The following is a 264451-nucleotide window of genomic DNA, read 5'->3' on the forward strand; positions in this document are numbered from 1 at the left end:
ATATATTTTAATTAGAATTAGACAGTCAAAGAAGCAGGAGAAGCTCGTTAGCTATTACAAAATAAGCACGTAGAAACAATTACCAAGGAGTCAGAGCCCATATTACATAAAAACATTTTAGACAGAAAGATAGATAGCTAAGTTAGACATCACAAAGGCCTTATAACAAATTTTCTATAACCTCTGCTCAGTCTAGCATATTCTTTTGCCCCATGCCAAATTCTAAGAAATTTAATAAACAATAAGACATTTAAACTCTTACATACGGCTATTTTAAGTTGTCTGATTAATGGCTCTCCTGGTCAAAACCTTTGTTTAACATAACCGAGTCTATGGAAATTCTTGTACTTTTCCTGGTTACCTCTGTATTGTTTTTTTCTGCTTAACTGATCACACCATGCACCTGTTCCTTTAATGTTATACAACAATCTCCATAAAAATAAAGCCTAAATCAAACTCTATGAATTCGGTCAGACCCACAGAGGCTGGCTGTTCTCCGGCATCCATTCGGGTGTCTGACTCTTCATTCATCTGCACTGTCCATCCTTTGGGGACCCTGAATCCTGCCGAGGCTGGACCCCGGCACCAGTCCACCCTGGAGTTCAAAGGTAGCTGCTATGAGTCATGACAACTTTCTGGGTAACCCTGGATGCGAGCCTGTTGACCTACATGCACACCAGTTTTCCCACCGTAAACCAGATAGCGCAGCCCCTGACCCCGCAGAGGGGCCGTGGGAAAGGCTGGGTGAGCTCCGGGGACGCCGGGCTGCATCCCATCCCCTCACCCCCTGGGGGTTCTCACCACCCCACCCAGGGCACGCCCCAGACGTGCCCTCTGCAGGATGGATCTGCCCCAAGACCTTGGCCCTCCAAGGACCCTCCCCAGTCCTCTGCCCCTGAGAGGCAGGGGAAAGAAGGAGGGCACAAAGCGAGCCCTGGCCCAAGCAGACCTAGACACTACAGGAGGGGTCCTCCCGGGAGACCCCCCCTACAGAGGCTGCTGTGCTACCGCAGGAAGGAAGCAAGCAGCAGTACCATACCCCACAGGCTAGGTGGCTGAGTCACAGAATGGTGTGACGGTGTCTGAGCACTCGGGGAGGTCACTCAGGTAGCATCCAGGCACAGGGCTGACACCTGTGCAGCCACGGCCAGCCCCTTGACCGCACCAGAGCACAGGACTGGAGTGCATTTCGCCCCATTGGCCAGCAGCCCCTCCCAGCCTTTTTCCTTCTTTCCCTCTTGTGCCGGGGATCCTCCTGCCACCATCCCTTGACCACCTGACCACTTGGGAGGCATTTTTGCACTCCTGTTTTCCCTGTGGCCACCACCGTCTTAGGGATACCTCAGTCTGGGCCAGACCTGCCCAGGCCCCAGCCCAGCCCCCAGCCTGGCTTCCAGCCTGGCTTCCAGCCAGCCGGACCAACATGACTGCAACTCCCCAGCCCTGATCTCTGGCTCTGAACACCCCTCCCCAGCTCCTCGGCCAGCTTTGCCCGCCACATCCTGAGCCTCCAATGCCAGCCTCTGCGCCCCAGTAGCCCCCCAGGTCAGAGGAAACAGGGGGCAAGCAGTTTGCTCGCCTCCCCCTCCCCCGCCTTGCATCTCTGCTCTCCTTCCCACCCCACCCCCAGAGCCCCTCCCCCCAACCTCCGTCCATCCCTCCCTCCCTCCCTCAGAACTAGCTCCTTCCTCCTAATCTAGACTCTGGTGCTTCCAGGCGCTTCCCCCTCAGAATCACGAAACCACTCAGATGCCTTCTGCCCCTTGTTCCACAAACCCTCGGACCTCCCGGGCACCTGCTCTCCCTGTCTTCTCCCGCCCACCAGCTAGCTGTCCCTTAGTCCCCAGTGGACACTGCTCCAGCCCTCCCCGTGTCTGCCCCTGTCCCAGCCTGAGGACTCCAGAGCCTGGATGATCTCTGGGAGTGGGTTCCAGTGCCAGCTCCGCAGTTTACCAGCCATGTGACCCCAGTGAGAGTCCCTAAGCCCAGGCCCCGTGGGGGTCCGTTCATGCGTTTCCCAGGCACTGGGTGAGGCGGGCGGGCAGGGGGGAGAGGATGCTGTGAGTGTCCAGTCTTGCAGAGTGTGTGGGGTCTCTGTCTATGCAAATGATTGGAGGCACTCAGCATCCGTGTGGCCAGTGCTGGTGCCCAATACTGCATGGGACAGCGGGAGTCACCCGGATGGCAGCCCCAGGGTGACTGACCTCATCAACAGGAGCCTGGAGGCCCGGGATGTGGTGCAGGTGTAAAAGGGCCCGAGGGCTGTCCCCAGAGGAGACACGGCGTCCAGGCTTGGGTGGTCCTGGCCCTCTATTTTGTTTCTTTTGGCTCCCTCCTGCCTTTGCCTTCCAGCCACCTTCCCCGGTGACCTTGCTCTGGTCTCCACGTGTATGATGGGGTTCTCGATGACCTCAACCCACCTCGACCTGGGCCACCAAGGTGGGCTCCTGATGCCCAACCTAGCTTCACCTGGACGCCCCCAGGTCCTGCCAGCTCATGGGATCCAACACGAACTCCTGGCACTGATTGTGCTTGGGCACCATCTACTCACAAGCTGTGGGACCCTGGGCAGACGCTGTTTGTAAGGGGCTGTCACCGTCCTGCAGACAGACACCGGGAAGCACGTGGCCAGGATGGCTGCCAGCTGTAGTGTCCTGGAGTCCTTCCCTCCAGCCATTCTCTCACTCCAGCCCAGGGCTTCTCCACTGGGAGCTGGCTGTGGCCCACATGGGGACAGCGGGCAGTGTCTGGAGACATTTTTGTCAAAATGGAGGGGGTGCAACTGGTCTCTAGCGGGTGGAGGCCAGGCAGGCCACTCCTCACTGTAGAATGAGCCGCTCACCGTGGTAGCCCCTCACCACAGTGGGAGGTCCTAGGCTGGTTTCTAGCCTGTGGTTTTGGGGTTCCAGCCACTTTTGAGGCTCTACACCCTCTCCTCCCAGAATGTACATGGGAACCTGCAGTGACTCCCTGTAAAATAGGATTTCAGCGGCTCGTGAAACCCTTGGACCCTTCCAGGCCAAGGCTGCTTGCTATGCTGTCACCTATGTCTAGAAGCCACAGTGATGCCTTGAACTTGAGCTTTTTGAGAGGGACAAGTTCTTCAGTGACTGTCCCGTCAGCCGCCTGTCCTCATTCTCCTCCCTTGCTTGCTGACTGGGAGGCCCCTCTCCTTTTCTTTTAAAGATTTTATTTATTTACTTTTAGACAGAGGGGGAAGGAGGGAGGAAGAGAGGGAGAGAAACATCAATGTGGGGTTGCCTCTTGCACGACCCCTCCCGGGGATCTGGCCTGCAACTCAGGCATGTGCCCTGACTGGGAATTGAAGTGGCGACCCCCTGATTCACAGGTCGGTGGTTAATCCACTGAGCCACAGCAGCCAGGGCTCATTTTTGAAAATTTTATTTATTTTGAGAGAGAGAAGGAGAAAGACAGGGAGAGAAACATGGATGTATGAGAGAAATATTGATTAATTGCCTCTCACACCCCCAACTGGGGACCTGGCCCGCAATCCAGGCAAGTGCCCTGACTGGGGATCAAACCAGTGACCCTTTGATTCTTAAGCCAGCACTCAATCCACTGAGCCACACCAGCCAGGGCAAGCTCTCCTTATTTTTTTTTAATATTTTATTTATTTATCTTTTTAGAGGGGAAGAGAAGGAGAGAGGAAAGAAACATCAATGTATGGTTGCTTCTCGTGCATCCCCTGCAGGGAACTGGCCCCTGTCGGAAACTGGCCTGCAACCCAAACATGTGCCCTGACTAGGATTCGAACCGCGATCATCTGGTTCAAAGGCCCGCACTCAATCCACTGAGCTACACCAGCCAGGGCAATCTCTCCTTATTTTTAACATCACCGAGAAAACTAACACGGTTCAATAGCATTTTCATGGAAGAAAGCCATTTTCTCACTCTGAAAAGCACAAAACAGGTTGCATGTAAATAAAACGCACTATGAAGTTAAAAAAAAAGTTACCTGCTCTGAACCACCAGGGTCTTCCTGCGGCCTTACCACCCCTCAGGCACCTGGCCTGGCCTCCACGGCCCCTTTGGAGGAAACGGACAGGGGCCTGCAGCCCACCCCTACCCTCAGCAATCTGCGGCCTGCCCTCTGCGAGGCCAGGAACGCTCGCTGTGGTCGGCTGTTTGTATTTCCCTCTGTAATTCAGAGACACTGGGGGAAATTCAAGATACTGAACTGCATCTGAAGACACCTGAGATCCATGTGGCCCCACAGGGAGCCAGGCCAACCAGGAGGGCACAGGTGAGGTGGGGGAAGAGCACCTAACCCTGCTTGTCGGACCTGTGGGCTCCTCTGGAGAACTGGGGAGAACCCCCTCCTGCTGGGAGGGTGGTCTGGCAGCATTCTTTCTCAGCCCCATTTAGAGGCGGACATGACTCTGGACTTGGCGCTCTGCCCTCCAGAGGCATGACCCCTTCATACTCCCAGAGCCCCCAGGGCCCAAGGCCTGGCTGCCTCCTTTGGGCCCAGCGTCCCCGGCCAGGCCGAGGAGGGTCTTGCCCTCCTGATGGATATCCCCTCCAAACGTAAATCAAAACAAATGGCTCCCAAGAGTTATGCTTATAACAAGGTTTTAATAAAATAAAAAGTTCAAGTGCTTCCAATCCCCCAACATACCCCATTCCAGTGTGGGGGGAGGGAGCCCCCACACCCCAGTAGCACCAGGGATAGCACCATGAGAAAGATGAGGTCACACCCGGCCTCCCTGAGACCCGCAGGGTGGTGAGGACGTGTGGACGCCCCCCCGCCACCTCACCCCCAGCCTCAGACAGTCGCAGAGCTGAGAGCACACTCCCCTCCACGGGGCGGTCTCCAGAAACCGCCACCCCCAACCCCCGAGTCAGTTCCCCTCCTCCCAAGGCCTGGGCTTCTGGGGAGATGCCAGGGGTGGCCTCCGCTCCCTATGGCTTTGCTCCCTGGGCAGGAGGAGGTGGCGGGACAGGAACCGGCGTCTCCAGTCCTGAGGCTGGGGCTGGGAGTGTGGAGGGCAGCAACGGCCAGGGCTCCCTGCTGGGGCTGGGGTGGCTCAGGGGTCAGCAGTCACAAAGGGTCAGGGGTCCAATCCCTGGGGATGTCCAAAGCAACCCCAACCCCAGGTCAGAGCTGTGCTGGGGTAAAGGGTCATCTCCCTCTTAGAGGTCCAAGAGCTCCTCCTGGAGGTCAGCGAGTCCCCAAGCACTCGGGGCTGGGAGTATGAGACAGGTGCCCTGTCCAGGCCAACACGGTCCCTAACTGTTGACATCCAAGTCGATGGAGCCATGGCTGACCACCAGCCTCAGGCGCTTGGGTGGGGAGAAGGGCGCGAAGGCGAGGGCCTGCTTGGGGATGGAGACGGGGCCTGGGGTCCTGGCAGGGGCAAGGGTGGGGGTGGGAGTGGCAGGTGGGGCTGGGACCACTCGGCNCACTCGGGGCTGGGAGTATGAGACAGGTGCCCTGTCCAGGCCAACACGGTCCCTAACTGTTGACATCCAAGTCGATGGAGCCATGGCTGACCACCAGCCTCAGGCGCTTGGGTGGGGAGAAGGGCGCAAAGGCGAGGGCCTGCTTGGGGATGGAGACGGGGCCTGGGGTCCTGGCAGGGGCGAGGGCCGGGGTGGGAGTGGCAGGTGGGGCTGGGACCACTCGGCTCAGGTCCACACGCAACACGTAAGGCAGCCCATAACGCCGGGCCCAGAGCCAGTCCTGCTGGGGCGTCCAGCGGGCACGGGGGGCCTGGTCCAGGGCCACTGCAGCCTCCCCCTGCAGGCAGCAGTGGGGGCTGCAGCCTCCCCACCGGTGCAAGGAGACTCGAGCAGTACGGAGAATGGGGAGCATGGGGGCCCGCCGAGGCGGCGGGCGACGGCGTCTCCGAGGACGCGCCCAGAGCTGGGGCTGAGGCAGCCACTGGAGCCAAAGGGGCGAGGCGTCGGGGCTGGTGCTGCAGGGAGGGGGTCGAAGGGGCTGGCAGGCCGCTGTGCAGGTGGGGGAGGGGGAGAGAAAGAGTAACCCTGTGAGCAGGCCCTCCGGAAAGTGGGACAGCTTCTGCTCAGACTACCCCCACCCCACTGGGAGGCCCAGGAGCAGGACAGAGGGCAGACAGACAAGGGTTGAGGACCAGAGAGCAGCTGACAGAGGCTGACAAGATGGGGCCCCTGGCTTTTGCTCACCGCAGAATGGGTCCTGGCGCAGAGGAAACCGGTGGGCACAGGCCCTTGGGGTCAGTCGGCCACCTCCCAACCTCTGCAGCAGCCTCCGCTTGGTCTCCCGGAGCTGGTACTTGTCCAGGGGCCGCGGTGGCAGGGGCTCCCGGGGCCGCAGGCGGAAAGCCCCCTCCCCTTTCCTAAAGAATGTCAGCTCTGAGGTTGCATTTTCGGGTTCACAGGATATCAGCTTCTCTCCTGCCCACCTACCCACACCCCTATGCCCACCTCTCGCAGGTGTAGCATTCACAGTGCTCATTCTTTTCACCAAAGAAGCCTTCGCCATAGAAGCAGGTCACCTCGTCCCCCGGCTCAATGTCCCGGAGCACCTTCACGCAGGCTGAGTTCCCATCTGCGGGCACAAACTGGGAGCCGGGCTGCTCAGCACCCTGGCCCACCTGCACACCCTGGTCCCGAGGGTCCTCCCCTGTGGCGGGCAGTGGCCAGGAGCCCCTGGGGGGTGGCAACCCTGCCCAGGGCCTGCCCACCTCACCCAATCTCTAACGATCTGCTGTCTGCAGGCTTCCCTCCCGAAGGATGGTGATCCAACCCCACACTGGCAGGGCAGTGTGACCACGCCCTCCTACAGCCAAGCCCCGCCCACCCCGACCCCGGAAGCCACCTCTCTTCCTGGACTGCTGTCCTATGGCCTTTAATGCCTGCTCCTTTCTCCGAGATGCCCGCTGGGGAGAGGTGTGACTCCCATCCATCTATCTATCCATCTGTCCGTCCACTCTAGACTGACACAAGCCTGGGAGTGGCCCTTGCCATCCACCTGACCCCAGGCCCACTGGCCAGTGCCTCCAGAGTGCACGGTGTCTTGCGTCCTAGTTTTCTCCATCCTTAAGACCCTGTCTGCAGCCAGCCCTTGTCACCTCTTCCTCAGTTACAAACTAGGTTACACAGCGGCCTCGCTGTGGCCACCCTGCCTCCAGCCCCTCCCCCACTTCCTGCTGACCCTCCAGCTCACCAGCAGCCAGGACACCTAAAAACCAAGCTCCCTAATGCACTAAGCAGGGGCCCCCATGGGGCAGACCCCGGCCCACGCAGCACAACAGCCTTGAGTCATCATGCCTGTCACACCTCCTGACCCTCACGACACGACCCCGTTTTTCTGAAACACCAGGAAAATCCTACTCTCCTGCACTGCCTGCTCCCGTGCCCCTGGTGGCTGTCGCTTGCCATGGCACGGAGCCTTGCCTTGTTTCCCATCCAGCTCAGTGTCTATGCACAGGCCACACGTCATCTACCCTGAAAGCCACGGAAGGAGGTCTCCCTAATCACGGGGACAATTTCCACAAACGTCAGTGTGCACCGAGTACCTGACCCTTGCGACCCGCCGGGAGGCAGATTCTCACCCTCTCCCACCTGGAGAAACCAGCGCCCAGGACGGATTGAGCCAGGACTGAAGTCTAGGTCAAACTGTGGAGCCCCAGACCCCCTGCCACGCCTCGGGGCTCCCGCAGCATCGGACCAGGCCCACACTTGGCAGACAGCACCCATGGGACTATCTCCACTCCATTCCCCTTCCCCCGGGCTCCCCCATGGACAGGGCAGTCATCAACCACGCCTCCCAGAGATCCCTGTCCTCCTCCTCCAGGACTCCCTGCCTCACCCCAGAGCGCACGAACCTGCAGGCTCCTGCCACCACAACTGCACCAGTGCGGCCCAGAAGCATCTCCCCACGAAGTCCAGAGCCCAGGCTCAGGGTCACTTTCTGACTCCCCATCCCCACATGCCCCGCCCCCCCACAACTGGCCCAACCCGCAGCATCACAGTGCAGAGAGCAAGGAATACCTCCAGCAGGAGGCAGCCGTGTTCCATTGTGACTGTGGCCAAAACCCTTTCCTCCCTCCCTCCTCTATCAGCCACTGGCACTCCACCCCCTGGGGGGTGGGAATGGGCTCTGTCAGGTAGGGAGACCGTGGACAGTTTCCGGCTATTGACTGACCAGGAAGCCCTCCCCTCCTCATTTCCCACGTGGCCACTCCTCCCGGGGTCCCCAGTCTCACCTTGCAGTTGGGTTTGCAGTCTGGAGACAGCGGAAGGCACGGGCAGGGGAAGAGACTGAATGAGCCACAGGGAGGGACGTTACCCCTCCCGGGCACCTCCCCAGACCACGCCCCTCCAAGGCCACGCCCTACGCGCACCGTGGTTGATGAAGGCAGCGGGGCCCAGCCACAGCTGCGCGCTGCGCTTGCGGGTGGAGTACATGATGCTGAAGTCGTTCTCACCGGCCCGCAGCAGCCCCTCGTCGGCCTCCCGCAGCTCGGCGATGCAACCCACCAGCAGCTCTAGTTTCTCGTTCTTCTTCCTACCAGGAGGCCAGGCCGCAATCTGTGAGCAGCGCCGCAGGGCCCACCATGGCCAAGGCTGTGCAGACTGCCTCCAGAATCGCTACACCTGCCCGGCTGCGGCAAGTCATCCAGACTCTGCCCAAGAGGGCACCCTCTCCCTGCCTCTCCGCTTCTCCAGGAGGTAAAGAAAGGATGGCACAGTCTGGGCAAGGTCTGGCCTTTGGGGCAGTCAGCCCCACGAACCCTGGGGCTGCATGGCGGCGGGGGTGGGGTGGGTGGGTGTGTCTCATCCTCCATCAGGGCTGTGTGTTCGAGACCATCTAGACCCCGCCTCCTTCCCAGCAGGAACACCGGCAAGCTCTCCTCCACTTGTTCCCCTGAGAGGGACACAGGTCTGTCCCAGCAGCGCCACAAAGCCCCCCATCAGTTCTGCCCTCTTACCAAGCTCGGGTAGACACAATCTTGGCTCCATTCCTCTCCATGGAATAGCGGGTGCAGGGCAGGATGGTAAAGCCACTTTCAGGCAGGAAGGCTCGGAGGTAGCGATAGATCTGGGGGAGGGAGGGGGTGGGCAGGGTGAGGTGGTGGGGCAGGGTCCTCCTCGGCCCTCTTTCTCTCCTGGGCTCTATTAGTCCTGTTCTGCCACTGACTCTCTGTGTGGTCCCCGGGGAACTCACTTCCCCTCTTGGGGCCTCAGTTTCTTCATTTGTCAAATGAAGAGTTTGGACTCCATCTCAGAGGGCCTGCCAACTCTGGTCTGCTAGGATTCTCTGAGCCCCGTCTCAGACTGTCCCAATCAATAGCTAGGAAGTCAGAGAGCCCCGGAGGGTTGCTTCTGAGGGGCACAGTGCCTGGGGCTCCGAGGTGAGGGGAGAGGACACGCGGGTGAGTGGGGAAGGGAAGGGCGCCCTCACGTGGGTCTTGAGGGCAGCCTCCTGCCGCGGGCCCCGGCTCTGGAAGTAGTGGGTCATCCAGCCTCCCAGCGTCAGGGCCCGGTACGCAGCCTCCAGGTCTCGCTGCCTCAGGAAAGCCTCCAGCGCTGAGCGCAGGTGGTGCTGTCGCCGCAGGGGGGGCACAGGGCTGGGGGAGAGGGCATGCCTGGGTCCCAGGGCCTTGGCCTATTCCCTCCGGGCCGTCCCGGGCCCCGCCCCCACCCGCACTGGGGCTGTGGGGCAAAGGGAAGGAATCCCAGCCCTCAGTCCGCCCTCCCCCAGGCAGCCTCACCTGACGTTCATCTTATGAGTGCGGAAGCCCAGGTAGGGGTCCAGGACCAGGCTGGTGGCGAGGTCGTCGTTCTCACACAGTTCTCTGGCTGTCACTCTGTCAGGCCCCATGGTGCCTCATAGACCATGCTGCCTCCGGCGGGGAGGGCCTGCGCTCGCTCTGAGCCACCTAAGAGCTGCGTGGGGCTCTGCCAGGCCCTTCAGTCTCCTCATCTACATATCGGGGAGAGAGGCAACACTGACTCCGCCGCTCTCAGGGCGGGTAAAATTCAACAAGTTCTTCTGACAGTGAGGAAGCCCCCCCAAACAAGTGCCAGCCCCCTCCACTGGTATCTCTTTCTCTTCATGCTCTGGAGTGCAGACACAAAGCCCCCAACACACACACAAGGGGAAGGCTGATTATGACCGACTGAGAGTCTGGGATGACCCTCAAGACTTAGCCCTGCAGGAGCCAAGAGTCCCCCTCCCCCAACACACAGGTTGTTCTTCCATCCCCCCACAGTCCCAACCTGCCCTCCCCAGCAGCCCTGGGAGTCGTCGGGAGGCCCTGGGTGAAGCCCCAGGCAGCCTGGAGGGGGGTTGGGGAGGGAAGTGGAGGAGGGATCCCAGCACCTGCTCCCTCTCCAAGGATTCCGGGGGAGGGAGGGCTCAAAGGACAAAGCGGGGGCGGGGGGGGGCGGTGAGAAGGAACGGTATGGGGAGGCAGGACAGATCCATAAAAAGAGGAGAAAGAAGGGGATTAGCAAAACGAAACAAAACAAGACCCCTAACCCTTGTCCTGGATTCGTGGTGTGGGTGCCCTGCCGGGGCTTCAGGGAGAGTGGGCGGGGAGTGGCAAGGAAGGGGGAGCTGAAGAGAGATTGGGAGCTGAGCGGCTGGGAAAGGGGGTCTGGCAAAGGCTGGAAGGCTAGGGGTAAATGAGGAGGGCGCGCCGCGGGAGGGCGCTGGGAGGAGCGGAAGCAGAGGGGCAAGTGGGTAAAGACCAAATATAGGCCGCGCGGAGGGGAGCTGAGGCAGGGGCCAGGGGGCTGAGAGAGGGCTGCGGGGACCCAAGGAGGAGCCAGGAAAGCTAGACGAGAGAACTGGGGTGCGGGGAGAGGAAGCAGAGTAGGGCGTGGGGGTCTAGGGAAGGTCTTGAGAAGGTAGAGAGAAGCCTAGGGGCTTGGAGAAACACTGGGGCAGACAAAGTGCTGGGGATCCCGGGAGGAGCGTGGGAAGGCCGGGAGGACGGAGCCCGGAGCCCGGGCATGGCCCTGGGTAGGCAGAGAAGGTCCAGGAAGGAACTGGGGGAAGCAGACAGGGGTCTGGGGCAGGTTCGCGGCTCCAGGGACCTGGGTTGGCGGTGAGCGTGCAGGGGAAGGGCCTGGGGTCCAGGGAAGGGCCTGGAGCGTGAGGGGGCTCGGGGAAGGCACGGGGTGCGGGAAGGGCCTGCTGAGGAGGCACAGGGACGGCTGCGCGCCGACAGCCACAGGACGCTCGCGGAGGGGCCGGGAGACTTGGGCGCCAGGACACGAGGGGACGGACTGGGCGGGGGACAGTCAGGGCTGGGGGCGACCGGGAGCCAAGGCAGCGCGGGGCGGGGGCCGAGAGGGGGCTCAGACGTTGGGCCCCGCGCCGCCCCTCACCCGCTTCTCCTCCTCCGGCGCCCGCGCCGCTGCCTCCGGTACTACCTCCCACTGCCTCTTCCAGCAATCCTCAGTCTCGGTCGCCGCGCCTCCCGTCTGCCTCGCCGGTCCCGCCCCGCCACGGCCACCACGGCCTTCCATTGGCCGATGCTGCCGCCACTCTTCGGTTGCTGCGGGTTTTTCGCCTCTCCCATTGGCCGAGCTACACTGTGCCTCCCCCCCACCCCACCCCCGTCAATTGCCCCCACAAAACCCCGCCACGCCCGCGCGCTGCCCCTCAGCGCCGCCAACCTCTGCGGTTGGTTCCCGCCGTTGTCCTTCCAAGGCTGCCATGGAGACGTGTCCCCACCCACGGGCCGAAGTCGGCGCGGTCATTGGCGGAAAGCGCCGCAACTCGGGTTTGGGTCAGGTTATTCGGGTCCAAGTGGAAAGAAGGCGGGCCAAGACTTCTATGTGGTTGGTTTGCCCTGGACAGGCTCAGGCTCCCACTGGCTGAAGTCTCCGCCCGTCACCACAAGTCCTGACCTCCCTATTCTTTCACTCCGGTGAAACCTGCAGCCACCAGAGGCAGAAAGGAAGGGAGGACAGGAGGGGGTGAATGCGCGCGCACCTCCGTGCCCCGCCCAGAGAGGCCTGTGGTTGCCAAGGCGACGAAACTTTATTGACAACCCAGCCTGGGTACAACGGGATCTCATTCTCCCTCTTGGACGGCCTCTCCCCGAAATACCCTATTTAATTTCGGGAGTACCCCATTTAATTGTATATAAACGGATTGGGAAGAGGGAGAAAGAAGCTTTGGGAAAAGGCCTGACTCATGAGATCTTCCCATGGGGCAACCCCTCCCTAATTAGTATCACCTCTGCTCCCGGCTACGAGAGGCAAATATAATTAGCAATGCATCATTATTATGCCCAGAATAATAAGCTCCGCACTTGGAGCAGGCGGTCTTTGTTTGGCTGGCCGCTGTATATCCTGCACGGAGCAGGGGGTTTCTCTGTGCCCCTGCTCTGTGACATTGGGGAAGTGGCTTGCCCTCTCTGCTCTTCAGTCGTGCAGCTATAAAACAAAGACAACATTGCTCCCTCTCTGAGGGGTCCTCCTAACACCTCCCCAGGTGTCCCTCATCCCAACTTCCAGCCTCCCACTCTTTGTTTGTTCCGTTCCTTTCTCAACGAGGACTCCCCCCCCATCCCCCGCCGCTCTCGGACACACACAAACACAGGTATCCCAGGCGCAGCCACAGGGGAAAAAAATGGCTGCAGCTCCAGAGGAGAGAAGCAGCCTGAAGCAAGGAAAAGGAGCCTACCAAGAGAAAGGGTTCTCCACAAAGCTGAGGGGTCTGGAAAAGCCCTATCAGCAAGTGTGAATCTTAAAAGATTTACCCCCTTCGACTCCCGGGTGTGCACCGCAGAGTAACTCTCACAAACGTAAAAAAGATTAAGCCCAAGACAGCTCGGACAACAGCGTTTATGAACGCTGGAAACGACTTAAAAGTCCATCTCGTGAAGAACAGATCGGTAGATTGTGGCGCATACAGCAGGGGACACCATAGAGCAGTGAAAGGATGCACAGTCACTGCATAGAGCGACTTGGACCACCCACAGCACGCGCTGCTAGGGGGAGAAGGCTGTCGAGTCCAATGCAGAAGTTTTTGTTGTTGTTGTATGTTTGTTTGTTTATTTTGAGAGAGAGGGAAGGGAGGGAGAGAGGGAGAGAAACATCAGTATGTGGTTGCCTCTCACACGTCCCCAACTGGGGACCTGGCCGGCAACCCCCGCATGTGCCCTGACTGGGAGTCAACCAGCAGCCCTTTGGTTGGCAGGTAGGCACTCGATCCACTGAGCCACACCAGTCAGGGCCAATGCAGAAGTTTTAAAACACAGACAACAGACATTGTGTGTGGATACATGTAACTGTGCACAAATGTACAAGGGTGTGACAAAGGTGAGAGGGCCCCAGTGGTGACCCCCAGGAGTGGGGCAGAAGGCATGCAATGGAGACAATGTTATTGGTCATTTTTTGTTTGTCTGTTGAGCCAGGAGGTGGAAACATGATGTCAATATATTCACAACCAGTTCTTTTTCTACACATCAGAAATACTTCATCATATAACACAAATAAAAGTTTGACCCACCAATTCCACTTCCAGGCTTTTATTCTAAGGAAATAACTGGACAAGTGTTAAAATATTTGTGAAGATGTGGGTCTTGGCATTGTTTAAAAAAAAACAGAAAAATAGGAAAAGCCTTAATGTCCAACAGTAGACGTTAGTTGAATCAACCACAGCACATCCACCAGGTGGAAAGACAATGACTAAGTCACTGAGCTCTTTGCACATGCCAGTCACTTTGTAAATGGCCCTGTGAGGGAGGGTCTTTCACCCCATTTTACAGATGAGCAAAGAGAGGCTGATAGAAGGGCTGTAACTAGCCATCAGACTGTCAACCTCTGGGCTACACTGTGCACTCTGGTTCTCAGCCTTCAGACGGCCGGGTAAGAGGCACCTCAGAAGAAGAGCCACAGCAGTGAGGATCCTGGAAGAGGTCACTCGAGGTAAAAGGAGCTAGATACTGAAAGTCACACATGGACGATTCCATTTCTAGGAAATATCCAGAACAGGCTAATGCATGGAGAGGGAGGGCAGATTCGTGATGGCCAGAGGCTGGGGGGAGGTCAGAATGGGCATGCATGGGACAACTGTAGTAGCATAATCAGTTTATATATATATATATATATATATATATATATATATATATATATATATACACCATTGATTTTTAAAGCATTTTTTTAGATTTCATTTATTTTTTTATTTTATATATTTATCTTTAGAGGGGAAGGGAAGGAGAGAAGGAGAGAAACATCAATGTATGGTTGCCTCTCATGAGTCCCCTGCTGGGAACTGGCCTGCAACCCAGGCATGTGCCCTGACTGGGAAGATTTCATTTATTTTTTTAGAGAGAGGGAGAAAGAGAGGGAGAGAAACATCCATATGTGCTTGCTTTTCACACACACCCCCTTCTGGGGACCTGGCCTACAACCCAGGCATGTGCCCCGACTGGGAATCAAACCTGTGACTCCTTGGATTACCATTGGCGCTGAATCCACTGAGCCACATCAGCCAGGGCATAAACTCTTTTTAAAAATTAAAAACGGAGCTACTATATGATCCAGTGGTTCCACTTTTGTGTATAGGTGCAAAGGAAATGAAATCACTATCATAAAGAGATACCTGCCCCCCCCCATGCTGACTGCAACATTATTCATCACACCCAAGACATGGAAACAGCCTAAGTTGATGAATGGATAAAGACAATATGGTTTATCACACAATGAAATCTTACTCAGCTATAAGGAGGAAGAAAATACTGCCGTCTGCAACAACATGGGTGAAACCTAGAGGGCATTGTGTTGAGTAAAATAAGTCAGACAGAGAAAGACAAATATCGAATAACATCCCTTATAGGTGGAATAAAAAAAATTGAATTTGTAGAAACAGAGAGTGGAAGGGCGGTTACCAGAGGCTGGGGGCGGGGACAAGGGCACAGACTTCCAGCTATCAAATGAGTAAGTTGTGGGGAGGTAATGCACAGCATGGTGATCAGAGCTCAATAATAGCATATAGTGTATTTCAAATTTATTGAGAGAATAAATCTCCAGTTTTCTCACTACACACACTAAAAAAGGGTAACCATGGGACATGATGGATGTGTTCATTAGCTTGATTGTGGTGATCACTTTATAGTGTATGCATATACCAAATCGTCCCATTGTACAGCATAAATATATATGCTTTTTAAAAGGCTTTATTTATTTATTTTTTAGAGAGAGGGGACGGGAAGGAGAATAAGAGGGAAAGGAATATCAATGTCTGGTTTCCTCTCATGAGCCCCCCACTGGGGACCTGGCCCACAGCCTAGGCATGTGCCTGGACTGGGAATCAAACCTGCAACCTTTTGGTGTGCAGGCCCACACTCAATCCACTGAGCTACACCAGTAATATGTATGATTTTTAAAAAAATTTTATTTGCTAAAAAAATTTATTTACTTATCTTTAGAAAAGAAGGGAAGGAGAGAGGGAGAGAAATATCAATGTATGGTTGTCTCTTATGCATCCCCTGCTGGGAACTGGCCTGCAACCCAGGCATGTGCCCTGACTGGGAATCGAACCAATATATATGATTTTTAATTGCCAATCATACCTCAATAAAGTGGGGGAAAATATAAAGGGCTGGGGGGAGTTGTCTCTCTGTTTTCATGTGTAACTTGTGTAATAATAAAATGTATATGATAATAGAGTAAGACAGGTGTTACGTACTACGTGTTGATATAATACATCTCCATCTGCATATACCCATACATATGCATATACACACTTACACACATCTATCTGTATCCTCACCATCACCATTGCCATCATTATCATCATCTTCAAACCCCTGCAATGGAATCACACCTCAGCAGCCAGCCATCAGGGGGACCTCCAGCCACTGCCTCCAGTTCGGTTCTAGAATTCCAACCCTCCTGTAGCTCCTGCCACCTTCAGTAGGGCTGTGCTGTGCAACCAGCTGCAAACACGAGGGCCCGTGCAAGGCTCGTTCATCAAAGACGCATGGCTTCTTCCTTGCTCCTTCTGGGAAACCATCGAAACCATCCTATAGAGAAGTCCACAAGTCAAGGAACCGAGGCCACGTGCAAACAGCCAAAGAGGAACTGACACTTCCTGCAACCAATTTGAGTGTCATGTGAGTGAGCCAGCCTGGGACAACCTTCCTGTCTCTGCCAAGCCCTTGGATGGCTATGCCCCCGTTGACCTTTTTCTTCCCACCCAGCTGAAGCTGCTTGGGAATTGCTGACCCACAGAAACCCAGGGAGACAGTAGAGACGGTAGATGTTTCTTGTTGTTTTCGGTGGCTCTGGTGAATTGATACACATTTACATTAAAATCCAACATCCTTACCATGTCCCCCATGATTTCTCTGACCTTTTTTTAAAAAGATGTTATTTATTTATTTTTCAGAGAGAGGGTAAGGGAGAGAAGGGAGAGAAACATCAATGTGTGGCTGCCTCTCATGAGCCCCCTACTGGGGACCTGGCCTTCAGCCCAGACATGTGCCCTGACGGAGAATTGAACCAGTGACCCTTTGGTTTGCAGGCCTGCACTCAATCCACACCAGCCAGGGCTGATTTCTCTCTCATCCTGAACTATTCTCCCCATGACTGCTGGCTCTAATACAGCCTCATTGGTCTTGTTGCCGGAGGCTGATCTTTCCTCTCCTCAAGGTGTTTCCCTGCTGTTTTCTTTGCCTGAAAGCCCCTTCAGATCTCTGCCCCCAGGTCACCTCCTCAGGGAGAACCTTCCCTGATGGCCCTGATTGGAGGAGCCCACCTGCCCCAACCATTTCCTTATTCTGCTATTGCTTCATGGCCCCAGGACCTGCTGCCTAGGAATTTGTGGGTCCCCAAGCAAAAGGAAAATGCATAGTGACTTGTTCAGAATGCATGAAGAATTTTGTCCTGGCTGATGGGGCGCAGTTGGTTAGAGCGTAGCCCCGGGACCGAAGTGTTGTGGGTTCGATTCCTGGTTGGGGCACACACCTTGGTAGCAGCTTGATCCTAGATGCCTGGTTAGGGTGTGTTCCATCCTGAAGGCAACCAAGCAGTACTTTTTGTATCCTTGTTTCTCTTTCTCCCTTCCTCTCTCTCTCTCTCTAAAAGCAATGAAAAGAAAAATAAAAAGAAGAAAAATGTAATAATAAAAAAAAAATTTAAAGTCTCATCCCGAAGGAGAGAACATGGCCTAAAAAGAAGGCTGTCACTTGGCAGAGTGGGAGAAAATCTTTGCAAAGCATAGGGAATTGGTAATTCAAAAATACAAAGGAGACTTACATTTTCTTTATCTTCACTAGAGGCATTCATTGTTCAGTGATTTTACAGAGAGGGGAAGGGAAAAAGAGAGAAAGAGGGAGAGAAACACCAAAGTGATACAGAAACACGGATCAGTTGCTTCTTGCACAAGCGCCCTGACCCAGGACTGAACTGAACCCAAGACCTTCTGGTTTGCAGGATAATTCCTGTTAGGTTACCCACTTACCTGGGCTGTGAAAGAATTTACAAAGAGAAGAAAGTGTAGAGAGTAAAGTTTTTACTCACTCTCCAAGAAATGAGAGGGGTATGGTGTGGAGAGATACATGAGCATGGAGGGGTGGGGACTTTGGGTTTTTATTGGATTATTAGATTAGAAAAGGGTAGGGGTTTGCCCTGGCTGGTGTAGCTCAGTGGGTTGAGTGCTGGCCTGCAAACCAAAGGGTCACTGGTTCAATTCCCAGTCAGGGCACATGCCTGGGTTGCAGGCCAGGTCCCCAGTGGAGGGCATGCGAGAGGCAACCACACACTGATGTTTCTCTCCCTCTCTTTCTCCCTCCTCCTCTGCCTTAAAGTGAATAAATAAATAATCTTAAAAACAAGGGTAGGGGTTTGCTGTTGTATGATCCCTGGTTGTTGGGGCATGGTAACAGGGAGACTGCAGTTTGTTCTAATCTTATCTTCCGCCCGTGGCTATAGGGAGTGGTTAGTTCTGTTTTCTGTTTCCAGTCATTTTCAGTCCTGGGGACATAAGCTCAGAGAGTCAAATGGCAGTCACGTTTGACAAGGTCACAGGACTGCTCAGCAAATGGCACCACGGCAGCAAATGGCTCAGACTTTATCTTTTCATCCCTGCCTCTGATTTTAAAATGGATTTATTCTTTATGACCTGGCCCAGTTTTAGTTTTGAAGAGTAGGAACAAAGTTCTCTTTTTCTGTAACTACTTCTGGCGGGCTAGGAGCGTAGAGCTGTCTGCCTGTGGGTCTGACTATGGGTCATTAAGGGAAGAAGGTGGGATTAGCCCTGGCTGGTGTGGCTCAGTGGATTGAGCAGGGGGATGTGAGGCAAGGGGTCGCTCGTTCGGTTCCCGGTCAGGGCGCATGCCTGGGTTGCGGGCCAGGTCCCCGGTGGGGGATACGTGAGAGGCAAGTACACATTGATGTTTCTCTCTCTCCCACTTTCTCCCTCCCCTCCCCTCTCTCTAAAAATAAATAAAATATTTTTAAAAAAAAGGAGGGATTGGACAGCCCAGAAAGCAAGAGCTGTGTTTGTGATACAGGGTGCAGCCAAGGGGGTGGGGCGCACAAAAAAGATTTGGAATGGCGTCCAGAACTCAAGGTGTATAGGAATATTGGTGAGACATATAAGTTGTCCTCACCCCTTCCCCCACAGGTGTGAGTTGGGGGAAGGGACACATGGAGCAGGAACATGCAGGGCTGTCTTGTACAGCCACAGCCCTGCAGCTAATCCATGGCCTGGTCATTTAACATATCTATAGCCTTTGGCAGGTCACTTGGATATGTTCAATGGCTGTGGTCAGGCGTGGAGCCAGGGGGATGAAGTCACTTCCCCCCCCCCTGAAGATGTAACTGGGAGGCAGGTCCCCCGAGTTACAGTGCCTGCGTGGGAGCTAGAAGATTGGCTCCATGACATGGGGCCACACCTGCCCAGACTCAGGATGGCAGCCCAGTAAACTTGTAATCATACAGAAATACTGGCAGGTGTAACTGATTGTGGGAGGAGTCGGAAATAGGGGTACAGAGGAAGATGGGCCCGGGGATTTAAACGCAGACGCAGCAGCCATTGAGGAGCGAGCCATGCGGTTTTGGAAAGTGCAGACCCCCTCTTGCCTAGGTGAAGGAGAGCACCACGCACTTTCAGCCAGAATCGGGACTCCTGCAGCCATGTGAGAGAGAACCACCATAGGGCTTTAGCAGAGAACCGCCGTTTGGCTTTGCCAGAGTGGTGACCCTACCCTCTTTGCAGCCACGTGAAGGAGAGAACCATGTGGTTTGGGCCAGACTGCAGACCCCTGCAGCTTTGGTAGAAGAGGCCCACGCGGCTTTGGGGTGCTCCCTTTGGCTGCGTGGCCCAGGAAGCAGGAGAGACTTTGCCCGGAAAAATGGGTACAAAGAACTCTTGCCAGTGGACCATGAGAAGGTGCCGCGTGACTTCGAATTAATTGGAGATGCTGCCTGGATGGTGACACAGCTGATGGTACCAGTGGCCTAGAAAAACAGACGTGTGCTCTTTTCCTGATTTACAGTACCCAGAGTTAGGACAGAGGGAGAAAGGAGCACTGTGTGCATAGGTAGATATCCTAAAGGACTTTGATATTTTAATGAAGACATTAGGTCTGGAAAGCATTAAACAAACATTTTGTTTCCTTTTCACAAATCTCTGGCATTGAGAGATGTCTTTCCAATTGGCGGGGGACTGATCGGGCCCAGTAGGGGGGTCTGGATGGTATTAGTATACCATCCTCTGGAGTCCGGACCCTGGCATATCTGTTCTGTAACAGTCTTTTTGGCATCCCTGGGTGGGCCAAATATTGCCCCCCTTGGACCCTGGTTCTGTAACAGTTGGAGGCTATTTGTAGAGAGAATCTTCCAGAGCCTGGATGCTCCATTAAATAAAGATATCAGATATTCGAAGAGACATGGCCTAAGAACAAGAATAAAGAAAAAGGCTGCCATAGGTCCTAGGAAGAGAGTTAGCCAGGAAAACCAGGACCAGACATTGGCCTTAAAATCCCAAAGAAGGGAGAGATGGAGTAGTAGGTAAATTCTGTATGCCTGACACTGCATCAGTATTTCTCAATAATTCCAAGTCAAAGGATGAAAATAAAAAGTGAAACATTAGCTTGAAAGAAAACTAGAAAAACTAGGATTCAATCACTTTTGGGATCACAATTGGACATTTTGATTTTCACTAGAACACAGTTTCTCTCCCTAAAATCACACTCATTTTATAAAAGACATTGCATGTAAGTCCTGTTTCAATTTAACCTGATTATTTGCATGAAAACAACAAGAACAGTAGTTGATCGTGTAGGCTCTTTCAAATCTGCTTTACTGGAATTTTACAAGGAACCTTCAGACTTGAGCTTTAGTCAGCCTCTCAGGGCAAAGAAGCCAAGCCACACAGTTGCCAACTGGCTTTGCCTGCAATACCTATAGGTTTTGGTGGATTTTTCAGGTACTTGAGGTCCCCAAAATGTCTTGAGGTTCCTTCCTTGCCATCTTTCAGGAAAGAAACTTCCATTCCTTACCTGGAAAGACTGCAAGGAACCATGTGACCAAGCAAGGTACCAGGTTTGGAGGCTATTTCTCCAAGGGGCTCTTATTGGCTTTGAAAGTCAATCTTAATTCATTAAGACTTTCTGGTGATATCCAGCGTCCAGGCATGACTTTTGATCTTGACACTCTAGACAAAGACTTGGTTAATAATTCCACATTTGGAAACTGATGCTATTATAAACAGAGTAGATTCTTATTGGATTTATGCAAACAGACTTATTGCCATGAAAATAATACTCATTAAGAGTTGCTGAATTCTGGAGGGCTTGGATAGGAGGAAAAATATAACTGTTTTGTTATTGTTTACAAGGGTATAATTTACAGATTGTTCTAGGGAAAAAGTCTCCTTATATCTGGAATACAAAAAGATTTAAAATTAACAACATCTTGAACAAAGTCATAAGAATAACAGTTATCTTTAGGCCATTCAGTTCCTTATGACCAATTTTGCTTGTCTTGATTATTTGCCAGTATTTCCACAAATACAATTATTCTTTAGGGTTCTATAAATCTTCATTTACTTTGAGGGTGTGATTTGCTTAGATACCTGTAATTGAGAGTAAGCCAGAGTCATTTTCGTGAACCAATCCAAAGATACATTTGCAAATACATTAAACAGTGACTATTTATAAATGACCAAATTTATTTATTATTTTTTTAAGATTTTATTTATTTATCTTTAGAGAGGAAAGGAAGGAGAGAAGGAGAGAAACATCAATGTATGGTTGCCTCCCGTGAGTCCCCTGCTGGGAACTGGCCCACAACCCAGGCATGTGTCCTAACTGGGAATCGAACCGCAATCGTGTGGTGCGCAGGCCCATGCTCAATCCACTGAGCTACACCAGTCAGGGCATAAATGACCAAATTTAAAATGACACAGTTCTACATTTGATTATAATGCAATTAATAAAGATTTTTTTTTTCCTGTCAGCTATGACATTCCAAGGCAACAGTTTCTTGGTATATAATAAGTACTATGAAAGTACATAAAAGAACAATATAAAGCCCATATTCTTTGATGAACCACACAATCTTAGTATAGATAAAGACTAAACAGTATGCAAGGTTTTAAAACACCGGACAGGACATACTGGAAGTGTGCATTAAGCATTGGGAACAATCCATCAGTTCCCAATATGTGGATTACAAATGCCCAGAGCACCACAGCTTGATGTCCCCACAGGGAACCACCACCCCTGTCTTGTCCAGTGTCGCCGACAGGACACCTGGGACCCCAGAGAGCTTTCTGTTTGAACTGGATTTTGAATCTTTGCAAGTCTCCCCCCTGGGGCACGTTGAAATTTCTAGAAAATCAATTTTGATAAACATACATGTAAATGAATAAAACACCTATCGTTATTCTGTTTGGCGAAGCTTCCCAGGTAATTTTGAGCATATTAAGGAGGCTTAATTCGTACAAAAGGTTTTCTCTCATAAGGGGAGAGAATAAATCCTTGATATATTCCAGGGGCCCATTGGAATAACTGAAAGCCATTTCTCAGTTTTTCAAATGTAAACTTTAAAAAAAATTATTTTATTGTTGTTCAATTACAGTTGTCTGCATTTATACCACTCCCTGATACCTCAGCCAAACCCACCTCCCTCCCTTGCTCCCACCCCCCCACCTTGGTTTTGTCCCTGTGTCCTTGGTAGTTGTTCCCGAAAACCCTTCCCCCCCATTATCCCCTCCCACCTCCCCTCAGGTTACTGTCAGATTGTTCTTATTTCCATGTCTCTGGTTATATTTTGCTTGCTTTTTTTCTTTTGTAGATTAAAATGTAAACTTTTGGAAGGTTGTCAAATATACTTCACCAAAAGATCATAATATAAACTTTTTGTAAAACACACACTTTTTTGGTAACAACCCTTAAAGACATGAATCCAACTTAAACCGGTTTTAATATCAAACATTTCATCCAGAACATAGGATCCTGCCTAATTTATATGAGTACTTAATATCTTCAGGCCAATAAAATATTGCACCCTAATTATGTTATCTGGAGGCAGAAAACACATCACATGTAACACACTGACAAACACATACCACGTAAAGATCACACACATGAAGACTGAACTCGTCAAGACCATATGCATCATGTGAACTGCTCATTTTTGTAGAGAAAACATAAGATTTCTCTGATTTGCTCTGGTCAGCTTTTAAGAAGACTGGAAGGGGGGTGGAAGGTCCTAAATACCAAGCAAGAAGACCTGTTGAGACTCTCAATAAAAGCTTTAAGGACTGTTAATGAGTGGTGGGAATGAAGTCTCGGCTCCAAGGAGTCTAGAAGCAGGCAAGAGCCTGGGCGGGGCTGCCTTGGCCCCCTGAAAGGCCTGACACAGAAGGTAGGTGCTGGTGATAGAGGACATGGAGTTACAGTCCATACCGACTGAGAAGTACAGGAGGTGGATGTGCCTACCCTGAGGGTGGCCTTACTAATGATGAGAGCACCAGCCAGGTGCCCTGGGAGTGGATTTAACCCATGCCAATGGGGGACTCAATAGGAAGTCCAGTTGAGAAAGCCACACAGGCAGAAAGAGAGAGAGAGAGAGAAAGAGAGAGCGTGTGAGACTGTTTGAAGGAGAAAGCCATTTGACTGGTGGATGTGTTTATGCCATGCCCTGAGGGTGGCCCTCCTTACTGATGACCAGAGCACCGAACAAAGGGGAAGGAATCCATCCCTTGGAACATCAGGAATGATTGGTTCCTGACTCACTGGACCCCATGTTTGAAGTGTCCCTGGGGATATTTCTATATGGTGACTGTGTCCAGGGGGCAGCCGTACCTTCTATCTCGGCATTGACAAAATGCATTTTTAAGAGATTTTATTTTTATTTATTTTTAGAGACAGGAGAAGGGAGGGAGAAAGAGAGAGAGAGAGAGAGAAAAATCAGTGCTTCTCGTGCGCCCCCCCAACTGGGGACCTGGCCCACAACCCAGGCATGTGTCCTGACTGGGCACTGAACCAGCAACCCTTTGGTTTGCAGGCTGGCACTCAGTCCACTGAGCCACACCAGCCAGGGGGATAAAACACACGTTGCTGAAGGATTTATTCCACAGCTGACAGGCAGATTTCCCCACTCCAATGAGGGCAAGAGAAAGTGTAATGAAAACAACTCCAGGTACCACCAGACTCATGGCAGAATGTCACAGGAGGGAACTAGGTGGAGGAAGGGATACTGGAGTCTGAGGTTTCTTTCTTCCCAAACGTAAAACTTGCACAATCGTCACAAAACTCTCTGCAACTTTTTTTAAAGATTTTATTTATTTATCTCTTTTTAGAGGAGAAGGGAAGTAGAGAAGGAGAGAAATATCAATGTATGGTTGCCTCTCGTGAGTCCCCTGCTGGGAACTGGCCTGCAACCCAGGCATGTGCCCTGACTGGGAATCGAACCACGATCATGTGGTTCACAGGCCCGCGCTCAATCCACTGAGCTACACCAGCCAGGGCCTGCAACTTTCTTATCCCTTTAGAAATAACCATCTTTAGAGTAACTCACTTTCAATTCCTATCTCTCCAAGCCTTATGTCTTCTATTATTAAAACCATACAACTTCTTTTCAACTTTGTTTGAACTTAAAAAAAATATGTATTTATTTTAGAGAGAGAGGGGAAGGTAGGGAGAAAGAGAAGAAGAGAAATATTGATCAGTTGCCCCTTGCAAGTGCCCCAACACCAGACCAGGCCCACAACCCAGGCATGTGCCCTGACTGGGAATCGAACCAGCAACCTTTCGACTGTGAGATGATGCCCAACCAACTGAGCCACACTGGTCAGGGCTGAACTTAAAGATTTTTTTTTAAGATTTTACTTATTTATCTTTAGAGAGGAAGGGAAGGAGAGGAGAGAAATATCAGTGGGTGGTTGCCTCTCATGTGCCCCCTACTGGGAACTGGCCTGTAACCCAAGCATGTGCCCTGACTGGGAATCGAACCGCAATCTTGTGGTTCACAGGCCCGCACTCAATCCACTGAGCTACACCAGCCAGGACTGAACTTAACTTTTAGAAACCTCCATTTCCAGTGATGCAAAGCAAGTGACCAGCATCCTCTAGAATGACTTTTATAAACACATTTCATAACCTTTAGAAACACAGGTTCCTCTTTTGGCAAACACGCTCTCACTTTCAAGAAATACACCTGCAGCAAAGCACGAGGCATTTACCTACAGCCCCAAGTCCACTGTACCGCCTCTTTGTAATAAAGAGCCAAAAGCAGGTCTAGCAATCTATGTGTTGGTGTTTCATGTTATTTCAAAATACCTAGAGAGTCAATAACCTCTATCAGAATTTACTAATTTAGAAAGGAGTAGCTGAAATAAATTAAACTGATTTGCTCAGATATAGCTAAGGTTTCCCCCCTTTCCACAAGAATTATCTACCCCAAATTTGTATTTTGAGAGATGGTCTGCCCTGCTTGGTGTGGCTCAGTGGATCGAGTGCTGGCCTTCGAATCCAAAGGTTGCTGGTTCAATTCCTGGTCAGGACACATGCCAGGGTTGCGGGCCAGGTCCTGATTGGGAGCGTGTGGGAGGTAACCTATTGATGTCTGGTACATGGATGTTCCTCTCCCTCCCTTTCTCCCTCCCCCTCTCTGAAAAAAGATGACCTGGACAAGCGTTCTTTTTCTTTTATTGTTTTTTGCTTTGGTTACTTTTTTCTTAAAGGTTTAATTTTTTATTTTTTAGAGAGAGGGGAAGGGAGAGAGAAAGAGAGGGAGAGAATCGTCAATATGTGGTTGCTTTTCACGTGGTCCCCATTGGGGACCTGACTCACAACCCAGGCATGTGCCCTGACTGGGAATCAAACCAGTGACTCTTTGGTTCGCAGCCCGCATTCAATCCACTGAGCCACACCTGCCAGGGATTAGATAAGACTTCTGAACAAGACCAGATGTTTGCACTTCAAAATATAGAGAAAGAAAAGGCAAGCTTCTTCTAGAAGGACTTTTGTTTCATCAAGAGAAAGGACAGAAAAGCGGCTTGAGTTTAAAATGCCACTTTTTTTTTCTCTGCATGGAGAAGCCGGCCCAATTTTCTCCAGGATCCAGCCATTCCCGGGTCTCCAGGAGGAGAACTAAGCGTGTTTTACCACCTGGGAGCGGGTGAGATTTTTCTCCTCTTTCTACCCTTGTTTTTACTCAACATGGGCACAGTGGAGCCAAGCCTAATTCCAGACAGGAGTCGAATGCAGGACGCGGGTTAGGCAGGTAAAGGAATAGCGTAACCCCCTGCGGGGTAACAGCGATGGAAAAACAAATAGCGCAATTCCAGTGTACCGCGATAAGCAGGAGTTGTGGGGGAGGGGTGTTCAAGTCAGGCAAATTTGAACAAAGAGGTGTAGTTAGGACAAAGAGGCCTGGAATCCCCGCTGAAAGTTCAATTAAAATCTCGTCTCCAGGACTAAACCTTAAGGAAGGGATGCAGACGGAGGCCGTCCAGGTCGAGTCGGAAGACAGTATTATTACAGTTAAAGAGATCTATCCATGGACCAGACTTCCCACTCACCCAGTTTGGATTGAGGTCAGGCCGTGTGGTAATAGAAAATCAAGCGCTTGGGCTTGAGGTCTCTAAGTCCCACAGCCTTCAAGTTACAGTCCAATGCGGACCCCCTGGGCGGAGTCGACTGAGTATAGCCCATTTTTAAAGGGGAGGAACCCTGGCTGATGTGGCTCAGTGAATTGAGCACTGGCCTGCGAGCCAAAAGGCACATGCCTGGGTTGTTAAACAGGCCCCCAGTAGGGGGCGCGCTAGTGGGAACCACACATAGATGTTTCTCTTTTTCCCTCTCCCTCTCTCTAGAAATAAATAAATAAAACCTTTAAAAAAATGATATGAAAATATATGTCCATACAAGCACTTTTACCTGAATGTTCATTGCAGCATTATTCATACTGGCCAAAAGGTGGAATTAACCCAAATATCCATCAACTCCCAAGTGAATAAACAAAATGTGGAAAGGAAATCCCGACACCTGCCACAGCATAGATAAACCTTGGAAGCATTTTCCTAAGTGAAATAATCCAGACACACACACACACACACAAACACAAGTATGATATGGTAGCACATACATGTGATACCTAGAATCGTCCAATTCACAGAGACAGAAAGTAGAACAGTGAGTGCCCGAGGCCGAGAGGACGGGTTATTATTAATGAGTATAGACTTTCAGTTTGAGGAAGATGCAAAAGTTCTGGAGATGGATGGTGGTGATGATTACACAACAGTGTGAATTCTGTACTTAAAACTGGCTGAAAGAGTAAAACCTATATTACATATATTTTACCGCAATAAAAAAAAAATCTAGAGGATGTTCACATTCAATTGTGAAACACTGAAAGCTTTTCCTTTAAATCAAGAACCAGAGAGGGGCCCTGGCTGGTGTAGCTCAGTGGATTGAGCGCGGGCCTGTGAACCACATGATCGTGGTTCGATTCCCAGTCAGGGCACATGCCTGGGTTGCAGGCCAGTTCCCAGCAGGGGGCGCACGAGAGACAACCATACATTGATATTTCTCTCCCTCTCTCCTTCCCTTCCCCTCTAAAGATAAATAAATTAAAATCTTAAAAGAACCAGACAGGATGCTCCTTAACCATTCAAGGCTTTCAGCCTTGAACTGAGTGTATAGCCGGTGTCATAAGGCAAAAAAATAAATAAAAGGTATAATAAAAAAGAGCCCTGACTGGTATAGCTCAGTGGATTGAGTACGGGCTGCAAACCAAAGGATCATCGCTTCGATTCCCAGTCAGGGCACATGCCTGGGTTGTGAGGGTCAGTGGCAAATCAAGGTGCAAACGAGAGGTAACATCAGTATTTCTCTCTTGCATTAATGATTCTCTCTCTGTCTTTTTCCCTCCCTTCTCCTCTCTCTAAAAATAAATTAATAAGGCCTGGCTGGTGTGGCTCAGTGGATTGAGTGCGGGCCTGCGAATCACACGATCACGGTTAGATTCCTGGTCAGGCCACATGCCTGGGTTGCAGGCCAGTTCCCAGTGGGGGACTCACGGGAGGCAACCATACATTGATGTTTCTCTCCTTCTCTCCTTCCCTTCCTCTCTAAAGACAAATAAATAAAATCTTTTAAAAAATAAAAAATAATAAATTAATAAAATATTTTTAAGAAAAGAGAACAAAACACTTATGAGTCATAGACATGATATGATTCATAGATCTGATTGTGTAATCCCAAATAAGCACTTTTTACAAGATTTCTTATGTAAATAAATCTGGATTTATTTATATATTTAAAAAAAAATTTTACTTATTCATTTTTAGAGAGAGGGTAAAGGAGGGAGAAAGAGAGGGAGAGAAACATTAATTTGTTGTCCCACTTGTTTATACATTCATTGGTGGAGTTTTGTATGTGCCCCAACTGGTGACTGAACCCACAACCCTGGCGTACCAGGACAATGCTCTAACCAACTGAGCCGCTGGGCCAGGGCCCAAAGGGGCTCTTGGTAAAATATCAGAACTGACAGAATTTAGAAAGGTTGCTGGGTACCAAAGCAACATGTGAACATCAATAGTGTGTCATTTTATCTGTGTGTCGGGGTTCTCCAAGACCATCTCATTATTGGACATTCTCTAGGAAGACTAATCAGACTCAACATAGAGTTGTACTCATAGCTAAGCTTTATCACAACGTTTCAGGATCATAAGGGGACAAGTCCTAGGCAGAGACTGGAGGGCTCCCTGGGCTGGTTCCCCGATGCTTTCTCCCTTCCACGAGGGTTACACAGAACTCACTCCTCCCCAGAAACAGAAGTGCAGTGATATATGTGTGATGCTTCTGCCCAAGGGTGTGCATCTGAGCCTCGGAACCTCAGGTTTTTACTGGTCGGTTGGCATGCAGGCCCCCTACGCCTCGCATGTACCAAAATTCCAGTCGCCCGGAGGAAAAGCAGGCGTTCAGCATAAACCATAACGGTTCACACAGATTATCCAGGCACAGTGAGCCCCTCGGAACGCTTTGACAGCCAAATTCCCCGACGTCAACGGAAGGCCAACCTTGCGAGCAGTTTCGCTGATTCGGGTCTGTTATGTTAACCCTTTCTGCACACCCATTATCAAAGTTCTAAAATAACCACTTAAGCAAATATGGCTGATAGGAGCATTGATAAATATCCAGCACTAAGGAATGCATCTAAGAAAATATGGGCAAGATGTCTTCAAGAAAAAAAACCCTTAAGCCCCGACTGGTGTAGCTCAGTGGATTGAGCACGGGCCTGTGAAGCAAAGGGTCGCCGGTTCGATTCCCAGTCAGGGCACATGCCTGGGTTACAGGCCAGGTCCCCAGTCGGGGACACATGAGAGGCAACCACACATTGATGTTTCTCCCCCACTCTTTCTTCTTCCCTTCCCCTTTCTCTAAAAATAAATATATTTTTTAAAAAACTTTAAAACATTCAGAGAACTTGAAGCAGATCTAAATAAATGACTATATCTACCATGTTCATGGATTGGGAGTGAGAAGGAAGATGGTGGGATGGAAGATTTAAGGACAATGAAAGCTGTTTGGGCCATGCTCTTCCCATCCTCCTTTCCCTTCTCAATCTGGCGGTGGTAAAGGGTGAGAACACAGGGGTGGTGGGTAGCAGACACAGCCAGCTCAATATGTCTACTTATTTGCTGAATGTACTTAATCTCAACTATGTCAGCCATTGTAACTGTCTCCTTACAGGTTTGCTTTTTTCCAGAGATCTAAACCTTTTGAGGGCCCAGTTGTGTGTTGTTCGCTTCTAGAATTTGGGTGGATGGGTGCACACACACACAGGGAGGGAGGGAAGGAGGGAGAGAGGTGTGTGTGTGTGTGTGTGTGTCAAGTTGGATGATGTGGTAGGCAGAATAACATCACCCCTAAAGATATACCTCACACCCCACCTCCCAACCCCTGGGACTTGTGAATATTACTTCATACAGCCAAAGATATGGTGAACATAAGGACTTTGAGAGGAGGGCCTTATCCTGGGTTACCCCAGTCAGCCCTAAACTCCATCATGTGCCTTAGGGGCGGGAGGTCGAAGGTGATTAGGTACAGAGACCCACAGAGAGGAGAATGAAGAGAAACTGTGGGATGCGGCCCCAAGCCAGGGCATCCTGGGGGGCCACCAGCGGCTGGAACAGGCAGGAAGGATCCCCCCTTTACAGCCTCCCAAGGGAGCGCAGCTCCGCCCACCTCTTGATTTCAGCATAGCAAAACCAGTATGGAAATCCTGGTTGCCAGCACTGTGAGGAGACAGATGTATGTTGTTTTTCAGCCACTAGATTTGTGAGAGTTTGTTAGAGCAGCAAAAGGAAGCTCATACAGATGGCCGATTGAGTGGATTGGATCAATGGAGAGTGGATGATGGAGTTGACCAATGGATGGTAGGGTATGTGGGAAGAGGAAACTGATTAGAATGAAGTAATGTGGATGGAGGAGAGAATGGCTAACATGGATGGAAAGAGCCTTGGGTAACTGGAGGATGAGCTCAATGAATGATGACTGGATAGAGAAGCAGGTGGGTGGACAGACGGATGAGATATATACAGGCAAGAGCACATGCCAGATGAATGGATGGTTGGGTGGAAAGATGAATGGGAGGATATATGGATGGGTATTGGAGGAGGAAGCGTGGCAGGTTGAAAAACACCAGATTTTAAAATCACACAGCCCTGGCTGGCGTAGCTCAGTGGATTGAGCTCTGGACTGTGAACCAAAGGGTCGCTGGTTTGATTCCTAGTCAGGCTGAATGCTTGGGTTGTGGGCTAGGTCCCCAGCATGGGGTGTGCAAGAGGCAACCACACACTAATGTTTCTCTCCCTCTCTTTCTCCTTCTCTTCCCCTCTCTGTAAAAATAAATAAACAAAATCTTTAAAAAAATAAAATCATGCAGACCTGGGTTCTACCCTCAGCTTCTCTACTCAGTACCTAAGCGATAAGCATGGTGGCGATCGGCGTGCTCCCTTCAAGAAAGAACTGATCACTGGGCAGAGTGTATTTGGCTGCCAGTCTCCAAGTGTACTAGCTGCGGCTGCTGTTTATTTGGCTTGAGGTCACGTTCTTTTGGGGGTAGCCCCCAATCAATGACTAAGCATGGTGATGGCAGTGGGGCAAAGGCATGGCCATTTCCACCCAGTCTGGGACGGCTCCAAAGGCCATCTTTAAAAAAAAATATCTGAGACCAGTCCTGGCCAGCTCGGTTGGTTAGAGCATCGTCCCACACACCAGAAGATTGTGGGTTCGATCCCTGGTCAGGGCACATACCTAGGTTGCCAGTTCAATCCCTGGTCAGGGTGCATACAGGAGGCAACTAATCAATCTTTCTCTCTCTCTCTCCCCCTCCCTTCCTCTCTCTCTAAAATCAATAAATATAACCTCCAGTGAAGATTTAAAACAAATTTAGCGCGGCTGGTGTGGCTCAGTGGATTGAGTGCTGGCCTGCAAACCAAATGGTCGCTGGTTCGATTCCAGGTCAGGGCACATGTCTAGGTTGCGGGCCAAGAGGCAACCCATCAGTGTTTCTCTCACACATTGATGTTTCTCTCTCTCTCTTTCTTTCTCCCTTCCACTCTCTCTAAAAATAAATAAATAAAAATCTTTGTAAAAAATTGAGACCAGCCCTGAACGGACAGCTCAGTTGGTGGGAGCACCATCCCCCAAATGCCAACATTGCAGGTTTGATTCCCAGTCAGGGCCCATTCAAGAAGCAACCAATGAGTGTATAAAAGAGTGGAACTACTTCCCTGACTGGTGTAGCTCAGTGGATTGAGCACGGGCCTGTGAAGCAAAGGGTCACCAGTTCGATTCCCAGTCAGGGCACATGCCTGGGTTGCAGGCTAGTTCCCAGCAGGGGGCCCACAAGAGGCAACGGTAAACCATACATTGATATTTCTCTCCTTCTCTCCTCTTCCCCTGTAAAGATAAATAAATAAAATCTTTAAAAAAAAAGTGGAACCACAAATCGATGTTTCTAGTTCTATCTCTCACTCTTTCTCTCTTTCTCAAATCAATACGTAAGAACTTAAAGAATAAAATTGGGACCACGCTCACACAACACGAAGTGCAACCCTTTGAAGGTGTGGAACTCAGCGGCCTTCCGTACCGCCAGTCTCACTGTTGGGCAACCGCCAGTCACATCTATCTCCTTCTAAAACTTTTCCGTCTCCGCAGAGGAAGTGATTGAGCAATCACAGCCCACATCCCCCAGCCCCTAGCAGCCGCCAACCTACTTTCTGTTTCCACGGACTTGTTTATGTGGGAAATCTTCGCTCCCTCTGCCAGTTGGGCTGGGTGGGCATTCTCGGGGCTGAAGCTCTTCCCACGCTGGTGTTCCTTCCTCATCAACTCTCACAGGTGGCGGTCTGACAACCTAACCCTGAGGCTTTCGCTGCCCGTTCCTCTCCCCTTCGTCTCTCACTGGCATCATTCCCGATACATTCTTTGCGTTTCTGACACTGTGGTCGTAAGTGCTTCCTGGAGGACTCAATGACACAGCAAGACTGGGAGGTCCAGGCATCGAGTCTCAAGAGCAGCCCAACCTCTAGGCCCTCGGGTGGCTCTTTAGCCATAACCAACGTCACCCGGAGGACCCAAGGATGGCCATTCCCGCTTTGCACGGCATTTCCTACCGGCCAGCCATAGGCGTAAACCATCACATGGACTCCCTGTTGAACCAGCAGATAGCAAAACCTTGATCCCTGGAGGAGCGGACATCCCCTGCCACACACGGCCCCACTCTGGGAAAAACCAGTCCCCACCCCCGACAGGAAGCGCTTTCCTAAACTCGGAACCGCCACTTCATCTCGCAGGAGGAAGACCACAACTTTTTCCCTGAGGCTGAGCCAGGCCAGTGGTATGTGAAAGGATCCCAAAGAGGCCAGGCCCGCTCAGGCCAGTGGGAGCAAGTGCATAGTGGGTAGATCCCGGTTTGCAAATTGAACCAAACCAGGCCCATCAGGCCTGAGCCCCTTCAGAGGAGGGGTTGGGGAGGAGAAGAGTTGGCGCTGGGCTGGGGCTGGGGGTGGTGGTGGGAGGAGGCTATGGGAGGGGGGAGGGGGAGGGGGAGGGGGAGGGGCGAGAACTTGCTAGAAGCTCACTCCTCCAGGGCACTTTTTGCCTGGTTGTTACCTGCTGTGTCTTGGGGGGTCTAGAACAAGGCTGGCACACAGTGGGTCTTCAGTCCACACACAGGCACACAGAGAGACAAAACCCAGAAGATTTGTTTTTTTTTTTAAATGTGTTTATTTATCTTTAGAGGGGAAGGGAAGGAGAGAAGGAGAGAAATATCAGTGCATGGTTGCCTCTCGTGAGTCCCCTGATGGGAACTGGCCTGCAACCCAGGCATGTGCCCTGACTGGGAATCGAACCTCGATCGTGTGGTTCGCAGGCCCGTGCTCAATCCATTGAGCTACACCAGCCAGGGCCTAAAACCCCGAAGATTTGATCCTGTCCAGTCACCAGCTGCTAAGAAACACCCCTTGGAAGGAAAAAGTCCTGTATTGAGCAATTACTATGTGCCAGGCAGCATCCAAGGCAGACCATGTCCCTTTTTTTTTTAACTTGACCCCGAGATAAACACACTCTAACAATAGCTACTTCTTCAACACACACGTGTGTCAGACAGTGTCCTGAGCATGTTATATGGATCAGCGCCTCCATTCTACCCCACGGCCATCTCAGGTGGTGACTCTTAGCATCCCCATTTCACAGGTGAGGAAACTGAGGCACAGACAGAGCAGCCTGCTTGCCCCAGATCACACGGCCAGCCAGCATGAGGCAGATGCTGAGCGGCAAACCCAGGCAGTCTGGCCCCATCCCATGTGGCGTTATCCACTGTCTTCTAAAAATGTATTTCAGAGAGGGGGAAGGGAGGAACAGAGGGACAGGAGAGTCGATGTCTTGAGAGAGAGACATCAAGCGCCCCGAACAGGGCGGAGCCCAGCCCACGACCCAGGCTTCTGCCTTGACCAGGAATCAAACCAGTGACCTTTTGATTTGCGGGAAGATGCCCAAACAACTGAGCTGCTCCGGCCAGGGCTATGCCCTGTCTTTAAAGATGCAAGGAGCTGAAGGCTCCTCCCAAAGGGGACTGTGGGGAGCAGAACACCAGTTCCCCAAAGATGTCCACATCCTGATGTCCGGGACCCGAGGCAATGGCATCTCACATGGCAAAAGAGACTTTGAAGATGTGATTTAGTTAAGACCCTATTATCTGGGTGAGCCCAATTTCATTGTAGGGTCCTCAGTAGTGAAAGAGGGGGTCACTATCAGAGAAGGGGTTGTGACGACAGAGGCAGATGCCTGGAGGGAGGCACTCAGCGTGCAGAGGGAGGGGCCACGCACCGAGGGACAGGGGCCTCGAGAAGCTGGAAAAGGCCAGGGGGACGCGCGCTTCTTCCCTGGAGCCTCCAGGAGGGGACCAGCCTAGCTGACAGCTGACAGCTTCATTTCAGCCCCTAAGGCTCACTTCAGACTGTGACCTCCAGCCCCGTGAGCTGACAAATAAGTGTTTTTAAAGATTTCCTTTTCTTTTCAAGATTTCGTTTATTTCTGGAGGGTGGGGAGGGGAGAGAGAAAGAGAGGGAGATACATCAATGTGTGGTTTCCTCTCACACGCCCCTCACTGGGGACCTGGCCTGCAACCCAGGCATGTGCCCTGACAGGAAATTGAACCAGCGACCCTTTAGTTCCCAGGCCGGTGCTCAATCCACTGAGCCACACCAGCCGGGGCTCCATGTATGTTGTTTTAAACCACTCAGTTTGTGGTGCATTGTTACAGTAGCTCTTCATGGTGATTGAGAGCTTTGGGTCCCGGTTCAGCTCTGCTAGTGGGTCCCACACTCTGTAACCCACTGGCCCCGTATGGGCCAGGTTTCAGAAACCACCTGGACTTTACTGGAAAGCCTTCCTGAGGTGTGCAAACCTACGCACATCTTTTCCTGACCTTCCCCTACAACCACATGCACACTGGCCGCCATTGTCTGTTACCAATTCTTTTAGGTGCCACCATGCCCTGAGCCATGTTGGTTGGAGCTCCCTGTTGGATCTGCCCTGGAGCCTGGGAACCCATTGAGGGCAGAGGCAAGATCTCACTCTTGGCTGATCCCAGAAACGTGTGTAGTGCCTGTCTATCTCTGTTTCCTCATCTTTACTCTCAAGGAAGCTGAGAGTCTTGGATGCAGGGAGCCCTGGAAATCCTGTTGCACAGAGGAAGAGAAGCTGGGCCTCAGATGCCTCTGTCCCCAAAAGAGGTGGGTTCGATGGAATATTACTCAGTCCTGAAAAGGGATGGGGTGCTGACTAGTGCTACAACCCGAGGAACCTCTGAAACATGATGCTGAGTAAGAGAAACCAGATGCAAAAGGCCAGAGTGTATGAGTCCATTCCTATGAACTTTCCAGCATAGACAAAGCAATAGACACAGAGAGTAGCTGGGGTGTGGTCAGGGGCCGGGAGCAGGAGCAATGCGGAGGGACAGAGTTTAATGGGTGCCAGGTTTCCTTCTGGGGAGACGAAAAACTCTGGGATTAGATAGGAGTGGCAGAGACACAACATTGTGAATGTGCTAAATGCCACTGACGTGTATATTTTTAAGTAGTTAATTTTACATTTTGTGAATTTTGCTTTAATTAAAAAAACAGGTGGGGGGCCCTGGCTGGCGTAGCTTAGTGGATTGAGCACAGGCCTGCGAACCAGACGATCGCGGTTCACTTCCNACATTTTGTGAATTTTGCTTTAATTAAAAAAACAGGTGGGGTACTGAGGGAGGAGACACCCCTTGGGGGCCTGGACCCTCAGGTCTGAGGGAGGAGGGGCTGGGGGTCTGGACCCCTGGGTCTGAGGGAGGAGAGGCAGGGGACGTTGGCTCCTGGGTCCTGGGGAAGCAGGGGGAGAGTGAGGCTGAAACCCACCCCCCCCCCCCGCCCCCGTGTCCAGGGCGGAGAGCCGGAAAGTGGAGGGCTGCCACGGGAGAGAACACAAATGGTTCTGCTGGAGGAAACAGTTGGTTTCTGGGAAGACTGTCAGATGGAGATGTCATCGCCAAGGTCTCCCTCCCTCCCACCCACGCCTGCCCTGCCGGCTGGGGAATTCAGACCTAGACTCAGACCCACTAGGTCTGAGAAAGAGAGGAAGGGAGAGCAGGGGAGAGGACCGCAAGTTGTAGGAGGAGGCGGAGTCGAGGGGGGGCGCCCACACCCAGCAGCCTGAACAGAAAGTGCAGTCAGAAAGGAGGTGGACCTGCAGGCGTGTATTCTGAACCCGAGGAGGTAGGAGCTGGGAATTTCGACATCTGGGGGCTAGCAAGGAATGTGTGTATTCTAAAAGGGCCTGGGGGACGTGGATTTTGGGGTCCCCCCAAGGAGGACGCTGGAGAAAGCTGGAGGCTCTGATTTGTGGGTCCTGGGGAGGATAAGTGCTGGGGGTTAGCACTTTGAACCTATCAAGTGAGAGGAAGGAAGTTGGGGACCCACGAACTAAGGTGCTGCCTGGTTGGGAGCAGACCAGGAAGTGGCAGTTCGGGGGTGAGGTTCCTATAAAGTGGTAGTCAGACTGTTGCTGCTGACTGTTCTGCAGGCGTTCGTTCGTGGACTTTGGCTCTTCGAAAAGCCTTTGCCTGCCCAAACCCCACCCCGTCTCCCAGCAGTTCATCTCTGAACCTCTCACACAGCTCCCGTCACCCCAGTCCTAGGACTAAGAGAGTTCAAGACCGGCTGGTGAGCGTCCTGGGAGAACCCAGAAGCTGGCAGTGGAGAGACCCCGAGGATGGGTGAGGGGAGGGCAGCTGGGGGAAATTTCAAGATGAGGGTTCCAGGACATTTGAAAGATAGGGAAGTGCCCCGGAATGAGAGCTGCTGGCCTCGTCAGACCAGATCCCCCTGACTCCCCATGGGCCCATACTTCTGCCCCGGAGCCAACGGGGGCCTCGGAGGCAGGCAGCCCGGATGTGATGCACCTGGACCCTTAGGGCTGGTTCCTCACCTGACAGAGAGATTAACTGATTGATTAATTGATCGATTGATTAGTGGCCCTATGCTTCCTGTACAGAGCCTGGCATGTGGGGCTACCTCTCTCTGCTACCTGTCTTCCTGGCCATCTGGGCTGCTGTTAGCATCTGGACCGTGTGAGTGTTATAGGCAGGGCGATACCCAGGACCCAGGGAGGAGGGGCTGGGGGCCTGGACCCCAGGGTCTGAGTGGGGCAGAGGTGGGAGGCCTGAACTCCTGGGTCCGAGGGAGCTAGCAGTCTGGTTTCTATGAGTACCAAAAAGAAAAGTTCTCTTGAAAGCCGCTGCTTATTTGATGTCTTCCCCTCCCTCAGTTTTGCGATTGCCGTGGCCAACAGGTCTGTGAATCTTACGGAAGGCATCCCCTATATCAGGTAGCGAGGGCGTTTGGAGGGGGCCTCCAGAGACAGGAAAGGGGGTGCTGGCGCAATGGAGCCACAGGAGGACCCCTTATCTTCCCCAGTCTCTGTGGATCGTACCCGCCTCAGAGCTGCATCTTCAGCCAGCTGCTAAACATGGGAGCCGCTATGGGTAACTTTGCCCCAGACTCGCCCCTTCAGGGCTGGGCGTGTCCCCCACCCCCACCCCCACTCAGACCCAGGAGCCCAGGCTCCTGCCCCTTCTCCCCTGAGTCCTGTATTTGTCCTCCAGCCCTGGATCCCCAGTCTTTCCCCACCCCACCACTTCTCCCCTACCAGGGTCCCGCCCGGATCTCCCACTCACTTTCCCCTCCTCCCAGCTGCCTGGATCTGCATTCTCCGTTACCACCAGCTCCGGGACTGGGGCGTCAAAAAGTGGCTTAACCAGGTGATCCTGTGGTCGGGGCTCCTCTGTGCCCTGGGCACCTCCGTGGTGGGCAATTTCCAGGTGAGACTGAGTGGGCTCCAGGAACCCAGCCGGGGTTCCCCCCGGCAGAGTCAGGGACTACATTTCCCAGGATCCTTCAGGGCCGCTGGCTACTTGTTTCGAAGGCTGGACCCCGCATAGCCTCCTGGGACTTCTATTTCGTTGTGGCTCTCACCTGTAGGTGTGTGGGGTGAGGTCTCAGGATGCGAAGGGAGCGCCGCGGGGGAGACTCTTTCCCGACCCCGCAGGAGGAATGTATTTTCATTTTCTCCCCTGTTGGTAGAAAGGGGAGTTGGACACTATGAACCTGGACAATTCCTCGTCATCCTCCACGCCTTTAATGATGAGTCAGATTTCATACATTCTTACGTATGCCACACGGATTGAGTTTGCACTGGGTTTTACGTTCTATTTTTACGCCCTATTTTTACTCACCTGGACAAGAACTCTTGGCCCTTCCTGGCCAGATCCCACAAAGAGGTATTTTCATCAGCTGGTCCTTGGTGGTGATACAAGCTCAGATTCACAGACTCCAGAACTCACGTTCTTTTTTTTTTTAAGAGTCTTTTTATTTATTTTTATTTTTTTTAAAGATTTTATTTATTTATTTATCTTTAGAGGGGAAGGAGAGAGGGAGTGAAACATCAGTGTATGGTTGCCTTTTGGGCGTCCCCTGCTGGTAGTTGGCCTGCAAGGAACCAGCCTGCAACCCAGGCATGTGCCCTGACTGGGGATCAAACCGGGATTGTCTGGTTCGCAGGCCCGCGCTCAATCCACTGAGCTACGCCAGCCAGGGCTTATGAGTCTTTTTAAAAGATTTTATTTATTTCTCTTTAAAGGGGAAGGGAAGTAAAGAGGGAGAGAAATATCAAATGTATGGTTGCCTCTTGTGTGTTCCCTGCCCCCTGTTGGGAACTGGCCTGCAACCCAGGCATGTGCCCTGACTGGGAATTGAACCGGCGACCCTTTGCTTCCCAGGCCTGCGCTCAATCCACTGAGCTACAGCAGGCAGGGCTAGAACCCACATTCTTAAACATGAAGCTCAGTAGATCTTTGCAGAATAAATAAATGCCCGTGTGATAGGAGAAATTTCCCTGATTTATTTTATGTCATTTCATTTCACAAGGATGTCTCTGATTCCAAACCTCTCCTGGTGAAAGAATGGAGGTGGGCAGAACCACAGGGCGTTCAGACCGGAAGCTGCCTCCAACTTGCCAGCAAACATCCCCTATCATGTCTGCATGTCCATTTATTCACTCGTTCCCCTATCCCTGTACTCAACTTCTCTTTTTCTTCATGACATCCCTCTCAAGGAGAAATGTTTAATTAAGTCATTATTTAACATACTGATTTTTAGGAAGAGAAAAAAGAAGGAGAGAGAGAAAAAGACATTGATTTATTTTTTCACTTCATGCATTCATTGATTGATTCTTGTACGTGCTCTGACTGGGCATTGAACCTGCAAACTTGGCAAATTAAGATGCTGCTGTAACCGCGGAGCTGCCTGGCCAGGACTGAAAAAAAATTAAGTTTTTTTTATTCATTTATCTTTAGAGGGGAAGGGAAGGAGAGAGGGAGAGAAATATCAATGTATGGTGGCCTCTCATGGGTCCCCCGCTGGGAACTGGCCTGCAACCCAGGCATGTGCCCTGACTCGGAATCGAACTTTGACCATCTGGTTTGCAGGCCCGCGCTCAATCCAGTGAGCTACATCAGCCAGGGCTGAAAAAAATTTTTTTAAGATTTTATTTATTTTATTTTTAGACAGAGGGGAAGGAAGGGAGAAAGAGAAGGAGAGAAACATCAGTGTGTGGTTGCCTCTCGAGTGCTCCCTACTGGGGACCTGGCCCACAACCCAAACATGTGCCCCGACTGGGAATCAAACCAGCGACACTTTGGTTCACAGGCCAGCACTCAATCCACTGAGCCACACCAGCCAGGGCAGGACTGACATCTTTAATATTTTAAAATATTACAAAAGATGAAATAAAGCATTACCCTAGATATATACTATACCAGTAAGCCACAGACCACTGTGTTATTTAAGAATCTGTTGTTACCCGAAAACCAGTTTTTATCCCCTTGGCAACAAAATCTGCTCTCCCACACCTGGGATGAGAATAGAAGATTTATTGCACCAGTGTTTGTGAGTGTCTGCCCTGCGTCAGGCACTGTGTTAGGGACTGAGGCCCCAGCAGTGGACAACGGATTTAAATGTCTGCCCTCACGGAGCTGACGATGGCCAACGCATGTGATCGATGAACCAACGCCTGGGCATGGTAGTTGTCAGTTACTGTCCATGGGGTTGGCCAGCGGCCCGTCCTCCCCTCCTGGCCCCGGCCTCCCCACAGGTCTTCCCCTCAACTCTCCCCACTCCTCCTTCCAGCAAAAGAACCAGCAGGCCACACACCTGACAGGGGCCTTCTTTGCCTTCTTCGTGGGCCACGTCTACTTCTGGCTGCAGCTGCTTCTCTCCTGGAAGATGAAGAAGAGCCTGCCCCAGCCGGGGACCCCTTGGATCAGGCCGCTCCGCCTGGCCCTCTGCAGCCTCTGCACCGTCCTCATGGTGACCAGTATCCTTACATGGGCAGGGGTGGGAGTGGGTCTTCACTGGAGTGGGTAGCTCCGTGCTAGTGTGAATGTCCCTCCCCCCTTCCTTGGTCTCATTCTGAGTCATCAGAGAGCGCCAACCCCGGACCATGCTGCCTGGGTTGGAATCCCACCTTATCCACACAATAGCTGCGGGAAGCTCCCCCTTTTAAAATCTTTATTTACTTATGTATTTTTACAGAGGGAAAGAGAAGGAGAGAAACATCAATGTGTGGTTGCCTCTTGCATGCCCCGCACTGGGGACCTGGCCTGCAACCCAGGCATGTGCCCTGACTGGGAATTGAACCGGTGACCCCTTGGTTCTTAGGCTAGTGCTCAATCCACTGAGGCACACCAGCCAGGGCTCCGCTGTTTTGTTTTGTTTTTTTAAACTTCTTGTTGCCTCAGATCCCTCATCTGTCAAATGCAGGTAATAACAGAGTTAACCTGGGGTTGTGAGGAATGCAGATAATACGTGTGAGGTGTTCACCTGGGTGCCTGGCAGACAGTGAGGGGTCAGTATGTATCAGGAGGATGCTGAACCAATCGTTGGGGGTACCTGCTCTGTGCTGGGCATCATGCTGGCTGAGACTGGAAACTGAGGTTCAGGCAGGGCTGGTCTCTTGGCCTAGACCCACCCACCATGGAGTTCAATGGTGGGGATAGGGGTGGGCTTCAGACCGGTCTCATGGGCTCTCAGGGCTGTCTGTGTGTATCTCTTCTCACCTCCACGCCAAGCGATTTGTAGCTTGAAATGGGCGTGGCAGGGATCATTACATCACAAGAAGTGACAAAGCTGGTTGTGAAACATTTGCCAGCGCACCACTGGGTGGCACTTGGTTCTGAGTCACCCCACCTCCCAGCCAGGCACACCTCTGGGTGAGTCACCTCACCGTCCAGCCTCAGTTTCCACGTCTGGAAAATGGAGTGGCTTTTCTTCATACTGACGGCTGTCGCTGCTAGGTCCAGGGCCCTAAGAGATAGGAGGGGCTGCAGACCTGGCCTCGGGGACTGCCAGCCTCCGTGGGGAGGCTGAGGGAAGGGAGGCTGAGAGGACACTGGCATTCATGGGGCTGGAGGAAACCAAGCGGACGTCCTGTGCTGGCTGCGTCAGGTGGGCCTGGTTTGTTTGCCAGAGCAGCAACCCCATTGACAGGGAGTGGGTGGGAAAGGGCTCTCTCCTCAGCTGGGCCCTGTTGGTGATGAGATCCAGCCCACCCCCTTCTAAAGTCCCCTCGGGGCACATACTTTGCAGAGTCCTCGTTATGTGGGACTCAAATGTCCCTTCGCCACAGGGAAGGCGGGTGGACCATCAAGATGGCCACAAAGCCTGGCTGGTGTAGCTCAGTGGATTGAGCGTGGGCCTGCGAACCAGAGGATCGCGGTTCGATTCCCAGTCAGGACACATGCCTGGGTTGCAGGCCGGTTCCCTGCAGGCCAACTCCCAGCAGGGGACGCACGAAAGGCAACCATACATTGATGTTTCTCTCCCTCTCTCCTTCCCCTCTAAAGATAAATAAATAAATAAAATCTTAAAAAAAAAAAAAAGATGGCCACAAAGATTGGTCTCTGAGTTGGTCCTGCAGAATCAGCTGTTTCGGGCCTAGATTGGAAGGTTGCAGGACACCGCAGGTGTGTGCTGTACGTGCAGAGGTTGCAATAATCAGCTTGAGGGAGGAGGTTCCTGGCAGGCCCCCTGATGATCTCTGGCACGAAGGGGAGAGGTTAGAGGTTTGAGCTTCTGCCTTGAGGCAATAGGAGACTATGGAAAGCTCCTGAGCCGGGGAGCAACAAGGCCAGTCCTGCGGGTAAGTGGCTTGTTTGGGTGCCCACACATCTCTTTTGCTCAAAGATCTATGGGGCCAGGGATGGTGTTGGACATAGGGACTGCCTCCAAATCCCTTTTCTCGGAAAAAAAAAATTTATTTATTCCGTTTTAGACAGAGGCTGAGGGAGAAAGAGAGGGAGAGAAACATCAAGGTGTGGTTGCCTCTCACCCCAAGCCTTGGGGTGCCCAGCTGGCCATGGACATGACGGAGGTGACAAGGGTGGTTTGAGGCACGTGAGTGGATAGGAGGGCTGTCATGGAGGTCGGGATACCCAGAAAGAATATATGTGAGGGGAAGATTCAATTTCGTGTGGGAATGAGCAGGAGGAAGCTGTGGGCCCGAGGCTGGTGTGGGGCTGGGGGTGGGCTATATTTTATTTACTTTTCTTTTTTTAAAGACTTTATTTATCTATTTTTAGAGAGGGGAAAGGAGGCAGAAAGAGAGGGCAAGAAACATCAATGTGTGGTTGCCTCTCATGTGCCCCCTACTGGGGACCTGGTCTGTTACCCAGGCAGGTGCCCTGACTGGGAATTGAACCGGTGACCCCTTGGTTCACAGGCCAACACTCAATCCACTGGGTCACATCAGCCAGGGGGAGGGGGCAGAGTGTTGCGTTCGGCGGTAGAAGCAAGGTGCCTGGTTGCCAGGCCTGGGCCAGTGGGGACATGGCAGGGCCTTCCCAAGGTCAGGGGAGGCTGATGAGAGAGAGGGTAAGAACCATGTCCCAGGTTGTCGGGAATGCCACACGAACAGAAGGGACACGCAGGGGAAATTGTTGGGGAAACTGAGATGCAGACAGGATTACAGGGCATCCCTTTGACAGTGTTGGGGAGCCATCAAGGAGGGATGACCAGATTTAGAAGTCACGCCAGTCAGGGCAGGAGGGTGCATATCCCAGGAGGGGCCCCAGACAAGCCCATCCATAGGGCACATGGTGGGCTCCCAGATCCTTCCCGTGGTGGTGCACCCTTGACCTTGGCGTCCAGTGGTCATCCTCCACACCAGCTCCCGGCGCTCCGCCGCGGCCGTCTGCGAGTGGACCATCGCCATGCTGCTCTTCGCGCTCTTCGGCCTGTTGGCTGTGGACTTCTCCAAGCTGCACAGCTGCACGCTGTGCCTCCACCCGGGCCCCAGCCTCAGCCTCGCGCCGGCCTCCCCGGGGGCCCAGTCGTCCCCCCAGCTCTCCTGACTCAGGCCATGCCCTCGGGAGCAGAGGGAAAAGCCAACCCCCCGGATCCCCCCACGCCTCCCCAAGATGGGGTTGAACCGTGGAGGATGAACTGTCGCCGATAAACATGAAAGGAGGTGCCGTCTCTGCCCCGCCTGGAACTTAGTGCAGTGTCGCGGGGCTGCAAACTGGTCCACTGGCATCTTTGTGCCCTTGGGCCCCTGCCGTCCGGCCCCGCCCCCGCACTCAGGGCCACCCAGGAAGCGAGAGGCCAAGGCCAGCCAGCCATCCCTGATCAAGGCTATTTATTATTGTTATTATTAATGTTTGTTTTTTGTTATTGTTTGGTGGTTTGTTTTTGTTTTGTTTTTTTGCCGCTGGCGGAATCAGAGACAAGGACGCAGGCAGGATCACGCGAAACCAGAATTCCTTCCGGAGAGCAAATCCGTACAGAAGGTCGTGGGGGGAGGGGGAGGACCAGGGGAGGGGGGGCCCAGGAAGGGGGGGCTGGGGATGATACAAGGACAGATGGCCCTGTCCGTCCGGATCTGCTAAGCCACCCCAACCAGACCCCGTCCCTCCCCCACCCCATCCCGCAGAGAGATTGATCAATAAATAAAATAATAAATTAATCAATAAATAAAATAGAAAGAGCTCCCACCCCCAGTCCCCCTTAGAACCACCCCCCCAACCCCACTGGGCACGGCCCCTGGAGCCCCATCCCTGCAGGGTGAGGCTAGGTTTATTGTGTCTCCCCCTCCCTAGGTCATCCTTGGGCCCTATTTACAGATTCACAATTGGGGGGCAGGAAAGGGGGGTGGAGGGGGCTCCCCTCCTTCCCTGGCCCCCTGGGGTCAGGGCAGAGGGGTCCCATTGGTAGCCAGGAGCTTCTTCTCCTTGGGGGGGCCTCGGCGGGGAGAGCCGGTCAGCTCTGGGTCTGGGCGGCCGGGCGGGGGCTGCAGGCTTCGGGGTGGGGTGCCGGCCGTCCGGGTCTGGGCCCCGTTCTTCTCGTCTGTCAGGAGGAAGCGTCTGGCATGGGCTCTGGGGCAACAGAGATGGTGTGGAGGTTCCCACCATCCAGTGACCCTAGTGACCCCAAGGCCACCAAGCCCCAGGGAACGCACTCCTGCAGCACGCTGACCCCCAACACGATGGCCAGGGGGACACATGCTGGCCACCAGGCCCTGCAACCTTAGCACAGGTCACACAGCCCAGCCCAGAGACTCTCGTTATGACACTGTTTGCTAAGGAACAGCTTGTGTCACAGCCAGAGAGGGTCACCTCCTTCCCTTCCACTATCCTGGTGGCTCAGGGGCTACCCCTTGGCCATGGGGCCAGGAGCGCCTACTATAGGTTGTTTGGGGGAGGGGTGTCTCGGGCCGTCCCAGTCGGGCCTGCCTGCCTGGGGTCATCTCTGTGTGGGGCCACACTTCCCCAGACTAGGGGACTGCAGTTGCAATGTTCATCTAGCGATCTCCATAGGGCCCGGAACAGTCCCTTGGCAGGGACTGGCCCCCTTAAGAGTCACTGAGTGCTAGAGTCCTTGTTTCTTAGCAACCAATACTGCATAGCTCTTAGGCAGAACTGGAGGCTGCCTCTTGCCCCCTGCCCCCTTTGTAAGACCTGTGGCTACGGCCCCGGCCCCGGGTGCCTCTGGGTCCTTCATCTTCCAGGGTGTGCCCTTTTGGGAGCCCTGGCTGCTAAGGCCAGCTTTCTTTGGCAACTGGGTCTAGAAAAGTTCAGGGGACTGAACTTGAATTCTGGTTGCCCCAGGGGGAGATGCATGGAGCAGGGTTATCTGGGTGGGTCACTCAAAGAAACCTTCCCAGGTAGATCAAGAGTCAGAAGGAGAAATGACCTTCAAGGAGGTGCCGGGTGGCCGCTGTGAAGATGGCAGATAAGCAAAATGTGGGCCTGTGGCCTCTGGAAAGGCAGAGCCAGACACGCCCATGCCCCAGCCTCCAGGAGGGAGCATGGTCCGGCCCTCTGGACACCTGGATACTAGCCCTGTCATTTCTGACCTTGGTGGAATGGGCCCCCAAGTCTGGAGCAGGGCCCTACTGCTCCCAAGGAGATTTGACCCTGGGAGCGGGCCTTCTCCCAGAACAAGGCCACCCAGGCTCCTGCCCTCCTGGCTTGGTCCTATTTGCCTGCTCTGGGCAAATGAAACAGATTCATTCTATTTCCCACCATATCTCAGCAGTGGGGCTGAGCAGGACTCCTTTTGCTTACGAGTTCGGGTTATCCCTGGTTGCTAGGGAAGCCTGCTCCCTGACAATGAGGCTAACACCCAGGAAGCCCCATCCCTTGAAGCACAGAGGACTTGCTCCCAGGCCAGGCTGCATCCTTGACAGGCAGCCCAGCAGGGCAAGAAAGGGCCCAAGCTTCCCCAGGAACCCGCTCTCAGGTCTGCAGGTGAAACCTCAATGCAGCAACAGGGGGGCCTTGCTTCCTGACATCTACAGCCTCACCCGGAAACCAAACGCTGCAGCACTTGGTCACAGGGAAGTCTCCCCTCCACCCCACAGGATAGAAGGGCAGGCAGCCCCGCCCCCAACACGCCCTGCCTCCCACCTGCCAGGGCCTGCACGGAGGGCTGGTCGTGAGTGCTCAGGAGCTGTGCCTGGATGGTCTCCACGACGCGCTTGAATCGGCGGCTGGGACCTGGAAAGGGCAGGGAAACAGAAGGACGTGGGGACTGACAAGGACGGGGAAGGACCTCCCGCCCTGTGGAACCCGGTCCCTCCACACAGCAAAGGACTCTCCAATGGTCTCAATGTCCCCACCTCTGTTGGGACCATGCTTCAATCCATGATTTGCAAATGGAGCTAAGAAATGTTGGACTTAAAATTACGATGGGTGTTGTTTTCTATTTAAATAGGTTCTGTTACTTGTTAGTTTCTAGTGGAGGCCGTGAAGAGCCAGAAATGTAAGAAAAAATAATGGGAGGGGGGAAAAGATCTTATAATTAAGAGTCTTCTGCCTATTAGTCTCTCAGGAAAAAAAGCAAGAGCCATAATTCCTTTCAGTGATGTAATACCCCCATGTCCCACTACAGCCTGGCTTAGAAACTGCAGGAGCAACTCCCAGTTGTGACATAATGAGACTGGTGACAAGGACAGCAAACAGAAAGTATCCCTCCTCCTACAAACTCTTGTTATCAGGACCCAAAAGTTAAGTAAAATGGGAAACAACGCATTTCTGTGGTTCTCATCTCTGGTGCCAACTCTTGATTGGTCGAGGCTGCTTCGAGTTTGAGACGGTGGCTGAGCTGGCAGGAAGTACTGTGATTGATTGGTGATGTCTGCTGTGGGTGTAGGGAGGGGAGGGGGGAGTGGCCTGACAGCAGCCCCCAGTCTTTGCTCTTTTTATGTACAATCTTGAAGTTGAAGAGCTCTGCACTGCGAGGTCAGGAGGCCTACGCTGAGCCCACCTCTGTCACCGTGTGCAGTGTGACAAAGAGTCCATTTACCTCTTTAGAGCCCAGTTTTCCTCCCTAGAGGGGGACTGCTAACACCCCAAAGGAAATAGTGGAAGGAAAGCACTAGGCACGTTGTAAACACTATGTTATGAGGTTAAATGTGGATGAGAAAAGGGGGAAAGGAGAAGACGTGGGGGGGTCTGAGTGAGGAGGGAGCTCACACGGTCAAGTGCAGCTGAACACTCTCTCTCTCTTCATGCAGCGCTGCTGGGCTGTGACATGATTTCAGCCGTTGTGAGCGTCCTAAACACCGGACTGGGGGCTAGTCTAGTCCAGGAAACTTACCAGAGATGAGAGTAAAGGTGACTGAGTAGATGCCTCCGCCGCCGCCGCCGCCATCCCGTCGCGGGGAGGGCTCTGGCCCCTCAGAGGAGCTAATGTCCACCTGGAAACGGACAGGCTTCTGGAAGACGGAGGGGCCGCCACTGGCCTTGTACTCGGCCCTGAAGCTGGTCTGTGACAGCACACTGTGACTCAGGCTGGGGATCTGAGTGAGGCAGGGAACACAAAGAGGAGGTGACTCCAGTGACCTGGCAGTAGGTCACTGGTGGAATGGATAGTCAACCCTACAGCTGCCTTTGCCCAATGAACTACAAGTCCCATCAGCCACTGGGGCCAAAGTATAAGGCAAGGCCACAGAATGCCCCATTGGCCTCTGGGATTTGTAGTTTCCCATGGTCCTATGAACATTGTATGGGATGAAAGACTGAGCAACTGATTCCCAAAGTAATAGTAGGGAGGTGTCACATCACCAGTCCTCAGAGGACCCTAGTATGTGGGGAACTGCAACTCAGGATCCTATTTTACCACTTCCAGGCCCCAAGGCACAAAAAACCTCTCCTGCCTCCCTGCTGTGGCAATGACCAAACCCAAGCTCCGGCTGGAAAACTACTAATCTCGTGAACCCGAGAGGAAGTCAGGTCGGGGCCAAGGTGGTGAATCCCAGGGGCTTCTGCGAACTGTCTTTCTGTGGTGGCCAGGGGGCGTGCGGACCCAGGCCCCTTACCGACAGGAAGGCATGGACGATGTCCGCTTTGATACTACTGAGCGGTTTGTCCTTTAGCACGAGGAATATTTGTTCTTCTTTGTCCAGGGAGATGAAGTTCCCGAACCAGGAGCGTTTTGCCAGCCTGAGTGGGAGGGAATGGTTGGGGAGGAGGGTCAGGAGGGGGATAAGAGAACGCAAACCTCTCTCCGTCCCTCCTCTTCCTTTTCCTGTGGCACTCACTCTGGCGAAGACTCTGGTGTCAAGCTGGACATCTCCTCGGCGGTGGGGACTGGGGAAGGGAGAGCATGGTCAGCACTAGTCCATCATTCTTATCAGCAGCACACAGGTCAGCAGTCGCATCTGACCAGGAGGTCCAGACCCAGTGTCCATTCACCCAGCCCAGGAGCTAAACCCCAAAGGGCAAGCGGCCCTAGGGATGCAACCAGCCCATATCGCCACGCCCTCTGGGGGGTGGTGCTTGCTTGTTATGAGCCAATAAGCAGGTGAGCCAAACTCTGAATGGGCGTGTCTTTTAGAGGCCACTTGGTCTCTATCCAACACCTGCGTCTCTGCTCACGACCCCATCTTATCCTAGGATGTGGGAATCGGGGACCCTGCCCCTTGCTCCGGGATCCCAGATTTTAGCTCCTAGACGCCTTCCTCCATTAGGATCCAGGAGTCTATCTCCCAGCCCCTTGCTTCCCCATGGACCCCGTACCCTGCATCTTGCGCCGGTGAAAGCGAGGGGAGCCCAGGAAGCTGTTGCGGATGGAATTGAGACGACTCCTCCAGGCGGCTCCCCCGACGCCACCGCCAGGGCTTGGGGGCGGCGTTGTTCCCGGGGTCCCAGTGGGGCTGGCCCGGGGTGTGTGCAGAGGCGAGTGCAAGGGGGTCCCCCCTGAGGAGCGCGGGGAGCCTGGAGGGCCAGGTAGGGGCGTGGAGCGGGCACTGGGAGGCGGGGGCTGCTCCCCGGCGCCCCCACCTCTGGGGCCCCGAGAAGGCAGCGTCTGCGTTTTGGAAGTCGGAGAGCCCCCTCCCCGAGCCTCATCTCCAGCACCCGGCTCCGGTGAGAAGGAAAAGACCGGACTCTGCAGAGGAGTGGAAGAAGGTGAAGGTGGACTACAACTCCCAGAAGGCTCTAGGTGCCCCATTCGCACACTTAGGCAGGTGAACCCCGAAGCATGCTGGACCTTGTAGTCCTACCCCCCTCCCCCGTATCGTTAAGGGAGCAAGGACTTTTCCTATCCTGCTTATCGCTGTAACCAGCAGTGACTGGTGCATGGTAGGCGCTCATTTAGCATCTGTTAAATGAGCAAACCCTCCAGACACACCAAAAACCCAACCCTGTGGAGGTGGAAGTGGCCAATGTACTAAAATACTAATATGGCCTTGGGTCTTGAGGGAGATTGGAGTTTCTGCTGCTCGATCTTTGCTGTACAGCGTCTTCACCCCCTTTACCCCTTCTCCATTCATTGGGGGTCTGGCCTTACCCTCGGGCTGCTCAGAGGGCTGGAGGACAGGCCGGTGGAGGCTCCACTGACGCTCCGGGATCTGTTTCCAGGATAAATGTTTAAAAATTAGGAGGGATCGTTTCGAAAGGCTCACAGGTCCTCTCCCTTCCACACTCCTTCAAGAGGAGGAAATGAGGCCCAGAGAGGGCAGGTGGCTTGGCCCAATCACACAGCACAGTGGAGGTGGCCTTGGGGTTAAAACCTTGAACTCCCTCCCCACCCAGGCCTGGGGATCGCACCGCAGGGGCAGGGTGCCCACCTCTGACTGTGCTGGGCCATCTCAAGGGCCCGTCGGGTGGGTACAGGGGAGCCACCACCACCGGCATCGGTGATGCTCAGGACTTCCATGGACTTCCGCTCTGGCCTCCGCTTCCCATGACGGCTCAGCATGGGGGAGTCCACACGCTTCCGAGGGGGATCTGGGGGCAGATCAAAAGACTGATTTGTAAGGCTCTACACGGCACTCAGACAGATGAGGAAACTGAGGCCCAAGTAAAGAGGGGTCTTGACAAAGGTCACGGAACAAGTCAGGTCCTGCAGCGCGCCCCTCCTACCCTGCACCTTGGGGATCCAGGGCCTGGACTCCCAGCCCTGCCTTCTCACCAACATCATTCCGGGGAGGCAGGTCCTGGTCCTCACAGCTGGGGTATCGCTCCTTCCGATCCAAAAGCAGGTAATATATCATCTTTTCTTGGTTCTCCCTACAGAGGGTAGGAGATGGTGGAGGTCAAAGGTCAGGTCCCAGGGGTGGGATCATCCCCACCTTGCAGCTGTGGCTCTCCTGGGGCTTGCTTAGTCCATCCGGTAGTTCTATATACAGTTCCCTATTCCTAGGTATCAAGATGGTTGGTTCCTTTGTCTTGGTGTGCATGTCAGTCTCACTTTACCAAAAAAATAATAATATCTAACATTTGAACACTTACTCTATGTAAGTACTAGGGGAGGCACTGTCTAAATCTGTCTCAGCATCCCTGACTGGTGTGGCTCAGTGGGTTGAGCATCCTCCAGAAACCAAAAGGTTGCAGGTTCGATTCCCAGTCAGGACGCATGCCTGTGCTAGCTACCCTGTTGGAGGTTTGTGAGAGGCAACTGATCCACTTCTCTCAGATCAACGTTTCTTTCCCTCCCTTCCTTCCCCTCTCTCTAAAAAATAAATAAATAAAACCTTAAAAAAAAGAATAAGTCTGTCTGAACATCTATTAATACTTTTCCGCATGGTTTCTGCCTTTTCTCTGATGGTCCTACTGCCCCCTTGTGGTTCCTCCGGAAACAGGTCCACTGGGGAGTGTTAAGCCTAGGCGTCCGTCCACAGGGTCTGGGCCTGCACGAGGCTAGGCACCACCCCTGGTGGCTGTGCCCTATAACAACTGCCGTTCTCTCCTCATGGGCGGGGAGTGTGTTAGCGGCAGGGGTGTCTTACTCTTCACTCCGCAGCTCGCGGTGCAGCCGCTCCCGGTCCCTGAAACATCCCAGGGAAGCCATGCTCTCTAGGACGTCGGGGTCCAGCTCTCCGTTTGATGGCAGGCTTCGCATGGCCACCCGGCGGCCTGGGGCTGGCTCCAGGCATGGGTCAGGCTCATGTTTCCCGCCCCTGAGGAGGGGAAGAAATATCATAGGGAACCCAGACTAGACCCCTCGCCTTCATCTGAGCCTCAGGGGTCCTGGGTCTCAGCCTGCACCTTACTGGGGAACCCAAGAGTCTAGGCTGCCACCTTCCCTCAGATCCCGGCGTCAAAGTACCTAACCCAGCCTCATGCGGCCTCCCACCCCCTAGCGAACTCTGGCTCTCCTGCTCTGGGGGCCTTTGGTATTTGGGCCCCACTCTCTCCCTTCCCCAGGCACCCAGGTGTCCAGTTCCCCTATACTCACAGATACCAGGGATGTTTCTGAATTTGCTCCAGCTGTGAGGGGGTGAGTCGTAGAGAAGCAAAAGTGAGGTCGCAGGGTAACAGTTGGCCACAATGAAAGTCAATGGGGTGATGTTGAGGGCGGGTGTGTGTGTGTGTGTGTATGGGGGGGGGGGGTGCACCAAGTAGGTTAGATGAGGGTTCATGTCTCCCCCAAGTGGCCATTGAGCGTATTGCCTTGCAATCGCGCAATCCGAATACTGAAGACCCACCAGCGCAGTGGCAACCAGGCGGGGCGGGCCAGTCTGCACATGCGCTCCTCCCATTTTGGCGTGGTACATTTCCAAGACAGTGGGCTCACCCAGGGGCTCCCCTCGTAACTGTCACCCCAGGGACTGACAGGCCCTTCCTGGAAACCCCTCCTCAAGCCTCCGCAAGGGCTTCTGCCCTCGTCACCCAGGGTCCCTTCCCCTGTCCCCATCCCGGTCCTCCCAACTCACACTGAGCCTTTTCTCAGGCTCCACTTCGATCATGCCCCTCAGCAGGCTCTGGCAGTCTGGAGGAATGAAGTGGGGCATGTGGAAGACGCCCCGTTTCACTTTCTCCAGCAGCTGGCGGAGGTTGTCATCATCGAAGGGCAGAGCCCCCTGGGGGACAGATGACCAGCCACTGTCCCAAGCCCTCCCAGGGCTCCTGGCTGCCCATCCCACTCGGGCACCCCCTGGACCATCCCACTATCCTGTGGCCAAATAGTCAGCTCCGGGATCTCGACCCGCTAGTGAATGCTCCACCCACCTTCCTGATACCAGTTAAATATTGGGGAGACAAGCCCTGGGGTGATGATGGAACATCCTGTGCTCTGTTCCCAGTAGGCAGGATTGTTCTCGAAACGGGGCAGAAGTGCGGGGCGCCTTACCACCAGCAGAGCGAAGAGGATGACGCCGCAGCTCCACATGTCAGCCCGGCGCCCGTCATACTTCTCCCCCTGGAAGGGAGCAGCACCAGCCATTACCTTCACCTCTCCACCAGGTGGACTCCAGCCGCTCTCCTCTCCCTGTTCCACACTCACCTTGATCACCTCTGGACATGCATAGTGGGGGGACCTGAGGGAGAGACATGGCGTGAGCCTCTGACAGGCTTCTCACCCTTCCCCGGGACTCAGGAGGCGGGGCCTGGACTCACCCACAGCTGGTCTCCAGGAGGCTGTCTCCCACCTGCAGGGACGCCATGCCGAAGTCTGCGATGCGGATGTTGTTCTTCTCGTCCAAAAGCAGGTTCTCCGGCTTCAGGTCTCTGTGGCTGAGACAGGCAGGAGGGGCTCAGGCCTCCAGGAGACCTAGGCCCCCATTTGCCATCTGTCAGAGGGAGACAGGTCTGGAAACAATGATTATAGACAATTTCACATGTGCCCCAGAGTAGAGAGAAGAATACAGGGAAACTGCCCTGGCTGGTGTGGCTCAGTAGATTGATCACGGCCCAAAGGGTTGCAGGTTCAATACCCAGTCAGGACACATGCCTGGATTTCAGGCCAGGTCCCCAGTAGGGGGCGCACAAGAAGCAACCACACCTTGATGTTTCTCTCCCTCTTCCTCCCCCGCCAAAAGTTAATAAATAAAATCTTAAAGAAAGAAGAAAAAAAGAATACAGGGAAGCCCCCTGTAGTTACATATGTTCTGGCTTCCTGAATTATCAGCTCAGGGCACATCTCTCATCCACACTCCTATGTATGCTCTCCTTCTCCTACTCTATTATTTTGTGGGAGATCCCATATGTCATATTATTTTACCCACAAGTATTTGAATATGTATGAAGTGAGAGTTTTTGAGGTAAGCAGGGTTGATACTAAGCTGGCTCTTTAAATATTAAAATATTTCCTTACTGAATAATAAAAAAAAAAGTATTGCCATCCCAAGCTCATCACTGATTCCCCCCCTTGGGACTCACTCCTCATATTCCCGGGGCCAAGCTCCTCAAGATTTAAGGGTTAATGTCTGAGGGGAGGTGATGATTCCACAGCCTTCTGTTGGAAGTGGTCAGTAACTGGGTCATCCTGGCTGTTAAATACACGGATTATCGCCCCCTGGAGGTCAGTGTTTTTAATGCCCGGGTTTTGACACAGTCATGCCAATGGGGAGGTGTGTTGTCAATTTAAATGGGCTCACTTTGTGTCACTCAGCTTTGCCCCCAAATCTGAACCCCTCCACCCTGATCCCCACCCCACCTCCAATCCCCACCCCAGAGAAGGAGAGGTGCAAACGGATGATGAGGAAAGACGAGGTGAAACCACCATTTGCACGGGAATTAATCGTAAAAACACTGCATGCCTAAGATTCTGTTTTGAGAGCTGAAGGCAACTCAGTGAAGAAAGGAGAACCTTTTTCTATGTGAGTTCACAGGCCCCAAAAAATCACCTCAACCCTTACCTCACACCATGTACACACACTAATTGTGGAAATGGATCCCAGGCCTAGCTGCAAGAGTCAAAACAATACAATTTCTAGAAGAAAACATAGGCGAAAACCTTAGCAACACTGAGCTGGACAAAGATGTCTCAAACGGGACAGAAAAAGCATCAACCGTAATAGAAAAAAAAAAATCAACAAGTTGGAGTTCGTCAAAATTTAAAATATTGCTTTTCACAAGACATTGTTATAAAAATGCAAAAGTATGTCATAGCTAGGAAGAAAATACTTGAAAAATATATGTCTGATAACAGATTTGTCCCTAGAATAAATAACTCTTACAACTCAATCATAAAAAGAGAGATGATTCCACTAATAAGGGGCAAAGAATCTGCGTAGACATTTTTCTGAAATGGCCAATAAGCACGTGGAAAAATGTTCTACGTCATCAGCTCTCCAGGGAATGTAAGTCAAAAACACAGTGAGCCCTGGCTAAGTAGCTCAGTTGGAGAGCAATACACCAAGGTTGTGAGTTCAATCCCTGGTCAGGGTACATGGAAAAATCAACCAATGAATGAATGAATAAGTGGAACAACAAATCAATACTTCTCTCTCTCCCTTCCTCTCTGTCTAAAAAAATCAATAAATAAAAAATTAAAAACACAATGAAATCCCACTTCATACCCACTAGGATGCTATTGTCAAAAAGTCAGATAATAACACATGTTGGCAAGGATGTAGAGAGATCGGAACCCTCATCAGCTGCTGGTGGGGAGGTGGAATCGTTCAGCCACTTTGAAAAATGGTCTTGTACCTCCTTAAAAGGCTAAATACAGAGTCGGCGTGTTACCCATAATTCTACTCCTAGGTACGTACCCACAAGAACGGAAAACAGAGGTACACACCACAGCCTGTGTACCACTGCCCACATTTTTCATAATAATCCCAAAGGAGAANGAATGAATGAATAAGTGGAACAACAAATCAATACTTCTCTCTCTCCCTTCCTCTCTGTCTAAAAAAATCAATAAATAAAAAATTAAAAACACAATGAAATCCCACTTCATACCCACTAGGATGCTATTGTCAAAAAGTCAGATAATAACACATGTTGGCAAGGATGTAGAGAGACCAGAACCCTCATCAGCTGCTGGTGGGGAGGTGGAATCGTTCAGCCACTTTGAAAAATGGTCTTGTACCTCCTTAAAAGGCTAAATACAGAGTCAGCGTGTTACCCATAATTCCACTCCTAGGTACGTACCCACAAGAACGGAAAACATAGGTACACACCACAGCCTGTGCACCACTGCCCACATTTTTCATAATAATCCCAAAGGAGAAATGACCAAAATGTCCACCAAGGGGTGAATGGATAAACAAATAGGGCCAATCCGCACTGTGGAATATTACTCAGCCACGAAAAGGAGCCAAGCGCCGCCACCTGCTACAACATGGATGGACCTTGAAAACCTTTTGCTAAGTGAGAGAGGCCAGTCTCAAAAGGCTGCACACAGGAGGATTCTACTTCTAGGAAATGCCCAGAAAGATGAGCCCGTACAAACTGGAAGCAGATTAGCGGTTGTGGCCCTCACCAGATGGAGTAGCTGTGGCAGAAGTCCAGCGCAGACACGATCTGGCGGAAGAACTTCCGGGCCTCCTTGGGGGTTAGTCTTCCCTTCTTTACCAGGTAGTCGAACAACTCACCTCCAGAGACATGCTCCAGAACCAGGTACCTGAGGGACATGGAGGAGGCAGAGAGCTGGAAGGGGCATGTGGGGGACCAAAGAGCCTGCCTGGTCTCCATCTTCCATCAGCCCCTGGACCCCAACGCAAGACTTAAATCCCACCGGCCCCTGGAGGCAGAGAACCCCAACTCCCATGAGTCCCTGGGAGGAGGAGACGTCAAATCCCATGGGTCCCTTGGAGGAAGGGATTTCAATTCCCATCAACCCTGGGCAGAGACACCAATTCCCATCAGCCACTGGGAAGTGGAAACCCAATTCCCACCAGCCCCAGGCAGCAGAGAGACACCCATGTCAACTTGAGGGATCAACACTTTGACTTAGAGTTGTCCTGAGAAAATAAGGCAATCAGAGATTCCAATTCTCCTAGACCCCTAGGAAATAAAGACCCCTATTTCCATGAGCCTCTGGAAAGCCGAAGTTCTGATTCTCATTAGCTCTCGAGCTACGGATAGGGGAATTCTTCTCTATTCTCAGGCATCACCTCAACTGTCAATATCTATGAGGCAAAGGCTGCAATTGGCCCCTGGGAGGTAAAGACTCCAATTCCCATCAGCCCCTGAGACGAAGAAACCCTAATTCCCATTAGCCTTTGGGAAGCCAACATTCAGTGGCCATTAGCCCTGGGCAGCAGATACGCCTATGCTACCCTGAGGAGTATTAACACTGACTCCTAGTTGTTTCGGGAGTTAAGGCAACTGCTTTCACACCAGGAGGGCAAAGCCCCCCCCCCCATTATCATAGGATTTGGAGAAATAAAGACCCCTCCATCCCTCCACGCCCATTAGCCCCTGGAAAGCCAAGTCTGTTACTCCTGGAAGCCTCTGGGATGTAGAAACTCAAATTATCACTAATTCTTGGCAATACGATGGCAGTGTGCAACAATCTAAGTCAGCGTCTGTGAAGGAAAAGACTACAACTCCCATTGGTCCCAACTGGAAAAAAACTCCCCACTCCCATAAGGCTCTGGGACCTAGACTCTACCTCCCATCAGCCACCTGGATTCTAAAAACTCCAAATCCCATGAGGCTCTGGGAGTGTTAAACTGTCACTCCCATCAGTCCCTGTGAAACAAAAGCACAATTTCTATGCGCCCTCAGAAGGATGAGCGTCCTGTGGGAAGCAGAACTCCCACTGAGTGAGAGTGATTGCACCTGAAGCCACTGGCAACACCTGGGAAAGCCCCAGGACTACAGTTCCCATGAGCACCTGGGGCCACAGCAGCTTCCAGCCTGGGAAACCCACCCTGGGCATCTGATGGGTGCTGGAGCCAGTTCATCCCGGGACTGTGTGGTGGGGTGGGGAGAGGGGTGGGCAGTGGGGCTGTCCCTCTCCTGCAGCCCAGCTGTCCCTTGGGTCACCAGAGTCCAGACAAAGGCCTATTGTCTGAAGCCTGGACAGCTGGACCCTACTCGCCCTTCCTGGGGGGTAATTGACTTTGAGATGGGGACTCCAAACTCTGAAGGAGTCCCATTGTCGGGGTGTTCAGTCACAGCACTCAAAGTCATGTGGAAGGTGGAGGGGACCACCAATGCTGCCAAGCAGGGGTTTGGGAGGAGGCCCCTGCCTCCCTGGACCCCATTGCCTTAGCCAACGGGGAAATCTACTCTTAGCAAGTTGGGTCTGGCTGAGTGCTTCTGCGTTATCCGGGAGGGAGTGCCCCCTGCAGCTGGGTAGGATCAGCCTCTGTCCCCGACTCAGGGCAGCTCAGGCTCAGCAGTCCTGTTGCTGGGGCATGTTTGACCCTCCCCGTCCAGCCAGGTCAGTGTGGGAACAGTGAGGGTTCAATGTGCAGGGCGGGGGGGTGCGGGAGGGGTGTCCCTGTGTAACAGGGAAGGGACTGGGCCTCCAGTGGCCCAGCCCAGAGACCTCAAATTTCCCAAGGCCCCTCCAGGCCTCGTTTCCAGAAGGGTCCCACCCGAGGAACTTGGGGAGGGCGCATGGGAGGGCTGGGTGTCTATAAATACCTACAAATATTTCTTGTTCTCGTAGACGTCGTGGAGCTTGAGGACATGTGGATGCTCAATGAGCTTCAGGATGGCGATCTCGCGCTCCACCTGGGGGACGGGGGGGGGCATAGGGCATGGTGATGGCGACAGAGAAGTGGAGGTTGGCAAGGCCTCGCTCCTTCCCACCCCATTCCCAAAGGGCCTCCCTCCCCTGAAACACGCACACACCTTCATCAGCACCGATTCTGACAGCTTCTCCCGGTTCACGATCTTGATGGCCACCTTCTGGCCCGTGATGCAGTGGACCCCAAGTTTAACCAGCCCTGGGGAGCAGAATTTAAAATGTGGGATGTTCCCTGATGGTGTGGCTCCCTGGGTTGAGTGCCAGCCTGCGAACCCAAGGGTCACCGGTTGGATTCCCAGTCAGGGCACATGTCTGGGATGCAGGTTCAGTTCCCGGATGGGCAATCACACTCTGATGTTTCTTTCCCCCTTTCTCCCTCCCTTTTCCTCTCTCTAAAAATAGAAATAAAACCTTTCTTTAAGGGGAAAAAAAAGATTTTATTTATGTATTTTTAGAGGGAGGGGAAGGGAGGGAGAAAGAGAGGGAGAGAAACATTAATGCATTTGACTCTCGTGTGCCGCCCACAGGTGACCTGGCCCGAAACCCAGGCCTATTCCCTGACTGGGAATCGAACTAGTGACCCTTTGGTTCGCAGACCGGCATTCAGTCCACTGAGCCACACTGGCCAGGGCATAAGTAAAAATTTTTAAGAACTGTGGGGTGTGCTCCCAGAGCACCCTCCCGGTTCTGGCTCCTAAGCCCCCCTTGCCACCTCCTCTCCCTCGTCCCTGATGGCTGGTCCACAGGGGCCTGGATCACCCTGATCTCAGTGCCTGTGGGCCAACAACCGCCATGCTCACAGCACTGCTCTTTCCCCACTCCCTGGTGCCCCATTCTGTCCCTCTGGACTGTCCTTCTTCCACCCACAGCCGCCCTTGATTCTCACCCCAATTCTCTATGTAAGTTCACCTCTCCATGGTGCCTCCAGAGTTTGGTCTCCCTCACTGGCCTCCTCAACCCTCTCTGTCCTTCAACCCCTCCACTTCTTGAATTCTCTGTGCTTCCGTCTTCTGAGGACTCCGTGTCTCCTCCCCAGGAGTGGAATTTCACGTTCGCTCCCTTTCCATACCATCCTCTCCACTTTCTCCCAAACCCTCACCTTGCAATCTCCTTCTCTGATCTACTGTCCATTGCAGCTGTCGCTGGGGGCATGCGAAAAGGTATGCCCACTCCTCAAGGAAACCCCAAAGCCACAAACCAGGGGTCCTGTCCCCCAGCCCCTCCTCCCTCAGACCTAGGGGTCCAGGCCCCTAGACCCTCCTCTGTCGGACCCCAGGCCCAGGGCCTCTTCCTTCCCATAACTCCGGAATTCAGGTCAGCAACACCTTCACACTCTGATAACCGGGATCTGGAGGCCTGACTCACACACCCTGGCCCTGGGTCTCGCAGACCCTCTGGACCCACCCCCCAGACGCAGGTGTCCAGCTCCCACCCCCACCCGGAAGGAAAGAGGCCTTGGCTGGCGGCCAGGGTTTAGCAACAGCCAAGGATGACCCCATCACAGCACTGCTGGGCGCTTTGCCTCTCACCTCCACCTTCCACCCCTGTCCCTGGTCCCCACACGGAGCCAGAGCGCTGGAGAAGGGGGAGGATTCTGTGCACACCATCACCCCAGCCTCACGCCCGGTCACCCCGAGGCCTTCTGAGGCCAGAGGGCAGTGCGGAGGGAAGCGGCTTCGGCGGGAGCACCCCCGTCCCGGCAGGTCACCGCAGCCTGCGGCTGTACTGCACCAAGTCCCTCCGCTCCCAGTACCGCGGTCCCTGCTGCAGGCTGGCCTCCCTTCCCCACAGCGGCCACAGCCCCTCCAACCTCTGCCCCGCTGGGAGGGAGCCCTAGGGCCGCGGCACCCTCCAGGAGTCCAGGCCCCTAGCCCCCTTCTCCCCAGGACCCCTGAGTCTGAGACCGCTCTCCACCCTCCATCCTGGGGAGCAGGCAGGATGAACCCCAAGTCCCTTCGGCGTAGAGGGACCCAGGGGTCTGGGCCGGCAGCCCCTGCCCTTTGAACACCTGAGTCCCGCCCTCTGCCCCCAGCTCCCCCTGCCCCCGCCCCAAGCGTCCCCTCCGCGGCTCACCTGTCTGTCCTTTGCCCAGCGTCTTCTCCAGCCGATAGGGGCCCACATACTGGGCGTGCTGGGGTGGGTGTGGGTGTGGGTGCGGGAGGTGGTAGGCGGGGGAGCCCCCGCCTCCCTCCTTGGCCCCGGACGACATGGTGCCCTTGGTCCCGGCCCGACCGGCCCCCCGGCCGCCCCCCCTACGGCCGGTCGCCCCGTCTCTCCGGTGGGGGCCGGCGACCGCTCCGTCCCGGCCCCCCCGGCTGCCCCCCACTTCTCCGGGGGTCCCCAGGGGGCTGGGCTGGGCCCCCCCCAGTCGGCGGGCCGCGGAGCTGGGGGAGGGGGGGCGGGCCCGGGGGGGTCAGGCCCCGGGAGTCAGCATGGCCCGGGGGGGCTGCGTGGCCCCCCCTCCCCAGCCCTTCCCTGGCCGGCCCCCCCTTCCTGCGCCTCCCCCCGCCGGGGGGGTTTGAGGTGCGGGCCGGCGGATGCTGCGGGCCGAGGTCCCCCCCGCCCCCCCACGCGCCCTCTCTCCTCCGCCTCCTCCTCCTCTCCGCCTCCCCCCGCCACCTCGTCCTTTCTCTCCGGCAAGCTGACATCACCATCCGGGGACTCCGGGCCCTTCCCCAAAGTTAACCCTTTCGGAGGGGGGGGGAGCGGGGCAGGGGGCGGGCCTGGGAGCCGGAGGGAGGGCGAGGAGGTGGGAGGATGCAGGGAGGGAGGGAGGGATGCAGGAGCTGAAAGGATGGAGAGGTGCCGAGCAGAGACGGGCGGGCATGTAATTGCACAAAGGGAGGCGAAGTCGCACGCAGAGGCAGGGATGGCCGCGACGGGGCCGGGCACGACCAGGGCCGGCCCGGGGCAGCACGGAGACTGGTCGGGAGGGGCAGAGACGGAAGACCAGGAAGGAATGGAGAACAGAGAAGCGGGAGGATGGGGAGCTGTGGGAGGGCAGAGGAAGGACCAGGTGGAGAGTCAGAGATGAGGAGAGAGAGACAGGTGAGAGAAAGCCAGCCGGCCTGAGAGGGGACCCAGAAATAGACAGGAGGAGGGAGAGGTTCGCAAAACCGCCGGAGGGAACGAGGGGCATGAAGAAAGGGCTGCAGAGAGAGGGCAACAAAGACAGGGGTGGACAGGGAACCAGATGGAGGGCCAGATGCTGGGGACCATGGGGGTAGACGGAGGGGCAGAGGCAGGGAGAAGGGAGGTGTTTGGGGAGTTGCCGACCAGACTCGTCTCTGTTTCTCCAGGACCCCCAGGGCCACCCCCTGGGGTCTCCTTTCTGACCCATATCTGCCCACAGGCCAGGGCAGGTGTTTTCAAATCAGCTTGGTTCCATACCTCCATTGAGGATCCTCTGTGTTCTTACAGAGAATCTTCCAGAACCCCCCCCCCCCAGGGGCTTGTGTATTTTTTTTGACCTGTGTGTATTATCTGGACGCTCTCGTGAGGGTCCCCTAGATCCTCACGTGGACCCCGATATAAGTGTATGCCCTCACTCTGGCACACCCGTGGGTCTGCTCAGCGGGATTTCCATGCCATTCGGGACTCGCCTGTGTCAGGCACCCATTTAGCCCCCAAGTCCCCCGCAGAGTGTACCCAGGTGCCTGCAGTCTCTTAGTCAGGCACCTTCGTTCCATGAACCACCACTGAGTGCCAGGTCTGAGCCAGGCAAGGTTACATGCGCTGAGGGCCGACAAAGACCCCTTGCCCTAGGGCGCTCCTGTTCTAGTGGATGAGGCAAATGTTAAAGCAAGATAAACAAGCAACGTAGCCCTGGCTGAGGGCTCCATCAGTGAATGGAGCGCCAGCCTGCCAACTGGAGGATCACCGATTTGATTCCCAGGGAGGGCACATGCCTGGGTTGAGAGGGCCAGGTCCCCCATTTAGGGGCGAACAATAGGCAACCAATTGATGTTTCTTTCTTTCTTTCTTTTTGATGTTTCTTTTCCTCTCTTCCTCCCTTGTCCTCTCTCTGAGAACAAACCAACAAAATCCTTCACTAAAAATTAAAAAAAAAAGATGAACGAGCAAAATATGTGGTCTGTTAGATGGTCATGATCAGTGCTGGGGAGTCTGAAGCAGGGAAGGGGGACAGGAAGTGTTTGCTGAGTGTGGGATTTTTGATAGAGTGCTGACAGGAAACAGGAAGTGCGGAGGCTCTGGTTGGAATTGTACTTGCTGGTTTGGAGGAAAATCGAGGGGGTCTGTGTGGCTGCAGGGAAGTGGGGGTGGGGAGTGAGACCCAGAGAAGTGAGGAAACAGATCTTACAGGCTTTCGGCAGTCCTGGTTTACGCCTGGTATTCTGTAACTATTCATAGGGTCCATTCTCATGTCAGAATGATCTGATTGCCCTACTCAGAGGTCACTGTAAAGGTGAAGGCTTTTATTTTATTTATTGTTAAATATTTTATTTCTTTTCAGAGAGAGAGGAAGGGAGGGAGAAAGAGTGAGAGAAACATCAATCCGTTGCCTCTCCCATGCCCCTAACCAGGGACCTGGCCCAAAGCCCCGGCATGTGCCCTGACTGGGAATTGAACCGGTGACCTCAGTTTGCAGCATGATGCCCAACATATCGAGACACCCCAGTCAAGGCATCAAGGCTGTGGCTTTTATACAGTACCTGGGACCACCACTGAGACCACCATCATATTATACCTATATTCATATAAATATAATGTTATCTACAACTACATGTTACATGTACATATATGCTATACAATATTATGTGTAATTTTATATGTAAATATATATTATAGGTGGACTTGTGCATAGGGATACGTAGCTATGGTAGGCTGAATAAGGTTTCCCAAAGATGTCACATCCACATTCCCAGATCCTGTGAATACATTACTTTACATGGCAAAAGAGACTTTGCAGGTGCGATTTGAGTTGAGATGATACTGGTTACCTCAGTGGGCCCTACATGTAATCACAAGAGCCCTTAGGAGTGGAAGGTAGGGGGTTCAGAGTATGAGGAGATGGGACTCCGGGAGCAGAAGCCAAAGTGATGTGGCCCCAGTATGAGGAATGCAGGGGGTCTCTGCGAGCTGGACAAAGCAAGAAAACAGATTCTCTCCCTGGCTGGTGTGGCTCAGTGGATTGAGTGCTGTTCTGTGAACCAAAGGGTTGCCAGTTCAATTCCCACTCAGGGCCCATGCCTGGGTTTTGGGCCAGGTCCCCCGTAGGGGGCATTTAAGAGGCAACCACACATTGATGTTTCTCTCCCTCTTTCTCCTTCCTTTCCCCTCTCTCTAAAAATAAATAAATACAATCTCAAAAAAGAGAGAGAGAGATTTTCTCCTGGAGCCACTGAAGGAACAAAATCCTGCTGACACCCCGATTTTAGCCCAGTACAAATCCACAAGTCCAAATCCCATTAGGACTTCTGACCTCCAGATCTGTAAAATAATAAATCTGCATTTTTAAAAAGATTTTATTTATTTATCTTTAGAGGGGAAGGGAAGGAGAAAAGGAGAGAAATATCAATGTATGGTTGCCTCTCATGAGTCCCCTGCTGGGAACTGGCCTGCAACCCAGGCATGTGCCCTAACTGGGAATCGAACCGCGATCATGTGGTTCGCAGGCCCGTGCTCAGTCCACTGAGCTACACCAGCCAGGGCATAAATCTGTATTGTTTTAAGCCACCAAGTTTTTTTGGTAATCTGTTCATAGCAGACGTAGAAAATGAACACAATAGGGTACCCATGGGCCCAGATCCCTGTCTCATGGTTATCCTCCACAGGGCTTACATGTTTGTTTTCCCATCTTTGCCCAGAATATCACTCTGCACACCCCAGGTCCAGCAGCTGAATACATCTGGGACTGTGGCCCCAACTAAAGCTGACTACAACCTTTTCCTGGAGGAGAGCGCTCATAGAAGACTGGAACTAGGGTTCCTTAAGCCCAAAAACCTCTGCAGACCAGGCCTGCAGGAACACGTTCTGAGCCCTGAGCTTCGAATCCGGTGCGCGGAGGCTGCGAGCTTCCCAAACAACGTTGCCTGGACATTTTGCTTTAAGAATGCCCCTCCTCTGCACCTTGTAGGACCAAAGGAAGATTCTAGGAAACAAAGTGGGGTGATGAGAGAGGTCTGCACAGGAGCGTGGAGAACGGATAAATGGGGAAACCGAGGCTAAGGGGAGGGGTGCTGTGGGCTAAAGTCTGTGTAGGTCGGAGATTAGCAATGAGAACCCAGGGTTCCAATAAATGATGGGATAGAGGCTCAGATGAAGGGAAAAAGGCCGGCCGGTGAGGGACCAGCTTCTACAACCTGCAACCTCGCGGGGCGGGGCCAGAGGGGGCGGGGACCACACCAGGGGCGGGGCCTAATCGGGAGCGGCCGGCGCCAGGGCCTAGGGGAGGGGCTTAGCTGGGAGAGGCCGAAAGACCTAGAACAGGGGCGGAGCCTAAGGTGACGGAAAGGCGCAGAGTGTAGAAGAGGGCGGGGAACGTGGGTGTGGGCGGTGGTCCTTTGGAGGCGGGGCCAGACCTAGGAGGGGCGGGGCGCACGTAAGGGGAGGTGCCGATCGTGGTATCCCGCAGGGTGGGAGGGGCTTAAGTGGCGGGCTTAAGAGGCAAACCCCTCAGCCCCAACCACGAAATTGGATGGGTGCGCCGGAAATTTCCGGGAGAGACCTACGTACTTCCGGTCAAGATGGCGGCGCCCAGTAGAGTCAGGTGCGGCCGACTCTGTCCTCATTAGCTCCGGCGACTGGAGGCCGGGGGAGGTGAGGTCTGCCCGGCTCTGGCTCCCTTTTTCGGACAGGAGGGAGGGGATTCGCTGGTGTGACCCCAGAAGGGCTTGTTGCCTTTGAGGCGGGACAATGGTGTTGCTAAGAGATGGGGATGCTAGTACTAGAGATGGGGGGGGGTTCCTGGGTTGCTAGGGGTGGGGCCTGTTGCCAGGGAGGAAGGCGGGGCTTGTAACTTTGGGGAAGGGTCCCGTTGGTTTGAAGGAAGGAAAGGGGTTTCTGGTTAAGGTGGGTGTGGGCAGAGTGGTTCGGTGTCATGGTGGGGTGCCGAACTCCCCTAAAACGCCACCTTCTCAGCAGAACCACGGAATCGATCCACCAGGACGCCAGAGCTACTTCCGCGGTGACCACCTTGTACCCCCAATACATTCTCCCCTTCTTCACAAACGGCCCATGGCGGACCAAGGCTCGGGGGGCAGCCGCCTCCCCCTGGCGCTGCCCTCGGCCTCCCAGAGTTGCTCGTCAGGGGGCAGCGGCTCCTCCGCCGGGGGCTCGGGCAATCCCCCGCCTCCGCGCAACCTCCAAGGCCTGCTGCAGATGGCCATCACGGCAGGCTCTGAGGATCCAGACCCCCCTCCAGAACCCATGAGTGAGGAGGTAAAGGGTGGGGCGCAAGAACCTGGGTGAAGGGTGCGGGGACAGCTACATCTTGGGAAGCATGGTTTGGGGGACTAGAAGCTGGAGTTGTCCTAGGTGGGTGGTGGGAGTTCGGGTGTTGCGGGCTCCAGAGGCTATAATTTGTGCCAGGTGGGGTTATTGTAGAGCCAGTGAAGGTGAAATCTCAGAACCATCTGAGGAGGCAGGATAGCCCCGAGGTAGAAAGAAAAGCAAGAGATTTCTGAAGACACGCAAGACTGAATTCTGCATTGTCCACCTGTGTGATCCTGTAGTCTCTCTGAACCTGAAGTTCCTTATTTGCAAGTTGATGATAAGAATAATAACTGCACCCTGGCTGGTGTAGCTCAGAGGATTGAGCACAGGCCTGCAAACCAAAGGGTTGCAGGTTCGCTTCCCAGCCAGAGCACATGCCTGAGTTGCAGGCCAGGCCCCCAATGGGGGCACCCAAGAGGCAACCATACATTGATGTTTCTCTCCCACTCTTTCTCCTTCCCCTCTCTCTAAAAATAAATAAATAATTATTTTTTTTAAAAAAGGAGAGTAACGGCACTCCCTAGGGCAGTTCTGAAATTCTAATTTAGGTAGGTCTCCACACAGCATCCGGCACATAGCCAGCGCTCCGAAAGGCAGCTGGGTGTTCATTCTCATTAAGAGCATAGACTGTGGACAGACCACTTAGGTCTGACCACAGGCTTTGCAGTGGCTGACCTTGTGATCTTGGGCAAGTCACCATCTTTCTGTGCCTCAGTTTTTGCATCTGTGAAGTGGGTGACAATAATACTACATAGGATGGTTTTGCAGACTAATAGCAATATTTGTTATAAATGACATTTTGTTAATTATAGTGATCACAGTACAGGCTTACCTTGTACTGCACTTCATGGATGTTGCCTTTTTTTACAAGCTGAAGGCAAAACCCTCACCCCCTGCCCAGCAAAAAGATTAGGACTCACTTTATTGTGATACTTACTCTATCACTATGGAGCCGAACCCAGTCTCTGAGGTCTGACTGTATATAAAACGTGTGCTCCTTCAGTTACATCTGTAGGACAGTGAGATAGAAAACAGACATAGAGCTCTGGCTGGTGTAGCTCAGTGGATTGAGCATCAGCCTATGGACCGAAAGGTCACTGGTTCAATTCCCATTCAGGGCATATCCCTGGATTGTCGGCCAGGTCCCCAGCTGGGGGCATTTGAGAGGCAACCAGGTAGTGTTTCTCTCACACATTGACGTTTCTCTCCCTCTCTTTCTCCCTCCTTATCCCTCTAAAAATAAATAAATAAAATCTTACATAAACAAAGAAAACAGGCATAGAAAGATTAGCTTCTTGCCCAAGTTTATCCCAGACTGAGACTACAGAGCTCTCATGTGAGTAGTTAACACAAAGACTGGCTCCCCCAAAAGAAAGAAAGAAAGAGGAAAAAATTCCAGCGGCCATTCTCAGCTCTCCCCACACTTGAGGGAATAACAGCATTTGATTACTTTTCCCTCCTCGATCTCTTTCTTCATTCAGCTCCTAGAGCAACCTAGTGCCCTGGTCCTCATCTCCTCCCTGGCCCTTCCTCCTTCCCCAGCCTCTGAATGATGGCGGCCCCAGGACTGCTCTCTCTTCTGTGCTCATGTGCCGTGGGACCTCGTGTCCTGTTGAGCCTTCACTCTGACAGCTCGCAAACGTGTGTCTCTAGACCAGCATTTCTCCGCTGGGGGTGGTTTTATTCACCAGGAGACGCTCGGCAGGGTGTGGAGACATTCTTGGTGGTTGCACATGGCGGGGCCGGTGCTACTGGCATTTAGCCGGTGGCAATCAGGGATCCACCCCCAGCAGAGCACAGGACAGCCCCCACCACAGAACTGCCCCACTCAAAGTGTCAGCAGAGCCGAGACTAGGAAACCCAGGTGTAGGCCGGACCGCTTCTCTGAGCTTCGGGCAGCCTGATGTCCGTATTTTCCCTTGGTTGTATAATAGATCCCTTAAAAACAATGCAGTAAAACACAAGCTCCAATCTCCTCCCACTGCCCCACACCTGCTTCTCTGCCATCATCATCCCCATCTCCTTCTAGTGACAAAAACCAGGGAGTCCTCCTCTGTCTCCGTCCCCCACCCCATAGCCTCTCTTCCCATAGATCTAGGGGATCAGACGAGAGCCTGCCAGTAGAAAGGGAAGCTGAACAGACGTGGGTTGATGGAAGGACCAGTCAGCTCTCAGATACTGACAGTTATTATTAGTGACTGTTAAAAAAAAAGAAAAAAATGACTTACTCATAAATTAATTTTTTGACTAAAATTCGTGAGTGACTGATTAACCCACCCTACCTCGTCCCCCAGAGGCGCCAGTGGCTGCAGGAGGCCATGTCGGCCGCCTGCCGGGGCCAGCGGGAGGAGGTGGAGCAGATGAAGAACTGCCTCCGCGTGCTGTCCCAGCCCGCGCCCTCCCCGGCTGGGGAGGCCGACCTGGCCATCGACCAGCAGGAGCGTGAGGCGGCCCTGGAGCTGCTGGCCGACTTGTGTGAGAACATGGACAACGCTGCAGGTACAGTCTGGCTGCCCCCAGCCTCAGGGGCCTGCCCCTGCTGCCTCCTGGTCTCCCTCTCTCCCGCCTTCTTCTCAGCTCCCACCCTGTACGGCTCCACCCTCATCCTTTGGCTTCCTCTCTCCAGCATCCTAGCCTCCAGCCGCTCCCCATCCAGTCTGGCTCTGACTCTGGTCCCAGGAGGGACTGTCCCGTCCCCCTGTTTGGTCCCCTTGCCATCAGGAGCAGTGACGGCACCTTCTCTCGCCCCACACGGCAAGCTTGGTGACAAGTTGAGTCCACTGCTTCCTTGATACACCTGTAGCTGGCCATTTCACCCTGGTCTGCTGGGATTCCACCGTCTCTCCCTAGAGTGAGAGAGGAGGCCTCCCCAAGGGGTGGCCTTCAATCGGAGACCCAAAGTGAGGACCTGAGTTGTGGGATTAGCTCTGGCGGGAACGGCCAGTGCAAAGGCCTTGAGGTGGGCACGCATCTGGGAGGTTCAGGAGCAGCCGTGAGGCGAGTCCAGCAGCACAGCGGGTGAGGGCGAGGGGTGGGAAGCGACCCCGGACATGCAGGGCCTCACAGGCTGGGATAGGTACTAGGGGGTCTCATGTTCAATGCTGCAGGGCCCATGGAGCCCATAGAACAAGGAGATGACACTTCCATTTGGAGGGGCATCATGTGGTCGTTGAGGGCGTGGGTGTGTCTCTTTTTCATGTACATGGAATTGCAGAACATGTGACCTGCTTCACTGAATGTGGTGTTTTCAAGGTCCTTCTGTGTTGTAGCCCATGTTGAATTCTTTTTTGTTGTTGTTGAAGATTTTATTTATTTAGTTATTTGTAGAGAGAGGGGAAGGGAAGGAGAAAGAGAGGGAGAGAAACATCAATGTGTGGTTGTCTCTCACACGCCCCCTACTGGGGACCTGGCCTGCAACTCAAGCATGTGCCCTGACTGGGAATCGAACTGGCTGGCCATGCTTTGGTTCTCAGGCCAGCGCTCAATCCACTGAGCCACACCAGCCAGGGCTGCACCAGCCAGGGCCTTTCGAACTTCATTCCTTTTGTGGCTAAGTCTCCAGTGTACGCATAGAGCACACACTGTGCATTCTCCAGCTGACAGGCATCTGGGTCGCGTCCCCCTTTGGCCACTCTGAGTGACGCTGCTCTGAACGTGGGGGTCCGAATGTGTCTGAGTCCCTGCTTTTGGTGCTGCTGGGTGTACGTGCAGGAGCGGTCATTTGGTGACTCTGCCTTTAACTTTTTCACCAACACCACTACTTTATTTGCACAAACAGGCGGTGGGCCGGGATTTGCTGACCACAGTGCCGTGTGTGGTTCTCCCACAGGAGAAGTGCTGATTGTCACAAAGACTGTGGGGTCCATGCTGGCATGTCATGGGCTGGAGCCTGGCACCCTAATCCCCAAACGCTGACACTGTTGAGACACGCTGACCTTGGAGGGGCCCCAGAGCTTGTTGGCAGGTCCTCCTGGGAGTTGGCCTGCCCTCCGGCTTCACCTGGTGTATTTATTAGTCTGCTCTCGCTGCCGTAACAAAGGACCACAGACCGGGCAGCTTAAACAACAGGCGCTGATTTTCTCCCAGTCCTGGAGGCTGGAAGTTCAAGATGAAGGTGTCAGCCGGGCTGGCTGCTTCTGAAGGCTCTCTGCATGGCTTTCACGCAGCTGTCCCCTCCCTGTGTCCCCGCATGGTCGTCCCTCTGTGTTACTCTGTGTCCCGATCACCATTCATTGGATTGGGGCCAATCCTATGATGCCACGTCACCTGAGTCGTCTTTAATTTTAAGGCCCCATCTCCATATACAGTGCATTCGGCAGCACTGAGGGGTCAGGGCTTCAACATACGAGTTTGAGGGCACACAGCTCAGCCCATAACACTGGCTCTCCCCTCCCCTCTCGGCGGCAAAGACTTCTGCCAGCTGTCAGGCATGCACCTGCTGGTGGGCCGGTACCTGGAGGCGGGGCCCGCGGAGCTGCGGTGGCGGGCGGCTCAGCTCATCGGCACATGCAGCCAGAACGTGGCGGCCATCCAGGAGCAGGTGCTGGGCCTGGGTGCCCTGCGGAAGCTGCTGCGGCTACTGGACCGGGACCCCTGCGACACGGTGCGCGTCAAGGCCCTCTTCGCCATCTCCTGTGAGTGTCCTGGGGGCTGCCGGGGAGGGGCCTGGGTTCCCAGGGGCTGGAGCTGGCCACGGAACTGGGCACGGTGGGGATTTGCTTGGGGGCAGAGGGAGAGGGGCCTCGTTTGTTCATTTACCTCCAGTTCCTGTGGGGGATCCATGCCGGGTGCTGGGAACAGGGTGCTGAGCTTGCCAACACCCCACTCGTCAGAGAACCAGATCCCAATGACGCAGGAACGTCACTCAGCTCAAGTGCTCGGTGCCCGTCAGGCTCTCAGCCTCAGCCCTGCTGGCATTGCTGCTCGTGGGGAGGCCAGGCCGTTGTTGAGTGGTGCCCCCGCCTCCACCCGTTAGAGATGCCAGCAGCTCTCACCCATGCTGCCTCCTGGGACACAGGTGCCAGGCGAGCGCGGGCACGATGCCAGCATCCATGAGCGTCCACTCTGGGCCAGGCCCTGTGCAGGGCTTAATGTGTTCAGTCCTCACACACACCCTCTGCGTCTTCCACGTACGGGAGAGGCCGGGCCGGGAGCCCAAAGTCAGCCCAGGGCTCCCCGCTGGGCCCCGGGGAGCTGGGGTGCAAGCCACGCCACGTTCACCAAGTGCTGGGCCCTCCTCCCTCTATCTGCGTGTGTCATGCTGGGAGCCCCTGTTTGACTGTTCTCTTTTTCTTTATTAACAGCTTTATTGAGATGTAATTCACACACCATACAATTTATCCTTTAAAAAAAAGATTTTATTTATTTATTTTTAGAGAGAGAGGAAAAGAAGAAAGAGGGAGAGAAACATCAATGTGTGGTTGCCTCTCATGCGCCCCCTAGTGGGGACCCAGCCCACAACTCAGGCTTGTGCCCTGACTGGGAATTGAACCTGCAACCCTTTGGTGCGCACGCCTGTGCTTGACTCCACTGAGCCACAGCAGCCAGGGCCAATTTATCCTTTTTAAGTGTACAATTTAGTACTTTCAGTATATTTACAAGGTGATGAAGCCATCACCACTGCTTGATTCCAGAACATTTTCTCACCCCCCAAAAGAAACCCTGTACCTATTACCAGTCCCTCCACACGCCCCTCTCACTAGCCTCTAGGAACCACTGATTGCTTGTCGTCTCTGTGGACTCGATCGTTCTGGACGTTTCCTGTAAATGGAAGCACACGACATGTGCCTTGTGCGACTGGCTCCTCTCACTCGGCCTCAGTTTTCAAGGATCAGCCGTGTTTATAGCAGGTGCCAGGGCTTCACGCCTTCTCGTGGGCGAGTCATATTCCACTCATGGATGGAGCACATTTAGTGCATTCATTCACCAGCTGAACACCGGGGTGGTTTCTGCCCCTTGGCCCGTAATAAGTCAGGCTGCTGTGAACAGGTGCGGACGCGTTTTTGGACGGACACCTGTTTTGATTTTTTCTGGGGTGTGTACACCTAGGGACAGGATTCCTGGGCCATGTGGCTGCTCCGTATTTGTTCGAAGCTTGAGGAGAACCCGTCCCCTCTGCTCCTTGCAGTGGGACACCAGTCGTGGGGCGTGTCCTGCGCTAACTCTCTAGAGCCTGCGCAGACCTCTCACACTGAGGTCTGCCCCACGAGACTGCGTCTGCTTCAGACACGGGTCGCAAGGCCCGGCCTCCGGTACTTCTGAGGGCCCTCCCCCTCCTCGGCTTCCATCATTTGCTAGAGCGCCCCCCAGAGGCCTGGGAAATAGTGATTTACATCGGCTGGATTGTTAAGAAAGGATGTGATGAAGGGCGCAGATCAGTGGTCAGATGAAGGGGTATTTAGGGTGAGGTCTGGAAGGGTCCTGAGCACGGGAGCTCCTGTCCCCACGGAATTCGGGTGTCACCCTCCTGGTACGAGGATGTGTGCGCCAACCCGGAAGGTCTTTTGAACCCCATCGTGGTGGGATTCTGTGGAGGCTTCCTCACGCCGGCGGGAGGGATCATCGATTCCGTTTGCAACCCATCCCCCTTCTCCGGAGGGTGGGGGCGGGGCTGAGAAGTTTTAGTTGCTAATCGTGGATTGGTCTTTCTGGCGACTAGTCCCCACCCAGGAGCCTACCCAGAGTTGCATCGTTAGAAGAAAGCCTGATCCTATCGCCGGGAAGCCCAAGGATTTCCAAGTGTCAGGAGTCGGGGACAGAGACCAAATATTTCCCGTGTCACCTGGGAGAAGAATGGGGAGGGGTTGCTAGGAGGAGATTCTGGGAGGGAGGAAGGGATTTCTGGCATGGGTGAGGAGGGCGTCTTGGAGGAGGTGGCACTTGGAAAGCCACATCCAAAACTGGGCCGACAGATGGACAGACAGACTGGGGGCAACTTGGGCAGACAGAGGGATTTGTGGCCCCAGAGGTGCCAAGAGCCGGAGCTGGGTGGGGGAGGGACGGGGCAGAGTTTTCTTCAAATAGCTTGCATTAGTTGTATCTCAATAAAAATGCATTTAGAAAATGATGATGAGCCCTGGCTGGTGTGGCTCAGTGGACTGAGTGCCGGCATGTGGGCCAAAAGCTTGCTGGTTCGATCCCCAGTCAGGGCACATGCCTGGGTTGTGGGCCAGAGCCCTGGTTGGGGGTGTGCGAGAGGCAGCCGATTGGTGTCTCTCTCACACACGGATGTTTCTCTCCCTCTCCTCCCTCCTCTCCCCTCTCTCTAAAAATTAATTATTTTATTAATTAATGCCTGTGAAGCATAGGCCCATAAAAACTGATGATGGGGATGATGTGCAGATGATGACCATGGTGACCATGACCTTTAGGCCTATCCTCTCTCCCCTCCTTCAGGCCTGGTCCGGGAGCAGGAGGCTGGGCTGCTACAGTTCCTCCGGCTGGATGGCTTCTCTGTGTTGATGCGGGCTATGCAGCAGCAGGTGCAAAAGCTCAAGGTGAAGTCGGCATTCCTGCTGCAGAACCTGCTTGTGGGCCACCCGGAACACAAAGGTGGGGCTGCTGGATGGGGCCTGGCCTGGACCTGGAGGATGGGGGGCGCGGGGAGTGCATGGAGGAGGGCTGGGGAATGCCCCTCTGACCCCCGAGGCTCTTCCCTCAGAGACCCTGTGCTCCATGGGGATGGTCCAGCAGCTAGTAGCCCTCGTCCGGACAGAACACAGCCCCTTCCACGAGCACGTGCTGGGAGCCCTGTGCAGGTGCGCTGGGGCCCCAAGGGAATGAGTTCTGGGGGTGGGAATGGCACCAGTAGGCTCCGCCTCCTCTTTCCTGGGACCCAGGAGTCTGGGGCTTCCCCCTGGGGAATACTGGCCCTTTGTGAGCCTCAGTTTCCTCCCCTGTAAGGGGGGTGACACAGCAGCCCACAGAGGAGGGGGAGAGGTTCTCTTTGACACCCCGCCCCACATAGGACAAGCAGATTAGCATCTGAAAAAGTGATAGGATGGGGCAGCCCAGTGCACGGGAAGCAGCCCCCTAGTGTGGCCTGGCCTCAGGCCTGGCACTGTGCTAAGTGCCCTGTTTTGTACAAGTCCCTAGAATGGGCTGAGGGCGGCGTGAGATCCGTGTTGCAGATGGGGAAACTGAGGCCCGGTGTAGGGGACTGCCTTTCCTCACCTCCCTGGTAGCACTGTGGGGTGGAGCTGTGGAGAGGGAGGTCCCTAGGATTGCTGTCCTGTCCCTGCAGCCTGGTGACAGACTTCCCCCAGGGCATGCGGGCCTGCCGGGAGCCGGAGCTGGGCCTGGAGGAGCTCCTGCGACACCGCTGCCGGCTGCTGCAGCAGCACCAGGAGTACCAGGTGGGGCTGTCGGCCTGCCGGCCCCGCCCACCCCTGCCCTCCGCGTCTCCGTCTGTTCCCCGCGCGCGCTGTGTTTCACTCGCGCGTGCTGTGTTTCACTCGGGGGTTTCTCTCAGCACCCGTTCAGCAAACATGTCCGCCACCTCCCAGGGGCCTCCTGCTGTCGGCAGGGAGGAGGAGGAACCCTGAGTTTCTTGAAGGGTTAACGAACTCATTTAACTATTATCCAGGTCATTTACATCAGATTCAAATATTTAGAATTTAAATGTTAGGTTAATAAGTAACAAGTGCATGATAAATAGCAACCAACTAAATATTTCATTAGATAAGTAATAAATATGCGATAAATAACAAGTCACTCAATATTTAATTAAATAAGTGATTCACTGGCTAGTGGGAAAGATAAATAACAAATCCATCATTACTCCTTAGATATTTAACTATATAGATATTAAGTAACAAATAAGTGGTAGAGAGCTCAGAGATTCACTACGATAACAAATGACAAATAAGTGATAAACGACAACCTGTCCCTGGCCACGCAGTACCTCTCCCAGTTCCTGTGGCTTTCCTAAGCTGATCTGCACAAACAAGCCCATGTGCCCCTGAATCTTGTTCCTCTCCCTCCCTCCGTGTTCTGCCGCATCAGCCCGTCCTGACCACCGTCGTGGTTCTTGCCACATCCCCTTTCCTAGCATCTCCGGAGCCCATGGCTGCGTGCTCTTTCCTCTCTCCTTGTGTCAGTGCCCGGAAGGGGAGCTACTGAGAGAAGGTGGGAGAACGTGCACAGAGCACAAGAGGCAGACAGTGCTGCCCGGATGGTTGTGGCCAGTCTGTGTATCGGTGGAGTCTCTCGTGCCCTTGTCCTTCTTGATGGACACACAGGCTCCCTCCACTCTTGGGCACTAACAACACTGTTAAAGAATAGCCTTTCGCATATGTTACTTTCTGTGTGCAAGTATGTCTACAGAACAAATTTCTAGCCCTGGCTGGTGTGGCTAGGTGGATTGAGCGCCAGCCTTCAAACCAAAGGGTCTCCAGTTCAGTTCCCAGCCAGGGCACATGCCTGGGTTGTGGGCCAGGTCCCCAATAAGGGGCACATGAGAGGCAACCACACATTGATATTTTCCTCTCTCCTTTCCTTCCTCTCTCTCTAAAAAGAAGTAAATGGAATCTTTTAAAAAAAAAGAACAAATTTTTAGAAAGGGAAAGGCCCAGTTAAGGTACGATAAAGGTGAAATTACAGGATTAAGAGCCATTTCGTTAACTACTGCCAAGTTGCTCTCCCTAGGGGTTGAACCGGCCCGCCTTGCAGTCACCAGGGTGCCCAACATCCTGGCCGGGACAGGGTGGCTTCGAACCATATGACCTGTTTTTCAAGTTGATTGGCGAATCTACTTTATATTTGCATTTCTCCCACCAGTGAGGTTGGGCATTTTTTCACTTGTTAACTGCTCGTTTATATCTTTGCCTGTTAGCTATTGGGTGGTGGTTTCTGCAGTTGATTTAAGTATTCACCATGTTATCCTCTTGTGATGAGTCACAATTTATTTTTTTCCACCAACTCGGTTTTCTTTCATTTTTGCTGCATCTTGTTGCTGTGCAGATACCTTTTACGTTTATGCGGTTCAACCCGTCAGCGCTTGCTTCCGTGGTTTCTGGAGTGTGTATCCGTGGAAGGGGTTCTAGGTAGGGATACGTAGGCCAAGTTCTGTTTGGGAGTTAGAAAGAGCCCAAGGGTACTGAGGTGAGGACAGACCAATGGACATGGTCAGAGGCTGGGAGACTCCGGGGTCTAGTTCAGTAGTCCAGATGCAAGTGAGACGACAGACGGTGAGTCATGGATCTGAGAAGAGATCGGAGGACCCTGGGGGGCTCCTGGGGCTGGCGGGGGACACAGAGGGAAGAGGAACCGTCTCTGGGTGTGGGGCACGTTGGAGGCAGGGGCAGGCTTGCGCACTCAGGGCCCCCGCTCTTGCCCCCAATCCAGGAGGAGCTGGAGTTCTGCGAAAAGCTGTTACAGACCTGCTTCTCCAGCCCAACGGACGACAGCATGGATCGGTGAAACGCGGTGACTTCTGGCCCCCTCTCTGTTGGAACCCTAGGCCTCTTGCCTCCCTCCTGTGAGAGCCGGGAGGCCCTCGCTGAAGGGAGAGCAGGGCCTTGTGGATGCCAAGCCGGGGCGTGCCAGCCCATCTCTGTTCACCTCCCCAGAGGGGTGCTGGGAAAGGCACCAGCCCCTTGGACCCCACCTAATGTCTCACTCCACTCCCCCTTATGTGTCCACACTGTCTTCCAATAAAGGTGTTTCTCCTCTTCCGCCTTTGTCGCCTCTGGAGGGTGCCTGGGGAGGACAGAGGGGCTTGGTCTTAGGGTACCTTGGGAGCCGCTGGAGGGGGTGGCAGTGGGCAGCACCGGGGGATAATAAAAGTGTTGCTAAATCCCAGAGCCCTCGCCTCCTTCCATTCTCCTGGCCTCTCAAGAGGGAGCATGGGGCACACCCACTCGCTTCCTGGCCACCCACCATCTCTGATTTCTCCTCCATTCCGCGAATCCCTCATCTTAGATTTTCACACCCAGAGCCCTAAGGTGGGAGCCATCTTCTTTCCCGGCATCCGGCAGGGGCAAATCATGTGACTTCAGCCCCACCAATCAGAGCCCACCAGCAGCCTGCTGGGGAGCTACTGACAGAAGGTGGGAGAACGTGCACAGAGCACTAGAGGCAGACAGTGCTGCCCGGATGGTTGTGGCCAGTCTGTGCTTGGGTGTGGGTTCATTCCCAACTGCACCACGTGAGCCTTCTCTCCAGCCTTCTGAGAGATTTGCCAGGCCGGGGGAGGGGGGGGGGCGGCGATGAGGGGCAGAGGAACTGCCTTACCGGCTTTAATAGATTGCTTTTCAGATTAGGTCAAGGAGGTCTTGCGATTTGCAACCAAGAGCACTGGCTGTTGTTTTTCAGAAGAGGAAGCTGCGCCCAGGGTGGTTAATCCATGGCCAAGTTCACAGGCCAGGATTCAGACCTGGGCTAATCCTGAAGCCGTGCTCCTCCGCCCTGTATCTGCTTTCCCAGCTTTGTTACATGCCAGACTAATTTCTATCCTGTGGGATGTAACTTGTACTCCTGGGCTTTTGGAGGGACCAATTATTTTCACCCCTCTTCCCAAATTCAGGATAAATGGAAAGGTAGTTACAGGATCCAAGAACTGGAGGTCAGATGCTAACTTTATTACTCTTAAAGCCAGTCAGAGAAAGTGGCTATGTAGTCTTGCTGCTACTTCCCCCCAGCATTAGACATCCTTGTCCATCTGGTCACAGACAGCACTGGGCAAGCACGGACCCCGGCTTGCCAACCTTCACACCTGCAGCTCCAAGCTGTGAACATAAAACATGCCACTGAGGTTGTGGTTGACTGTCACTCAGCGGTCGCCACCTGCTACGAGGACCAGAAAAACATCACATGCAATAAATAACGCTGTAAATAGCAAGGGCCAGACCAGACATGGCTGAAAAATCAAATCAGCAAATGCAAGAGATGACAAAGATTAAGGCAATTAGAAGCTAACAGATGTGAAAGACAAATGCCTAACTGGCATCGTAGGAAACAAGAGAACCGCTAAAACAGGAAAATATTCAAACATGATTCAATAAAATGTCCCTGTAATGAAAAAGGTAACTGCAGGTTAAAAATAAATAAAAGTTGGGTCCTTGCCCAAGTTTACTCGTCTTGCCTTTACAGTGGACCTGTAACATGGCAAGGGGTGGCTGTGAAAGTTGGGGAAACTGAGGCCAGATAGGACCTACTGAGTATTGGTATAAGTTCTGGGAGAACCTTTCCAGTCGAGGGTTCTCTGTGCGGCGACTGACAACGGTCAAGACATGGCCCGGACAAATGCCTGGAGGGCGACTGAAGGCAGCCAGAAGCCAGAGAAGGCGTCGAGAACACCCGGCTGGATAAAGGCTCCTGGCCCTGGTTGGACAGAAATCCGGCAAGACTTCCCCAGGAGCTGGACCCCGGAGACAAAAAAAAGGAATATGAATGGAGGAAAATCCTGGGGCAGGGTTTTCTCTGGGTTTCGGAATGGAGTCATAATGAACACCGGGCATACAGTGGCGCCTGCGCATTGGGTTGCCTGGGTTTATTCGGGGAGAGACGGTTGGCACCAACCGGCGCAAGCGCACCTGAGGCGGCGGCGGTCTAGGTGGGCGGGGTCGGGGGGGGGGAAAGGCAGGGCCCCACGCGCACGCGCACTGCCGCCCCGAGCTCGCCGCCGCCGCCGCCGCCACCACCACCACCCCGCCCCGCCCCGCACACAGAGACGACCGCGGGAGGGCGGGCTCTCCTGCGTGCCCCTACGCTGAGGGAATTGTGGGATACTGGCGGACGGATTCGGGCGTCGGAGCCTGTGAAGCCGACTGCAAAGCCGGGAGACCCAGCCGCTGTGAGCAAGGGGCGGTGGAGAAAGCGGGCCTCGAGTTCCGTCGACCGCTGCTCAGCACCGCGGCCTACTCCGACTGCGGAGGAGGACGTCTTCCCCCAGCGGCCTTGACTTTGCCGCGGGGCGCTGGACCAGGGAGACCGGGGCGGCTCCTCCACTGAGAGCCTGCGCGGGCCTCGCGACCCTGCTGACCTCCCATAGCCCCGGGTCGGACTCGCGCCCACCTCGCCAGCGGCCCCGCACCCAGTCGGCGCGGCCCCCCGAACTCTGGAACTGGGTGCTCGAGGGCCCCCCCCGTAGGCTCGAGGACGCGTGCGCGAGCCCCGGCCGCAGCGCCTGCGCCCTCGTGAGACCTCGCCGCCCCCCGCCCCCACGAACCGGGCTCCCGAACAGAGCCAGAGCCGCTGGCGGCGGGGCGGGGGGGCGCCCCGATGAGCCCCGAGTGCGAGGAGCCGCCGCCGCCCCCCCGCGCAGGTAAGCGGCCACTCGGGGCTCTTCCCCAGGCCCGGCACCCCGAGTTCTGCGCCCCGTCCCTGGCAGCCCTGCCTGGTACTTTAGAGTTTCCTCAGCCTTTCTCCTTGGACCCTTCCCTCCTCTTGGGGCTCCCTTCAGTCGGGTGCCCCCAGTCCCTTAGACTCTTTTTCTTAGCCACCCAGTCTCTTCCCCGGTAGGTCGTCCCCACCCCACCTCCTTCCTTGTGGGCGCACCTCTAGCCTCTTATTTAGTGCGTTCCCCTTGGCCTTGCCTTACTCCAGCCCACCTTCGCCAGCCTCTTCTCCCTTTGTCCCCCTACCTCCCCCTGTGCCCTGAGACTCAACCCCACTCTTCTGCCGACCCCCACCCTCATCTTTCCTTCCTCAGACCTTTCTCATGGACGCCCCATACCCCCTCGGTCCTGGTCCCCTGCCATCGATTCCATGGCGTCTAACTCTCACCCTTGTGCTCAGGATGACTGCCGCGGGGAGTGGGGCTTCCCTTCACCCTGTCTGGGCTCGCCCGCCCTGTGGCTTGGGCTTCTTGTGAGCTGGGCTGTGGGAGGTACTTCTGTGGAGCAGACACCACTGGGTCCCATTCTGGGAGACCGGGCCTGCCGAGGGCATGGCTGGGAGCCTGGTGCTGGGCGCTGAGGGAGGGGGACCAGCCCTGGGAGACTCAGGCAGAATGGGACAGTCAGTGACTAGCCCTGGGATAGAGGTCACTCGAGGTGCTACCGGAGGCCCAGAGGTGAGGCACTGGTGAGACGGGCTCAGCGGGTGGGGTTTTATGTCTAGGAAGGGTGTGTAGGAGTTGACAGACGTCGGTGGGAAGAAGGGCCTTCCCTGTGGAAGAACCAGGACGTGCAAATAGGTGCAGGGGAGACCCCAGGAGCCATCAGGGTGCAGATGTGTTGGGAGGGAGTGGCCTATCTCAGGGGGCTGCTTGTCCAGGCGCCTGGAGGGTGACCTGGTTGGGTCTTTCCAGCTGCTCTGTGACATGCCCGCATCTCTATACTGGTGACCCAGACGTCACTGTTACCACCAGCCTCAAAAGCAGGCTGTCTCTGCAAAGGAAGGAGGTTGTCAGGGGCGGAACTGGGCTGAGAGTCGCACAGCAACGTCAGTGGAGTGTGAAGAAGTGTCGCTGCCATCAGCGTGCCCAGCAGCCACCCAGCGTCAGCTGCGCCGGGGGTCCCCGTGCACTAGCTGTGGAGCAGGGTGCAGGGCGCCAGGGCTGGGCAGCGTTTAGGGTTTATGGATTGGCTGGGGATCAGTTACTGTAGTGGTTTTCACCTGGAGGTGATCATGTCCCCCTGGGGACACTTTGACAGTGGCCAGAGATATTTTTCCTTGTTTCAGCTGGGGTAGGGGGTGCTGCTGGGGTCTGACAGGCTGAGTGCAGCGGGGCTGGGGAACACCCTGCAGTGCCTCAGACGGGGCCCACAGCAGCGTGTGGGTAGGGCCACTGGGGCTACACCCTGCTCTCTTGCCCCACCCTGTTCTCTTGCTGGGGTGTGATGTCCTCTTGGCCTGTCTTCTCCATTGCTTCTTGGTGGCTGTGTGCTGTGTATTTTGATATACTTTCACGTTGGTCATTTGTTGTCCAGCCATTCACTGTTTGTTTGCATTAGAGGAGAAGGCTGGTCCTGCCCCTCAGGCCCAACAACTGTTTTCCAGGCTCTGTGGCCAGGTGGCCTTCGGTTTTCATTCATTCAACAAGTACCTTTAGCTGTGGGCCTACTCCTAGGCTGGGTCCTGGGAAACAGGCATCTGGTGAGGGGAGGCAGGTGACCCAACAGGCAGACGCTGTCACAGAGCCCTCAGACGCTGTCACAAGGTGACCACGGAAGCTGTGGAAAGTGTGGAACAGGCCCCTCATGCAGTCAGGGGAGGCTTCTTGGAGGAAGTGGTGTCTGCGCTGAAGCCTGAAGGACCCAGGAGGAGCTGGGCAGGCCCGAGGAACTGGAGGAGAGCAGAGGGAGCAGCTGGGCCAGGGCAGAGGCGAGGGCGCAGAAGAGCAGTCAGGTGTGGCGGGAGAGTTGAGCGCCATGCGGGTGGCAGCCAGAGAGGAGGTGAGAGAGGCCCAGGAGTGGTGGTGAGAGTGAGAAGCCTCCGTCGCGGCCTGGGCTCCCCGGCTCCTCGTGGGCAGGCTCTGGGGCAGGCTCATGGGGGGGGGGGCACGAGGACACACGACACGCCCTCCTTGATTTCAAGGCCAAGCTTGGGTTTTCCCATGGACCTTCCTCGGGGAAGTGCGGTCTTACCCCAGCCCTGACGTGTCTCGCAGGCAGGCGAGGTGCTGAGGCTCCGTGGGGTTAAGTCCCTGGTCTCAGGCCACTGAGGCTTCAGTCCAGAAAGGCAGGGCTGAAACCCAGGCCTTCTGACTGCATCACCTTGTGACACGCACTCTGCCACTCTATGTTCCAAATCTGTTTGTTGTTATGTATGCTTTTTTTCTTTGAACCCATGACCCGTCCTGGAGACTGTCATAAATGTGAGCTCTTTGGCCACATCTCAGAGCTTGGCCTGGTGACCCTCCCTGGTCTCTTGTTTCCTGATTTCTCCATCCCCTGGGGTTGGACCAGTGCAACCACCTGCCTAGGAGAGTCTGCGCCAGGGTCAGTGGGCGAGGCACCCCCCCAGGCTTTCCTGAGCCACTGTAAGGCCCCAGCCTGTCTCCCTAGAGCGGCTGGTGGCCTGTGATGGCTGAGGGTAGCAGCGGTCAGCAGGTCCCAGGTGGCTTCTCCCGACACTGAAGCCTCTGCTGAGCCCCTGGGCAGCTCCAGCGGCCACCCCAAGGCCCTCCCTGAGGCACCTGTCCCCTTGACCTCCAGTTCCATGTACTCTGAGGCCAGGGCAGGTGAGGAAGGGGTGCCCATGGGCTCCCAGCGGGTGGAGCTGGGTCTGGACATGGGTGGCTGCAGCGGCAACAGGGGCGGCTCTGTGGGCGCAGCAGTGGGGCCCTGGCTGAGCTGCTCAGGAGGCCGGAGGGGCACCCGAAGAGCGGGAGCCGCTGGCGAGGGAGAGGTGCTGTGTGTCTGATGGCTTCCTTTCTCAGGCAGTTTCCCCTCTTCTGTTTGCAGTCGGCCTTGGTTTTCAAACGGTCGCTAAGAGCCCGTGGTAGTCACTTCCGTTTTCTTGAAGATTGCTAAAAGTTGAAGAGGGTGGGGGTGGCGGGGAGCGTGGATCCCGCTGGCATGTCTGAGCGACCTGAGTCACCCGGGGCCACCCGGCTGAGCCTCTCTGGCCTTGCTCTTGTTTATAGTGCTGTCACTCTGCAGCATGGCGGTCCCCTCCCCTCCTACCACAAGTGTCCTGGCCTCAGTGTGGCCACAGGGACAGACAGGACAGGATGAAGCCAGCACCTGCCACGCTCTGGCCTGTCACCTGCCTGACCTGGCTGTCCTCACGCATGGCCCTTCCTGGCTGACAGTGCCCCCATTTCAGAGACAGGAAACGAGGCTCCCGGATGCCAGGTGCTGGCCCCCAGTTCAGCTCACTGTCAGAGTGAGGAGGAGGCCCGCCTCTCCTGCCCGGTTCCCACGACCTCCAGAGCTCTGTTCAGTGAGAACAGGAGCTTGGCCTGCAGGGCTCGGGCCTGGAGCGAATTGGGAGTTTGTGGCGGGGAATTTTTTTTGTCCCTTTTTCAATTAAAAAAAAAAAACCTCCCCACTCTGTGTCTGCATGTGCGTTCTGCGAAGAGTGGAGAAGGGTACCGACCACCACTCGGCCGCATCTGGTGCTGGCAGCCTCCTGATTTTCAGAGGCGCCTCCTGAGGTGGTGAAGCCCCTGAGGCGGTTGGAGTGGGGCTGTAGCCTGCACCCTCTAACCCTGTGCCCTGGAAGTGGGCGGGCCTAGGGTCCAGGATGGGGGTCTGCCCCTCGGCAGCGGCAGCCAGGGCTCCTTCCTGCTGGCCTGCGTCTCTGCTTCTGTCCGGTGCGAGTGAACACAGTGCTGCGTTCACAGTGCGAGTGAACACAGCGTCACCTCGGTGACGTGGCACAAGGCACCCCTGTGGGTGTGTGGGTTCTCGGCAGGGTTGGTTCGGCCCTGCCCAGTCCCCCGTGGGGGGGGGGCTACTTAGCTCGGGAGCTGGGTGGTGAAGTGGGAAGGGGGAACCTGGCCGGCTCCCCAGGGCGGCGCCCTGTGGGCCTCGGCTCTGTGGGCAGCTGGCGCCCTGTCAGTGTGGGCGCCGGGGACGGGAAGCAGGGCCTGGCCTGGCCCCGGCACGGCAGGCGTACTCGGCAGCTCTGGGTTTGTTTGTTTTGGTAACGGTTTTCGTGCAGATGTAATTCATCCACCTTACGATTCACCCATTTATAGTGCAGGGTTCGGCGGCTTCTGGTTCAGTCAGCACCGTGCAGGCGTCACCAAGCAGGGTTTCAATGGAGGTGGGACTGACGAGTGCACGTGTGTGTCATTGATTTCAGAATGTTCTGGGAGGCTTTTTCTGAACACCCTCCCGCAAAGGGAAACCCCGCTATGCCTATTAGCAGTCACCTTCCGCCCCCCTGCTCCTGAAAACTGCTTGCCTGCTGTTTCTGCTTGGAATCTTCCAGCGCCAGGTCCTTGGTGACGGCTTCACTCTCTCTGCTTGGGCGGCCTTTTGGCCTCTCTGGTCCCCCATCGCTGCTCAAAAGTTTTCCACATAGAAACAGGAGGTAAAACCACGTCACGGTCCTTGCTTCTTGTGGCCCGGGTGGCAGCTGCCCCCTGAGCCGATTCTGGTCCCAGGCTCCCCAGCTCAGGTTTGTGTGCCAGGTTCTGGGCTTGCCGCTGTGCCCAGATGCTGACTGCCGCAGCCTGGTGAGGAAGGTTCCTCACGGTTCTGACCAGCCAGGGCGCGCGTGGTGCACACGCCTTGTCACTGGGATGGTGGTGGTGCAGGGCAGGTTGGGACATGTGACCAGGACACGGTGGACAGAGGTGGGCAGGGGTGGGGGCGCCCACTGGGGCTTTGGGCCCGGAATTCCTGTCTCAGAAAAGTGGCCTGTGTGGGCTGGGGTGTGGAAGGCTGCCACGAGGCTGGTCTGCCCCTCGCCTCCAGGTGTGGTTGGCCAGGGCTGAGGAGCAGATGCAAGTGCCATCGGGTTTGTGGCGGATGTAGAGCCACTTGTTCCTGGTCTTAGCCAGGAAGGAGGTCCCCTGGATGGCTGAGGCCACCGAGGCTGCTGTGGAGGCTGGAAAGGAGAGCTGGGTGTCGCCGTGCCTGGAATGGACAGAGGCTTAGCAGGCGGCCCCTTGTGCCTACTGGCTCCGCCCCTTCCTGAGTTAGCCTTACTCTCCTTGGGTTGTTGCTCTGTCCATGGCCAGGGCATCATGGGGCCAAGCAGACTTGGAGGGCACCGTGGGAGAGGCACTTGGGGGTGCCCAGGAGGGGCATCCTGGCCGCTTGGTCTCTCCACTTCAGGTGGACCTCACAAGGCAGGTGAAAGGTGTGATGTTTAGTCAGTGCCTGGGCTGGGCTGCAGGGCCCCCAGTTTAGTTGTACGCAGGTTGCCCACTGTGCGATGGAGTGACAATGGCCTCTCAGATGGGGCTGTGGGGACAGCACCTGAGGCGCGGTGGACTCCCAGAGGGAGGACAGTGGCACGGGAGCCTGGCTGCGAGCTCAGGACGGTCTGCAGCCACTGGTCTGGATGGAGGCGCCTGCCGGCTCCCCGAGCGGCTGAGTCCCTATGCAGGAGGGTTTGGGCCAGCCCAGCACCTGGACAGCGTGCCCGGGAGGTGCTCCTGATGCCTGATGTCATCGGCTACCTGTGTCAGGTGGGCCGGTCCGCGGCCAGGCATGCAGCGTCAGAGCCAGGGCACCACCCTCCAGGGGCTGGGAGCAGGCCTGGCCTCCTTGCTGAGCCAGTTACCCATTTGTCCTGCTGCTTCTGGGTCTGTGAGTGGCTGTTTGGGGAGCACTCCCCCCATTTTCCTCTTCCCTGTCCTGGACCGTGGGTGGGAGGAGGTTGGGTGTGTGTGTGTGTGTGTGTGTGTGTGGCGTCCAGGCAACGGCACAGACTTCCCTCTGCCCGCCACTGCCCCACACCCTCTGCCACATGCTGTTCACTGGGCTGGATGGTGGCCGAGTGCCAGCCGTCACGGGGCCTTTGCATTGGCTCAGCAAGTGCAGCTTGAGGCGAGCCTGACATCAGGGGTCCCAGGATGAGCACAGCTCTGGCCCTGCCCCAGGGGTTCCTGCCAGATGGGGGACAGTGGAGACAGGCGCTTGTGGGCAGGACTGTGGTCATGCCATGCACAGCTTCAGGGCTCTGCTTTGAGGGCCCTGGGGGTGAGGGTTGGGCAGGACAGTTGGCCTCAGGTGTGAAGTGGCCCCTGGGGCCTCAGGGCTCTGGATGAGGGGGGTTGAGCGCATGCCGGGTCTGGTGAGCTGGCTGGGCTGGCCAGCGGGGCTCAGTGTCCCACGGCCCCTGCCCGCAGGGCGCCATGTTTTGGAAGTTTGACCTGCACACGAGCTCACACCTGGACACGCTGCTGGAGCGGGAGGACCTGAGCCTGCCCGAGCTGTTGGACGAGGAGGACGTCCTGCAGGAGTGCAAGGTCGTCAACCGCAAGCTGCTGGACTTCCTGCTGCGGCCGCCACACCTGCAAGCCATGGTGGCCTGGGTGACCCAGGAGCCGCCGGCCAGCGGCGAGGAGCGGCTGCGCTACAAGTGAGCCCCGTGCCCACCCCCCACCCCCCGCCCTGTCCCAGGGACGCCCCGTGGGGGGCAGGTGGGGGCAGGGAGCCCAGGCAGGGAGGCCCGTGCCGAGGAGCCCGCACAGCAGGACTGCAGGCGGCCCCCAGTGCAGGGTGAGGAGGCCCCTGGGGAGCGGCGTCTGGCCAGTCTCGTTCGGCGGCCCCCACCCCCACCCCGTCTTCCTCCTCCTGGTGTTTCTTCCATCGGGTTTCGGTCGCGGTGGCTCTGGAGTCCCATGCGGCTGTGAGAGGGAACACAGAGTTCCCCGCACACTGGCCATCCCCTCCCCTTTCCCCCTGGGGGCGTTTCTGCAGGAGGCAGCCCGGTGTCGCAGCCTGGGGGACGCCCGGGGAGGCCCGCAGGCCCTGTTGGTTTAAAGCAAGCCCTCTAACTCCACACAGCACTGTTCCGCCTGTGTTCCCTTGCACACTGCCCTTGCTGGCGCACAGTTCTCCCAGTGCCCAGCATGGTGCCGCGAGCCCGCGTGAGCCGAGCTGGCATGGGCCCTGGTGGCCGCCGTCCCCTTCTGCATGCTCCCCCACCCTTCTCTCCACCTGCCCCCAGTCACTTCGTGGGTACTTGGAGCCCTGGGGTGGGGACACAGTTGGGACTGTTGCTGTAACTGCAGACTCGAGTCTGGCCTGGGCTCCGCTGCCCTTCTTGGGCCCTGCACAGACCCTACCAGTCTGGGCTCCCTTCTGGCCCCTCCTCCCAGTTCCCTGGCGCCACCCTCTGCCCAGCCCCCCTCGCCCTGCCCTGGCTGTGTGTCTTTTGAGCCAGGTGGTGCGTGGGTGAAGGCTGCCCGTCAGTTTGCCCTTTGTGAGGTGGGGCTTCAGGGAGGCGGTTGCAGGGGCCTCAGGCGGCATCCGCAGAGTCTGCCTTGCCTCCTGATGTCCACCTGTCCATCAGACGCCTGCTCCCACGTGTGTCTTTCCCCCCCTCTGCTTGGGCATCTGTCCACCGTCCCTCTCCTGCCATCCCCCCTCCCTTGAGCATGTCCAGTGGCCGCGAGGACTGGGCTGTGGCTCACAGGAGCGGGGAGATGCTGAGGGAGCCTCCGTGTTGACCCGTGCTGTCCCAGCTCCTGGGGGTCCTGCCCTGCTCCGAGGAACCCAGGGGCAGAGGCACAAGGGCCCTGCATTCACAGGGCACCTTAAGCAGGTCGTGCTCACCCAGGCCTGGGTGGCCTGCTGGGCAGGGTGGCCCTGGGGCTGGTGTGGGGAAGGGAGGGAGGGGCGAGGGTGGGGTTCGGAGTGGTCACCTGGTCAGACTGTGTAGGGGAAGTTCTGACGATGGCCCCGGGCAGGGGCAAGGCTGTGGGCATTGGCAGGCGGATGTCCAGGAGGTGGCAGGCTCGGGAGTGGGTGGTCAGGAGGGAGGACGTTGCCGTTGCCTTCACCAAGGCGGTTCTGACAGGGAGGCGAGAATGCCCACGCCTCCCCCTATCTGCCTCCCTGCCTGGGTGTGACAGCTGCCCGCCTGCTGCCCTCCCCAGGTACCCCAGTGTGGCCTGTGAGATCCTGACGGCGGACGTGCCCCAGATCAACGACGCGCTGGGCGCGGACGAGTCCCTGCTGAACCGACTCTATGGCTTCCTGCAGAGCAGCGACTGCCTCAACCCGCTGCTGGCCAGCTTCTTCAGCAAGGTCATGGGCATCCTCATCAACCGCAAGACGGACCAGGTGCCCGCCGTCCCGGGTGCGTGGCTGCTGGGTGGGCGGGCCCCAGGGCCCTGCCATCTGACGTGCCCCTGCCCCCAGCTCGTGTCCTTCCTGCGGAAGAAGGACGACTTCGTGGACCTGCTGCTGCAGCACATCGGCACCTCGGCCATCATGGACCTGCTGCTGCGCCTGCTCACCTGCGTGGAGCGGCCCCAGCTGAGGCAGGAAGTGGTCAACGTGAGCCAATGAGCCGGGAGCAGGGGCGGGGCCTGGAGGGGCGGGGTCTGCCGGCTGGGTCAGTGAGTAAGGCCCCACCTTCTCTCCCACCCCAAGTGGCTCAACGAGGAGAAGATTGTCCAGCGGCTCATTGAGCAGATCCACCCATCAAAAGACGACAACGTGAGTGTCCCAGATGCTAGGTCTCCTCCTCTCAGATGGAGTCGGTGAGGAGAGGAAGATCGGGAATTGAGTGGCTTATGCCCCTTGCCCTCGCTGAGGTAGTGACAGAGCAGAGAAGGGGCTTCACACACGGGGGACCTCCTGCCAGAGCCTAGGAGCTGGCCACTCTCCCTGCAGGGTTCAGGTCTGGGGGTGTCCTCTGGCTCCAGGCTCCGTGCCTGGATGAGCCTGGCTTGTCCTTCAGAGGGTCCACCTGCAGGCCCCCATTCTCACCAGTAGCTCATGGGGCCTCAGCTCTTCCCTGCCCATACGTGCAGGTAGTGGGTACCTGGGCCCAGCCGGTGCCCATCCCAGGAGGGTGACAGCCATTCGGGTCTTTGTGGCAGAGGGACGAGGGTGCCCACTGTGAGCCTGCGTGGGTCCCGGGCCTGCCTGTGGGCCCTGTCAGGTTGGACCCAATGCTCTGCTCGGGCTTGGCTCCTGCCTTCTCTTTGGGAGCGGCTTGAGAGTCGTGTGCCGCGCGGCCCGTGCATTGGTGACGTGGGATTCAGTAGTTTCTAGTATGTTCCCAGAGTCCTGCAGCCATCCCCGCGTCAGTTGGGGATGTGTCCCATCGCCTTGGAAGGGACCCTGAGCCCAGGAGCTGTCGCTCGTGGTGCCCCAGCCCCGCAGCTGCCATCGCAGGGTCTGGGTCCGCCTCTCCTGGGCGTCTCGTAGACGTGGAGCCCCACAGCCCGTGGTCCCTGCTGGCCTCTGCCCCAGCACCGTGCTCTGCATGCACCTGCGGCGCGGCTCCTCGGCGCCTCGCCGTGTCCGGGCTGACGGACGTTCTGCCGGGCAGACCACGCTGCTCACCGCTCACCGGGGGCGGACGTCCTTTCTTTGGCAGCTGTGAATGGCGCGGGTGTCTGCGCGACGTCTTCTTTCCTTTTCCAGAAGCCTTCCTTGGTTTCCCTTTCTGCTGTCTCTCCCCTCCCAGTGTTCAGTACCTCGGGCGTCCTCCCTTGGGACTTGTGTCCTTCTGTCTGTGCCATTCTCCCCCCGTCCCCAAGGGCTGGGGCCAGGTGGTTAATTCATGGGGTCCCAGCCCGAGGCCGCAGCGGGTCCAGTGACTGGGCTGGGTCCTCAGCGTGCTCTCCGGCTCCGCAGCAACATTCCAACGCCTCCCAGTCCCTGTGCGACATCATCCGCCTGAGCCGGGAGCAGATGATCCAGGTGCAGGACAGCCCGGAGCCCGACCAGCTGCTGGCCACCCTGGAGAAGTGGGTTTGCCGGCTGTGCCCTGGCCCAGGGGGGGAAGCCGTCCTAGGGCCCCGGGGCCCAGGCCCTTCACCTCTATGTCCCCTCGCCCCAGGCAGGAGACGATCGAGCAGCTCCTGAGCAACATGCTGGAGGGGGAGCTGAGTCCATCTGTCCTTGTCAGCGGAATCCAGGTGCTGCTGACCCTGCTGGAGCCCAGAAGGCCACGGTGAGGGGCAGCCTCCTGGGCAGCTCTGCTACTCCCTGGGGACGTGGCCTCCTGGTTGGGGTGGAGGTCACAGGGCATCTCTCCACAAGCGGTGTCCGCCTCACAGTGGTCACTGTGGTCCTGATGGGGAGTTCTGTTCCCACCTGACAGTGGAGGAAACAGGCCAAGTCAACCGCCCCTAGCTTCCAGCTGGCCACTGGCATCCAGGGTCCCTGGGGCAACTGGGCTAAGACATACTGGGGCCTCCAGCCTGCCCTGCCCGGGCCCTTCCCCTCGCGACCCGACTGGCAGAAGCTTCACACTCCTCTGCAGACGTGCTTGTGCACACGTACAGGCCAGGCTGCCTGGATGGCTCACTCTGCTCCCTGCCCTGTGCCCCTCTGCAGGTCTGAGTCTGTGATCGTGAATAACTTCTTCAGCACCGTGGACGGGCAGCTGGAGCTGCTGGCCCAGGCCACCCTGGACAGCGCCTCGTCCTGCGTGGGCGCCCTGCACGCCCTGCGCCCTCGACTCGGCCGCTTCCATGAGCTCCTGCTCGAGCCCCCGGAGGTGAGCTGGGCAGGTTGGGGTGGGAGTGGCTGGGAAGGTGGCACCTCAGCCCCAGACGGCGGGCCCAGAACCGCGCCTCCTCTGTGTCTGCAGCTGGAGCCGCTGTGCATGACGTGGGGCACCCTGGCCCCGCCGCTGGGCACCACGCGGCTGCACGTGGTCAAGCTGCTGGCCAGCACCCTGAGTGCCAATGACGCGGCCCTGACCCAGGAGCTCCTGGCGCTGGATGTGCCCAACACCATGCTGGTGCGGGGGGTGCAGCGTGGGGAGGGGGCGGGGCAGGGGAGGGACAGGGTCATGGGTGTGGGTGGGGGCAGCGGGACTGGGCCTCTGGGGCCTCTCCGTGCGAGCCTGCACCCTGCTTCCAGGACCTCTTCTTCCACTATGTGTTCAACAACTTCTTGCACACCCAAGTGGAGGTGTGTGTGAGCACAGTGCTGAGCACTGGGCCCCCTTCTGACAACAGCCTCGAGACGCCTGACCCAAACCCCGTCGTGAAACACGTAAGCTGGGGTTGCTGGTTGCCCGCTCAGTTCCCCGGGGTGGGCTCTGCCCGCTGTCTGTTCCTCGTCTATCCTAGAGCCAGGACTTGGTGGGGACTTCACGTCCTCGGGGTTCGGGCTCTGGCTCGGGCTCGTCTTTAGGTCCTTCCTGGGAGATGCGGGGTGGCGTTCGGGGAGGTGAGTTACCGGGAGGCCTTGGGAGTCGGTGGGTGTCCCAGAAGGGCCCGCCCAGGGCGGCGGCTGCTGAGGCTGACCGGGCTGCTGCTCTGGGAGTGGCCTGGCTGGGGGGGGAGCGGGATGTGTTGTGTGGGCCGAGTGGGACTGGGTCGGCAGGGGTGCTCTGAGGCAGGGGGGGCTGGATGCCAGGGGCGGTGCACGGGTGCAGCCTGTTGGCCCGGGTGTGGCACACCCTGGGTGATGGGCGCCTCTGTCCCTCCCTCTCGGCGGGTGGGCTGGCGGGGCTGCCCCGTGACCCTGGTTGGCCCCTCCCACAGCTGCTGCAGCAGGGCCGGCTGGTGGAGCGCATCCTGACGTCCTGGGAGGAGAACGACCGTGTGCAGTGAGTGTCTCTCTTTCCTTCCGGGTGGGCAGCAGGCACAGGCGGCCTGTGCCCATCCTTGGTCCACCCTCACCCAGGTCCACAGGGGGCCCTCGGAAAGGCTACATGGGCCACCTGACGAGAATGGCCAACGCCCTGGTGCAGAACGTGGAGAAGGGGCCCAACTCGGAGCAGCTGAAGCAGCTGCTGAAGGGTGAGGCAGGGGGCTCCCCCGAGGCGGGGGTGCGGGGGGCCGAGGGCCGTGTCCCACTCCCATCCTTGCCCCGCCCCCGAGCAGAACTGCCGGCTGAGCAGCAGGAGCAGTGGGAGGCCTTCGTGTCGGGACCCCTGGCCGAGACTAACAAGAAGAACATGGTGGACCTGGTGAGGCCCCTGCTGCCCCCTGCAGTACCCACCTCCACGTCCCCACAGCCGCCCCCCAGCCGCGGCCCCTCACACCGCCCCCGCCCACCCAGGTGAACACGCACCAGCTGCACTCCTCCAGTGATGACGAGGACGACCGGCTCAAGGAGTTCAGCTTCCCCGAGGAGGCCGTGCTGCAGCAGGTGGGCCTGGGCTTCGGGGCCCTGCCCTGCCCTGCCCACCCGCCCGCCCGCCCGCCCTGACCGCCGCCCCGCTGCCCCTGCAGGCCTTCGTGGACTTCCAGATGCAGCGCATGACCTCGGCCTTCATCGACCACTTTGGCTTCAACGATGAGGAGTTTGGGGAGCAGGAGGAGAGTGTGAAGTGAGTGCGCCCCTCCGGGCAGCCGCCCGCCGTGGGCCCCGGCCTCCCGTCCTCCTCCAGGGCCCTGGGGCACTGAGGTTACTCCCCAGTGACCAGTTCCGCTCGTGGCAGTCATGGCGGTGTTTTTAAGAAGTGGCGACAAGGGTCTTTATCTTTGTCCTTTTCTGTCAGGCAGTTTTGTAAATTAGTTAGGCCACCTTGTGACAGCACCAGGTCAACAGCGAAGGGGCAGGTGGCCTTGGGATGAGCTGGGGGGGCTGGGTGGGAGCGGCTGCGTGGGAGCGGCTGCGTGGCAGGTGGAGGGCGCTGAATGGCTTCTTCCCCACCTGCCCCGCCCCCCACAGGCCCCCACCATTCTGAGCCTGGTTCTGCCACTGTCAGCCCGTGTCAGGGCAGGTCCCCCGTGTGGGTCTGGTCTCCTCCTGGGCACCATGGGCTGAGGGGCCTGGGGCTATGAACAGAGCTTGCCCTGCAGGGCCCTGAGGGGAGTGCCCGTGAATCGTGCCAGGGACCCTGTGTCCTCTGAGTAGAAGAAGTCACTTTTGAAAAAACAAGCCTGTGATGCCCTGAGGCGGGTGGTAGGGAAGCAGACAAAGGCCTGGCTGGCCCCTTAGGGTCGAGGCCAGGGCACCAAAGGGCTGGGGTCCAGGGGGAGGCAGGAGGGGACAGCCGAGACGGGGTTCCTGCTCCACGCAGTCCCCTTGGGCAACTCTGTCCAGGGCTGGACAGGAGTGCGGACGTGGGGCGCAGAGAGGCAGTGGCAAGCCAGGGAGGCAGCAGAGAGCCGCAGGGGGCAGCCCGCCTCCGCCGTCCTGGCCCACACCACCCTCACTGCCCCCGCTTCTCTCCCAGCGCACCGTTCGACAAGACCGCCAACATCACCTTCTCCCTCCACGCCGACGACGAGAACGTGAGTGTGGCCCCATCCCTGGCGGTGGGAGCTGCGGGCATTGCCACCCCCCCACCCACCCACCTTCCCGCCTCTGCCCGCCGCAGCCCAACGCCAACCTGCTGGAGATCTGCTACAAGGACCGGATCCAGCAGTTTGATGATGACGAGGAGGAGGAGGAGGGCCCGGGCTCTGGGGAGTCCGATGGGGAGGACGGCGCCTGGCAGGGCCGCCAGCTGGCCAGGGGTGCCCGCCTGGGCCCGCCCTCGAGTGTGCGGTGAGTCCGCTCCTGCCTCCTTTGCCAGGCCCTGGCATGGGGTGGGGGCAAGGGCGCTGCATGGCGTTCGGGGAGCAGTGAAGGAGGGACACTCACGGCTTCCATCAGCCTGAGCACAGGAAGCCTGCACGGACTGGGGGGGGTGTTGGCTGGGGCCCTTTGAGTTCTGAGTGGCAGAAACCCAGTTCCGCTGGGCAAGGACCCTGCAGGAAGAGGGTGCCAGCTGCTGTGTGTCTGCAGCACCAGGGGCCCTTCAGGTGCGGCAGGATCCAGGTGTGTCTGCAGCTGGTGTCCCACGCGTCCCTCGACTCTGCTCTCTGCTGTTAGCTGTCATGCCCGTGTTTCTGCAGAGGCTGTGGGACGGCCCAGCAGCTTCTCTCCCCTCGTTTCAGCCTCAGCCTCATGTCAGTCAGCTGCGACCCCTCTCTGTGCCAGCGTGAGGTCATCTTCCCTCACGCTGGCTGGCCTGGCCACCAGTGGCGGGGGGAGGGGGGGGGCCACACCATGGAGGTTTCCCGAGCAGACAGCCCGGTGCCTGCCACTGGGCCTCTGCCCCCAGGGGTCTGACGGGAGGACCAGAGTGTCTTACCTCTTCAGTGGGCCTGTGAGCAGCACACGGGCGAGTGGAGGCGTCCTGAGTGTGCAACCGCGTGCAGGGCCTGGGGCGGCCCTGCCGGGTGCACTGCTTCCTGGACCTGTTGTTTCTCCGCGGTGGGTTTCCGCTCTTCTGCTTGTGAGGCCTTCCCTGGGGTGGGTGTGACCGGCCCAGTCCAGGCCACGCCTCACCCGTGGTTCCCTAAGAGTGTGCAGGGTTGGCCCGCGTGTGTGGGTTTGGACCCGTTCTGAGCGGCAGGCGGGGTGCAGTTCTGCTTTTGTGCAGAGATCCGCCCGGTGCCGGCCTCAGTGCCTCCTCGCTGTCGTGTTGTAGGGGGTGTGAGACTGGGCAGTGTGGGTCCTGCCGCAGCGGTTCAGGGCCGTGCCGGCTCTCCGGGGTCGGCATGTTGGCGTCCTGGGCAGGGCCTGGCGGGACGGTGCCGGGGACGGTGCGGGCCGGGCGCAGGCGGGCAGGCGCAAGGCTGCTCCAGTGTCTGGCTCCTGGGCCCGAGCGAGCGTGGGCAGTCTCCCCGGGAGCGGGGCCCTCCTGTGGGAGCGCTGCTGTGGCGCCTTCAGAGTGTAAGTTGTGCACCGCTTCCGTCACACTTGCTCCCGAGTGTCTTCGTTTTCATTTTCACGCGAGTGGATTTGTTCGCAGCTCTGGTGTCCCACGCGCAGGTTTGTTCTTGCGGTGTCCCTGCCGCCTCCCACCTGGTGCAGGGCTCTCTGCCAATCACTGCCATGCCTCCTCACCGTCCAGGGCGAAGTTGAGCCCACGCGGGGTAGTGGCCCCAGCTTGTTCTGGCCCCGAGGGCATGGCTGTGGACCAATGGGGGGTTGGGCGCAGCCCTTTGGGGTTTGGGGCGCTCCCCTCTGTCCTCTGTGGGCAGAGTCTCTAGTTTATTCTCAACACTGAGCAGATGGAGCCCTTCCCACCGTGGACAGAGGCGTGTGGCTGGCATTTGCTCAGCGCCTCCCGTGGGTGGGCACTCAGTCCAGTAGGACTTTGTCCCCCGTCTCGAGTCGTGTGTCAGTCGACATTCTGCAGTGTTTTGGGAGCAGCTGCTCTCAGCTGAGGACATAGTGGAGACGAGAGTCCCCCCTTGTCCCCCCGCGTCTGTCGTTGCGGGGAGTGTCGCCGTGTTGCAGGAGCCTCTCTGGGACGGGAGACTCTGGCGTCCTGCTACCCTGGGCCCAGGGGCCCCTGACCTGTCCCGTCCCCACTGCCCCCTCTGCCCCTTTTACCATCTGTTGGTTCCTACACTGCGGGTGGGGACAGGCTGCCTCCCCACTGTCGCTGCCGCAGCGCAGAGGTTGATGGCTGGTTCCGGGGGCAGGAGCGGAGGCAGCACAGACAGCGAGGAGGAGGAAGAGGACGACGACGACGAGGACGACGACGAGGAGGACGAGGACGGCCGGGAGGCCCGAGAGGAGGCCAGGCCCTCTTTCCCCAGCCCCCAGCCTCCTGGTGGGTGAATGTGCAGGGTGGGCGTGGGTGGGCGTGGGCGGGCCTCTGCCTGCCAGCCTCACCGCTGCTCTGTCCTTGCCCCAGGCCCCAGCTGGACAGCCACCTTTGACTCAGTGCCTACAGACGCCCGGACCAGCCCCCAGGACTCCCGGGAGAAGGAGCCGCGCTCCGGGCCCCTTGCCCCACAGGGACCCCTCGGCGTCCCTGCCCCAAGCCCAGCCGGCCCTGTGGCACCCAGTCCCCTGCAGCTCAGGTGAGGCCTGAGCTGCTGCCGGGCACGGCCCCGGGTCCTGGTTCCCCGAGGCCCCAAGGCCAACCCCCGTTCTTTCTCTCGCCTCCCAGGTCCCAGGGCCCCGCACCTCCCTCCGCACCTCAGGAAGCTTCTTCCGAGGGCAGCAAAGTGGCAGAGCTCACCGGTGAGCTGCTGCCCTGGCCGCCCCTCGCCCTGCGCTCCCCCCTTGCCCCGCGCTCCCCCACCTGCTGTCCCCTGGGCTGGTGGGAGTGTGCGGCCTCATGTCTCCTGGCCTCTCTTTCCCACAGCCCCCTGTCAGGCCTTGGTCAGTGTCAGGGACCTCCAGGCCACCCTCAGAGGGACGACGGGCTCTGCCCCCAGCTCCTTGGACAGGTGACTGGCTAGGGAGCAGCTTCTGGGGGTGTGGGGTCTGGGGCCTGTGAGGGCGGTGACTGCAGCCTGACCCTGGGGCTGTCCCTGCCCTGGAGCTGCTCTAGGTGGCCCTTGGAGAACGTCGGGCCTGTGCCTGTGCTCCCGGATTTCGTCTGGGTCCTGAGCCCAGGGCCACCGCCCAGCCCTGTGGGCGCCTGTGGGCGGGAGGGAGGCATCTGGGAGAGCGGGCAGGGAGGGTGCAGAGCCCAGGCCCCAGGAGACCTGGACCTCCTGCCTGGGTCGGCTCCCAGGGTCTGGGGCAGGGGGCTGTGTGCCCCCTCCCTGCCTGCACGTTCGCTCTGGGCAACAGTGTCCCCTGGGGCATTGGTGACAGCCCCGCCGATTTCCCCCACAGTGCAACCAGAGACCCTGCTACCTCTGTCCCAACCCCCGGGGGCCCCCAGCCCCTCCACACCATGGAAGGGGAGAAGAGCCCAAAACCCTCAGGGCTCCCCGAAACCCAGAGGTGAGCATGGGTGGCCCTGAGGCTGGTGGGGGCTCATCACGGTGGGGGGGGTGGACCCTGACCTGTCACATCCCTGTCTCCCGACAGTGCCCAGGCCCCCAAGCTGCCTTCAGCACCCAGCGACTCTGTCCAGGGAGGGCCGGGGTCCCCAGGCTCCTAGTGAGTAGCAGGTGGGCCGGCGGCTGGGGTGCCAGGTGGGCTGGCAGGTGGGCCGGCAGGTGGGCCGGCAGGTGGGCCGGCAGGCCCCTCACTCCCGTCTCCCTCTCGGTTCCCAGATAACTGCCTGGTTCCGGTGGTGGCGGCCAGATCCTCGTCCTGTGCGTGGACCCTGCTTGGGCGGGGTCAGGGCGGGTCCCACACAGCCTGTTGCCCCATCACCCATCCCACCCCCACCCCCACCCCACATTCTCTCCTCTGCACTCCCAGGAGGCTGATGCCAGGGAGACAGGCCCTACCCACCCCTATTTGCACTGAGAAGAGAAATGATGGAGTTTTGTCTCCTAGAATAAAGATACAGAGTTGAGTAGAGCGAAAGGAGAGAGAGAGAGAGAGAGACCTATATTATATATTATATACGTATCGAGGGAGGAGGGGGTGGGAGGAGAGCCAGAGGAGAGCCAGGGCTGGGTGGGCAGGGGTGGGCTGTGCTTGGGTTCCCCGGGCGCTGTCCTCTCCCTCTGGGTGCAGACGCCACACCCACACTCCACACGTGGCCTTTCAGCTCAGGTCCACCTGGGGCCAAGGGGGCTGTGCCTTTGACCCAGCCCATGCCCTAGACCCTGCACTTTCCCCGGGCTGGGGGCCCGGGAGCCCAACCCAGGGGGCCCCTCTGGTGACATTCCCACGAGGCCCTGACATACTCCAGAGACCCCTGCACCTCCCACAGACCCTGGGGCAGGGGTGTGGTGGGGGTCTGGCTGGGATCCCCCTCCAGTGCCTGAGGGTCTGGGCTCCAGCCCAGCTGCCAAGTGACCTTGTCCCAGCCCCTCTCAGGCTGGCGTGAGTGTGCGTGTGTCTGTGCCGAGCTTCTGTTTCATGTTGCAAATACAAATAAACAGAGGAAGACAGTGTGAGACTCCTGATGCTCAGAGCTTGGGCTCTGGGTCGGGTGAGGGGGCCTGGTCTCCAGAGCCGTCCCCAGGGGTCCCCTTAGTTCCCCCAGCCTCGTGGGTCCACTGCTCTGCCCTCAGCTGCCCCAGCCACAGAGGGACCTTGTAGGAGCCACGTCCCCCAAGCCCCGTACCCTCTGGTGGAGCAGTGGGTGGTAGACGGCAGCCGTGGAAGCCGGGCGGGGCACCCAGTGGGTCTGTGTCCCGAGGGGGTGGGTGAAGGGTGGGCCAAGGTCCAGCCTGTGTGGGGAGCCCCTGGTCTGCCCTGTCTGCAGCTGGGGACCCTGATGAGTCATCACTGGGGTTTGTTTGGTCAGGAAGTGTTTGTGGTGGGGGCCACGGGCCAGTGCTGGCCCCCACGGGGCAGGAGTAAGGCCCAAGTGCACGGGGGACCCCAGGAGGGGCAGGGACGGAGTCTCATCCTGTCCCTCCCTCCGGCAGACAGACGGGATAATGGTGCCCTGATCCCCTGATGAAGGAGGGCGGTGACCAGCTGGGCACAGGACTAATAAGAGGCAGAGGGGGACAAGGTTGGGTCCCAGGGGCCTGGGACAGGCTGCTGGGGAGGAGGGACCCCCTGCCTCCCAGGGGCCACCTTATCTGCCGGCACCAGGCAGAGCCACCCCGGGGTGGGGGCAGCATCTCCCTGTGCTGTTATCAGAGTCCACAGGACGCTCCTTGGGTTAACGTGTAACCACACACCGTCCCCTCCACCCTCAAAGCCATCGCTGCCCACACATGGGCCACTCGGGGGGACACAGGCTGACATGGATGCCCGGAAAGAGGGGCTGCCCCGAAATGCTCGATTTTCGGCCCAAGTGAGAGCCCCCGAGTGTGGGAGGGGGGCTGGGCCTTGGCTCCTGGGAGGCTGGGCTGTGTGGGGCGGACGTCCTGGGATCCCTGGTAGGGGTGGGAGCCCCTAGACCTGAGTCTTGGCCAGTTAGGGGTCTGATCTCCAAGGGTGGGAGGCAGACTGGGACCCCAAGGTCAGGCGGCTTCTGAACCCTCACCCAGGGGCCGAGAGGGCTGGCCTGAGCTCCAGGGTCTCAGCGGCCCCCTTGTGCCCACAGCAGCCGAGCCTGGTCAGCCTGACCCCCTTCTTTCTCGCCTGCGCCACCTACTTCCTCCTCTGGGACCCGGAGGGCCCGCCGTCCTGGGTCGGCGCGCTGGTCAAGTGCCTGCCTGTGCTGACCCTGGCTGGGTTCCTGCAGTCGAGCTCTGGCGGGGCCCGCACCGCTGCCCTGCAGGTGGCCCTGCTGTTCTCTGCCCTCGGGGACGTCTGTCTCATCTGGCCCCAGGCCTTCCTCTGGGGTGAGCCGGCTGAGCGGGGCGCATCATCCCTTTCGGACCCTCAAGCCAAGGGGTGCTGGGTGCAGGGGCGGGCAAATTGTTGACAGCGTGGTCTTCGGAGACACGGGGCTGCAGCCCTGACTGACACCCCCCCCAGAACCCTGCCCCCAGGGCACGCGGCCTGACCTGAGCCAGTGTGAGTGGCGGGCACCTCGGAAGCGGAGTGTGGGGTCCAAGTGGCACAGAGTTCAGGAGAGCAGTCCTGCAGAGAGGGGACACCTGGCTAGGGGTCTGGGAAGGACGGGGCCCACGAGTGCAAAGGCACGGGGATGGGGGTGTGCCCAGAGTGTGCATCCAAACACCAGGGCCAGCGGCCAAGGGGGGAGCCAAGCAGGGGGTGGGGTTGGGACTGCTCTGAGCAGGGTGAGGATGGACACTGCATGGCCCGCGGGCAGGGGGGCGGGGTGGCCACCTAGACCAGGCGGGCAGGGACGGAGGCCTCACCCTCACCGGGTACCCCCCAACCCCTGCTCCCGGCCTCCAGGTGTCCTCGCCTTCACCCAGGCCCAGCTGCTGTACATCTGGGTCTTCGGCATCAGGCCTCTGCGGCTGGGCCTCCTGCTACCCATCCTCCTGGTCTCCCTCCTGTTCTTCGGCGTCCTCCTGCCACACCTCCCGCCTGACATGGTCCTGCCCCTGACAGCCTACGGCCTGGCCCTGAACACCATGCTGTGGCGTGGCCTGGCCAGGGGCGGGAGGGCCTGCTGGGGCGCCACGCTCTTCGCCATCTCGGATGCCCTGCTGGCCTGGAACACCTTCATCCAGCCCCTGGCCCACGGCCGCCTGCTGGTCATGGCCACCTACTACGCCGCGCAGGTTTTCATCACCCTGTCGGCCTTCCAGGGCCGCAGGCTCAAGACCAACTGACCAAGGGCCCACACGGGCCCCCTGAGTCCGCCTGCTCCCCTCCTGCAAGGACCTGGGCCTCCCAGCCAGACCCGGATGGGGGAACGCCCTCGGGGGCCGCAGCCAGCCTGCCAGCAGAGGCTTCTGTCCACCGGAACGCCTAACCTTTGGCAGAATTCGGAATCCACCACCGAGTTCCGAACACTTTCCCTTGGCTCTGATTCCAGGTTCCAGGCCCCTCAGCCAGATCCTCGCTGGGCCCTGCCCAAGCCCCTGCCTGCCCGTGTGACTGCAGGCAGCCTCCTGTGTCCACGGCCCCCTTTCCTCTGGCCCTGGTTATTCTCTTGTTATCTGAGTAAAGGGGACATTGAAATGACCAGCTTTATCTGGGGTGGGGGTGGGGGAGAGGGGATCACAACGTCAGCCAAAGGGGTTTCTGTTCTTTTATTTTTTTCTCCTCGTAACAAAATGTATGCAGACAGGCAGTCTGCTGTACTCAGAGTAAACTCGCCTGCTGTCCACCCGGGGCGTGTGGGGCGTGGACTGCCCAGTGCTGGGATGATGTTACAGACCTGAGGCCAGGAGGAGACTCTGGCCCATGGGGTAGTCGTTCCTGTGGCCACTGTCACAAGTCGCCACAAACTGGGCGGCTGGAAACAGCCGCGGTTTAGTCTCTCATAGTTCTGGAAGCCAGACGTCCAAAGTCAATGTGTCCACCGGACCCCAGGCTCTGGGGAGGGTCCTTCCTGCCTCTTCTGGTGGCCTGGCCATCCCTGGCGTCCCTGGCGTCCCTCCAATCTTGGTGTCCCTTCTCACGGGGTGTTCTCCCTCTCTCTCTCTCTCTGTCTCCTCTCCTAAGGACACTGGCCATTGGGTTTAGGCTGGACCCTAAATCCAGGACGATCGCATCTCAAGATGGCTCCAAAGGCCCTGTTTCTAAGTAATGTCACAGCCACAGGGGCCAGGGCTTTGGACTTGGACACCTGTTTCAGGGAACACAGTTCAACCCACCCGAGTCCTGTACGGCATCAGCAAAGGAGAGGAGAGGGTTGGGGAGGTGAGGGGACTCCACGACGGGAGGCCCTTTAGGAGGAAATAGGCAGCAATGGGGTGGAAATAGAGTAAGGAGAGAAAAAGAACCCAGACGTGGCCCTCATCTTGGCTGTGACCTTGGCAGCCCACTGACCCTCCCTGGGCCCTGGGGTCCGCATCTGAGGCCGTGAAGCAGTCAGAGCTGCTCTCCAAACCCTGCTTGACTTACAGTGTGCTTTAAGGGACTCTTATAGCAGAGGGGAGATTTTCCATCTATGAGATGCTTTAGGGGACTTCTTTTTTTTTAAGTATGTTTTATTGGTTATGCTATTACAGTTGTCCCAATTCCCCCCCCCTTGGCTCCCCACCTTTCCCCAGTTCCCTCCTTCCCTCCAGCAATCCCCACCTTAATTCACATCTGTGGGTTGCGTGTATAAGTTCTTTGGCTTCTCCATTCCCTGTACTGTTCTTAACATCCCCCTGTCTATTTTGTGCCTACCAGTTATGCTGCTTGTTCCCTGTTCCTTAGCAGAAAGGAGACTTTACATCCGTAACGTGTTTATAGGAACCCCCCTGAGTCTCCCCCTGGTTTTTAGTCCCTGTTCTACCTTCAGGCCAGAGTCTCCTCTCAGCACAGAGGAGAGCCTTGGGCCTGAGGGGTCACAAATGTGGTGACAGCCAGAGAGAGGCAGGTGTTCTGGGTGGGGCACCCTGCCCTTCAAAATCTCAGATGTTGCCCTGGAGGCCGCCTATCAGTCTCTGCCCCACGCCCACCTGGTGGCTCTGACCAGCTGCTAGGCTACCCAGGCCCCGAGGCCTTGCCCGTCATCAAGAATGGGAGGCTCCTGCCCTGGCTGATGTAGCTCAGTGGATTGAGTGCGGGCCTGCAAACCAGACGGTCAAGGTTCGATTCCCAGTCAGGGCACATGCCTGGGTTGCAGGCCAGTTCCCGGCAGGGGACACACCAGAGGCAACCATACATTGATATTTCTCTCCCTCTCTCCTTCCCTTCCCCTCTAAAGATAAATTAAAAAAAAAAAAAAGAACAGGAGGCTCCTGCCCTGGCTAGGGTAGCTCAGTGGATTGAGCATGGGTCTGCGAACCAGAGGATCACGGTTTGATTCCCAGTCAGGGCACGTGCCTGGGTTGCAGGCCAGATCCCAGCAGGGGACTCATGAGAGGCAACCATACATTGATATTTCTCTCCTTCTCTCCTTCCCTTCCCCTCTAAAGGTAAGTGAATAAAATCTTAAGAAGTGTGGGAGGCTCTTGACAGACTTCCCACCCCAGAAGGAAGTGCTGAGGAGCTGGAATTTTTTCACATGCAGGTCACTTCCGAAGCCAGAGCTGAATCAAGGGGTGGGCAGGGTTGGTTCCTTCCAAGGCCTATGGGGGTGGGGCTCTGTGCCTCCCGACAGCCTCTGGTGGTCTGGTCGCCTTTGGCAGCCCTTGGCATCATCAGGTCCTGAGAGCAGCCGCCACCTCCTGTCCGTCACAGCCCCTTAAAAACATGGGCCTATGAGATGTTATCTGGCCATAAATAGGAATGAAGTTCTGTTCCAGGCTACAAATGCACCAGCTTTGAAAACCTTATCCTGAATGCCCTGGCCGGTGTGGCTCAGTGGGTTGGAACGTTGTCCTGCACAATTGAAAGGTGGCTGGTTTGATTCCCAGTCAGGACGTGTACCTGGGTTGCGGGTTTAGACCATGGTCCAGGCGAGTGTGAGAAGGCAACCGACAGATGTTTCATCTCTCCATCCCTTCCCCTCTCTGTAAAACCAATAAGCATGCCCACAGGTGAGGATAAAAAACAGTAACAACAACAACAACAAAAAACAACCCTGCCCTGGCTGGTGTGGCTCAGTGGATTGAACACCAGCCTGCAAACCAAAGGGTCACCAGTTCGATTCCCAGTTGGGTCCCATGCCTGGGTTGCATGAGCCAGGTCCCCAGTAGGGGGCGCTCCAAAGGCAATCACACATTGATGTTTCTCTTCTTTTCTTCCTCCCTTCCCTTCTTTCTGAAAATAAGTGAAATCTTAGAAAAATAAATAAATAAAAACCTTACCGTGAGCTAAAGATGCCAGTTCCAAAAGACCCTGGCTGCAGGATTCTGTTTAGAGGGCATGTCCGGGATAGGTGAGTCAGAAGACAGATGTGGAAGAATGCTTGTCTGTCCCCGGGGTGGGGACAGGTGGCAGGCATGGGCCGGGGGTGATAGGTAAAATGCAGGGACTGGCTTCCGGTTGCCCCTCCCATCTGTCTGTACTGAGGAAGTAGTTAAACATCGTGATTGGGCTTAGAGAAAGTCCCCTTTTGTCACTCAGGAGCCGGGCACGCAGGTCTGCTCTTGGGGGACCCAGGAGAAAAAAATCCCCACGTCCTCCCTCCCGCCCAGTGAAATCCGTCTGTGTCGGGGTCTTCCAAGGACACCCTGGCTGAGTATTTTGCTGACCACATCGGGACAGAGGCAGCCACGGTTTTGCCAAGGAGCTCCGGGTGTGGTGGGAGCTTTGAGGGAAGGGAGCCAGGGTCCCTGAATCCTCACGCTGTGGAGCAGGGACGGCTCTGTTCTTCCCCGGGGTCCCCTGACCCTGACACCTCCCCGCGGGGCTGGCACGGACACCAAGTGATCTCGGTGACATGGGAGTCTGGGCTTGGTTCACCAGCAGGAGGTCAGGGAAGATGGGAACGGTGTGGAACTTGAGACCGGAGTGCAGACAGCAGACTCCCCTACTGCGACGAAGGGCGTCACATTCAGACTCAGCGTTGAGTCCTGAGGGCCCAGGTGTCACCGCGGCAGAGACTAGACTTGTCTCTACCCTCCAAAGAGAGGCCACGTGCACTATTCTGAGGATGCTTAGGTAAGCTCACGCAGCAGGGAGTGGCCAAGGGTCCACTAGAACTGGAAGAGACCATAGGCCCTGGCTGGTGGAGGAAGAACTTGCCAGAACAGCACGTGCAAAGATCCTGGGGTCTGAGCAGCCAGGGGCAGGTACCAAAGAGACAAACTTCTGCGTGGCTGCAGAAAAGCCAGGAGACCGGCTGCTACCCGTGCTGTGTGTTCGCACACCTGTGGGGACGCACTGCCCTGACCCTGTGTTTTTCTCTGCGCAGAGGACGGCCTAGAGGCCACGAACCAGGCAGAGCAACGGGGTGGGGATGGGAAATCTCCCTGGAGCCTTCACTTCCTCCTCCACCCTGACCTGTGGCCTCTCACTCCTTGTCACCCGGGAAAGGGGAAATGCTGGCATTTAAAGTCCAGCAGGTGGAAGGTCCAGGACAGGAACACCTGGGTCCCTCTGAGTGTCTGCAGGCATGACCGGGTCCGGCGGGGGCCTCTGGGCCTGGGGGAGCCTGCTGCTGCTGGTGAGTGTTCCCAGCCGGCTGCCTGGGGTCTCAGGGCAGGACAGGAGGGGCCACCTGCACGGTCTCGGGCAGGGATGGGGGAGGGGGGGTGTCCCTGAACTCAGGTCATGAGGGAGTCAGGACGGCCGTTCCCGGGAGAAGAGAGCCGGTGTCTAGGTTAGGGAGGCTGTTGGGGAGTCCTGCCCCTGGGCTCTTAGACGTGGGTGTCCGAGGTGAGAGTAAAATCTTGTCACAGAGACCCAGCAGTCCTGGGCCCCAGCCCCTCCTCCCTCAGACTCCGAGGTCCGGGCCTTTCACCACCTCTATAGACCGAGTGGGCTCAGCCTCTTCCCCCATTCCCCGTTTACTTTTATTTTTTATTTTAGTATTATTTTTTTTTTTGCCAGCCACATGTTGCTTACTTTTCTGCTTCTAGTCTTCCCAGACCACACTTTCTGGGACGTGAAACCATGAAGTTTATCTCCCTGCTTAATCGGTGGAGCCAATCCCAGCTCTGGGGTCCCTGAAACCCCGTGCCCGCCAGAGTCACGCCCAGAGGAGACAGCAGGCTGTTGGGCTGACCTTTGTCAGAGCTCGGCCTGGGGGAGGAGACACCTGCAGCCGAGACTGGGTGGGGCTGGGAGGCTGGGAGGCTGATGGCTGCCGGCCCAGCCCCACCTCTCACTGGGCCGGGGGGCGGGGCCTCGGCTCTGACGCTGTCCCCTCTGGGTTCTCCCCAGGGCCTGTGCAGCTGGTCAGGGGCCCAGGCAGCTGGTGAGTGAGCCCCGCTGAGTCCCGCATGATCTTCCTGGGGTTCTCCATGGAGGGGGCAAAGATCCAGCCAGGGGCTGATGGGAGCTGGGTGTAGAGGGGGCGCTGCCCTGCTGACACCGACTCTCCTTCCCACTTCTCAGACACCAGATCCGTCGGGAGGCTGATGGTGAAGTCTCAGACCAATACCTCCATCAGCCTGGGTTGGGAGGCGCCCAAGGAACCTGCCCTGAACTACACCTACTGGGTCCGGTGGACTGGACAGGGGGGCAAAAATGGAACCCGAAACACCACAGACACCACTTTCACAGCAGAGGGACTGGACCCCGGGTCCTTGTATGAATTTTCCGTGTGGGTGGAGGCAGGTGGACTCAACAGCTCCCAGGTGACCATCAACGCTACCACAGGTGAGAGGCAGCCGTCTCTCTCTCTCTCTCTCTCTCTCTCTCTGGGGTTGTTTTCTAAAGGGAGGTGGCTTGCAAACCCGTAGGAGACTACAGCAAGTTCTGAGACTGAAAGACATACAATGGAAGCTGCATGTGTAAACTCAAGTTTGTTCTTTTTTTTCCTTCTTTTCCATTTTCCTTTCTTTTCTTCTTTTCTTTCCTTCCTTCCTTCCTGTCTCTCTCTCTCTCTGTCTCTCTCTCTCTTTCTTATAATTTAGAGACAGGGTAAGGGAATGAGAGAGTGGGAGAGAAACATTGATGTGCAAAAAAACCCCACATTGATTTGTTGCCTTGGCACGCCTGCAACCCAGAACCTAGTCGCAACCCAGGCGTGTGTCCTCAACTACAGAAGAACCAGTACCCAGGCCACCGAGCCACACCAGCCACAGCTGGACTCAAGTTTCTACCAGCCACATTGAAATGAGCAAAAGGGAACAGGTGACACCTGTTACAAAGACATAGTTTATGTATGTAGGTAGCCCTGTAGGTCCAAAATGTTATCACTCTGCCCTGGATGGCGTGGCACGGTTGGTTGGATTGTCGTCCCCCAAAGCAGAATGTTGCGGGTGTGATTCCCGGAGGGGGTGTGTGCCTGGGTCGGGAGTTCGGGGCCCGGTCAGGGCGTAAAGAGAAGGCGACCAAGGGATGTTCCTCTCTCACATAGGGGTTTCTCTTCCTCTCCCTCCCTTCCCTGCTCTCTGCAACTGATAAGCATGCCCTTGAGTGAGAAAAGAAATTAAAGATAAATAAAAGGAAGAAACCCAGTCTGTCTAACCATGTCCGTGTGGTTGGACAAAATGTTGTGCTGACGTGGAGTCGCTATCAGAGCAGCGATGATGACATGTGTCAGGCGTCACTTCATACCCACTCCTCGAACTCGGTGTGCATTTCACAAGCCGCCCTCCAGGGCTCAGCGTCACCGGGGAGACACATCTGCCGTGTTGGACTCCCAGGTCCAGCCTCCGCCCCTTTCTGCTGAGCCTGGTGGGGAGGGAAGGTCTGCACCTGTGGGAACCAGAGACCCCAGCTGATTTCTCCTCCTGTGCCCATCCTCAGCCCCCAACCCTGTCAGGAACCTGAGGGTGGAGGCTCAGACCAACAGCTCCATCAGCCTGAGCTGGGAGGCGCCCAATGGCCCAAACCCTCAGAGGTACACCTACTGGGTCCACTGGCTTGGAGACGGAGACAAAAATGAGACCCGCATCACGAGAGACACCAGTTACAAAATGGAAGGACTTCAAGCGGCATCCTCGTATGAATTTTCCGTGTGGGCAGGGAAGAATGGAGTCCCCAGCTCCCGTGTGACCCTCCCGGCGTCCACAGGTCAGAAGCTCCCTGCTTTGTCCCCTGGGGCTGAGGTTTTTCCAGGGGAGGCGTCAGCAATCTGTGGCCAGCACCCTCAAGCGTCACTGGGCTGGACGGGGAGCTTAACACTCCAGGGTCTCCACTTCACCAGGGCCACGGACAGGGCTGGACTGGGAACTGAAGGGTTTAGAAGTGCCACTGAGCGTCCCCTCTCAGTCGCTCCCCACTGAAACTGATCCTTTGTCCGAACTTCACAGCCCCCAGCCCGGTCAGGAGCCTGACAGTGGGGGCTCAGACCAACCGTCCATCACCCTGCGCTGGGAGGCGCCCGATGGCCCTGCCCTGAACTACACCTACTGGGTGCAGTGGACTGGACAGGGGGGCAAAAATGGAACCCGAAACACAACAGGCACCGGTTTCACAGCAGAGGGACTGGACCCCAGGTCCTTGTATGAATTTTCCGTGTGGGTGGAGGCAGGTAGACTCAACAGCTCCCAGGAGACCCTCAACGCTACTGCGGGTGAGAGGCAGCCCCTGTCTAGGTTTTTTTTGTTGTTTTTTTGGTTGTTTTCTAAAGGAAAGTGGCTGGCCCTGCTTGAGAACCCACCGAGAATACGGAAGGTTCTATAGACGGATAGATGTAGAATAGAAGCTGCATGTGTAGATTCAAGTTCTTTCTTTTCCTTACTTTTCTTTCTTTCTTTAAAAAATACTTTACTTATTTATCTTTAGAGGGGGAGAGAAGGAGAGAAATATCAATGTATGGGTGCCTCTCGAGAGTCCCCTGCTGGGAACCGGCCTGCAACCCAGGCATGTGCCCTGACTGGGAATCAAACTGCGATCATGTGGTTCGCAGGCCTGAGCTCAATCCACTGAGCTACACCAGCCAGGGCTCGCTCCTTCCTTCCTTCCTTCCTCCCTCCCTTCCTTTCTTTGCAAAAGATTTTATTTATCTTTTAGAGAGAGGGGAAGGGAAGGGAAAAGAGGACAGAAACATCAATGTGAGAGAGAAACATTGACCAGTTGCCTCTCTCATGCCCCCAACCCGGGACCTGGCCTGCACCCAGGCATGTGTCCGGTGACACAGTAGGATCAGTGGCCATTCCGTTTGAGTTCCAGCACTCAACACACGGAGCCACACCAGCCAGGGCTAGACTCAGGTTTTCTCTTGGCCCCAGTGACATGCGTAAAAGCCCACAGGTGAAATTCACTGTAAGACAGTTTCTTTTTTTTTTTTAATTATTATTTATTTATTTATCTTTAGAGGGGAAGGGAAGGAGAGAAGGAGAGAAATATCAATGTACGGTTGCCTCTTGTGAGTCCCCTGCTGGGAACTGGCCTGAAACCCAGGCATGTGCCCTGAAGGGGAATTAAACCTCTATCGTGTGGTTCCCAGGTCCGCGCTCAATCCACTAAGCTACACCAGCCAGGGCAAGACAGAGTTTCTTTAGCCCGGTAGGTCCCAAGTGCTATCACTCCGCCCTGGCCAGCGTGGGTCCGTTGGTTGGAGTGTCATCCCGTAAACCAAACAGCTGCAGCTTCGATTTAGGTCATTCCTGGGTTGGGGGTTCGGTCCCTGGTCAGGACACGCAGCAGAGGCAGCCAGTGGCTGTTCCTCCCTCACATCAGGGTTTCGCTCCCTCTCTCTCTTCCTCCCTTTTCTGCTCTCTGAAGTCAACGAGCATGTCCTGGGGCCAGGATGAAAAAGATTTAGAATAAAGACATAAATGAAAGGAAGAAACCCAGTCTGTCTAACCATGTCCGTGTGGTTGGACAAAATGTGGTGCTGACGTGGAGTCGCTATCAGAGCAGCGATGATGACACGTGTCAGGCGTCACTTCACACCCACTCCTCGAACTCGGTGTGCATTTCACAAGCCGCCCTCCAGGGCTCAGCGTCACCGGGGAGACACATCTGCCGTGTTGGACTCCCGGGTCCAGCCTCTGCCCCTTTCTGCTGAGCCTGGTGGGGAGGGAAGGTCTGCACCTGTGGGAAGCAGAGACCCCAGCTGATTTCCCCTCCTGCCCCCATCCTCAGCCCCCAACCCCATCAGGAACCTGAGGGTGGAGGCCCAGACCAACAGCTCCATCAGCCTGAGCTGGGAGGCGCCCGACGGCCCAAACCCTCAGAGCTACACCTACTGGGTCCACTGGCCTGGAGACGGTGATGAAAATGAGACCCGCATCACGAGAGACACCAGTTACAAAGTGGAAGGACTTCAAGCGGCATTCTCGTATGAATTTTCTGTGTGGGCAGGGAAGAATGGAGTCCCCAGCTCCCATGTGACCCTCCCGGCATCCACAGGTCAGAAGCTCACTGTTTTGTCCCCTGGGCGTGGTAGGGGACGGCTCCTGAGGAAGTGTCAGCCATGCTGGAGGGGTCAGCATGGCCTCAGGCGTCACTGGGCTGGACAGGGAGCTTTGGAACCATAACAGGCCAGTCTCTGCCCAGCAACCAGGGCTGCGGAGGGGGCCGGACGGGCAATGTGGAGGGTTAGCGATGCCCCGTGGGTGTCCTCGGTCTTCCTCTCCCTGCCGACACTGATCCTTCTTTCTCACATCTTAGCCCCCAGCCCGGTCAGGAACCTGGGAGTAAAGCACTATAGCACCAGCTCCATCAGCCCGCTCTGGGAGCTGCCTGTCGGCCCTGCCCTGAACTACACCTACTGGGTGCAGTGGACTGGACAGGGGGACAAAAATGGGACCCAAAACACAACAGGCACCACTTTCACAGCAGAGGGACTGGACCCTGGGTCCTTGTATGACTTTTCCGTGTGGGTGGAGGCAGGCGGACTCAACAGCTCCCAGGAGACCCTCGGCGCTGCCACAGGTAAAAGGCTGCCCTTATTTAACTTTCTGTTCTTGTTTTCATTTTTTTGTAAAGATTTTAATAATTTATTTTTCGACAGAGGGGAAGGGAGGGAGGGAGGGAGAGAAACATCAGTGTGTGGTTGCCTCTCATGCGCCCCCAACAGGGGACCTCAGCTGCAACCCAGGCGTGTGCCCTGACTGGGAATCGAACCGGTGACCCTTTGGTTCCCAAGCTGGAGCTCAGTCCACTGAGCCACACCAGCCAGGGCTCACCCATGTTTTATAAGTCCTGTGGTGAAGAAAGGTCTGAAGATGTGGCAGTCAGACACGTCAGCTGATTTCCCCTCCCGTCCAATCCCCAGCCCCCAACCCCGTCAGGAACCTGGGTGTAGCGGCTCAGACCACCAGCTCCGTCAGCCTGAGCTGGGAGGCCCCCGACGGACCAAACCCTCAGAACTACACCTACTGGGTGTCATGGATCCAGGAGGGCAGGACTGGTACTGTGAACCTTAGCACCACAGAGACTGGGTTCACGCTGAAGGAAGTGGAGGCTGGGAGCCTGTTCACCTTCACCGTCTGGGCAGAGAGGAACGGGGTCCACAGTGACGTCGAGGCTCTCACTGGGGCCACTGGTGAGACACAGTCTAGTTCTGGGTGCAGCAGTGCTGGGACGGGTGAGGGGGTGATGGGGGATGTTGGGGGGTACCTGGGAAATGAATCACACTTGGTGACCCCGCTCCAGCCTCTTCAGACCTTGAGCGTATAGGTCTGCTTCCTGGGGCAAAGTCTGTCCTCAGCAACAAGGGTGTTCCCATGGGAGGGTCTGTCTTTGGGGACAAAGCTAGACAGTCATCCACCACTTGTCCTGGTGTGTTAGCCGAACCAACACAACGTGCCTCCCAGCGTGCACAGGCAAGGTCCCGAGTGTGAGAGGAGCCATACGCCTCCAGGGACGAGGTTCATGTTCATAGATAGAACCAGGAACCTTTAGGCTTTGGCCATTTGGGCCAAGAAGACAGAAGTCAATAGCTCGGTCTAGAAACTTGGCGAGTCTGGAAGTGACAAGGGACCGTGCCCGTGGAGAAAGGTGGTGGGTGGGACCCAGGGCTGGGGACTCAGGACAGGGAGGACCCAGGTGCCCCTGCACCCCTCTTTCCTGTGGTTCCTGCTTCAGAGGGAGTAGACTCATTCAGTGACCGGGGCCCCACAGCTTTGCAGGAACGGGCAGGGGAGCAGGCTCGGGGCTGAGGGTCCTCTAGGATCCAGCCCCCTGGGGGTGTGTCTCTCTCTATTCTCAGCTCCCAGTGAGGTCACAGCCCTGCAGAAAGAAACTCAGACAAACCACTCCATCGCCCTGCGGTGGGAGCCCCCCGCAGACCCCCGCCCTCACCTCTACGTGTACGTGGTCCAGTGGGCCGGTGCGGGACTTCCCCAGAGGGAGCGAGATCCCCGAGGTTATGGAGCCTACCAGACAGGCAGGACCAACGAGACTTCGTACGAGGTGCAGGGCCTGGAGCCCGGGACTCTGTACAACTTCAGCGTGTGGGCGGAGAGGAGCGAAGTAGCCAGTTCCACACAGAGCCTTACTGCGTCCACGAGTGAGATGGGGCTTCTTTCTTCTACCTGGTGGAGGAAGGGCTTAGGTTCAAGTGCCGATAAATGGGTGGACTACAATTCCCATCAGGCCACGGGGCCACGATTTCATAAGCTAAAGTGATACAGAGATTCAGAGGCCTCATGGGAGTTGTAGTTTTTGAGTCCACTTGGGGAAGACAGAAAAGGAGGGGTAAGGAAGTATTTTGATTTGGGGAAGGAAAGGATGGGCTTAATGTTACAGAACTGGCATCACCGGTGGCAAGGTGGGGGAGGGATGGAAAACTACCTTGGATGGCACATGCTGGCTGACTCCTCTTGTCCTCTCCACTCAGACCCGGACCCTGTCATCATCACCTCCTGCGTCAGCACCTCTGGGGACTACGGGGTCCTCCTGACCTGGACCTGCCCCCTGGGGGGCTATGAGGGCTTTGAGCTGCAGGTGGGCGGGCAGCAGAGCTCCCAGGACAGATCCTCCTGCGAAAGGGGTGTGTCCGTGTTGGGTCTGCAGCCGGCTCGGTCCTACGCAGCCACCGTGGTCACCGTCTGGGCCGGAATGCGGGCCCCAGCTGCCTCGGTGACTTGCCACACCCATAGTGCTGGTGAGCAGAGCCCCAGGGGACAGACAGGGGCAGTCTCTGTAGACCCCTCCCCCCCCCATCAGGGCCCTGGTATGAGAGAGTCTTACCCACCCATGGGGTCCTTTTTGTTTGCTTGTTTGTGTTTTCTGTTCTGCTTTCTCTCAAATGGCTTTATTGAGATATGATGTCTACAGCCATACCACCCTGAACGCGCCCAGTCTCGTCCGATCTCGGAAACTAAGCAGGGTCGGGCCTGGTTAGTACTTGGATGGGAGATATGAGTCACATGACATGCAACTTACTCATTTAAAGGGCACAATCCAATGGCTTTTAGTATATACGCAGGAGCGTGCAGCCATCATCGGTCTCAATTTAGAATATGTTATTCACTCTATAAAGAAAAGGCGTCTTCTTGCCCTAGCTCAGTGGCTCAGTTGGTTGGTGCATTGTCCCATAAAACACTATCTATTTATTTTTAGAGAGAGGGGAAGGGAGTGAGAACCAGAGGGAGAGAAGCATCAATGTGTGGTTGTCTCTCAAGCGCCCCCTGCTGGGGACCTGGCCCACAACCCAGGCGTGTGCCTTGACTGAGAATCAAACCAGCAACCCTCTGGTTCCAAGTCCGGTGTGGAAATGTAATTCTTTTTAAAAAGAAAAAGAAAAAAGAAGCTGTAGCCGAGGGCAGCCATGACTGATGGAGGTATGTCGAGTGCTTGAGTCTACCCTAAGACCAGGTGTCTAAGGATGGAGCCTGGGAGATCTTGAGCACCACCAGCCTCTGTGGGCCCTGCTGCGAGGGATTCGTGCTCCTAGCAAACAGGACGTCTGAGGTGATGAGCCTCAGTTCTGGAGAGACCCACCGATGACATCCACCCCCGGGGAGTGGGTTTCTAACCCGGGCACTTCTGATGTGGGAGCTGGATCCCTCTGTGGTGGCACCAGCACCCCAGTTGTGACAAGCTAAAATGTCTCCAGACACTACCTGACGTCTCCAGCAGGGCAGAGTCACCTTTGCTGAGAACTGTTGGTCTAGGTACAGCCAGGATATGTCATTTTAGGAGCCAGGTCACCTGAGAAAATGATGCGTTTGGACCAGGCTCCTGGTGCAATGAGGGATCGAGAGAAAGGTTTCCCCTCCCCCCTCCCTGCACCAGCATCGCCCCTGGGGGCCCTCTGATCAGTCTGTTGGGGGCAGGAACAGAGACAGTACTGAGTGGACACGGGAAGATAGGGCCTGGGCCCTAACCCCACGCCTCCTCCCCCCAGGGGTCATTGCTGGGTCCATCGTCGGTGTCCTTCTGTTCATCACGCTGGTGTGCCTGCTGATTTTCTTCCTGAAGAAGAGGTGAGCCCTGGCTGGTGTGGCTCAGTGGACTGAGTGCCAGCCTGCAAACAAAGGGTGGTGGGTTCGATTCCCACTCGGGGCACATGCCTGAGTTGCGGGCCAGGTCCTCGGTAGGGGGACACGTGAGAGGCAACCAGGCATTGACGTTTTTCTCCCTCTCTTTCTCCTCCCTTCCCCCTCTCTAAAAATAAATAAATAAAATATTTTTTAAAAAAAGAGGTGGGACTCAGCGTAACACTGACCTTCCACCTGGAGGTGGGGGCTGGGAGGGGATGGGCAGGGCCTCTGGTTCCAGGCTCACTCCCTGAGCCTTTTATCTCAACACCCTTTCCCCCAGGCATAGAAAGAGCCTGAAGGAGTCCAAATCCAGGTGAGCAGCCACTTGGGGGGCATCCAAAAGAATCACTGTGGGGCCATATCAAGGGGTGTTGGCTGGTCACTGCATGGGTCAGAGGGCAGGAGCAGTGAACCCCGCCCCCCACACTAGTCCCAAAGGGCCTAAAATACCTGCCTCTTATGTTCTGGGCATGTAAACAACCACGAAAAGACCTTTTCTTTTATCCCAAGAGCATAGGATTAAAGGAGGTTAAAATCTTTGCCCCCTCCCAGCTTTCCAGAGCAGATCCAGGCAGCTGACTTTGCTGACCACGTCAAGAAAAATGAGAAGGACAGCAACTGTGGCTTTGCCGAGGAGTACCAGGTGAGGGGAGAAGAGGGGCAGAGGGGGGCCAGGTCGGGTGAGTGCGGAAGGGCAGAGGGACCCGGCGAGGCGAGAACCAGGGGCAGAGTGGGCTTACACAGACACTCTCGGGCGTGATTGCGTTTTCAAGTCAGCGGAATCTTACAGCATGACGGGTGCATGGTTTTCCCTGGCACCCCCATCTCTAGCTTCTACAGCCACTCAAAGCACCCCAGTGCCCCACAGTGAATGGTGGCACACACATTCCTTTTCTATGGGGGAAAGCGATCTCTAGGGCGTGAGAGGTCAATGGGGGGCTCTGAACAAGGGGAAGGGAGCAACTGGGTTGTCCTTCGGGGAAGGTGGCAGAATCCTGACATCTGTGCCCCGGTCCTCCGCCCCGCCCCCAGCGTTTGGCCCTGGAGGGCCAAGGCCAGTCTCAGACCGTGGCCTCCGCTCCAGAGAACTGCACCAAGAACCGCTACAGAAATGTGCTGCCCTGTGAGTCTTCGACTTCCCCTGACTTTGTCCCCAGGCCGGACTTTGTCAGCACCCTGTCCCCCGTCCGTCCCTTACCCCCTGTGAGACCTGGGTTCCTGCCCCAGGCCCAGTCCTCCCAGCTGAGGTCCTTGCCCCTCCCAGAGCTCCCAGTGTCTGCCTGCTCCCCAACGTGACTTCTATACCCCAACTCTGTTCCGCAATGCTGGCCTCTTCTCCTAGATGACTGGTCCCGGGTGCCCCTGAAGCCTGTGCTGGGGGAGTCAGGCTCCGACTACATCAACGCCAGCTTCATGCCGGTAGGTGGTGGCTGGGGGCGGGGAGGGTGCTGAGGGAGCCTGAGGCGGCCTGAGGGCATCAGAAAGTGCCCGCTTCCCTCCATCAGGGTCTCTGGAGCCCCCGGGAGTTCATTGCGGCCCAGGGTCCCCTGCCCCAGACGGTGGGTGACTTCTGGCGCCTGGTGTGGGAGCAGAAAAGCCACACCCTGGTCATGCTCACCAACTGCGTGGAGTTCGGCCGGGTGAGAGGAACTTTTCTTCCGGGGGACTGACCCCTGAGCTCCGTCCCATAACCCCACCCGGGACACTGATCTCAATGTAGCCCTGACCCAACGTCATGAGTTCCCTCCCAGAGGACCCCAACCTCCTCCATCGCACCCAGTCCATCCACTGTGCACCTGTGGGGTGAGGCTGACCCCGCAACCCCGGCCAGGGTGGATCTACTGGAGCCCTCCCTAGGCCCTGAATACAAGGGCCACCCTGCAGAGATGCCTCGGAGCAGGCTCTCCGGGCCTCCTGCTCGCTGACCCTTCGTCCTCCCCCAGGTGAAGTGTGAGCATTATTGGCCTCTCGATGCCAAGCCCTGCACCCATGGGCACCTGCAAGTGACCCTGGAGGGTGAGAAGGTGATGGAGAACTGGACAGTCCGACAGCTGAAGCTGTACCACGTGCGTCCCCCCGCAACCCTGCCAGCTTCGTGAGACATTGTGGACAGTCCCCTCCCCAGAACACCCCAGGAAGCCTGATCTACTGTTACTTCCCCAAGGGACCACAGTGTGCCCCAGGGATGCCCCTGCCAGTCAGAATCCAGCCCCCTCATCCCCCGTGCTGAGCTCTCCCTCCCCCAACCCACCCTCCGTCTAGACGCAGGAGCGGGAGACTCTGTCCGTGCAACAGTTTCACTACGTGGCCTGGCCAGACCACGGCGTCCCCCACACCCCAGACCCCTTGCTGGCCTTCCGGAAGACGCTCAGGCAGTGGCTGGACCAGAATCCCTGGGGAGGCCCCCCCATCGTGCACTGCAGGTGAGGACCTCCCAACCCTGTCCGTGTGTGAGAGAGAGAGACCCCCTAGGGGCTCAGACAATGGGATCCTCTGGGTCTGAGGGACCTTGGAGAGGAGGCAGAAGAGAGAAGGTGGCAGAGGTGAGAGGGCAGTGAGGCAGCTGCCCTGACGGTACTGATGGGCAGATGGGAAAGAACGAGAAGGTAAAGGAGGAGAAGGAGGAGGAGGGGAGAAGAGGGGTGAGGACAGAAGGGCCAAGCCGCCACAAGCTTCGAGGAGCATTGGAAACCTGTCACTGGGCTCCTGTGCTGGCGTCAGCCCTCCATCCCCTTCCTGTTGGTGATGACGCACCCCCAGGTAAGATTTCACTGAATGCCAGTCCGAGGAGGCTGAGGGAGGGGCCTGCTCCAGAGGAACAGCCAGCCTCGGTGGGGGTGCTCTTAACCTCTCTTAACCGCCGGAAGGTGTCCCAACACCTGCCCTGACCTGGGAGAGCGCCCCCTAGAGGCGCCGCAGCACACTGTGCTTCCCTCCCCACCAGCGCAGAAAGGTCGCGGGTCTCGCGGTTCATACTGTTCACTGAAGTCATAAAAAGGCAGGAAGCGCTGCTTCATGCGATGGTGAGGTGAAACTCAGAGACAGTAGGCTGAGTGAAGGGACACAGACCCGGAAGGTCAGGGTGGATGGTTCTGTTTACATGAAACGCCCAGAACAGGCCAATCCACCGGAAAGCGGAATGGCGGTTGCCAGGAGCCGGAGGGAGAGGGAGTGGGGAGGGGGGGTGGCTAATGGACCTGGGGCCTCCTTTTGGGGGAGACGAGTGTTTGGAGACTAGAAAGAGATCGTGTGTGATTGCAAAACACTGCAAATGTCATTAATGCCACTAAATTGTTTCCTTTAAAAAGGCGAACTTTACGTTTAATTTTTTTTTAATTTTCAGACATTTTGAAATTTTATCTTTCAGTTATGGTTGACATTCAACATTTTTTAAAATATAGTTTCAGGGGCACAGCATGTTGATCTGATAATCCCGTATTGTACCACGTGATCCCCCCTATATTTCAAGTACCCACCAGGCACCATGCATCATTGTCACAATATTATTGACTATATTCCCTACGTTGTCTTTACATCCTTGGGAGGAAGTTACTTTAATTTAACCATCATTTTGGAAGTGCATTTTCCCATGTGTCAACGTCAGCGCTGTCAACTAACTGGCTGAGTGGCCTGGACCAGGTGACTTCACCTGGCTCAGCCCCCATTTCCCCACCTGTGACGTGGGCCTTGGGGGCGCAAAGAATGCCACACAGAGTCCTGTGTCATTACTTTCCCCTTCGGTAGGTACCCCCACACCTATGCTGTGTTTCCCTGGAGCTGTGTCTCACTCAAACACTACCTCAGTCTCTCGGTGCTCCAAAACCAGGTCCTTGCCGTCTACCTCAAAACCCCCTCTCATGGTCTGAACACTCCTGTCCCTGCCTAGCGCTGGTGTGGGCCGCTCAGGCACTCTCATTGCCCTGGACGTCCTGCTGCGGCAGCTGGAGTGCCAGGGCGCCGTGGGGCCCTTCAGCTACGTGAGCAAGATGCGGCAAAGTCGGCCCCTGATGGTGCAGACAGAGGTGACTGGGGTCCTCAGTCACCTGAGGGGGGGCGGTGATAGGTGGTGGTGGGGTCCCTGGGGGGGGGGAAGCAGGCCAAGGCTCTAAGGGCCCCCCTTACCTCCCCCGCCACCCTGTCCGCCCTTCCCAGGCCCAGTACGTGTTCCTGCACCAGTGCATCCTCCGGTTCCTCCAGCAGTGGTCCCCAGCGCCCACTCAGAAGGAGGCCATCTATCAGAACCTCATGTTCAAGAATGAGGAGGCCCACTAGGGGAAGCTGAGCTCCAGGGTGCTGCGATCCCAGCCCAGCTAGACTCAAACTCCAGATGCAGGATGCAGCCCAGATTCCTGGACCCCTGGGAGAGTGGAGGACCAGGCTCCCAGACTCCCAGGCTGAGACGGGGGCTGGCAGCCCTGGGGGAGAGAGGTCAGGTGGGAGCTGGGATCTTGGTTCCTTGAAGGAGGAGAGGCATGGGGCTAGGATGTCCTAGTTCCCAGAGGAGAGGCGAATGGCCAGGGGTGCTGGGTCTCAGAGAAACAAGCTGGATTCTGAGGAACGAAGGAATGAGGCTCTGGGACTCTGGCTACCCAAGGAGCAAGTTAGACAGGACTCTGCCCACATTTCACTCCAGGAACTCAGATCTTCCAGGATCTCAGGGCTCGCTGCGCCCGCTGCCTGTACAGATCTTTCCCTCCATCCTGTAATTTATTAAATCACTATTTTCTGCAGAGATACATGTGCCTTTGGATTTCTGGGTCTACAAATGCTCTTAGGGTGGAAGTGGATGGTGGGGATGCGATGTTTAAATACTGAGGCAAAAGTCCTGCCCTGGCTGGTGCAGCTCAGTGGGTTGAGCGGAGGCCTGCAAACTAGAGGATCCCGGTTCGATTCCCAGTCAGGGCACATGCCTGGGTTGCAGGCCAGTTCCCAGCTGGGGACGCACGAGAGGCAACCATACATTGATATTTCTCTCCCTCTCTCCTTCCCTTTCCCTCTAAAGATAAATAAATAAATAAATTAATTAATTAATTAATTAATATTTTTTAAAAAAGTCCTAGGGAGGTGGCGCGGGCTGTTGCCACTCAGTGGATTGACCACGGGCCTTTTGAACAAAGGGTTGTAGATTCTATTCCCAATCAGGACTCGTGACTGGGTTGCAGGCCAGGTGTCCAGTAGAGGGCGTGCGAGAGGCAACCACACGTTGCTGCTTCTCTGCCTGTTTCTTCTCCCTTCTCCTCTGGCTAAAAAATAATAATAATAAAATAAATAAATAAAATATATTTTTAAAAGAAAGTCCCAGGGAGATAACTAGAGGGACCTGCAGTTTTGCACCTGGAAAGCCGGAGTGTTGGATAGTTGAGAAGGCTCAAGGTACAAAGTTTCATATCCACCGCTATGTGGACTCAGTTCTTGGGGCCAGAAACATAGGGGCTTGTCTCCTGGGCCTGGAGATCGGGGAAGGTATAGGGTGGGGTGATATTTGGCCATAGTGTCCTGGAGACTTCCGTGCTGAGTCTGGCGTCTGGATATCTGAATACCACTGAGAGTGTCTCCTGGATTTCTAAGACTGGTATCCTGGCCCCGGGTTCTCTGGGCTGTATAGGAGGTTGAAAGAGGGTGGGCTGGACTAGAACGCACAAAATCCCTGGGGACCAGGATGAATATTCCTGTGGTTCCTGACTGGGGGTGGGACGAGGGGCGGGACCGGACTCTCCACTTACCCAGTATGGAACACGCACGCGCGGGCTTTCTCTCTCTCTCTCTCTCTCTCTCTCTCTCACACACACACACACACACACACACACGCATACCACAAACACGCGCGAGCGCGGCCATTTCCGCCCAGCCGCGCCCCCGCCCCACTGCGCTCTGCTATCAGCACCGAGGACAGCGCCACCGCCCGAGTCAGGCGGGGCGGACGCCTCCGCGCCTCTGGGAGAGGGTCCTGTGCATCTGCTGAGCAGGTAAGAAGCTGCGGGGATCCCTTCCCTAAGCCCCATCCTCGTCCTCATTCCTAGACGGACAGGATGTTTGGGGCACGGGGTAACCCTGGGAGGGACCAACAGAGGGCGTGGGAGGGCTACAGCCTGAGGGAGCACAGGTGTAGGGACAAAGAGCCGGAGGGGAGGGAGAAACAGGCAGGAGCCGGCGGGGGAGCGAGCGAGCGACCCCAGGAGACTGAGCCCAGACAATAGGCAGAGGACAAGGGGTACAAAAGGGGGAGCAGCGATAAGCTGTTGGGGGCACGGACAGAAGAAGCAGGGAGAGCAGAAGGAGGCGTGGGGGCCGCGGCGGTCACGAGGACAGGTGTGAAGACAGAGCTCGGGATGCGAGGTAGAGACGAACGGCCAAGAGTTTGTGGGTGCCCAGCAGAGGCAGCACGGCGGCCCCCGACCCCCACATTACCCACAAGAATGGGAGAGGAAGAGACTGAGTCTCCGCCCTCAGAGCCAGCTGTGGGGGCGGGGCCAGTTGTGGGCGCCTGGACAGAGGGGCAAGGCCGCCCCTCCCATCCTCTCTGGTCTCGGGATCCGAGTCTAGGGTCCCACGCTGGACAGAGCGCAGCCAGACCGCTCCTCTTGGGCTTGGCTTGGGTACTTAAACTCGGTCAGTTGTCGTGGCAACAGGCCGTTGCCGGGGCAACCATCCTGGCTCTGATCCTGCCCTAGCAGAGCATGGCAATGCTAGGGGCACCCCGGTGCTCTGATTCCCACGCTCACTTTTGGCCGCTTCCGATTCAGATCCTAGAGAGGTGCAAGGAAAGCGTAAAAATGAGCGGCATTCCAACGGGGACCTCGGGGCATGGAAGTGTCCCTTTGGGATGGAACTAGATGCTCGAAAGCATCCCTAGTGCGCTCCATCCGTCGCGGGGAGGTTGAAACTACAACCCCCAATATGCCCCGCGGTGGACGGTTGATTCCTGTGCAGCCGCTCGCCCTGGGGGCCGATGGGAATTGGAGTTCTTTGTTGTTGGGAGGACTCAAAGGTTGCACGGGGTGGGCGTGGGGGACTAGGACGCTTTGGTACCTCCGCAGAAAGGACCCTAGGACCCCGCTGCCATGTTTCCGGAGCCCTCAACCCCCGGGCTTCCAACGCCCGACACGCCTCCGGACTCGAGTCGCCTCAACCACGGCCCCGGTGAGCCAGAGCAGGGGCTGGAGCCGAGGGAAAAAGAAAGCCTGGTCAGGGTTTTCAGGGCGGCGGATGTACTCGGCTGGCGGGCTGGAAAATCCGGGTGGGATCGTAGTCAGAGTCCTGGACTGGAATCTAACTGAAATGGAAAAAGAACAGGTGTGCAACAAAAACGAGAACCCGAGCATGGGGCTGGGAATGAAATGAGATCTTGGAATGGCGAATTGGAGAATCCACCTGTTCCTTCTTTTAAATAAAATGGAAACAGGCCCAGGAAGGTGTTAAGGCTTCTAGGAGCTTCAGGAGCTGAGCAGAAAAATTAGAATGATGGTGGAAGTGATAGGCACCCCCCCCCAAAAAAATTGATGTCAGGCTGGGATAGGGCATCAAGTCGCTTTATAGGTGAGATGAGTTGCAAGGAAAACATGGGAATAAAACGGAATGGAAATGGCTGGAAGGAAAACAAGGCCAGGATTTCAGCTTCTGCATATCACCGGGGCTGAAACAGACAGTTTGCTTTTCAGGACCTCAATGTGTGTTGTGTCCATGTCTTCTGTAGTGCCCCCCTGGGCCCTGGCCACAATCGTGCTGGTCTCAGTCCTCCTCGTCTTCAGCTGCTGTTTTTGTCTCTACCGGAAGCGTTGTCGGAGGCGGATGGGCAAGAAAACCCAGGCCCAAGCCCAGGTCCACCTCCAGGAAGTGAAGGAGCTGGGCCGGAGTTACATCGACAAGGTGTGGCTTGGCCCAGTCCCACCACCCTGCCCCTTCCTGCACCCCTGCTCCTCTCCGTGGCCCAGCAGCCTCAGACCCCTCTCTTTTCCCTCCCATGCCCGCCTTACTCACCCATCTCCTCTGTGTGTCCAGTTTTGCACTGGATCCTGGGGACCTGGCAATGGACCAGACACCAATCACTGTTCACAAGAACCTTCCAGTTTAGTGGGGAAGTCAGACACTCGTACGTTCACAATGCAAGGTGGTATGTGTCACATCAGAGGCCGTACTGGGTGTATGGGTATACAGAGGAAACACCTGGCAGTGTAGACGGTCCCAGAAGGCTTCCCCACAGAGGTGACTTCTGAGTCCCAGGGGACACACAGAGCTAATGCAGAGCAGAGACATTCTAGCTCAGAGGAGGAGCATATGCTGAGGACTGAAATCCAGGTTCTCAGGTGTATTTGGGGGAACAGTGAGTCATTTTCACAGTGGGTGGGGCATAGAGACTGCTCTGGAGTAAGGGAGCTGGAGGGCCCTGGTGGTGTCCACACAATGAGGTAAATTGGGAGCCACGGAAGTTTTGACCCCAGGAACAGGGTCAGATGGGTGTTAGGATGAACCCCTGAAGTCCATGTGAAAGGCAGACCTGGGGCAAGGAGGCCAGGGAGGAGGTCACCCAGCAGCCCTGAGAGGATGAAGGAACCATGAGTTGGAAGAAGCCAATGGTGTGGGGAAGGAAGGCTACAGGTGCAAGGACCTGAGTGAGCATTAGATCCCTGAAAGCAGAGTGTGATGATGCTCACCCGGGAGCCAGAGAGCCCTGGGTTTCCAACCAGCTGTGTGGCCTTGGGGAATTCACCGTCCCTCTCCGAATCTCGAGTTTGTGGTCCATAACTGTACTTGCCCCCCTCCCTTCTCAAAAAGTATCTGTTATAATTCTTACCCACAGGGATGCCCTTAGGGTGCTGGTAGCCCATTTCTGTCCCTACCCCTTAAGCCAGTGACTTCCAGAGTCCAATGCATCACAATGACCCTCAGTACTCGTTGAAATGAAAATTCTGACTCTTGCATAAATCTGCTGAGTCAGAATCTCTGAAGCAAAGGCATTTTGCCAGACTCATTAGGGAAATTCTGACTCACGTTGAGTTTTGAAAACTGGTGGCTTAGGGGAAGGAGAAGCCTTCTGATCTTGCTGTTCTAGTTCAGAATGGCAAATACACAGTGTATGTGCCAATTTGCCTCCATCTTTTGCAACGTCCAAATAATGCATCAGCTTCCACAACCCCAATACATCCACTAACATGTGAAACAAAAGATCCTGCCTCCTTCCTGTAGGCAGTTAGACACTCTTACACTTGTTTTTCTAGGCAACTATCGGTGTCTGTTTTACCATCGTCTCACCCCCCCCAACCATATCAAACATCACTAATCAAACACTGAAAAAAACACTACACCTTGTGTTGCTATGGTGAGTCCCTGCCTGTGGCAGACATCACTAATCGAACACTGATTCTGCTTAGCCTGCAAGTGCTCAGGTATAACCCAGAGATGTGTGAGTTTCCTTTGGCTTCTGTGCCTGGAGGATAACACGCTCAGGGGAAGAGTTCACCTGCCCTTGTCCTGGCTCCCTAAGGTGCAACCGGAAGTGGAAGAGTTGGAGCCGACCCTGTCGGGGCCTGGGCAGCAGGCGGCAGAGAAGCACGAGCTAGGAAGACTGCAGTACTCGCTGGATTATGATTTCCAGACTGGCCAGGTGGGCATGGAGGAGGGGGCAGGCCTTGGAGGGGAGGGTCCCAGGAGGGTCCAAAAAATGAAGCTAAGACTAGGGGCCCCTCTTCACTGTACAGCTACTGGTGGGCATCCTGCAAGCTGAGGGTTTAGCTGCCTTGGATCTGGGCGGCTCTTCAGACCCCTATGTGCGGGTGTACCTGCTGCCTGACAAGCGGAGGCGGCACGAGACCAAGGTGCATCGGCAGACACTGAACCCGCACTTTGAGGAGACCTTTGCCTTCAAGGTGAGCACCTGGCCTCCTCAGGGCCCCGCACTCGGCAGCCTGCCCCCAGTCCCCGGGACACTGGGGGCTGACCCCTTCTGCTTTTGCTGGAGGCAGCTCCCAGCTCTGGAGACTATCCCATGGGCCCTTGAGTTGTCCCCTTTGGCACTACGGACCCCTGGGCTGTCCCCTTGGCTCGGGGTTGTCCCACTCCGGCCCCCTGGGCCCCTCGTTGCCCCACTCGTCGCCTCCCACCCTGATGTGCTGTGCCTCACTTTCTTTTTGACTTTCTGCTCTTCACCTGTGCTCTCTCTGTGCTCCCCCACCCAGGTGCCCTACGTGGAGCTGGGAGGCAGGGTACTGGTCATGGCGGTGTACGACTTCGACCGCTTCTCCCGCAACGATGCCATCGGGGAGGTCCGGATCCCCATGAGCTCCGTGGACCTGGGGAGACCAGTGCTGGCATGGCGGGAGCTGCAGGCCGCTCCTCGGGAGGAGGTGAGCTCCTGCTGCGACTGCTATCCTGCATGGGTCAGCCCACCGCAAGCCCGAGCCAATCAGATCACAGGCCTCTCGGACGCCCCGCCCCTTAACCCCCGCTCAACCCCGCCATTCTCCAGCCCTTCCACCTGCTTCAGAGTGAAACCTCCGAGGACTGTCCTGGTGTTAACTTCGGACCTTTCCATTCCAAAACGAGGGGGAAGGACAGAAAGGTCGCAGAGGGGATGGATGTGCAGTGGGGGCTCGGGTAATAGGCCCCTCTTTGTCTTTTAGCAGGAGAAACTAGGGGACATCTGCTTCTCCCTCCGCTATGTCCCCACTGCTGGAAAACTCACCGTCATCGTCCTGGAGGCTAAAAACCTGAAGAAGATGGACGTAGGAGGGCTGTCAGGTGTGGGAGGCAAGGAAATGGTCGTGGTGGTGACGGTGCAGGGTGGTCCTCTGGCTAAGGCTGACCATCTCTGGGCCCAGAGGGTCTCTCCGGGGAGAGGGAGGTCCAGGCTGCCAGAGGGCGTCTTGGGGGAGAGAGGCCCAGGCTGTCACGGGAGGCTATAGATTCAATTTGGGCGCAGAGAGAGGAGACCTGAAGGGGCATGGGGCATCTCGGTGTTGTTCCAAAGAAGTCTCATGCATCCTCCTCATTCCGATCCCCCTACCAAGCTCTAAGACGGCTCCCCTCTCTCCCCAGATCCCTACGTCAAGGTCCACCTGCTGCAGGGAGGCAAAAAGGTGCGGAAAAAGAAAACGACCATCAAGAAGAACACCCTGAATCCCTATTACAACGAGGCCTTCAGCTTCGAGGTGCCCTGTGACCAGGTCCAGGTGAGCTAGACCCGCCCTGAACCCCCCCAGAACAGCCCCAGGCCCTTAGAAACCTCGTTGCTAGAGGAAAGGAGACTTCTCAGCAACCTCCGGAAACCAGGGCCTGGGGTTATCATGTTGTGTTTCCAACTTCCTTCTAGGAGAAGCAGGTTACCCCGCCCCCTAGGCCAGGCCAGGGTGCCCCGCCCCCTCAGGAGCCTTGGTTACTAAGAGACTTCTCCATAACCCTTGAGGGATATGTCCCTCTACTCATTGAAGGGTTCTGGAGGTTTGTCCCCCTTAGGAGGCTCCTAACAACCCCCTTAGCGATGGGATCTGAAGCTTTTCTTGCCTGCGGAATCTGATCAGGGAGGAAACATTACAGAGTCCCTGTCCAACTGCAGGGCTCTCCCCCTTTAGTCCTCAGTCCCTCCCCGCCCCAGGACCCTACGAGGGCCCCCAGGACTCACGGAGGGAGGGACTATCCTTAGCAACACTCCCCAAGCCCCTCCTGGTGCCACTGTGCCCCACTCTCCTGTCTCCCCTTCTGCCCACCCCAGAAGGTCCAGGTGGAGCTGACTGTGCTGGACTACGACAAGCTTGGCAAGAACGAGGCCATCGGGAGGGTGGCTGTAGGGGCAGCGGTCGGCGGGGCTGGCCTCCGGCACTGGGCGGACATGCTGGCCAACCCGCGGCGGCCCATTGCCCAGTGGCACTCGCTGCGGCCCCCTGACCGAGTGAGGCCGCTGCCAGTGCCCTGATCCCACCCTAAAGCCTCCGACCCCAGACTTCTGGCCAAAGCCCTGCCCAGGCCCACCCTCAGCATTCTCTGAGCACGAACCCCCACCCTCACCCCTCCTCCGAAACCACTGGACCCATTCCTGCCTCCTCACCCATTACACCGATCATGGTAACTTGCCAGCTTCCCCACCACGCATACCCAGAAGCCCCAGGGCCCCTGGAGGAGGGGAGCAGTTTGGCCTTCCCCCAACCCCCCCACCGTCCCACCCTCTGCTTTGACAATCAGTAATCCCCTCAGACTGTCCCCTTTGCCCTACACAGGATCGCTACCCTGTCCCCAGTCTCATTCCAGCTGCTCCTGGGGGCAAATAAATACTCAGCAACTCTGGTGGCCTGGCTGGGTGCTCTTATTGGGGGAGGGGGCAGAGGCAAGGACTGGAGCCCAAGAGGTGGCTTCACTTTCAGGGATGTGATACCACAAGGGGTAGTGCCGTCCATCTTCAACATGTACTAAGGGGAACACCCTCCCACCCACCCACTCATCCGCCCATTCATTGGTTCACTTACTCATTCCCTCCCCCCCCCTGAGGACTGTGAGGAATCGATGAGAATTTGCTTGCTTATTCGGGAATTTATCGTGACTTGTCCAAGTTCATGTAGAGGAGAGGAAGCAGAGAGCTCAGGCTCTCTGGGTGCTGGATGCAGGAGCTGACCTGACTTTGTGGAACTCACAGACGGGTTCTCCCCTGGCCAAGGCCTCTCAGCCAGCAAGGGACCGAACAACGTGTAAACCCAGGCGTGGCCGACACCAAAAGTCACATTGTCAAGCATCCTGCCATCTTGAATGTAAAGTAGCGGGCATCACAGGGTGGACCGTTGTGGCCTTTCAGCTGGACAGGCAGGAGCAGAACTCAGAGGACAATCCCCAGCAGGAATTGAAAGGATGAGTGGGATTCTTCTGGGAGGTTAGGGGGAGGATGTTACAAGCAAAGAATACAGTCCTGGAGGCAGGAGAGGCCAGCGCTTCCCGTGTTGTGCTGTGACCGGCTGTGTGTAGTTTGCCCATTGCCGTGGTGTAAATTCTCCCATTGAGGCTGATTTCAGGCCTCCAGTGCGAAGTCATCAAATACGGAATTGAGAAGAGATATATACTAGCACACCAATCTAGTGCTTCCAAGGGTCAGGATGATGATCCTAAAATGTAAGGAAAAGCCAAAGAACCAACAAACGACCCACCAAAAAACCCACTCAATAGTCAAGATAAATAATATTTTCATGCCATATTTACAAAAATTTAATGAAGTCTACAATGAACAAAATATCAAAAAATTTAAAGCCCTGGCTGGTGTAGCTCAGTGGACTGAGCACGGGCCTGCGAACCACACAATCGCGGTTCGATTCGCAGTCAGGGCACATGCCTGGGTTGCAGGTCAGTTCCCGGTTCCCGGCAGGGGATGCATGAGAGGCAACCATACATTGATATTTCTCTCCCTCTCTCCTTCCCTTCCACTCTAAAGATAAATAAATAAAATCTAAAAAAAAAGTTTATAAAAAAAATTAAAGATGGGAACTGACCTTGCACTTGGACCACTGTGCCTCATCCTAATCCCAGCCCTGGTTTTAATAAAACTATCTACCACGATAGCTTGTGGTCACAATTTACCAATTTAATTTTTTTAACTATTGTGTTAAAATGATATTTCCTTCTTACAGGTACAATTTAACACTTAATAGTAAAATATAGTAAAATAAGTGATGAGTTTTGAGTATTACCTTTAATGCAATGCATTTAATTGAAATTTAATTTTTAGTAATTTAGTAAAAACATTGATTTTTATTAATGACTATGTGTAATACCCAGGTCACAAAATTCCTGAGAATTTACCAACTAGGGGCCAGTGCTGGCTGGCTGGAACACATTCCTGCCAGGTGAGAAGCCCTGCGTGGTAGAGGCAGGGTGTGAAGAGAGAAAGGAGACACAAACATACAACATATATTTTTTTAAAGTCTAGGCCACTTGACTTTAACTTGGATTAATCAAGATTCCGTTCAGGTTTCTCTAATTTTGAATCAACCCAGGCTTCACCCATCCCAGAAATTTGGACGTTCCCACGCTCGGCCCCAACCTCTTCCTGCATCGTCGTCATGACAACCGCGTCCTCACGCCTTCCTTTTTCCTAGGCCAGGGTAGTCTTTCCTCAGCGTTCCCATTGGCCAAAAGTTTGAAGTGGGCGGGTTCTGCTCGCTCACATTGGTGAATTGATAGTGTCCGTGCTGGTTCGCATATTCCCATTGGCTGATTGATAAAAAGGGCGGGGTTTATGGACAGCAGTTTGTGGGGTGGGAGCCGGACAAACTGCACAGCACCCAGGAGCGAGGGAGGGGAAGTCCCAGCATATTTGGAAGGATAAAGGTGAGGGGGTGTGTTACCTAGAGGAAAGGGGGAAAAATCAGGGACGGCGTGAAGGGAATGGGTGGGCGACGCAGAGATGATATTTGGGGATTCCCTGGATGCCTGTCTCGCAGGGGGATGACCACACCGGCAGGCTCGGGTGCGGGCTTCGGCTCTGTGTCTTGGTGGGGCCTGTCTCCAGCGCTGGACCTGCAGGCTGAGTGTGAGTCCCCCATCCAGGGACCACATCTGTCACAGCGGCTACCGTCACAGCCTGACAGATGGTGCGCTAACGTTCTCCGAGGCTCCAACGGCGGGGCCGGGGGTGGGGGCGGGGACCCCCTAAGTGGGCAGCTCAGAGGCCTCTCTGAGAACTACGAGTCCCAGAATGCTTAGAGGCACAGCTCCCTGTAGAACCTAAGTCAAAGGTGCAAGTCCTGCTGGGAGTTGTAGTCCCTGGTGCTGGGGGGCGGCTGCAGAGGGCGTTCTTCAGGCCACAACCTCATCCTGCTCTTGCCTTGTCAGGTCCTCCTATGGCCCCAGACTCGCAGGCCAATACAGAGCACGGGCCCCCCGAGCTAGATGTGTTGCTGCTGGGTTCTGTGGATGGGCGCCATCTGCTACGAACCCTGGCCCGGGCAGCGCTCTGGCCTCGCAGGAAGTTCCACGTGAGCTGGGATTCTGGGGTGTGGAAGGAGGAGGATGAGGATGAGAGTCCAGATTCCTGAGTCCTTCAGGGAGGGGGATCTGGAGGCCCGAACCTCAACGTCTGAGGGAGGTGGGAGCTAGGAGCCTCCCCCTGTGTCCTGATGAAGTGTCTGGGGTTGAGGGTTCCCGGATTCAAGTGGAGAAAAAAAACCTATGGATAGTCCTGAGTAGTGTCAGGGAGGAGACTTCTGAGAGCCTAGACGCCTGTGTTTGAAGTGATGGGGGTTGGTGTACAGAACTCGTGGGTCCTGTCTCCCGCTCCCGAGTCTCCTAGGAGCCAGAGACACCGATCTCAGAGTCATTCTGCCCTGTCTATCCTTCCAGTTCTACGTGCTGGAGAATAATCTGGAAGCTGTGGCCCGACACATGCTGTTTTTCAGCCTAGCCCTGGAGGATCCTGAGAAGATGGGGCTGCAAGGTCAGCCGCCAAGGATCAGGGCATTCTGGCTCCCAGTCCCTTCCTCATCCCTGCAGGGATTATGGTTTTTCAATCGTGCAATGGGAAAACTGTGGACATTGTTCCCTATTTTATCATTTGCTCGCTCACTTGAGAGAATTCCAAGAAAAAATACACGCAAAACTCTCAGGATAGTGCCAGCATTCAAAACCTGCTACAGCAGGAGTTCAAAAGAGATCAGGGGGCTTCCTGAGAGCCAGTGAGTCCCCAGATGTGGGCAGGGTTTGGCTGAGCTGAGCTCAGTCCTGCCCTAAGCCTCCCACAGTGAGAGGTGTGACTCCCAGGAAGCCAGCCTGGAGGAGGCAGCCTCAGAAATGAGACTGAAAGAAGAAGTGGGAAAAGGAGGATGGGTGGGGTGGCAGAAAGTGATTATTTCCCAGTGACAATTTCAGCTGAGTGGGTAGAACAAAGTCTGGACTTGGATAAGCTGCATTTCAGATTCTGGCTCTCCTTGCTTTGTGACTCTAGGCCAGCATCTACCCCTTTCTGGGCCTCAGTTTCTGCATTTGTGGAGATCCTGAAAGTTTTTTGCTCCACAGAATATTGTGCTTTTCAAGGATTCAGTGAAAGGAAAACACGCATAGCTCTCAGCTTCTGATAGAGACTCCGTACCTATTAGCAATTGTTACCATTATTATGGATGGTGGCTGTCATTAATAGCTCAGGACATTCATAATACACTGCATACAATTTACAGTGCGCTTGGTATACAACTAGTCCTATCTGTATCTGTCTAACTAAAGGTACAGAGTTGTCTAATCTAAGGTTCTTAAACAAATAAGATGAAACCATTTATAGGGATATATTGACATAAAGCTATACTAAAATGTATAGCTTTATTTTATAAGAACCTTAACTAAAATAAAACAATTTATACAATAATATTTTCACACATATGTGTCTTCATCTTTATCTATAAGCCTTTCTTTTTTTAAAACTTAAAACATAGTTCAAGTACAGTGGTTGCCTTTTCTTTTTTAAAATATTTTATTAATTTATCTTTAGAGGAGAAGGGAAGGAGAAAGGGAGAGAAATATTAATGTATTATTGCCTCTCATGTCTCCCCCACTGGGAAGTAGCCTGCAACCCAGGCATGTGCCCTGACTGGGAATTGAAGCAGGATCCTTTGGTTCGTAGACCCGTGCTGTCCACTGAGCTATATCAGCCAGGGCAGAACCTTTTCTTTTTTTGAGTCAAAGGGAATGTAAACGTGCAGTTCAGGATTGGGGTTACTTGGAAGGGGGAAAGGAATAAGCGAGGAGACCTAAATGAGATGTAAATTATGCTTCGCATTCCAGCTATTGGGTTGGGTGGAGGGTTTGCTTATTATTGGGTCCGTTGTGCTTATTATGACCAATGGTAAGATTCTGTAAAGAAAGTATGTGTTGCCTCGGCTGGTATAGCTCAGTGGATTGAGCGCAGGCCTGCGAACCAGAGGATGGTGGTTCGAATCCCAGTCAGAGCACATGCCTGGGTTGCAGGCCAGTTCCCGGTTCCCAGTTTCAGGTAGCGGACGCACGAGAGGCAACCATACATTGATATTTCTCTCCTTCTCTCCTTCCCTTCCCCTCTAAAGATAAATAAATAAAATCTTTAAAAAATCTTAAATAAAAAAAGAAAGTATGTGTTATATAGACTGTCACTCTATAAGCAGGGCATGAAACACTGGTCTCATTTCTGGGCTCACTCCTCTGCTTCCCCCCATTCCTTTTCTCCTCCATCCCCACAGAGAAGAGCGAGGTCTTCCTGGAAGTGTGGGGGAACTCGCTGCTGCGCCCCTCGGTGGCCGCCTTCGTGCGTGCCCAGGCCGAACGCCTGGCACGCCTGGTCCCGGAGCCGGACCGCCTGGCGGAGCAGCTGCCCTGGCTCAGCCTGGGAGCCCTGAAGGTGCCTCCGCCTGGCCTCTGTCCGTCCGTCCATCGCCGCCTGCGATCTGGGTGGCCACCGGAAGAAAGGAGATGGGTGGTCGAAAAGGGTTTGCGTTGAAGAAGTGGGCTGGGGGCGCAGATGTTCGAATCGCAGCTCCCAGTTGCCAGTGTGGGATTTGGCCTAGGGGGTGGCTTCTACTCTCTGAGAACCGGGAGAATCGTGCCCACACCCTGGGATGGAAGGGAGGGTCGGTCAAACAGGAGAGGCCGCTCTCCCTGCAGCCCATTTCCCTCGGCCTCTCCCCACGCGTGCCTGGATGCGCAGTTCCGTGAGCGTGACGCCCTGGAAGCCGTGTTCCGCTTCTGGGCCGGCGGGGAGAAGGGGCCCGAGACCTTCCCCATGAGCCGCCTGTGGGACATGAGGCTGCGCCACTATCTGGGTTCCCGCTACGACGCCCGGCGCGGTGTCAGCGACTGGGACCTGCACATGAAGCTTCATGACCGTGGGGTGAGCGGGCTAGGGTACGCCCAGTGCTGGGCGTGAAGGAGGCAGGGCCGGGGGGGTCCTGTACAGTGTTCACGGAGACCCCTCTTCCCACCCCGCCCCAGGCCCGAGTCATCCACATCTGCGAGTTCAGGCGCTGGAGGGACACAGGCGTCGCCTTTGAACTCAGAGATTCCAGCGCTTACCAGTTGCCCAACCGGACTCTGGCGTCCGGGCGCCTTCTGAGCCACGTGCGTGTCCATTCCCTGTCCTGGCCATCTCCTTCTTTGGGGGGAACCCAGAAGCTCAGGTCCCCAACGTCAACGTCACCCGTCTCCTCTCTCCCTACTTTTCTAGCGTGGAGAGCGCGTGGCAGCGCGAGGGTACTGGGGGGACATCGCCACGGGGCCCTTCGTAGCCTTCGGCCTTGAAACGGACGATGAGAGCCTCCTGCGGACCAGCAATGGGCAGCCGGTCAAGGTGAGCGGTACCAGGCTGGGTTCGCAAGGCCCCGCCTTCTGCATTCCAGACCCCGCCCACAAACTTCTGGGCTGTGCCTCCACGGGCTAGGCCCCACCCATCTCTACTTCCTAAACTCAGTCCCAAGCCTGGGAATCCAGGCTTGCTCCTCAGAAGCAAGCTCTGGATATTGGGGGCACGCAAAAGATGGCATATTACTACGTATTAAAACCACCTAGGTTTTAACCCAGCACCTGGCCACGCCCCTGCCCCTACAGACTGCAGGCGAAATCACGCAGCACAATGTGACGGAGCTGTTCCGAGCTATGGCCGCCTGGGGGCACCCGAGCGCCGCCCGAGGAGACCCCGATGAGGTTCCAAGCAATGCAAACGCAACTCCGGACCCTGGTAGGCGAGGGACTCAGCTCTGCCCCGTTGAGATGGAGACTGCTCGGGTAATAAAATGGACACATCATCTCCTGGGGGCGAATGGGACCCAGACGCTGCCCCGGGTTTCAGGGTCCCGGTGTTTCAAGTACCAGCGCGGACAGATTTGGTTCCCACTGCCTGGACTAGGGAGCGCCCTTCCTGACAGTCCATGTCTTTTGCTCTCCTCTTTGTAGATATCTCTCTTTCCTAAGTCCTGACACCATTCTCAGCATTCTTAATTCCAGTGGTAGAATTCAGTTCCTACCAGCAGAAGGCTAAGCGGCCAAGAACATTCTAACATGGTGCTGGGTCCCAGGTCACTTTGGAAAGAAAACCCCTCTTTCCAAATCTGGTCATGCCTCTTTTTTCCCCTTAAAATTTATTTTTTATTTATGTTTTAGAGAGAGGGGAAGGGAGAAACGGAGGGAAAGAAACATCCATGTGCGGTTGACTCTTGTGCACCCCCTACTGGGGACCTGGCTGGAAACCCAGGCATGTGCCCTGACTGGGAATTGAACCAGCCACGCTTTGGTTTGCAGGCTGGTGCTCAATCCACCCAGCCACACCATACAGGGCTGGTCCTGCCTCTTTCTAAGCATCCCAAACCTGGTCCTCCCCCCCGTGTCTGGATGCCCTGTCTGGCCATGGGCCACTTTCCCTCCCTCTCTTGAGTCTCAGTTCCCTGGACTGTAAAATGGGTTTCTGCCTACGGGAGGGACTGCCGAAGAATTTCCCAGGAATCCACCAGAAAGAAAGGATGAGAAAGGGCTTCAAGAGGCCCAGTGGTGTTATCTACGAGCTTTGTCCATCTGCCTAACTGTGCTGGTCTTCCCCAGCAGCCCCCAACCCGGGATCCTTCACTGTCCACTTCCTGCCCCTCGGTGCTGCCCAGGCACTTCACCACAAGAGCTGCTACAAGGGTCGGTTCCAGCTTCTCTATGTGGCCTGTGGGTAAGAGTTTCTGGGGTGGCCCAGGTGTCCCATCCTCAGCCCCAGGAGTTCAGGCCTCCAGGCCTTCCTCAGTGAGGGTTTCAGTCTCCAGCTCCTCCTCCCTCAAGACCTGCAAGTCTGAGCCTCACTCCTCCCATCTGTCTCTGCAGGATGGTTCACCTTCTAGGTCCTGAGCTTGGGGCCTGCGTGGCCCCCGGAGGACGCCTGATTGTGGAATTAGCCCGGTGAGCCAGCGGAGCGCAGGGCAGGGAACCAGGCTGGGGACCGAAAGCCGGGACCCCTCCTTACGCGTCCCTTCTGGATTTCAGGTACCTTGTAGACGTGAGGCAGGAGCAGCTTCAGGGGTTCTGTGACCGGGTTGGGGAACTGGCTGGGGCGGCTGGATTCGCCCCACAGCCCGGGACCAGGCCCTCGGAGAGCTTCGCGCGCTTCTGCAGGTCTGAGGACTCTGCTCCAGCACCTGCGGCTGTGGACTCCGGGATTCCTCGCTCTGAAACCCTGGCCCCGCCCCCTGAGTTACTGGTCGCGCCCTCTGAAACAATGAATTCTCCCTCCGAGGATCTGGCCCAGCCCCTGCAGGGTCAAACCCCACTCTCTGAACCCCTCCAACTGCCCTCCGCGTCTCAGGCTTCACTGGAGGCTTTGGCTCCGCCCACGGGGAGTCAGACCGAGAAACAGGAGGGTCTGCCTGGACCGTCGGAGATTACAACCCCCGTCTCTTAACTTCTCAAGTCAGGTCCTGGAATTAGAACCCTTCTCAGTCTACAACCTCCGCGTTCTCACTCTGCCCCAGAGGTGTCGCTCCACGTTTACACTCCATTTCTGAGATTTTCTCTGTTCTGTCCCTAGAATTCCAGGTGGTTTTCTCAGATTTCCACACCCGATTCCCGAGACTTTGAACGCAGACTCGAGGTCCAAGACCCAGGACTCAGGTCCCCTGTGTGGTCCCCAGGCGTCCGATTCCTCCCTGGGTGCTGGGAGATGTCTCCTCTCTCAGGGCCAGTCAGCACCCCTGTGGTCTAAATAAAGATGGTGGCGTCTTTTTCTCTGTGTCCTTGTGTCCTGTCCTCAGTCCGTCTCCAAGGCTGGGAGCGGGGAGGGGCCAGGAGAGGTCAAGAGAGGAGAGCCAAGACCAGATTTCTGGTTTTCCAAGTGGACTATGAGTGGATTTGCCAGGGATGTTGCCTGAGTGCCTAAGCACCACCCCCTACCTGGATCTTCAAATAAAGCTACAAAATTTATTCAGTGGACAACCAGTTTGGGGCCCAGAAACTGGCCATAAGGTGATGAAAAAGACAGACAAAGCTCCAGCTCTCATGGAGCTTACAGTTATAGTGAGGGAATGAGGCCTGGACTCCTGGGTCTGGGGGAGGAGGAACTGGGGGCCTGGACTCTTGGGGCTGGGGGAGGAGAGTCTAGGGGCCCGAACTCCTGGGCCTGAGGGAGGAGGGGCTGGGGCCCTGGACCCCTGGGGCTCGGACTCCTAGGACACAGTGAAAGGGGGGAAGTCCCCGTCCTGCACTGTGGAGGGGGGATCCAACTGGAGCACCGCCCGCCACACCCCTCACGCGCCCTGTTATCTCGCGTCCTGGGCAGTGGGAGGAGGGGGCAGCGGTATATTTAGTCCCTGCCTTGGTCCTTTATCAGTGTCCTCAGTGAGGCTTCGGCAGTCGGTCCGGGGCTGAAGTCCCTGGGGCTTTCAAGGTCACCGCGGACGGGCGTCCCCTCATCGACTCTCTGAGTTTCTTGTCCCTTCTCTGCCTCTGGTCTACCACCTCAGCATGGCGGACGAGTGAGTGAAGCTGGGACCGAGGTCTCCTGGGGTTCGAGGCGGTGGAAGGTGGGGGGTTTCCTCCAGGGTGAGAGCTGCGAGGCTGGAGCCCTGTCCTGAGAAAGGAGGTGGGACAGGACTCCTGGGTGACGGGGTGGGGTAAGGGTTTGGAATCAGACTCCTAGGACCCTGGACGGGGAAGATGGGGAGACCAGACCTCGGTCAGAGGGGCTTCTGGGGTCCCTTTGGAGACAGACTGGAGAGGCCACAGGCCTAACATTAACTCCCTTTCCTGGTTTCTCTCCCTCCAGGAGCGGCGATGCGGTGAGAGCAGGCGCGGGCCGGCCAGCGCGGCAGGGAGGGCGCTGCAGGGAGGGCTCTGGGGCGGGAGGCTGCAACTCTAGGAGAGGTCACGGACAGAGGTCACGGAGGGTTCTGGTGGTGATGTGGCTCCGTCCCTCAACCTCAGGGGGAGCCGCGCCCAGCCCCGGTTCGACGCCGGTCCTCCGCCAACTACCGCGCCTATGCCAACGAGCCCCACGCCAAGGTGAGGGTGGGTCAGGGCCCAGCCAAGGTGCACCAATCTGGGCCTGCTGTGCGCAGAGCCTGCCCAAGGTGCAAAGGGGTGGAGCCATGGCCTTAATGGAGGCGGGGTTTGGGTCATGGGTGGAGCCTAAGCAAATGACAGGGGGTTAGGGGGCGGGGTTTCGCTCTGAACCTTGTTTGGACATGCGTTTGATTAAGAGGTGGTGGGCGGTGTCTAGTCAGAGTCAGCGGCCCAGATTGGTGAATGGGATCGAGGGGCGTGGCCTCCCACACTGAGGTTCGGAGTTGGAGGCGGGCTCAAAAACTCCACCATGCTTAAGGGGGCGGGTTCTGAAGCCCTTCCCTCTACCCACCTTTGAATTCCACCCGCCTTCCTCCTTCCTCTTTCTATCTCATGCTGGCAGAAAAAGTCTAAGATCTCCGCCTCCAGAAAACTGCAATTGAAGGTGAGGGAGCCTAGGTGTTCTTGGGGGGCGGAGCTTCAAAGTAGGGGTGAGGCTTGGAGTGTTGGGTTTGGTGGGGTGGTTTGGCGGGGAGGGAGGAAGGGGCGGGAGCCCCTCAATGGCAGGGCGGGGCCTCGGAGTGGTGGACCCTGAGGGGGCGGGACTCTGGAAGAGGGAAAAACTGTGTCTGGGATTAGGAGGCAGCCCGGGTTGGGGCGTCCGCCTACTCGATCTTCCTCCCGCTCTCCAATGTGGCCTGCGGTTCGGCCTCCCCTCCGCAGACCCTGATGCTGCAGATAGCCAAGCAGGAGCTCGAGCGGGAGGCAGAGGAGCGGCGCGGGGAGAAGGGGCGCGCTCTGAGCACGCGGTGCCAGCCCCTGGAGTTGGCCGGCTTGGGCTTCGAGGAGCTACAGGTACCAGCGCCAGTAGGGGTCTCCTGGCCAGTCTGGGCTGTCCTGGGCTCCTATGTTCAGTCTTGCATCCTTGGGTCTCAGGTACCGTCACCATCCTTCCCCTTCTGCTCAGGACTTTGGGGGTCCAATCTCCCAATGTTTACCCTCACGCGCTCAGAAATATGGCCTGCAAGCTGCTTACAGTCTCAAAACCCAGAGGTCGGTTTCTCCATTTCTAATTCTGTCGATTCTCAGGATTCCTGGCCCTGGAGTTCCGCTTGGTTCACAGTCCCCCAGAGTCCAGCTTCAGCCTCCTTGAGAACCAGATTAAAATCCAGGTCCCCAGCCCCACCTCCCTCAGAACCACGCGTCCGTCCCGGGGCTTCCCCTGCCACCCACACCATGTTTCTTTGCCAGGACTTGTGCCGACAGCTCCATGCCCGCGTGGACAAGGTGGATGAGGAGAGATATGACGTGGAGGCCAAAGTCACCAAGAATGTGACAGAGGTGGGGGTCGTTCTGGGTCCCTTCAGGGTAGGGCGCCATGCCTGGGGCTGTGGTCTCAGCCTGGCCCCTGGAAGCGGCTTGAGGCTGAAGATCCCAGCGGACCGAGGTCAACTCCGTGAGTCCGCCAGGGCTCAGGCGGAAGGAAGACGACGATAATGTCTGGCAAGGCTGTTCCAGGCAGAGGGAGGTGGGACAGCAGGGAATATGTTTGTGGAGCGGTGTGGCTGGAGCGTCAAGGGTTGGTAAGGGAGCTCGGGCAAGGACGGGGAACCGTGAGACGCAGGTTCGCTGGACAGGGATGTGTCGGTGGTTTTCAGAGGGATGAGGCTGGGGCAGATTGAGCAGGGTTTGCAGCTCAGGAGGAGGCGCTTGGAGTTTGTCCCAGCCGAGGAGTGGGAGCCTGAGGTGGGAGAAGCCTGGGGGAGACCTGGGTGGGGACAGGAGGGCAGTGGAGGGTGGGAGAGTGAGGCAAGGGGGCAGTGGAGACAGCAGATTCCTCCTCCCCTTGTGCTCTCCTACCCCAGATCGCAGATCTGAACCAGAAGATCTTTGACCTCCGGGGCAAGTTCAAGCGGCCCACCCTGCGGAGGGTGCGGATCTCTGCAGATGCCATGATGCAGGCCCTGCTGGGGACCAGGGCTAAGGAGTCCTTAGACCTTCGGGCCCACCTCAAGCAGGTGAAGAAGGAGGACACGGAGAAGGTAAGTGTGGCTGGGCCAGGAAAGGGGGTGCTTAGATGAGAGGGGCTGGGGGCAATATTCCCAGGGCCTAGTCTCAGGGCAATTGGGTTTTGGAATTTCGGGGAGAAAATTTGGTAAGGAATCCTCAAAGGGAAGTATAGGATGGGGGCCCAGGAAGTACAACAAGGGGATCGGAAGTAGAAGGGGAAGACTAGAAGTGCATTAGGAGAAAGGAAGTAGCCTGGAGTCAGGTTACAGGAAGTGCAAAAGGGAGACAGGAAATGCAGGAAGGAGACAGGAAGTGCAGGAAGGAGACAGGAAGTGCAGGAAGGAGACAGGAAGTGCATGGGGCAAATTGGACAGGATTGTTGCTAGGGCAGGTGGTATTCCAGAACCAGATCCTTGGGCTCACATCCAGGACAGAGCAGTCCAGCAGGCTGGGAGGTGGGCGGAGGCTATTTGAGGGAACACACTCTAACCTCTGGCCCCATTTCCCCAGGAAAACCGGGAGGTCGGAGACTGGCGCAAGAACATCGACGCGCTGAGTGGAATGGAAGGCCGCAAGAAAAAGTTTGAGGGCTGAGCCACCCTTCCCATGCCTTGAGGAATAAAGTTTGTGTCTGAGCTGGGAGTGGCTGTGTGTTTACTACCTGGGGGGCTTGGGGGTGAGAGGTGGGAAGATTGAGGGCCGGGGTCCCCAAACTCATACCACACATCAGGAGCAGAGCTGGGTTCTCCAATCTGGGGCATTCTTGGCTCCTCTTCCTTATGGGGGGGGGGCACAGAGATGCTGAGATGGAAGCCTCAAAGGTCACCCAGAGGCACAGACAAAGACTGTGCCAGGCACCCAGGGAGAGAGACACATGAAGACCCAGAGGGAGAGGGGAAAAGACAGATTCAGAGGGGAAAGATGTGCAAAGCAAGCGGAACTGGGGAAAGAGATCCATGCAGCAAGGCAGATGACAATGGAGACAGAAATGAGGACTCATGGAGGGTGAACTGCAGGGACGCAGAGAGAGAACCAGAAAGAGCCAAGAAGGTAGAGACACAGAGGCAGAACCAAAGAGAGAGACAGATACAGGGCCACAGACACGTGGGAGCCCCCGACACACAGGCACCGAGAGAGGCAGATATGCAGTGAAACACACAGAAATGCATAGACAAGAACATGCGGAGAACCCTGGCTGGGGTGGCTCAGTGGGTTGAGTGCTGGATTGCAACCCAAAAGGTCACCGGTTCAATTCCCAGTCAGGGCGCATGCCTGGGTTGTGGGCCAGGTCCTCAGTTGGCGTGGGCGTGTAAGAGGCAACTGTTTCTCACACAACGATGTTTCTCTCCCCCTCTCTGTCTCCTTCCCTTTCCCTCTCTCTAAAAGTAAGTAAATAAAATCTATTAAAAACAAACAAACAAACATGCAGCAGAGAGACACGTTGAGGGAAGAACGCAGAAACCCAGAGAGAAAGCTAAACAGAGACCTGAAGGGAAACCCAGAGAAATACCTAGAGACAGACACAGAGAGATGGCACGTAGTGAAAGACAGAGACGGAGAGAGGTACCAGAAGGCATGTCCGGATGGGGACATGGGCAGTCCTCTCCAGGGCTGGCCCCCCGGAGGTCAAGGCAGGGAAGGAGGGAGAGAGATACCAAAAAAAGGTCCGTGTCAGATGGAGGTGTGTGTGTGGGGGGTAAGGTCATGCAGGCCTGACACCCCACCCTCTCTCCTCGCCCCCCCACCCCCCCACCCCCCCGCCACACACACCTGCTTCCCTGTTTTAGCGCCTGTTGTCACCAGGGTGGAATCCTGGTGGCAGACAAAGGGTGGGGGTGGGGAGAGAGTGACAGAAAGATGGACAGAGAGACACACGCAGAGACACCCAGTGGCGAGTCACAGAGGCAAAGGAGAGAGAGACAGAGTATGAGAGAGGGACACCCAGACAGACACACAAAGGAAGGCCAGAGATTGGAAAGAGAAAAGTCTCTTGTCCCCCTGAGATCAAGAAGCGTTATCCAAGGGCCTCTGTGTGCAAAGCCCGGGACTTCAAAGCACAGAGTGCCGCGTGCTGTAGGCCGGCGGTGGGCAGGGAGGTTGCCTGACCCAGCTGGGGGCTTCCGGGAGGCACTGATGGCTGGGGAAGGGGGTTGCAGCAGCCAGGAGTGCCCGTGTATGTGGAGCCCGAGTGGAAGCAGGGCCCTCTGCTTCGGGACTAGCGTTTGGGGAAAGGAATTCTACACCCCCACCCCCGCGCCCCTGCCCGCCCTCTCCTCCGGGGCGGGGCCACACTTCACTATAAACCCGGGGGTGCTTCGGCTGCCCAGCACGTTCACGCCTCTGCAGACCCAGCCTTAGGTAAGGGCTGTGATCCTCCGGGTGTGGGGTGCGGGGTGCCGTGGGAGACAGGAGGGGTGTGGTGCAGAGGTATGCACATGGACCCGGTGTGGATGTGAGGATTTGGGGGTTACCACAAACGGGGGTGTCTAGATTTGGGTGTTGCAGAATATATAAAACCTGGGGGCCTCAGAAGTCTGACAATCAGGAAATCTCAAAAATTGGGGGGTGTCTAGACTTGAGTGTCCCATAGTTTGGATTTCAGAGCTTGGGGATCAGAATCGGGGGTTCGGGGACTCGAGGACTCAGGATCCGTTGTTTTGTGATTCGAGGTCTGAGAACTTGTAGCGCCACAATTTGGGGTGTTATGATTCAGGCCTCTGAGTTTGGGCATCTGGTTTCGGGGTCTCATGATCTTGAGGTTTCAGATGCTAGGGGGTGTCCAGACCTGGGGTCTCAACTGATGTCTCAGAATCTGGACATGAGGATTCATTGGTGCATGTTAAATTGGGGGTTTCGAGGTCTTGTGGGTGTCGGGATTTGGGGGTACAGGGCCTGGGGCATGTCAGGCATTGGGGGGTCTATGTAGGAGTGAGGATGGCCCCCCCAGGGCTGTGGGTGAAGGTGAAAGGACAGGTGGGGTGACACCCAGCTGGGGGGGGGCGGAGGGGGCAGGAGAGGGGAGCAGGTGTGGCTGGTTCTTCCAGAAGGCCCCCCTCCGTGAGTCCCTTTTTAGGAAATGTCCTCTGTTTGCTGTCCCTGACATCCCCCCGAAATAGCCCCTGGGGGTGGGGCAGCTATTGTCTTCAGGCTGTGGCCGGTGCCCAAATACCTTCTCCTAATCCGACTCGGATCAGGTTCCCACGGACGTGTCATAAGACAAAAGAGGACAGCTGGAGTGGGGGGTGGGGGCCCCAGCTCTGGGGCTCTGCCTGGACAGCACCTCCCGAAGGCCTGTCCTCACACGGCTTAGGCGTTGGGCTCCCTCCTCCCTCAGACCCACCTCCTCGGGGGCTCCACCCCACTCCCCCTGTTGTCTGCGGTCCTCAGGTCGCACCGAGATGTCGGACGCCGAAGAGCAGGAATGCGAGGAGTGAGTGTTGCTGGCGGAGGACTAGGGGCCTGGGGAGGGGGAGACCCTTCCCACCCCACCCCCGTGCGTCTAACTCTCCCTGTACTCTCTCTCACACCCCCGTCCGCAGGGAGCAGCCCGAAGGTGAGTGGGGTGTGTGCTGGCCTTGGGGGTGGCGTGGGGACCCCACGCGATCTCTAGGAAGGGGCCGTGCAGAGGCGGGTGGGCCCCCCACCCTGACCCCCACCTTGACCCCCACCTTGACCCCGGTCCTCCCGGGTTTCCCGAGCCTTTCCCGGCGCATTCTGAGCCCAGCCAGCGGAGAAAGCTCGCAGTGCGCACTTGCCCCTGAGAACCAGAGGGGCCCAGTCCCCGCCGAGACCCGACCCCTGGCCTCTGCCCCCCACCCCCACCCCGGCGCCCCCTGGGCTCCTAACGGCGTCTTGTCTCTGCTCCTTCCAGAAGAGGAGGCTGCGGGGGAGGAGGAGGCTGCCGTGGAGGAGGAAGGTGAAGCCGCGGACTCCGCTGGTTGGAGGACTGCGTGGGGTGCACCGCACTGCCCGGGGGGTGGAGGCTGGGGCCCGGGCTCCCGATGGCCTGGCTTTCTGTTCCTCTAACAGCCTCTCCACTCTCTCCCCTCTCTCCCCTCCCGCACCCGGGCGTGGCCGCTCCCCCCTTCCTGCATCTCTCCCCAAATCCGCGCTTCTCCCCAGAACCCTCCCCAGCCCCCGAAGAGCCGGAGCCGGCGGCGGAGCGAGGTAACCGCGGCTGCTTCGCTTCCCGAGAACCCGATTTTGGGGCTTCCCTGTCTCGGATGCCCGCGTCACTCCGACCTCCTTGGGGAGTCCCTCCAGCCCCCTAACCCCTCACTCCCGACCCGGTCTTTTAAGCCCCCGAGGGCCCGCGCGCCCTCTGGGGGCCACGAAGGGAATCGCCTCGCAGCGGCATTAACCCTTTCCCTTCCTTCTTAAAGGGACCGACATCCAAGCCTTCTTCCCCAGCCTGGAGGAATACTTAATAGAAGGGTTGCATGTTTGCGGAAAGGCACTCCGCCCCAATCTTTGCCCCCCAACCCTGTCTGTCATTTTTTTCCTCTCCATATACATTCAAAGGTTGGGGCCTGGGTTGCAGAAGGGGCTGGCACTGGAAGTCTGCCTTCCTGTGTACCCCCCATGGGAGTGGGCTGGGGTCAGAACTCCCTGGTCACCGAATGAAGAGAGAGCTTGGGCACCCTTGCACTTCGTGGTCTTGATGGAGGAGGTCTGGGTCTGTCGACGGGGGAGGGTCTGGGGCTTGGCCCTCTGGGTTCCCCGACCACGGGGCGGAGGTCCCCACACCAGTTCTGAATGTATATCTGATGCGGCCACCCTAACTCCCTTTCTCCCTCCTTTCCCCTCGTGCCCTTCCCTGCCCCCTCCCCCCACCCAGCAGCTGGAGGAGGGAGCTGGGCTCCTGGGAGCCAAGGTTTGGGGGGTTCTCTCTTCAGGCCCCCTCCCATGAACTCTGACTAATGATCTGTTTGTATCCCCCCCCCCACCAGAAGAGGAACGCCCCAAACCAAGGTGAGATTCCTCGGGCATGGAGAATCCAGATCCCACGGTCCCAAGTATGTCCCCCACCCCCCAGAGAGTGGGCATGAGGAAGGCAGAGAACGATGGTGGGAAAATTGCAACACAGGGAAGCAGTCAGCGATTCCTTCTTTTTTAAAATGAGTCTTTATTTTTAAAAAAGATTTTATTTATTTTTAGAGAGAGGGGAAGGGAGGGAGAGAAACATCGATGTGTGGTTGCCTCTCGTGCCCTCTACTGGGGACCTGGCCCACAACCCCAAGCATGTGCCCTGACTGGGAATCGAACCAGCGACCTTTTGGTTTGCAGGCTGGTGTTCAATCCACTGAGCTACACCAGCCAGGGCAGTGGGTCCTTCTTTAGCAAACATTTCTGGAGAATTTCCCATGGTGTTTGGTGGGTCAGACTCCATCTGCCCTGCTGCTGAGACAGACCCAGATACAGTGACTGTACCAACCAGGGTACTAGAGTAGCGTAGATCAGTGCTCTGTGTTTGCCCTAGGCAATCAAGGAAGACTTCTTGGAGGAGGTGATGCCTGTCTAGCTGAAGGAGGTAGAAGGGAGATTGTAGATGAGACAGAGGTGTGGTGTGCGTAAGGTCCAGTGAATGATCTAGGCCAGTCTTTCAGGGAGCAATTGCAGACACAGGTCGTTTTGATGAGGAAAAGCCTGAACTAGGGGCCGCATGGGGAAACTCATGGCCAGGAGAGGGTCCTAGAGGAGGTGACATCGAGGCCGAAGCTTGAAGATGGAAGGAGGCAGCAATCTGAGGATGAGAAAAAAACCCTAGGAGCAGAAATGTCCTGGGTTTGTGTGGGCAGGGGTGTGAGTTTCAAGGTGGCTTGAGGGTAGGGTACAGCAAGAAGCAGAGCCGTGAGGTCCGGGGCACTAGGGAGCCATGGAATGGCTTTGAGCAGAGGAGGCACTGGGGCAGATCTGGGTCAGAGAGGCAGATACAGTGATACAGTAGGGTCAGAACACGGTGCTTTGCTGCCACCTGCTGGAAATTTAGTCAGGGACGGCTTGGTGGAGGAGGACAGGCCCCAGGGACCAAGGCTATTGGGGAAGGCCATTGCTGGCAGAGGGAACAGCATGTGCAAAGGCCCTGGGGTACCAGAGCACAGGATGAGGCCAGGGAACGATGAGACGTGGAGTGTATCCGAGTGCGAAGCTGAGGAGAAAGAGTCTGGGCTGCAGACAGAGTTGGCGCGCCCTCAGTAATCGATGGTCACTGAAGTCAAAGGCATGGGGCGAATGACATTGATCGCGAGAGTGTCCTAAAAATGAGTAAAATGGCTCACGGGGGACAAGGAGGCAGAGATGGGAGAGCCCCGGGAGAAGGAAGCAAGTCAGGAGGAGGTGCTGGCTGTGTCTTGGAAGCCCAAGAAAGAGAGAGGGCAGAGGGCTGGCCTCCCCCCAGCAGCTCCATCCAATACAACTACAGTGCATGTAACTTTAAATTCTTCACTAGCCGCATTTTAAAAACTAAGACAAAACACATCGAGCTAATCTTAATATCATACTTTGGTCTAGCTGTGATTCCTGGAATTTCATCCTTTCCACTCGTAACTAACATAAAACATGAGATTTAAAAAATATATTTTTGCCCTGGCTGGCGTAGCTCAGTGGATTGAGCGTGGGCCTGCGAACTGCATGATCACGGTTCGATTCCCAGTCAGGGCACGTGCCTGGGTTGCAGGCCAGTTCCCAGCAGGGGACTCATGAGAGGTAACCATACATTGATATTTCTCTCCTTCTCTCCTTCCCTTCCCCTCTAAAGATAAATAATAAAATATTAAAAAATAAAAATAAAAAAATATTTTTTATTTATTTTTTGGAGAGAGGGACAGAGAGGGAGACATCAGTGAGTGAGATACATTGATCTGTTGTGGTCTCCCGCTTGCTCACAACCCAGGCATGTGCCCTGACTGGGAATCAAACCAGTGACCTTCTGGTTTGCAAGCCGGTGCTCAATCCACTAAGCCACACCAGCCAGGGCAAGATATTTTAGATTATGTTTCTTATACCAAGCCCTTGAAATCAGATGTGTATTTCACTGACAGTCCCTCTCCATGGGACCAGGGCCCAGAACCACGTGTGGCTGGTGGCCGCCTGACTAGCTAGCCCTACGGGGACTGCCAGGGACCTCACACTGCTCACTGTCTTTCTCTTCTGTCCATCAGCCGCCCCATGGCTCCACTGATCCCCCCAAAGATCCCAGAAGGGGAACGCGTGGACTTCGATGTAAGTAGCGGACATCCCGCCCCGCCCCCGGGAGCCAGCAGCTGCTAGCCCTTAGGGTATCTTTGTGCGAAATAGGAACAGGTGTGTCTCATTTGACCTCCTTCAGGAATTAAAGACCAAAAGCCAAGTACGATCAAAACATGGTCTTTGCTGCCACCTGCTGGAAATTTAGTGAACTGTCAAGCCCACCGATTCTCGCAAGAATGACAGGGGGGCCTAGGGTCAGATCTAGGTGACCTTTTTTTCTACCTTCTGTCCTGCAGGACATCCACCGGAAGCGGCAGGAGAAGGACCTCTTGGAGCTGCAGACGCTCATTGATGTGCATTTTGAGCAGCGCAAGAAGGAGGAAGAGGAGCTCATTGCGTTGAAAGAGCGCATTGTGAGTCGAAGGATGTGGGGCTCCCCAAATTCTTCCCTCATCCCGCGCCATCCTTTGGATCTCGGGGAATAACGGGCAATAGTTCCTGCCCAGGTCAGACCCGAGGCTGAAACTTTCGGAAATGGACCCAAGTCTGGCCACACTCAAAGTTGTGCATGTTTTTGCTCTTGACATCTTCTGGGGAGGGGTAGCAGGTGGGTGGGTGGTTGTCCCTGCACCCCTAATTTTTCTCCCCCTCGCCCCCTAGGAGCGGCGTCGGGCAGAGAGAGCTCAACAGCAACGCTTCAGAACTGAGAAGGAGCGTGAGCGTCAGGCCAAGCTGGCGGTGGGTGCCTTCTTTGTCTATTTTCCATTCGTGATATTCTCTGTGATCCCGAAAAAGTCCTCGTGCTGTGTTACTCAAGGAGCTTTCTGTTGAAAAGAACAGAAACTGCAACCCAAGCTGGATTCAGCAGAAGGAGAATTTTTATGGCTCCTACAAAACAAAAGTCTCGAGTGTTTCCTGCTTCAGGCATGGTTGGATCAAGGGACTCAAATAACTTCACAGAGACCCAGCTTTTTTCTTCCTATCCCTTGGCCCATCTTTCTCTTGGTCATTTCAGTGACCAACTCATCCCTGTTTGCCTGGGACTTTTCTGGTCTGAGCCCTAAAATTCTTGCACCCTGTCGTTCCTAGGCAAGCTAGAACCGTTCACTTATTCCTAGTTGGGGGAGAGTGTTCAGAATGCATCCATTATTTTAGGCCTTGGAAACATGAGCTGAGGTGGCATTCAAGGAATCATTTTTGAGTAAAATTAGCAAAAAAAATCATTTTTAAGGAACAGGAGTAGGGTGGTGTGGAAGGCAGAATAGGGGCCTCCTCAAGATGTTTACACCCTAACTCCTGGAGTCTGTGACTATGATCCTTATACAGCAAAAGGGACTTTGTGGATGTGGCTAAGGTTCTGGAGATGGGGGGTGATCTTGGATTATCCAGGAGGGCTCAGTGTCATCACCAGGTTCCTTGTGAGAGGGAGTCAGGAGGGTTAGAGATCTTTGAAGATGGAGGAAAAGGCTGAGAGCAAAGGAAGGCAGGCAGCCCCTTCAGTGCCTCAGGCCCCCACTGCCATCACCAATTACCCTCCTTGGCCCTCTGAGGACAGTGATTCTTGTGTCACGAGACTAAAAGAGACTAAGGCACAGAGAGGGTGAGCGTCTGTGCTGAGGTCACACAGCCAGGTTCACCATTGGCCGCTTCAGGCTGGAGGGGTGCAGGACAAGCAACCTCATCTCTCCCCCACTTAAATTTTTGCTGGAGGGGGAGGTACCGAGGCCCAGAGAGGAGTAGGAACTTGCGGGTGGTCACACATCCAGGCCTGGAAGGGCCCGGGCGGGGGGGATGCCTGCATGTTTGCCCGGTCCCATGCTACTTGTCTCCTATCGCTGGGTCCGAGCCCCCCTTCCACATCCTCATCTCAGCCCCGCACCGTGCGGGGCAGGCCTTGGGGGTTCACCTTCCCTCCCCTGCCACCACAGGAGGAGAAAATGCGGAAGGAGGAAGAAGAGGCCAAGAAGAGAGCCGAGGATGATGCCAAAAAGAAGAAGGTTCTGTCCAACATGGGTGGCCATTACGGGGGTTACCTGGTCAAGGTGAGTTTGGCTGGCGGGGGCCTGAAGTCTGGGTTCCCAGGGAGGAGGCAACTGAGAGTACAGACTTCTGGTTCCTGAGGGTGGGGGTTGGGAGCCTGGGCTCCTGGGTTTGAGGGAGGAGGGGCTGGGGGCCTGGGCCTCTGGGTCTGAGGGGGGAGTGAATGGGGTCTAGATGCCTGAGTCCCAGGGAGAGATGGTGGCCGGGATGGCGGATCCCTGGGTCCTGGCCTGGGAAGCCCTCTGGAGGGGTCGTGCCCCAACTCAAGATGTCCATTTCCCAATGTTCAGGCAGAGCAGAAGCGGGGCAAGCGCCAGACGGGGCGGGAGATGAAGGTTCGCGTCCTGTCGGATCGTAAGAAGCCCCTGAACATCGACAGTATGGGGGAGGACCAGCTCCGGTAGGTGGGGGGGGGCTGCGTGTGAGATGGGGAGATGAAGGGACCCTCGTCCAGATCTGGGAGGGCAGATCACCCTGGTGCTGTGTGACTTAGGGCACGTGCCTCCCCCTCTCTGGGCCCCTGTAGCCTCCTCTGTGAAACATGTTACTGGGATAGGACCCACTCTTGGTTGGGTGCTCTGACCTATGAGTCAAGTTCAGTGAAATAATAGTATTTCACATTCATGATCTCATTCTACCACAGCTCAATGCAGTAGACAGACAGTAGACAGGCTTTTATTTATTATAGACAGAGGGGAAGGGAGGGAGAAAGAGAGGGAAAGAAACATCAATGTGTGGTTGCCTCTCCCACGCCCCCTAAAGGGGACCTGGCCCTCAATGCAGGCATGTGCCCTGACTGGGAATCGAACCAGCGACTCTTTGAGCACAAGTCAGTGCTCAATCCACTGAGCCACACCAGCCAGGGCCAGAGAGTTCTGTTTCTAAGGAAGAGAGGGATAGGGATATTGGGTGGACATGCAGCTATCTCTTTCACAGTTTTATTTCTACTTTTTAAAAAATTATTTATTTATTTATCTTTAGAGGGGAAGGGAAGGAGAGAGAGAGAGAAATATCAGTGTATGGTTGCCTCTGCTGGGGACACACAATGTATCGTGTGTCCCCTGCCAGGAACTGGCCTGCAACCCCGGCATGTGCCCTGACTGGGAATCGAACTGCAATTGTGTGGTTCTAAGGCCGGTGCTCAATCCACTGAGCTATACCAGCCAGGGCTACTTTTTGGGGGAGGGGATGGAAACACAATCCTAGGGGAAGTCACTTGGTCACTGTCACCAATCAGAGAATGGAAAAGCCGGGGACTGAACCAGGGCTTTCTGACTCTGGAGCCTGGGTCCCTTAGCCGAGACCTCATTCTCATTTAGGGGAATATGAATCTCCACTGTGGGTGGGGAGAGAGTGAGCAGAGATTTAAAAACCCTTTGCTTCAATTCCCATTGAATATCTCCCATCGCCTCAAATATTAACCAGATCGGGCCAATAATACCAAATTCAGAGCCACGCTGTGTGGCTTTGGACAGTACCCTCAACATCTCTGAGCCTAGGGCGTGGCCAGCCGCCAGTCTGTGACGGACAGTTTGTTCCGCCAGGGACAAGGCCCAGGAACTGTGGGACTGGATCCACCAGCTGGAGTCCGAGAAGTTTGACCTGATGGAGAAGATGAAGCAGCAGAAATACGAGGTGAGAGCCAGCTCTGCTGGGGGCCCCGGCTGGGCTGGGACAGGGCAGGGCGGGGTGGACGGGCCTGTTCCCAAGCCGTGCCAGCAACTCCTTCCCACCTGCTTCCACAGATCAACGTGCTGTACAATCGCATCAGCCACGCCCAGAAGTTGTAAGTGTGACTGGGCCTGAGCCCTACACCCTCCCGTTGACTCTTGGGGCCTCTCCTTCCTTCTCCATCCCCCTCACTCCATCTTGGTGTCTGTTCCTTTCTCTATCTTTGTCCCTCATTCTGTCATTCCTCTCTGCCCAAATGAGAACGCATTTGCCCCGCACTTTCTCTGGGTGGGGGAGGGGGTCCCATCTCCGTGGGCCGGGAAGCCCTCCCTCCTGACAGCTCCCTTCTCCTACAGCCGCAAGGGGGCAGGGAAGGGCCGCGTCGGAGGCCGCTGGAAATGAGGCTGAGGTGGTGGCCAGCCTGGAGGAGGCAGCGGGAACCCTTGGAAGGCTCCTGCCATCTGGTGCTTGAAATAAATGCTCTGCCTGCGGTCACCTGCTGAGTTGTCATTTATTGTCATTAACGTGCAGCCAGTATCTCAGTTAATTAAATTCTTATCGCCAACTCCTTTGGTTTCGAGAATTCTCCTATTATCACAATGATATTTAAAGTTAAACTCTCCCACATGGCTGGTGGGAGGGCCAAATTAGGCAGCACTTTGGGAAGCTCTCAGTTCCTTACAACATTAAACACAGAGTTACTGGCCCAGCAATTCCACACCTAGGCGTCTGTCCAAGAGAACGGAACGCATAGCTCCCCACCAGACCTTGCACGAGAATGGGGCTGCTGCATTATTCCCAGCAGCCAATAGGTGGAGACAGCCCAAGCGTCCAATACAGATGAACAGATACAGTGGAACATTACTCAGCCGTGAAAAGGAGCGAAGGACTACGTGTGTTACAGCGTGGACAAACCTCGAAAACATGTTGCTGAGTGAGAGAAGCCAGACACGAAAGGTCACGTAGTGTATGAGTCCATTTCTATGAAATTTCCAGAAGGCAAAGTCATAGAGACAAAAGGTTAGTACTTCCGAAGGGCTGGGGAGAGGGAGGGACGGGGAAGGGCAGGGCTTGAAGAGAACAGTTGTGAAAATGTTGCCAAATTCGTGATAGTGACACAACCTTGGGAATACAGCAAAGTATACCTTAACGGGAGACTTTGAAACAGTAAAGTTTCTAGTATGTGCATTATATCCGATTTTAGAAATGCAAAACCAAAGCCTGCCCTGGCTGGGTAGCTCAGTTGGTTGGAGAGGTGCCCCACAGACCAAAAAGTTGTGCGTTTAGTCCCCAGTCGGGGCACACACCCGGGTTGCTTTTGATCCCCAGTCATGTGGCGCCTACGGGAGGCAAACCAGTTGATGTTTCTCTCTCTCTAAAATCAATAATAACAATAACAAAACATATTCTTGGGTGAAGATTAAAAAAACACCCCAAAGCCTAACGAAATAATCTACAAAGTTGCCCATGAGGGAACCGGCCGAATGACAAATTCGTGCCTGTCCTTCGCCACTCTGTCTTCGTGACTTTCTGAATGGGACTCACATTAGTGAGCAGGTGAATCTGGGTCCTGGGCCCCAGATTCTCAGCTTCAGTGAGAGAGTCGATTTCTCTGACGTGTCTGACGTGTATGACATGTCTGACTTGAGATGGGGCTGTGTTTCATGCAGTTGTCCGGGACGAGGCTCCTTCGTCTGTGAGGCCACATTTGTAGGATGTTGCCTTTGTCCAGGGGGTAGGCACTATGGGCTACAGGTTTGTGTCCCTCCAAATCTGTATCTTGAAGCCCTCCCCTCCAGTTGAGTGGTGTTTGGAGGTAGGACCTTTGGGAGGTGGTTAATGCTAGATGAGGTCCTGAGAGTGGGACCCCCAGGGTGGGTTTTTTTTCACTTTTTATTTTTAAAAAATATTTATTTTTTAAAAGGTGTTATTTATTTTTAGGGGGGGAGAAAGAGAGGGAGAGAAACATCAATGTGTGGTTGCCTCTCAAGCGCCCCCTACTGGGGACCTGGCTGGCAACCCAGGCATGTGCCCTGACTAGGAATCGAACCCACGACCCTTTGGATCGCAGGCCAGCACTCAATCCACTGAGCCACACCAGCCAGGGCCCATGGTGGGGTTTTTAGAAGTAGAGGAAGAGACCAGAACTTTCTCTCTCCACCATGTGAGGACACAAAGAGAAGATGGTTGTTTACAAGCCAGGAAAACTGCTCCACCAGAACCCCACCATGCTGGCACCCAGACTTCCAGCCTCCCAAACTGTGAGAAATACATGGCTGTTATTTAAGCCATGACATCTGTGGTGTTGTTGGCCTAGCAGCCTGTGTTGACTGAGACAATGAGTGCTCCACCAGCCTCCACAAGCAGGTCACCCATGGGTGTCTTTCCTCTTAAATGTAAAATGCTCTTTTTGTACGGTCACTCTCACAAGGATAGGGTTTAAACAACAGGAATCAGAGCTGAGTTATAAGGCCCTTAACTCTGTCTCCACACTGGACAGCAGCGTGAACTGGGTACTCTGCGAATGTTCTCAGTTCATCCCTTTATCTGAACCATCTTTGTGATGTGGACCAGCCTCTGTTTTTCTGCCTGTTGCAGGGGAAGAGAGGACATCTTTTTAAAAAATCATTCTGATGCCCTGGCCGGTGTAGCTCAGTGGATTGAGCGCGGGCCTGCAAACCAGAGGATCGCGGTTCGATTCCCAGTCAGGGCACATGCCTGGGTTGCAGGCCAGTTCCTAGCAGGGGATATAGTTCTGGGCAGGGGGCCCACGAGAGGCAACCACACATTGATGTTTCTCTCCCTCTCTCCTTCCCTTCCCCTCTAAAGATAAATAAATAAAATCTAAAAAAAAATAAATAAAAATTTATTCTGAGGTTATTTTCATCAGCCTCGAGGAGGGCCAGCAGCTCCACGATAAGGAAGCGAAACTCCAGGGTTAGCACTGACAGAAAGAAACAGGACTGAGAAGTGAAGAAACCTTCCCTACAGAAAAGAAAAGGGCAGAAGAGAATATTAACAAGTGGAGTATGAAAATACCTGAACACAGCCAACGTCTTCTCTATTAGATGCCTTATTTCTGCTATCTCAACAACTTCAGAGATATTGTCCCAAGGTCCCAGGGGTAGAAAGTGGGCAGAGACAAGCTTCAAACCCAGGACTGCCTAAATCACGGCGGGGATTCTTAACCATTGTAATAGCACAGAATTTAAAAAATAGAAGTTTAAAGTCAACGTAACCATTGTTAATAGAGCTTATGGTGGGAGCAAAACTCGCAGTTCCTTCTGTGGCTTGAGCAGATACCCCAAATTATGTCTCCCACAAATACGCAATCACAGTCACAAAAATACAAATGTATTTACACCAAAGCTTATCAACACCATAAACAGAAGCGCCCATTAAAAGCACACACCCAGCCACAAACATATTTGAACGTACAATTATAATGTGTCACAATACGCATAAGCACAGAAACACACACAGCAACATGCGGATGATTTACTGCCCGATCTTTGAGCTCCCTGGTGAAGGAGGTTGGGGGTAGATGCATGAGAAATGCGAAGTTGAAGACTACATATCCCAAATGCCACCGAGACTGCTAGTCTCTTAGTATCTATGGCCGGTGCTCCCAAGGCCTTGTGGGAATGGTAGTTTTTTTTTTTTGCACAGGCCAAAAGACTTCAGAGTGGGTGGAGTCTGTTGCATCTGTCCAGACTTCAGCCCCTTTCTGGGGGATTTTTATGGGTCTATATCCCAGTTTCAAAGGCCTGCACCTCTTTCGACTTGGACTTAGGTGCAGGATACTTAAGGTGAGGATAATTTCGAGCTTTATAATGCTACGCATGAGACTACTTCCCTTAAAATCTATTTGAATACCTCTACCTGGACTACAAATCCCAGCATGGCATGCAGGACATAGAGACTGGACTACATTTCCCAACGTGCCCCACGACCCTGGGTAAGACCAAGAGGTCAAGTCAGAAGATTCTACGGACGCTCATTGTGGACCTCTGCTCATGGGTTCCTTTTCAGATGTGATCTGGGAGTTATTATCAGGGACTTTGGGCTTTTCTTGCCATTTAGCCTGATATACTGGAGTGTTTTGGGCATCTGCTTGGGACCCGCTGAGCCTTTAGGGGCGTGGTCCTTCGGACTACATTTCCCAGCATGACCCTAGGCTGTCGGCAGAACCCTTGAACTTTGTACCACAAACTCAATTTCCCAGCATGCCCTGGAGCCACCCATGGCTGCCCGGACGTGAAAAGTGTCGAACGGTTTAGAGGTTGCGGACTCAATTTCCCACGGTGCCCTGGCGTTTCCCACGACCTAGGGAATCCACTCATTCATTCATTCAGAAACTTTTCCAACCCTTACTATGAGGCTCCGTTATAGACACTGAGAACAAGGAGTGCACGCAGAAGACAAATTCGCTGTCCTCCAGCTTATCTCTGGTTGAAGGGAGCAGACAGCCCATAATACATACATTAGTTGGGGTGAAGAAAGCTGATTAAGTGTATGGAAAAATTTGTTCTCTATCTTTCAGGACTCCCGCGCTGTAGAGTCCCTTCCCTACTAGGTTTCGGTCCCCAGATACTATCTACTACATTTCCCAGCTTGCCCTGGGGGGCACACCTCCGGGCTACAGACTCCATTGCCTGGGGTTCCCCGGCCCATCCCCTCAATCAGATTTCCATTTGACTCTTGGGAGCACCGGACTTTCCAGGGCCCCTGTGGCCAGATAGAGGCTGGAATATAGCCGTTAGCAACGTCCACTTGATAGAGACTCTACTTCCCAGCTCTCCCTGCTGTTCTCTTCGGTCTTTGGACTGCATTTCCCAGCAAGCCCCGGGGCGGCGAGGTGACGCCAAGCGCTGGGCGGGGGCCGGCAGAGCCTCAGGCGGGCGGTGAGAGGAGAGCGGCAGTTCCCGGCGGCCCCGGGGCGGGCGGCGGCGGCTGGGGCTCGGCGCTCGCTCGCTCGCTCACTCACGGAGCGGGCGAGCGACGCGATGTCGGGCGAGGACGGCCCGGGGGCGGGCCCGGGGGCAGGGGCGGCGGCTGCCCGCGAGCGGCGGCGGGAGCAACTGCGGCAGTGGGGGGCGCGGGCGGGCGCGGAGCCGGGCCCCGGGGAGCGGCGCGTCCGTACCGTGCGTTTCGAGCGCGCTGCCGAGTTCCTGGCGGCCTGCGCGTGCGGAGACCTGGACGAGGCGCGCCTGATGCTACGCGCGGCGGACCCCGGCCCTGACGCCCAGCTCGACCCCTCCGCCCCGTCGCCCGCCCGCGCCGTGCTTGATTCCACCAACGCCGACGGTATCAGCGCCCTGCACCAGGTCAGCGCCCCCGCCCCTCCCCGGGCTTCAGCTGCCTCGCTCTGCGCAACCGCCCTCGCCCGTCTAGGTCCGCATCCGCGGTGCCAGACCTTGCCATCCTGGGCTGACTCCCTGTCGGAGCCCCCTTTCCGGGGGCTTTTCGGGGGCTCACGCACCTCGAACTCCCTTCTCCAGCCCTGAGCCACTTGAACTGGCCTTGGCCTTTACCGTCGTGCGCTTCCCTCTCCGGGACCCCAACCATGGCTGACGGCTTCAGTCCGTTCTGTCTCACTGGCCCCGGTCTCGTCACTACGCGCTGCCCTCACCCGACCCTGAGCGCCCTTTACCAGTGTCGCCTGTGCCACCCCCCACCGGTGCCACCTCACCTCTGCCATCAAATGCTGCCACGCTGTCCCGAGTCTGTGCCTCCTGTTTTGCAACACTCGTACTGCCGCTCGCCCTGCGTCGCTGCCTTCCAGGCAGGTACCACTTTCACGGAGGAGCATCCTCTCTCCTGTGCCTCTGCTTCCTCCTCTCCTGGTCCCTGCCCTGGGCCACCTCTGTGACGAGGCCCCGACCCTGTCATGCCTTTCGGGTTTCTCCCTTTCCCTACTCTTTCTCCCCCTTCGTCGGTGCCATCTGTTGCTGACTAAGGATGCGCTTCTCTGAACGAACGTTCACACTGCCTTCTAAGCTCTGCACCTTTGAAGTTGATGCTTCGCTTGTCTGGATCACCCCGCTGCCCTCCACTCCCACGCCCTCTTAATTCTCCTTCTGGGCTGGTGCCACCTCTTGCCTCCCACAGGGCGCCTTCTCCTAGGGATGTTTCTCCTGCACGCGCCTCCTCCTCACTTTCCCCTCTCTCCCTGTGCCCAGGCTAGGCCTGCATTGTCACCCTTATTCTGGGCTCCCTCAAAGCACCCACCTCTTCCTGGCTTTGGGCCAGCTCCTCATCCTCTGGTCATCTTGCTCTCTCTGCCCAGATAGCCTCTCCTTATGCGGAGTTGGCCGCCTTCTCCTTCCCACAGGCTGTGTCATCTCCTAGCTTTCTGTCCTGTTACCTTCCCGAGAGTTTTTGGTCCATTTCCTTCTCTACCTGGGCCCTTGTGCTTTTCTGGTGTTGGGTAATTTTATCTCTTCTCCCCACACCCCTCCTCAGTGGGACCACCAGGGCCAGGACTGGCCCCAGGAGAGCCTCCATCCCCTCCCCCATCCCTCTTCCTCTGATATTGATCCAGCCCCAGCCAGAACGCCTGGGGCTTGGTTGCTGATGGAGCCAGAGAGGACCCTGGGAAGGAGTTTGGCAGGGTGAAGGGGTAGGCGAGTGCTTGGAGAGGTCCGCCTCTCAGGAGGGGGAGCCCTGAGTTCTGATCTCAGATCTTCCGCGCTGTGACCACGAGTTAGTATCTTTTCCCTCTGTGCCTCGGTGTTCTTACCTGTAAAATGGGCCGGTCATCAGGCCCTCCCCAGCAGGGCGCTGGTGAAGGGGGAGGTTGTGTGTGTGCCAACTGCCTACAAGAAGCAGCCTGGGGGGTCAGTGGGGAGTCTCCCCCTGGTTGAGTGTGCTTCCTCTCTCCATTCCTGCCCCACCCCCAGGATTGTCCCTTGCAGAGGGCCTAGTGCCACCTGGGACATTTCTTCCACCTGGAGGAGAATCCCGCTTCCCTGAGGCCATGTAGGGTCTCAGAAGTTGGTCAGAACAGGAGGGGGTCCTCAGGCTTCAGTGTGCCCCATTTTCTGCCACTCTCCCCACCCCTGGCTCCGCTGGACCTTCGCTACGAGGCTCCTGGCCCTGCTCTCCCAGGCCCTGTTACCCAGCATCCCCCTTGGCCTGGACCCTGCAAAAGGCCCCTCCAGCCTGGCACGCGGCTGTTCAGGTGGGATCCCTCTCCCACTTCAGGCCACCACTTGGTAAACCTGCTGCCAGGGCTCCTAGGTGGCCCGAAGGGCTTTAGGGCGCCCCAGGTTAGGGGCGGAGGGAGGAATTCCTGTTTCAGATCTCGGGGCCGGCCAGTGGGAGAGCCGGCTGTGGGTGAAGTCTGGGCCTGGGGTCATCAGGGCATTGCTGGTTTGCCGGACACGGGCCTGGTTTCAGCACCGAACATGCTCCAGGGCCCTGGAAGGCCCCAGGCCCGGGCAGATTGGGATGGCTGCCCCCCAGTCTGGGTGAGGCCTGGGCGGTGGTTTCTGTTCTGAATCCTGCCCCAGCGGGTCCCCAGGCACCAGCCCCCTACCCCGCTAGTGTCCCTGGGAGTTCGCAAGCCTCAGACTGGTATACCCTCCTCCTCCCCAAAGTTGCCTTGTGACTTCGTGGCTAGGGGTCTAGATTAGCAGGAGGGTCTGAGGTCTGGCTCAGCAGGAAGGACCCGGGGAGCCAGGATTCTCAGGTCTGAATGAGGGGGTGCTGGGGACCTTGTCCCCCGGGTCTGAGGGAGGAGGGGCTGGGGCCTGGATTCTTGGGTCCCTGGTGCCCCAGGCCTCAGGCGTCTTTCACACGGATGCCTGTGCCGGGCCAGGTCCTTGAAAGGGAAAGGCCCATCTCCCTCCTTGCCCCCCTCCCCCATCGCCATGACAACTGGGTGGAAATAAACGGAGCCCAGAGTTCATCCCGTTCCCAGGGCACGTGTGGCCCCCCTCTCACAGCCTGAGTTTCCATGACTTAATGTTCTTGGCCCTCACAGCTTCCTCCCCCCTCTGCCGATGGGCAGTTTTCAAGGGGGTTAATTTACCCCGCGGACCCAGGGGTCCAGGCCCACTGCCTCCTGGGGATGCGCCCAGTGTGTGCAGGTGCCCTGGGGCTTTTCTCTCTGGAGCTTTGACTCTTCCTTCCTGAAACAGAGTCCTGAGGGCGGGAGGAGCGGGACCGTGCCCGCCCAGCCCCTGGGCCCAGCGCCCTGTGTGCAGTGGCTCCTTGGTGCGAGGGGGCTGCCCTTCTTCTGGCCCCAGGTCCCGGGCCCACGCTGACACAGCCTGTCCCACTAAAGGAGTCCTGCCCTGGCCCTTCACTCTGCCCACAGGGGCCCCTCAGGGCATGAGGCAGGGCCACGGTGGGTTCCTGGAAAAGGGACTGTGGGGCAGGTTACGCTAATGGGCACCGGTCAGGATTCCTGCGTGTGCATTAGAAGCACCCCTCTCTTCTCTGTCCAGTTCTGACTTGCAGGGAGCCGGGACCCCCTGTGCCTGTGGTCTCTCCTGAGCCCTGGATGCCCGGCTGTCCTAACCTTTGGGAACCCAGGGGTGCCGCAGACAGCTGGGTGGCTGGAGGGGTCTCCAGGCTCCAGGTTGCTGCCCTTCAGGGCTTGTCTCAGGGCCAGCGGTGTCACTTCCTTGAATTTCGCGGCTGCTCGGCCCCTGGATCTGCCCAGACGTCCCCGTCGGGAGTCCTGCCTGACGGGCTGTGTGGGGTCTGGATGAGCGAGCACTGATGGATGGCCCTGCCCCACCCCCCAGGCCTGTATCGACGAGAACCTGGAGGTGGTGCGCTTTCTGGTGGAGCAGGGCGCCACGGTGAACCAGGCGGACAATGAGGGCTGGACGCCCCTGCACGTGGCCGCCTCCTGCGGCTACCTGGACATTGCCAGGTGAGGCGGGGGGAGGTGGGCAGGACCTGACGGAGCTGCTGGGACTCAGACCCTGACCCCTTAGCCCTGAACTCCTCCCACCCCCAGGTACCTGCTGAGCCATGGGGCCAACATTGCCGCTGTCAACAGCGATGGGGACCTGCCCCTGGACCTGGCCGAGTCGGACGCCATGGAGGGACTGCTGAAGGCGGAGATCGCCCACCGAGGTGGGCCCCGGCTGCTGCTGGGGGTGGGGCTCCTCCTCCCCGTGGCCTCCAGGTGCAGAGCTTGGGAATCAGCCTGTTGGGACTTGGAGGCCATCCCCCCACCCCCATTTCCTAGGACTTGCTGTGCCTCAGTTTTCATACCTGTGAAGTGGGCATATAAGTTACTCCCAAGGTTGCGTGGCGCCGTAAATGAGTGATCATGTGAATAGTTCATGCTACCACTGGGCACAGAGCTACAGCTCGGACTGACATGGACCCGAATGTCATTTTATCCTCTGAGTAACTGAGGACGTTGCTGGGGCGGGTGGGGGGTGGTGGTGGCGGTTAAGGGGGCTGGCGGCTCATCCAGAGCCGGGTGAGGTGAGAGAGGCGGGACCTCCGGTGCAGGTGTTTTCAGTAGTGTCTGCTGAAGGGAGCGGACTGCGAGGTTCCCAGGGCCTGGTTTCCCGTGCTCAGGATCACGGAACCCCAGGGGTCCTTTGTAGGGGCCCAGAATCCCCCTATGTGGCTGGCCATGTTCATTTCCCTAAGGGGAGAGTGCGTTGCTTCTAGCAGGTTCTCACACACATGCACCTAAAAATAGCTGTCTAGGAGGAGTTGACGTGAGGGCTCGTGGGGCGGGCTGCGGCCTGGCCGCCCTGGAAGCAGAGGGTGGGGGGCAGGTGGGCTAGAGGACGCCCGTGGGATCCCTGCAGGAGCCCCGGGTTGCGAGTGTGGCTGCCGGTGTCCGGCGTCTTGGGTCGGAGGGTGAGACAGTGCCGCCCCCGGTGGAGGGCAGGGTCTGGTCAGGTGCCCTGCCGCAGGCCAGGGCGGGACTGGTCAGGGCCTGGCCACGTCTGGGGCCTGGGAGCCCTGCTTTGGTCAAGGTCGGGGAGCGAGGAAAGCAGAGGAGAAGCTGGGGACCCCCTCCCCTCCTGCAACCTCGCATTTGGATAAACGTTCAACTCAGCTGTCGTGACCTTCCCGGGGGTTCCCCTGTGCAGTAGAAGGGTTACTTGGGCACAGTTCACGGGGGTACCATTCACCGTCCACACAGCTCACCTCTTAGTCGGTGCGGGTGATTCTGATCCCACCGAGAGCAGCGCGCACCCTCCAGCCGTCACCTTGGTCCCTGTCACCCTTGCCCCAGGGAACCCCCCCCCCCAGGCCTTCTCTGTGTGTGGGTGTGCCCAGTTTGGGGTGTTTCATATACACGGAATAGCGAGCGACTCATCAGTTCTGTACCTTTCGGGCACATTTCTGTGGGCTCTCCTCCCCCTCCTTCACCCCCCTATGTAAATCCGCCCCCTTTTTCTTCCCTCCCTCCCTGGCTTCCTCCCTGTCTTTCCTGAAGCATTTCAAGAACTGGTTGCTGACACTGAGGCCTCCGCCGGACACAGGAGCCAGTGTCCCCTAGAGCAAGGACACTGTCCCGGGAGCTGAGTGGGGTGTGACATGGATGTTCTGCGGGCAGCATCGGGACCACTGTTATCTGCTGGGCAGGGGGGCCTTCTCTGGCTCAGGACCCGGGGTCACTGTGGGAGACAGGTCCTGTCGGTCTGCCCCGTGCCTGGTGAAGTTAACCTTGAACCTCGTTCGGGGTGTTGGTTCAGGGTGTCGGCCAGGTGCGTCTTCCTTTGTGACAGAAGGTGGGCGGTCCGCAGAGCGATGCGTGCAGGTTCCTTCTGGGGGTCTCCCCCTGGAGTTCCGGGGCGGTCTGGGCGTCTGCGAACTCTCGGACATCCTGGGTTTTTCTGCAGGGATAGCCCTTCACGCACATCAGCTTCTCAGAGGGCCCGTGCTCCACGAGACGTCTGTGGGGCGAGGAGAAGGGCAGGGGGCTGTGGGCCGGCAGGAGCTAGGCTGCACGGCTGGGGCAGGACGCCACTGCTCTGAAATCGGGGGCCTCTGTCCATGTGGTTGCACGACCCTCGTCCTCACACGGACGCCTCGGCAGATCCTGGACTTGCCCCAGCTACAGGGAGGGCGCCAGCTTTTGCCCCACGCAGGACACACCTGGGTGGCAGAGGAGAGCCCTCCAGCGTGCTGAGCCTCCAGGCAGGTGCTGGGCACCGTCTGACCCTGGCAGCCACACACAGCAAGCCCAGGACACGGAGGTGGACAGAGGCTGGACACTCAGGGAAGGAAGGCGTGGTCAGCGGCGAGGACGCTGCCCAGAGCGTGGCTGCTGTTTCTTTCTCTGTCATGGTGTCCCCGCTGCTGCCCTGCCTCTCTTGCTGTCTGCCTCTCGGCCAGGCTGCTGGTCACTGGTCAGTGAGAGTCTGGCCTGCTCCGCCCGAGCACAGCTCTCGTCCGGCGCGAAGGCCTCTGGTGCAGTGGACTGAGGGCTGAGTTAGGCAGCACCCTTTGCAAGGACCGGAATCCCATCACGGCCCGGCTCAGCTCACCCGCATTCACAGCAGTGTGGATGCAACCCAAGTGTCCATCGTCGGGTGAATGGATGAGGTGTGGCCCGCCACACCATGGAACACTACTCAGCCTAAAAAGGAAGGGACTTCTGACGTGGACGAACCTTATGGGGACAGTGTGCTGAGTGGGATAAGCCGTCACAGCAACGCAGATAGTATCTGGTCCCATTTATGTGAGGTGCCCCGTGGTCAGATGCACAGGCACAAGGCAGAACAGGGGTGACCGGGTTGGGCGGCATTGTTCCAGGGGGACAGAGCTTTGTAAGACGAAGGGTTCTGGAGGTAGATGGCTTTGTGGGGTGTCCTGCCGGGTGTGGAGCACGCTCCCCGCCTGCCGCCACAGTGGGGGACACAGCGGGGACTGTGTGTAAGTGCGTGAGCATGGCTGTGTTCCGGCGACACTGTTTACAAACAGAGACACGTCCGCAGTGACAGGAAGTGGCTTGGTGGTTGCGGTGCCGGGGAGTGAGTGCTGACTGGTACGGGGTTCAGGAACGGCGGGTACGATGGCCGCACACCATTGAGCATGTGCTAAATGCCGCTGACTTGTATGTTTTAAAGTGAGTTTGGTGAATCTGGCGTTGTCTTTGCTTTGCACCACCACACACACCAACCCGTGGCCTGTACCCTCAGGCTGTAGTTCGTCAGCCCTGGACGAGCTCTGTCCGTGGACACAGGCAGATCTCCGCTAAAAGCACATTTGAGAAGGATGAGCACGAACACCCCAAACTCACTGTGGTGGCTGCATGAAGTCAGTAAGCTTGGCCTTTCCCCTCCCTCTACGGGCACATTCGGCTGTGACAGCATTGGAGGCAGGTGATTCCCTTTAAGGAAGTGGTGGAGGGGGAGAGGGGGGGCCGGTGCCTGAGTCCCCAGCACACTCCAGGCCTCTCCACTCCAGACCGGGCCCAGGATCTGGGCCCTAACCAACTAGACGTTCCTGGAATAGCTGCCACTGTCCGCCCTGCCTGCCGGGAGTCCCAAGGTGGTGCCTTTGGCCGTCGGGTCCAGGTGCCAGCAGGTGGCGCCAACGCGAAGCCCAGACTTGGATGGATTCGGTCCTTGGCCCGGGGGTGGTGGGGATTGAGTTCATCGGGCCTAAGTTTGCAGCATTTGGAGTACAGTTAAAACAGAATACACATTTGTGAGAGCCAATTGGTAGGTGTATTTAAATAAAGAAAGAAAGAAACCCAGGCGAAATTAAGTTTATCAGTATATTCCTTAACCCAGTGTCTCCAACACATCATTTCAACATGTGATCAATGTAGAGAGTGATTCATGAGTCACTGCACACTTTGTTTCAGACCTCCAAGTCCAGCATGTTGTTTTTTTATGTTTACAACTTTTAAGCACATGGGTGCTGCGCAGTGGCCATGTGGGCGACAGCCACCCTGTGGGGCAGCTCAGCTCCACATGGCACTTTGGCAAGCGTGGGGAGTTTGCCCAGTTGGAAAAATAAGAGGCAGCAATAAACTGCCCGGGAAGAAGATAGAGACCAGTTTTGACTTCCAGCTCCATAGTTTTGCAGGCGAAAGAATATAGATTCTCCATGACATCCACAGCCTCAAGTAGGCTGTTTTGACCCAAAATCAACTTAGTATTTTATTTGAAGCCATACCTTGCCTTTTTCACCCATAAATGCAGCCCAACTTTCCATGGAGCTGATAGCTGATTGGCTGCAACAACATTGGCTAATGAGGGGGCCAGATTGTTTTAAGTGTTGGCGCGGCAGGGAGCAGGGATCAGCCCTGGGAGGAAAGGCGTTCCCAGTCCCCCCCCAACACCTTTTCAGTGGCTTTTTCTGGGTTTATCCTACTCATGAGTGACCAAAGTGATAATGGTGACAAGATGCGTGAAGATGGCGGGCTAAGGATTGCGTCCGGAGTGACAGGGAGAGTTAGATGTAGTCAGATGCTGGATCTGCCCAACGGACTTCAGGTTTTATACCTAAAAATAACGATAAAGGTGATGCTTTGGTTGAGGGCCACGTGGACGGAGAGGGACGGGGCAGGGTGCAGGGTGAGCTGCTCTTGCTGGACCTCGGGCTGTGAGTCTCACCTGTCACCCCTCCTCCTCCTCCTCCCAGGTGTGGACGTGGAGGCAGCCAAACGGGCTGAAGAGGAATTGCTACTTCACGACACCAGGTGCTGGCTGAACGGGGGCGCCATGCCCGAGGCGCGGCACCCCCGCACCGGGGCCTCTGCCCTGCACGTGGCCGCAGCTAAGGGCTACATCGAGGTGATGAGGTGAGCGGCCCGTGAGGACCCTCCCTTTCCCCCGCTCCTTCTGTGGGGCCAGTCGCTTCCTTCTCGTTGTCTTACACCTTCCTGTGGATTTTGCCTGTTCTCACTCTTCCTTTTATTTTCAAGATTTAATTTATTTATTTTTAGAGAGAGGGGGAGGGAGGGAGAAAGAGAGGGAGAGAAACATCAGTGTGTAGTACTGAAGACCTGGCTCACAGCCCAGGTATGTTCCCTGACTGGGAATCGAACCAGCGACCCTTTGGTTTGCAGGCCAGCACTCAATCCACAGAGCTATACCAGCCAGGGCCCATTCTTAACATACGTACTTAAGGCCATGTATTTGCCTCCAAATACAGCCTCAGCTGTATCCACATGTCTTAATGGGTAGGCTTTTCGTGGTCATCCAGTTGAAAGCACTTTCCATCGTGTATATTTTTCTTCTTGACCCATGGATTATTTAGAAGTACATTCTCTATTTCCAAACGCATGGGGTGCATTAAAAAACAAATGCATTGTTTCATAATGTGTTTCCCGGCTGAACTGCGCTGCAGTCAGAGAATGGGGCTCTGTGTGAGTCCAGATTTCTGAAATCCGCCATGACGTCTGCTTTATTTTTTTCCCCTAGTATAAGCAAGGTGGAAAAGAATCCTGTCATCAGGCATTCTTTGCTGTAAGTGGGTTATTAGGTCAGCTTCACAGTCGTGCTTGCTATTTAAATCCACGTCCTTAGTGGTTTTCTTCCCCCACCTGCTTATTCTGTCAGGGAATACAAGAAGTGTGATCGAAAACAAAAACAAAAGCAAAAAACCCGTGATTGTGGGTTTTGCCCATGCCTCCTCCTGGTTCTGTGAACCTCTGTTATATGTTTAGAGGCTGGGTCGTTCGGTGTGCATCGTGTAACTTGTTACGGTGAACTCTCTGTTTCCGTCATTCACCTTGGTCCCATCCACACCTGGCCGCCCCACCCCCTTCTGTTGGAGTAGTCCTTCCTGTTCTTATTAAATCCCCCCTCTTCTGTGACCTTACATTTATTTTTAGCATGAAAATGGAGTCAGGATGAACCCCTTCAGTCTCTGTTCCCCCCTGGGAGATCAGCAGGCAGGTTTTCCAGTGAGGCGTCTAAGATGACCCCTGACAGCTCCCGCTTGTGCCCCAGCTGCTTAGCACTTGCTCCTGTGGCCGAGTGCCTCATCCCCGTTCCAGCAAAAGCCCTGGTCTGCCCTGGCTGGTGTGGCTCAGTGGATTGAGTGCTGGTCTGCGAACCAGAAGGCTGTCAGTTCGATTCCCAGTCAGGGCATGTGCCTGGGTTGTGGGCCGGGTCCCCAGTGGGGGGTGCATGAGAGGCCACCACACAGTGATGTTTCTCCTCCTCTCTCCCTCCCTCCCTTTCCCTCTCTTTAAAAATAAGTAAATGAAATCTTCTATTTTATTTTATTTTATTTATCTTTAGAGGGGAAGGGAAGGAGAGAAGGAGAGAAATATCAATGTATGGTTGCCTCTCATGAGTCCCCTGTTGCACACAGTCCCCATGTGCAACCCAAGCATGTGCCCTGACTGGGAATCGAACCATAATCATGTTCTTTGCAGGCCCACGCTCAATCCACTGAGCTACACCAGCCAGGGCAATAAAATCTTTTCTAAAAAAGCCCTGGGTGAAATGCTGTCATGCCCAGAAACACCCAGGAGGCAGATAACAGCAATTGCAGGACCCGAGGCCGAGGCGCTTTTGGGGAAATAGCAGGGCACCCAGCAGGGCTGGAGCAAAGAGAGCTTTGGGGGGCTGGTGTGTGACCGCCTCAGCAGGGCCACAGAGAGGACCTTCTGTTGAACAAGGTTCTCTGTAAACCTGCTCCTCCGTCTTTTCCCACCTTGCTTTAGCTTTCTCACTGACAGAGAGCCTCACTCCAGCTCCCTAAAGCAGGCATGTCTGCCCCAGGCCGAGTTTGCAGGCTTGCTCTGTCTGGAGTCGTGTGGTCTAAGGGGATAAATGTCTTCTGGGGAAGGACATCAGAGCCCTCAGCCTCGGCACTGGTGGCATTTGGACCAGATTGTCCTTTGCTGTGGGGCCGCACTCTGCACTGTAGGGAGTCGAGCAGCACCAGCCCGCTAGATGCCGCTAGCACCCGCCTTAGTTGTGACAGCCAGAATGGTCCCCAGACACTGCCAGCTGCCCCTGGGGCGGCTTGGCCCTGGCTGAGAACCAGTGCTCCCAGCTGCCGGGTTCCTGGGACTTCGCAGTCCCGGCCGCCGCTTCTGGGGTCTCACCCTTTTCATGGGCTTGGGCCCCCCCCCCCGCCACCTGCAGGTACAAGGAGCAGGGTACCAGGGGCCACTGCCGGGCCAGGGCAGGGGTCAGAGCTGTGGTACAGGGGTCCCTTGTGGGGAGGGGCTGCTACCACCTGGCCCAGGAGGCTTTTCTCGCTGTTGCAGCTGGTGCTGCCACCACAGCCTCGGCCCAGACCCGTCTCCTGGTCCTTGACCCTGAGCCTGTCTGGCCCCCAGGCTGCTTCTCCAGGCTGGCTATGACCCTGAGCTCCGGGATGGGGACGGCTGGACCCCACTGCATGCAGCGGCCCATTGGGGCGTGGAGGACGCCTGCCGCCTGCTGGCTGAGCATGGTGGGGGCATGGACTCGCTGACCCATGCGGTGAGGGCCTTGGTCCCCCTCGGGATAGGGTTGGGGGGGATGGGAAAGCCTGCACACTTCCTTCACCCTCTGCCTCTTCTCCCCTCTCACAGGGGCAGCGTCCCTGTGACCTGGCTGATGAGGAGGTGCTGAGCCTGTTGGAGGAGTTGGCCCAGAAGCAGGAGGACGTGAGTCTTTGAGACCCCCTCTCCTCCCGTCAGCTCCTCCAGAGGTGGGGAGGGAGGGCCCCTGGTCCCCTGATTCCCCTGAGTCACTGCCCTGGGGACCTGCCCATTCCCTCTGATGACTGAGACCCAGTGGAGGGTGTGAGGAGGGCACAGCTGGGCAACTACAGGAGGCAGGGCCTGGGGTCCAGATGGACCTTGGGAAGCCAGGTGGGTCGTCTGCCCAGGCCCTCCCACCTGGATCTGGGCAGGGCCTTGTTTCTGGGAAACCAGGGAGTGGAGGGTGAAGAGGGTGGGCTCTGGCTCAGACTCCAGCTGTCCTGAATTTGCTGTGTGAGCTCAGGGAGGACACGAGGGGGCTGGGCATGAGGCCAGGTGCTCAGGGGCCAGGAGAAGTTTGAGCAGGTTGCCCCTGGAAGGTAGGGAGACCCCTCTGGGGACGATACCAGAGTCTGGGGAGCGGGAGGCCCAGGGAGAATAGGGTGATGGGCGGGTAACATGTGGTGCATGCATGTCTACAGGGGACCCAGGTGTCTCCTATGGACGCTGCACAACTGGCTGTCTGCAGGAGAACTCTAGCGAGTCCCCAGTCCCTCCCTGCTCCCCAGAGCACATGTGGCACGCAGCAGCCTCTGGACTGGGGATGTGGGGCCCAGGAGGCATCCCCGAATTGGGCCCCTCCCCAGCAGCCCCCTCTCCCCTGCAGCTGCGGAACCAGAAGGCGGCCTCCCAGACCCGGGGCCAGGAGCCCCAGGCGCCCTCCGGCAGCAAACACCGAAGGTATGGCGTCGCCCTGGGGGCAGGTGGCTGGAGGTGCCCAGGGCTCGGCCGACAGCTCCCGCTCCCCTGCCAGGAGCTCCGTGTGTCGTCTGAGCAGCCGGGAGAAGACCTCTCTCCAGGACTTGTCCAAGGAGCGCCGGCCTGATGGGGCAGGGGCGCCCCCCATTGGGGACGGGGATGATGATGAGAGAGAGGAAAGCCCCACAGGTGAGGGGCTGAGGGGCTGGTTTCCTGGGTCCGAGGGAGGAAGGGCTGGTTCTCAGAGGCGCCTGGCGTGTTCTTCTCACGGTCCCGTTTTCTTTCCCAGTGGAGCCACCCTCTTTGGAAACCAGAACCCTCAATGGAGTTTCTTCCCCACCGCCCTCTAGCCCTAAGGGCCCTGAGGTGAGTCTGGATGCCACAGAGGCTGTGCATCCTGAGGGTGGGGAGGGCTCTCATGAATCCTGTAAACCTCTTGTCTGAGCAGGTAGGGTGAAGACTACAGTGCCCAGAATTCTCCAGTGCAGCTGACTACCTTTCCTGGTTGCACCTGCCCCAGGGGCTGTTGGGAGTTGTAGTTCCTTTTTGGTCCTTCTGGGGGTAATATTTGAAATGTATGGGAAGAGGGACCCTTTCTCCACAACTGAGACCTTTCTGTTTCCCCAGACCGCTGAGGAGACCCCCCTCTCCAGGCGCTTTGGCCTCCGGAAGACGGGGAGCTCTAGTGCTCTGGGCCCCACGGACAGGTCGGGGGCTGAGGGAGCCTCTGGGGCTGGGCTGCAGCGCTCAGCTTCGTCCTCGCGGCTGGAAGGGACCTCCGCTCAGGTGAGTGGGGTGAGGGGCAGGGGACCAGGCCCTGCTAGTCCAGGAGAACACCCTCCTCCGTCTGTCTCTCCACAGGCCAAGGAGCCCCGTCTTGCCAGAATTACCCCCACCCCTTCCCGGAAGGTGCTAGAGCCCTCTGTCCCGTGAGTACCAAGGGTCTGGGCCCTGCTTGGGTGGGAGGCAGGTCTGGCTTCTAGCCTTGTCAGCGTGACCCCGAGCACCCCTGTCTGCCATCTGGGTGTGGTCCTGCTCTCCCCCATGCCCTGCCTCAGTTTCCTTTTGGCTGCATCAAGTGCACAATGAAATGTCCAAGACCATGGGGACCTGGCTTCCACCTGTCCCTTTTCCAACTCCGCATACCGCTGCCTCAGGGCCTTTGCTCCGGCTCGCCCCCCCTCCGGCCCTTGTGTCTCATCTCCTTCTCTGGGAGGGCCGCTCCCCCACCCCTGCCCCCTGCCCCCAGGCCACTGCTCATGTTGCAGGCCTGTCTGCACACCCACCCCTCCCGGCCCTGGTCCTTGCTGGGTTTCTCTTTCCCAGCGTGCTTTCCCCTCCTGAAGTGTATTGTGATGGTTATTGAGAGGTTTTCTTAGGCTCCACGGAGAAAGAAATGCCAATCAGCCATAAAGTAGGCAATAAAGAGCTTTATTGGGGCTTGTGCACCCTGGTGAAGTTCTCCCGGTCTGCAGGATGAGGCCGGGAGAAGTCAAGCCCAAGCAGGGAATGTAGTGGGGTTTTATTTTTGTTGGCTCCCCATGGGAGCTGGGGATCGGTGCCCTCTGAACAAAGAAGCAGTACAGCATTGGTGGTCTCTTCCTCGGACTCAGGTTACTTCCTCCTATCCCTACCCACCTTAACAGTTATCACATCTTTTCATGGTTGTTGTTTATTTTGCATCCTTTCTGCTCAGATTTGACTCAGGCAGCGGAGGTCATTTGTTGCGATTGCTCACGGCTATCTCTCGGAGGCCTGATTCGAGCCTGAGTAACCGTTGCCAAATGAATGAACCCACACAGGTGTGAGGGCTCCAGGCCTCCTCCCTCGGATAGTTGCACTCCTCCCTCCAGGACTCCAGAACCTGGATCCCCAGGCAAGCCAGCCGTCCCTGCAGCCTCCGCAGCGCCTACCGTGGAATCCCGGGACCGCCGGAGGTGAAGAGGCCCCTGGAAATTGTCTCCCCCACTGGGAGACAGTGGGGGAGCTTACCCAGAAGGCCCCGGGGCTCTGGGTGGGAGCTCCCAAGGGAGTGCTTGCCCCAGGGTCTACTGGGAGTTGAAGTCCGCTCGCAGAACTTGCCTTCCCTAAAAGTGTCAGCCGTGGGATGGGGGAGCCCTCCCTGAGGTCAGGGCCCTTTACGCAGGTCCTACCAGATGCCCGTGCGCGATGAGGAGTCCGAATCTCAGCGGAAGGCTCGCTCTCGCCTCATGCGCCAGTCTCGGAGGTCCACACAGGTGTGGGGGGGTGGGCTGGGGGCCTGGACTCCGGGGTCTGAGGGTCGAGGGGCTGGGGGCCTGAAGGGGCTGTGGCCCGAGCCCCGGGGCCTTGACTACCCGCTCTCTCTGCAGGGTGTGACTCTGACTGACCTGAAGGAAGCAGAGAAGGTGGCCGGGAAGGCCCTAGAGCCAGAGAAGTCCTGCCCACAGAGCCTGGTGAGAGGCGGCAGGGCTAGGGGACCGGGGAGTGGTGGGTACAGGAAGCCCTTGTCCTCTGACCCCTCTGCCCTGTCCCATAGGACCCGTCCCCGCCGCTCCGAGTCTCTGGGGTGGAGAACTCTGATGGCCCTACCCAGAGAGGTGAGGTCTGCCCTCTGGGAGGTGGTTCTCCTGAGCCCCCCCCAACCCGCCCCCCCACACTGCAGTCTTCCCGTTTTCCTGGAGTCTTGGGCCCAGGGACCCTGACACCACAGAGAGGGGGTTCCTGATTCTTGCCCCTCCCCCAGTAGAGGCGCCTGACGGGCAGGGTCAGGGACCACAGGCCGCCAGGGAGCACCGCAGAGTTGGCAAGGAGCGGAGAGGGCCTGCGGAGGTGAGGGGTGGGCCCAAGTGGGGTGAGCTGAAGTCACGGGGGGGGGGCCTCAGCAGGGGTGGGGGGCGGGGGAGTAGGGGCACACCCCCTGGGGCATCTGGCTGACCCCCACCCGGCCTACAGGGGGAGGAGGCGGAACCGGTGGACATCAGCCCAGAGTCCAGGTACAGGGTGGGCAGGGCAGGGTCTGGGCTGGCCCTTGGCTGCAGGGCTCACCCCCTGACGCCATGCCCTGTTTCCACGCCCTGTCTCCACCCTAGCACTCCCCAGGCCGGCCCTTCAACCCGAAGGCGGAGGGACCTTAAGCCAGAACCCCAGCCAGAAGTGGAAGAGCCTGACGGAGGCTTCAGGAAGGTTCGCCACCCCACCCCAGGGTCGGTGCCGTTAACCAGCCCTCCAAGCCTGCCTTTACACTCCCGCCCTACTGCCCATCAGCCCGCCCAGTCCCGCAGTGCGACCTCACTGCTTCACTTGACCTCACCTGTGCGCAGTTGGCCCCTCCCCGCAAACGTGCGGCAGGCAGCGTGGGCCTGACCACGTGTCCCTCCTTCTGGTGCCCCCAGCTCTACACAGAACTGCGCAGTGAAAACGAGAGACTTCGTGAGGCCTTGACTGAAACCACACTGAGGCTGGCACAGCTCAAGGTGGAGCTGGAGCGCACCACGCAGGTGAGGGCATCGAGGCTCTGCAGGTGGCCCTGGCATCCCTGTGCCTGCTGGGTGCATGGGCCTGGGGCCTCAGGACCTATCAGTGGGGGAGCGGGAGCAATGAGGGGTGGGGTCAGAGCTGGGCTCCGCCTTCAGGTGGGTGGGGCCTGAGCAAGGAGAGGTGGGAGGTGGGCAGGCAGCTAACTCCCGGGAGAAGGGACTGGGGGTGTCGGGCGGCCAGAATCCGAACCGCCCTTCCCCTTTTCCTTCTGGTCTCCCCTTCCTGGCCATTGCCATTCGGATGGTTCTCTGACCCCTGAGCTTTCTGTTCCCACCAGAGGCAGGAGCGCTTTGCCGAGAGGCCGGCCCTTCTGGAGCTGGAGAGATTCGTGAGTGGGGCAGCTGGGGTGGGGCCAGACGTGTCCCCAGCCTTACAGCCCTCTGCAGGTGTGAATGGAGGGGCCACACTGACCCTCTAATCTGGCCCTTTGACCTTTCCCCACCTTTCTCAGCCCTACTCAGCCTCTGGGCCTCCCCAACCCCCAGTCTCTTGGCCTCACCCTCCCCTATTTATTGCAGGAGCGCAGGGCCCTGGAGAGAAAGGCCGCTGAGCTGGAGGAGGAGCTGAAGGTGAATGATCATGGGCGCTGCGGGCCGTGGGCGCAACCTGCCCGGGGCCACCTGCTGACCCCCTCCCGTCCCACAGGCCCTGTCCGACCTCCGGGCGGACAACCAGCGGCTCAAGGATGAGAACGCAGCCCTGATCCGCGTCATCAGCAAACTCTCCAAGTGACTACGGAGGACTCGCCCCCGCACCCGCATTTATACCGCTGCTTCTGCCACACGCACCCCTTTCCCTGCGTGAACACGAGTGACAGGGCTCCTGGGGGGGCCTCTGAGAAGCCATAGCCTCCCCTTGGGAGCTCCAGACTGGGAGGGGAAGGCAGAGTCCCCAGGAGCCAAGGGGGGCCGCCTGAGGACGGGATGGAGGCAGGAGGCTGAGCCAGGTAGGGGGACCTTGCCAAGGGGGGACCAGGGCTGGAGGTGGGACCATGAAGGAACTGAGGACCAGGAGCCGCGAGGACCAGGAAGCGCCAGGACCAGGAGCCAGGGCCAGAGTGGCTGCCCGGAGGTCCCCTCTCACGTGTGACGCCACCCAGTCACCCCTCCCGCTGCTGAACAGGGATCCGAGAATGTGCCAAGTGTCCTGCCGGCCTCGGCCGGGCGGGCCTGTATATAGGGTCCGTGTGCAATAGGGGGGGACGTCTTCTATTTTTTGCTGCCCCCTCCCCGACACGGTCTGGGGCAGGGGGGGAAGGTATTTTCGAGACAAAGCACAGGCACCACAAATAAAAGTCGTGAAGTTGCCACTCGGTGACTGTGTCCCTGGCTGGAGGTGGGGCACTGCTCCTGCACCTGGCTGTGAGTGTCAGAGCGTGCGTACGGGTGGCCTGCTGACGGAGGTAGGTGCGAGCACCCACAGGGGGAAGCTGCTTCAGGAAGAGCCAGCCAGAGCTGAGGCCCTGACCAGGGCTGACATGGTCACAAGCAAGGTGGCTGTGTCATGTTGGGGAGCTTGGATCTTATCATCTCTGCTTTTGACACAGAGTTAAAATCTGAGTAATTCACATAGGAAAACCTGGAATTTGACTTGCGAAAGAATAGGAAGCTGTGACAGTGTGAGCCCTTCAGTCCTGCATGCTGACAGTTGGCTGGAAGTGAGTAGGAGCCGTCTTCCTCTCAGGTGGGGTATTCATTCTTCCTTTTATTCATTCATTCTTGGTCGTATTCAACATGCCAGGTCCTGTTCTACCTGTTGCCGACACAGTAGTGAACGAAAAAGGCAAAGACTTGAAATCTCTTAGGAGGAGAGATATAAGGCATCAGACAATAAAATGAGTGCATTTCAGGTGGTGGTGCTGTGGAGGAAAAGCAGGGGAAGGGGATAGGGAGGCTGGTGTGTGCACGTGTGGAAGGATGTGCACACGTGTGTTTTGTTCAGGGTGGCCAGAGTAGGCCTCACTGAGAAGCTGGCACAGGCAGACACTTGAAGGCATCAGAGAATGAGCTATGTCAGTATTTGAGGAAAGAGTCTTCCAGGTGTTGAGAAGAGCAGCATATGCAAAGGCCCTGGGGTAGAAGTGCCCGACATGTTGAAGCACAGGAGGACGCTGGTGTGGCTGGTGTGGGAAGTAGTAGGGGGTGGCGTTGGGGAGGTGATTAATGGTGGGTCGTGGTAAGGACTTGAGCTGTGAGGTGGGACCTGCATTGAGAACAGCTGTGTGGGGCCCCTGGTGGGGGGTGGTGGCGGTGGCAGTGAGGGACAGAAACAGGAAGACAAGCCCAGTTTGCTCATGCTGGTCCCTTGTTTGGCTTAAGCAAACTGAATTACCCTTGTTGTAATTCCTATTACAACCCCAGCTGCCTGGACATCCTGAAGGCGTATTTCCCTCCAGTATTTCCGGAATCATTCCATCGAGCAGCCGAGGTGATGACAGTGTGAGGGTTTACTGAGGAGGGAAAACTGTGGTGGGATCTGCTTGCATCTCTGGTTCCCCTTAGAAAGGAAGGTTGAGGCACCAGATAAGAGGTTGAAGGGTTAGACACCCGTGAGGGCCGAGGGTGTTTCCAGGAGGAACAAATGGTGTGAACCGGGCCGGGCGGTGGGAAGAGGGAAGCAGAGCCCTGGGCCAAGAAGCTCGTGTGAACCTGGCCAGCCACAGGCCATCTGGTGACACAGGTGGGAGCTGAGCTCCGAGGGAGCCGTCAGCAGGAATTGTGTCAGGGAGCAGGAGCCGTGGGCCGTCTGCCCGAAGCTGGAGGAACGTCCAGTGGGAACCTGGCTGGCCAGAGGGAAAAGGAGCTGGCTATGATCGAGGAGGTAGGACGCTTCCTTTCTAGCTGTCACCTTGGGATGAAGAGTGGCCAGAAAGCCTGTGGCACCTTCACGAGGCTGCCACTGCTCCGTGGCTGGACCCCTGGCAGGAGGTGGGGAGCAGTGGGAAAGTGGATGCTGGGAGGGTAACCTGGGGGTTGAGGGCAGCTTCCTTCCCCAAACTGAGTCTTGAGCTGGCTCTGGAAGGCCAGATCGCCAGGCAGAGAGAATTGCTGTTCCTGCAGCAGGAACCAGCAAATGCAAGACCCCGGTGGTTGAAGAGGTTTGGGGCATGTTTGGAGAAGGGCAGGACCAGAGTGCATGTCAGAATGAGGAGGACATGAGGTTGAAGAGGTGGGTAGGGTCTAATCGACTTGGGGCCTCAAATACCAGGCTGTTGGGCTAAGAGGGCAATGGGGAGCCAGAGAAAGATGTTGAGCAACGGATGGGTTGGGATACTGAGTGTTCTGAAGATCCTTCTGGAGTGAACCGGAGGGCTGGAGGTCAGGAAGAAGCCTGGGTTGGGGCTCCAGGTAAGAAGAGGATTCAGAGAAAGAAACAAAAGAAGGCGGGGACGTTTCCTAGATGAAGCTGTAGGTGGGGTGAGGGGCAGGTTCCTGAGCTCCGGTAGCTGGATAGAGAAGGGACAGCAGTTGACAGGGCCTGAAGAGGGGGCTGTTTATAGACTGGACAGCACATCACAATACGCAGGGCTTCGGAGCGTACCCTCTGCTGAGGTGCCCAGTGAGCACAGTCTACACTGTCTCTCCGCCCTGCCCCCTACCCGCTCCCTGCCAGTCTGCCAGCGCTCGCTCAGACTTCAGGAAGAATGGTCCATTTCATCCACTGGGATGAGGAAAAACCAGGTCCGCGATCCTTCAAGAGGGAGTCCACTTCCCTTGGTGGGGGGTCTGCAGAGTCCGTACTCCCACAGGGCGCGGGGAACCCTGATGTCCGGATACAGCGGAGGGCCGGGAAAGGTCAAATGACCTCTGTTTGTATCTCGCCTTCCACCTTCTTCTTTTGCTTCTCCATCACCGCCTCCAGCTCTGACACTTTCTCTTTGTCCTGGAGGGCAGGATGGAAGTCAGGACTCTGGCGTCAGAGCCCTGGGTGCCCTTCCCAGTCCTGTCCCGGGACGGGGCGGCAGGCTCACCTCCAGCAGCGCACGCTGCACCATGATTTGGCTGTACACACGGGCTCCCTCTTCGGGGCTCACCGCTTTGAACTCCACCTTCTGTAGCGAGAAGATCTGTGCGCCTGTCAGCACGCCCAGCGCGTCTACCGTCCTGAACATGGGCAGCAGGGGCGTGGTCAGGCCTGCCGGCTAATCAGAGCTCAAGTTCCCTGCCAATCTCTTCACGCCCAGCCAACCCTTTGCCCAATCAACAGCATTCACCCACCAATCACAGCGTGCCCTGTATGGGCGGGGCACCCTACGTCAGGGAAGGGTAGGACTTCCCTGTACACTCCAATCACAACCTGCCATTCACTATTGCATGGCACTAGCTTTGGGCCAATCCCAGTTCCCCGTGGTCTGCCATACCCCACTCTGGGCCAGTCAGAACACTCACTTCTAGAGTCCAACTCTGAGGCCTCCCTAGCAGGCATCCGCCACTCACCCGGAGCTAAAGCCCTTGGCCTGCAGCCAGGCGCGGACCTCCGAGGCGTTGGAGCGTGTGCTGAGCTGCGGCTCTGGGGCGCGGGGCCCTGGGGCTGTGCGGCTGGGGCCCGAGCGGCCCTGAGCCAGGCGCGCCTGCAGCTCCTCGTTGACACTGACCATCTGGCAGAATTTCTCTGCAGGCGGGAAACCGGGAGGGAGGGCGGACTCAGGGAGAACGGTCTTCGTGATGGACCAGAGTCCAACTCCTCTTTCTGAGCCTGTGTTTCCCTTCCTGGAAGGCGAGACTAGGGACGATTCTCCTGAAGGGGTGTCCCCACCAACTCACCCTTCTCGCTGGGGTCCAAGTTGTTGAGGCTGTCGCAGCTGTCCCAGTGGGGCCTAGCAGGGGCAGGAGCCACAGCTGGGGCAGGGGCCGGTGGAGGAGGAGGAGTGCTATTTTCCTAGAGAGGACCGAGAGGAGGGAACCTGGATCAGAGACGGGACTCCGAGTCCCAGACTCTCCTTACGGAGATTTCTGAACCCCCATGCACCTCTTCTCCCAGTACCTAGTCTTCACACACCCCTCATTCCCAGGACCCAGGACCTTCCCTCAAAACCTGGGAGTCTGCCCTGGCTTACCAGGTTGCGGGCAGGACTCTGGCTGCGGCCCCCCTGGGGCCCCGGGTGAGGTGACAGGATATTAAAAGGTACATATCCTTCCTGCCCTCGCTGGTCTCGAACCTTCCACCACTTGCGCTTGTCATCCAGAACCTGGGGGAGGTAAGAGGAGAGGGTTCGGAGCCTGTGCCTGCAGTTAGGGGTGGGTGCACTCCAGCCCCTCAGCCCCACGCCCCTCTAACCTCTAACACGTCCCGATGCTTGACGGATAGCTCGCTGCTGTTGCGGGCCTGGAAGTCATAATTACATAGGACCCACTTCCCCGATGCCTCCGGCTCCGGCTGGGGCTCAGCTTCTGGCTCCGGATCTTGGTGACTAAGGAGAAGGAGGAGGGTTGAGGGTAGGAGGCAGCCAGTCCCACTGCTCTGGGCTGTAGGGTGTTGGGCGTGAGCTGGAGTTAGAGCCAAGCAGAGGCCAAAGGCAGGACGCCGAGTTAGTACTGTTAATAGAGACCTAACACTGGAATAACAGCCGGAATCTATTTTACTTCTTATGTGCCTGGCAAGGCGCTGTAAGCACCTGCTATGTGTACTAGCCTCACCTCCACTTTATAGATGAGAACAGTCAGGCTAAGAAAGATAAAATATCCCAAATCACTCGACTGGGGACGGATGCTATTTATTGAACTTCTCCTATGCACTAGGCTCATGCATAATGATAATGCACAGGCAAAATAAAAACAATAGTTAACACTGAAATAGCACTTACTACGTGCCAGGCACTGTTGGTCAGAGTCTGTTATGTACATTAGCTGACCTATAATACTTGAGACGACCCCTGGCAGAACTGTGAATTTGGATCCCCCTTTCTCTTCCTCCTCCCAGGGATCCTATTATTATTTTCATTTAACAGGCGAGGTAGCAGAACAGTGATGTAAAGAGACCCACTGATGCCAAGGTCTCAGAACAAGAGGCATAGCTGGCATGGGACCCAAGCAGGCTGGTCCCAGAGTCCATGTCCTGAGTGATCCTGCTGTCCTATGCATGCAGCTGGATGTGAGCCTTAGCTCTGTCATGGCCTTGAACCCTGAACTGAAAACCTAGACAAACCCATGGACTTCTCACTCCTCCAGGAAGGGATCATTACGCCCATTTTTTCCTCCAAAAATCTTGAGGCTCAGAGAGGAGTTTCAAGCTGGGGGTGTCTGAAGCACCGCTAGACCAGGCAGCTGGGGGAAGGGAAGTGGGGTTTGGGCTCTGACCCCACCCCCAGTAAGAAGGGACCTCAGCTCAGATCAGGCCTACCTGTGCAAGGGAGGGGGGGTCTTCAGGGCCGTGGCGCCCCCTGTGTGGAGCCGGCAGCTCCCAGCATGCTGTCCCTGCTGAGATCCTCTGCCTGGGCCCTCACCCAGACCCCCCTTCTGCTCCTCCAGCCTCGCTTGCTTGGTTTGTTCTCATCCCACGTGGCTTCCGTCTCGTCTGCCCCCAACTTGCCCAGGGACCCTAGAGTCCTGGCCCCTCTATCCCCTTCTTCCTCCAGGAACCAAGAGTCTGCACTCCCACTGCTTGTTGGAATCATGCACTTGAACCCCCTGGTTCTTTCCTCCCCCAGAGATCCAGGAGTCCAGGTCTCAAGCTGTACTTCGCCCTTTTAGCTCTTAAAGGCTCCTAGTCTGACGCCCAGCAGGGACTGAGACAATTGCTGCAAAACCTTAGGAAAGTGAGGGCCCGGCCTCTCAGCCTTTACCTCTCCCAGGGGCCCAAAGGTACTTGTGCTTCCTAACTTTCCCAGAAACTTGTCCCTCAGCCCTTGAAGTCCCAAGCCTGCTTCTCTGGGTGCCCAAGGTCCCATACACCAGACTTGAGCTCCTCTTCAAAACCCAAATGTTCAATTCCCAGCCTCTTCCCTCCAACACCCAGGGCTCTGTCCCGGTACAGACCCAGGCAGGGAGTTTCCCAGATCCTGGGAAACCAGTGTCTTCTTCTAGCCTTTTGGGGTCTCAAGACTTTACCCACACCCAGCCCCCTCCACCTTCAGACCTTGGAATCTGGGCCTCTATCTCCCTCCTCCCTCAGACCCAGAAGTTTGGGCCCGCCCCCTCCCTCCCTGCTCCTCCCCCCTCTCCCGACCCCGCCCCCAGCCTGGTCACCACCTCACCCACCTGCGAAGAGCCGGGAAGACAGAAGGAAAAAGACAGAAAAGGGGGGGGGGAGGGCAGAGTCAGCGCCGGGAGCCCCCACGACGCACTGCCCTATACCCCATGCCTCGCCCCTCCCCCCGGGGCTGACACTCACCCATTGACAGCGATCTGGGGGGCGCTTTGCTGCAGGAGATAAGAAGGCAGCGGGTCAGAGGGAGGGCGGCTTCTTCCCAGACTCCCTGCCCTGTCACCCGTGGGAGCCTGCTGCCCCCTCCAGGCCTGAGGCTTACCTGCCTGCGCCGCCTCTCATGCTGCAGCTGCTTCTCCACTGGGTCCTCCCAGGGGCGGCCCTGCGGGTCAGTGGCTGGGGGCTCCCAGCCGCTGTAGAACTCCGGGACGTATGGGGTTCCCTCCTCCAGGGGCAACTCCAGCCTGCAGCCAAGGACAGGCTAAGGGCTCAGGGATCCTGGTCGGCCTGACTTAGCCTTGTCAGTAACTTCACTTTTCCTCTTTCCCTAAACCTCATCCTAACCCAGCTATTCTATCCTCCCTTTTTTTTGCCAAGCCCTGCTCCTGCCTCTAAGCTCCGCACCCTATGACATCAATTATTTCTCAATACACTGATTTCAACTAATGCTTGCCCCAGCCTCTGAATCCAAACTGGGTTTCTAGCTACACGCATCCCTCCCTGGTTCTGCCCCTACCCCCTTGAGGTTCTCTACCTCCAAGAACACAGACTCCGGCCCCTTTCCAAAGCCGCAGGTTGAACCTTTCCTAAACCCCGCCCCTTCTATAGCTCCGCCCTTTTGTTCCTGCTGGATGGGCTGACACAATTCTAAGCTTCTCACACTAATTTCTGGCCTTTCCCCCAATCGGATGCTGGTATTTGTCCTAGGTTCCACCCTTTCTTCATTGGCCCCACCCTCCTGTCTACGCCCCGCTCTAACCCTTCCTTCCCATTCTCACCTTTCCAATCACTGCCTCCCAGCCCCTTCTGCCCTCCAATCGCCACGCCCCTGTCTCCCAGCCCCGCCCCTCAATAACCACGCCCCTTACCCCGGGCGGGTCCAGGAGTCCCCCAGCGAGGTCCAGAGCGCATTTTCACTTGGGGTGACATTGTCCTTCAGCAGTGCTACGGCCTCAGACGTCAGGTGCGGCCGCCGCACACCGCTCGCCAGCTGGGGTCCGCCCGACATCTCCACAATCTGCCGGGAGTGGGGGGCAGGAATGGGCAAGCCATCACACCCTCTAGAAGTGGAACCTCGATTCCTCTTGCTGCAGCGGGGACAAGAGGGCCCAGGGGGATGGTCTCACCACGTGCAGAGGTCCGAAGAGGAAGTGCAGCAGCTCTTGGGAGGAGGGGTTGGCGATGTTGCCGCGCAGCCGCGCCTGCGGAGCCGGGGAGGGGCTGGCATTAGTGCGCGGACGGGTCAGGTGTGTCATCCCCTCCCCACCCCCCACCCCCCGATGCCCCGCGCTGGACGCGTCCTCACCAGCAGGCTGAAGGCGTACTTGATTTTCTGAAGCACGTCGGTGTACTCTGCCTGGCTGGGCGGCTTAGCCCGCAGTGTCAGGAGGCCATCTGTGGGCAGGGGGGTAGGCAAGGGGGCAGGGGACACAGAAACAGCCTCAGAGACAAGGGGAGCCCCAGAGAGCTCGTGATGAGGAGTCCCATGGGCAGGGGATGCGAGGGGGGAGACCCCAGAGAGAGGGAGGCTATTTGGGAGTGACCAGGGGGCAGGGCTGTTTGGGATCCCACCCGGTGGCGCCCCTCACCCCCGGCCTCTCGGCGCCGGGCTCTGCGGCCGCGCTCCCGGTGCTCCAACACTCTGGCCGCCTCCGCTGACTTCTGCAGCTTCGATACGAAGCTCTCCACGTCGTCGAACACGTGGTTCAGGATGTCCTGCGGGACAGAGCCCGGGGACGCGTGAGACCCCTGGGTCCCAGACCCTCATCGCTCCAGTCGGAGCCCGTCAGTCAAGAGACTTAGACACCCTCGGCCCAGTCCAGGCCACACCTTCTTATTCCTCAGTCGGCCCCCGCGGGCCTCGCCCCCACACGTGTCCCCGCCCCTCGAGGTCTGGCGCACTCCCACAGTCGGTCCGCCCCCAGTCTAGCCCCGCCCCTGGGCGTCTGGCTCCGCCCCGCTCACCACGTCCCGTTCAGCTTGAAGAGTGACCAGGTCCTGGCCGTGGGGACCCAGGTCCGGGGAGGCCGGGTCAGTGCTCCTGGAGGTCTCCGCCCCGCCTGGCCTCGGCTCCGTGTCTGCCTCAGGGATGGGCTCCGTCTGGGGTCCCCTGCGGCCCGTGGCCGGCTCCGCCGAGCTGATGGCTGCGCGGACCGACGGGTGGCGCTGCAAGGGCGGGGTCTCCGGGGTGGGCGAGGGGCGGCGCAGCAGCTCCTCCTGCGTGGCCCTGCGGGGGAAGAAGGGAACCTGAGGCTGGGTCTCCCGAGGAGTCCATGCACGGAGAACAATTCGGTGCTTAAAACAGGCACAGTTGCCCCAAGGGGTCGCACTTCTCTGGAGGAAAACAGGCCAAGAGAGGAGAAAACGGGGACCAGAACCAGGAAAAGTAGGGTCCTGGAGGGAGGTCACACTTGTTTGGAAGGTACATGCAAGACGCGAAGGGGTTTTGTTCGACTCCATTCAAAATTCGTTCTGCTCTAGGCTAGTGGTGACAGTCCACTTCTCGGATGCGGAGAATAGAGACCCCACCCGTCCCCTCTTCTCCCCGGCCTCCAGCCCAGCCTCCTTACTTGAGCGCCGCTGCCCGGCGATCCCCACGGCCAGAGCGGTAGCTGTGCAGAGCCCCCTGGATGTCCTCGTGGATCAGCTCCGCCTGCCAATCGTACCGTCAGGCCACGCCCCCACCCACCCCTCACCCGGCCTCCCCGGGACGCGAGAGGGACCGGCTCAGCCCCAGACCACGTCCTCGTTCACGCTTGTGGACCACGCACGTTCACGCACTAGACTCACCTTCGCCCTAAATCTCTCCGACCTAGGCTATGCCCCCACCCACGGAGGCCCCGTTCAGGGGGGCTCCCTACCCCTAGACCGTATTCACCCCCATCCCAGTTCTGGCTGTCCTCCAGGCCCCGTCTCCTATGTGCTGTCCGAGCCCTTGACCCTGAGTCCAACCTGCCCTCAAAGCCCCCTCCCAACTAGAACGTTCCGGTAGGCCACGCCCTTCGACCCAGTCTTTGCTCCAGGCCCCGCCCCTTCCCAGCTCTGCCTGGGCCAGCACAGGGTCCCAGCCCCTTCCTCTCCCGTGACCCCTGACCCTGCTCGCTCACCCCGAGACGGAGGCCCTGGAAGAAGTGCACGTCGGGCTGCAAGCGCTCAGGCTCCTGGCACACCAGCAGCAGCAGCGAGCGGCTCCGGCCCGGTGGTATCACCACGTCGCAGCGTACGATGGCGCCCAGTGGGTATGACTCCAGCTCCTCCTGCTGGGCGGGACGGCAGGTAAACTGAGGCTCGGAAGCGATGTCACTACTACATGAGGGCAGCAGTGCCACCAGGGGCAAGCACTGCGAAGGGCAACCCCGCGACATCCCCTGTTTAACAGGGCTCACAAAGGAAGCGGGTCCCTTGCCAAAGTTCCCAGAAGAAGGTCACAGAAGCCAAGATTCACACTGAGATTCCCGAAGTCCCTGGGGCCAAGCTCTGCAGGGCTGCTCTGTCCAGCCTCGCCTTCCACCCACGTGCCCCCTGGCACCTTGGAGACCGGGTCCAGCAACGTGACGTGATCGGGAGATATTCGCAGCAACATCTCCTGGGCCCAGACGCGGCCCTGGCTGTCCATGACCGACAGTTTGCGGGAGGCGTCCTCCACGGTGTGCACGCCATCCTCCTCACCCAGGCAGAATGTCACCAGGTGCTGGCACAGGCCACGGAGAAAGCAGTGAGTCCCAAGATAATGCTGGGGGGCTGGTACTCAGAACACCCTGAAATCTGCCTTACAGCTTGTAACTAACCACACCTCCTCCAGGAAGCCTTCCCTGATCACTCGCTCCACCTATGGGCGCCTCCTCTCGGTGCCCTTTGTTTCTCTTTTATCAGAGTGGTGAGCACCTGGGTCTGTCTTCCCACGGAGACTGGAGGCTCCTTGAAGGCAACGATTGGTCTGGATTATTATATCTGGTCCCTTCAATGCACCTTTACCTGCATCAGAGCACTGGGCACTCTTCACAGTACCTCTGGGCCTTGTCTGAGCCCTACTCACCCAGGATTGCACCTGTGGCCACACTGTCCAGCTCAAGAGCTGGTCCAGAGGGCAAGTGGGCAGATTCGAGTGGAACTGAGTTCTGCCATGATACCTGTGTCTGAGGCAAGGTGGAGGAAGTCCACTTTGCAGGTGAGCAAACTGAATCCCCCAAGTTGTTTCCACTTGGAAGCCCAACTGCCTTCAACAGCCCCATCACTTTGTCCTCGAAGACTCCCCCCTGCCCCCCCGCCCCACCCCCCTGCCGTGGCAGCGCAGACCCCAGACTCACGTTGACTAGATATTGGGACACATCGGCCATCACCATAGTGGAGTACCGTTTCCTCTGTTCTGTGTGTGGTTGGGGGGGGTGGTGGATCAGAGGCCTTGGCCCTCAGTCCCCTCCTCCCTCAGACCTGGGAGTCCAGGCCCCCAGCCCTTCCTCCCTTAGACCCAGGGGTCCAGGCCCCCAGGTCTTCAATTCTTTTTGTCACTTCCGGCTGTTTCCCATGGCCCGGGGTTTCTTTGCCCATGAACTCACCATAAATGGACTTGGCACTTGGTTTGGAGGCAGCTTCTGGGCTGCTGAAGGAAAAGAGGGGTGAGGGGGACTGTGGGAATTTGGGGCACATCATGGGGGGGTCAAGTGCTAAGAAGAGCAGTGACTTCATTTGAGGGCACTGGGGAGCCATAGAGGGTTCTGAGCAGAGGAGGAGAGGGCAGAGCTGGACTTTAGTAGGGCAGGTGATGGTACTGGGCAGTGGTAGGGAGAGTTGTTTTTATGGGCACACAGACCTGGGTTCAAATCCCCTGTGAGCTTCTGCCTTACTCTAAGACCCTGCCTCAGTTTCCCTCTCTGTAACACAGGGGTTAGTTACCCTATAGCAATGAGATGATGCAGTTGGAGGGTTCTGCAGCCCTAGGAACTGTTATTGTCATTATTATAATGCTAAAGGCTAGGCACATAGTTGTTGCTTAATAAATGGAATTTTTTTTACAATAGTGATAGTATTTGGAGGAGATAGAGAGTTATCTTCTTCCCCTTCCACCCTCATGGGCCAGGCTCTTCCCAGCTAAATCCTCCTCTGTCTCCTGCCTTTGACCTCCTCTTCAAGGTCACCTCCAAGAAGAATTCTTTTATAGTTCATTTTAGAGAGAGGGGAAGGGAGGGAGAAAGGGAGGGAGAGAAACATCCAGGTAAAAGAGAAACACTGACTGGTTGCCTCTTGCACGCACTCCAACTGGGGACTGAACTAACATTCCAGGCATGCGCTCTGACCAGGAATCAAACCTGCAACCTTTCAATTTATGGGACAGCACTCCAACCAACTGAACCATGCTGGCCAGGGCTCCAAGAATTCCTGAGTCTTCATTTCCATAGAAATAACTGAGGCTCAGAACCCAAGTAGGGTCAGGAATGAGGGATGAGCCCTGGCTGGTGTGGCTCAGTGGATTGAGCCCTTGAGCCAAGGGGTCACTGGTTTGATTCCCAGTCAGGGTACGTGCCTGGGGTGCATGCCAGGTCCCCAGTAGGGGGTGCATGAGAGACAACCACACATGATGTTTCTCTCCCTCTCTTTCTCCCTCCCTTCCCCTCTCTCCAAAAATAAAATAAATAAAATCTTTAAAATAAAGAAAAAGGAATAAGGGATGAGAAACCCTTCAGTCAAAGCTATACTCCTTATCTTGCTGCTATCAGTCAGCTTTCCCCACAATTTGATTACCTCTGTGCTGGAGAACTCACTACCTCACATCTCCCATGCAGCTATTCCCATGTGTCTGACTTTCCTCCCTGCTCAGTCCAGGAGACCTGAGCCTTCATTATAAATACCCCTGACTTCTTAGCAAAAGGTCAATGTTTAATAAGATAGCGACAATAGCAATAGCAGTTTCTGTGAGTTGAGTGTCTGCTGTTAGTCAGATTCTCTGCTAAGTCTTGTATGTGCATTATCTCATTAAGCCCTTAAACTTGGCGGGGAACTGAGGCTCAGAGAGGTGACGTCCTTTGGCCAAGGTCACACCACTGCTGAGTGTAGGTGTCTGAATTTGAACCCAGGTCTGTCTGCTCTGGAGCAGAGCTCTACCTACAGGTTGGACTGGGAGGGAGGTGGCCCGGGCTTCCTTCCCAATGTCCAGACCTTGGCTGCTGCAAATGCCCTGTGAGGGTGGGCGAGAGGTTGGGCCCACGTGCTGGGGTGGGGGGCCTGGTGGGCAGGGGACACTTACCCGGTGGTGGTGCTCATGGTGTCAGAGTGGGCAGCTCTTGCCACGGGGAGGTGCCCTGTGAGGCAGTAAGAAGGTGAGGGCCTCTCTTGCCCTGTGGAACCTATGATTCCTGGCTCAGCCCTCCTCCCTCAGACCCAGGAGTCCAGGCCCCCAGCCCCTCCCCCTTGGACCCAGGGGTCCAGGCCCCCAGCCCCTCCTCCCTCAGACCCAGGGGTCCAGGCCCCCAGCCCCTCCTCCCTCAGACCCAGGAATCCAGGCCCCCAGCCCCTCCTCCCTCAGACCCAGGGGTCCAGGCCCCCAGCCCCTCCTCCCTCAGACCCAGGAGTCCAGGCCCCCAGCCCCTCCTCCCTCAGACCCAGTGGTCCAGGCCCCCAGCCCCTCTTCTTTCATACCTAGTACCGTTTCCCAAACCTGTCAGAAATCCATGCGTTCAGTTCCCTAATCTATGTGTACCCCACTTTTCTCCTCTACCCAGGGCCCTGTCTCTCAGCCTCACCCTCTCGGGGGCCCAGTCCAGGCTCCAAGGTGCTTATCCCTAAGAGCCCGGCGTCCCTCTGACCACTGGTCTCCTCAGAGACCCACTCATTCACTTCCTCAGTCTCTATGGTCTCATGTTCTTCCTCTAGCTATGGGTGGCCCACTTTTCAGCCCTTACCTCTTCGACACCCAGGAGTTTGGGTCCCTCCTCCTTTGCTTGCTGAACCCAGACCCCTGCTCCTCCTCCCCTACCCGGGAGTGTTCCCACCTTCCATCCCCTCCTGGGTCCCCTCCTCACCTGCCCTGTCAGGTTCCGTCAGAGGAGAGGCCCGCTCTGCTCTCCCTTCCAGACCCGGGCCCCTCCTTCCTGCTCCCTCCCAGGGCCGTCCCGCCTCCACATACCTGAGCACTCACCTGGCACTGCCTGGCTGGAGTGGCCCCTGGGCGGGGNCGCCTTTGCTTGCTGAACCCAGACCCCTGCTCCTCCTCCCCTACCCCGGAGTGTTCCCACCTTCCATCCCCTCCTGGGTCCCCTCCTCACCTGCCCTGTCAGGTTCCGTCAGAGGAGAGGCCCGCTCTGCTCTCCCTTCCAGACCCGGGGCCCCTCCTTCCTGCTCCCTCCCAGGGCCGCCCCGCCTCCACATACCTGAGCACTCACCTGGCACTGCCTGGCTGGAGTGGCCCCTGGGCGGGGCTGGCAGGAAGACCCAGGGCGGGGACTGGGCTAGGAGCCTTGGCTGTGTGCTTGTAACAACAAAACAGTAACAGCATCCGTCCTCCGAAGTCGCCGCTGGTTCCCCTCTCAAACGCCCCCTTCGATGCTCCTAATACCTCTGCGCAGTGGGAAGTCTGATCGCTCGAGAGGGGCCATCGGCGTGTCGAAGGGGGCTGGGCTTCTCTCCCCAGGGCTAGCGTCCTTCCCTCTGTGTGCACCCCGGTGGACAGTTCACGTCTTCGCCTTCGCCTGTTCCCTCGACCCCTGCCCCTCCCCTTCCCGCTTCCTTTGGAAACTTCCCTCCGTGAATCCGCGATGAGGATGGCTGAGACTCCACTTGCTCGGTGCTCCAGGGGGCACGTGCAGTGAGCCGAGGGGAAGGCGGACGCGGACAGTCGAAGCTCAGACCCCGGAGAGCAGGGAGGTGGACGGGCCCAGGCTTAGTCTTTCTCGGCAGTGATCCCCACCTGGGCCGGCCACCGTCTCTCGCCTGGACCCGCCTTCTCACCGGTCCGCCTGCTTCCTTCCTTCTCCCCATCTGTCTAGTCCCAGTGTCTCAGTCATAGACGCTTCAGTCAGCCCGGGGTCACATCTCTGCTCAAAATCTTTCACTGGCTCCCCTTTCTCCGAATAAAAGCCGAGTCTGCAGGGTGTTCAGGGACATTCTAACCTCTTCTTTCTGCCCTTGCTCTCCGTCACGCTGCTGCCGCACACCAGCCTCCTTGCTCCCCCATGGTCACCCAGACCCCATCCTGCCTCAGGGCCTTTGCACCTGCTGTTCTCTGTTCCTGGAATGCAGTTCCCTTAGCTAGCCTGACCTGCTTCGGGTCACACTGGAATGCCACCTTCTCAGACAGGCCCCTGACACCCTATTCAAAATCACAACATCTCTTACTCTCCTGTCCTTCATCTCTTCCCTCACTCTGTACTTAATTTTTTCTTCAGAATGGTTATCACCTTCATATTACCTGTTCACTTTTTAAAGTCCTTACCTGAGGATAATGTTCATTGATTTTTGAGAGAGAGAGTGAGAGAGAGAGAGAGAGAGATGTGAGAGAGAAACATCAATCAGTTGCCTCCCGTACATGCCCTGACTGGGGATTGAACCTGCAACCTTCTGGTGCATAGGATGATGCTCTAACTAACTGAGCCACCCGGCCAGGGCTCATTGCATTATTGCTTCGTCGTTTCATTTAACACATGTGGGCCCCACAGTCAATGCTGACTGAGGCTGGAAGCAGGAGAAGAAGGAGATGAAAGAACAGAGGCGAGAGAGACGATGACAAGAGCCCAGGGGCGTGGGTTGGAGTCCTGACTTAGCCGTTTCATAATTTCAGTCATTTTTTCTTGTGTGTGCTTCAGTCTCTTCTGAGTACGTTATAGGTGTGTATGGATAACCCCCACGGCAATCTGTGAAATGGGTCCTACGAACGCCGTTCATACATGGGGAAACAGAGGCCTGTACACGTGAAGTCATCTGTCTACAGCTCATACACGAAGGAGACGTGTTGGCTGAACCCTGGGCCATGCGGTGCAGACCTGTCTTCCTTTCGTGCTGGCCCCTTCTAGCTGTGTGACCCTGGGCAACTTACTTCACCTCTCTGTGCCCCAGCTCTCCTAAAAATGGGGATCACAGCGTCAGGAGGGTTAACTGAGATTATGAAGCTTTCTCAGCTTAGTAATTGCCCAAGACAACACAATAGATGGCTGTTACGGTGACAGAGATGACGGCCTTTCTTTCTACTTGTGCTAGAATGGAGGGCTGTGGAAGCCCAGCGGAGGAGAGGGGCAGGGCAGGCTTCCTGGAGGAGGAGGGGCGGCCGGAGCTGAACCTGAAGGGCCAGTTTGGCAGCCCAAAGTGGCCTAGAGTACGGAGGAGGAGGAGTGTTCCGGGCCAGGGCGCTCGCTGAGCCTTGGAGGGGAGGGCCCAGGAGCCAGGGAGCTGGGCGCACCTGCCTGCTGTGCTGCAGGGGGGCGGTCGGTGTGTCATGGCTCCGGCTTCTGTCACTCTGAGTCCCTGTCACCTCCACAACACAAATGCTCTCTGAGCTCGGCCTTGCCTGGGTTGGGGTCCGTGGGAAGGAGCAGACCCCTCACCTGCTGTGGGGCAGACGGGGCAGGATTGGCACTGCACTGAGAGAGGAGCTGATAGAGGCTCCGAGTGGGGAGGCCACTAGCCCAAGGTCAGGGTGCTCTGGGGTCACGAACATGCATTTAGCTGAGCCCAGGTCGTTGTCTTCACATGCAGGTGAGGAACCGTCCTCTTAGAGGCCCTTGGTGGGAGTCAGGGGCCTAGACTCCTGGGTCTGAGGGAGGAGGAGCTGGGGGCCTGGGTCCCTGGGTCTGAGGGAAGAGGGGCTGGGGGCCTGGGTCCCTGGGTCTGAGGGAGGAGGTGCTGGGGGCCTGGACCCCTGGGTCTGAGGGAGTAGACTGTTTTTGAGCAGGCATTTCCTGCCCCCCCCATCCCCACCCCCAGGTGTCTGTCTGGAGCAGCAGGTGAGACCGAAACCCTGAGTCTCCACCCTAGTTCTAGGGCCCAGGGACACCTTCCTTGTTCTCTGGGTGCAGAAGAGGCCCCTCCCTCCCTCCAAACCACAGCGAGTGGTTCCCAAATTCCTGTGGCACTCCCACCCTTGTGCAGCCTGACTCAGTAAGTCTCAGGTGGAGCCGGCAAAACCCCACCTTGGAGACTCTCCAGGGGGGAACCCCAGCAGCTGAGAATCCAATCCTTCCCGCTGGCCCATAAGGTCCTTTCATTGAGTGAGCCCGGGGCCACAGGTCAGAGGTCACCTCTGTCCCCAGACTTGTTGGGGGGAACTGGGCTAGTATTTATTCTCTGGGTTGGGGAGCCCAGGAACTAAATGGAATTGTCCACGGGGGATTCATAAAGCAAGCGCCCTTGTATGTCGGATGTGGAAGCACCCCCCACGCCACCCCTCCCCCTCTTTCCTCAATGCATACCCCTCCCCCACCCACATGTAGGATGAAACATTTTTTCCAACTAAAAAAAAATTCTCACCTGAGAATATTTTAAAATTGATTTTAGAGAGAGAGAAAGGGGAAAGAGAGAGAGATAGAGAAATATAGATTTGTTGTCCCACTTCATTTATTCAGTCATTGGTTGCTTCTTTTCCTTTTAAAGACTATTTATTCATTTCTAGAGAGAGGGGAAGGGAAGGAGAAAGAGAGGGAGAGAAACATCTGTGTGTGGTTGCCTCTCACACACCCCCAACCAGGGACCTGGCCAGAAACCCAGGCATGTGCCCTGAGTGGGAATCGAACAGGCGATCTTTTGGCTCACAGGCTGGCGCCCAATCCACGGAGCCACACCAGCCAGGGGCACTGGTTGCTTCTTGTGTGTTCGACCCTGACCCCGGGTCGAACTGGAAACCTTGGTGTATCAGGGTGATGCTCTAACCAACCGAGCTACCCGGCCAGAGTCTGTAGGGTTTGCTGATGAATTCTTAGGATGAGGAAGGAGGTCCAACTCCCAGGAAGTGAGAGGTTTGGCAGGTCGCCAAGGAGGGGTGTAAGTAAAATGGAAGCTGGGTGTCAGTGAGTTGCATTTGCTCAGCTGTTGCTAATTTTTTCATTCAAGAAATGGTTCCTGAGCCCTGGCTGTTGTAGCTCAGTGGATTAAGCATCGGCCTATGAAGCGAAGGGTTGCTGGTTCGATTCCCGGTCAGGGCACAGGCCTGGGTTGCGGACCAGGTCCCCAGTGGGTAGCACATGAGAGGCCAACACACATTGATGTTTCTCTCCCACTCTTTCTCCTTCCCATCCCCTTTCTCTAAAAATTTAAAAAAAAAAAAGTTCCTGAGGCCTGATTTGTGTCTCTTCATCTGCCCTCGAAGGAGAGTCCATTGGGGAAAATAGATCCTGCTGGTACCCACTGTCCCCCTTCACAGTGTCATGTACTCTGTTGGGGGTGGCACACACACTGTGCTTCCCCAGAGGAGGGTGTGTGTGCGGCCCTCAAAGAGGCCTTCCCTGCTTAAGCGGTAACTGGACAGGGTTCTGAAGGATGAGTAGGAGTTCGCCAAGGACAATGTGGCAAGGAACGACATTCTAAGCATGAACAGTGGCATGCAGGAAGTCCTGAAACCAGGCAGCAGCAAATTCTTAGGCACCTACTGCATGCCAAGCGCATTCTAAGTGCGGAACAGAGGAAACCCCTGCCTTTGGGTGCTCCCAGAGGGTGTGGCGGGAGTCGGAAGGTAAACAAGCCAGAACGCATAAGTGAAAAAGATTTCTAGCTATGGAGGAAATGAAACAGAGATAAGAGATGGACCGATCGAGGGACAGGCAGGTCTGGTCACCTCAAGTGGCGGGGAGGTCAGGGATGGCCTCTCTGAGGAGGTGGCAAGCAACGTCCGACCTGAATTTCAAGAATGAGAGGGTTTTGGGGGTGAGGGATCGACTCCCTTGGGTTCGCTGGGCGGGGAAGGCCTGTAGGAGGTGGGGCTTGCTGGGGGGGGCGAGACCGCAGTCAGCGCTCTGAGAGCCTTGGTGACGTTGGTGACGGACGGTGACGCCAGCAAAGGAGAAGGTGGCCAAAGTCCAAAGCCACTGGATTTGCCGGGGACCCTCTCAAGGTCAAAAGCTCCCAGTCTCGCTGCTGGGGGCGGGGGCGGGGGTGGGGTGGGGGTGTGTGTGATGCCTTAACTGTGACGTGGTGGGGACGGCTCAGGCAGCCTGGAGCCCAGAGGAGGCCCTCCCCAGGCAAAGAGGGTGGGAACAGGTTTCCCTTTGGCCCTGAATCCGCCAGATGCGGAGACCGGCGGGGAGTGCCCGCAGGGAGTGGGGCCGAGAACCGGCCTGGCGGGAGGCGGAGGGTGGAGGGCGAGGCCGGGGGCCCGAGCTGTTTGCTCTCTGGGAGGGAACCGAGGAGCGAAAAAGTCTCCGCGAGCCGCAGGGGGCCTGGCCCCGAGGCTGGAGGCCTGGGCCCACGGAGAGGTGACCCACTTCATTCTCATTTCTTCTTTCCTAAAATGAGAGGCAGGTGGGAAGGGGAGGCGTGAGAAGGCCCGTAAGGTGCTTAGTTGATGGATGAACAATCAACAGACGGAGGAGGGAACCTCTGACGGAGTGACCGAGGGGACAGCTCGGAGTTTCAGCGCCTGCTGACACCTCAGGCGAGGGGCAGCCTCAGTTTCCCCAGCTCTGAGCTCCCGGTGACCATGCAGTGATTCGAGTCATTTACTCAGCCATTCAACCGATGTTTTTGACACATGGACGCTGCACCAGGCACTGTTCTGGGGTGTGTGTGTGGGGGGGTGGTGGTGAGGCGTGAGCCATGGGACAGGCAGTCACAGAGGTAATGAGGGCCACCCTGGGCTCCCGGGGTCTCTGTACGGATCAGAGGGGCCGAGGGCTCTATAGAAGTGTTTTGATCAAGTATTTTGGAAAACTGTCCCTGGCTGGTGTAGCTCAGTGGGTTGATTGAGCACAGGCCTGCTAACCAAAAGGTTGCTGGTTCAATTCCCGGTCAGGGCACATGTCTGTTTCTCTTTCTCCTTTCCTTCTCCTGTGTTTGAAAATGAATAAATAAAATCTTTAAGAAAGTATTTTGAAAAACGGACATAAATTTACCTATTTTATTTTTTAAAATATTTTATTTATTTATCTTTAGAGGGGAAGAGAGGGAGAGAGGGAAAGAAATATCAATATATGGTTGCCTCTCTTGCGCCCCCTGTTGGGAACCGGACCACAACCCAGGCATCTTCCCTGATTGGGAATTGAACTGCAATCCCTTGGTTCATAGGCCCGCGCTCAATCCACTGAGCTACACCAGCCAGGGCAAATTTGCCTCTTTTAAAGGGAACAACTCAGTAGCATTTAGTGCGCCCGCGATGTAGTGCACCCAGCACCTTCACCTGGTTCCTAAACGCTTTCCCGTCACCCAGAATAAACTTCCATCATACCCATTAGCAGTCGCTCCTTGGGCCTCCCTGCCCCCAGTCCCTGGACACCACCCTTTGCTTTGTGCCTCTGGATTTGCCCATTCTGGACATTTCACACAAATGGAATTGTGTGCTGGGGGACCCTGTAGCGTTTTTGAGGCTCATAGATGTCCTCTTGGTCAAGTCTGAATTCCTTTCAGACTTGAGAAAAGTTGTGAAAGAATGCAAAAAAATTTTCCCATGTACTAAAGCCAGATGTGCCTGAGGTTAGCGGTGAACATAAAGACTTTTGCTTTATCCTTCTCTCTGTCTTTCCCTAATACACTCCTTTTTTCTCAACTGTGTGTCATTGCATACTTGTTATACCTTGACCCCTGAAAACTTTATATATTTCCTAGAAACAACAGATTTTGAGAGAGAGAGAGAGAGAGAGAGAGAGACAGAGAGAGGGGGAGAGAGAGGGAATTGGGTGCCCTAAGTCTCCTGATGGAGAAAACAGAGGGCATTGTGGGAGATTCTTCTTAGCACCTGGGACAGCACCCAAACACTTAGGAATTTATTTTTATTTTTTTAAAAAAATATTTCATTTATTCTAGAGCGAGGGGAAGGGAAAGAGAGCAGGAGAGACACATCCATGTGTGAGAGATACATTGATCAAATCCGTTGCCTCTCACAGGCCCCCAACTGGGGACCTGGCCCAAATGGGGCAACCCAGGCACATGCCCTGACCAGGAATTAAACCCGTGACCTCTGGGCTTGCAGGCCAGCACTCAGTCCACTGAGCCACGCCAGCCAGGGCAAGAATGTAGTAAGAACATCCGCAGTGATAAACATGTATATTGCCTACCTGGAGTCCAAGGAGAGATTCTAAACATCTCGGGTGTGCCTGGGAATCAGGTAGGAGTTCCTCAGTGTGCATTGTTCTCCTTAAAATAACAGGAACAGCCAGCAACGCTCTGGCCCTCACTGTAGGTTAGGCCCTTCTTGCATGTCAACCTTCCAGACTCAGTACTAGGGGCCAGCAAACCACAGCCCTCCCCTTGCTTTTGGGAGTAAAGTTTTACCGGAACACAGCCATGCTCATTTGTTTGCGTACGGTCCGAGGATGCTCTCCTGCTTTCTGGCCCTTTGCACAAAATCTTTGCTGAACCCTGCCTGAAAGGGAGATGATATTAGGAGAAACATTCACAGAGAGAAAATGCTGTATTCAGGATCCAGAGAGTCAGCATTTGAACCCATCACGTGGGGTTTAAACTTTTATTTCTTTTTGAAAAAGATTTTATTTACTTATTTTTTAGAGCGGGGAAGGGAGAGAGAAAGAGAGGGAGAGAAACATCAATGTGTGGCTGGGTCCCACTGGGGACCNCCCTGCCTGAAAGGGAGATGATATTAGGAGAAACATTCACAGAGAGAAAATGCTGTATTCAGGATCCAGAGAGTCAGCATTTGAACCCATCACGTGGGGTTTAAACTTTTATTTCTTTTTGAAAAAGATTTTATTTACTTATTTTTTAGAGCGGGGAAGGGAGAGAGAAAGAGAGGGAGAGAAACATCAATGTGTGGCTGGCTCTTGTGCGCCCCCCACTGGGGACCCAGCCCACAACCAAGGCATGTGCCCTGACCAGGAATTGAACCAGTGATCCTTTGGTTTGCAGTCTGGTGCTCAATCCACAGGGCCACACCAGCCAGGGAAGGGGTTTTTATTTTTAAAAGCTGTCCTTATTTTTAGCCCTGTCCCATAGTATTTAGCCCATGCATAATATTATAGAATCCTGTCTTTTACTCTAAAAATGTGCACCTTTCCCCTGCTGGGTAGCTCAGTAAGTTAGAGCCTTGTTCCGATATGACAAGGTTGCCAGTTCCACCCTCAATCAGGACACATCCAAGAGTCAACCAATGAATGCATCAATAATAATAAGCGAACAACAAATCGATCTCTCTCTCTCTTCCCCTAAAATCAATCACTAAATAATTATAAGAAAAAATAAAAATATGCTCATTACTATATAAACTTAAAAACAGAGTCAGTCTGCTTCCCCTGCCCCCACCTGTATTGGCGCTTAAGGAAGGAACTCACGGATGTGCTTAAACGTTTGAGCCTCATGAAGTTGTAGACAGAGTCCTTCCTGAAACACGTACAGGCACAGTAACTTTTACCGTGTGCGTCAGGGGATCTGTGAGGAGGACGAGGACCCCGTGTGTCTCAAGGCCGAATTCCCAATGCCACGTTCAATGCCTGGGACTCAGCAGGTGCTCATTAGATATTTGTTGTAGAAGGAGCGTAGGGATGGGCGTGGGAGAGAGTGGGACCACTCTCCTACTGACAGACAGTGAAGCTGATAGCATCTGTGTCTAGTGTGATGCTATGGCCGAGAGACAGGGCTGTGAGGAGCATTTTCCTACCTCTGTTTCTTTCCCAATGACCGATTAGTTGTGTAAGCTCTTCCAAGGGGAAGGCTGGGTCAAAGATGTACACAGATAGTGTTGCCCTGTATTGGAATGGCCTTTTAGGAAGGCTCTACTAGTCGACACTCCCACTGACAGGGACGAGTACCTGTTTTTCCACATCCTTGCTAACAACACTCAGTATTATTGTGGTCTCAATCTGCCAATCTGGCAGGTGAAAAATATGTTGTTATTATCTTAACCAACATTTCTTTGATTCCCAGTAACTCTAAGGAGTTTCATTATGCTTGCTAATTTTCTTTGCAAATTGCCCATCATACCCTTTGTCTGTGCTCCCCTCTCCCTGTTGGGGGTGAGCTTTTTTTTTCTTATTGATTCATGAAAACTCTTTGCATATTAAGGAGACCAACTCTTTGTCATTTGGGTGGGCAAGAAGAGCCAGAAGTTGAGAGAGGGGAAGTCACTCATCAACGTATACATCTGAGAAGAGGTGGGTCAGAAATGTGAAATAAAATCTGTTTAGCCCTGTCTGGGGTTTTTATTTTTGTTTTTTAATTTATTGATTTTAGAGAGAGAGGAAAGGAGAGAGAGAAACATCAGTTTGTTTTTCCACTCATTTATGTATTCATTGGTTGATTCTCATATGTGCCTTCACTGGAGATCGAACCTGCACCTTGGTGCATGGGGATGACACTCTACCCAACTGAACTACCTGGTCAGGGGCCATGTCTGGAGTTCCTTACCAAAGCCTCCATGTAACCTTGTCCTTTCCCTGGCTTTGCCCCTCCATGGCCCAAGAGCCCTGAGTTCCCATGATCTCAGAAAGGGGAGAGGCCTCTCACCCTTCCTACATCCGCAGCAAACCTATTCTTTGGTTTGTTGTGTAGATTAAATACTTAGCACATACTAGGTAATCAATACATAGGATCTGGTATTCTTGCTATTAATTTGTTTTTCTCTTCAGCCACGTCTTGCCAGCCGCCTCCCTCTTTGAGCCATCCTTCTACCGTCTCAAACATCGGTCACTCTCAAAGCAAATTCCTCATGACTCCTAGCTTTTGCATATGCTATTCCACTGTTCTACTTGGTCCATTTGAAGAACTCCTACTCATACTTCAAAACCCTATTCAGGTTTTCCTTTCTCTGGGAAGTCTTCCCTTATTCCTAGGCTGAGTTTCTGATTATAGATCCTGTATCCAGGGCTGTTGTGTTCCCTTTGGGCTTTCCAGGGCACTCAGAAATAAGACAAACTTCTCCAAGTAAAAAAAAAAAAATCACTAGCTCGAAGTTATAAAAGCTCTAGAACCAAAGTGAACACATTTCATTCCGTAGCTGGAAAATAGAGCACTCATCAACTTTATTGTCCAAGCCAATTTTCAAAAACCTCTTGGGATCGTTAAAAATAATTTACCAGTTAGATATTTCTCACTTCAAAGAATTCTCAAGTATGCCTGTTGATTGCTGACTAACAGCATCCAGTCATAAATTAAACAAAGTATTGAGGCCAAATAATTTCCAAAACAAAATTACTAAAAACCTCTAGAGTGTTGTTTTTCTTTTTAGTCAGCTTTATCACAGTATAATTTACACACAATAACATTCACTATTTTATATTTCATTTTATTTTAAAAAATATTTTATTTATTTTTAGAGAGAGGGGAAGGGAGGGAGAAAGAGAGGGAGAGAAACATCAATGTGTGGTTGCCTCTTGCGCGCCCCCTGCTGGAATCCTGGCCTGCAACCCAGGCTAGTGTCCTGACTGGGAATCAAACCAGCGACCCTTTGGTTTGTAGGTCAGTGCTCAATCCACTGAGCTACACCAGGGAGGGTGATGTTCACTATTTTTAAGTGAATGTTCTGATAAGATTTGACAAACATATGTGGTCAGGTATATAACCAACAGCAGGATGAAGACAGAGACTATTTTCAAACCCCCCAAAAGTTCCCTTTCCAAGAATCACTTCCCGCATTTCTTCTGCCCCAACCACTAATGTCCATTCTTTCATATTGTATTGTCTTTCATGCCGTGTCATGTAATTGGGATCATACAGCACCGGTCCTTAGTGTTTGGCTACATGGTCCCTTATCCCTGAGTCAAAACGCCCAGCCCTTCTCTCTGAGGTCCAGGAGTCCAGGCTCCAGCCCCTCCTCCCTCAGACCCGGGAGTGTGCGAACCCTAGGCTAGTAGGAATTCTAAACTTCAGTCATAGAGTCTACGAGGAAGGTAGTATTTAATTAAATAATTATTATTTATTTTTAGAGAGCAGGGAAGGGAGAAGGAGAGGGAGAGGGAGAAAAACATTGATGTAAGAGAGAAACATCCATCTGTTGCCTCTCCCACGCGCCCCGACCAGGGCGAACAAGGCAATCCAGGCAGGTGTCCTGACCGGGAATCAAACCCACCACCTTTCAATTTACCAGAGATCGCTCCAACCAACTAAGCCACACAGGGCTTAGCTGGTTGGCCAAACCAATGTGTACACATTTTTGGACGAGGGAAGAGGCTGATAGAGTTGAAAGACCCCCAGAGTAACAGTCCTGAAGCGGCCGCTGCAGGACTGGGATTCTGGTTTCATTGTAGAACCGCGCGGCCCTGTGTAGCAGAACGAGTGTGACGTAATCCCAACAGCGCGTAGGCCCCGCCCAAATCACCGAACCCTAGCCGTGACCACACCCCCAGCCCCGTAAACTACCATTCCCAGAAGTAGAAGCGCTCACGGCCCATCCCCATAGGTCCCACCCTGGAAGCCCCGCCCCGTCCGTGTCCCGCCCCCGCCCCTTTCAGGAAGCCGCCAGTTTAAGTAGCGATTGCCCTTTCCCACGTGGATTTCAGGCACCCCCGGCTCCTTGGAGCTACTGGGGCGGCTGATCTGCTGTCCGGCTCGCGCTGGGTCCAGCTCCCGCCTGTCATGAACCGCTACCTCTTGCCGGCGTCGCTGCTGGGCACGGCGGTGGGTGGCGCTGTGCTGCTCCGGTGAGTATGTGCTGGTCTCCATCCGAAGCCCAGGGAGAGAAGGCCGGGTGGAGACCACCAACCCTTCGCCTACCAGCTCACCCCAGAGAACGTGAGGACAAACCTGAACCCCGCGATGGCAGGTCACCGTCAAGGTCACCCCGGGGAAGGGGCGGTTCCGGGCCCTAGTAAACATTTTGACCTAGTTGCTTCCGGACTTTTAAGTAATGAATTAATTCATTTAGCAAATATTTAATGAGCAGTTCCCCTATATCCCCAGCTGACCCGGGAGCAAGGAAAATATATGCCACCTAAGCTTTCTTATCCGAAATTACAGAAACAAATAGAATTGTCCAGCTTGGCAAACGAAAAGCTCGTAATGCATGGGATGTAGACATAGTTTTTGTCTTTCCTAGGTGAGTTCACTTAAAACACACACACACACACACACACACACACACACACACAAACCAGCTAGCAAATAATCTACAGCAGCGCTGTTCGGTAGAACTTTCTGTGTGGATGGAAGTGCCTCTGTTCATGCTGTGCAATTTACCAGAGCGACCTTTGGTAAATTGAAAGGTGGTAGGTTTGATTCCCGGTCAGGCCACCTGCCTGGATTACCTTTTGTTCACATAGTGTCACGTGTGGCTGCTGAGCACCAAGAGTGTGCTTACGTTCCGCTTATAGTTAACAATATGCAAAGTGTTCTCACAACGATTAGAAAAAAAGGATTAGCCATATGTAATTTTATTCGTTATACAAGAAAAGAGATTGGGAGTTCGACCAGAAAGTAATTGGAATTGAATTATTATTATTTTTTCAAAGAGCATGTAGGATAGACTGTGAGTGTGTTTGAATAATTACCTTTGGGTTTATTTATCTGCCCTATGATGAGGCTGCATTTTGAACTTGTTCCTTCTGATCTGATACCGTCCTTTTCACCTAGTTAGCTGGCTCCTTGTTCTTTATATTTATTAATTTATTAAACTACTGCTCTGAAATATGAACTGGCTTTTTTATGGAAAGCTCTAGAAAATGGAATAAATAATATAAAATGATTATAATAAAATCCATTGGCCACTGTTTTTGTTTTTATTCATACTGTTGACTTTCAATTCTGAAAAAGCTAAACGATGTAATAAAAATGAAAAAAAAAACCAAAACAGAAACCAAGTGCCTGGTGGGTGGGGAGTATGGCTATTTATTTATTAAAATTTTAAAATTTATTCCTTTTTTAAAGAGAGATAGAGGAGAGGGAGGGAGAGAGGGAGGGAGAAAGAGAGAGAGAGAGAGAAACACTGATTTGTTGTTCCACTTATTGATGTGTTCATTGGTTGATTCTTTTAAGATTTTATTTATCTTAAAGGGGAAGGGAAGGAGAAAAAGGAAGAGAAACTTTAATGTGTGGTTGCCTCTTGCATGCCCCCTACTGGGGACCTGGCCTGCAACCCAGGCATGTGCCCTGACTGGGAATCGAACTGAGATCGTGTGGTTTGCAGGCCTGGGCTCAATCCACTGAGCTACACCAGCCAGGGCATTATTGGTTGATTCTTGTATGTGCCCTAACTGGGGAGTGAACCTGAAACCTTGGCTTTTGGGGATGCTGCTCCAACCAACTGAGCTACCTGGCCAAGGGCCTTGCGATTTATTTTTAATTCATTTAAATTCAACAGCCTCAGGTGGCCAGTGGCTACGATGTTTGACAGTGGTCTCCTCTTGTGTTGAGGTGGCATTGTTTATTTGGCTAGTCCCCTAAGGGTGACATGGGGTCATGTCCAGTTTTTAGCCTCTGGGTATTACAGACCTAGCAGCATTTTCATGGCCCCCAAGGTCATGTACACCCTAATGCTTAGAACCAGATGACATTGAGTTAGGGACCTTGAGATGGGAGATGACCTTGGGTGATCCTGGTGACTTACATCCCAAGGGTCCTTGTGAGAGAGGGAGGCAGGAGAATCAGGGTCAGAATCTTGAAGAGGAGGGAGGGAACATGGAGCCAAAGAATGGGGGAAGAGTACCAGAAACTGCCCAAGAGCCCTGAGAAAAAAGAATACAGCCTGGTACCTGGATTTTAGCCCCGTGAGACCCATTTGGGGAGCCTGACTGGCAGAACTGGAGGAGACTACACCTGCCTGGTTTTAACCATTTGTTACAGCAGCCACAGGAAGCGAATACAGTGTGTCTTCATAAAATGACTCATGTCACAGCCTGGAGGCTCCTGCACACCAGGCTGTGCCCCACCCTCCGCCTGCAACGTGACAATGGCTTCATGGAGTTCATGCTGGGGAAACACGCGCTCGGAGGGGTCATTTGCCCAGGATCGAAGCCGCGGGGGCCACCCGTGGTGAGTGGACAGACAGATGGAACTGACCGCGATGTTTCTTGCCTTCAGGGACTATGTCGCTGGCGGGATCTGTCCGAGCAAGGCCACCATTCAGGGGAAGACGGTCATCGTGACGGGCGCCAACACTGGTATTGGGAAGCAGACCGCCTTGGAGTTGGCGCGGAGAGGTGAGGGTCTCGGTGGCAGGAGTGTATGGGGTTGAGCGGGGTGGGGGGAGGGGGGAGAGGGGAAGGGACTGAGCAGCACAAATAGGCAGTTACAGAACATTTACACGGATGTAAAGCCCAGCACAGGGAATAGAGTCAATAACAGTGTAATCACCAGGTGTGGTGTCAGGTGGGCACTAGGCTTCCCGCGGGGATCACTTCTGTGAGGTGTACACACGTCTAATCACTATGCTGAGACTAGTGTAATATTGAATGTCTGCTGTCTTTGGGGAAAAAAGGGGGGAGCCCTGTGTTCTCTGCTCGAGGCTCAGGGTGTGACACTGGCAGTGGAGGGTTCTTTTAGAGGGATGTCAGGTCGTTTGATTCTTTTCGTTCCCAGCGGCAGGAACCCAACTCACACCCTGAGTCTCAAGGAGAAAACATAGGGCTTCACCTCTCTTTTTTTTTTTTTAAAGACAGCAAATATTTAATATTACATTAGTCTCAGGTAAGCCCTAAGCCCTGGGAGAGGGTGGGGGTGTTCAGGGTCTCAATGGGGGCCGAGGTTTTGTTTTTTTATCTGTGCTGGCCTCACTCTCTCTTACCATGGGTGGACTCAGTCCTAGTGGCTGGCTTGGGGCCTCGGTTGGAGGTCAGGGTCAAGACCTGGCTTCAGGCTCTTCCAGGTGCCCTTGGATTTGGGATGTTTCAGCGTTTTTCTCAAGGTCCAAATGGGGTTTTGGAGGAATCCCATGGGCCCTCCTCATTGCTTGAGGATCACTTTTGAAGTTGGAATGAACAGGGTGTCCGGGGGGCCAGGTGTGAGAAAGGGTGGAGCCAGGGGTTTCGGCCTCAGCAGCTGGAAGGCCCGGGCTGGTCAGCCAGGGCGGGAAGGCCGAGGCAGGTGAGAGGCCCAGAGGACAGCAGGAGCTCCCTGGGCTTGTTGAGTGGTGGCGGCCAGGGGAACGGAACGGGTCCCTGGTGGGGACCCAGGCCTGAGCTGTGCGTCCACCCCCGCCGTGTGGTTCGCAGGCCCGCACTCAATCCACTGAGCTACACCAGCCAGGGCATTATTGGTTGATTCTTGTATGTGCCCTGATTGGGGAGTGAACCTGAAACCTTGGCTTTTGGGGATGCTGCTCCAACCAATTGAGCTACCTGGCCAAGGGCCTTGCGATTTACTTTTAATTCATTTAAATTCAACAGCCTCAGCATGGTGGGGGACTGTGATGGACAGCCCCCGGCCACGTGAGGTTCCCACATGTGCTCCTCCCAGGAGAAGGTGAGAAGGGAAATTGTCAGACGCACCCATGGCCGTCCTGGGGACCCTGCTGTCACTAGGAAGATATACAGATTGCGGGGGGGGGGGGCCCAGTGAGTCTGTTTTGAGCCATGTGAGGGGGCAGGGGGATACGTAGGAGGCAGCTGGGTGCCCTGTGGGCGGGATACGCCACACAGATCCGCATGGTCCTCAATCCCTGTTTCCTGTTCTCGCTTGTCCAATTAAAAAACAAAACAAAACAACAACAAAAAAAACCCACCCCACTTTGACTGGTGTGGCTCAGTGGATTGAGCACTAACCTTTGAACCAAAGGGTTGCTGGTTCTGTTCCCAGTCAGGGCACATGCCTGGGTTGCGGGCCAGGTCCCCAGTAGGGGGCGCATGAGAGGCAACCACACATTGAAGTTTCTCTCCTTCCCTTTCTGCCTTCCTTCCCCTCTCTAAAAACAAAGAAACTCAATAAAAAATAAAAAAACCCACAACCATCTATTTTTACAGATGTATTGAGATTTCATCTGTTTAAAGTATACACTTCAAGGATTTTTAGCATATTCAGAGTTGTGTAACTGTTGCCACTTTCAATTGGAACATTTTTATCACCCCAAAACCTCACTTCCCTTATTCTCCCCCCTGTCCCCCACCCTTCCGTAGAAAATCATGAATCTTCCTTCCGTAGATTTGCCTGTTCTGGACATTTCATAGAAATAGAATCATATGGAATGTGTCCTTTGCTGTGTGGCTTCTTTCCCTCAGCATCAAGTTCTGTGTTGCAGCAGGTGTCAGGGTTCCCTTCCGTTTTCATGGCTGCGTAATATTCCACTGCATGGACACATTGTATGTTGTTTATCCATTCATCCGTTGATGGACACTTGGGTTGTTTCCACCTCTGGGCTGTTGTGAATAGTGCTTCTGTGAACATGTGTGTCTGCATTTTTGTGAGGGCTTATGTTCTCATTTGTACTGGGTATATACATACCTAGGAGTGGATCTTTAAAAAAAAATTTTTTTCCCCCTATTCTGGGCTTCCAGGAGGCAACATCATCCTGGCCTGTCGAGACATGGAGAAGTGTGAGGCGGCGGCCAAGGACATTCGAGGGGAGACCCTGAATCACAGCGTCAATGCACGCCACCTGGACCTGGCCTCTCTGAAGTCCATCCGAGAGTTTGCTGCGAAAATCATCGAAGGTAGGAGGGCGGGTGCTGGCTGTGTGGGGTGAGGTCTCAGGTGGCCAGGCTCTGAGGAGTCTGGAATTAAACCAGGCTTGGTTCACCCGTGACTGGTGTGGCTCAGTGGACTGAGCACTGGACTGCAAACCAAAAGGGTCGCCGGTTCGATTCCCAGTCAGGGCACATGCCTGGGTTGCAGGCCAAGTCCCACTAGGGGGCGCGTGAGAGGCAACCACACATTGATGTTTCTCTCCCTCTAAAAAACAAAAAACCCTTTAGGCAAAAGAGGCCAAAAGGGCAGAGACACTGATCCATTGTCCATTGTCTCCTGAGGCTTTCTGTCTCTGGTGATGGTGACGCCAGGGGCACACAGGTGAGTCAGATTCAGGCTGCACCTCCAAGGAGCCCCCGAGCATGGCTGTGACAATCCCTCCACCACCGGGGGACCCACAGGCACACTGCCAAGTCCCCAGACCTCCCACTTTCTTTGCTGGGTGTTTCTTTTCGCAAATCCAAGGATCAGGCTTGAGTTTTTCTGCACTTGTCACCTTGATCGGTGACTCATTCATTTCGCTTCATGCCTGGCATCTGGAGAACTGTTCACATATTAATTTTTTTGAATAGGAATAAAATAACGTTGACTGTATTAAATGTTCAGAAAGTGCAAAAGAGGCGGCGGCCAAGTGTCTCCCTGCCATGCCCGCCCCTAGCTCTCAGCCACCTTCCTCATGTGCGCAATGCCTGCGTGTCCTACATTTCATGCCTTTATTACGCAGGCAGGAGTATGGCCGCCCCTTGGTCTTTGGGGACAGACTGAGCCTGTTGCACACCTGGTACTACACCTAGCTCTTTCCCCCTGGTTCTCTCTTCCAGGCTCGCAGGCAGAGCTTCCTTGTTCTTGCGGCTACATTGTATTTCTTTATTCTTTGCTTGTGACAACATTGTGGCTACATTGTATTTCTTTATTCTTTGCTTGTGACAACATTGTGGTTCCTTGCGTGGCTCTGACAGGTTGGCTGCTTGGCTTCCAGCTTTTCTGGGGCTGCCGTGGACGTCTATTCTCCTGTTTTTTTTTTGTTCCATGTGACGGTGTCTGCGGATCTTGGAGAGAGCCCCATCCTCTTTACCCAGCTCTGTGCTAAATAAAAGCAGGAAAGCAGGCTGGGAGACCCAGGAGCTGTGACTCAGGAGAGAACAAATAAACATTTATAGACTTAAAAAAAACGCCCCTAATGCAAAGAAATACATGTTCCTTATGGAATAAAGTCCCGAACAATAAAGAACTAAACACCATTGATTCCACACCAACCCCAAGGAAGGCACTTTTAACCTCCCCAGCTCCCTGCCCCATATCGTGAAGCTTCGGTTGTGAAAACATAGCTACTGCTCTTTATTTTAACAACACAGATTAATAACACTCAGGAAGGATCGCAGAGGGGGAAACTGTGTCACAGAGGCGCTGTGTGACTTGGCCGAGAGCTGCTCAGGGTAGAGGTGGGGATTTGAACCCCCATCTGATGGGCTTCCCAGCTTCTTGTGTTCCTGATGGCCGTATTACACTCCCTTCCCTGGAAGTAGGGGACGAAAGAGAGACTGTGTATTAGGTGCTAGGGGACCGAGTGGTTATTTCTATGGACCCTAAAAACCGCTTTGGGAGTGTTATGGATTCGCTCATGTCTCGTCCCCCCAAAAGATGGGCCAGATGTGTCCTTAGAGATGGGGTCTTTACAGAGGTCATCAAGTGAAAATGAGGCCATTAGGGTGGGCCCTGACCTAGTCTGACCGGTGTCCTTCGGAGATCAGGACACGGACTCCCAGAGGGACGACCCTGTGGGGACACAGGAAAGAGACTCCTGTCTACCCGCTGAGCAGAGAGGCAGGGAACGGATTTTGCCTCACGGTCTCAGAGCACACCAGCCCCTGACGCCTTGATCTTGGATGTCCAGCCTCCAGAACTGGGGGATGGTAGGTTTCCTTTGTTCAAGCTGCCCAGCATGTGGCCAGAAGTCCGAGACCAGGGGTCGGCAGGGCTGTGTGAGTCGAATGCTCTCTGATCCCCTAAGCCTCTGGTGGTGGCTGTCCAGCCTGACATCCCTCAGCTTGTAGCTGCGTCCCCACTGTCCTTCCATCATCACACCACGGTCTCCCTGTGTATATGTCTGTGTCCAAACTTCCCTTTAAAAAAAAAGATTTTATTTATTTACTTTTTAGAGAGAGGGGAAGGGAGGGAGAAAGAGAGAGAGAGAGAGAGAAACACTGATGTGCGATCAATCAGTTGCCTCTTGTGCGCCCCCTACTGGGGACCTGGCTTGCAACCCAGGCATGTGCCCTGACTGGGAATCGAACTGGCGACCATTCTGTTCTCAGGTCGGTGCTCAATCCACTGAGCCACACCAGTCAGGGCCACACATTTCCCTTATGAAGACACCAGTCACGTTGGATGAGGGCCCACCCTGTGGCCTCACTTTTACTCGATTACTTCTGCAAAGACTCGGTTTCCAAAGAAAGGTCACATGCACAGGTTTTGGGTGGACACAAACGTTTGGGGACATTGTTCAGCCCAGCACAGGCCTGGAGCTGACACGCTTGCCCTGACCCTTGTCTTCCAGAGGAGGAGAGGGTGCATGTGCTGGTCAACAATGCAGCCGTGATGCGGTGCCCACACTGGACCACCGAGGACGGCTTCGAAATGCAGCTTGGCGTGAACTACCTGGGTGAGGCAGTGGGCTGTGCATTGTTGGCACCCACCTGGGGCGTCAGCGGGGTCCCTAGTGGGTCAGCCACAGGCTCTGGGATGGGGCCCTCTTCCACTCTCCAGGTTGGCCACATGGCCACCGGTGGGGTCACCCAGCAGCTCAGGGAGGTGCCTGTTCCTTGTGGACACTCAGAAAGTCTTTGAGATCCTCCATCCATCTCTTCACCTTTAACTTACCTCTCTCCGTAAGACCCTATCTCCAAATAAGGTCACATTCTGAGGTTCTGGAGGGTTGGGTTTCAACATATTTTTTGGGGGGGAGGAGTGGAAAGATACAACTCAACTCTTAACACACATTACCATCATTCACAACCTATTGTCTGGGACTCAGTCACATGACCAAGCTGGCTGCAAAGGAGTCTGGGAAAAGTAGTCTTTTACTGGGACTTCTTGGGCCTAGGCAAAAATTCTCTTACTGTATAAGAAGTGGGGAAAGGATTTTGGGAGGTAGAAGGCAATCTCTTCTCTAGCCGACCTTGACCTCGGGCTGGACAATTAATTCCTTGTTGCAGGGGCTGTCCTTTGTGTTGTAGGATGTTGAGCGGCATTCCTGGCCTCCACCCACTAGATGGCAGTAGTGTCCTTACTTTCTGCTGAGGTGATGACCAACATTGTCTCCAGATATTGCCAGATGTTCCCTGGGGGCAGGGGAGGGGGGAAGCATATTGCCTATGGTTGAGAACCATGAGTTATGGGGAGGGTGTGATATGGTAATGTTCTCAGCATACCCCCAGGTCAGAGTTTAAGGACAGTTACCTTCTCATCTTCTTTTGTCCAGGTCACTTTCTTTTGACAAACTTACTTCTGGACAAGCTGAAGGCCTCAGCTCCTTCACGGGTCATCAACCTCTCGTCCTTGGCCCACATCGCCGGGCACATAGACTTTGATGACCTGAACTGGGAAAAGAGGAAGTATAACACCAAAGCGGCCTACTGCCAGAGCAAGCTGGCCCTCGTCCTCTTCACCAAGGAGCTGAGCCGGCGGCTGCAAGGTGCGTGTGTGACCTACTTTTCCCTTGGCTCTGATACTGGAACGGTCCTGCTGGTACCCTGGGCTGATGGGAGGTCAAGCATGGGCTCTAGGATAGAGTAGCAAATTCAGGACGCACCATTAGGCTCCCCTCTGGTGCCTGAAGCAGACATCACTAATCAACACACACATAACTAAGCTTCTTTGGTACCCGAGGCAGACATCACTAATCAACATATATTGCTAGGCTTGCTGCCAGTGCCTGAAGCAGGCATCACTAATCAATCACGCACAACCAGGCTTCTCTGGTGCCTGAAGCAGACATTACTAATCAATCACATTTTCTCTGCCCATCCAGGACTGGCACGTAAGCCTTTGGTGCTCCAGGCCAGTGGAAATTGGGCAATCTCTGGAGACGCTTTTGGCTGTCACTTTGGGGGTGGGTGTTGCTACTTGTAGCTAGTGGACAGAAGCTGGGGATACAGCTTGGCATCTCCAGTGAATGGGTTAAAGAATGATCAGATCTCAGTCTCAATAGTGCTGATGTTGAAAAGTCTGCCCTTTGCTCTTTTTTCTCGTGGAGGATGTGTTAACTCACCTGGGAGCTTGTCAGACCCACCCTGACCCACTGCTTCAGACCCTCTGGGGGTGGGGCCCAGTGGTCTGGGTTTCTCAAGCACTCGATGTGATTTTGACACACATTCAGGTTCCGAGGCTCTGCTCAGGGCAGCCTTGCAAGATCAAACCGTCTGGTGTGGAGGTTTCAGATCAAGAGGTTGATGTGGGTTCAAAAGCAGGAAACAGAGGAGCCCCAGAGTTCAGGGTGGACAGCATCAGGCTTCCTGGTAAAGAGTAAATCTGGCGTCTGTCTCGCCAGCCCCTTGCTCCATCCTTCCCTTCTCTCCCCAGGTACTGGTGTGACCGTTAATGCGCTGCACCCTGGTGTGGCCAGGACAGAGCTGGGCAGACACACGGGCATGCATAAATCTGCCTTCTCCAGCTTCACGCTCGGTAAGTGTCCTCCCGGTCTGGGGCCCCTTGCTGAACCCCTGGCCTTCCTGCTTGAGGCCCGGGAACCTCCTTTAGGGTATTAGTTAGGGCCAATGGGATATACATGTAGGTACTTAGAAAGATGTATTAGGAGAGATTGGCTCACAATTTATGGAGAATTCCTACAATCTGCTTTCAGCATGTTGGAGGCCCAGGAAAGCTGGTGTGTGGTGTAGTCACACTCTGAGTCTGTCGGGTGGGAGTGCCCATGTCTGACCACAGGAGGAGATGGACGTCCTAGCTCAAGCAAAGAGCAAATTCACCCTTTCTCACATTTTTTGTTCTAGTCTGGCCCTCAACTGATTGATGCTGCCCACCTGGGTTTCCTTGACTCAGTCTATCGATTCAAATGCTCACCTCTCAGATACACCCAGAAATAAGGCTTTGTCAGCTCTCTGGTTGTCCGTTAGCCCAGTTCAGTTGACATAAACTTAACATCACCCTCGGAGACTGCTCCCTCCTCTGTCTCTTTTATGCTACCAAGAACAGGTCACTTTTCTGTGTCTATTGCTGCCAGCCTCAGCGTAGCCCCAGGAAACAGGCCAGAGCCCGTTTGATGAGAAAGCCATATCTCTTGGTGTGGGGGAGGGGGGTGCGGGGCATGGAGCCAACTCCCAGAGTCCTCTGGGTTCAGGGTCCCCTCAGCTTCTCCCAGAACCAGCTGGGCCACCCTGGGAGAGCAACTTCACCTCTCTGAGCCTCAGTGTCCTCATGCAAAGGGAGAACCAGAACAGTACGTACGTCACTGTCACTGGGAGCATTAGATGAGACCTCCAGTAAGAGGTCCAGCACAGGTGTTTAGCTCAGATTTTTTTGAGAGAGAGAGAGAGATGGGGAGAGGGAGTGGGGAGGGGCAAGAGAGAGAGAAGCAATCAGTGATTTGTTGTTCTGCTTACTTATGCATTCATTGGTTGCTTCTTGTATGTGCCCTGACCAGGGATCAAACCCACAACTGTGGTGTATCTGGACGATGCTCTAACCAACTGAGTCACCTGGCCAGGGCACTTAGAACTTTATAACCAGCATTTGTAATCTTGGAAAACATTCACTGAGTGGGTACTAGGTGTCAAGGATCTTGAGCTGAGGCCAGCACTGGAGACATTTAATAAATAGAAGTTATTGTAAAGCAAGATGAGGTATGGTGGGTATGGGGGGCTGATGGAAAGGAAGGAGAGGTTCCATTTGCCCAGGAAAAAAAAAAGCCAGGGAGGCTTCCTGGAGGAGGTGGCTTTGGGACTGGTACCTATTTCTGGAGGGAAGGGCTAGGGGACTTTCTGGTGGGGGGAACCACAGTAGTAAAAGTCTGGAGGTGGGCTCTGTGGGATTCCAGGCCAACTTCTAGCCTCCGTGGGCTCTGTGTGCTGGGGTGGAGGGGTTTTTTTTGTATCTTCCTCCCTGAATGTGGTCTGAACGCTCTGTGGGCTGATTGCAGGGCCTATCTTCTGGCTGTTGGTCAAGAGCCCGGAGCTGGCCGCCCAGCCCAGCACCTACCTGGCTGTGGCGGAGGAACTTGAGGGCGTTTCTGGAAAGTACTTCGATGGACTCAAAGAGAAGGCTCCAGCCCCCGAGGCTGAGGATGAGGAGGTAGCCCGGAGGCTTTGGGCTGAAAGTGCCCGTTTGGTGGGCTTGAAGATGTCCTAGGAGTTCTCTGTGTGGGGACAACTCCTGTCAAATCACCGGGGAGCAGGTGTGGTGAACTCAGGATGGAGTTGCAAGACCAAGGCTGACTGCCATGCCCACATTACCCTGTAGGTGGCGGTATTGACCAAGCCCAAGGATTAAGAAACGTTTCTGCCATGCCAGAAATCGCCACGAGATGGCAGCATTGACTGTGAAATGCTGGCTGCCATGCTTACATCACCCTCTAGGTGGCAGACTTGCCCTTCTTTTCTGGCCATAGTGGCTTGGCCTACAGGTGGGGTACCTGACCCAGGGGCTGGCTGGGGCAGGGTATCTGGCTGTCACAGGTGAGTATGGTTATCTGATGCTGATTTTGGGAATCTAAATTGGGAACTACCGAGGGAGGAGCCAGTTCCCTCTGATGTGAGCCGCAGTTGAATATAAGTGGTTGGACAGACATGGTCAAGTTCATGGTCCCCTATGGGGACCTCCAGACCCCTTTCTGAGCCTCTGTTTCTCCAACTGTAAAGTGCACAGAATCTCTTGACTACCTCATAGGGTGGTGTGCTGAGCATTTCTTGCTGGGGAATGTTTACTGAAGGTCTTAGGGTTCCTGACTCTGGCCAGGTGCAGGGGTCGGGGGGATAGTTATTCAGAGAACAGGCGGATACGTACCTGGTTCGGACAAGTGACCAATGCACCAGCTGCTGCTGCTGAGTACCCAAGATGCCTGGGGTCACGACCTTCTCTAGCCCTGTGAACTCTCAAACTTGCTCTTTAAGAATAATAAAAAATCTAGCTGAGTCATGGGTTTCATTTTCTTCCTTCACGCATGTGGGGAAGTGCCAATGAGCCGAACAAAAACAAGTCATGTATTTCTTCCCTTTTGTGAAGCAGGGACAACAGTTTAAATAGTACCAAGCCAGTGAACCAATCAGATGTTTACGCGTCTAGAAATGCGGCCCTGGCCCGGTAGCTCAGCTGATTAGAGCACTGACCCCATATGCCAAGGTTGCTGGTTCCGTTCCCAGTCAGGGCACGTACAAGAATCTACCAATGAATGCATCAATAAGTGGAACAACAAATCAATGTTTCTCTCTCTCCCTTTCTTTCAAAAAAAAAAGGGTCCCCACCTACCTGGGGACAACTGTTAAAGTTTGGGTGTCTTCTCTATTAGAAATGGGGCTACCGCTCTGCTCGGGCTCAGAATAAAGGGGCAGCAGCACCCAAAGCTCAGTGATCAAGGTGAATGTTTGGACATTAACTTAAATTTTGAGGGACTCGTGGAGGCCAGGGGAGCTGCTTCGCATCGTGCAATACACTGAACAGCGAGAATGACCCACACCTGGTGCTGGCAGTGTGGGGGAGGGGAGCGGTGGGGGAGGGGAGCGGTGGGGGCGGGACCCGAGACAATCCAACGCTTGGTAAATGCAGTCAGTTTTCCTACTATTACCACATCAGATCAAAGTCGCTGAAGGATGTGTTTGGGATGACGTGACTGGCAGGCAGTGCCGGCCACCACCCCGGATGGTCCCCATCTCCCCCTGTTCCGGAAAATCCACCATCACCTCCCTCCTTTGGAGTCGGCAACTTTATATATTTATTTTCTTTTTCTTTAAAGGCTGAATTTATTGGGGCCACACTGGTTAACAAAATTATATAGGTTTCAGGTGTACAATTCCACAGTACATCATCCATATATTGTATTGCGTGTTTACCACCCCCGGTCAAGTCTCCCGTCACCATTTATCCCCCCCTTTACCCTCTTCCACCTTCCTCACCCCCTCTCTCCTCTCGGGTAATAACCATGCTGTTGTCTGGGTCTGTGAGTTTCTTTCTTAATCCCTTTCCCCTTCCCCCCCCCCGCCCCCACCCTACTCCCCTCTGACAGCTGTCTGTTCTCTGTGAGTCTATTTCTATTTTGTTCATTAGACTCCACATATAAGTGAGATCGTATGGTATTTGTCTTTCTCTGGCTCATTTCACTTAGTATAATACTCTCTAGGCCCATCCATACTGTTGCAAAAGGTAAGATTTCTTTTTCCTTTTTTTTTTTACGGAGGGTAGTGTCCCACGGTGCGAATACACCACAGCCTTTTGATCCACTCACCTACTGATGGGCACCTGGGCTGCTCCCAGAGCTTGGCTGTTGTGAATAATTGATCTGCAATGTTAGTTTCATTAATTCTATGTGCCACCCTCACCCTCCTTTGCCACGGGAAGTGACGGGCTCCAGGGATCAGGATGTGGACGTCTGGGTGGGGGGGGTCCACTGTTCCGCCTGCCACTGTCCCTTTCAAAACCTGCTTTCTTAGCGTTTCTCACAACTGGAAATCTCACGTACGTAGTCCCCACCAATTCCCTGCTGCTTCGGCGAAGCGGAACCAGCGTCACCGGTGCTGCGAGCAAATCCACCGAAATGAGATGTTGCCACGAACTGCCTGCTGCCTGCTTTTAGAAAAATCAAGGGGTGTCCTAGCAAGAAGAGGACGTGGATTCAACGTCTGATTCAAGACCCTACTTTTTTTTTTTTTCTGGGGGGAGGCGGTGGTTATGGGTTTACATGAAAAGGGAAGTCCTTCCTGTCTCATAACCACGTGCCCTGCGGTTGGGTTTGGGGCTGAGTCTAACCACAAACCCTCGAGCCAACATCCACTTCCCTTCCAAACTGAGAAACCCCAGAAACCACAGATGTGGACTCCCACAAACTGATGTCACCCTCTGTATATCCTCGAAGGCTTTGAGGTGGCTTTGGAGCTCAGTTATCACCTTCACGGATAAAGGCTGATAAGAACCCGCCAAGAACACCCTCCAAAGCCACAGACGCCCAGACGAGAGGTTGTGGTGAAGTTAGGAGCAGACCAAAGACTCGAATGAGGTCGGGCGATGCGTGGGGTGGGGGGTGGCGGACGCTTCACGGAAAGGAACCCAAGTGGGGGGTGCAGCCTTCATGGGTTCTTTGGGGTCTGGGAATCGTGCCGGATGCCATGGGCTGCTGGAGACCGGCTGTACTTGATGGGTATCAGCTGGGCTTCTGTTCACCCCCGCACCCTTCCCCCCGCAAGAGGGAGAAGGGACGTTTTTCTTGGAGATCTGGGGGTTCTAGGACACGCTTTGGGTTCAGTGACACTGTCATGATTCCATCTGCCTGTTGACCCATCACTAGGTACAACTTCACCTCAAGGCTGGGCATCTATAGGGGCTTGATGGTGGCCCCTGCCCCCCAAAGTTAGGTCCATGTCCTGGTATCAGTGGATGGGACCTCCTTTGGATAAAAGGTTCTTTGTAACAAAGTTAAGGATCTCAAGATGAATTCATCCTACATGAGCTGGGTGGGCCTTAAATACAACCACAAATGTCCTTACAAGAGATAGGAGACACGTGGGGACAGGGGACAGAGACAGGCATGACGGACCCCCAAACCAGGGACTGACCCTCCCAAGTTACAAAAGGCAAAAAACAGACCCACCCCTGGGGCCTCTGAGGGTGTTGGGCCCCCTAACGCCTTGACCTTGGGCTTCTGGCCTCTGGAACTTCGAGAGAATAAATGTGTTGCTTTAAGCCACCAAGGGGATGACAATTTGTCACAACAGCCAGGGGACACATACAGTCTCTTTGGGGTCACAGGGAGGCTGCTAGATCACATTGTTGTTTCTGGGATGTGGAGAAGAGAAGTGCTTCTATTTCTTCCATGGGATAGCATTATGTGCTCCTCTTAAAACCTATGCACACCCTGGCTGCTGTAGCTCAGTGGATTGAGCACCAGCCCTTGAACCAAAGGGTCGCCAGTTCGATTCCCAGTCAGGGCCCATGCCTGGGTTGTGGGCCAGGTCCCCTGTCGGGGGTGTGGGAGAGGTAACCACACATGGATATTTCTCTCTCTCTTTCCTCCTCCCTTGCCCTCTCTCTAAAAAGAAATAAAATCTTAAAAAAAAAACCATACATGTCCCCCACACATGCCAAGACGTCATGGACCTCAAGCAGGGTTTCCCAACACCAGTGCTGTTAACGTTTGGGGACACATCTCTGCCATGGGGTGGGGCGTCCTGTGCATTGTTGGGTGTGAGCAGCGTCCCTGGCCTCTACGCTCGATGCCAGTAGCACCACTCCCCTGCCTGGCAGGTGTGACCCCCAGATCGTTTCCAGACACTGCAGGTGTGTCCTGGGAGGGGAAGGTCACCTTCAGTGGAGAACCCCAGGCAGACAGAATGGGCTCCACTTCCGGGGCTGCGAGCTTTAGGAGCTGCAAATGAACAGCAGGTGAGCTGGATCTACTCACTGGCACGCAGTGGGACCGCCAGCACGGGTTTCCACTTGTGGTTAATGGCGGTGACGCTCAGGTGCAGGGGAGGCGAGGGGCTGAGAGTGCGTGCTTTGGAGTGAATATTGTTACAGAAACAGCACACGTGACCGGAGAGGCTGAGGCGAGAAAGTGCCGGTCTCAGGGCAGTCAGTTCCTGGGGGAGACCTGGCACGAATTCAGGGGTCTGCTCTCACAGGTGGGCTCGACTGGAAGCCACACGGGGGTGGGGGTGGGGCTCACAACAGTGGCCAAGCTATGAAAGGTCTGGGGCCGTCTGAGATCTGGGATTGGGTCCTTCGTGTGGCCACACCTGAAAACCTGGAACCACACTGCACCCACCCAGCTCTCCTTGACTGCGGGGGCCCTCCCCAAGCACGTGCCTCCCCAGGTGACGTTTATTCCCATCCAGACCTGCCTGGGTAATTGCATCATTGATCGAACCTGGGGCACAGGCTGGGGCTCGTGCCAGGGCGTGAGGCTCGGGGTGGAAGGTGAGACCAGCTGGGGAGAATCCATGGACAAAATACTCCTCCCTTCTCACCCAAAGATGTGTTTGTTGATTTTTGAGAGAGAGAAGGAGGAGGAGAGAGAAAGAGAGAGAGGAACACTGATCTGTTGTTACATTTATTTATGAATTCATTGGTTGATTCTTGCGTGTGCCCTGACTGGGGATCAAAGCCACACCTTGAAGTATGAGGACGATGCTCTCCCCGGATAGGTTACTTGGCTAAGGATACCACATTCTTAAAACAAAAACAAAACCTGTACATGATTTCATCACACAGACGTATCATACGGATGTCCCCATACCAGCCTGAGAAAAAGCGTGTGAAAAACGGCGCTATTGGCAAGTCTGCAAATGTGTGAAAATCACTGCCAGAAAGTGTGGAAATAACGAAAAGCATGCAGGCGGATCAAGCACCAACTGTGGTCTCAGAAAGGTGAATCTCCAGCCATAAGAAAGCAGAGGATGGGCTCCTTTTGGATTCTGCACTGTCAAGGGAAAGAGGAGAAAGGGGAAAATTAGGATTTCGCAGAATTTAAAAAAAAAAAAAAAGGGAAGGAAACTTCTTCCCCTAATAAAAACCGGTACTTCACCACACTGCCAGTAGATGGCGCTGTTGCCCCAAAAATCTTCACAATAGCAACCAGGAGCGTTAAATATTTAGGAGCTCGGTTAAGGAAAAATGTCGGAATCACCCCAAACTACAGAAAGACACATGCCTAAACAGTAGATAAACCAGAAAAAAAATGAGAATCTCAAAATTCATTTGATAAATGCCTAAGAGTGGAATTGGCAGGGCACGCAGTAACAGTTTGCTGACCTGCCACCCCTCCCCCACTGGGCTCAGAGCGGCGCTATTCACAACAATCAAGAGGCGGACCCAACCCAGGTGCCCATCATCAGATTGATGGATAATAAAACGTGGTCCACCCACCCGGTGGAACATTTTGCAGCCTTAAAAAGGAAGGAGCCCTGGCGGGTGTGGCTCAGTGGACTGAGCGCCGACCTGCTAACCAAGGGGTCACCGGTCCAGATTCCCAGTCAGGGCACGTGCCTGGGTTGTGGGCCAGGTCCCCAGTGGATGGTGGGGGGCGTGAGAGGCAACCACACCGCTGATGTGTTTGTCTCTCTCTTTCTTCCTCCCTTTCCCTCTCTAAAAATAAATCAGATCTTAAAAAAATAAAAAAATGGGAAGGAAATTCTGACACTCGCTACAACCTGGATGAAGTTTGAGGACATCATGCGGAGTAATAGGCCAGACACAGAAAAGGCGAACACTGTCCAAGTCCCCTTAGGCGTCCAGAGAAGTCAAATTCATCGAGACAGACAGAATGAGACGCCTTAGCAGACCCGAGTGAGAGGTGGGTGGAGGGCTGAATTCGGGGAGATTAGCGATCTGATTGGAAAAATAGTCATTAGTATCTCCAGCCTGAATTTGGGGGTCACCGGTGGGGGGTTTGTGGGAGAGCCGAGCAAGCCACTGGTCTGGCCACAGAATTGGCACCGGGACCGGGAGCTGAGACCGTGAAGGCAAACTAACAAAAAAGAGGCTGAATTCTACCCATTGAAATTAAGGGAAAGGAAGCCACCCCTCCCGTTTTTTCTAGTGCTTTTGTCGAGCTGTGTCCCCAGCACGATGTTGAGATCGGCCTCTTCTTCTTCTTTCCAATCAAATATATTTTTAAGTATTTGTTTCTTTTTAAGTTTAATTAAAAAAATACTCACCCAGGGTTATGTTTATTGACTTGCAAGAAGCATTGATCGGTTGCCTCCTGCACACACCCCAAATTGGGACTGAACCCACAATCTTCTTTAAAAAAAGATTTATTTATTTTTAGAGAGGAAGGGAAGGAGAAAGAGAGGGAGAGAAACATCAGTGTGTGGTTGCCTGCCACATGCCCTCCACTGGGAACCTGGCCTACAACCCAGGCATGTGCCCTGCCTGGGAATTGAACCCGTGACCTTTTGGTTCACATGCCAGTACTCAATCCACAGACAAACAGTAATCAGAGGGGAAGTGGGAAGGGATAATGGGGGGGAAAGGGAGAAGGGTTTTCAGGAACATGTATAAAGGACACACGGACAAAACCACAGGGGGTAGGATCAAGGGTGGGAAGTGGGGATGACTAGGGTGGGGGGGTGAATGGAGACAACTGTACTCGAACAATTAAAAAAAATGTGAAGGGAAATAATTAAAAACAAACAAAAAAAGAAGTGGCGTTGTGGGATCATACGCTGCTTCAACACCGAACATGTTGAGGAACCACCAAACTGTTTTCCCGAGGCGGCTGCTGGCAGTGCGCCAGGGTTCCCACTTCCCCACGTCCTCACTGACATTCGTCATTGTCTGTCTTGTTGAGGACAGGCTGTCCTCCTCCTGGGTGCGAAGGGCTGTCTCGCTGAGGTTTTGATTTGCACGTCCCTGGTGAATGTCAGAAAGTTCAGGGGAGCCCTGGGGGGTGGACAGTCCCTCGGGAGGCTGGTGACCGGAGATAAGCGAGGATCCCTGGAGTCTGTGTGCAAGTCACCCTGCTGAGGGGACCGTTCCAGCTTGATAAGGCTCAGTTAGGAAAAGCCGGGAGGGCCGGGGGGAGGGAGGACAGCACCCTCATCACATCCTGTGTCTCTGCTCCAGCCCCTCTCGGCTTCCCTCTGGGGCCCCAGAATTCAGGACCGGGCTGTGGAATCATGTCGCCTTCTCTGTCTGCCTGCTTCTGTCTTGGTGAGTCCTGAGGGTTGATCTGGGAAATAAATGCTGAGGGGCAGGTGGCAGGCTACGAGACAAGTAATTAAAAAAAAAATAGCGTGTGTCGTGAATTTCGGAGCAAGAGGTGACTTCTGAGGGTCCCTCTTTGTTGGGTGGGACCCAGGCGGGTAGAGTGTTGGTCTGAGTTACTTTAGTCTGTTCAGGGCTGGCTCGGGGAATGAATAGAGGTGTCCTAGTATTGGCTGAAACTTTCTCCCACTGCACCACTTAAAAAAATAAATTGTGGATTGGATGATATCAGGACTAGTTGTGGATTCAGTTTGTCTGTTTCCCTTACGGAAAATAACACCATGGATGAACCTGGAGGGCGTTATGCTAAGAGAGATAAGCCAGACAGAGGAAGAAGGCACTGCATGATCTCATTTATATGTGGAATCTAAAAAAAAAACGAACCCAGCCCTGGCTGGTGTGACTCAGTGGATTGAGGGCTGGCCTACAGAGCAAAAGGTCGCTGGTTCGATTCCTAGTCAGGGCACATGCCTGGGTTGTGGGCCAGGTCCCTAGTGGGGGTGGTGGTGGTATGCAAGGGCAACCACCCATGGATGTTTCTCTTCCTCTCTTCCTCCTTCCCTTCCTTTCTCTAAAATAAATAAAATCTTTAAAAAATAAAAATGACACAAAAGCGGAGAGTAGAAGGTTGGTTATCAGGGGCTGGGGGCGGAGCAAGGGAAGTATAGAAACTTCCAGTTAAGAGATGAATACATTCCGGGGGCCAATATACAACGTGCTGACTATGGTTAACAACATACTGTATGAGCTACTTGCAAGCTGATAAGAGAGAAGATCTTAGATGCTCTCACCACAGAAAATGGGAATTATGTGACGTGAGGGAGGTGTTGGCTAAAGCTACCATAAAAATCACTGTGCGACAGGTGTGTGTCTCACATCAACACACTGTACACCTCAGACTTACACAAGGTTATAAACCGATCCTATCTCAGTGAAGCTGGGGAAACCATGAGACCTCACCCAGCTCACAGTCCCCTTCTCAAAGAAGAGGCAGTTACCCAGCTGTCAAGGTGGGTGCATGGGGCAGGGTTTCTGGAGGGAGCTGGGCGAGTGAGAAATCCCTGTCGGCACTTCAAAAAAAAAAAAAAGGGGGCGTGGTAAAAATAATATACTTGATGTAAAGTTAGGCATTCACGACGTTCACAGCGTCATGCGATCAGTGCCTCTGTCTGGTTCCGACACACTTTCCCCTTTTGGTACCTACCACACTCAGCCCTCAGCCTGCCTCCGCCCGCCCCTGCCAACGAATCTACTCTCTGTCTCCAGACAGATTTACCTATTCCAGATTTTTCATACACATGGAATCCTACAACTGTGGCCTTTGTTATTATTATAATTATTTTAAATCTTCACCCGAGGCTATGTTTTTTACTGATTTTCTTTTGAGAGACAGAGGGAGGGGCCAGAGAGAGAGGGAAAGAGAAACATCGGTCGACCCGTCGCCTCCTGTAGGGGTCCTGACCCGCGATCCAACCAGCACCCTAGGTGCCTGCCCTGACCGGGAATTGAACCCGCGACATTTTGGTGCACGGGACAACGTTCCAACCCACTGAGCCACCCGGGCCATCACAGCAGCCTGTTGTGGTTGGTTTCTTTCACTGCAGTTATGTGCATGTGTATCTTTCATAACAATTATGACCAAAGACGTATAATGTATGCAAATGTCTTATCACCCTGTCCAGCACACAGGAAGTGTGGGATCGCATGAGGCCCTCGTGTGTGTCCTTTTCTTTTTTATTTCTTAAAAATACATTGTATTTTTGTTAATACAATGTATTTTTGTTAACAGCATTGATAATGCTGTTACAGTTGCCCCATTTCCCCCCATCTGTCCTTTCCCTCAGGGCTGTGTCTGGGGCAAGCGTTACCAGCTCAGATGGGTGAGTCTGGGTTCCTCCTCTGGGGTCAGCCAGCGAGCGGGCAGGAGGCGCCAGGGCCCAGCGGACACCCACCGTGCTCTGCTTCCCTTCCAGGCCCACTCCCCAAGCCCACCCTCCAGGCGGAGCCCAGCTCCCTGGTGCCCCAGAACACGATGGTGACCCTGCGTTGCCAAGGCCCCCCAGGGGTGGACCTGTACCGCCTGGAGAATCTGCGATCCGGGAAGTATTATGAGAAGGGGGCGGTCCTCGTCATCAAAGCCATGACGCCGGATTATGCGGGATCGTACCGATGCTCCTACCAGAACAGGAGCCGCTGGTCTCCGGCCAGTGAGCTGCTGAAGCTGGTTATTACGGGTAACTGGACAGGTGTGGGGGGTGGCGGTTGGGCCGGGGTTGGGTGTGTGGCCTCAGGGCTACATGGTGCTCCGTCCTGGGCTTCAAGAGGGTGACAATGGAGATGAGGGTGACGATGTCAATGTCCCCAGTGGCTGGGATTAGAGTGGGGGCAAGTGAGACACTGGTCTTGTGAACCAAATTCAGGGGAGGTACCTCCCACCCAAACTCAGCTAGCGAGATCAGTATGTTAATGCAATTTCAGCGTACAAAAGTCCAAATCCATGTGGCCATTTCCACTATGGACAAAAACCACAATTAAAAGAAATCGTTCCCCAAGGACATGTTCATTGATTTTAGAGAGAGGGAGGGAGGAAGACAGAGGGACAAACAATGATTAGTTGTCTCCTGCACGTGCCCTGACTGGGCATTGAACCTGCAGCCTTTTGGTGCATGGGACGCTGCTCCAACCGAGACACCTGCCCCAGGCACTTTCTAATGCATTTGAAAAGTTTTTTTTAAATAATTTTTTCCCAAAGAAAATGTCAAAAACAACATTGATGATTTAGCTTCCATGAAAGCCAGAGACTCAAATGATAATAAATCCTGTTCATTTTTTGGTCTCCATAAAATGTTTAAACTGGAAATAATGCAGTGAATTTCAATAACTTACTTCAAAACCATTTCTGCATTTCTTTTCCACATTCTACTAGCCAGTAAACCTATGTAAAAATGTTTGGAGTCCATGCCTCAGCTTCCAAATTTTGATGTGTTTTTTTCCCCACTGTGGATGTGCTTGCATTAATTTTGACTTTAAAAATTGATTTAAAAATGTGCTTGCAGCCCTGGCTGGTGTAGCTCAGTGGATTGAGCGTGGGGCTGCGAACCACACGATCACAGTTCAATTCCCAGTCAGGGCACATGCCTGGGTTGTGGGCCAGTTCCCAGGGGGAGCTCATGAAAGGCAACCATACATTGATGTTTCTCTCCTTCTCTCCTTCCCTTCTTCTCTAAAGATAAGTAAATAAAATCTTTAAAAAATGTGCTTGCATTAATGTTGATTGTAAAATTTATCTTGATTACTGAGTTTTTTCCCCACCCCTTTAAACTTGCACCACAGACCACGGTCTCGCCCTAATTCACGATCTGTGGTCAGTGACCTATCAGGTGTTGCGTGCGCCTTGGGGACCAATCCCAGTCCTGTGTTTTCATTAACTATTTCCCTCACCACCTTATTGAAAATCACACCTGGTTGAAATGGCACTGACCACTCTTTGACGGGCCACACACGTTTACTTACTTAGCTTAGTTATTGCCTCTTCTCTCTTGATGGGAATTTTTTTTCTGAGTTCAGAGATGGACATGTGAGACTTGCTAAGGAAAAAAAAATGTTGCATAAACGAATGAGCCATAATTCTCACGTGGCTTCTGTGGGGACCACTGTGCACTAGGTGTGGCTTGCCACACTCCGTGGTGATAATTAAATCACATTGTATCTATAGTAGTGTGAGCTCATTTTTAGGAGCTGAGAGCCCAGAGCCTGTGCCTGTGATAGCAAATTTCAGCTCTGTCTCTCCCTATTTTACGAACTTGGATGATTTATTTAGCATTGGGCCCCTTAGTTCTATTGATGAAAAAGGGGTGATGAATTCACAGATCTTTGTGAGTCATGGACTTGGAACACCACCTGGAAGCTGGTACTTTATTTTATTTTTTGTTTGAAAAGTTTTTTTGCATTTTGAAGATTTTATTTATTAATTTATGAAAGAGGGGAAGGGAGAGAGAAAGAGAGGGAGAGAAATATTTATGTGTGAGAGATACATCGATTGGTGGCCTCTCACACACCCCCAACTGGGGGACCTGGCCCACAACCCAGGCATGTGCCCTGACTGGGAATCGAACCAGTGACCTTTCGGTTCTCAGGCTGGTGCTCAAGCCATTGAGCCACACCAGCCAGGGGTGGGAGCTGCTATGTTAACCCATAATAACAATGTAACTATTGTATACTGTAACCCAAGCTTACAATACAACATCAGCCCAAGCTCTGTTCTCACTACCACCACAGCGCGAGCGCTGGCAAGGCGTCAGGTACTCAGCTCAATGCTTAACATCTAATCGCTTCACTCAGCCACCCCCATTTTACAGCCCAGAACCCTGAGGCACACACACAGGGCACAAGTACGTCCAGTCTCACACAATCCCTAAGTGGCAGAAGCAGGAGTTCAGGAGTTCACCCCGGGCACCGCGATGTAACTTCAGCCTTGTTCCCTTAGCCGCTTTGTGAGCTGGTGGGAAGCTGTCTCTGCAGAATGGATATACCTGAGAAGTTCTCGACCTCTTAGGGAGCTGGGGAAGCTTCCCACCCCCGGGGCTGAGACACCAGCCTCGGCCTTTAACACCGGAGTTCTCTCCGCTCCCAGGAGTCTATGAGAAGCCCTCGCTCTCAGCCCAGCCCAGCCCGGCCGTGTCCCCGGGAGGTGACGTGACTCTGCAGTGCAAGAGCAAATATGGTTTCGACCAATATGCTCTGTACAAGAAGGGGGACGAGGGACAAAACAAGGAAACGGAGATGTGGTACCAGGCCGATTTCCCCATCATCACTGTGACGGCGGCTCACAGCGGGACCTACCAGTGCTACAGCTTTGCCAGCAGCGCCCCCTACCTGTGGTCGGCCCCCAGTGACCCGCTGGAGCTCGTGGTCAGAGGTGAGGGGGTGCGCACCGGACCTTTCTGCCCCTGCCCCTGCAGGCCCAGAGCAGGTTCCAAGGTGGGGATGGGGTGGGGGTGGGGGTGGGGTAGGGGAAAAACCACAGGTGCAAATGATGTACTTTACGTCGACACGGGAGCCCCTTCTGTCCCAGGAACCTTTGCCAGGCCCCATCTCTAACCTCAGCCTGGGCTACATGATTCCACTCTGTGTCCAGTATCTCTTCCCTTACACACACGCACACACACACACACACACTCACGCTGTGTATACCTACAGCAGTTAATAGAACAGTGTTCAAAGACACAGCCAACATGCGTAAAATGGTGACTGTGAAAACAACGGTTGTGCTTGGGAAGTAGGTAGGCTGAGCGCTACGCTGCACACCTGAAATGAATACGGTATTGATTGCCAACGGTAACTGAAAAAAGTTAAAAAATCTATCAAAAAGAAGAACATAGTTCTGTTAGCACCTGGAAGGGGAGGCTTCTCTGAGCCATTGGTGTTGGCTGAGGGCCTTTGGGCAGAGTGGACCGGGGGTGGAGGGGGGGTGGGCTGCAGGGGGGTGGAATTGTGGCAGGGGGAGGTTGGCTGGCCTGTGCCGCAGTGCGGCCCGTGTGGTCGGGGGTGGTGGGAGACGAGGAAGGGCCGCACATTTTTGTTCCTCCCACGTGGGTACCTGCCTTTCTGCCCACGCTCATCCTTTCGTCTGTAACAGGTAAGTCCCGAAGGGTCCCTTACCCTGTATCTGGGTCCCCAGACTTCTTCTTTTCTTTCTTCTCCTTGTCCAGACTTCTAAATTTGACTCTGTCACACATTTGCTTTAATATAAAAATCCTTTATTTCTGCCTCTAAAAGAGGTGAGTATCATAAGCAGATAGATATACATCCTAGTAATCTCCCCCACCTATGAGAGCAGGTTTGGCTCCCAGGAACAAGCTAAGGGTGTAGGTCACAGAGATGCAGAGAATGGGCAGAACTGAGGTTCACCACAGGGAACCACAGGGAACCACAATGGGGACAGGGGCTGTCAATACAGGTTAGCCCCAGCATGGGCTAGGGCTGCCTTTAAAAATGCTACTTAGCTCTCACGATGGTCCTGCGATGTAAGCTTTATGTCGACTTTTCCAGGGGAGGGATCCGGGTGGCAGAAAGGTCTTGTCTGTTTGCTCGGGACCCACAGCTAACAGCACGCAGAATTTCCTCTCTTTCTGATTTCTCAGGGGCCACTGTGACAACCCGCCGGCCATCCACAGCAGCACCTTCTGCTGTAACAGGTAAGTCCCGAAGGGTGCACCCTGGCGTCTGGGGTCCCAGGCACCTGGGTCTCTCCTTTTCTTTTTCCTCTTCGTCCAGATTTCTCAGTTGGGCTCACTTGTCTCTTTCACACACTTGCTTTATTATAAAAACCCTTCATTTCTGCCCATATCAAAAGGTGAGTGTTATAGTAGATACTATGATGCTGCCCAGGTCCCCGCTTCTATCAAACCTCAGGGTGTTGGTTTATGTCTAAGGCATACGAGGGTATCTAAGTGGTTTATGGAATTGCAGGTTCCTGGGGGTGGGGCGGGAAGGGAAAGGCAGATGACTGTATTTGAAAAACAATAAAATTAAAAAAAAAGAATTGTGGGTTCCTGGACCCCATACCTGAGTCTCTGACTTCTTCGGTTAGTGGTTCCCAAACCTCTTTGGGCCCAAGAATTCCCTGGGGGGGGGTTATAAAGAATGGATTTTTTGGTCCCGTGGGGTTTCTGATTTTGAAGGTCTGGGGTGGGGTCTAGTAAGTTTCATTTCTAACATGTTCCCAGGTGAGGCTGATGTTGCTGGTCTGTGATGTCACTGTGAGAGCCACTGCATGAAATTCTGTGGGGCCATCTGTTTCATGCTTTTAGAGAGAGAGAAAGGGAGAAAGAGGCAGAAACATTGATGTGAGAGGGAAACATCTATTGGTTGCCTCCTGTATGTGCCCTGACTAGGGATCAAACCTGAAAACTTTTGGTGTCCGGAACAATGCTCCAACTAACTGAGCCACCTGGCCAGGGCTATACTTCCTGTTTTTATTTTATGTTTTAAAGGTTTTATTTATTTATTTTTAGAGACAGGGGAAGGGAGGGAGAAAGAGAGGGAGAGAAACATCAGTGTGTGGCCACCTCTCACGTGGCTCCCACTGGGGACCTCACCTGCAACCCAGGTAGGTGCCCTGACTGGGAATTGAACCGGTGATCACTTGGTTCACATCCCACGCCCAATCCACTGAGCTACACCAGCCAGGGCACTTCCTATTTTTCAAACTGAGATATAAAGTCTCATGTCATGAACTTCATCATACCCACTGGAATGGCAATAATAGTAACAACATCAGCACAACACCAAGTGCTGGAGAAACTGGAATTTTCACAATATTCCAGGAAACTGGAATATTGCTGGTGGGAATAAAAATTGTGTAGCTGCTGTGAAAAACAGTTTGGTGGCCCCTCAAAAGGAATGTCCAGCTCTGGCCTGCATGGCTCAGTTGCTTGGAGCATTGTCCCCCACACAAAAAGTTCGCAGGTTTGATTCCTGGTCAGGACACGTACCTGGGTTGTGGGTTAGATTCCCAGTCAGGGAGCCTACAAGAGGCAACTAATCAATGTTTCCCTCTCACATCGATGTATCTCTCACCCTCTTTCTCTCTCTCTAAAGGCAATGAAAAAAATGTTCTTGGGTGAAGATTAAAAAAAAAAGAATTGCTATATGGTTGTATCATAGAATTACCATATGATCCAGCAATTCTGCTCCTATGTATGTGCCTCAGAAAATTAAAACAACAACAACAACAAACAACCCATAACCAGGATAGAGCTCATCAGAAAGGAAGATGAGGATTGGGTTCTCTCTTCCGTCATCTAAGGCTGTTGCAGGTGTTTGATCTGTGTCATGAAGTTATTTGACTCTTCCCAGGAAAGTCCTTGGTTTGAGGGTGGGGTGGAGGTAGGCTCTGAGCCTGGGGACACAGGAACATTCTGGGCCGTGTGGTCATTTCAAAGAGGGTGGAGTCAAGCCTATGATGGGAAAATCATGACTCACCCATATACACTGCTCTTCTGACTTGGTTCTGACCCATGTATTCAGCCCCACTTAGGTAATGGCAGCCTGGATACCGTGTACCCTGTTACCACCCCAGTTCAATGCATACACACTTCCCTCATGCTGTGGTTCTTTTCCCATTTGCTTTTCCTGGGAAAATGTCTCCATTTCTCCTTGGCTGGGTGACTCAGTTGGTTAGAACATCATCCCATCTCGATACGCCAAGGTTGTGGGCTCAAGGTCAGGGCACATACAAGAATCAACCAATGAATGCATCTATACGAGGAACAACAGATTGATTCTCTCTCTCTCTCTCTCTCTCCCCACCCCCCACCTCCCCTTTCTTTCTGTCTCTAAAAATCAATTAAAAAGTCTCCATTTTCCCCCAATCAGCAAACCTTGAGGATAGGTCAGATGTCTCTCGAGTCCACCTGACTTGAGCTTTTTGTAGGTTCTTCCTTCTTTTAAAAATTGTATTTATTTATTTTTAGAGAGAGGGGAAGAGAGAGAGAAAGTGAGGGAGAGAAACTCAATATGTGGTTGCCTCTTGTAAGCCCCCAGCTGGGGACCTGGGCCACAACCCAGGCATGTGCCCTAACTGGTAATCAAACCAGCGACCCTTTGGTTCACAGGCCAGTGCTCAATCCACTGAGCCACACCAACCAGGGCCACTGGTTGCTTCTGGTATATGCCCTGACTGGGGATTGAACCCACAATCTTGGTGTATTGGGATGATGCTCTAACCAACTACGACTAGCTACTTAGCCAGGGCCATTACTAGTTTAATTTTCACAGTGATAGGGGTAGAGGAGATGGTTCCATCCCTTCACATTTATTCTTTTTGATTCCAGAGCCTTCTAGGAATAATATCATCGTCTCTACACAGGGGCCAAGCTCTCCAACTGGTGAGTGGTTTTCTCTGGATCTTCCTTCTCCCTATTCCTGTGTCTTTATCTAAAGCTGACTGCTTTCCTTATGCAGAGCTATAGCTCTGTGATTTTGGATACTGGCATATCAAGTATTAAGGGGAGGGGAAATAATAATACACAGAGCCCAGAACTGGGCAATAAGATCAGGTGGGAAGGTTGCAATCTTCTATAGAAAGATTAATTCCATCTCTCTCCCTACCCCTTATAATAGTCTTCTCTTCCACCATTAGACAAATAACCAGGTAGTGTCTGCACATGAGACAGGTTGTATCAGAGGCCTGGAGTGGGGTGTGTGGAAAAGGTGATATCTAGGGAGCTGGACTTATCTAGCCCTGATCCTGGTGAAGAGGGGAGGAACTCTTCAGGAAGAAGATTGGTATCCCCTGGCTGGTGTAGCTCAGTGGATTGAGTGTGGGCCTGCGAACCAGAGGATCACGGTTCGATTCCCAGTCAGGGCACATGCCTGGGTTGCAGGCGGGTTCCTTGCAGGCCAACTCCCAGCAGGGAATGCACGAAAGGCAACCATACATTGATGTTTCTCTCCCTCTCTCCTTCCCCTCTAAAGATAAATAAAATAAATAAATCGAAAAAAAAAAAGATTGGTATCCTAGGTTGGCATCCTAGCTAGCAGAGAGTAACAGGATCTCAGATGAGGGATTCAACTGTGAGAAACATGAGGTGTGGCTTGAAGCAGATCTTGGAGGTGGGTTCTTATCACCTGCCCCTGCCTCTTCATTCCTCAGGTATCTCCTACCAGTACTACACGAAGGGTAACCTGGTCCGGATATGCCTTGGGGCTGTGATTCTCATTCTCCTGGCAGGGATCTTGGCAGAAGACTGGTACAGCCAAAAAAAATCCCTGCAGCACCAGGTCCGAGCTACCCACAGGCCACTGCCACCCCTCCCACAAACCCAGAAATGACACAGTCATCAGCATAGGGGTCGACCAGATGGCCATAGCGATGGTTGCCACCATTAGAATCCCAAGACTTTGTTGTATCTCAGAGATAGGTCATGAGAGCTGGGAGGGACCCTAGAGTGCCTGTGGAGTGTGTGGGGTGTGAGAGGAAGATGATAGGAGCTACTGCTGTGGAACAGGAGGGTGGGGGGTGCTTCTTGATTGTGCTCCATCAAGGACGGTTGAGTCAGTGTCTATTTATTTGGCTTTCTGTTTGAGGACTCCCTCTGAGATGAAGGGAGCTTAGTGGATGCCGAAGTCTCCTCACTGCTGTCTTGCACAGTGTGGATTTTATGGCTCCTTCACTGGACGTCATACTCACCTATTTCCTCAACCTCCCTCAGACGGGTTCCGGATTGACCTCTGTATTTGGTTAGAATCCATGAATAAATACAACCCTCTTGGCCCCAGCTGGGTAGCTCAGTTGACTAGAGCATCATTCTCATACACCAAGGTTGGGGGTTCAATCTCTAGTTAGGGCACATACAAGAATCAACCAATGAAGGCATCAATAAGTAGAACAAGTCAATGTTTTTTTTCTCTCTCTCTCCCTTCCTCTCTCTCTCTCTCTAATCAATAAAATAAATAAATACAACCTTCTTCATGAATGCTTTCACCTTTATTTCTCTTGATATACTTGTGATATAGACATTTCATCCTAACAGGATTAAGTGACTTGTGCATGTCTCATATAAGTTGGAGACACAACTAAGGCCAACATTACATCTGGTCCAGCAACTAACATCACTGGGAAGACCCACAGGAAGTTCACCATCACCTTGAAGATTTATGACTTGATTGGAGAACAAATAACTCCAGGGGGATTCAGAAAATAAAGTCATGAGAAGAAGGACTGATATTTTTAGGTTCTTCATCATCTCTCTCAATAGTCAGTTTTGGGTTGCTCTCTTTGATTTCGTTCAGCAGCTTCTGAATTTGAGCATCGGATTTCTCTATTTTCAACCTGGTGGTACAATGGGAGAACAAAACATTTCTTGTTGCTTCAAGGAGATTTGTTCCAGACCCTCAAGCACCTGCAAGTCTCATGCTTTAGGGATTTTCAGAGCAGGGACCACCTTTATGTATTATCCTATGCTTCCAGGGAGAGTTCTATATCAATTTGATAGGGATAAAGAATACTATCAGGCATAAATCCACTGCATAGCTTTGGATGCTCAGGTGGTCTTGGATGATTATCCTATCATACTTGGTGTGAGAGATGGAACTGGTGAACATACCTATAACAGCTCTCATATCTACCTACTCCATAACTTACTTTGTCAGCTTCTGCTACTAGGTGGACCCAGGATGAGACATCCAAACTTGACCCAAGTCAGCCAGACCAGCTTTGTGTCTCAGTTTGGCTATGTGATACTACTTAATGACCACACTTTATTTAACTTCTGATGACAGAGTCACCTGTTGGTAACTATATTCAGCCATGTGTATGTGGAAATGTGAAGTGGCCAGGGACAGGGAATAGTTAAATGAAAATATGTATAAAAATAAGGCACCAAAGATATTAGTTACGTTGTTTCTTGTTAGCATCACAATCCTGGCTTTGCTAGCACATGAATCAATTTTTGTTTTGTTATTTGACATTTCCAGCACATCCATGCAACAAACTTTCAGTTATAAGATGAATAGGTTCTGAGGCTCTAATTCACAGCATGGTGACTACAGTTAATAATACTGTGTCATCTGCTTAAAAGTGGGCAAGAGAGTAGATCTTATGTGTCCTACCACACACACCAAAATGCAACCATGTGATGTGATGGATGTGTTAGTTAGCTTGGTTTTCACAATCATTTCAAAATGTACACATACAGCAAAATATCACACTGTGCACATCAAATATATGCAATTCCTATTTGTCAATTTTAGCTCAATAAAGATGAAAAATAACAAAAAAGCCTAGTACACCCATGCAGACTTAAGCTAGCTTGAGTAGATATCTTATCCCACATCAAGATAGCTTTGGCTAAAATAAAGGCCCACCAGCTTCAAACTATTTTAAACATGACCCTCCGAGGTCAAATATAATTGTGTTTATTCATGATTGTCAGAGGTTGGTCATGGTCTTTGGCAGAAGAACAAAAAATAGTTTCTGCAATAGATGTGCGTAGTCAGAGGTGTTGAAGAAGTCAGAAATGAGTGTGAAGAACCATTGCTCTGAGAATGAGGTGTGAGGTTAGCATTTTTTCTTTTGGCTGCAAGCAAGAGAAAGTGATGATACTTAATGTAAAAGGGCTTACCAGAAGGATATGGGGTAGCTGAGAGAATTGAAGAACTAAACGCCAAACCCTGAAAAGGCAGGGCTAGGGCATCTATGCCTTTCTAGGATCTATGGTTCATGAAGAAGGCCCCATCCTGAATCATCGTCTCGAGATTTGAAGACCCAGGAAAGAATGTCTGACTGATATAAGGAAACAGATTCAATGTTGTCTTCCTGGGGCTTTACATCTTCACTGACATGACCAATACTATCTAAAGTGAGAGTACTAACCCCTGAGAAAGGAGCTAGAAAAAGAAATAAAAAGATTTAGTGTTTTCCACACATCCCAACTTTCAACTAGCAATGTGCTTTGGTACCTGAGATTTGTGTTAAGTCAATACACAATGTTTCTTCTACAGAATTCTGATCGTTTCAAGACATTCAGGACCTAGGTTCCATCTGAGAGCTACAGGAACTTCCCACACTCTTCCTGAGTTGTATGGTTCTTTGTTGCCATGGTAGCAAGCACACAACAGGACCCAATGACAAGTTACTTTGAGGAGCAAGTGGAGGACAGCAGTTGGTGATTGCTTCTGCTATCCCAGGTCATTCTCATCAGACTGCAGACTTACTCCAGAGACCACTCCTCTGGGGCTGACGTTGACCTTCTAGACCTCCATAACCGATAAAGCCCCAAATGAACCCTTTCCAAAAGCACCTTGTGAGAAGACAATGGCTGACCACCGGTCTCTCACTTAGAGAGAAGCCCTGATCTAGCTTCTTGGTTTCAGGTTGAGTTTTGGTTTGATCTTTGGACTCATCTTACCACCAAAGCAACAGCAGGAAGCAACAAAGGAGTTATCTGGCGACCAACCATCAATGGATAAAAGCTGAATGTTAGCCCCCGGCTGGTGTAGCTCAGTGGATTAAGCATGGGCTATGAACCAAAGGGTCACCGGTTCAATTCCCAGTCAGGGCACATGCCTGGGTTGCAGTCCAGGTCCCCAGTGGGGGGCCACATGAGAAGCAACCACACATTGATATTTCTCTTCCTCTCTTTCTCCATTCCTTCCCTTCTTTCTAAAAATAAATATAAAAAAATAAAATCTTAAAAGCATCCCCTGGATGTTAGTGATAGACATGCCTACCAGGAATCCTGCTGTTGGTGCTCCCCCCAAAACCTACCATCACGGAGCAAACTCTGCAGGGCATAGGAGGATCATACCTGAGCTTCTGGAGAGGGCAACTTTGAAGTTTCAGGACATCAAACAGCATCTTTACTCCACTGTGCCCCAGGAAGTTCTTGCTCAGGTCCAGAGTGACGAGGTTCTGGTTGCTACTGAGGGCAGACGAGAGGTCGACACAACTAAAAGGGGTGATTGCACATCCCCGTAACCTGTAGGTGAAACACAAAAATTCATTGATTTGTTCATTCAACCAGCGCTTATTGGTGCATCCTTTATTCCAGGCACAGCCTTGGGTGTTGGGCACCCAGCAATGAGCAACATGTGTCTCTTCCCTCAGAATTTGGTAATAGGAAACAGAGAGACACATCTAGTGTGCTAGGTACAAGTCCAATGCAAAGGAGGGTTATGAAGGGCAAGGGGTGCAGGGAGAAGCTGGCTGAAGAGGACATGAGGGGTGAAAGGAATGAGCCCTGAGCGAGCTGGAGTAGGAGCCTTCTAGGCGGGGTCATAACTGGTGTAAAGGCCATGAGGTTGCATGTGAGTAGCATGTAAACCAACATTGAGGCAGCCAGCTAGAGTGTGAGGTCATCGAGAAGAGGGGCCTATCTGGAATAAGGCCCTTAGGTCATTGTAAACATAGGATTTTGCTTGAGAGGAGATGAGGAACAACTGAGAGTGTTGATCAGAAGGGTGAAGAGTTGCTCCTTGGAAGTTAGTCTGTGCTTAGCTGGAAACTGTAGGGGAACAAAGAAGGCAGGGTACCGATGAATTTGAAGGCTCTGCACCAGCCCACATGTTACTAGCATGTGTGTGGGAGTAGAGAACAGGTTCTAGATATCTGGAAGGGGGTGGCATGATTTCAACAAGGATTACACTTGATATATGTTTGTAAAGATTTTATTTATTTTTCAGAGAGGGGAAGGAAGGGAGAAGGAGAGGGAGAGAAACATCAATGTGTGGTTGCCTCTCATGTGCCCCCTACTTGGGACCTGGCCTGCAACCCAGGCATGTGCCCTAGACTGGGAATTGAACCAGCGACCCTTTGATTGGCAGGCTGGTGCTCAACCACTGAGCCACACTAGGCAGGGCTAGACTTGATATTTAAAAGGAAAAAGGAACAAAAGATGACACATGAAGGATTTTGAATACATAAAACAATCTTTTGAAACCAAGGACTCGATCATGTATTAAGTTTACCCTAGGGCTTAGAAGAGGCTAAACATAATGGCAAACACTCAGTGTACTTCTTGGCACATGGTAAAATAACATGCCCGCACAATTGTAATCATCGTAATCATGTTTTTTGATAGATGCAACTAACTATTTTCTAGAGTGTTTGAGATTATAATGCCAGAAAGTGGCTGCTGACCAGATACAGGGCAGCCATCCTTCCCGCCCCAGTCATGTATGTCATTAGGAGAGACCTCCATCACCACGTACATCATCCCTCTCCCAGAAATATCATCGAGACCTGCGTCAAGGACCTTTTGCCCTATCTTTTTTCCTAGGAGTTTTGTGGTTTCAGATCTTACGGTTTAAATCTTTAATCTACTTTGAGTTCATGTTTGTGTATGGTTCGAGGGTCCAGTTTCATCTTCTGCATGTAGCTATCCAGCTTTCCCAAATTATTAAAGAGACTGTGCTTGCCCCAAGCTCTGCATCACTAAGAGTTGGGTATTCCTGGTGCCTTGGTCAAAGGTTAGAGGACCATATACATGGGTTGGGGGTGATTTCTGGGCTCTCTACTCTGTGCCTTGGATCTATGTATCTGGTTTTATGTCAGGACCACACTGTTTTGATCATTAGAGTTTGAAATCAGAAAGCTTTGATTGCCTTCAGCTTTGTTGTACTCTGTCAGTGTTATTTTAGCTATGTGGGGTCTTCTGTAGTTTCCTATGAATTTTGGGCTTTAGAATTTTTTGTGTGTGTGGGTGAAAAATGCTACTCTAGAGGATTTAATAGATTTTGTATTTGTTGATTTTTTTTTAGAGAGGAAGGGAGAGATAGATCAAGATAGAGAAACATTGATTTGTTGTTCCACTTATTAATACATTCACTGGTTGATTCCTGTATGTGCCCTGACCAGGGATTGAACCACAACCTTGGAGTAGGGGGACCATGCTCGAAGCAACTGAGCTACATAACCAGGGAAATTCTGGAGAATTTTAAAAATACTGAACTGAATTTATTCCAACTCTTTGTGTTAGAGCTGAAAATACCACTACACCGATATTACAGATACAGATTAAAGTTTAAAAAAAACATGATTTACCACAGACATCTTAGGTTACACAGTGGTTTCTTCAGAGCCTCACACAGAAACTTCATTCCAATAAATCCAATGTGATTCAGCCCCAAGTCCAAGTGTGTGAGGCTTGAATTCTGTTGCAGGATCGTGGAGAGATTAATGCAGCCATCATAGGTTATGTTGCAGTAGTAAAGCCTAGAAACCAATCACAGGAAGGAGAAAAAAACTCTTAGTGATGCCCCCGAATCATGATTGACAATTTTAAAGCCACAGGTGTTAGACCAGGGACACATGAAAATGAAATCATGGGGTAGGGTGTCAGACAGGATAATGCCCACTTCTCCCCACCGAAGACATCTACATCCTAATCTCTCGTGTCTGTAAGTACATTCCATGCAAGAGAACTCTGCAGATAGGATTGAGTTAAGGATCTTGAGATTCAGAGCACCCAATGCCATCACAGGATCCTTAGAAGAAGGAGGGAATGGAGTGCAAACCAGAGGAAGAGATGCACTGAGGGAGACAGAGGACATTTGAGGATACTCCCTACTGGCTTTGAGGATGGAAGGAGAAGCCGTGAGCTGAGGAATGGAGGGCTTATAGAAGCTGGAAAAGGTGGGGACACAGACTCCCCACCTTTAAGCCTCCAGAAGGAATGTATCCTCGCCAACACCTCGATTTTAGTTCTGGGAGACCCATTTTAGGCTTCTGTCCTCCATAACTTTAAGATCACAAATTTGCAGCTTCTTAGTTTGTGACAGTTTGTTACAGAAGCAAGAAGAAACCAACCGTTCTCTATTATTTCTACTCTAACCACGGGGCAGAGAATTTCAATCACACCTTGGTCTGCCACCTTCTATTAGGGGAAGTGGCCAATTACATTTCCTAAATGCAGTTACCAGAAAAGTAGTATTTTAGACGAGGAGGGTGCCCACCCTGCTCTGAACAAGTCTGGTGCTAGATCTTAGGTACCAATTATCCAACTACATGGCATATCAGTGGCATTTCATCTTAACTTTTTTTTGCCTTCTCCTGGCTGCCCTACTATTATAGAGTTCTAAACTTGGTTATATTAGCATAAAACTGGAGATGGCTGATGTTACCATGGGCTGCTGCCACAGGCAGAGCAATGACCCTCATAGGGGTCCATGCTCTAAACCCCAGAACTGTGACTATGTGGCCTTACACAAGGGACTTTGCAGATGAGATTAAGACTAAGACCCTTGAGGTGGGGAGATTACCCTGGATTATACAGTGGGGCAGAATCTAATCCCATGAGTCCTTTCTTGCTGAAGTTGAATAGAGGGGTGATGTGAGGACTTGGCCCTTGTTGGCTCTGAAGAAAGAGGGAGAGAGCTGTGAACCAAGGAATTCAGGGCTCTTTAGAATACGGGGTAAGCTCTCAGGTAGCTCTCAGATAGCAAGAAAAACAGAGATATATTAAAACGGAATCTCTGGCCCTGGCTGCTGTAGCTCAGTGGACTGAGCACCAGCCTGTGAACCAAAGAGTCATGGTCTGATTCCCAGTCAGGGCACATACCTGGGTTGAGGGCCATGTCCCCAGTAGGGGGGGCGGTGCATGAGACGCAACCACACACTGATGTTTCTCTCCCTCTCTTTCTCCTTTCCTTCCCCTCTGTCTAAAAATAAATAAATAAAATCTTAAAAAACCCTGAATCTCTGAAGAGAAGCAGTATCCTTGGGTGATGATTTAAAAACAAGAAAGAAAATGAGCTGGAGTTTAGTTTCCACTTGTGTAGATCACTGAACACCCATTTCTGTCTAAAAATTTGTTCTATGATTTTAGTATTTTTAGGAGGATTCTATTGAGTTTCTTGGTAAATAATACCATCTACCCCCAACTTCATTTATAGTTTATGTTACATAGTTTTAAGAACACACATTAAAAAAAAAACAACCTAGCTCTGGCTGGTGTAGCTCAGTGGATTGAGCGCGGGCCTGCGAACCACACGATTGTGGTTCGATTCCCAGTCAGGGCGCATGCCTGGGTTGCTGGCCGAATGAGAGGCAGAATGAGAGGCAACCATACATTGATGTTTCTCTCTCTCGCTCTCTCTCTCCTTCCCTTTCCCTCTAAGATGGATAAATAAAACCTTAAAAAAAAAACCTAGAAGTCAGCTACATCCTCCAAATTTCTACAGAATGTTAGTACTGTTTTAAAAATGGTTTTACTTATTTATTTTTAGAGAACAGGGAAAGGATAAAGAAAGAAAGAGAAACACTGATGTGAGATAGAAACATTGATTGGTTGTCTCTCGCACGCACTGCATCCAGGGATTAGCCCACAACCCGGGCATGTGCCCTGACTGGGAATTGAATCAGTGACCTTTTGCTTTGTGGGATGACGCTCAATCCACTGAACTACACCTGTCAGGGCACCTCTTGAACTTTTTTTTCTATCACCCTCTCCCCAGGTCTCATCAGCTCTGACCATCAGCATCATACCTGGGGCATTCAGAGAAATTATGAAGTGCTCACAGTACTGTGTCACTAGAATCCAGCACACACACACACACACACACACGGCCCATGGGGACTTACACCAAGGTCTGTAGTTGACAGTCAAGGTAACTTAAGCCCTCGCACAGAAGTTTTACCCCGCCATCCCCAAGGTTGTTCTTGGCCAAGCACAGGTGTGTCAGCCTCAGGTTGACAATCAAAGCAGAAGAGAGATCCTTGAAATAGGCTCCTGTCAGGTGATTGTTTTCCAACCTGCAAAAGCACCGCACCCATGGTAAGACAGTGAGAAGATTTCTGAAGGCCAACTTTCTCGACTGATAACTCTTCTTGTTAATTCCCCACTCACTCTCAATTATCATGTGCTAATGATCAGTCACAAAGGAACAGGAGTGAGAGAAGAATGAGACACACGGGAACCAGGTGTGCCCATTTTTTCACAGGTGTTCCCATTGTAGGTTGCCCGGCAATTAGGGCTGTTACCATAGCTCTTCCTCATGTAGTCCCAGATCTAAACATGAAGGGGCTCCATGGGAAAAGTGGATAGACTTACGACAACCTCCGCAGGAAGCACTTTGGGTTCCTCAAAATCAAGTACAGCAACTTGGCACCCTCATCCAGGAGCTCATTTGCTGTGAGGTTCAAACACCTGAGGGACTGGTTGGTTTTCAGGGAGGAGGAGAGATCAGCCCATTGCTGAGGGGTGGCAGAGCAAGATACCAACCTGCAAGAGAAATGGGGTGAGAAGCACCGATCAGTTGCCTCCTGTACAAGCCCCAACTGGGGACTGAACCTGCAACCTAGGTATGTGCCCTGACTGGGAATCAAACTGGCAACCTTCTGGTGTCTGGGATGATGCTCCAGCCAACTGAGCCATCTGGTTGGGGCTGAAATCATTCTTGAGAACCAAATACTGGATCGTGGTTTCCATTTCACCCCTCACTGCACTCGGTTATGTTACCTTCTCTTTTGGGTATCCATTTACTCACTGAGAAACAAATTAGTGACCCAACGTATTTTCCTGGTGAATCCTCACAGGAAAGAGAAAGGAAGGTTGGGAGTAATGATGCTCCCTACACATGCCTGGACTTGGTTTTATTCAGTCCTCAAGTCCTCGTGAGATGTATATTTATTCCATTCTACTTTTGGGGAGAAGACCTGGTTAAACAGCCCACAAGTCTACAAGTACAGGAAGAGTCATCGTTCAAGACCAACACAGCACGTTAAAATGTGTTTCTGTTACTGCTCAAATGTGGTCATGCAAGGATCAGTGTAACCTGATGATGAGTGATAATCATTGCTATAGCAACCAAGTGGCGAATGTCCCAGGGGGAAAACCTGGTGCTCCTGAAGCATCCTTTCCTGGAAAGGTAAGTCTGGCAGCTGGTATTCTGAGTCATGACCTACGAGAAACGTGAACCATGAACAAATGATTTCTGATTGAGGATTATAACTCTTAGTTATCTGGGCGTTTGTGTGGACTTGGCGTTATTATGTAGTTGTCCAGGGTGTTCATGATTGACACAAGTGGAAACTAAGCTCCAGCCCATTTTCTTCCTTTTTAAAAATCATCACCCAAGGATATGTTCATTGATTTTGGAGAAAGAAAGAGAGAGAGAAAGAGAGAGAGAGAGATCAGTTGCCTCCCACATGCGCCCTGACTGACAATTGAACCCTCTACTTAGGTATGCGCTCTTACCGGGGATCCAACCTGCAACATTTTGGTATACGGGATGATGCTCCAACCAACTGAACCACTGGCCCAGGGCCCAGCCCATTTTCTGCTCTGGAATGTGTACCCTCAGTGGTACTGTTTCCAATCAGAATAAGAGATTTTTTTTCTAACTGATGCACAGTCGCTGCAGAGGCAGGTGACAGCTACCTCTGCATGCTGAGGGTTCTCCGCAATGGTGAGCTATACCTGAGATATTGCAGATTACATTTTCGGTGCCTCAAGATCTCACACAGTGTGGGAAGCATATCATTCTGGTCGTTTCCTTCGAGGGTCAGGTGCGTTAGCGTCTTGTAACCACCAAAACAGGTGCAGATATTCTGATAAGCATCTGCTGGGGAAATATTTCTGAGGCTAGAGCAAAGAAAACAAAGGTGAGTTTTTGTACCTTTATTGCATATATGTGCAAACAAATGGCTACAGTATATTTAAACATCAGAAACTTTTTATATTTTATGAAAAATCCCTTTATTAAGGGATTATAGACAAATAAAAATTGTGCATATTTAAGGTATAGGATTTAATGTTTTGATATATAGGTGTACTTGGTGAAATCATGACCATAATTAAGCTGATCAGCATATCATCACCTCCCAGTTACCATTCCCTTTTTTTAAATATTGTGGTGAGAACACTTAAGATCAAATCTCTCAGCCAATTTCAAGTATACTGATATAATTTCAGAGTGACTATCCAACCTCAGGATACTCCCCCATAGGCCCAGTCACTTCCATATTATTTATTCATAAAAAGGGAGTCCTTATTACAAGGGAAAACACTATAGACTAAAATTCCTCATGAATACATGCAAAAAATCATCAAAAATAGTAATAAAAAAGGATGATGATCTCCAACCAACTGAGCCACCCAGCCAGGGTAACCACATATATTTATTGATCATTTTCAAACAGATGTATCCAGCCCAAGTGAATTTTAATATTCAGACCTGTTTCAGCACTTTGAGATTGTCTCTGTACATAAAGTTCCCAGTCAGGGGTGATTTTGTACCCACTGGGGACACTTGACAATTGTCTGCAGGTATTTTTGGTTGTCACAATGCAGCGTGTGTGGGTACTACAGGAATCGGAAGGTAGAGACCACGGATGCTGCTAAACATTCTACCATGCACAGGATAGCCCTCACAACAAAGAATTGTCCACCCCAAAATGTCAGCAGAAGTTGAGAAACTGTGCTCTGTGTGCAGCCCTGGGGTCATTATAATAGGATTGAAAGTGCTCTCACAATCTTGATGATGTCCTCAGGGTGTTTGGTGGACATCCAGCTACATATCACATTGTGTTCAAATTAATTTTTTAAACAAGTAAGATGGTGGTTGTCAGAGGCTGGGGAGCAGGGGTCATGGCAAGTTATGGTTTAACGAGTATAGAGTTTGAGTTTTGCAAGATGAAGAGAGTTCTGGGGATAAATGGTGGTAGCGATTGCATAATAAGAATATACTTAATGCTACTGAACTGCACTCTTTTAAGAAAAATCCCCACCTGTCCCTGGCTGGTGTAGCTCAGTGGACTGAGCATGGATTTGCGAACCAAAGGGTTGCTGGTTCAATTCCCAGTCAGGGCACATACCTGGGTTGCAGGCCAGGTCCCCAGTAGGGGGCGCTTCAGGGACAACCACACGTTGATATTTCTCTCCCTCTCTCTTTTCCTTCCTCTCTCTCTAAAAATAAATAAATAAAATCTTTAAAAAAATCTCCACTTGAGGATATGTTTATTGATTTTAGAGAGAGAGGAAGGCAGAGAGAGACAAACATTGATGTGAGAGAGAAACATTGATTGGTTGCCTCCCATATACACCTTGACCAGGGATTAAACCCACAACACTTTGGTGTAAGAGACAATGCTCCAACCAACTGAGTCACTGGGCCAGGGCTGAACTGTACTCTTAACAATGGTTGAGATGGTTAGTTTTATGTTAGGCACATTTTGCCACAACAAAACCTGGAAAAAATTATATGATTCGGCAGACAAATTTAAAGACTGGACCACTTCAATGCCTTGCATCTTGACTACTTGGGCAGAGTCTGGGACGACAATTCCAATATTGCTCCAAAAGGCTTGGTCATGCCTTAGGGCTTTTAGTCCTGGGATTCACTTCTACTTACACCACTTTCTGGAGATTACAGGCAGCAGAGACAATTTTTTCACAGAGAATCCTAACTGACGAGGTGCTGAGGAAACTCTCACTGATATCCAGATAGATCAGATCCTTGTTTGAGTCAAACATGGAACAAAGGTCCTTCCACAAAGAAAGCACCTGTAGATCATCCTGGGACCTATGAGGAAGCAACAAAGGAGGGAATTTACCAAATAGTGCTGGAGAGAAACCTCACATTTGTATGTCATCGTGAAGGTACTGAGGACAGAAGAGTGGATGTACAGCCCTTATTGACAGCTGTCAGAGGGGAGGGCACTGGGGACTGGGTGAGAAGGATGAAGGGTTAAGACATGCACATGGTAATGGGAAAAAATAAAGTAAAAAAACAAACTACAAGTAAATAAGTAAATACATTCAGTCTTTGTATTTTTTTTATCTTAAAGAAAAGAAAGTGCAAATGGGTAGTTATAGAATAGTCATGGGGAATAGAGTTAATAATATTGTAATAACTACATATGGTGCCAGGTGGGCACTAGCCTTATTGTGGGGATCACTTCATACATTACATAAATGTCTAACCACTATGCTGTACACGTGAAACTAATATAATATTGAATGTCAGCTGTGATCGACAAAACATATTAAAAAGGCTAGGTTATACCTTTGGTTTTACTAGTGGTGTCTGCCTTGACCAAAGACACAATTAGCATCAATTACCTTATTATAAATCTCGAGGTCACATGAGGAAGAAGAGTTGTTATACACTTAGAATCTGCAGCTTTTCTTTTTTTGAAAAAAAAAAGATTTTATTTATTTATTTTTAGAAAGAAGGGAAGGGAGGGAGAAGGAGAGGGAGAGAGGCATCAATGTGTGGTTGCCTTTTCTGGGCCCCCTACAGGGGACCTGACCCACAACCCAGGCATGTGCCCTGACTGGGAATTGAACTGGTGACCCTTTGGTTTCCAGGCTGGCACTCAGTCCACTGAGCCACACCAGCCAGGGCAGAATCTGCAACTTTTCAAAGAGCATGGTTAATATGTGCTGGGGAAAAAAATTAAAAGGCGGTGTGGGGTTTAGTGTTAGCAATTGTCTTATCAAGATAAGATAATCTAGCCATTAAGTGGAGCACCTCCTTGGTCACCCTGCCCCTGATGAAAGTGATTTAACCAAAGTGAGGGCTGTAGACTAGCAACTGCTCTGAGCCTGCTGTGATGTATAGAACAGAAGGGGAAGTAGCTAGACCATATGAAAAAAAGATTCACAAAAAGGATGAATTTGCCTTACAGACCGCAATTATCACAATGAAATCTTTTTCTTCTCAGACAAGCACCGTAAGAACCAGGCAACCCAAACTTAATTTAATTACTGCCTTTCAATACTGCCACCTTAATAGATTTTAACCATCCCAGGGCTAAATAAAAAAAGAATAATAGAAACTATTTTGACTTGGGATCTTGCATGGAAGACAGAGAGAAGGTTATGGGTACAATATTTTTTTCATTCAAAGCCTCCTGCATTTGGATGAGAGAAGAAAAAAAAAACCAGGGTAAGGATGAAGGGGTAAATAAAGTCTATGGACTGCTGGTTGGTTATTCATAAAGTAGAGAAATATTTGTGCCAAGCTATCATTGTCTTTCAAAGAAAATCCTTACGCGAGGATATGTTTATTGATTTTAGAGAGAGAGGAAGGGAGAGAGTAACATCAATGTGAGAAAGAAACATCGATTAGTTGCCTTTCATACATGCTCTGACCAGGGATTGAACCCGCAACCTTTTGGTATACAAGACGATGCTCTAACCAACTGACCCACCCAGCCAGGGCAAGCTATGGTGGTTTTAATGCTCCAGGGTGGTATTTCAAGTTTATGACTCTCTACTAAGTGAGGAAGGAACGTGAGAGAATGTTCAGGAAATATGTAAAAAGGGTACCTCCACCAGGAAAGAAATAAGGGCATTTTGTTCTGGCCTAATAACTATGCATGAGAATTTTGGATGACAACCTAGGGTGTGGAAGAGGTGAGCTGATAATATGTTAATAAGATGTTAGCACGCTGGGGGACTCCACCCATCACCGCTAGCTACTGATTTTGAATTGTGGTCACAGGATGGTAAATAGACTTGAGTTTTAATCCCAGTCAAGCACTCTTTTCTGAGGACAGTGTCTTCATCTCAGCATGGAAGATTACATGTTTCAAGTAGCCGCCAGGTTAAAAGCAGTGTTTGGAAATTCCATCAGAGCTCTGAGGCTGTTACTTGAGTCTAGGTCAAGAAATAAGCCAGGTGGTGGTATAAGACAAATACCATATGCTCTCACCTGTTAGCGGAGCCTAATCAACAAAACAAAGAAGCGAGCAAAATAGAACCAGAGACATGGAAGTGAAGAACAAACTGACAGTGATGGTGGAGGTTGGGGGAGGAAGATCATGAGGGAAAGAAGGGGAAGGGTCAAGTCAAGGAGCATGTATAAAGGGCTCTGGCTGAAGTGGCACAGTGGCTTGAGAGTGCACCTAGGAACCAAAGTGAACCTGGGAACCAAAGGATCACTGGTTTGATTCCCAGTCAGGGCACATGCCTGGGTTGTGGGCCCAGTCCCCAGTAGGGGGCATGTGAGAAGCAAGCAGACATAGATGTTTCTCTCCCTCTTTCTACTTCCCTTCTCTCTAGAGATAAATAAATAAAATCTTTAAAAATTTTTTAAAAAAGAGAACAGGTATTAAGGACCTATGGGCAAAGACAATGGGGTCGGGGAGAGAATTAAAAATGGAAGGTGGGGGGTGGGTAGGGCAGTGAAGAGTAATGGGGGGAAAGTGGAGACAACTGTAATTGAGCAACAATTAAAAAAATAATAAAAAGAACACCAGTCTCGGAACTGTCTGTCTATCTCACATTCTAAGTCTGTCTGGTGAGGTGCCTGGGAAGAGATCTTCTTTGATCATGGATGGGGTGTAACGTTCACAGCCCTTGATTCAACCCCCGAGGACATATCTTTGTTTATCCCTTAGGTAGTCACTCAAAAAATGGGACAGTCACTTCAGACATCTCCTGATATTTACATACCAACAGGCAGGCTAAAACAGGTTGACCCGTTTGCAAAAATTGCTCAAAGAAAGGTCGCCAAACAAACTCTGGTTCTAAAGCCCCCATTCCTAATCTGAACTTTGTGGTATCTATCTTGAATGGTGAGCTGGTGGGAAGAAATTCCAGAAAGAAGAAGAGACTGACCTTAAACCCCACAGAGCAAGCTACTGTCTTCTTCAGTGGAGCGTGGAGGAGGTGAAAGGTGGAAAAAGGGAGAGTGAGAGGGGACAGTTCTTACCTCTCCACCCAGGCGTGTGATTCCAAGGCCCCCTCATCCTCCAGGAATATCCCCTTCTCCACCTGCAGTGAAACCTTCTGCAAGTTCTGACAATGCTGGAGACAGAATGCAGAGTGCACAAGGTCCACTTTGCTTTGCAAATGCAGAGACATTTCACTGACGTGAGCCGTGGCCTCCTTCACAAGCAGCTCCTCCTGAGATTCAAATAGACAGTAGAGCACCTCCTTCACCTCCGTGGTTGAGGAGAAGGGTTCACTCCTACCAAACAAAGACCTCAGTAACTCCTGCTTGACCCCTGAGGACACTGGGTAGCCGAAGGTCCTCTCCAGCTCCCTGGCTCTCTGCTCGTTGGAAAGGCCGAATAAGAAGTAGCCCACATGGGTCAGGTTGGGGTTCTTCAGTCTTTCTTCCTTGGAGAGCAGCATCTGCAGGTTCCCAATGTTTGGCTTGCGGCTGCCCCCGTCTTTCTGCTTCTCACTGTCCAGAATGTAGAACACGGCAGTCAGAAGCTGCTGGACACTGAGGTGGATGAAGGCATAGTAGCCCTCACAGTCTAGGTCCTCCTGGATGATGTTCTTGTCCAGGAAAGGCCGGAGGTCAGACTCCTTGAGCCCCAGACTCCTGAGATCTTCACCATCCAGCACGGACGTCTGCTCCCAGAGGCCCTCAGCAGCCAGGAGACACACTGCCCTCAGTGTAGCTGGCAGGAGCCCTCTGGGGCAGCTGGCAGGGGTGGGTGTGAACTGGCCACACAGGAAACGCAGGAAGAGCGAGGTGGTGGTTTGGCAGGTGAGGGCCAGGTCTTGTCCCTGCTCCATCTGCTGGCTCAGACACCTACAGGCAACCCAGCACACAGCAGGCATGCAGCCCATGTGGAACAAAGCCGGGTTGCTCCTCATGGCCTCGAAAGCTCGCAGGGCTTGGTCCTCCTGCCCAAAGTGCTTAAGGAAGTAGTCTCTCCTGCCCTGCTCTGAGAGCCCCTCTACCTCTATGAAGACAGGCTGCTCAGTCAGGAGCCGGAGCTCCCTCAGGGCTCCCGGACGTGTGGTGATCAGCAACGTGGCCTTGGGGAGGAGTTTTCTCTTCAGCAAACTGGCCAGCAGGATGGGCACTGGCTTATGCTTCTTCCAGTCACCACAAATGTCATGGATGAGTGACTCTGAGGGGACCCTCAGCTCATCGAAGCCATCAATGACAAATAGGATGTCCTGGGCTTGGTCTGGGATCTCAACTTCCTGCACGTCTACCCTGTTATTAGACACCAGCTCTGCAAAAGTGCACGTGCCCTGGCGGTTCACCTCTTTACAGCTGAGATAGAAGGCGAACTTGAGTGTCTCGGAGAGGTCGTCCTCTCTCCAATCGAGCATCCACTTCTTGGCCAGTGTGGTCTTCCCGATGCCCGCAGGACCGTGCAGCACCACTGTGTGTGGAAACAGCCCTTGGAGCATCTTCGGGTTATAGAAAGCTTTCAGCCTCTCGTATCTCTGGGTGAATTCGTGGGATCTGACTTCGGGCCAATAGTTCTTCTTCCAGGTTTGCCAGACTGTCTTCACTACCCTTCTGTGTTCATCCCGTTCACCTTCAGTAACATGAGACAGGAGGTAGACAGATGGGGCTGGTTAGTCATCAGGAGGAAAGTGCTTTGTGTTAAGTAGGAAAGGAAAAAAAATGGAGAGGTTTATACAGAGCCATCTGACACCCAGCTTGTTGGGGACCGCTCTGCCTGGTTTCAGGAATTGTAACTACTCCCCCCACCCATGGCTAAGGATAAGCAAGTGACCTCTGGAATATGAGCCATAGGAGACAAAAACTTGTCTTTGGTAGCGAACGCTGCCTCAGTTTCCTCTCCCTGCCCTCAAAGCACGGTCGGAGGTCAAAGATGGGTAAGACTCCTCACAGTGAGGGACAACCTAAGCCAGACTCAATCACTTGGGAGGCCATGATAGAAGGACTCGGGGGGCTGCAATGAAAAGCGATCCATAGACCAGTGCCCCCCAGCTATGTAACATAGCCAGAGTCCCCTGTCCTGTGGGAGAAGCGCTTCCTGGCTCTAACCCACTTAAGCCTGAATACCTGATGGGAAGGGGTACAGCTCCTTGCCTTGCCAGAGTGTGTCCAGAGGAAAAAAATCTGGCATCACAAAGAATTTCTGAAAAACCTGTGAAATCTGCTCTGCTAAGAGTGCTTTCATTCATATGTTAAGGGTTTGAGCAGGAAACCCTAAAAGTTTCTGCAAACCCCCCTTCCTGACAGAGTCTGACTCAGACTAAGCCCTCAGATTTCTTTGAAATGTTATCTACTGTTTGATCCTTGCTGCCCTGTGTTCCTGTGTATTACAACCCAATAAAAGCCCCTGGAGGAAGGGGTTCCAGGCCTTTTTCCTCAGAGAAACCAGCCACCTCTCCTCTCCAAGCAGATCATGTCTTGGTAGTGTTTACTTCCATCCATGGTGAACAGGGGGACTTGAGGGCAGTCACCCCCACACCAGCTCAGTCAGGAAAATATCACAGACCTTGCTTTTCTCCTTCCAAACTTTGTTTTACTTCTTCTGGGTGTGTGACACCTTTGCCCTGCACTTGTGTGAGCCCTGGAAAATAGAAAGATAAAGTGAACTCAACACAGAATAGGTGTACTATAGATATAATAGAGTATTACTCAGCCATGAAAAAGAATGAAATATTGCTATTTTTGACTACAAGCATGGACCTAGAGGGGATTGTCCTAAGTGAAATAATTCAGAGAACTATCATAGGATTTCACTTACATGGAGGAGTTGATGAACAAAAGAAACAAACAAATAAAACAGTAACAGACTCACAGATACAGAGAATGGGCTGATGGTCACCAGAGGCAAGGAAAGTTGGGGGATTGAATGAAAAAGGTGAAGAGATTGAGAGGCACATACTGGCAATTACAAAATAGTCACAGGGATATAAGATACAGCACTTGGAATGTAGTCAATAACAGTGTAATAACTACTGATGGTGTCTGATGGGTACTCAGATTATTAGGGGGATCACTTCATAAGGTATACAAATATCTTACCACACTGCTGAACACCTGAAACTCATACCAAGTAGCATGGAATGTAAACTATCATTAAAAAATAAAATTGATCCCTGGCTGGTGTAGCTCAGTGGATTGAGCGCGGGCCTGTGAACCACACGATCGAGGTTCGATTCCCAGTCAGGGCACATGCCTGGGTTGCAGGCCAGTTCCCAGCAGGGGACTCATGAGAGGCAACCATACATTGACGTTTCTCTCCTTCTCTCCTTCCCTTCCCCTCTAAAGATAAATAAATAAAATCTTTTTATAAAAAAATAAAATTGAAAAAAGAATTCTATGGCTAGGGGGAGACATAGGTCAGTGAGCTAAGTCAGTATCTTCAGCGGTAGTTTCTCGATGTCAATATATGTAAAGTTCCCCAGGATATTGCCAAGGACAGTGGCAGTTGGTGACCCCTGACATAAGATGTGGTTCTCCACTAAGGGCCATCTGGCTCCCAAAGAGGACATTGGGCCACGTGGAGACAGAGTTTCAGTTGTCACCCGCAGGGAGTGTGGGCTACAAACGTAAAGGGTGGGGGTGCTGGGGTGCTAGGATGGCATAACAGGGATGCTGCTAAATATCTTACAATGCACAGAATGTCCCTTCCTGACCCCCAGAAGGGAATCACCCAGCTCCAAATGCTGCCAATCCGAAGGGAGGTGAGGCTTTGACTGTGTGAGTGTGTGGGTGTTTATGGACGTGCTATGTTGGAAGGAAACATGGTAAGTAGGAACTTCAAGCAAAACAGAGGGTAGGTAGTAATTCAGCATCTTGGAGGATGTATGAGAGAATACCATGAATACATTTCAGAAATACTCTGCAATGGGAGAAGGGATGTACAGTGAGGAGTCCGGGGTAGGTATCCAATACCTGGAAAGAGTGGAAATAGCTAGAATTTGAGAACCAGGAAAGCCTGGGCTTGTGTGGCTCAGTGGATGGAGTGCCAGCCTGTGAATCAAAGGGTGATGTGTTCAATTCCCAGTCCGGGCACATGCCTGGGTTGCAGGCCAGGTCCCCAGTAGGGGGTGCTTGAGAGGCAACCCTGCATGGATGTTTCTCTACCTCTCTTTCTCCCTCCCTTCCCCTCTCTCTGAAAAGAAATAAAATCTTTAAAAATAAAGAGGCGGGGAAAGACACCACCGGTCTTTGTGAAGGTCTAGCATGTGTGTTCAGGACAGGCAGCTTCTCCAAGACTCAATGTCATTTCTGTGTTTCTCATCCCTTGATGCTATTACCCCTTCCTCCTAGGACACAGTCTGCTCACCTTGGAGTTCATCCTTTGCTCTCTTAGACAGATCTGTCCGATTCATCTTGTTCAAGACCTGGATGGTCACCGTCTCTACCCAGCTGTGGGGGCCGTGACTGGTGAGAATGTCTGCCAGTTGCTTCCCATTGGCCCCTTCTACCTCCGTCTGGGGAATGTGCTGTAACTCGTCTTGCTGGGAAAGGGTCCTCAGCAGAGACTTGAATTTGCTCAACTCATCCTGGTTGAGTTGTTCCAGAAGAGCCTGCAGGTTGAAACCCAGCTGTGCAGAAGGTATCATCTTGTCTGAAGCGTGATACCCGAGCCTTTGGCACAAAAGAAGAATCAAGGGAAGACGTGGAAAGAGATAGCAGATGAGCTCTCCCGTCTCAAACCCTGGTTGTCTCTGTGCCAGGAACTGGCCTTGTCTCAATGCCTAACCTGGTACTTGAAGAAGAAACTCCCCAACCCTGACCTCTGACTGAGCAGAGCCAGCCCCAGAGCAGGTCAGAGGACATTTCTGTCCTCAGTGCTGCTTCCCCCTTGGGCTTGAGCACAAGCTTTGTAAAGTCTGTCTGGAAGTGTCTCTGTTTCTCCTTCTCAATTTCCATCTCAGGAACCCAAGAATCCCAGTGCCGGCAACAGTTCTATTTGTATTGGGGTTTGGAAGAAATCCTATTGATCACTCAAGTTTTTTTTGTTCACAGGAAATGATATATATATATATGCTTTTCTTAAAATTCACACAGCTGATCATATATTGTAGAAACGCATGTCAAAACCTATATAATCTATTCACCAATGTCACTCCAATAAATGTAATAAAAAATTACAACCCGGAGGGTGAAACAGGAAAAAAACCCCATTCACATAATATAAGATTAACCATTAACCATTAAAAAAATTATCGTTCTATTACAGTTGTCCCAATTTTCCCCTGTTGCTCTGCCCTGCTCACTCCCCACCCACTAGTGCCCATAGTCAATCCCACCCTGCTGTCCGTGGGTTATTCATACAATTCTTTGAATATTCTCTTCCCCTTCTTTCCTTCATTATCCCCTTCCCCGCTCCCCTCTGGGTCCCTGTCAGTCTGTTCCTTGTTCCCATGCCTCTGGTTCTATTTTGCTTGTTTGTTCCTTTTGTTCATTAGGTTTCTGATATAGGTGAGATTATATAGTGTTTGTCTTTCACTGCCTGGCACTTTAGTGACATTTAGTGACATTCCCAGTGCTGTGCAGCCATCACCTCCATCTTGTTCTAGATATTTTCACCTCCTCCCAAAAGGAAACTCCATGCCCACTAAGCAGCTGCTCCCCATTCTTCCCTCTCCCAGCCCTGGGGAACCACCTGTCTCCGCGAATTACCCTATCCTGGAAGTGTCACATAAATGGCTCACATTTTATGCTAAAACTAATTCAAAATGGGCCAAACACCTAAGTAAGATAACCTATCATTTTGAGGTATTCATGAGCAACCTCAAGTTTATTGATTTATTGATTTATTATTGAATTTATTGGGGTAACACTGGTTTACAAAACCATTCAGGGTTCAAGTGTATAACTCAACAAAATGTCATCTACACACTGCATGGTGTGCCCATCACTGCAGCAAAGTCTCTTTCTGTTTCCATATTCCTCCCCTTTGTCCCCTCCACCTACCCCCACCCCCTTTCCCTCTGGCCATCACCACACTGGTGTCTAATCTATGTGTTATATATGTATGTTTTTTCCCTTAATCCCTCACCTTCTTTCATTCAACCCCCTTCCCTTCTGACAGTTGTCAGTCTGGTCCACATGTTCATACCTCTGTTACTATCTTGTTTCACAGCAGCCTAAAGTTTTATGCAGGTTTATGAGAGAGGACATTTTTGTAACAGGTATTTCTTCTCATATTAACAGGTAACTGATCTTCCCTTCCCATCTTCCTTTCTTCCTCAAAAGGCAAAGAGATATCCCGTCCCACCTGCCAGAAAGGTGCTCATCAAGAAGTCAACAAACACCAAGTGCTGGAGAGGATGTGGAGAAAAGGAAACCCTAGTGTACTGTGGGTGGGAATGAAGACTGGTGCAGCCACTGTGGAAAACAGTGTGGAGTTTTCTCAAAAAATTAGAAATGGAACTGCCTTATGACCCAGTGATCCCACATCTGGGAATATATCTGAAGAAACTCGAAATACCAATTCAGAAGACCATATGCACCCCTATGTTTATAGCAGCGTTACTTACAATAGCCAAGATCTGGAAACAGCCCAGGTGCCCATCAGTAGATGAGTGGATAAAAAAGATGTGGTACGTTTATACAATGGAATACTATGTGGCAGTGAAAAAGAAGGAATTCTTACCCTATGCAGCAGCATGGATGGAACTGATGAGTATTATGCTCAGTGAAATAAGCCGGTCAGAGAAAGACAAACACCATAAGATCTCACTTATATGTAGAATCTAATCAACAAAGTAAACTAAAGAACAAAATAGAACCAGAGGCATGGGTACATGGAGCAGACTGACAGCTGTCAGAGGGGATGGGGAGTAGGGGACCAGATGAAAGAAGGTGAAGGGATTAGCTAAAGAATTTACATGCATGACCCATAGACACAGACAACAGTGTGGTGATGTCCAGAGGGAATGGGGGGCAGGCTGGTTGGAGGTGGGCAAAGGGGGGTAGGAATGGGGACATCTGTAATAGTGTCAACAATGCAAATGAAGTTTAAAAAAAGGGTGAAGAGCCACTCCTTAAGATCCTCAATGCCTTGATTTTCCTCTTCCCCCTGATTTGCACAGTTCCCCCCTGGGCCTGGTGATCTCCTCAAATTTGACTTCAGGTCACATTTACTAGCAAATTTCTACTTTATTCTCTTTTTAAAATACCATGGCAAGTACCCCATTTCCAGTGCCTTTCATATGCTGAACAGGTGTGAATCATATCATTTAGCCCTGGTTGAGAGAGTTGAATGAGGTCATTTGTAAGGTGATCCTTTAAAACACAGAGAAAGGGCATTTCGACAGGTTAGTGATGTGGAAGCCAACAGGTCTAAGCAAAGCAATCTTATTCCAGAACCTCTGATCTCAAGTCCTCTGCTAATTGATTTAGGTAGACACCAAGTTAGTGTCCACAGGCATCAGCTGCGAAAAGAAAGGTTCCTTCTCTTTGTGACAGCATAGATGGAACTGGAGAGCATTATGCTGAGAGAAATAAGCCAGTTGGTAAAAGACAAATACCATTTGATCTCACCTATAAGTGGAACCCAATCAACAAAACAAATGAGCAAGCAGCTGACTTGAAACCTCAGTAATTCTTCCAAGGTTTAACATGCAAACACTCAGAAAAAGGGAGGAGGAATTTTTATTGTAGAGACTTAGCAGTTGAATGAAGAAATAGACAAATGGAATAAAGAAGAAGCTGTGTAAGCAGAGAGGAGGGGGAGGGGGATAACAGGGGGAAAAAGGGGGAAGGGTTGTTAAGGGATACTTATAAAGGACCCATGGACAAAGCCAAGGGCGGTAGGATTGAGGGTGGGAGGTGGGGGTGGGTGGGGTGGGGGGAAGTGGTGGCAGGAAAATGAAGACAACTGTACTTGAACAACAATAAAAGAGAAAATAAAAAAGAAAAAGAAATTTTTTTTAAAAAAAGCAAAAAAAAAAAAAAGGATGAAGCCGGGATGCTACTCACCTGTTCAACACCTAAACCTACTCCGCCTAGTGCTGCTGGTTTGGGAAAGCTCCTATAAAAGAGTTTCTGTTCCTGCCCAAGCTCTGTGATTGGTCCTTGGGACCCAATCCCATTGCCAAGAACTTCCTGTATCCAGTGTGATTACTGATAGGTAGAGACCATTTCTTGAATGGAAGCATCATATTCTCAGCATTCTCAACCTAGGCTGCATGTTAAACTCATTTGTCTGGGGCATCTTTTCAAAGTACTAGTGCCCAGAGATTATGACATATAGGTCCATGGGGGCTGTCCAGACACTGGGCATGGAGGGGGGAGGTCTTTAAAGATTCCCAGGTGATTGTAATTGCAGCCAAACTTGAGAACCAGGGCTCAGAACCTTCAGCTGTGATTAGCAGCCTCCTGCTCTCATGCAGGTATTTAAAAACCTATCTATATTTCATGTTAAATGTAAGTGACACATTAACTACAAGAAGTCCATCGAGATCCACATTCGCCAGTTTGTAAAATTAAAAAAATTCTTTATTGATCTGAGATAGAGATAGAGATAGATAGATAGATAGAGAGATCAGTTTGTTGTTTCAAGTATACAGGCATTCACTGCTTGATTCTTACATGGGCCCTGACAAGGAATTGAACCCACAACCTTGGTGTATGGAACCATACTTCAACCAACTGAGCTACCAGACCAGGGCTGAGTTCATTAGTTTTATACTAACAGCATTAATTTTTGTAGGTATGTAAGTAAGACTTCAATGTTTTGCATTTTGAAGTTCTGTTTATTATTTAGAGTGAGTATATCTAAACATCTGTCATCTATCTGCTCAAACTTGAAAAGTCTCTAGACCAACACAGTATCATATACAACAAAGTGAGTATAGTAAAATAATTTAGTACAATGAAGTCATTTAAGAAGCATGTATTATAAGACACCTTTGTAATTTTAAACTTTCTCTTTCTCATTACCAATAGTTAATTTTTAATTTTTTAAAAGTACCTTTCTGTTTATTTTTTGAAAACGTTTTTATTTATTTATTTTTAGAGAGGGGAAGGGAGGGAGAAGAGAGGGAGAGAAACATCAGTATGTGGTTGCCTCTCACATGCCCCCTACTGGGGACCTGGCCCAAAACCCAGGCATGTGCCCTGACTGGGAATTGAACAAGCAACCCTTTGGTTTGCAGGCTAGCACTCAATCCACTGAGCTACACCAGCCAGGGCATTTATTACAATATTATTGACTTTTTTTTCTGTGGTGTACTTTACATCCCTGTGACTGTTTTTATAACTGACAATGTATACTTAATCCCTTCACCTTATTCACCCATCCTCAACCCTTCTCCCATCTGATGACCATCAGTTTGTTCTTTGTATCTATGAGTTTGTTTCTTTTATTTGTTCATTTATTTCATTTTGTTTTTTAGATTCCACATAGAAATGAAACCATAGGGTATTTGTCTTTCTCTGCCACACTTATTTCATTGAACACAGTACCCTCTAGGTCCATCTAGACTGTCACAATGGTAAGATGCCATTCTTTTTTATGACCAAGTAATATTCCAGTGTATACCTGTACCACAACTTCTTTTTCCAGTTGTCTATTGATGGGCACTTGGGTTGCTTTCATATCCTGGTTGATTAAAAACAATTCTTTTGTTAACTTGACTATACAACCAAGCTTGAAAATTGTGTAGGAGAGCCACATCTCTTAAGTTATTGTGTCTTGATTGTATTAGAACTAACTAAGGGTTTTATAAATGATACTATTTCCTGAGTACTATCCTTGGCTGGATGAAGAAGCCATAGGGTCAATCATTGACCATCCACCTTCAGCTTCCCACTGTTTTGTCCCTTAAACTCTGGCCATTATAAATAATACATAAATGAACATGAGCGGTTGTGTTCCAACAAAACTTTTTTAAAACTCTCTTTTATTATAGATGTTATATTTTTTTTCACACGTTTTCATACTATTTGCGGTCCTTTGGCCTTTGTGAATGTGGGTATTTTATTATCTTGATTGTGATGAGGGTTTCATAGGTGTTTGCATATTAATTCTATTAATATGCTGTATATATTAATTATATTCAGGTCTTTGTATACCAATGATACCTCAATAAAGCTGTTAAGAATATACTTCTTCTGGCTGATGTGGCTCAGTGGATTGAGTGCTGGGCTGCAAACCAAAGGGTTGCCGGTTCGATTCCCAGTCAGGGCACATGCCTGGGTTGCGGGCCAGGTTCCTGGTGGGGGGGTGCGTGAGAGGCAACCACACATTGATGTTTCTCTCCCTCTCTTCCTTCCTCCTTTCTCCTCTCTAAAAATAAATAAATAAAGTTAAAAAAAAAAAGAATATTCTTTTTTTGATTTTTTTCAGCCATACAAGTTGCACTGCTGGTGATGGTTGTACAACAGTGTGTCACTGAAGCCTATACTTAAAAATGGTTCGAGCGGTACATTTTTTATGTTATTGCAAATGAAAAAGGGGTTTTAGGGAAAGTGATCTCACAGGGTGATCTGATCATAAATTCCTAACTGGGCAGTCACCTGACCCCCCAGGCATATGAGTTCTTTAGTCAAAGGTTTATCTTTGCCTCAAGCAAGCTCTGAGTGCAGTTTCTGTGCACAGAGGTTAACACACCTTTGAAATAAGCTGTGACAACCCCGGAGAGAGCAAAGAATCTTTTTTTTTACCTTGTGGATATAAAAATATTTAATCTTTATTATATTTTCCATTACCATGTAGTCCCCTTATAACCCCCACCCTCCAGCAATCACCACATGATTGTTCATGTCTGTGAGTCCTTTTTTCCTTTTTGCTCAATCCCTCCGCCCCCTTGCCCCATCCCCTGACTGTCTGTCATCTGCTCTCCACAAGTCTGTCTCTGTTTTGCTTGTTAGTTCAGTTGAGAGTACATATTCTTATTTACTATCCTGTAATCTGATCCCTGCCTTGCTTTCTCCCACTTTAGTGTAATCTTCCTTCCATTGCCCTCTTAATTTCAAATGCATAAAAGAACGCTGCAAAACTATTATTTTTGATGAAAGGAATAAATTTAGCATCTTTTCTGTGCTTCTAGGCTGTCACATAAAACCTGGCACCTGAGAGGATTGAAGTATATATATATTTTTAATCAGTGAAAACATACAAAAATCACTCTGTCATTGTCCCAGTAACTTTTCGGGGTCCTTGGAATTGCCGGGCAATTGTTGTAGAGATTCTGGAAATGGCTGGGTGATAAGTGTTCAGGTCTCCAGATTCAGGGGGTCACATGGGTCCCCTGGGTGGGGTCTGTGGCCTCAGATGTAGAAACAGTGACTCTAGAGGAGGGACCTTCCGACAGGCAGCGCTAAGTGTTCCCGTCCAAAGCAGAGCTCATTGTGGGACAATGGTTGCGTATTCGCTGGTGTGGGTCTGTCTGGGTGTCGAAAAGGTCCCCTGGTTGGGACCATTGAAGGCCACTTGCAAATAGGTGACGTCCTGTGGGTCTCTAGCTTCAGGGGCCTGAGGAAGGAAGGGAGACTCTGATATGGCGGTGTGAAGTTGGGGACCCAGGAATTGTTGGAGAGCAGAGCCAAGGAGGAAACTCTTACCTGTCTATTCCTTGACTCCACTGGCTGTCTCCCTGTCTTGGCAGCTATTAGAGGGAAGAGGTAGTTGTTAGGGGCTGTGTACTGGATACCACTCCCCACCTCCCCAGTAGATATGCTGACACCCTAACCCTCCGGGGGACGGGATTGGGAAGTGGTGCCTCCCACTGAGAGATGACTGAGTTTAGATGATGTCCTAGAGGTGAATTCTCCTTCTGGGGTTAGTGCCCTTGTAGCAGCAGCAGGCCAGAACTCCCGCTTTCTCCCTGCCACCTGGGCAGCAGGAAGGTGGGTACCTGCGAGAGAATACCCTCCCTGCCCCCAGGACCCAAACCACCAGCACCTTCAACCGCCGACCACCCAGTCCTCAAAACTGGGAGAACTGAACGCTGCCTCAGCCTCCCAGTCTATTTCCGTTAGCGTGGCCAGAACAGACTGAGACACCAGGTGGTCATGTTCTCAGAAAGGCCATTGTGGGTGTCCCGGCCCTGTCTTCTGATTTCACAGATGGGAGCGCTTAGAAGGTACTTGGGCTCATAGCTGGAGCTAGCAAAGCAGCCCACGTCTCCACACCGCTGGCTCCCTCACCACCCCTCCCCCAGCAAATGCCCCCTTGGGGCAGGGGCCCCTTTCCCCTGTAGGATTTGCAGCATAGGGGGCCTTGCCCCTGTCTCCCTCCCGCCTTCCCTCTAGGACCTACTGTTTTTGGCTTTGCAGTGGCGGAAAAATAAGAAAAGGAGGACAACGAGGAGGAGAAACAGCAGGATGGCCACCAGCAAGCCAATCACAAGAGGCAGGTTTTGGGAAAGGCCTGCGAAGGAGAAGAGTGTGTGGGAGCAGCTGCCCTGCCTGAAGGACCTTCACAGAAGGCACAGTGGCTGTGTGCTCTCGCAGACCCCATCCCGACTGCAGAGGGCTGTCCCCTGTAAACCCTAATACGAACGGAGCCACTTTAAAGTGGAACCGGAGCTGCCAGGTCAGAGCAGCCGCCTTGCACATGGTACAACTCAAACCCTGGGATGTGAAAAACAGGGCAAAAGAACCCTTGGATTGGGCCTTAGCAACCCTGTGTCCCAAAGAACTGGTTGCAAGACAAGAAGAAAGCCAATACTAGGACTACTGGGCTGATGGCTCCTGGGCTTCAAATGAAAAAATAACAACATATTGTTGCCCTGGCTGGTTGGTTCAGTGGACTGAGCATCAGCCTGTGAACCAGAGGGTCGCTGGTTTGAGTCTCAGTCAGGGCACATGCCTGGGTTGCTGGCCGGGTCCCCAGTAGGGGATGCTCTAGAGGCAACTACACATTGATGTTTCTCTCCCTCTCTCCCTCCCTTCTCCTCTTTCTAAAAACAAATAAATAAACTCTAAAAAAAAAAAACCCCAAACAAAACATTGTTCAGATTTAACCATACAGGAATTTCATTTCTTTAATGGGACCTTTTCTCCTTTCTTGTCCTTTTTATTCAAGACTGGCCTCCTCTGGCACCCTGACTCATTGCCCCCTCCCTCTCCCTTGAAACATTCACCACCTTAATCATTAAGCCCTCAAGACCATGAGGTTCTTGTCAGCATTAAATACTCTTGGGGACAAAGCCTCGGGTCTGTTAACCACAGAGACAGAGTTTCAGTTGAACTAGAGATCATCTAGGCCTAGTTGTGTTTCAGCTCCAGACTCACCAATCAGAAGGGGTGATGCCCTGGCCGATGTTAGGGCCTGATGCAATGATCACCTCCTTTCTGCCCTGGTGCTGACCAATCAGGAGAGACCATGACCCTAACCAGAACCCTTAGTCACCATGATTAATGATTTTCTTCAGTATAATCCACCTCCTAGAAGCCATCTGAGAGCCAGATCTTGGAGCATTAGCTCACTTGTGGCTCCACGTTTGGTGTCATTTCCATAAAGTAAACCTTTACTTTCTTGGCTGCAAACTCCTGTTCACATTTGATTTGACTTGGATGTATGCAGGTGAATGACACCCTTTAGTATGATGACAACATCACTAAATGTGTTATCTGTACCAGTAGCAATGTCTTCCTTTTATGAATTGTTCTCCTTCCCTTTCTCATAAATGCCCATTGACTTTGTCTCCTCACTGGAAAACTGTTAGGCCTTCTGATTGAATTGAAGACTCCTGAACAGCTGTTCTTCTTGATCTCAATAAATTCTAGTTGCCTCTCATTTGGAAAAGTTTTTAATTTTTAGGTTAATACCCTGTTTCTTAGAAAAAGGGAATGGCTTTGATCATCTCATTTGCTTCATTCGTGAAATCATAGTTGAGAAAGACCTTGGCCCTGGCTGGGTGGCTCGGTTGGTTGGAGCAGTGTCCCATACACCAAAAGGTTGCAGGTTAGGTGCCTGGTCAAGGCACACACACCTAGGTTGTGGGTTTGATTCCTGGTCACGGCAAATATGTCTTTCTCTTTCACATTGCTCCTTTTTTTTTCTCTCTCCCTCTATTCGTCTGTCTCTAAACTCAATAACATATCCTCAAGTGAGGATTTAGAAAAGAAGAGAAGGAAGAACTTGAATATTGTAGTAAGGCAGGGTGTGCCATCTTTCAGCTAAGATCAGTAAAGATCTTACTGGTGTCCCAGTAAAGATCAACCTCTGCTGGTCAGCGGGCACGCTCTCTTTGTTTTGGATGTCCACCTCAGTGGTGAGATGCAGATCTTCACTAGGACCTTAATAGAAAGGCCATCACCCTCGAGGTGGAGCCCAGTGACATGACTGAGAATGTCAAGGCCAATGTCCAGGACAAAGAGAACGTCCCTATTGATCAGAAAAGGATGAACTTTGCAGGGAAACATCCGGAAGATGGACACACACCTGTCTGACCACCACATCCAGGAAGAGTCCACTTTGCCTTTAGTCCTGCACTTGAAGAGGTGTTCAAGTTTCCCCCCTTTAAGCTTTCAACAAATTTAATTGCATTGACTTCAATAAAGTTCTTGCCTTAAAAAATAAGCTTGTATATGGAAGTTTGTATCAATATAGAGATCAGCTGTTTTTTTGTGTGTGTATGGACATGGCCTTTAGAATGGATTTGCACATTTTTAAACTGTTGATGCAAATTGAGATTATTATGCTAAGTGAAGTAAGCCAGCCAGAGAAGGACAAATACATATGATTTCATTCATATTTGAAATTAAATGAACAAAGTAAACGGACAAACAAAATAGAAACAGATGCATGGACATATGGAGCAGACTTACAGCTGTCAGAGGGAAGTGAGGGGAATGGATGAAAGAAGGTGAAGATATTAGCTAAAGAATATACATGCATAACCCATAGACACAAGCAACAGGGTGGTGAAGCCCAGGGAAATGGGAGAGGGCTGGGAGGATGGGGACAAATAGGGACATCTGTAATAGTGCCAACAATAAAAACAAAGGAAAGAAGAAGAAGAATATTTCATGACATGTACAAATATCTGAAAACAAATTTCAGTGCTTGTATGTGACGCTTCGTGGGAACACGACTGTGCTCTCTTCTGAGGTTGTCTGTGAGGTGAGTAGTTGCAAAGGTAACCACAGTTCACAAAGCCCAAAGCATTTACAATCTGGTGCTTGACAGGCATTGTTTGCTGACCACTGGGGTAGAGAAAAGAACAGCTCAGGGAAGAGCCAGATGAGATAAATCTCTAATAATTACTGTTTTTACTCCAAGTCTGTGAGAAGAGGTATGAAAACTTGTACTTTGAATTCTTTACACACAGCAGTGACTCACTCTGTGTAGGTCCTAGGTCTGTGGGTCTGGTGTAACTATCAGAAAATTCTGCAAATGGAAATGAAATGGGCTGGTTTCACTATCTCCACTCAGGCTTTCTGTGCACAGACTCGCAACGACCCACATGCCCTCACAGGCTTGGGCACAAGGTAGGAGGGATGCCTGGTGGGTGAATATCATGCTAAGCAAGAGAAGTCAAACAGAAAATGCCAAGAACCATATGATTTCTTTCCTATGTGGGAATATAAAACTGAAAGCAACAAACAAACAAGAAAAACGAACAAAAACTCATAGACACAGACAACAGTGTGATAGTTATCAGAGGGAAGGGGAGTAGGGGGAGGTGGAAGAGGGTGAAGGGGTAAAATTCATGGTGATGGAAGATGATTTGACTTGGAGTGGTGGGCACACAATGCAATGTACACGTGATATATCACAGAACTGTATGCTTGACACTCATATAGTGTTATTAATCAATGTCACTCCAGTAAATTGAATGAAAATTAAGAAAAGAGTATAAAGAGCAAAGTTAATGGCAGAGCGCACTTCAAGAATTAAGAATTGAGCTGCTTGAAGCAGGGTCGGGCAGGAAAGATCCTCAGACCTAGATGCGCAAGTGGCCCGGACCCAGTAAGGGTGTGGGGCAGACTGACTGCGGTCGCACATTCGTGCACAGTGAGACGGACCACACAGGCCCCAGGAGTCGAGGGCTGATGGTGGTGGCACACTTGCGTGCAGTGGGAGGAAACACATGGGCCCGGTGACGGTGGCAGCTGCCGCACTTGTGGGGGCTGCGGCAGGAGACGGCAGACAGGACGCCATTGCTCCTCTCTGACCCCGCCCCCACATACAGCGTCACAACCCAGCGACTGAGTTGCCCTGTTCTCGTGAACACTTTAGGGCTCTGATCCTGCTACATAACAGGCACAAACAGCTCAAAAGATGATGCAAGAAGAACTCAAAGTCCGAGAGCCTGTAACTCTAAGCGACCAAGAAATTGCCAGCCTCTCAGAAGCACAATTCAAGACACTGTTTATCAGGATGCTCACAGAACTGGTTCATTATAGTCACAAATTTGAGGAACATATGAAGGCTAAACTAATTGAAATGAAGGGAGATGTCCAAGAAACCAATAGTGATGGAAAGAAAACTGGGACTCAAATCAATGGAATGGACCAGAAGGAAGAACAAAACATCCCACCAGAAAGGAATGAAGAAATGAGAATTCAAAAAAATGAGGAGAGGCTTAGGAACCTCCAGGACATCTTTAAACCTTCCAACATCCGGACTATAGGGGTACCAGAAGGGGGAAAGAAACAGCCACGAGTGGAAAACTTATTTGAACAAATAATAAAGGAGAACTTCCCCAGTCTGGCAAAGGAAATAGACTTCCAGGAAATCCAGGAAGCTCAGAGAGTGCCAAAGAAGTTGGACCCAAGAAGGAACACACCAAGGCACATCATAATTACATTAGCCAAGACCAAAATGAAGGAGAGAATCCTAGAAGCAGCAAGGGATAAGGGGACAGTCACCTACAAAGGAGTACCCATCAGACTGTCAGCGGATTTCTCAAAAGAGACCTTACAGGCAAGAAGGGGCTGGAAAGAAGTATTCCAAGTCATGAAATCCAAAGACCTACAGCCAAGATTGCTTTATCCAGCAAAACTTTCATTTAGAATGGAAGGACAGATAAAGTGCTTCTCAGATAAGGTCAAGTTCAAGGAGTTCATCATCACCAAGCCCTTATTATATGAAATGCTAAAGGGACTTATATAAGAAAAAGAAGATGAAAAATACTAACAGTGAAAGGACAGCAAACTCACAGTTATTAACAACCACACCTAAAACAAAAGCAAACCTAGAGGACAGCTAAATCAGGAGTGGAACCATAGAAATGGAGATCACATGGAGGGTTAGCAACAGGGGAGTGGGAGTAGGAGAAGTGGGGAGAAGGCACAGAAAATAGCATAGAGGGTAGGTAGAAAATAGATAGGGGGGAGGGCAAGAATAGTAGGGGAAATATAGAATCTAAAGAACTTGAGACACGTGGTTATAAACTAAGGGCGGGAGAATGGTGGGGGAGGGAGTGTGCAGGGTGGAGGGGAATGAAGGGGGGAATAGAACAACTGTAATGGTATAATCAATAAAATATATTAAAAAAAGAATTGAGCTGCTATGTCAAAATTTGTGGGCTATATGCATTTGCACAGCCAAAAATACACATAAAGAATTCTTTATGTGTTGGTGAGATTCCAATATAAATATGGTTAATGCACGCTAGATCCCAGTAAAATGATTTATTTATTTTTCTTTTTAATTTTTTATTATTGTTTAATTACAGTTGTCTCCATTTCTCCCCCTCATTACTCTCCCCTGACCTACTTGGGGTGACATTGGTTAATAAAACTATATAGGTTTCAGGGCACCTATATAAAATTCTATTTTTAAAAGACTTTATTGATTTATTTTTAGAGAGAAGGGGAGGGAGGGAGAAAGTGAGAGAAACATCAATGTGTGGATGCTTCTCACACACCCCTAACTGGGGACATGGCCCACAACCCAGGCATGTGCACTGACTGGGAATTGAACCAGCGACCCTTTGGTTCTCAGGTCCGCACTCAATCCAGAGTTATGCCAGCCAGAGTTCAAGGGTACAATTCTATAATAAATCATCTGTATATAGTACTGTGTGTTTACCCCAAGTCAAGTCTCCTTCCATCATCATTTATTCCCCCTTTACCTTCTTCTACCTCCCCTCTCTGTAAAAAGATTTCTAATGAAATGGGCAGTGAGCCGGGCTTAGCCCTTGGGCTATAGCCTTCCAGGCCTATTCTACCCACCTCTTATGTATTTTTTAATTCAATAGATAGTTTTTGCTTGCATTATGTTTCCCCTCAGGATGTTCTTCTTTCTGCCCCTGTGTCCTTTGCAGTCTTTATGCTCATCAATTTTATACATGTACCTGCAGTCAACTCTTGTAGCTCAACATTTATAAGCTAACTTTGAATACATGTAAGCTAACTTTGAATACAGCTTTCTCAGAAGCACAAGTTTAAGACAGAACTTCTCACCTTGCCCCACCCACCTTTGAAAACTGATGTGTCTATTTCTCTGTGAGTGGTCCTGCAATGCACGAATGTCGCAAGTACCAATAGAGACGTGTTGTGGCACTGCAGGCAAGGCAAGTATATACTAAATTCTTCTCAACATGTCGAGACACAGAGATGGTAGCCACAACTGCAGAGGTCTTTGCTCAAGAGTTCTTTTTTTAAATTCTCACCAGAGGATATGTTCACTTTGAGAGAGAGAGAGAGAGAGAGAGAGAGAGAGAGAGAGAGAGAGAGAGAGAGAAGAGAAACAGCAATTTGTTGTTCTACTTGTTGATGCATTCATTGGTGGATTCTTATTATATGCCGTGCCTGGGGATTGAACCTGCCACCCTGGCATATGGTGACGATGCTCCAGCCAACTGAGCTACCCAGCTAGTACCAGAATTCCTCTTGAAAAGCTGATTCTTGGCCCTGGCTGGCGTAGCTCAGTGGATTGAGCGCGGGCCTGCGAACCAGACGATCGCTGTTCGATTCCCAGTCAGGGCACATGCCTGGGTTGCAGGCCGGTTCCTTGCAGGCTAACTACCAGCAGGGGACGCACAAAAGGCAACCGTACATTGATGTTTCTCTCCCTCTCTCCTTCCCCTCTGAAGATAAATAAATAAATAAAATCTTAAAAAAAAAAAGAAAAGCTGATTCTGTCTCTGATAAATACTATCTTTACTCCAAGTCTGAGAGAAGAGGCATGAACATTTGTACTTTGAATTCTCTGCACATACCAGTGACTCACCCTGTGTAGGTCCCAGGTCTGTGAGTCTGGTGGAAGCATCAGGAAATTCTGCAAATGGGGACAAAATGGGCTGGTTTCATTATCTCCACTCAGGCTCTCTGGGCACAGACTTGCAATGCGCCACATGCCCTCACAGGCTTGGGCACAAGATAGGAGGGCTGCAGGGTGGCTGAGGGGTAAGGGTGTCCCCACAGTTTCCTGTCCAAGAACAGGGTGGTGACACCCCCAACCTCCTTAGCTTCTCCCTTTTCCCGCACCTCCCCTCTAACTGGACATCATCAACCTCACGTGGGAACATGAAGATGAACAAGCTTCCTCACCTTTGACCTCAAGTTCTAATGGGTCACTGGGGTGAGACCACAGATAGGGGTTGTTGTTGAAGGCACCATAGCACTTATAGGTCCCTGCTTGAGTGGGGGTCACAGGCCCCCTGTGGAAGATGGCCTGGCAGCGATCATCCTGGCATGTGGTACTTTGATTCCAGATGGTGTGAAATCCATCTTCTTTGATGAAGATAAATCTATTAAACTTGAGTTTTGAGGAACACTTCAATGTCACATTGTCTCCTGAAGCCACCACAGTGCCACTCATGCTACTGAGTGAGGGTTTCATATAAGATCCTGAGAAAGAGAGAATTTCAGTGACAAAGGGAGGCCATGTACTTTCATTGTCCTTTGTGTTTCCCAAAAAGAGATATGACTCTGGGTTCTAGCCACTTCCTGCCCCACCCTGAGGAAAGCCCTCTCTGCACAACCCTCGTTCCTTCCCAGAGACTGAGGCTTCCTATCTGAGAGCCTGGTCCTCCTCCTGCAAAGGGCCCCACCTGGCCCTACTGCCCGTGTGTCACTCACCTGTCATGACCAGCGTCATGGGGGCACTGTGTGAGGACCAGAGTTTTCCACTTCTGTAGGAACAGTGGTACAGTCCTGTCTGGTCTGTTGTCATCTCTTTGATATATAAAGTGGACATCTTAGCCTCCCTAGGCTCAGGTCCTTTCTCTTTAAATATCTTGTATGCTTCAGCTTCTGTAGGCCCCCAGCACTGGATGGTCACAATTTTCTTAGATGGAACTATGGATCCAGGCTGAGCTGTGATATTAGGTTGGGGTAAACCTCCTAGAAGAACAGGTGAGAAATGTACAGGTGTATCTGTTTCTCATGCCACTCCCCTCTGCCTCCACGCTTACAGCCACAAGGTTAAGGCAAAGATGTCTCCTCCCAAGAAAGCTGATATCTGAGCAAACCCAAGTCAGTCTTTGGAACATTAAAAAAATACTCACCTCATAATCGGAAAAGTAGATAAAAATAAAAAATAATATAACAAAAATACTTACCTTTCTCAACCCGTATGCTCTGACCTAGAATCAGCTCTGGAAGAAAAGACCAGGTGAGACAGCCCAGTCTTTAAAAAATTTGTTTTAATTCACAGTTCACGTTCAATATTATTTTGTATCAGTTTCAGGTGTACAGCATGGTGGTCAGACTATCACGTGCTTTATAAGGGGTTTCCTTGATATTTCCAACACCCACCTTGCACCGTACACACAGTTATTACATTATATTTCCTACACCATACTTTGCACCCAGTGAATATTTTATAATCACAAACCTGAACTTCTCAATCCCTTCACATTTTCCACCCAGCCCTCCTGTCTCCCTCCCCTTAGGCAACAGTCGGTCAGCTCTCTGTGCTTATGAGTTCCTTTCTGTTTTGTTTTCTTTGTTTTTATTGGAGAACAGCCCTGTCTTATAGAACCACTGACCTGCCCCCTGTAGCCTTGTGTTTGCACACCGACCCTTCTGTCCAGACTCACCAAGACAGAGCAGAGTGGAAAGGACCAGGGACATGATTGAGGGTCCTAGCTGGCCGCCTGCCCCAGCGATGCTGCGTTATGAGGCACAGACTTCTCTAAGAGGAATGCAAGGCAACAGGAAGTGGTGCAGTAGCCTTGAGTTTCACCCCCTAGAGTGAAAGAAGACATTTCACAACCTCTTCTGCATGAGTCTTGCTGACGCAGCTCAGCCATGAAGATAGTAATCATCTGACTTTCAGAATGCTATCTATCAACTTTGTCCCTATTTCTGTCCCCAATTCCTCAGGAGCATTTAATCTTTCTGTTTAAAGTGCACAGTGAGCAGGGAGCACTGATACAAAGCAGATCAGAAGTAGTTCCCAATCTGAAGTGTGCTCTGAAATACTCTGTGAGCTCATGGCACTTGCTTCTAAATGCCAGGGTGTGCCTTGCCACTGTTGCTCGCTGCCCCCCCCCCAAAAAAAAAAAGTCTGCTGTTTGTCTAATCTGAATTGTATTTTTTGTGCTCTATTTATATCTTTTTGTGCAATGGATGGGGTAAGATAACCACAGGGTAAAGAAGAGGAAATAAATAATTTTTAACCTGAGGTCTGATCTGAAATACTGTGCGAACTTGTGGTCCTCTTTTGTCAATTCTGTGTTCCATTGTTCATATACAAAATGGCAAGAATGACAATGAGTTCCTGAAAAGTGCTAACTGCCGAGTGTGCAAAGTGTCCCAGACAGACCTTGCTGGAGGGGCCATTGTGGAACTGTCATTTGTCCTGTTTCTGTGTATTTCTTCAAGGTCATGTTGGCACGGATTCTGTTCTTGGAAATCAGTCAACATTGAACCTAAAGGAGATATCACATTGGCTGAAGTCACTCCTTTGTCCTTTTCTAAATTAAATTAGCGGGGGTGGTGTTGGTTAATAACATCACAGAGGTTTCAAGTGTGTCATTCTCTATTACATCACTTGTATTTGTATTTTGTGTTGAGCAGCCAACATGTAGCTTCCTTGTGTCACCATGGTTTTGAATCCCTTCACCTTCTTCGTGCTCCCCCATCCCTACGCCCCTTCAGCTTTGTGCTTAAATCTGCACACTGGTGGAGCCTTCAGCCAGTTCATCCAGGTTCATTCATGCTGTCACACATGGCAGGTTTTGGAGAGCCTATTTCTTTAAAATATTTTAATAGATATTTTCTTTCATTTTTTTTCCAAAAAATTGAGTTTAGTTACAGTTGTCCCATTTTTTCCCCTGTTGGTCTCCCCTACCCCACACACCCTCCACCCCACTCAAAAATTATTTATTTATTTATTTTTAGGGAGTGGAGAATGAGGGAGAAAGAGAGAAAGGAAACTTTGCCTCTCATACACACCCCAACCAGGGGCTGAACACAGGCATTGACCCATTGACTTTTTGCTTTGCAGGATGACTCTCTAACCAACTGAGCCTCACCACCCAATGCCAGACAGCCCATTTCCAAGCAGGTGACTTCAAGGATGGTTTTTCTTTCTTCTTCTCCATGTGACAGTCTTGCCTTGTCCGTGTCACTCACTTGCCCCCTTGCAGAGACCCCTGGTCTGGCTTAGATCTGTTTTGACAACACTGGGCATTCTGTTCAGGCATTCTTGATTGTGGCTTCTTATCAGTTCATCCAGTGCTCCATTATCACCGTGTAGTTCTTCTTTTTCATATTTAACCACTGTTTCAGGCTCTGTCTACCCAACCTGGACTCACTTATTCCACTAGAAGCCTGTCTAAGTCCATCCCTCTCCCCCTGCCACCTGTGAGTTCTGTGAACTCTGGGGAGGAGCCATGTAATATTTCAGTCAATTTAATTCCTTCAGTTGTAAGGAATTTTACAAATTAAACCCTCCTTCAGGGGATTTTAAGCATAAACACATTTTATAGGGCTACAGGATGATTAAGTGAAATAAGGTAATAACTGGGTCATGGTACCTATGAATCCATCAATGTGTATGTGATTATTTTGCCTTCTAGTTGGTTTTGGTGAAGCCTGAAATATGTGCATGTGAATAAGCAACTGTATACTTTAATTTATGCATTTGGTGATTGATTCATTTAGTTAGCTGCGAGTTAGTTATTGGACTTTGCTAATAGTTCAAAACACTGACTGTCTGTCATCTTGTCTTGATTTGAATCTTAGATCCACTTACTATAATTCTGTAACTGAGCTTCAGTTCTTAACATTAGCCAAATTGCAATAATAGTACTTTCCTCATAAGTTTTGTGAGGAATAAAGGATGTAGCACATTCAAAAGGATAGTTTGCTCAGTAATTCAATTATTATTAAAGGTAGTTTTTCATTTTAAAATTGATCATGGATACTTTCTTTTCATTGCACAGGCTGCTCAACTGTCCTGTTAAAATGTCGCATGGTGCTGGATAACTTGGGGGTGGCTAACCTAACCTGCTTCTGTCCTATTCTGGGGCATGTGGTTGATTTGCAGAAGTATCACCTGCCCCGGGTGCCTATGAAAATGTCCCTATTCCTTGTAAGATGGGTTTCTGATAAGTGCCATTTTAAGTTTAATGCGTGCTGGGTGTTTATGGATGAGATTAATTATCAATATACATGCTGGATTGGTATTTCAGTATTTCTGAACTGTCAGGGTGAGTTTTGAAAAGGTGTGACTGTTTACTGAGTAAAGGGAGTGATGTTTTGGGGGGAGTGTTTTATGTGAGTATAAAAGCTGCAATGTGGAAGGTACCTTTTGCACACTGTGTTGATTTCAACTGAATTAGCCCTTTGTGTGGGCTAATTGATAGATATAGCAAACATAATATTCCCAAACATCACATTGTCCACCTTAAATATATGCAATTTCTATTTGTTAATCAGATCAATAAAGCTGGAAAGAAAAACAGACTCGTAAAAGAAAGATAAGCCTTTTGTCTTTTACTGACTGGCTTATTTCACCTAGTGCCATATTTTCCAGTTCCATCCATGCTGTCCCAAAAGGTAGGAGTTCCTCCTTTCCTTCTGCTGCATATTCATCTATAAGAGAAATATAATGAACAGAATAAACTAACAAATAAAATAGAACCACAGGCATGGGAACATGAAACAGCCTGAAAGTGACCAGAGGGAGGAGAAAGGGGGAGGAAGGAACTCAACAAAGGACATGTGTGAATAACCCATGGACACACAGACAATGGTGTGGGAATCAACTATGGGGAGGGTGTGGGATGGGCAGAGGAGGGTAATGGGGAAAAATTGAGATGAGTATAATAGGACATAAATAAAAATGATTAAGTAATAAAAAAGAAAGATAAACCTAAATATTTGTAGAGAAACTCAAGATAATAAAATCAATGTGAGAAAGAAACATCAATTGGTTGCTTCCTGCATGTGTCCCAGCTGGGGATGGAACCTGCAACCTAGGCATGTAGTCTAACCAGGTATTGAATCCACAAGTTTTTGGCATATGGGAGATGCGCCAACCAACTAAGCCACTTGGCTAGTTTTTAGCTTTTTTTTCTTTTGGGGTGGGGGGTGGCTTTCAAATTGGCCAAAGGAGTCAAAATTAATACACATAAGAATGAATACAAAATAAGTCAAATAGACATTTCAATAGTCATTGAAATATATTATTTAAATTTATGTCATATTTAAATGTCAATCTAAATAAATACCATCAGCTGTAGAACAAGTGAGCTTGGCTCTTCTGATCTATCATTTTTTAAAGAAGATTTTATTACTTACTTCTTAGAGAGAGGGGAATGGAGGGAGAAAGAGAGGGAGAAAAAGATTAATGTGCTAGAGAAGATGCATCAGTTGGTTGCCCCTTGCATGCCCCCAACTGGGGAACTTGGCCTGCAACCCAGGCACGTGCTCTGACTGGGAATTGAACCTTTGACCTTTTAGTCCAGAGGCCAGTACTCAATCCACTGAGCCACAGCAGCCAGAGCCATCAATTTTATTTAGCACAGAATGTGCATGCATTTCAATATAACTTATATGATGGAAAAAAGCTATTAATTACAACCTCGTCAGTGGTTCTCAGGAGGGGGCAAGTTAATTTTCTGGGGGACACTGGACAATATTTGGAGACATTTTTAGATTGGCACAACTGGAGATGCTACTGACATCTGGTAGGTGGAGGACAGGGATGTTGCTGAGCGCCCTATCATAGACAGGACAACTCCCCATATGAAAGAATCACCCACTTCCCAAGGTCAGCAGTGCTGAGGTTGAAAACCCTCACCTAGATGGTCTGAGAGCTGGATTGAACATAAGAATCACCAGGGAGCCTCTGGAGGCTCCTGGTTCTCTATCACCTACTCCAGACCAATTCAATTAGGATCTCTCCGTGGAGAGGGCCCAGGTCCTTTCAATGTGAGTCTCATTTGGAAGGTCAACAAGCATGCATCGGTGATCATAATGAGGTTATTCCACCCGGGGTGGGAAGATTGGCTCCCACGGGGGTCCCACAGGCCAATCATGAAGTGTGGGCCGGCAGAAGAACTCCTCTTGTTGGAGAACTCATTGGCTGGGACCTGCTCAGGCTTCAAGGAAGTCCCAGCCTCGGGTAGGTGAGTAGCAGCCCTCCTAGTTCTTTCTCTGCCTCATCCTTTCAGTAAACAGCAACTACTGGTTTAGTCCCTACCACGCACAGCGGGGCAAGCTTTAACGCTCACTGTGAGGCTTTTAGAGGCGTGTTGGAGGTCCTTGGGCTGAGCTCTTTTTTGCAAGGATGAGAGAACAGATGGGGAGGAGACAGCTGCCCAGGATGCCACAGGCCATTTTTTCTTCTCATGTTATTTTTAAGTGTTCACGGAAGCATCCTTCCATCTTGTAAAATCCACCTGTTTTAAGCGTGTCATGATTTTTAAGCCCTGTATGCTTACAGGGTTGTGCAACCACCCCCCACAGTCCGATTTCAGAACATTTCTGTGGCCCCACAGAGATCCCACCCGCCATTTTGTGCCACGCATGACCTTGAGCTTCCATCTGTCAGATCTGTAGGTCGGGGTGACATTCCTCCTGGATCCCAAGAGACAGATGCAAGTGTCACAGAAATGCCTTCTGCAGGAGAGTGATGTGGTCATGAAATTTACAGTCTTGTATTTCCGCCCTCCCCCAATAAGCTATGACAACAGAGTATCTCTGTCATTGTAGGCTGTAATGCAACACTTCCTTCCAGCAGGTGCCTTCGTTTTAATTTTTTTTGCATAGTGCAGCTGACTTTATTTACATATCTATTAGAGTTGATAGTCAATATTATATTTTTAATTAAGAAATTATTGATTTGAGGGGGGTGGGGAGAGAGAGAAACAGCGGTTTATGGCTACCCTTATTGATATATTCACTGGTTGCTTCTGGTATGTGCCCTGACCCGGGATCGGACCTGCGACTTTGCCCGCCAAGGCTCAATGTCGTTTTGTATTAGTTTCGGGTGTACACTAGAGTAGGCACCTTTATTTATTTTTTTGTTTATCCATGGCGACGGAGCCTCTCTGGATCATTGTGCTCAGCTTCTAGATTTATCCTCTCTGGCCTTCTTCCTTCCTCGCTCAGACCTATTTCACAGAAAGATCAGCTCTTCATATTCTCCCAGGTAAAGTTCTCCACCTGGTCCCAACATCGGCTGGCTGCTAGTGAAGTCATTTCCCAAGCCTCCCTCTCACGTCCCGCCCTTATCTACCCTCGAAGGGACCCCCTCACTAGCCCCGTTTTCTTCACTACCCATTCATTCAGGCTGGGAACGAGCCTGTTTTCTTCCTCGCTCAAAGAGCAGAGAGAGTGAGGTAAGTAGCCAATGGCCTCTGCACTCTGTCATTGGGAGACTCCTCCTGCAGCTCTTGGTGGAACAGTGGGGCATATGGGTGGGAACTGGACGTGAATGACTTATCACCCACAGCTAATTCAGCAGGGTCAGCAGAGGTTCTCAGACATGCATGCTCAAGCGCACGTGGTGGTAGCAAACCCGAATTTTCTCTTTTGCTTCCTCCCCTGGCTCCACACCATTTCTCCCCCAGGGAGTTGAGTACCGTCCCCTGCGCCCTGGGAAAGCTTATGCCTGGGTGCACCACCCGCCTCCAATATCCAGTGTGGTTTACCTATGTTGGGCTGCCCGGTTAGAAAGTGGGCCGATCTCGGTTGAGGTTAACTCCCATCCTGGCTGGCCTCCTCCAGTGACCACATTATCCATCTGTAGGCAGACCTGTGGAGAGATGGAGACTTTGTGGCCTGCTTCATATGGACATTTTTCTGTGCGTCCTGCCTGTAGGGGCAAGGCTTCTCCCTCCTCATCGTCTTACCAAAAATTCTACCAGACCTCATTTTCTTCTTGTGTGGGTCACTGCTTGTCAGAGCCTCACCCGTGTCTTCACTCTGTGGGCTCTTTTTGCCAGAACCTAGTTTCTGAGTCTGGCATTGGGGTTTCTAGGAGTCTCCAAGTCCTCATTGTGCCTGTGTGTTCTGGTCCACTCAAGTCTAGCTCCCA

The 264451-nt window shown here is 53.6% G+C and overlaps 17 protein-coding genes and 1 long non-coding RNA gene across 49 annotated transcripts; 12 read left to right on the plus strand and 6 right to left on the minus strand.

Annotated features, from left to right (window-relative positions):
• Positions 1 to 4576: 4576 nt before the first annotated feature.
• KMT5C (lysine methyltransferase 5C) lies at positions 4577 to 11463 on the minus strand. Of its 4 annotated transcripts, XM_037038090.1 has the most exons (10): positions 11347 to 11447; positions 9723 to 9934; positions 9413 to 9578; positions 8940 to 9049; positions 8352 to 8515; positions 8214 to 8233; positions 6430 to 6566; positions 6169 to 6341; positions 5642 to 5973; positions 4577 to 5415 (listed from the first exon to the last, which is right to left on the minus strand). In XM_037038090.1, the coding sequence occupies exons 2-10, from the start codon at positions 9830 to 9832 to the stop codon at positions 5251 to 5253; spliced, it is 1377 nt and encodes a 458-aa protein (XP_036893985.1). In that variant the 5' UTR covers positions 9833 to 9934; positions 11347 to 11447; the 3' UTR covers positions 4577 to 5250. The 4 variants fall into 4 exon arrangements, with proteins under 4 accessions (XP_036893985.1, XP_036893987.1, XP_036893984.1 ...); XM_037038092.1 differs by lacking the exon at positions 4577 to 5415 and having other exon boundaries at positions 5434 to 5973; positions 11392 to 11463; XM_037038089.1 differs by lacking the exon at positions 4577 to 5415 and having other exon boundaries at positions 5434 to 5973.
• Positions 11464 to 35624: 24161 nt separating this feature from the next.
• TMEM150B (transmembrane protein 150B) lies at positions 35625 to 43272 on the plus strand. 2 transcript variants are annotated; one of them, XM_037038087.1, is made up of 7 exons: positions 35625 to 36205; positions 36515 to 36612; positions 36810 to 36869; positions 36959 to 37026; positions 37235 to 37362; positions 39728 to 39914; positions 42746 to 43272. In XM_037038087.1, the coding sequence occupies exons 2-7, from the start codon at positions 36545 to 36547 to the stop codon at positions 42946 to 42948; spliced, it is 714 nt and encodes a 237-aa protein (XP_036893982.1). In that variant the 5' UTR covers positions 35625 to 36205; positions 36515 to 36544; the 3' UTR covers positions 42949 to 43272. The 2 variants fall into 2 exon arrangements, with proteins under 2 accessions (XP_036893982.1, XP_036893983.1); XM_037038088.1 differs by having other exon boundaries at positions 36537 to 36612.
• A 503-nt stretch (positions 43273 to 43775) lies between these two features.
• On the minus strand, positions 43776 to 59508 carry BRSK1 (BR serine/threonine kinase 1). Of its 2 annotated transcripts, none has more exons than XM_037038084.1 (19): positions 59045 to 59508; positions 57076 to 57170; positions 56870 to 56955; positions 54749 to 54889; positions 51937 to 52053; positions 51824 to 51857; positions 51671 to 51739; positions 51255 to 51401; positions 50777 to 50808; positions 50328 to 50498; positions 49511 to 49608; positions 49167 to 49326; positions 48887 to 48947; positions 48115 to 48484; positions 47637 to 47685; positions 47415 to 47538; positions 46694 to 46895; positions 45502 to 45591; positions 43776 to 43939 (listed from the first exon to the last, which is right to left on the minus strand). In XM_037038084.1, exons 1-19 carry the CDS (start codon positions 59178 to 59180, stop codon positions 43782 to 43784), a joined length of 2340 nt encoding a protein of 779 aa, XP_036893979.1. In that variant the 5' UTR covers positions 59181 to 59508; the 3' UTR covers positions 43776 to 43781. The 2 variants fall into 2 exon arrangements, with proteins under 2 accessions (XP_036893979.1, XP_036893980.1); XM_037038085.1 differs by having other exon boundaries at positions 43909 to 43968; positions 59045 to 59507.
• Positions 59509 to 63600: 4092 nt separating this feature from the next.
• HSPBP1 (HSPA (Hsp70) binding protein 1) lies at positions 63601 to 75099 on the plus strand. 2 transcript variants are annotated; one of them, XM_037038041.1, is made up of 8 exons: positions 63601 to 63751; positions 64073 to 64372; positions 66721 to 66925; positions 68836 to 69060; positions 71822 to 71977; positions 72087 to 72183; positions 72669 to 72780; positions 74771 to 75099. In XM_037038041.1, exons 2-8 carry the CDS (start codon positions 64169 to 64171, stop codon positions 74843 to 74845), a joined length of 1074 nt encoding a protein of 357 aa, XP_036893936.1. In that variant the 5' UTR covers positions 63601 to 63751; positions 64073 to 64168; the 3' UTR covers positions 74846 to 75099. The 2 variants fall into 2 exon arrangements, with proteins under 2 accessions (XP_036893936.1, XP_036893935.1); XM_037038040.1 differs by having other exon boundaries at positions 64076 to 64372.
• Positions 75100 to 77112: 2013 nt separating this feature from the next.
• Positions 77113 to 95673, plus strand: PPP6R1 (protein phosphatase 6 regulatory subunit 1). Of its 7 annotated transcripts, XM_037038037.1 has the most exons (24): positions 79663 to 79764; positions 84123 to 84355; positions 85878 to 86064; positions 86143 to 86280; positions 86377 to 86442; positions 87592 to 87704; positions 87797 to 87910; positions 88297 to 88459; positions 88553 to 88705; positions 88828 to 88962; positions 89457 to 89521; positions 89599 to 89714; positions 89796 to 89884; positions 89977 to 90066; positions 90150 to 90247; positions 91100 to 91157; positions 91244 to 91413; positions 93345 to 93475; positions 93560 to 93728; positions 93818 to 93891; positions 94016 to 94100; positions 94495 to 94605; positions 94693 to 94764; positions 94881 to 95673. In XM_037038037.1, coding segments are annotated over exons 1-24 (2655 nt in total). In that variant the 5' UTR covers positions 79663 to 79740; the 3' UTR covers positions 94882 to 95673. The 7 variants fall into 7 exon arrangements, with proteins under 7 accessions (XP_036893930.1, XP_036893928.1, XP_036893927.1 ...); XM_037038035.1 differs by lacking the exon at positions 79663 to 79764 and adding an exon at positions 77113 to 77690 and having other exon boundaries at positions 85878 to 86280; XM_037038033.1 differs by having other exon boundaries at positions 79661 to 79764; positions 85878 to 86280; positions 94693 to 94799; positions 94836 to 95673.
• Positions 95674 to 96362: 689 nt separating this feature from the next.
• TMEM86B (transmembrane protein 86B) lies at positions 96363 to 98286 on the plus strand. Its single transcript, XM_037038042.1, has 3 exons — positions 96363 to 96532; positions 96785 to 97025; positions 97549 to 98286. The coding sequence occupies exons 1-3, from the start codon at positions 96482 to 96484 to the stop codon at positions 97929 to 97931; spliced, it is 675 nt and encodes a 224-aa protein (XP_036893937.1). The 5' UTR covers positions 96363 to 96481; the 3' UTR covers positions 97932 to 98286.
• A 3752-nt stretch (positions 98287 to 102038) lies between these two features.
• Positions 102039 to 115927, plus strand: PTPRH (protein tyrosine phosphatase receptor type H). Its single transcript, XM_037038098.1, is given in 21 exon segments — positions 102039 to 102310; positions 103030 to 103067; positions 103211 to 103467; positions 104563 to 104829; positions 105069 to 105110; positions 105113 to 105331; positions 106849 to 107115; positions 107377 to 107640; positions 107984 to 108253; positions 108920 to 109219; positions 109550 to 109816; positions 111062 to 111140; positions 111478 to 111510; positions 111750 to 111840; positions 112230 to 112320; positions 112540 to 112616; positions 112703 to 112837; positions 113141 to 113263; positions 113460 to 113620; positions 115084 to 115219; positions 115350 to 115927. Coding segments are annotated over 21 exon segments (3288 nt in total). The 5' UTR covers positions 102039 to 102259; the 3' UTR covers positions 115470 to 115927.
• Positions 108111 to 109097, minus strand: LOC118981372 (uncharacterized). The gene is made up of 3 exons (XR_005065335.1): positions 109012 to 109097; positions 108328 to 108448; positions 108111 to 108197 (listed from the first exon to the last, which is right to left on the minus strand). It is a non-coding gene; the product is annotated as an uncharacterized LOC118981372 (long non-coding RNA).
• A 1079-nt stretch (positions 115928 to 117006) lies between the features above and the next one.
• On the plus strand, positions 117007 to 123470 carry SYT5 (synaptotagmin 5). 3 transcript variants are annotated; one of them, XM_037038109.1, is made up of 9 exons: positions 117007 to 117163; positions 118235 to 118337; positions 118891 to 119063; positions 120679 to 120798; positions 120893 to 121060; positions 121370 to 121537; positions 121817 to 121931; positions 122229 to 122362; positions 122902 to 123470. In XM_037038109.1, exons 2-9 carry the CDS (start codon positions 118259 to 118261, stop codon positions 123100 to 123102), a joined length of 1158 nt encoding a protein of 385 aa, XP_036894004.1. In that variant the 5' UTR covers positions 117007 to 117163; positions 118235 to 118258; the 3' UTR covers positions 123103 to 123470. The 3 variants fall into 3 exon arrangements, with proteins under 3 accessions (XP_036894004.1, XP_036894003.1, XP_036894002.1); XM_037038108.1 differs by having other exon boundaries at positions 117008 to 117163; positions 118214 to 118337; positions 121814 to 121931; XM_037038107.1 differs by having other exon boundaries at positions 117008 to 117163; positions 121814 to 121931.
• A 1953-nt stretch (positions 123471 to 125423) lies between these two features.
• Positions 125424 to 131880, plus strand: DNAAF3 (dynein axonemal assembly factor 3). Of its 3 annotated transcripts, none has more exons than XM_037038110.1 (12): positions 125424 to 125495; positions 125609 to 125697; positions 126000 to 126142; positions 126507 to 126600; positions 128369 to 128526; positions 128833 to 129015; positions 129117 to 129242; positions 129349 to 129471; positions 129729 to 129858; positions 130716 to 130830; positions 130980 to 131054; positions 131139 to 131880. In XM_037038110.1, exons 2-12 carry the CDS (start codon positions 125613 to 125615, stop codon positions 131551 to 131553), a joined length of 1647 nt encoding a protein of 548 aa, XP_036894005.1. In that variant the 5' UTR covers positions 125424 to 125495; positions 125609 to 125612; the 3' UTR covers positions 131554 to 131880. The 3 variants fall into 3 exon arrangements, with proteins under 3 accessions (XP_036894005.1, XP_036894006.1, XP_036894007.1); XM_037038111.1 differs by having other exon boundaries at positions 130719 to 130830; XM_037038112.1 differs by lacking the exon at positions 125424 to 125495 and having other exon boundaries at positions 125692 to 125758.
• Positions 131881 to 132495: 615 nt separating this feature from the next.
• Positions 132496 to 135793, plus strand: TNNI3 (troponin I3, cardiac type). The gene is made up of 8 exons (XM_037038054.1): positions 132496 to 132622; positions 132913 to 132925; positions 133071 to 133148; positions 133552 to 133593; positions 133872 to 134003; positions 134400 to 134489; positions 135014 to 135190; positions 135669 to 135793. Exons 1-8 carry the CDS (start codon positions 132612 to 132614, stop codon positions 135750 to 135752), a joined length of 627 nt encoding a protein of 208 aa, XP_036893949.1. The 5' UTR covers positions 132496 to 132611; the 3' UTR covers positions 135753 to 135793.
• A 1674-nt stretch (positions 135794 to 137467) lies between these two features.
• TNNT1 (troponin T1, slow skeletal type) lies at positions 137468 to 146552 on the plus strand. Of its 2 annotated transcripts, XM_037038105.1 has the most exons (14): positions 137468 to 137516; positions 138546 to 138588; positions 138698 to 138711; positions 139030 to 139074; positions 139281 to 139325; positions 140108 to 140129; positions 142319 to 142379; positions 142643 to 142759; positions 143007 to 143084; positions 144275 to 144388; positions 144677 to 144786; positions 145931 to 146021; positions 146132 to 146172; positions 146414 to 146552. In XM_037038105.1, the coding sequence occupies exons 2-14, from the start codon at positions 138557 to 138559 to the stop codon at positions 146457 to 146459; spliced, it is 816 nt and encodes a 271-aa protein (XP_036894000.1). In that variant the 5' UTR covers positions 137468 to 137516; positions 138546 to 138556; the 3' UTR covers positions 146460 to 146552. The 2 variants fall into 2 exon arrangements, with proteins under 2 accessions (XP_036894000.1, XP_036894001.1); XM_037038106.1 differs by lacking the exons at positions 137468 to 137516; positions 139281 to 139325 and having other exon boundaries at positions 138420 to 138588.
• Positions 146553 to 150978: 4426 nt separating this feature from the next.
• PPP1R12C (protein phosphatase 1 regulatory subunit 12C) lies at positions 150979 to 168238 on the plus strand. 3 transcript variants are annotated; one of them, XM_037038043.1, is made up of 22 exons: positions 150979 to 151384; positions 154814 to 154944; positions 155032 to 155150; positions 159645 to 159804; positions 162304 to 162448; positions 162541 to 162615; positions 163319 to 163392; positions 163466 to 163599; positions 163700 to 163776; positions 164038 to 164196; positions 164272 to 164339; positions 165213 to 165347; positions 165557 to 165647; positions 165762 to 165845; positions 165929 to 165989; positions 166136 to 166221; positions 166345 to 166385; positions 166482 to 166575; positions 166785 to 166889; positions 167207 to 167257; positions 167448 to 167498; positions 167575 to 168238. In XM_037038043.1, exons 1-22 carry the CDS (start codon positions 151064 to 151066, stop codon positions 167659 to 167661), a joined length of 2349 nt encoding a protein of 782 aa, XP_036893938.1. In that variant the 5' UTR covers positions 150979 to 151063; the 3' UTR covers positions 167662 to 168238. The 3 variants fall into 3 exon arrangements, with proteins under 3 accessions (XP_036893938.1, XP_036893940.1, XP_036893939.1); XM_037038045.1 differs by having other exon boundaries at positions 166139 to 166221; XM_037038044.1 differs by having other exon boundaries at positions 163703 to 163776.
• Positions 168239 to 169357: 1119 nt separating this feature from the next.
• On the minus strand, positions 169358 to 181624 carry EPS8L1 (EPS8 signaling adaptor L1). 7 transcript variants are annotated; one of them, XM_037038047.1, is made up of 20 exons: positions 181551 to 181624; positions 180533 to 180587; positions 178848 to 178888; positions 178599 to 178657; positions 177821 to 177982; positions 177399 to 177548; positions 176862 to 176944; positions 176257 to 176518; positions 175881 to 176007; positions 175598 to 175686; positions 175419 to 175493; positions 175161 to 175309; positions 174395 to 174536; positions 174259 to 174287; positions 172207 to 172339; positions 171986 to 172117; positions 171693 to 171807; positions 171366 to 171540; positions 170900 to 171032; positions 169358 to 170811 (listed from the first exon to the last, which is right to left on the minus strand). In XM_037038047.1, the coding sequence occupies exons 2-20, from the start codon at positions 180547 to 180549 to the stop codon at positions 170725 to 170727; spliced, it is 2160 nt and encodes a 719-aa protein (XP_036893942.1). In that variant the 5' UTR covers positions 180550 to 180587; positions 181551 to 181624; the 3' UTR covers positions 169358 to 170724. The 7 variants fall into 7 exon arrangements, with proteins under 7 accessions (XP_036893942.1, XP_036893941.1, XP_036893946.1 ...); XM_037038046.1 differs by having other exon boundaries at positions 178848 to 178891; XM_037038051.1 differs by lacking the exon at positions 181551 to 181624 and adding an exon at positions 181308 to 181374.
• Positions 181625 to 192816: 11192 nt separating this feature from the next.
• RDH13 (retinol dehydrogenase 13) lies at positions 192817 to 205129 on the plus strand. 4 transcript variants are annotated; one of them, XM_037038099.1, is made up of 7 exons: positions 192817 to 193007; positions 195382 to 195500; positions 197790 to 197945; positions 200537 to 200641; positions 201461 to 201673; positions 202561 to 202662; positions 204134 to 205129. In XM_037038099.1, the coding sequence occupies exons 1-7, from the start codon at positions 192943 to 192945 to the stop codon at positions 204340 to 204342; spliced, it is 969 nt and encodes a 322-aa protein (XP_036893994.1). In that variant the 5' UTR covers positions 192817 to 192942; the 3' UTR covers positions 204343 to 205129. The 4 variants fall into 4 exon arrangements, with proteins under 4 accessions (XP_036893994.1, XP_036893995.1, XP_036893996.1 ...); XM_037038100.1 differs by lacking the exon at positions 204134 to 205129 and adding an exon at positions 202989 to 203217; XM_037038102.1 differs by lacking the exon at positions 192817 to 193007 and adding an exon at positions 193344 to 193402.
• A 6661-nt stretch (positions 205130 to 211790) lies between these two features.
• On the plus strand, positions 211791 to 222145 carry GP6 (glycoprotein VI platelet). Its single transcript, XM_037038056.1, has 7 exons — positions 211791 to 211851; positions 213750 to 213785; positions 213879 to 214139; positions 216539 to 216823; positions 218049 to 218102; positions 220743 to 220796; positions 221564 to 222145. The coding sequence occupies exons 1-7, from the start codon at positions 211818 to 211820 to the stop codon at positions 221740 to 221742; spliced, it is 903 nt and encodes a 300-aa protein (XP_036893951.1). The 5' UTR covers positions 211791 to 211817; the 3' UTR covers positions 221743 to 222145.
• Positions 222146 to 222603: 458 nt separating this feature from the next.
• Positions 222604 to 241661, minus strand: NLRP2 (NLR family pyrin domain containing 2). The gene is made up of 9 exons (XM_037038135.1): positions 241382 to 241661; positions 237070 to 238648; positions 233761 to 233931; positions 231828 to 231992; positions 230460 to 230630; positions 229991 to 230161; positions 227453 to 227623; positions 225219 to 225389; positions 222604 to 222742 (listed from the first exon to the last, which is right to left on the minus strand). The coding sequence occupies exons 1-9, from the start codon at positions 241659 to 241661 to the stop codon at positions 222604 to 222606; spliced, it is 3018 nt and encodes a 1005-aa protein (XP_036894030.1).
• Positions 241662 to 248143: 6482 nt separating this feature from the next.
• Positions 248144 to 258086, minus strand: LOC118981381 (leukocyte immunoglobulin-like receptor subfamily A member 6). Of its 4 annotated transcripts, XM_037038114.1 has the most exons (8): positions 257997 to 258086; positions 257517 to 257552; positions 257035 to 257298; positions 256504 to 256803; positions 256184 to 256231; positions 255084 to 255086; positions 248617 to 248660; positions 248144 to 248527 (listed from the first exon to the last, which is right to left on the minus strand). In XM_037038114.1, exons 1-8 carry the CDS (start codon positions 258028 to 258030, stop codon positions 248399 to 248401), a joined length of 858 nt encoding a protein of 285 aa, XP_036894009.1. In that variant the 5' UTR covers positions 258031 to 258086; the 3' UTR covers positions 248144 to 248398. The 4 variants fall into 4 exon arrangements, with proteins under 4 accessions (XP_036894009.1, XP_036894012.1, XP_036894011.1 ...); XM_037038117.1 differs by lacking the exon at positions 257035 to 257298; XM_037038115.1 differs by lacking the exons at positions 248144 to 248527; positions 248617 to 248660; positions 255084 to 255086 and adding an exon at positions 252059 to 252391.
• Between the last annotated feature and the right edge of the window lie 6365 nt (positions 258087 to 264451).

This window comes from Sturnira hondurensis, unplaced genomic scaffold, assembly GCF_014824575.4.
Source record: "Sturnira hondurensis isolate 20B ecotype Veracruz unplaced genomic scaffold, ASM1482457v3 Scaffold0024124, whole genome shotgun sequence".
Lineage (NCBI taxonomy): Eukaryota > Metazoa > Chordata > Mammalia > Chiroptera > Phyllostomidae > Sturnira > Sturnira hondurensis.

Bases quoted from the DNA above. Each gene is read 5' to 3' on its own strand.
- KMT5C (XM_037038090.1), bottom strand. From the start codon at position 9,832: ATGGGGCCTGACAGAGTGACAGCCAGAGAACTGTGTGAGAACGACGAC. The intron at 8,516-8,939 runs GTAAGAGGGCAG...GCCTCCTGGTAG, and splicing joins ATTGTGTCTACCCGAGCTTG to GAAGAAGAACGAGAAACTAG. The intron at 8,234-8,351 runs GTGCGCGTAGGG...CGCTGTCTCCAG, and splicing joins CGCTGCCTTCATCAACCACG to ACTGCAAACCCAACTGCAAG.
- TMEM150B (XM_037038087.1), top strand. From the start codon at position 36,545: ATGTGGGGCTACCTCTCTCTGCTACCTGTCTTCCTGGCCATCTGGGCT. The intron at 37,363-39,727 runs GTGAGACTGAGT...TCCTCCTTCCAG, and splicing joins CCGTGGTGGGCAATTTCCAG to CAAAAGAACCAGCAGGCCAC. The intron at 39,915-42,745 runs GTATCCTTACAT...CTTGGCGTCCAG, and splicing joins CACCGTCCTCATGGTGACCA to TGGTCATCCTCCACACCAGC.
- BRSK1 (XM_037038084.1), bottom strand. From the start codon at position 59,180: ATGTCGTCCGGGGCCAAGGAGGGAGGCGGGGGCTCCCCCGCCTACCAC. The intron at 49,609-50,327 runs GTAAGACACCCC...TACCCTCTGTAG, and splicing joins CGCGAGCTGCGGAGTGAAGA to GGAGAACCAAGAAAAGATGA. The intron at 45,592-46,693 runs GTAAGTTTCCTG...TGCCCTTTCCAG, and splicing joins CACCTTTACTCTCATCTCTG to GTCCCAGCCGCCGATTCAAG.
- HSPBP1 (XM_037038041.1), top strand. From the start codon at position 64,169: ATGGCGGACCAAGGCTCGGGGGGCAGCCGCCTCCCCCTGGCGCTGCCC. The intron at 64,373-66,720 runs GTAAAGGGTGGG...CTCGTCCCCCAG, and splicing joins CAGAACCCATGAGTGAGGAG to AGGCGCCAGTGGCTGCAGGA. The intron at 66,926-68,835 runs GTACAGTCTGGC...TCGGCGGCAAAG, and splicing joins GAACATGGACAACGCTGCAG to ACTTCTGCCAGCTGTCAGGC.
- PPP6R1 (XM_037038033.1), top strand. From the start codon at position 79,741: ATGCGGGTGGCAGCCAGAGAGGAG. The intron at 88,460-88,552 runs GTGAGCTGGGCA...CTGTGTCTGCAG, and splicing joins TCCTGCTCGAGCCCCCGGAG to CTGGAGCCGCTGTGCATGAC. The intron at 93,729-93,817 runs GTGAGGCCTGAG...CTCGCCTCCCAG, and splicing joins CCCAGTCCCCTGCAGCTCAG to GTCCCAGGGCCCCGCACCTC.
- TMEM86B (XM_037038042.1), top strand. From the start codon at position 96,482: ATGGATGCCCGGAAAGAGGGGCTGCCCCGAAATGCTCGATTTTCGGCC. The intron at 96,533-96,784 runs GTGAGAGCCCCC...TTGTGCCCACAG, and splicing joins ATGCTCGATTTTCGGCCCAA to CAGCCGAGCCTGGTCAGCCT. The intron at 97,026-97,548 runs GTGAGCCGGCTG...CCCGGCCTCCAG, and splicing joins GCCCCAGGCCTTCCTCTGGG to GTGTCCTCGCCTTCACCCAG.
- SYT5 (XM_037038108.1), top strand. From the start codon at position 118,259: ATGTTTCCGGAGCCCTCAACCCCCGGGCTTCCAACGCCCGACACGCCT. The intron at 121,061-121,369 runs GTGAGCACCTGG...TCCCCCACCCAG, and splicing joins AGGAGACCTTTGCCTTCAAG to GTGCCCTACGTGGAGCTGGG. The intron at 121,932-122,228 runs GTGTGGGAGGCA...CTCTCTCCCCAG, and splicing joins GGACGTAGGAGGGCTGTCAG to ATCCCTACGTCAAGGTCCAC.
- DNAAF3 (XM_037038110.1), top strand. From the start codon at position 125,613: ATGACCACACCGGCAGGCTCGGGTGCGGGCTTCGGCTCTGTGTCTTGG. The intron at 125,698-125,999 runs GTGAGTCCCCCA...TTGCCTTGTCAG, and splicing joins GCTGGACCTGCAGGCTGAGT to GTCCTCCTATGGCCCCAGAC. The intron at 126,601-128,368 runs GTCAGCCGCCAA...CCATCCCCACAG, and splicing joins TGAGAAGATGGGGCTGCAAG to AGAAGAGCGAGGTCTTCCTG.
- TNNI3 (XM_037038054.1), top strand. The intron at 134,004-134,399 runs GTACCAGCGCCA...TTTCTTTGCCAG, and splicing joins TGGGCTTCGAGGAGCTACAG to GACTTGTGCCGACAGCTCCA. The intron at 135,191-135,668 runs GTAAGTGTGGCT...CCATTTCCCCAG, and splicing joins AGAAGGAGGACACGGAGAAG to GAAAACCGGGAGGTCGGAGA.
- TNNT1 (XM_037038105.1), top strand. From the start codon at position 138,557: ATGTCGGACGCCGAAGAGCAGGAATGCGAGGA. The intron at 142,380-142,642 runs GTAAGTAGCGGA...TCTGTCCTGCAG, and splicing joins GGGAACGCGTGGACTTCGAT to GACATCCACCGGAAGCGGCA. The intron at 146,173-146,413 runs GTAAGTGTGACT...CTTCTCCTACAG, and splicing joins ATCAGCCACGCCCAGAAGTT to CCGCAAGGGGGCAGGGAAGG.
- PPP1R12C (XM_037038043.1), top strand. From the start codon at position 151,064: ATGTCGGGCGAGGACGGCCCGGGGGCGGGCCCGGGGGCAGGGGCGGCG. The intron at 165,348-165,556 runs GTGAAGAGGCCC...CCCTTTACGCAG, and splicing joins GAATCCCGGGACCGCCGGAG to GTCCTACCAGATGCCCGTGC. The intron at 167,499-167,574 runs GTGAATGATCAT...CCCGTCCCACAG, and splicing joins AGCTGGAGGAGGAGCTGAAG to GCCCTGTCCGACCTCCGGGC.
- EPS8L1 (XM_037038048.1), bottom strand. From the start codon at position 178,998: ATGGCTCCCCAGTGCCCTCAAATGAAGTCACTGCTCTTCTTAGCACTT. The intron at 175,494-175,597 runs GTGAGGACGCGT...CCGGCTCCGCAG, and splicing joins AGTACGCCTTCAGCCTGCTG to GCGCGGCTGCGCGGCAACAT. The intron at 172,118-172,206 runs GTTAGAGGGGCG...TACCTCCCCCAG, and splicing joins AGCATCGGGACGTGTTAGAG to GTTCTGGATGACAAGCGCAA.
- RDH13 (XM_037038099.1), top strand. From the start codon at position 192,943: ATGAACCGCTACCTCTTGCCGGCGTCGCTGCTGGGCACGGCGGTGGGT. The intron at 195,501-197,789 runs GTGAGGGTCTCG...CTGGGCTTCCAG, and splicing joins CTTGGAGTTGGCGCGGAGAG to GAGGCAACATCATCCTGGCC. The intron at 197,946-200,536 runs GTAGGAGGGCGG...CTTGTCTTCCAG, and splicing joins TGCTGCGAAAATCATCGAAG to AGGAGGAGAGGGTGCATGTG.
- GP6 (XM_037038056.1), top strand. From the start codon at position 211,818: ATGTCGCCTTCTCTGTCTGCCTGCTTCTGTCTTG. The intron at 214,140-216,538 runs GTAACTGGACAG...CTCCGCTCCCAG, and splicing joins GCTGAAGCTGGTTATTACGG to GAGTCTATGAGAAGCCCTCG. The intron at 216,824-218,048 runs GTGAGGGGGTGC...CTGATTTCTCAG, and splicing joins GCTGGAGCTCGTGGTCAGAG to GGGCCACTGTGACAACCCGC.
- NLRP2 (XM_037038135.1), bottom strand. From the start codon at position 241,661: ATGATACCTTCTGCACAGCTGGGTTTCAACCTGCAGGCTCTTCTGGAA. The intron at 238,649-241,381 runs GTGAGCAGACTG...ATGTTACTGAAG, and splicing joins AGCAAAGGATGAACTCCAAG to GTGAACGGGATGAACACAGA. The intron at 230,631-231,827 runs GTATAGCTCACC...TTTCTCTTGCAG, and splicing joins TGTAATCTGCAATATCTCAG to GTTGGTATCTTGCTCTGCCA.
- LOC118981381 (XM_037038114.1), bottom strand. From the start codon at position 258,030: ATGTCCCTGGTCCTTTCCACTCTGCTCTGTCTTG. The intron at 256,232-256,503 runs GTGAGGAAGCTT...CCCCATTTGCAG, and splicing joins ATTAGAACTTGAGGTCAAAG to AATTTCCTGATGCTTCCACC. The intron at 248,528-248,616 runs GTAAGAGTTTCC...TTCCTTCCTCAG, and splicing joins TGGAGTCAAGGAATAGACAG to GCCCCTGAAGCTAGAGACCC.